This window comes from Esox lucius, chromosome 17 (assembly GCF_011004845.1).
Source record: "Esox lucius isolate fEsoLuc1 chromosome 17, fEsoLuc1.pri, whole genome shotgun sequence".
In the NCBI taxonomy this organism is placed as follows: domain Eukaryota; kingdom Metazoa; phylum Chordata; class Actinopteri; order Esociformes; family Esocidae; genus Esox; species Esox lucius.
The window spans coordinates 18,625,137-18,866,578 of NC_047585.1; the positions used below are offsets into that span (position 1 = coordinate 18,625,137).

Genomic DNA, 241,442 nt, shown 5'->3' on the forward strand with positions numbered 1-241,442 from the left:
TTATTATGTCAATTGGCAACATGATTGGGTATAAAAAGAGCCTCTCAGAGTGGCAGTGTCTCACAGAAGTCAAGATGGGCAGAGGATCACCAATTCCCTCAATGCTGCGGCGAAAAATAGTGGAGCAATATCAGAAAGGAATTTCTCAGAGAAAAATTGCAAAGAGTTTGAAGTTATCATCATCTACAGTGCATAATATCATCCAAAGATTCAGAGAATCTGGAACAATCTCTGTGCGTAAGGGTCAAGGCCGGAAAACCATACTGGATGCCTGTGATCTTCGGGCCCTCAGACCGCAATGCATCACATACAGGAATGATACTGTATTGGAAATCACAACATAGGCTCAGGAATACTTCCAGAAAACATTGTCGGTGAACACAATCCACCGTGCCATTTGCCGTTGCCGGCTAAAACTCTATATGTCAAAAAAGAAGCCGTATCTAAACAGGATCCAGAGGCGCAGGCGTTTCCTCTGGGCCAAGGATCATTTAAAAAGGACTGTGGCAAAGTGGAAAAGTGTTCTGTGGTCAGACAAATCAAAATTTGAAGTTCATTTTGGAAAACTGGGACCCCATGTCATCCGGACTAAAGAGGACAAGGACAACCCAAGTGGTTATCAGCGCTCAGTTCAGAAGCCTGCATCTCTGATGGTATGGGGTTGCATGAGTGTGTGTGACATGAGCAGCCTACACATCTGGAAAGGCACCATCAATGCTGACAGTTATATCCAAGTTCTAGAACAACTTATGCTCCCATCCAGACGTTGTCTCTTTCAGGGAAGACCTTGCATTTTCCAACATGACAATGCCAGACCACATACTGCATCAATTACAATGTCATGGCTGCATAGAAGAAGGATCCGGGTACTGAAATGGCCAGCGTGCAGTCCAGGTCTTTCACCCATAGAAAACATTTGGCACATCATAAAGAGGAAGGCGCGACAAAGAAGACCTAAGACAGTTGAGCAACTAGAAGCCTGTGTTAGACAAACATTCCTATTCATAAACTTGAGCAACTTGTCTCCTCAGTCCCCAGACATTTGCATTCTGTTTTTATTCACAATTGTACAGTGTCCCAACTTTTTTGGAATCGGGTTTGTAAAATAGCACTTGTTTCTTTGTTTTTGATTTTTAAAAGTTGCACCCATGTGTCTTGTTGACTCAACATCAAGCGTCTTTAATTAGTGCTCAGTCAAGTATTGCCCGGATGAATATACTATGTATTCAGAACTCCTTATATTTCTGTCCATTCACTGACGCATGGTTCCCTCATTTCATTACCAGTTTATCTTATTTTCTGTTTATCTTTGTTTATCTGATACATATTGTTCATCTTCTGTCCATCCGTTTTGAGAATATATTTTTCCCTACTCTCCAAACTTAATTCTCCCTCTTGATTGCGCTCTCTCCACCTTTCTCTCTCTCCACCTCTATCTCTCCATCTCTCTCTCCACCTCTATCTCCACCTCTATCTCACTCCCTGTTTCTCATAGAATATTTAACCTTGGCCAGGATCAGGGAGCAGATGGTGGGCCCTTATGTGCGTCCAGCACAGTACACAGCTAATGAAGTGATGTCTCCATAAACACCGGACAGCAGGTCAGGCCAGCGCAGACTTGAAGTAGACCGGCTCCGGCTGCACTGAGCAGCCCTCAGGAGGCCCAAGTAATGAGGCTCGGCTCTCCACTCCCAGCTCCCATCCTGTACCGTAACATGGTGCCATCCAGGACAAGACAGCCCTCCAATCTGCCCCACACACACACACACGCACACATCTGTTACTGTAAATAAAACACTACGCTTGCACCCTTCAGGTGTAGGCCCTCCCGTCTCATCTACGGTCTCCTCTGACTGCCACCTGAGTGAGACCCTTTTATCTACTCCATTCATCATGGCAGGATGTCAACTCACATGCTCTTTTATAGACCCTCCATCAATGCGAGTGGAGGCATTACACGTGGATAGGGAAGCTTCTCTGACACGCTTGATATGCTAATCGTTTTTTAATCCGATACAGGTTGAATTTGATCTTCCAATTCCTTAAAAATATGCCGGCCTTTTGTCCCAGAGCCTTGGCAAAATGAACACCTTCAATCAAAAGCTAAACTGATGAAACTGAGTTTATGGCAGTCATTTTAAAAGGATCTGGTTTACTCTCATCAATTCACCGTTTTGATTGACACATTCCCCAGGAGATTCATATCCTAGCCAACATCCATTTAAGTTAATCTGTTAGCATATGTAGCCACTTCTCATGTTTTACGTTATGCCATCCATCATTACGGAAAACCCTCAGGACACACCCTGAAGTCTACCGTTATATCTCACATGGGAAACCAAAGCATCATCAGAGACGGTTCAGTCTTCAGCTAATGACTCCGTTGTTCTCTGCCTATGACTTCTCTGCAAATGGAAGCGTTAATGATAGACCAGGGATCTTCTCCCAGAATGCTCCCAGACACGACCACAGCTTCCCCTTTTGTGATCTCTTTGCTTTGGATGACGAGACTGGAAACAAAACCATCGTTTATTTATGCAGAGGAGCACAACAATACATAATTACTATGTGGATGTGTCATGCGCGCCCTCGAAATAGCAGCTCTTTACATTTGAATCCGTTAAAGTGGAAAGTGTATGCCTCGGTTTTCTCCTCCTTGGGATCCGTGGCCAAGCCTTAAGCCAAACCATCAAAGGCAAAACCAGAGGATGTGGAGGATCCTCTGGCCCTGACTGAAGAGGACTGACCACAGTTGGGCCCCAAAGGGAGCAGGAAGGAGGTTTGTCTGGTATAGATGAGTTTGGTTCTAGATTAGTTGACCAGCATTCAATGTTGACCATTCTGTAGATGGACTGGGCTCATCAACTAAACATCTAAGATGGAAGGTCCCTACATGAAAACCAAAGAAATGTATATCAAATCCCCATCGTCATCTTAACAACCATGTTGGGTTGGTGTTCTCTGTCAGCTATTGAATTGGGAACAATGTTATGTGTAATTATAACTGACAAAATATGTACTTTGGGTAACATTCTCACTCCAGCTTTGATTCAACACCAAACCCCTTCGTGTAAACTGGAAGGCAGTTATTTATTGTAATACTGGTTCAGACTGGAAATGACACGTCTTAGTTTAACTATTCATTACAGAAACAATGCTCACCCCCATCACATCACCGTGTATATAATACTACTAATAACATTAACACTGTAATATTATAATAGCAATACATATGACAATGAGCGTGATACATGATACAAAACCCCCCACAGAAGCAAACCGAAACAACAGGTGGAGGCTTGGGGTGGTGAGTGGATGCTGGGGTGGTGAGTGGAGTCTAAGGTGGTGAGTGGACTCTATGGTGGTGAGAGGAGTCTAAGGTGGTGAGTGGATGCTGGGGTGGTGAGTGGATGCTGGGATGGTGAGTGGAGTCTGGGATGGTGAGTGGAGTCTAGGATGGTGAGTGGAGTCTAGGATGGTGAGTGGAGTCTGGGGTGGTGAGTGGAGGCTGGGATGGTGAATGGAGTCTGGGATGGTGAGTGGAGTCTAGGGTGGTGAGTGGAGGCTGGGATGGTGAGTGGAGTCTGGGATGGTGAGTGGAGTCTAAGGTGGTGAGTGGGTTTAGAGTGACCACCTTAAATAGACCGCCATGTTACATTAGGATTCTTCAGTATGTGGTCGGAGTGATGCCGACATCAGCTGGTGCATCACTGAGCCACTGCCCACTCAGGTTCCCTGGCTGAACTAGCTGTGTTCATGAGTCGGCAAGAATAGGGCCCAAGTCTTTACTGATATTTTCTGTCTGCCAGAAGAACATAACTCATCCATGTCAGATCTGACTTCAGCCTTTTAATCTGTTTCTGTGTGTATGTTGTAGATGATGGACATGTTCTGTGTATACTGTAGAACATTATGGAAATTTTATGTATGTTGGATCTTGTAATTTTACTGTTTAAATGTAGATCATTATGGATGTGTCCTGTGTATATGATCATTATGGATGTGTCCTGTGTATATGATCATTATGGATGTGTTCTGTGTATATGATCATTATGGATGTGTTCTGTGTATATGATCATTATGGATGTGTTCTGTGTATATGATCAGTAAACATAGTGAAAGGCCGAAACCATTGTCTGCTGATTAGCAGTACTGAATGGTCACTTTAAGGGACAGACGGAAATACAGAAAAGTGCTGGCTTAGCATCTGCCACCAAAGGACACAAGATCTTACAAGAAATGGCCATTGTTGAATGATTAGAAAAAAGTGTTATCTTTCAGCATGGTAATGAACCACTAACACTCTGCAATGATTAAGAATTACTTAGAGTGGAAGTCTGCAGATGGAGAACTCACAGTATCAGATTGGTCATCTCAAAGCCTCAACCTCAACATACTAGTGTGGGATTACTTGGATAGCGATGGTGGCCCAACATTTTTGCACAGCACTGTATGTCAAAATATCTGTTTCTGTGTTTTTCATTCTCATCAAATGTGCATTTGGGTCTGGTTGTCTCCGCATGAATCAAGTATTAGGTTAGTGCTCCCAGTCAAACACTGAAACGATAAATGTAAACATCCTGTATATTCCAAAATCCCTATCTTTCTCTCCTTTCACTGACATAGTGGTCTCTCCTTTTTCGTCTGTCATATTTTCTATTTATATCTTTGTTCATCTTCTTCATGTTGTTCATATTTCGTCTATCCCTGTATGCTTCGCCTTACTCCCCTAACTTAATTCTCGCTCTTGATTGCTCTTCCCCGCTCCTCTTTTCCCTCTCTGTCTCTCTCCACTTTTGCTGTGCCAGCACTTTGATAGTGAAATAGCTGAGGGGGGAAACACAGCCCCAGATGAGAGTAGTCAATATTCCATATCTATACCTGGAAGGAGACACAGAGGGCAGAGTGAATTCAAATAGGGTGAGATGTATGACATACATACACAGATAGTTGAAACAGTCTTGCCAAAGGGATGTACTGCAGGAGGATCCACAGCTGACAGCTGCTAAAGAGGCCTGTGAGTCTTCACATTTTAATGGGATAGTTCACTGATTTATACAATTTAGGTTATTTTTCTAGTCTCCCCAGATCATTCTGATCATCTGAGAGGTGTTTCAGACTGCAATATGCACTTTAAAGTTATTTTAGAATTTACATGCTCTAAAAGTTCAACCATTTATGTCCTTGGTTGAATAGGTCGGCTGTCTGAGCTAAAAAAACGAATGCCATCATATGAAGTCATGCTTTGTAACAATCATTGTGGCCATTGTGTTTTGCAGATTGCAAAGTTAAGCCCAAAAGTGAGTAGATATGGTTGTTCAGTAGGACCTTTGGACAACTATCTTCTTATCTGCCACACATTGCAAGATATATAGGTTGAGTAATTTTCTCTGACTACCAGACGAGGCCTTTTCTTTTCTCTAATTGTGACATGCACTCGAAGGCTTGATTTTCAAAGTAAAGGCAGAGGGATGTGAGCTGGATAACATTTCTACGTTAATTTAGCTATACCCAGCTAACTGGCTACATACAGCCTGATTTATTTGAGCCAGTGTAAATTATAAACAGCAAGAAAAATATCTGCAGGATCTTAGAGATGAACACACTTTTGCAGTCTAACCAACCGGACGACAAACATCTTTGGCTTTATGACTCATTTTAGTATTTTAGTAAGATGTTTGTATGGGGTTTATACCTCCATCAGATGGTCAGGTCATTGCCATTGTTTCTACAGATGCTGCAGCCATATTGATGGTTGAAAGTTGAACGGGTCTAATAGGTTTAGTTAAACTACACTAATGCAATGAAATTAATGATAATCAAATATTTTTTTTCTAAAACTGAGGTAGAAAACTTTGCTATAATCAATATGCGAACACTTTTAAATTAGACAGATTGCTATGATGTGATTAGCTAGAAAAGTTAGTAAAAAAAAATAGCTAGTTATGTTAAGGATAGGTAGCTGTAATTCGGTGGACTTAATCTTAGCTAGCTAAATATGCAGAATCATAAAAAAATCTAGCAAAATCATGATTAAGGGTTTAGCTACCAATTATTTTCCTTGTTCAATGTTAAAAATACACTGAACACAAATATTATCACAACATCAAATAAGAAAATCTGTCGATTGATATAAATTTAATAGGCCCTAATTTATAGATTTCACATGAAAGGGAATATGCGCGTGCATCTGGGACACAAACGTTTCTGAATCAGAAAACTAGTCTGTATCTGGTCAGACCACTACTTTCCCAATGCAGTGCAACACATTATCGTTTGCATACAATTGATCAGGCTGTTGGTTGTTGCCCGCTCCTCTTCAACACACGGCTGTGTGGAGTTATACTGGATATAAGTTATACTGGATATAAGTTATTCCAGATATTGGCAGGTACAGAAACATGTTACAATCATCTCCAACATGCTCCATGGTTGACATATCGCAAGCCATGGAAAAACTGGGACATTTCCATTACCCAGGCATTGTGTGCAGATCCTAGTGACATGGCCAGTGTATTATCGTGCTGAAACATGAGGCTGTGTATGAATGGCATGACAATGGGCCTCAGGATATCATGACTGTATCTCTGCATTCAAATTACCATCACTAAAATTGTGTACGTTATCTGTGTCTGTGTATACACACCGTCACCACCACCACCATGAGGTCCTCTTTTCACGGTTTTGACCTCTGCAAACCACTCGCCCCACACCATATGTCCCTTTGAATACCTCACTGCCCCCCCCCCCCCCAAAAAAAAAAACCCACATCAGATATGAGCGCTGTGTTTGTATAACTGTAGGATTCATTATAAGCATTATTTCAATTTGATGGTATGTACTGTACTATATCTCATTAATTTTCATAGCTGCTTCTGTATGCTTCTGTATAATAAACTCACCTTTTTCTCCAGAGCAAATAAACTGTCCTGAATTTAAAGTGCCATGTCTATTTATTTTCTTTAATGAATCTGTTGTACTCTTGAAAAAGTTTACTTGCCAATAAATCGTGGTTGAAATGAACCCCCTGCATCATTTGGATTAGCTGAAATACTATACAGTAGCTAGATCCATCTAGATACATTTCCTGAATATCGCAATTACTGTAATCAATCCAAAAGATGAAGTCAATACTTTATTGAATTCTGATGGCAGCTGGAATAATATATGATGCATTTCAACATAACATTTCTCTGATCTGAGTTGTGCTGCCTAAGGACACACAGCATTATTTTATTTTCGGTACATGTCTTCAAATTAATATGTAAAACATTATCAATCATCACCTTATATTTATGTGAACCAACATACATACAGCTCTAGAAAAAAAATAAGAAACCACTGCACCACTTTTTCATTCCAAAAAGGTCAAAAAGGAAGGTTTTGAGAACAGAAGGGTTCAGTTTGCAGTGGTCTCTTAATTTTAACCCTTCTGTTCCTCACTCAAAACCTTCCTTTTCAACTTTTTAGGAAAGGAAAGAAAAAGGTGCAGTGGTCTCTTACTTTTTTCCAGAGCTGTATATAAGTACAAGAGATAACAATATATAAGCCACAATGCAGTTGGGAACATACTACATCATAAAAAGAAAATATTACAGAAGGTCGTCAGTATAGAGACTCTTCAAACGGCAAATTTTAAATGTATGTAATAAGGCCATGGCTAAGGGCTGGTCTTAAGATAAGGTCATGACTAAGGGCACAACATGACAGTGCAATGGTCTTGGATACACCATTTACTACTAATTATTGGATAGGGAGTATACTGCAAATCCTAGAACTGACTTATAGATACCTTGAACTGGCTACAAATGTATACCAATACAAGAAGGTTCCAGAAGGTTTTCAGTCATTTCAAGGGTTGTGTTCATTCACCCAAACTAAAGGTTTAAGTCGCAGAAACATTATTTAATTCTGTGTGCCAGAATGAACAGAAAAATGGGCTGTAGTTTTTATAGGTGCCTAATTTATTTGCTCATCATGTCATGTTAAAATTTAGCAAAGCCAGAAGAATTACAGTACACATTAGCCTCTGCGGTAGTTAGCTAGCTTGATGTAGTTCCTGATGTAGTGAGCATAACTTCAATGCATATTTCAATGCCAGATATCAGCTGACTAATTAAACATATTTAATTTGAAATATTTAGCCAGCTTATTAGCCAGATGTTGTTTAGTTAAGCAAATTAAGCAAACAATTTGCAGGTTGCAGGTTGCAAGTAATTAGACAGTCTCTGTGCAGTGGAAGATGTAGCATAATCTGGAGCAAAGAGGCTAAGCTAATATTAATTGCCTGCAAGTTAACTAGATTACATGATGTTACCTCAGGCAGCTCCTTTTTGTTTATGTAACTGATTTTAAAGTGATGCAGTAGGTTTATGAATATCTTCAATATTCAAAAGTAATTGCAATTCCATCAGTTAAAACTTTTATGCTGGGCATGACACTCATCTGGCTCCACCAATATCAAGGAGTTACATCCACATATCTATATTTTGGTTTACCCAGGATATTATGACAATACCCATCCACCAGTGAAATGCAGCCACATCTGGATGTGCAAAGAGTGAGGAAAAAGTTTATTTTCATGATGCAGCCAATATGCTAACAATATGCTAACAACAAATGAATAGACAGCGATACAACAGTAGGGGAATTATTCTTCATAGGCAAACTGAACAAATTGTAATAATACAGAAACACGAAAAGGGAATGTGAGGACTCATTGTAGGCAAACATTAGTATAAATCGAATTGTCTGACTTCCAAGGCCTTGCCAATATACCAGATAAGTGCTGTAACCAGACTCTACATAATGCATTGTACTTAAAAAATGCTCTTTGCAGAGGTGTTTTGTCATTTCTACTAAGCTAAGATGTTGAATTGTTGTTGGATGGTCATATCAAGATCATTTAGCTGTTTGACGTTTATGAACAAACATTAAACATTTTATATTCATATTTTTGAAATTACAGGAAAATAGGCCTTTACGGATGTGGTACATAAAAACACATACGACCATGTTGTAAAAAAATCTAACTGAAGTGTGAGTAGTGGATATTGCATCTCAAACCTTTTGGCCCATCTTTGTATTGGTCTCTGGGGTTGAATTCCAAAATGACAGAGCCTGTAAGTCACAGGTGAAAACTGTAGACACAATCTTGTTCAATAGACTTTTAGGTTGTACAGTCAATTTCGTGATTCAATAGAAACTAAGTCTTTACTACTGATTTGGGAGACCCTGACATATAATAATAACAATAATGATACTAATAATTTATTGCATTTGTAAAACAATATGAATAAAATGATCTACCAAAGAACCATACAAAGATATTTATAACAGAACGTAATGACACTGAGACAATTGACTCCAAGGGGTTCTTCAAATTAGTAGTTTGCACCCTTTGCAGGGTGCAGTAGGCTAGGTGTCATTGCAAGTTTGAACACTTTTATTTTAAAATAATCCCAGTTTTTCTCTGTGATTAGATTTGGTCTGTAATTATTCAGTATTCATTTCAAAGGTGTGTTGTAATGAAAGCTGATGGCTTTGGATGAAAAGGGTGTTCCCTGCATTGCTGCCAAGTCCCATTCTCTTGCTGAGCTCGATCAGCCATTCAGCCCATGTACAGCTGAGATTACTGTTAGTTCCTCATATTGAATTCCATGGCCCACAGAATAACACTGCAATCAGTTCACATTTCCCACCATTGCCTTCTCAGGTACATCTGCACCCAACCTCCCAACCTCATGTGAATAGAGGCCCTATTCAGGTTTGAAATATTGTTAGCAAAAAGTGATGCTGCATGGTCAATTTCATTCGGTAACTGAAAATAACGTTTGCACTCTGGAGGAGATGTTAACAATGTGTTGGCCCACTGACACGCTGTCTTATTTCTAAGGTAAATTCGTATGTCTACAACTGCAACGTGATTCTTTGTCCTTTGTGTTGGTCTACAGCAAATCAAAGGGATACTCAAACTAAGTGTGTGTCAGTGTCACAACCCAATCAATAGTTTTTCAAGCTTTACAGCCATTGCTAATGCTTGAAAACCAAACATTCAATACTATGATTTGGCTAAGTTCAGTAAACACAGGTACAGTACGGACATCCTTTGCTTCAACACATTAGGACCTTGCTTTTAGGCGCTGCACTGTGCGCCCGTTACCCTCCAACCATTTCCAATAACAACATCACAACATAATGTAGTTCTAAAACTCAATTTCAGGAGCAGCCACAGGGCCTGGGTGAAGTGGTGGCCATGTGAGCAGTGTTTGATCTCTCTGGAGACCTGATCTTGGCTCCTCTGTCAGGCCACTAAACTTGGGCACGGTGCCTTTTCATTCCAGTTGCCTGCTTTTGTTTGTATAATGCCACGCTCTGCTTTTGCACAGACATAATTAAATCAAGTCTAATTCACTATTTATGCATTCTGCCTCTGAATGATTTACACTGCAGTTTTGTTCATTATTGCATTTTTGTAGAGACAGTAAAGAGTCGAGGTTGCCATTATTGAACAGAACCCCCCTCAAGTCGGCATATTTTATTAATTAATCCAAACCCATATTAGAATACACTTTGCATTCATGTAAATGCTGTGTTTGCATTTTTGCTAAAACAAGCAAGAATTTCAGATAATTCAAACATGAATTGCATAATGAGTACAATTACAGTACAAAGCCTCCAGAGAGTATATTACAGTAAACTTATAAAACCATTATTTAGAAATTACTACTTCCACTAATGCATATGCAGGAGCACACGGACACACACATTCCCATTACAACAAAAAATACCTCAATACATTCTGTATAAATCTATTAATTCCTGTGGAGAATTGATCCTACAGGGGAGTGCAAATATAGCCGACCGCTGTGGATTCAAAGTCTTTCCAAACGCCTTAAGGCCTGAGGCATCTATGAGGTTTCTCAGCACTCGTTGTTCTAGCCTTGTCAAAAACCAGGATGAAAAGTTAATTGTAGCAAAATTATCAAATAATGTTAAATCAGTGATGCCCCGCAAATCTTCAAACTAATCAAATAATTAATTAAATTAAATAATTAATTCAATTAAATAATTTATTTGTTTCAGTGGTGCGCAAGGAGAACCTAGATATTGCAGATTTAAAAACATTGATTTTAGTACATGTAGCTAAACCGAATTTAGTTTTTACTCCAGGTTTTCTGCTATGTTACAAAATGGCAATTTTACATGTAATCCACTCAGAGCCAGTCGTACTTTCATTTTGAGAAATAATAAATGACAATAACATGATTTTGGATTTAGCAAGACTGCTGTTTATACCAAAAGAAAAAATAACAAGAAAAGAAACAAGGCAATAGTTCGGCCAGCCTTCAATTAGAAGGGTTTAGAAGGCTTACTAATATCTACTAACTTACTACTTGGAGTAGTCCTAAGAATTGAGCAATTGCTATTGAGACTGAAGATTAACTTTAAACTGCCAGAGCTATTTCATTTTATGGCACAACAATGTTCGTTTTTGCTGGACTGCTTAAGCCGGCCAAGAAGAGCGAATATCTCTTACTGAGTGACTGACTGATGACCCCTTGTTAAGCAACGTAGTGGTTAGAGATGCTGACCTGCAACCAACAGTTCCTGTGTTTGAATCTCATCACAGTCAAAGCAAATGATGCATCAGGATTTGTTCCAGACAGACAAAAACTCAGCTGGCAACAACCTTCAGTAGCTACGTTATGGTAAGCCTAAAATAAAACAGTTTACGGTTTTATTTCTGGTGGATTTTCAAAGTATGCATCCGTGCATGCTTTTTGGGTCAGGATAGACACAAACTTTTCTGGCTACAACCTGCAGTAGCAGCATTATAGTAAGCCTAAAATAAAACTTTATATTATGACAATTTCTGGTGGATATTGGAAGTACCCATCCATGCGTGCATTTTGGGGTAATATTGATACAATACTGATACAATAACTATCAATATAGGTGACGGTGACTGCCTTTTTTGTCAAGTGAAAAGATGAGAGAATCATGGAAACCCCTCCTCTTTTACTGCCAAAGGGGTTGTGATCCATATTACCCCAAAAAGTATTCACAGTTGCGTACTACGAAACTCTACCAGAAATAGTCGCAATATAACTGTAAACAGTTTTATTTTAGGCCTACTTTAACGTAGCTACTGAAGGTTGTAGTCAGCAAGGTTTTTGTCTATATGGAACAAATCCTAATGCATAGTTAGTTTTGACTGTGGCTAGGCTCGGCCACTGATCCCCTGCATATCAGTCTGCATCTTTAACCACTACGCTATTTAACAAGGGGCAGTCAGTCAGGCAGTCAGTCATTCACTCACTCAGTAAGAGACATTCGCTCTTCTTGGCTGGCTCCACTTACGCGGTCCGGCAAAAATAGGACCATCAAAAGAAAAAGATGTATTTATTTTCATCGCAGTTTAGTTTAAATGGAATGAGTATATGCACACTCAAATGCACACCAGCCTCTCAATGGACCTCTATTAAACAAGTGCCAATTCCAGTAACATTTGCCTCCAAGGCTTCCATAGACATTACAGTAAATTGTGTGAAATACATTGTCTTCTAAGCCACGCTAGCCATTTCCTCCACGTGACTTGAAGACGCGATGAAGTGGAAACCGACAGAGAGGTTAATTAAGCAGAGTAGTTTCTGACGTTATGGTTCAAATGAAAATAAAACGACATCCACAGTCATCCATCACAGTCAGGGCCTCTATGTGCCTATCACACAATCATTGTATATTGAAAGTGCAGTCAAAAGGTCAGGGAGATGCAGGCAGCTCCGGGTCCTCATATGGACGGCATCTCGTAGACGCAGATCATTATTTATGGTCTATAGTCATGGCTACTCTGAGATAAAAGCTGACCTATTACCTTATGATTTCTTTTTGGCTGTTTGGATGTGGAAGACTGCCCTGCTCAGAAAGGATTCTGTTGCTCTGTTCTGTTGAAATATGCGCTGAGTCGTTGAGCATATCAGAAGGGTGCACAATGATATACCACATTATCTAATCAGTGTTAGATTAAAGAATCAGATCATGGGTGAAATTGCTTTGTTCATAATATCTTTCTTCTCAATTGAGAGGGGATGTTTGTTTATTTATATACATTGTATCCATCTTCGCTGGATAGGCTAATCTCACAATTCATGACAAATGATCTCAATCCATAATTTTAGTTTTATTGGTAACTTTACAGTCTTCCAGATTAAAAAATACAGTTCAGCGCTATTACTGTGCAATTACAATGCCGTACTCAAAACTGAAAATGTAGACAAAATATATGAAAAGTTTCACCAATGTGATGGAACACTCGCCTGATGTATTAGAAATCTATGCAGGAAGGGATCAATGGAAGCAGGCTTTGTTCAATTACAGACCAATGTAATTAACACTTAGAGAGAAATGGGAGTCTCTCACTGCAGTGTAACTTGCTGCAGTAACTCGTTGCATCTCATTGTGGTAGAAGGAGTTTTAAGAAACAATTTAGGCAAAAACAATTGGAGAATCACATTTGTTTGAGAAAGCAGAGTATGAACAGTCAATGGTATGAAGCTCATAACTTATTTCCCCTTTTAAAAAGAGAACTGGGACCCATTTGGTGAGATTTGTTTAATAATTCAGCATGGCCTAAAACCAATTCACTTCAAGTGCCCAGATGGTATTTTTATTAGGCAAATGTTCGATACATGAGTGGAATAATTTACTTGCATTCTAAAACTGGCAGAGTACCTCCGAGCTACAGAATTTACTGAGCACAGAATCAGTCAGTTCTTGCGTTGGGGTAGTAATTCAGAAAAACAATCATTTTCATGAATATCATTGTGTTGGCTCTATAGGCCAGGACCTGTGGGTTATGCTCTGTGGGTTCAGAACAGTGAAATTGTGAAACCCTTGACACTTTGAGGAGGAGGTGACGCTCTAGTTAATTAGACCCTAAGTGATACAAAGGTCCTTAACACTTGAATTCAAGTAAAGGCTATAGCAAAATATATCTTTGAATTTGGGTGTATCTGTAGATCTGAGTGAACATAAATCAAAAATAAACATTTTGTATCGTTTGTGTGATAGAATTGCACTCTCTCTTCATAGAAAGAAGTTTTTTTCTGTGAAAGAGTTCTGTTCTGTCCAGGACATGGATGCAGGGTGAAATTACTGGAAAGATTATTTTAAAAAGTCTTTCAGTGGTTGTTGAGCTGCTTTCCAGTCAGGACTGGCCGGGCATAATGAAAACACATTCATAATACCCAGAGAGATGGATTGGTCCCAAACACCCTCTCACAGATCAGTTATAAATGTACGGTTCTAACTTGCGATTGTTGTAACATAATCAGGTGCAATGTTATTGTACTGCAGATTATCATTATGCTTACTTAGCCAAGGTTAAAAAAACACAAAGTGAATGGCAGTGTCAAGGGCAGAATCTTGTCTCCAGTGATTGACGCAGATGCACTGTCATATTCCTTCTGATGGGATTACATTCCCATGAAAAAAGACTCCAGAAACCCTCATGGGCTTTTGAAATGTCAATGCTATTAGAATGTGGACCAAGCTAAGGCTTAGAAACACTTTCCATAGTTTTCTGTTAAGTTCCAGTAATACCATGAAGGATGGACTCCATTGTCCTTAGAGACAGAAATTCATATCCTGGTTGTTTATTTTGAGACAGATGGCACAGGTTGATTTTGACATAAGGCGTAATATTTGGTGATAATGTCTAACTCTGCAACAATCACAACAAATAACAGGAATGAGAAGCAGTTTGCTGCAGCCACACACCCTTTGCGTGCAGAGTGAAGACTGGTAAGCAAGGGAAGTATACAGTACCCTCCACAAATATTGATACCCTTGGTAAATATGAGGAAAACGAGCTGAGAATGCTTTTTATTTATTGTTTAAAGGGAAAAAAATATTCTTATCATGAAATAAATATTGTTATCAAAAACGTGTGCCACAATTACTGGCACACCTTCATTTAATACTTTTTGCAACCTCCCTTTGCAAAGATAACAGCTCTGAGTCTTCTCCTATAATACATAATGGAGTATGAGGACACGACAAGACTTCTAAGACTATTCTTCCATACAGAATCTTTTCATGCCTCTTCAGTTCAGCACACAGGTTTTCTATAGGGTTTAGGCCAGGGCACTGGGATGGCCATGTCAAAACCTTGATTGTGTGGTCAGTGAACTATTTTTGTGTTAATTTTGAGTGAGGGACAGTAGGGTGGATGATGAGGGGACTGTAAGAGGGATGTGAGGGACAGTGATTTTTGTGTGCCTTGGATCATTGTCCTGCTGGAAGATCCATCAACAACCCAGTTTAAGCTTCCTGGCAGAGGCAGTCAGGTTTTGATGTAATATCTGCTGGTACATCATGGAGTCCATCATACCATTTATCTTAGCAAGTTATCCAAGGCCATTGGAAGAACAGCCCCACAAAGATCCGCCACCATACTTCACAGGGGGGATGAGATACTCGTCTGCATGGACATCTTTCTGTCTACACCAAACCCACCACTTGTTTTTTTACACGATTTTGGTGCCATCTGACCATAGAACCTGGTCCCATTGAAGTTCCCTTAATGTTTGGCTAGCTGTAGACGTTTGAGTTTGTTGTTTGATGGCAACAAAGATGTTTTTATGGCAACCCTCCTGAACAATGTGTGGTTATGTAGGTGGTGTCTGATCGTAGGTTTGTAGACTTTCTGACACCTAGACACAACTAATATCTACAATTCTCCAGCTGTGATCCTTGGAAATTCTTTGGCCATTCGAACCATCCTCCTCACTTTTCTTGGGGTCAGTATAGACACACGTTATCTTCCAGGCTGATTGTTGACATCTTCCGATACTTTCAACTCCTTAATTATTGCGCTAATAGTGGAAATGGGCAATTTTCTTATAGCCATTTCCTGATTTGTGCAGCTCAAAAACCTTTTGTTGCACATCATAACTGTTTTCTTGTGTCTTTCACATAGTGATGAATGACTGGGAATTTGGCCAGTGTATCACATCATATTTATACCCCAGTGAAACAGGAAGTCATGGCTTACTACTTAAATGTTCCTAATCACTCTAGTGAACTTAAAACATAAAAAATGAATGGGAATATACATCAGTTAGATTTTCTAGTGGTGCCAGTAATGGTTTGGAGAAAAATATGTTTTATTTATTTTAAATTTATTCTAACATTTTTCATTCATCTACAGTTACACTGATGCTTCAGTTATTGTGAATATTTTGAAAACAAGACCAAGAGGATAAACAGCAATTTTTTCACAGCCTGTGTTGCTCATATTTACCAAGGGTATCAATATTAGCGGGCAGGGAACTGTTAGCCAGATCCTTTTCCAGACAGAGACAGAGAAACAGGTGTGAATTCCTAATTATGATTTTAATAAATAGAGATGACAGAAATGTGAGAAAGTGCAGGGAAAGTCATTCAGAGAAACACTATCAAAATTTTGTATTACATTTGCTTGGTTCAACTTGCCCTAACTCAAATGTAATAAACAAGTGTATAAGTATCTTATCAAACTCCTTTTGGAGCAATAACAAGCTGTATTCTCATTCACTAAAATAAAAAAAATTACAAATACCTAACTCAGTAAGGTTCCTCCCACAGAACGATATGGTCAGTCCCACTTAATCTATTTAAATGTTTTTTGTCCCAAGCTCTTATGCGCTGTGTGCAATAGCCTGGGGACCAGGTTATTAGCCATGTAAATCGCGTGTACATGTAAATACAATGTACAGATTACATTTAGGGTAATTTAGTAGATGCTCTTATCCGGAGTGACTTACAGTTAAGGAATACATCTTCAGAATCTATGTGGAGCACACAACCAAGTAATAGTGACCACACTACTCAAGTAATTAAACAGGGGGGCTGGGGGGGGCATGTCTTAGAGCCCTCCCTTTCAAAAACATAGGCCTCAACTCTTATCAGTTGATAAATGTTAACACCTGGAATTTGCTACATTATTGGATCCACATTCTATGGTGAGATGAGAGGAGAGTCTTTCTTTTGGCAAAATGTCCAAATAGCTTGTTGGCATGGAGGTGACATTTCATTGTATTGAATTTTACTTCAAAGGTTAGATGAGTAGATTTTTTTTTGTGTAGGATGGTAATACAGCCTATATTATATGGAGTTGATAAACAACAATGACATTTTTATTGCTTTTTTTTGCTCATCTTTACAGTGCCCTTCCAATCATTCTGGAGGGCACTGTACAAAGTACATTGCTCTGTATTTTGGAATATGACAAAAACAATAGACTGAAAACAAGATATCTAATTGACATGACATTAAGATATTGTAAGACATCACATCGCAGTCTATACAGTAAGTAAGCTGTAACACAGAGCACTGTAATAAATACTACACTAAACAAGTTTAGGGGACTCTTCTATAGTATCCCTTTTATCAGTCTCCTCATCATCCACCCAACTGTCCCTCACATCCCTCTGACAGTCCACTCATCCTCCACCCAACTGTCCCTCACATCCCTCTGACAGTCCCCTCATCATCCACCCTACTGTCCCTCACATCCCTCTGACAGTCCCCTCATCATCCACCCTACTGTCCCTCACATCCCTCTGACAGTCCCCTCATCATCCACCCTACTGTTCCTCACATCCCTCTGACAGTCCCCTCATCATCCACCCTACTGTCCCTCACATCCCTCTGACAGTCCCCTCATCATCCACCCTACTGTCCCTCACATCCCTCTGACAGTCCCCTCATCATCCACCCTACTGTCCCTCACATCCCTCTGACAGTCCCCTCATCATCCACCCTACTGTCCCTCACATCCCTCTGACAGTCCCCTCATCATCCACCCTACTGTCCCTCACATCCCTCTGACAGTCCCCTCATCATCCACCCTACTGTCCCTCACATCCCTCTGACAGTCCCCTCATCATCCACCCTACTGTCCCTCACATCCCTCTGACAGTCCCCTCATCATCCACCCAACTGTCCCTCACATCCCTCTGACAGTCCCCTCATCATCCACCCTACTGTCCCTCACATCCCTCTGACAGTCCCCTCATCATCCACCCTACTGTTCCTCACATCCCTCTGACAGTCCCCTCATCATCCACCCTACTGTCCCTCATATCCCTCTGACAGTCCCCTCATCATCCACCCTACTGTCCCTCACATCCCTCTGACAGTCCCCTCATCATCCACCCAACTGTCCCTCACATCCCTCTGACAGTCCCCTCATCATCCACCCTACTGTTCCTCACATCCCTCTGACAGTCCCCTCATCATCCACCCAACTGTCCCTCACATCCCTCTGACAGTCCCCTCATCATCAACCCAACTGTCCCTCACATCCCTCTGACAGTCCCCTCATCATCCACCCTACTGTCCCTCACATCCCTCTGACAGTCCCCTCATCATCCACCCAACTGTCCCTCACATCCCTCTGACAGTCCCCTCATCATCCACCCTACTGTTCCTCACATCCCTCTGACAGTCCCCTCATCATCAACCCAACTGTCCCTCACATCCCTCTGACAGTCCCCTCATCATCAACCCAACTGTCCCTCACATCCCTCTGACAGTCCCCTCATCATCCACCCTACTGTCCCTCACATCCCTCTGACAGTCCCCTCATCATCAACCCAACTGTCCCTCACATCCCTCTGACAGTCCCCTCATCATCAACCCAACTGTCCCTCACATCCCTCTGACAGTCTCCTGACTGCAAATATAGAAAATGCTGTAAACACTGCGTGTGTATTGGCCTACAGGCTTACTTTCCAGATGAGCAAAACAATTCTCTCCTGAGACCTTGACTAAAGGCTATGTAATAAAATATATGAAGTATATAAGTATATTTGTCATGTTATCTTAATAGCTTTGTTAACATGTCTGAGATAAATAACAATAACAGATAAGTACTGGCTCATGCAGGGTCTTGCACAGGCCTTTGGAGAGGCATGGGCCAAAATAACAAGGGCTACTCGGATGTACTGTATGCAGGCCGCAGAGCGGATGCTGGGCCCGTCGGCTTCCTCATGACTGTCAGCTTCCGCGAAGCACATTACGAAGACGGAAGACACATGCCAGGCTGCTCACGTCACGTGCATCGCATGACCGACAACGCGCTCCTGTCTCTGTGAATGACGGGCGTCATGCAGATAGAATGCCGTAACCGATGGTTAAAAAGGCCACTTGTTGAGTTGGAGGGGAAAAGAGCAGGATCTCAAGCCCCCCCCAGGGGTCATTTTGTGCACATGCCTGGGCTCCTGGCAGAAACGAAGAGCAGGCATACAAAAAAAAAGTGTCCTCCCAAAAACGACTTAAATGGACAGCCTACCTAATCTGATGGAACAACCGAAGACAATAGATCTCAGTTTTGGTTCTGGGCTAGAGAGAAAGAGTTGGGCAATGACTAGGGATAAATGAGAGATCTGTAGAGAACCAGCGTTATCTGTAGCCTACTTCACAAGGCATACTATTGCCTAGTTCTTTCAGAAGTAACAGATCATTATGAATAAAATAGTTTGGCCTATTCAACATTCAACATGCCCGCTTCCCGCCCAATCTTCATCCGAAACATTCTAAATACCTGAATTATTTCAACCGATCATTAAAATATTTCCTGGAAATGCACAGAAGTACATTTCATATTGTGGACACATTCCAAAACTTTTGCTTAAAGAAATTGATCACTGACATTTGGGCATGGTTATAAATGTGTGAAAAATGTATAAACTTTGTCTCAAACTTTGTTGTGCTCTGTAAGTCTTGTTTCAATGGGTTTTAATTAGTTTCAGTTGGAATTCAACTATAATATTGGCTTTACAACTTTGACAGAAAAGACATGATCCATCAGTAACATACTGAATGCTAAGTGAACAGGCACTGCTTGGCTGTAAACAAACTCCACACGCACAAGTAACCATATTGGTGGTGCTCATTTGAATTAATCTAACCTCAACCATGCATTTGAGATTCAGCATTTCTCATGTTAAAGATTCATCTTACGGAGTAAAGCTTAATAGAGCATGAATAAAATGTTCTTTTTAAAAAGCAGACAATGGTACAAGTGTTTAAGATTGACCTCATTCTGTTAATCCCTCTTACACCTCTGTCATATGGCTCAAATGTGTTTTCTCAAAAGGTGCTCATGAATCACGCATCTTCCTTAAATATTACGTGAGAGTATTTTCACAAAAAAGCCAAAAACATATATTCTAATTCTAAATTGACTGCCAGGAATAGTAGTACTTGGTCATCTCTAACCTTTTTTAAAAGCTTGAAAAAAAGTGACATGGCTGTAACAAGCAGATATTTGTAGAGAAATTATACATTACAAAAACATATTTTTTCTCTTTTTGATTTGAATCCAAATATCGAAGTGAGCTTAAAGGGTAGGTGGGTTTAATAGGTGCCCAGCTGTGACATACTACTGGTAATGATGGCTTTAGTTGCTAATGTCTCCAGCAACTATTTTTTTTGCAAAGATACCTCTACTGACTCCTTTCCCTTAATCTGACATTTTTTATTTTAGAGCAAATCATTGTTATTCATTGGTTGAAAAATACATACTGCAAATGAAAATAATGAGAGTAAAGAAGAACTGACACAGCAAAAAAGAAAATCCTGCTATTGGTTTGATGACTAGTTAACAAGAGCTTAGTCTTGCTACTTTAACGCGTTAGCTGCTTGTTGCAATGTGTTGTGTAATATAAGACTAGGTAGAAAAAAAATCCAAGGGCAAATTACCTACTGATAATCTTACAGATAAAGACAAGTAGCTATCTAGTCAGCTGATATTCACATCCATTTTCCATAACGCAAGCTAGGTAAAGGGTAAAGCATGAAATGGATTTATAGAGCGATGTTTGTTTCTATTGAATGAAGGTGGAATCAATATACACCTATTTGCACGTTGACTTAAGTAATATAAAAATACACTCACCTAAAGGATTATTAGGAACACCTGTTGAATTTCTCATTAATGCAATTATCTAATCAACCAATCACATGGCAGTTGCTTCAATGCATTTAGGGGTGTGGTGCTGGTCAAGACAATCTCCTGAACTCCAAACTGAATGTCAGAATGGGAAAGAAAGGTGATTTAAGCAATTTTGAGTGTGGCATGGTTGTGGTATGCAGCAAAGCATTTGTGAAGCCACAACACGCACAACCTTGAGGCGGATGGGCTACAACAGCAGAAGACCCCACCGGGTACCATACAAATAGGAAAAAGAGGCTACAATTTGCACAAGCTCACCAAAATTGGACAGTTGAAGACTGGAAGAATGTTGCCTGGTCTGATGAGTCTCGATTTCTGTTGAGACATTCAGATGGTAGAGTCAGAATTTGGCGTAAACAGAATGAGAACATGGATCCATCATGCCTTGTTTCCACTGTGCAGGCTGGTGGTGGTGGTGTAATGGTGTGGGGGATGTTTTCTTGGCACACTTTAGGCCCCTTAGTGCCAATTGGGAATCGTTTAAATGCCACGGCCTACCTGAGCATTGTTTCTGACCATGTCCATCCCTTTATGACCACCATGTACCCATCCTGTGATGGCTACTTCCAGTAGGATAATGCACCATGTCACAAAGCTCGAATCATTTCAAATTGGTTTCTTGAACATGACAATGAGTTCACTGTACTGAAATGGCCCCCACAGTCACCAGATCTCAACCCAATAGAGCATCTTTGGGATGTGGTGGAACGGGAGCTTTGTGCCCTGGATGTGCATCCCACAAATCTCCATCAACTGCAAGATTATATCCTATCAATATGGGCCAACATTTCTAAAGAATGCTTTCAGCATCTTGTTGAATCAATGCCACGTAGAATTAAGGCAGTTCCGAAGGCGAAAGGGGGTCAAACACATATGAGTGTATATGAGCTGTTTTGACTGAAACTAAGAAAATACATTAGGTAATTTGATTTTTTACTCTACATTACTTCCCATACATGTGTCCTAAGGTGCTCTTTCTGTTTAGGTGATCCATCTATGAGATCAAGATATATCCAACAGGTTCCTCTCCACCCTCTGAGAATATGCAAAAATTATGTCACTAGAGAAACCTGGATACATACTTTTTTTTTGAATTGCCCTAGAATTCACATCAATAAAGTAGATTCAGAGCACATCTGAGTTCTGTTTTGCAGTTCTGCTCTATCAAATATTTATACCATTAGCAGACTGTATGCCACTGCCAGATTTTGTTATGCACAAAAATAGTTATCTTTCATTTTGTGCACAATCATATATTATGTAGTGTAGGAAAATATAATCTGACATAGGGAGCGTTTTGCTGCAACTTCCAGCAACAGCTGGAATATTCGATCTCAGTGGCATTTCTGAACATTGCTGATCAAAATTCTAGTACTAAAGCAGACGTTTTTCTACCTGCATGAATGGTTGCTGTATTTATGAGTTATTAGAATTGAAGGTGCACTTTGAAAATATGATTGTGCCGTAGCACTTGTAACGTCAGCCATTCAGCTAACACAGGTAAGGTAGTTGGAAACATTGTCTAATCATCACCCATTGGCAGACTGGACACAGGGTATGGCCTTAGGGAGCCTGTCTTCCTGAAGGCCATGACTGTTTTTGTGTCAGTCGGGTCTCACATACATGTGAACCTGGAATCATGTTGGTCATAGCACAATGATTTTAGAAAATGTGCTTTAAAACAGCAAATGTTTCTCACCCAAAAAGAAATATTATCATTATTATTGCAGGAGAGTTGCTTTTAAAGTGCAACATTTTCTCTGCCCCATGGCCAAAATATTTAGAATAGCAGAACATTTGCCTAGACCCATAAATGTGAATACAAGTAAGCTTATTATTAATTGAATTCAAAATGATCTTGCCTACTGCAGTGTTACATAAATATGCATATACACATTAACTATCTATTTATCATTCTGTCTGTCTGTATATCTATCTACCTATATATCTATATAGATACATACATAGATACATACTGTGGTGGAATTGCCATCAGCATTGCAGTCAATCCAGGACAATTGAAGAAATCTGGGGCAACCCTTGCCGTACTGCGGCACACCTGGGGATGTACAGAGCACCATCAGTGCCAATGGAGAGGCCCTGCTCCCCGTCCACACCCAACAAGAAGGCCTTTGCCCTGGTCGCGTCTGATGAGCCATTCCAGATCATCGGCCAAGCCCAACAACCCGTTCCGCACCCGAGAAGCAGGCCAGGGCCCAGCCCCACCCAAGGAGCAGGCCAGGGCCCAGCCCCACCCGAATAGCAGGTCAGGGCCCAGCCCCACCCGAGGAGCAGGCCAGGGCCCAGCCCCACTTGAGGGGTCACGGGCTAGCAGGGTCGACACCTAGGCAGTGAAATATGATGATAGTGGACCCTGCATGCTACATTAGCCTTGCACCAACACCGCCAACAGAGAAGGCTGGCAGGTTCCAGAATATTTTGGTTGCAGTCTGCGGGGCCAGCCACGCCCCGGGGCACTGCCACGCCCAGGCACTGCCACGCCCTGGCACTGCCACGCCCCTCCCGTCAGGGCCTCATCAGGGGAGGCATATAAAGGCCCTGACATAGCAGGCACAGGGGGAAGATGTATGGGACGGTGATACGGAACCTAAGAACGATGCCTAGCCATGCTGGCCTCAATGCTGCTCTGCCCCAACAATGTGGGAACTAGAGAGAGAGTAGCAAAATAAACAGGAGAATAAAACATTGTATGACAGATAGCATCTTAACGCATTATGATGCTGTCATAACTATTTTCATGTTATATAGTCATGTAAAGTTGTTGTAACAAAGGTTGTTAATTTAGTTACCCTATATAAATGTGGGATAACCTGTGTGTGGTGTCCAGGCACTTCGCTTGCGTTGTACCTAAGAACTGCCCCTAGGCTTTGTATGTTGGCCGTATACCAAATGCGAGTCTCATATGAGGAAATTAGTTACTTTGGGTGTGAAATAGACAACCACGTGGTTATAGACACGGGTTGACAGCTTCACTCATACCCTAATGAGTGCGTTTCAATCAAGAATAGGATTCCATACACTATATATTCAGTAAATACTACATATTCAGTCATTAAATATAGTATTTGTGACACACCAGTCCTACAAGCGAATTAAGTTTAAAACGTCAAAAAATTTATTCCAACGCTTTTACAGTGAGCCTTCGGTGCATTCTGTGCGGTAGGAGGGGTTGTAGTGACGTTTGCATCCAATATGCGCGCGGCTCCATACAAAGCAACATCGCTCTCTCCAGCGGCAGTTTTGCTCTAGACAAGTCGGGACGATTTCTCGCTGAGAGCTTCTTATTGCGCTCAGAACTTTGCATCTAAGAAGAGAGCTCCGGGAATTAATACAATTTATTCGAGGAAGGCTAGTCGGTCTAATCTGTGTCCATTGATCTTAGAGCGCTCTGGCAAAGATGCATTTTGGCTCCGTTGTTATACTGACCTGCACCTTACTTGTGGGCACATCTTGGGTAAGATATTTAGTTATTTTCGAAATACGGTGGAAGTAGCATGTCCTACTGCACTGGTTTATCCGTTTGACATAAACGAGCTTTCCACCGCAGTGCACGTACTGAATTGTGTCTAGTAAAGACTTTTCCCTGCAGTAGTATTTTGCGCTATAGGGAACATGCTGAATTTAATAGCGTATAATGTCATGATAATTTCAAACGAAACGTTATTTTGTAGACAAGGTTATCGAGTTGTTCTCAAAAAAGGAAATTCATAGCCTATTGAATGACAAGTGCCTGAATAAGGCAATCAATCGAATATTGATTTTTGAGCGCGTTTTCCATTTAGGCTACTTTTTGTTTACTTAACTGCAGTACACTATTCTAATGTATTATATATTAATATTTAGCCTCGCAGGGGACCTTTTGTGTTATAATTTCTAAAGGCTATGGGAGGGTAACTTCATGCACGGTTACAGACTAATTCATGTTCATTAGGTCTGTATAGCCTGAAGTGCTAAGTAGGCTACATTCTCAATAATAATATGCAAATCGTTATATATCGTAGCAACTATAAGGAAAACTGTATGTGACTGAGTTCCAATGTAGGTTGGTAATTAGTTTAAAGCCTAGCATGTTTAATGAATCTCGAATTGGCGATACGATATGTTCGTGGGATGTATGTTCAAATACTCCAATGGCAGGTGTTTCTTTCTTCTTTTCTTTCTTTCTTTTGTTTTTCTAATGTTACATTATTAAAATAGAAAACAAATTGCCCCATGAAGTATTTTAACAAAGTGTGTGCCGCCATCTTGTCTCTTTCAAACCTTGTCTTATTGACTAAGACAGGTGTCACCATGACATGCAGCCCTTTGGGCTGGACCCCCACCTGTCTGGATCAACGAGAGGTTTCGAAGAAATTAGAAGATGCATATACTTTGACCCAAATAGCGGACTGAGATTGTAGCCAATTCCAGGTTAATTGTTCTGCTACGCTTTAAACTACCCAAATAGCAATTAATCGGAATCTATTCCCTTAGTGGTCCAGTTAATAGTAGCCATAAGGGAGCAGGGGATCTGGTGTATGATATACCACGGCCAAGAGCTGTTCCTAGGCACCAGGCATCGACAAAGCGCTTTGCCGTGGTCTAATGAAAATATATTAGAAATATACCACAAACTCCCGAAATGCCTTATTGTTATTATTACCCGGTTACCAACACAATTAGTGCAGTGATAAGTGATGTGATGGAAACCTATACCATCTCTTATAATACAGCTATCAGCCAATCAGCATTCAGTATTCGAAGCACCCAGTTTATAATTCATCATCTGATTGCATTGACATCTGACATTAAGGTAAATTATGAAATAGTCACTCATGCCTGACATAAAGACTGGGTCCTGTGTTTTTGTGATAGGGCTTACATTAAAAACAAATTAAACAAATGTGAATACATTTGTGGAATTGTTATTTTTATGAAACAAGCATTGTATATGGTATTGTCCTGAACCTTTCTCTGTAAAACTAACTAACATTAAAGATTTATGGTATGTAATGGAGTTTTCTCTCTTCATTTTCATTATGATGATATCCAAACTGTAGTGAATGTGATTAATAATTCTTAGCCTTTTCACATTTTGTGTGTTTGTTCTAGAATGGATTATTTAGACTTTTACAGAAGTAATTGTTTATATATTTAAAAATATATATTTTTGAAACTATCATGGAAAATATGCTGTAATGCATTCTTTCATACATGGCAGAGCTATTTTTAGAACGTACTTTTGTCCTTTTGCTGTTATATTTTATTTCTTTAAATCAAAGGCCAACAAAATATTGTGACATAATCCACTGTCCAAAAAAGCTGAATGGCTGTATATAATGGCATTTGCACATTTAATTTCCTGAACAAAATGTATACACAAAAATCACGTACATGTGTCTACATTGAACTGTAAAGGTTAGAATTGATGTGATAAAATGAATACTATGTTGTGGTGCCATGTACACAATTCAAAATAGCTTTAATAATACAATTTCAAAATACAATGCTTTCTATTTATTTACAGAGAGATATTGGAAATTACAACAAATCTTTTGATACAAATATTTAAGGTGTAAATGTATAATCTATAACAGAGAATGATACCCCCAAAAGTGTTTTGGCTGTCTAAAGTAAGAATGGAAATGCCATTTGTCATTTCTTTTAAATGGTTACCCATGCTTAAAAAAAAGGGGATCCATCTAATGTACCATCTATGACTTTATATTTGCTTTATTAAGTCAATAGGGGTTTACACTCCCCCCAAGGGGTACAGTGGAACTGCACACAAACGTTTGAATATCTATTTTTTACTTTCTGTGAGATGTAAATGTTGTGATTTCATGGGGAAAATCGCTAAAATCGCTCATCCACTTGGCATTCTCTTCCCCCTGTCCTCCTGCTCAGTTTTCTCCCTCAGGCCTTATGGTTTTAGGTATAGCTTACACTGGAGTAAAATATAGCCTACTGATATATCTGCTGTTGGTGGTTTACTTGCAAATGTTCTAATTTGGTTAGAAGCAAATTAGCAACACCGGGTTCAATAACAGTCTCAAAGCCTGCAGGATTGACTCAAACCCTATGGCCACAAGTCAATTTGCCGATGCTTATAGGCAGTTTTGTTTTCTCCCCAGGGGACCAAGGCAGGCCAACCACCTAAACCCCCATGCCGACCAGGCTTCTCCGAGAGCTTCTACACAGTGTTTGTCTCCAGGGAACTACTGCCAGGCCAGGGCATTCTGAAAGGTAAGCACTGTGGATCACATTTACTGACCGGCATTTCCAACTCACCTCCGGAGATAGATCCCAACCAGAGGGCGATGTAGTGTGTGCGCCTATCTATGTGAGCGCGTCTGTGAACGTCTTTCCGTTTGCGTCTGTCCGTTTGCGTCTATGTGTGTATTTTTTTGGGGTGAGATGGTGTACAGCGTTTCATCATGACTAAAGAACGCGCACTCTGTGGTAGAGCAACACAACTCCTGTAGAACATGCAGAACAAACATGCATGTGTTAATGAAGTTAAAGTTGGATGGAATGTATGCTGGTTTAAAATCTAACCCCCTATTTGATAATAGGTTTTTAATAGGCTCTAAATATATACATCTATTCATTCTTGTCACACGAGCTGCATTCTCAAGCTAATATAAGTGTTCCCACAGAAAACATTGAATTTCTCCTTTCCTAAATGATCACTTAAGCAGCAGACTATAGATCAGACTATAAATCGCCCGTCTTTCTCCTGAGTCCTGCTGTGTGTTTGCTGCTGGGAACTCACAGCTTTTATTTTATTCCTTGTACTGTAATGCATTTTTTCCCTTTTCTTCTCTCTCTTCTTCAGAGGAATTCAATTATCTTTTCATTCGCTCCATTTCTTTTTAGCGTATTACATCTATTATGAGTTTCCCCTGAAAATACGTGAATTATGCTGAATATTTTCAGCTTGGATCATTTGTTTGTCTTTAAGTCACATCTAATATTGCGAACGCAAACCTCACTGGCAAATTATTTGATAATCTTTATGTGAAAGGTAATTATACTTATATAAAATGCATATTCAACATACTATTGAACATTTGACTTTGATTTAAACATTCTGATTAGGTGTGCAGTAAGAGCTTCATAATTTCAGCTGGGTTTAAGGGAGGGGGGGAGGTTATTCCTCCTATAACTGACTTTAGCCCCGATGCCTCTTATCAGAGGCTCAGCTGTAGATAAAGTTGGTGCCATCTTCTCTTGACACATCTTTTCTTCAGGAAAAACTGTTTTTCGATTGAAACATCATTTGCTAGGAGGAAATGGTGCTCTTGTTAATGGCTGTTGTTGTGCCATATCACCAGCTTTAAACAAAAGCAATTACCTCATTGCAGAGGTTATTTGGTTACTTAGGAGGCAAACAAGAACAGCACATCCAGTCATTTGGGAACTATTTTGCCTTTGGGTTTGAGGTTGGAAGTACCTGCCTGTTTGGAAATTGGCTAAAGTGTCCTCAGTGACCTGTGCCAAATACAATGTTGAGAGAATAGATGCATTTGGACGGGTTGGTATATGGCATAGGGGTGTGTGTGTGTGTGCATGCGTGTGTGTGTTTGTGTGTATGTGTCTGCCTGTTTCTTAGAAGCACTGCTATCTGCACCTTCAAGTTTCATTACAAAGCATCCACCAGTTCTCTCCAGTGCTAGATAATTTTGATTAGGTCTTTATTGTACAGCATCCATAGCCTTGGGTATCTCTGTCTTTAGCTTACATTGTAGTCCGTACATCCAAGAGACTGGCATTTCTTCAGTCTACCAATATTTTTTTTATTAAGGCCAAACAGTAGGTGTAGGTTCTAAATCAGCTACATCAAATCATGAATTGTTCTTATATGAAAGGGACAGTGTTTGCATCAGACGTAAAGAGAGAGGTTCTTTGAAACACTTCTCACAACACTTCTCGCCACAGATACCTACTGAATGAACCATATTTTTCTTCTATACAAGCTTCGCAGGCTTCTTTACTAAGAAGGCAATCCTAACCTCTGAAGCTAATAATGTCACTGAAAAAACTAGCTACTAGTAAAACTATCCATCTAACTAACTAACTCTACATTGTCTTAAAAAAAAGCTTTCATACCTTTTTGTATTTTTTATAACATTTCAGCGCATGTTTTCGGAAATCAATCTGTAGATCCACATATCTGCTATGCTTTGATCTGCTCCTGTAACAGCAGCAACTGACACAGGAGTCTGCCAGTGTTTGGTAGGCATGGCAGCAACAGACATCTTGCTTCAGGAAAAAGTGTAAAAATGTTAGGTAGCAGTTCCTGATGTAGAAATGTAGCTTGCTAGCTTTGGTGGAATATATTCATCTTTGTATGGTTAATAATAACAGAATCCCTTTATTTTTATATGAAGAAGCTATGGCTGCTCTGGTGACTTAACTTGGAGATGCGCTTGCAAAGTTTTGCACGTTAAGCCAGCTTTCGTGACATTGTCAACTCTCTTAAATACTGATCATTAGTGCACCAAAACAACTTAGCTAGTTGTAAAATGTCAAGACCATGACTTACTTATCAATTCACTTGAACATTATTTACAAATCTGTTGTTATACATTGTCTTAATTTATCATTGATTAAATTATTACTTTTGCCATCAATCTAAAGGAAATATTACATAATGACAAACCAGAAACATATTTTGGGGAATTTGTGCCAACTTATTAAGAATATAAAAGGCCTGAAATATTTTGGGTACATTACTATTCAGACTCTTTAGTCATTGCTTTGGAGAAGCGTTTTTGGCAATCATAACAGCTTTGAGTCTTATAATTCTTTGCAAACCAGGATTTGGCCATGTTTTTTCCATTCTTCCTTGCAGATCCTCTCAAGCACTGTCTTATTGGATGGGTAGCACACATATGGTCTTTGGCCGGGTCACTCAAGGACATTAACTGACTTGTCCTGAAACAAATCCAGCATTGTCTTAACTGTGCGCTTTTGTTTTTTGTCATGCTGATAAATCCAGGTCCTGTGTGCTCGGGATCAGGTTTTTCTTCAAGGACTTGCATTTTGCTCTGTTCATCCCTTCTCTCAAACCCTCTCCCAGTCACTGCCAGTAAGAGGTATCCCCATAGCATGATTCTCCCACTACCATATTTCACTGCAGGGATGGTATCAGCCCGGTGATGGGTACCTTGTGTGCCAGACGTAGTGCTTGACATTCAGTGACATTATGATGCTTTTAAAGTCCTTTAAATAACATTTGGCAAACTCCAAACAACATGTCATAGGACTTTTACTCAGGAGTGTTTTCTGTCTAGCCACTCTACCATAAAGGCCTGATTGATGGAGTGCTGCATAGATGGTTCTGGCAGGTTCTCCCACCTGTGCAGAGAATCTGAAGCTCTATTAGAGTGGTCCTTGGGTTCTTGTTCACCTCACTGACCAAGGCCCTTCTTGCCTGGTTACTTATTTTGGCCCAACTGCCGGCTCTAGGAAGAATATTTGTGGTTCCAAACTTCTTCCATTTCAGAATGATGGAGTGCACTATGCATTTCAGTGATTTAGCCATTGTTTTGATAACCTTCCCCAGATCAGTGCCTTGACATAATTCTCAACATCAGTGCCTTATGGATAGATATTGGAGGCCTATGGAGAATTCAGTGGACTTAATGGCTTTCGCCCTGACATGCACTGTGAGATGTGGGGCCTTTATATACTGTAGAAGGTGTGTGCCTTTTTAAATCATGTCTAATCAATGTAATTTGCTGTAGGTGGACTCTCAAGGATGACCAAAGGACACAGGATGCAACTGAGCTCAATTTCGAAGGTCACAGCAAAGAGTTTGAATACTTATGTACATGATTTTTCAGAATTTTATTTTCAATAAATTGGCCAACATTTAGAAGATTTTTATTTTTTTTTTGTCATTGTGCGGTTTGGTTTTTGAATTGTGTTAAAAAACATTTAAGGTATTATAAAATGTGGCGAAATTGGTCTGGATACTTTACAAAGGCAGTGTAAATGTTAGCAAGACATTCAGTTTACCGATAGCATAGAGTAACAGACTGGCAGTTACAAACATAATTCAGCTTGTTAGCCAGACTGCAATATATTGACATTCTAGCCCTATATCGCCACTTCGTTTAGGTGAGGAATCACCCCAAAAAGTCAACAAATCTCATCTCATCTTCATCCACTTATCCGTATCAGATCGCGGGGGCAGCAGCTCCAGCAGGGGACCCCAAAAAATAGCTCCTGTATTCCCAGCATTGTCAAAGTCAGAACTGATGAATATTTTTGTATTTGAGTTATAAGTTAATATTTTTAATTTCAGAGATAAAATCGGAAAAGGTAATGTCATTATTTTGCACTTACTGAGTCTGGCTTTAATGAGCTTGAGGAGAACCGAGGATTTCAGCCTGATTGGATAACCCTATTGGATGACCCTAATCACAACAATTATGTAAATACTGGGACTATATATTTTCTCAGAGAACACATTAGTATCCCATTGCTAAGCAATCTTTTTGTTTGTCCATAAGAAACCAGAGAGTCAGAAGTTCCTAACTCACGTTTACATTCTCAAACCAAATATATATTGTAATTCCAGCTACAAATCGTCCTGGCTGTCATATACAATGTCACAAACTAAATATAACAACGCTGAATGTTTGTCCTTGTTTTGGCTGTGACACGGATTGTCAAAGAATGGAATTTTAGCTAAAGAGACTGATACTCAAGACTACAGCATCCATTGCTTTGATTCCAACATTGCCTGTGTACCCTTTCACTGTTTGTTCTGTGAAAATCAATCTTTGACTTGTGCTGTCCTCCCTACTGGCCACTCTGAGGAATATGGGCCGGAGGAGCTTAAGTCCTGCTGCTGTGATTAATGTGCCATGGCCGGCCTGACTGAGGGTTTGTTTTCTCCACAACACAGCGAGGCAGCAGGGAAAGAAGAAGACTTCTACTAACAATACTGTGTGTGTAACCCAGAACCATCATCCAAGACATGAATGGTGAGGCAGATGATCGGGTTGATGGGCAGCATTAGGTTTTCTGCACCATTGAAATCCTATTTTCCAATGCAGTCTGTCAAAGTGACCAGAAGACATGGAACGTTGTACCCAGCGTCACAGCCGAGTCTGAGCCCTCTTATGGGTGTTGGCTGGACAGTGACCCTCTGCCATGTTTTTAATCCCACACCATTCATTCAGGTCCAGGAAGGGAAGAGCTGTTTGTAAGGATCGTGTGCGCATGTTACCATTGCCAGTTGGCATACATATTATTATTATAATTTTCATCATCAGTGATTTATGGTTAGATCATGATTTTAGGTTTGCAATAATTACTAGAAAAAAACAGCAAAAACGATGAATATGTTATATGCAGTGAGTACTGGTACAGGCTCAATTTGCAGAGATATGACATAGTTGACGTTTTCGTGCTGTAGGTGGGGCAGCTGAGTTAAGGGTCATTCAATATTTTGTATATTTCTTACCTGTGATTGGAAAAACATTTGTCTAATTTTCAGCTGTCAGCCTAGTGTGAAGGGCTGTTTTAAACAACTATTGGCGATGTTCTGCTCTCTGAAAAGAAACGGCTGCAGTATTGGGTGAGTCTCCTGGTACAAATGGATTAACGTTGCGCTCCCTCCCTCTTCCATTCCCCAGACATGCGCTTGTCTCCGTTCTCCTTCGCTCAGTCATCTCAGGGTGCAACTTGGCCCAAACATTTTGGAGTAGTAACCAGAAATGTTTTTGTTGGTACCGGTCTAGTTATATTTAATGTTACATTTTCTGATGCCATATGTATTCCTCCAGTCCAATTCATCTACCTCACTGTAATTCAGGAGTAACTGTAAGAAGAGTAACCTTGGTATGTCATTTTCACCAATTTACGTGATAAAAAAAATGCATCAAAAATGCGTCTCGTTTGTCTAAATACAACAATTATAGTGTAAAAACGCTTAGGGATACGTTTCAAGGGCACTATGGCGTTTATCACACACTGTAGTTGATGAACCCTATAATAATATCATTAATCAAATCATCTATCTCAAATCTTCTGCTTGGCCTTGGGAAACAGAGGCACAGGAAATTCTCCCTCTCAGTCGAGGCTACCATCCCCTGACCTCAAAATGACCCTATTGTCCTGACGCGGAGGGCATTTCAACCCTCGGTTACTACGGGCAACTGCCTCCTGACCTGTCGTGTCAAGGGTCAGTCAATCAGTGGTCTGTTCCAGTTGTTCTCAGACCTCTCCTGTGGGCCCATAGCCGTCTCTCTCTTTGGTTGTAGACCTGAAAAAGCTCATCTGATTACAACAACCGTCGGCTAGTTGACAAATTGATTCGGGCGTGCAGTTGTGATCGGGGGGTGGGGATTTAACATCATGATGTTGTCTTTGATATGTTGTATTTTTGTTTTTGGACAATATCAGAATATTATTGCTGCCTAGTTTTGCGGTAAACTGCACCTAAACTTGATTCTGAAAAAAAAAATGAAGCGCTTCTAGTTCAGCCTGCGCCAGCTGACATTGGCATCACTCCTACCACAGTCTGAAGAATCCTAATGTAACATGACGGTCTATTTAAGTCGTCACTCACTCTACTGCACTGCTGGTTGTCTTAGAATGCGGTTGCTAAACCCACCTACCACCCCAGGCTCCACCTGTGGGTTGGTTCTGTTTCCTTTTGCGGGGGGTTTTGGTACTATGTACCTTGCTCATTGATTTAGGTAATCCTATTAAAAATATTAGTGTTCATTTTGTTATTAGTAGTATTGTATACACAATCAATCGTAAGGTGTCTAAAACGGACAGAGCCTAATGCCAAGACATTGTATCTGGTGCAGGGTTTTTCTATTAAATATATCACTATCGATTCACAATACATATAGAATTGTGAAAATTGTGAGAATTGCAATCCATATTTTGTCAGCACTTATAATAAGTATTGTGATAATATTGTATTGTGAGATTGCTTGCAATTCCCAGCCTTTACTGCGCTACAGTAGCTCTAGAATACATCTAATACAGTACATGGAATTGCTGGGTTTCCCCAGGAGAGTTAGAAACCCCAGCACAGAATCTTAACGCTTCTGTTATACCAAGAAGCACTGATTGATCCAGCCTCTGTAAACTCATGTCTTCATATCAACTCACCAGCAGGACCTTGTGTGTTAGTCCAAATCCTTTTGGCATATTAGCTCTTGCTTCTAATGTTGCTACTACTAGTCTCCTAGCCTAGCATGCTTGTTTCTTCTGTATCTGTTGTTTTACTATGCTAGTAGCTGCTAACTGTACCATATTTGTGTTTCATCTGCTATGTTAATCCTTTTATAGTTTGCCAATGTTGCGGCTATGTATCATGTTAGCAGGCTAGCCATAACGGGATACTGAATGCCAATGTTCCCTCTATGGTACGTGGCTTGCCAACTCTTCCAGGATTGCCACCTAAAAGAAATGCCAGCCTGTGGAGACAAATTTAAATCAATGATTTAGCCTTGTTAGTTTTTACTATATGGGTGATATATGGGTTGACACCTCATCCCATGGACCTGTCCAAACAGTGATAATAGACCATGTTATATTTGTTTCGTAAAGGTGGTGTGTGCCACAGTCTGTGCATTGAGCAGTAAATTGCTGTGAATAACGCAATATAACATACAAACGTTTTAACAAAGGCCACAAACGGTATACAAAAATCTTTAATTTTGAAACATAATATAGGCTACTACTGAAATGTTTTAAGAACAAGAAACCAGGCAAGCCTAGTTCAGCCGGCCTGCAATAGAAAGTGTTGATCATGGCTCCCCTCTCAAGAATCAAACCTAGGTTGCCCACGTGAAAGTCTGTGTCCTTAACCACAACACCACAGAGCTCACCATTTGCCAGGTGTCAGTATAGCATATAGACATTATATAATGTTGTCATGCATTAGCATCACGTCAAGTTTAAATATTTTGTTAGGCACCATTAACCATCGTGTTAAACTAATGTTTCTTATTAAGTTTACCTCCACCACAAATAGTATCTATTAGCTGTATGGTTTTGCCACTGGCCGTTTTAACAGCTTATTATTATTATTATTATTATTCGTGAATGACACTACAATAACTACTGTATCAATATAGGTGATGATAACAGACTTTTACGTCAAGTGAAAAGATGAACGTAGCCAGCGAAGTGTTTGACTATCCTGAAGAATATATGAATAATATGAAAAATCCACCAGAAATAATCACAATATAACAGAAAACTTGTGATGGCCGTTCTTCTAGCGGCAGGATATTATGCTAGCAACGCTAACTCAGATTTTCTTTTTCAAAATAAAAGCCATCATTGAATTATGTAAGGCAATATAATTAACAATCTAGTCTGTCAATCTAGTCTGTCATTTTTTGTTTAATTTCTGTTCCAATGTTGTTCTTGTCAGTTTTTTTTTTTACATACTCGATTGTTAACTAAATGGCCTTCTAAATGTCAATGATGGCTTTTATTGTGGTAATGAAAATCTGAGTGCTGGCAGCATAATATCCTGCTGCTAAAATAACGCGAATGAAGCCTCATTTGGCCATCACTGCAGTAAACAGTTTCATTTTAAGCTTCCCGTAGCTACAGAAGATTGTAGCCAGTGAAGTTTTTGTCTATTTTGAACAAATGCTCTTTTACCACTGTCCGTTTTAACAGCTAATTGGTCATTTGTGAATTACATTGAGTTTCTATCAATATGGGTGATGATATATTTATAACTGACAAGTGAAAAGACAAGAGAATATCGTGTAGGCAGCAAAGTGTTTGTCTTTCCTGAACAAATCCCTATATCCACCAGAACTGTTTTATTTTAGGCTTCCTATTATGCAGCTACACAAAGTTATAGCCAGCAAAGTTTTTGTCTGTCCTGAACCTCAGGTATCATGTGGGTTAACTGCTACAGGAGTCAAAAGTGGAACATGTTGTTCCGTAGCCCGCGTCTCTAACCACTACGCTATTTAACAAGGGGTAGTCAGTCAGTCAGGGACAGACGGACGGACTCAGTAGCGACATTCACTCTTCTAGGCCGGTTCCGCTTACGCAGTCCGGCAAAATTTTTTATAGTGAAACATTGTTTGGGCTCTTATGTTGCAGTGCACTCCATTAACTATTGGGACAGTAAAGTCTGTATTTGCTGTTTTTATTGTACATTCAAGGCATGTGAAAGTACAATTAGAAGAGGAATATGAGGCAAAAGTACAGACTGTCACCTTTTATTTCCATCTGTTTCAGTACATACAGTATACTGATGAGCCAAAACATTATGACCACTCACAGGTGAAGTGAATAACATTGATCCTCTCCTAACAAGGTCTGGGTAGATTAAATGGCAAGTGAACAATCAGTTCTCGTAGATAAACATGTTGGATTCAGGAGAAATAAGCCAGAGTAAAGACCTGGGTGACTTTAACAAGGGCCAAGTTGTTATGGACAGATGCTTGGGTCAGAGCATCTCTGAAACTCTGAAAGACTTGTGGGGTGCTCCCGGTCAGCAGTGGTGTGTGCCTACCAACAGTGGTCCGAGGAGGGACAAACCATTTATGTGGTGATCCTGGCATTCACGTGGACATCGATTTGACACGTACCGCCAACCTAAACATTGTTGCAGACCAGGTACACCTCTTCATGGCAATGGTATTCCCTGATGGCAGTGGCCTATTTCAGCAGGATAATACTGCCCTGCCACACTGCACACATTGTTCAGGAATGGTTTAAGGAACATGATGAATAGTTCAAGGTGTTGCCCTGTCCTTCAAATTTCCCCGATCTCAATCTGATTGAACATCTGTGTGATATGCTTGACCAGCAAGTCTGATCCACTGCGGCTCCACCTCACAAATTACAGGACTTAAAGGATCTGCTGCTTATGTCTTGGTGCCAGATACCACAGGACACCTTCAGGGGTTTTGTAGAGTCCATGCCTCGATGGGCGCTGTTTTGGCCTGTACGAGGAGGACCAACAGCATATTACATTAGGCAGGTGCTCATAATGTTTTGGCTCATCAGTGTACACAGTATCAGTCAAAGTTTGGACACACCTACCAATTCCAAGATATTAAATAAATTAAATCTATATGGAATCATGTAGTTGCCAAAAAGGTGTTCTAAACTAAAATATGTTTATTTTGCAGATTCTTCAAAGTAGCCTGCTGCCTGGATGACAGCTTTACACACTCTTTGCATTCTATCAACCAACTTCATGAGGTAGTCACTTGAAATGCATTTCAATTAACAAGAGTGCCATGTTAAATTGTGAATTTCTTAATGCCTGCTTAATGCGTTAGGGTGGGTATACTGTACACAGGGTGATATGGTAGGGTGGGTATACAGAAGGCCATCATTATGTCTGTGCTGTAGTCGTAAATATTTTTGATAGAAAAGCTCAAATAGGTAAAGAGAAACAGCAGTCCATCATTACTATAAGACATGAAATTCACTCTATCTAGAACATTTTAAGAAAATTTAAGTGAACTGAATGTTTTTTCAAGTGCAGTCACAAAAACATCAAGCGCTATGATGAAACTGGCTGTCATCAGGACCGCCACAGGAAAGGAAGACCCAGAGTTACCTGTGCTGCAGAGAATAAGTTCATTAGAAATCATCAGTTAACTGAAAGTCAGTCTCCAGACCAAATAAATACTTCACAGGGTTCAAGTAACAGACACATCTCAACATCAACTCTTCTGAGGAGACTGTATGTATCAGGCCTTCATGGGTGAATTCCTGCAAAGAAACCACTACTGAAGGACACCAGTAAGAAGAACAGATTTGATTGGACCAAGAAACATGAGAAATTGACATTTGACTGGTGGAAATCTATCCTATGGATAATCTGTCCGATTTTTTATTCCAAACGCCATGTCTTTGTGAGAGTGGTTGAATGGAAGATCTCTGCATGTGTCGTTCCCAATGTGAAGCATAGAGGAGGAGGTGTAATGGTGTGGGGCTAATTTGCTGGTGCACTGTCTGTGATCTGTTTATATTTCAAGGCATACTCAACCAGCATGGCTATCCCAGCATTCTGTAGTGATATGCCATCTCATCTGCTTTGAGCATAGTGTGACTATTGTTTCTTTTTTCAGTTGAGATGGTTTGGGATGAGTTGGAACACAGAGTGAAAAGCAGCCAAAAAGTGCTCAGAATATGATGTAACTCTTTCAAAAGTTTTTGAAAAGCATTCCAGGTGACTACCTGATAGGTCTGGTTGAGAGAATGCCAAGAGTCGGCTGTGCTGTCATCAAGACAAAAGGTGGCTAATTTAAAGAATCTACAACACTTTTTGGTTACTACAGTAGATGATTCCATGTGTTTTTTCATAGTTATGGAAAATAGTAAAAATGAAGAAATACCCTTTAATCAGTAGGTGTGTCCAAACTTTTGACTGATACTGTGTGTTTTACCAACTAAGAAAAACAGCAATTTGTCACAGTGCTCTGCAGTATTCTTAAACCAGAAGAAAATCTATGTATTGTCCTCCTTGACAGTAACTTTTACTTTGCCTATGGCCTAACGTGATGGTAAAACAACTATGCATATAAGGTTTGTTATTGCACTTTATTTTGTATATTAAAACAAAGGATGTTTCAATGAATCAAATGACTGTTGTGGTAAACTTGTTTTGTGGTAAAGTGTTACCAAATAAATCCAGGAAAAGGTGTTCATTTGCCATTGTCCACATTAAGGTGAGTTACCACTAGTTGGATTCAAATACGTTATTTTTAGCATAGGAAAGGATGATTTACCACAGATAAAGATCAGCATGAAGGAAAAGACAAAGTAGGATTTTGGATGCTCTAAGTTCAACAAAATGAATGAACACTCCTGTTGTGATTATTTGCTCTTTAGGAGAGGATTTGGAGGGAATAGCAGTGAACCTGGAGGGACAAGGGGCTTAATGGTCCACATTCCATGCAGATCCCTGCGGTTGCCAGATAGGCCTTGAAAAGGAACATTCGGGTGATTGCACATTGCAGTGTAAACCATCACCTTGGTATTAGAGCCCGAACAGACACCTAGAAATGTTGGAAGAAGGGGGAGAGGTGCGGGGGCACTGCACAAAATAAATCTATTTGAACTGCAGTTTCTTCAGGATAGCAGCTCTTGAAGTTACTGTCAGTATGTATTCAAAAAGACATCCATGATGAGTTTTGCCCCTCACCAAGCTCCCTGGCAAGGGCGAGAAGGGCAGGAACATAACTTTTCTCCCATTTCACTGGCGTTTTGTTTACAGTACAATGTAACTGTAGAATGGATTGCCATTTTACACTGAACCAAATTATAAACGCAACACTTTTGTTTTTGCCCCGTTTATCCGAAAACCAGTCAGTATCTGGTGTGACCACCATTTGCCTCACGCAGTGCCACACATCTCCTTCGCATAGAGTTGATCAGGTTGTTGATTGTGCCATTTGGAATGTTGTTCCACTCCTCTTCAATGGCTGTGCGAAGTTGATGGATATTGGCAGTACCTGGAACATGCTGTCGTATACGCCGATCCAGAGCATCCCAAACATGCTCAATGGGTGACATGTCCGGTGAGTATGCTGGCCATGCAAGAACTGGGATGTTTTCAGCTTCTAGGAATTGTGTACTGATCCTTGCAACATGGGACCGTGCATTATCATGCTACAACATGAGGTGATGGTCGTGGATGAATGGCACAACATTGGGCCTCAGGATCTCATCACGGTATCTGCCATCAATAAAATGCACCCGTGTTCGTTGTCCTTAACACACGCCTGCCCATACCAAAACCCCACCTTCACCATGGGCCACTTGATCCACAACGTTGACATCAGCAAACCGCTCACCCACACGATGCCATACACGCTGTCTGCAATCTGCCCTGTACAGTGAAAACTGGGATTAATCCGTGAAGAGAATACCTCTCCAAAGTGCCAGACGCCATCGAATGTTAGCATTTGCCAGGTCAGGTCCAGACCCCGATGAGGACGACGAGCATGCAGATGAGCTTCCCTAAATTCTTTGGTAATGCAAACTGATTATTGCAGAAGCTGTTTGGGTGGCTGGTCTCAAACGATCTTGGAGTTGAAGATGCTGGATGTGGAGGTCCTGGGCTGGTGTGGTTACACAGTGAGGCCGGTTGGATGTACTGCCAAATTCTCAGAAACGTCTTTGAAGACGGCTTATGGTAGAAAAATGAACATTCAATTCACGGGCAACAGCTCTGGTGGACATTCCTCAAAAATTTTGCATGCTCCCTCAAAACATGCAACATCTGTGGCATTGTGCTGTGTGATGGAACTGCACATTTTAGAGTGGCCTTTTATTGTGGCCAGCCTAAGGCACACCTGTGCAATAATCATGCTGTCTAATCAGCATCTTGATATGCCACACCTGTGAGGTGGATGGATTATCTCGGCAAAGGAGAAGTGCTCACTAACACAGATTTAGACAGATTTGTGAAGATTTTTTAAGAGAAATAGGCCTTTTGTTTACATAGAGAAAGTCTTAGATCTTTGAGTTGAGCTCAAGATAAATGGGGGCAAAAACAAAAGTGTTGCGTTTATAATTTTTTTCAGTGTATATTGGGTTGATTTGGATTTCCTATTTCCTATTAAGTACTGGAATCAAGACAACAAGTGCAAGTATACTGCATGGAGTTTCAGGAGAGATACAGTACAATACAATGAAGGGTTGACGGCACAACCAGTGAAGGAGCAGTTCGGACAAGTGCATCTTTTATTGAAGGTTGTGCTTTGTGAACCACAACTCTTATTTCTATCCACTTTCAAACAGAATGGAACTGTTTTGATGTCCAAACTTCATGTTTCACATTTCTTTCTTGGCATCTTCAAGGAATCTGAACTCTATTTGACCTACCTTGCGAGAAACATGGAGTTGGATATCTCCCATTTTTTTCTTATTTGCGGTAACGCTACCTTTTTAACTTTCCTCATACTGAATACTTATCTCAAAATTCTTTCAATGTCTTTCTTTGTGGTTCAGCAGTAGAGAAATAGATGGTTTGACTTCTCCTACATTTACTCTGTTAAATGTTGAGAGATAATATTGTAGCATAATAATAAATATGAGGCATTATTAATAAGCATTAATACTCTATTGTTTTTGTTATACACACTCATTTGATATGAGTGTTTATATCACATGAGTGTGTGATACTTCTTAACTTCTTAGGTTTCCCAGCAAGCAGACTAAATGGATATCTAGATGGCTAGGGTTTTGCTGTAATTTATTTAGAAAAAAATTTTTGGGGGGGGTTTTTGGAACAGAAAAAAGTTATGTTTTGGTTTGGGAGTTAGTTGATAAGTTTTAATGTTCCAAAAACCACAAGCAATATAGTTATATTTGTGTGAAAAAGTAAACATAATCCCTGGAAAGTTATCCTTTTTTTTTTTTACATATTTGTAATATTCACTTCTATGAGCCTCTTTCTGTCAGCTGTTGGGCTACCTTATTTCCTAGCTTTACAACTATGAGTGAATTCATAGGCACCCAACCTATACAAGGAGTCGTAAGAGAGCACCTCTGTCTGACAGTCTGCCTGGCCACCCTGGACACCGCTTTGCCAAATTGTACTGCGTTGTCGGACTACTAACTAGTAGAAATTCATTATTTCGGGCACATATTGTTGTGTTTTGCACTCAGAGCGCAATTAACATCATATAGGGATTAGGGATTGTCACGTCAGCTATACATTGGCTGACACCAATGTAACACAGTAAATAATGACCAGAAATGAAGACTTTTTCAGTGAGAGAGTGCAACCGTGCGTTTGTGTTCAACATAAAAGAACATTCCTCAGAGTGAGTAGGCCTACTTTAACATTGGAAGCATGAAAAGCTTTAAATTACAGTGACACTTTATTCAAAATAATGCTTTCCTAAAAAACGGATACTGTTTGTTTTGTATTTTTCTTTCCCTTAGAATAAATCACATCATAAATTATGTTCAGTGGTCTATTGAACATGGACAACCATATCTACCCGCAACTAGTTTGATCTAACAATCTGCAAAACACAAAGACCATAATAATTTGCTACAAAACATGACTCCATTCATTTTTAGATCAGACAACAGGCTCATTCAACCATTGTTTGAACTTTCCCAGCTCTATATTTCAAAGGTACTGCTATGGTGCAAAATTATGTCTAAATCACATACGATTTAAAGATATTGTAAAACATGTCAAATAGTGTCTAGTGGTGTATTTTACCTTTAACATTTGTCTATTTTTAATTTAAACCTCAACTGAATTCAGAATTGAAAAGTGAGCCCCACCTTCTCCATTGAGACAAGCAACCAAATGCATTTCTTCCATCTGGGCAGATCTGCCTCTCTCACGTGTTGTCAGTTTATCTACCAATTAACACTCCCATTTGCCCCTTCCTGTTGTTTCTATGTAACTTACTGATGACAAAAAAATATTTTACTGACTGAAGCACATGCTTTATATGACAGGATGTTAAAATTGTTTAAAAATTGGCTGTGCACTGACAACTTCAAAAGTGTTTGTGTGGAATGATTTGACCTTAGTCAAACAAGATGTAAAAATAGTGTGTTTGGTGTGTGCTATAGTACGCTGTTTTAGAACATCCCAGACTTCACCTTCCTTCTTTCCAAGTCAGGCAACACTGCTCTCATAAGTATGTCCAAACCCAGAGAAAGGGATTACGATTTCAGGCGTTTGATAAGCAGGATGCTATTTTCCCTTAGACTCACTCTGTCTCTGTTGTCCTCCGGAGAGCCTTTCATCTCTCCACACGGGACACTGTGTCTGTGGTGAGCTGATAGAATACAGGTAGCGAGGAAGAGCCACATCATTTCTATTTATCTGCTCTTCCTTTCATACACAAGACGAGGTATGGCCCTATATCCCTCAAACTCTCTACGACATGACATCCCCTGCTAGCCCATTCGATCAACCCGACCACCCAAGATACACACAAGGTACAGTACAATGCTTTCCATTTATTGTTGGTCATACCCTCTATAGCTGTCAAGATACTGAACTGAAACATACTGACCTGAAATGATTGATTGAAAATTAATATCTGCAGACATTTTCCTCAGTAGATCAAAGAAAACTTGTCAATGGTGCAATTCAGGTGGTTTCTTTGAGATTTTAGTAATTAAGCTGACATTTACCCAAAGGGATTTTAATTCAGTGATGCAACTAAAACTCAGTCATAGTACACTTTTACTCAGAAAAGTAGCCACCAGCTTGTGACTAGTGGGAGATTTTCACCCAATAGAATGAGACTGAATGGGACTGGCCTAAGCCAGTCCGCCCTGTTCCTTATTTCTCTATTTTTCCAATTTGTGATTAAGGCTGTGTTTCACTGCAGGACAGTCAATGTTGACTGAACCGCATCCAATGCGTTTATGGTTGTTATCAAGCCGCTTTCTCGTCCGAGAATTTGGACTGCAATCCTTATGCGCGGGAAGGAACACTCTCCAGCCTTCTGTTGAACTCACAGCCACAAGGAGTCACTAGAGTGCGACGGGGCAAGGTAACCATGTACAGTTATCAAACCCCCACAAACCCCGCCGGTGCTGGACAATTGCACTGCCCTCTGTGGGACCCCGGGGTAATCCGTTATCAGGATTAAAGCTCTGGTCTAGCAATAAAGCAAATAGTTAGGCAGTGACATTACCACCATGCCATTCAGGGGATTCCTGGCATGTTAATTGTAATTACATCATTAATTGTATTTCATGAAGATGACCAACGAATGTTTACTCAGCAGGATTAAGATAGCAATCTCATCCGGAGATCCGGATCATTGACTGACAACTTCTGAAGTGTGAAAGCTGATAATAAAATCTGTTTTATTGTTTTATTGCATGGCGTATAGTTTACAGGAAAATCTATTGATTGTTTTGGCAGGTCAGCGGTCAGATCAGTGATGAATCAAAGACCAATGTGCTCCTATTGTTTAGATAATGTTTGGGAACAATATTTTTTGGCGGGCAAAGTTCTGAGAAATACTTGTTTTTAGTTTAAATGGCATTGAATTCACATTAAAATTATAGGTTTACTTAAGAGAATGTTAACAACACTGAATGTCTTGACAATGTATTCTGTAGCCTAGGTCATAGATCCTTTTACATTATGGTTCTTGGTTACCAAGCTCTTGTGTGTGTATAGATACAAACTTTATCAGTTAGAGATTTTATGTTTTCTCAACTAATTAAATGTATTAGGTGATTTTGAGTAAAATATATTACTTGTTTATATTGACACTTTTATTTATGCAGCTATCCTTCTATATTATGGATCCTATTTAGTATATGCATTTACATGCAGTATATTAATATGTGGGATTATCTTCTTCCAAATATGTTTTATTAGAAGCCTCAAAACACCTAAACATAATAAATGTAGGTTGGCTAGGAATTGTTTTTGGATTGCATTCAGTCTTCCCAGTGTCTCAACTGGGGGTTCGGCTCCATCAGAACCTCAAGATTCCAACAATTCCTGACTGCTGCAGACGTAATCTGTAAAGCAGTGTGCCATTTGGAATCTTGATACTTTCACAGATAGGGGTGTGTCAGGGAATACGTGATGGAGCTTAGTCATGGAGTAATGTAGTCTGTGTAAGATCTAAAATTGTACGAGACAGTGTCTAGACTTTTCCATCCAATCCTCCCAATCCAACAAAGGCGTTAACAGTCCAGTTCCTGATCTTATGGTGCTTTGACAGACGATTTGGAGGGTTGACTCTTTGACATACGTCATATAGATGTAATGCATCGTTTGCTTGATGTTTTGGCACATTTTTAAGCATCCATCAGACCTATAGGCCCCAGCATGGTTTGATTTACATAGTCTTTCATCTGCAGACACCCAAAGAAGTTATTTCTAGAGAGGTTATTTCAAAGGACACAGAAGAGCTTTGACTGGCCTGAGTGGGAGTGAACTGTGTATTGGAGAAATTACTAAGAGACCAGAGGTAACAGAACCAAGTGGTTGGGTGGGGATGTAGGTTTTGAGCATGGTCAAAATATTGGTAAGGACAGTTCCCCCTCGCATTTCCCCTCGCTGCTCTGTAGACGAACACTTAGGTCTTATATGGATGCAAGCCATTGGGGTGAGCGGAAGACCGGGGTAACACTGGAGATGTTTCAAGGTTTATTTATCAATTGCACCGAACACCACAGTGTCATCCTGTACAATGAAATTCTTATGACATGGCACCCGACAAACTACGTAGGTAAGATTTAAGAGGAAGAGTATATAAGCAAAAATATAGCTAGACAGAATATAATAATAAAATAAAGAAACAATATACATAACACTGTACACTAGCAGCAATTTAAAAAAGAGTACTGTAAACTAGCAGCAATTTGGGTAGTTTTTTGATAGAGCAGCAATCTGGGTAGTATTATTGAACATTTTGAGATGGTAAGTATTGCAGGGCATAAGAGCATCTGGAAAGTTTGTGTGTGATCTTTATGATCATGGATCAGTGTTACTGATCGAGGAGCCTTATGGCCTGAGGGAAAAAACTGTTTTTGAGTCTGGAAGTATGTGCTCCGATGCTCCGGTAGCATCTACCATACGGCAGCAGTGTGAACAGACCATAGCCTGGGTCTTTGATGATGTGCGTGCTTTCCTCAGGTATCGTGCATGGTAGATGCCTTGCATGGAGGGGAGATGGCTGATGAGCTGATGATGTGCTCTGCTGACTTTACCACTCTCTGGAGAAACTTGCGATCTGCAGCAGAGCAGCTGCCATACCAGGCAGTAATGCAGCCTGAGAGGATGCTTTCTGTGATGCACCTGTAGACGTTTGTGAGTGTTTTTGCAGTATAGTCGTTTTTGGGCAGTTTTCACTGCAGAGTTCGCTTGTCTGGACGAGGTGAGGTCATCCTTGATGAACAACAAGAAATTTTAATTCAGAGACTCTCTACACCACAGCTCCATCAATGTGTATGGGGGCATGACCCCCCCCTCTGCCGCTTCCTGAAGTCCATAATCATCTCTTTAGTCTTACAGATGTTGAGAGAGAGGTTGTTGTCCTGGCTCCATTGTAGCCAGGTTCCTTAACTTGTCTCTGTAAGCAGGCAGATTGTTGTTGGAGATGAGACCCAGGATGGTAGTGTTGTCCGCTAATTTGAGGATGATGTTGGAGCTGTGTGTGGCCACGCAGTCATGTGTGAACAGGGAATTTAGGAGGGGACTGAGTACGCAGCCCTGAGGGGCCCCAGTGTTTAGGGTCAGTGCAGAGGAGGTGAGGTTGCCCATAGTCACCGCCTTGGGTCTGCCTGTCAGGAAGTCCAGAGTCCAATTGTAGAGGGAGGTGTTAAGTCCCAGGATCCTAAGCTTAGGAACAAGCTTGGCGGGCACAATAGTGTTGAATGCTGAGCTTTAGTCCACGAACAGTATGTGTTGCCTTTATCCAGGTGGTAGAGGGCGGTGTGTGTCGTCAGGGCAATGGCACCAGCCGTAGATCTATTGGAGTGGTATGCAAATTGAAAGGGGTCCAAGGTGTCAGGAAGGGTGGAGCAGATATGAGTTTTGATCAGCTGCTCGAAGCACTTGATGATGGTGGAGGTCAGTGCTACAGAGCGGTAGTCGTTCAGGCAGGTGATGGAAGGTTTCTTCATTACTGGGATGATGGTGGTCTGTTTGAAGCAGGAGGGGACTACAGATAGGGACAGGGAGAGGTTGAATATAGAGGTTAAAACTCCCGCTAGTTGGTCAGCACACCCCCTGAGTACACGGCCCGGAACTTGAGGGTTGAACACCAGGCGGGTTCTGGATATGTCTCAGGGGCTCGATGGCTTAAGTGGGGACGGGTTCTGGATATGTCTCAGGGGCTCGATGGCTTAAGTGGGGACGGATTCTGGATATGTCTCAGGGGCTCGATGGCTTAAGTGGGGACGGATTCTGGATATGTCTCAGGGGCTCGATGGCTTAAGTGGGGACGGATTCTGGATATGTCTCAGGGGCTTGATGGCTTAAGTGGGGACGGATTCTGGATATGTCTCAGGGGCTCGATGGCTTAAGTGGGGACGGATTCTGGAAATGTCTCAGGGTCTCGATGGCTTAAGTGGGGACGGATTCTGCATATGTCTCAGGGGCTTGATGACTTAACTGGGGACCCTAGCCGACAGCGTACTTGTTGTGAAATACAATAATACCATTACTTTCAAACTGACTAAGTATATTCAGAGACAACTGCCCTCCATTCGTAAAGCTATCTCAGCAGGAGAGAAAAAAAGACATTGCTTTGTTCTCTACTGGACTCCTGCTGCAAGCCTTTTCCAAGCCCTTTGCCTTTGTAGTTGATGGGGAAGGTTATGCAACAGATCTGAATTCATTGAAAATGAAGAGATGAGCCAAAGGTATCCCAAGTCTGACCTTTAGAATGAGGTAATCATGATATTATCAGATGTTAGATTAGATCTGCTTGAGCCAGCAGTAGACAACCAGTCAACACTCTAACACCCTCTTCTTTTTTTCTCAAAATAGTCCCAGCTAGAAGATTTATTTGCATTAAGTCGAGTCATTTTATTTAATTTAACCATAATGGTGACAATCGATCACATTGAGACTAAGGTTTCTTTTATAAATGAGCCCAATAATTACAAAGACACACAATACATACAATAAGAAATAGAGTAGCATGGCAAACATGATCAAATAAAACAAACACATTCAATATAAAGGTATTCAATCAGCACACTGAATTGCCCTAGAGTAACTAATACAACAATTATAGGTGGTTGACTTTTACTGCTTTGGTGTGACATAAAGCATTGAGAATTTCAGTTATACATTGTCTATGGAAATTTCTAGGATAGTTCCACTAGCCACGTAATCCCCATGGTTCCTTTCAATGAGAGCCATTTGTGTTCTATGAATGCAATTTGCATCGTTAATCAAGATCTGTTCTTAATCAGCCACCCTCTCTTAATCAATATGCTTTAGTGCTTTACATCTTGGTGCTCTCTAACGATTTGAGACCCTGATGAGGGAACTATCTTTTATTGTGTTATAGAAACTAGTGATTTTTCTGGTAGGGAAGCCTCACTTTCACCTCTTAACCGTCTTTGTAACCCGGCATCAACCAGTTCATTACCACAGTTTTCCCCCTCCCCTAAGCCCCTGGATTTACATGCATCTGAATACAAATCAGGCTTCTATGTTCAAGTAGGGTTTAGCTGAATTTAGAAGAATGATTACTTTACACCATGTTATTGGGTTGGATCTTACAGTAATGTTTAATGCCTTTATGTGTAGGATTATTCAACAGATTCAGAATAGTATTATTATAGTATCAACACATTAAATTGTACTAGATGTCTGCCATGCAAACCAATTCCATTTAACTTAAAACATTTTATAGCCCTAGAATGTCAGGGATGATTCTTCCCCTGATATGTCTGTCCTCTCAAGCTTTGAGGTGAAATATAAAAATCTACATTTGCATGTGTGTTCTTTCCTTCCCACCTGCCTGGGTGACTGTCTCAGCGTGTTAACCCTGACCTTTCCACAGTGGCAGCCTCCACATTTAGAGGCCCTCTGGTAGTGTTTTAATTACTGTGTGGACGGAGTGTAGTGGATTAGTTCTGGAGGTACGTCTCAGCCTGGGGGAGGAGGGTTGTTATTCAGCCCAGAGTGGCTCCATTCCCTCTCATCCTCTTGAACGAGAAGAGGAGAAGGGGGGAGGATAACTGACTCCTGTTATTTGTTGGTATTCATGAGCAAATGCTATTTTTCTTTGCTTAACAGAAAGTGTTTATTCACAAAACACATACTGTGGTCTACATGGCTCATTATGTAAGCTTCTGAAAGGTTTAGGCCGAATATTTCCCTGATCGTCCTTTCTCTACATCTTTTGCAATGTTCCAGTGTGTTTTGGTTTGACTTGCTCACTATAGGGCTAGAGATGCATAATACATACTGTTTGTTGTTTATTACTGCCAGGGGCGTACTGGGGCCAGAAATCTAGCCGACACCATCCCTTTTTTTCTGTGACTCCCCCATAGTCAGCAGGAAAATGATGATCTTTGTACAAGAAAAACCAAATTCAACAGGCCCTTGGGCTAAAAGTACACCAGCCCATCTGGCATTTGCCCAAAATTCCAGATGGCCAGTCTATGCCTGATTACTAGGTATGGCAAAATCTGTACATTCCTGTCAAAAGGGGTTCCTAGAGAGCTGTATCTGTTAAACGAGTATGGGGCAAAACATCCCCTCCTCCATAAATGTCAGGGAGCCCATCCATTTAGTATAGGCACATTATCATCCTAGTCATTACTCACCATGAATAATCATCATCTGGAGCAGTTAGTCTGAATGACGCTGTTACATTTAAAGAGCTTATGGATTGGGACCATTTCAGTCCTCCTCACTGTTCTTACTTCCATGTGTTTTCCTTTCTCCCGCCCTCTCTCCTGAGTTACGGTCTGTGGCGTCTCACTTCATCCGTGAGTTATGGTGAAGTGTTTTTGACCTTGCGTTGCCACATTGCCTCCGTGTTCCCCAACATACATATCCCCGGTCACCATCGCTGGACAAGCTGAAAAACATGGTTACAATCAAAGTGATTTACGCCGTGCTGTGCCCAAGTCATATATTCCTCATAGCGACACGCATCTGCAGTATAGCGCCACTGTGTACGTCCGTAGGCAGTATCCATTTCTGTAGCCACAGGGTGAATATTTTCATAATTAAAAGGCTTCACTGTTAAGTTTCCTTTGGGCTCTGAGGTGGAACATCACAAAGGTCCCTGGCCACAGAAAATACTGTTTTCTCATTCAACCATGTTTCTTGTGTGTCTCTTCATGTTCCCATGCTCTTACTTTCATTAGGTTCTCCCACTTCCTGTCAAGCTGACTAGTGAATTTGTGGGTGTATGTTTTCTATATTGTGTATATACCCTGTGCTCTTGTTTGTCTGTCTGCCATGGTGTTCATCTGTAGTGTTAAGGACGTCTTCTGCTACAGCCTGAGGGAGGTGTATGGCGGAGGGGGTGGGGTGATGCTGATTGACAGCAGCCATAGGATGAGAAGGCATTTCCCATCCACAGCGTGATTATCTTAAATGGAGAAATTAAAGGATTACAAACCAGCCACGTAATCCAACTGTCAATCTCATGGCTCATTAGCAAGCATGGGATAGCCATGGGAGTGGGAGGGAGATAGAGAAAAAGAGGAAGTGAGAGAGAGAGTGAGAGAGAGTAAAGAGAAACTGACAAGAGTGGAGGCAAAGCAGAACTTGGAGGTTTAGTGGGTTTTCTGTGTGGGTTCTGAGAAAGTCTTATTTAGCTATTTTTTTCTCGGGCTTTGGCTTGGGAGAACGTCAACACAAGCTTGTCAATCACACAGCCAGCCTGTTTCATGGTATCTACTGTAGCAATTAAAATATGAAAACATTCCAATGATTACATCATTTAATAGAAGTTGCCTCAACAACTGTAATTTGCTTTTCAGTTATGAGTTTGTGATAGTAGTACAATAATGATACAAAACACTTTCTGAATGGTTCATACATCTACCTATAAAAAGCATAATTTATTTGCAGGAATATCACATGCAAGCCATTGTACCCTGATCAGGTGAGGCTCAATGCCTGCAGGTGCAAATATTGTCAGTTGTAGGAATTTTTATTAAAAGGTACACTAAATCAGGTGCTCAGTGACTGTACATGTTTGTGTTTGAAGCTAGAACAAGGTGCAGTACTTTAGAGTGGATGGATTGTTTTGCAACATCACAATAAGGCAATTAGCCTGTCCTGTGATTATTTTTCACTCCACCTTATTTTCTCTATGTAAAGAGTTGTCCATGTTTTAGGGTGACTGTTAACTAAATACATTAAAATGATGGCAAGGTATACACAAATTGATTTCCCAAGCCGTAGAGGAACAATGCTTACCTACTCCACATAAACTACACTACTGATTTCTCTCAAACTGCCACTCCAAATATGAGCAATTTACACATATAAGAGATTAATTTACTTGTTTTGCTGTACGCTATGTAAAATGTTAGAGCCTGTTGTCATAACCACTGGCTGTCTCAATGGGTGTTCTTCAAGGTACCATTCTTGGACCATCTTTATTCTCTGAATACATTGACATTGGTATCTGGTTGGATTGTTCAATCTCTTTTCAGACATTACCCCATTCCTGTCTAAAATTAAATCCAGATTATTATTATTTTTCGCAATAAAGGATCAATTACCCACATTGCAAAACATGCCCTTCTATAAAAAATGACCATCCTGACTGTGGTAAACTGGCCCTCGCTGCACAAGGTGCTAGACCCATCGGTCCTGGCATTAATCCCTTTTAGGCAAATCCCTCTTTACCTCAGCTTGCTCCTCAACATTAGCCTACCTAACAGAACGCTGAGCTCTGGTACATGCCTCACATTGCTCAACACCTCCTTCGGCTGTCATTCTTCTTAATTTCCCTGCTGCTCATGGTTCTCAAACTTTCAAACTCTTATTCAGACAAAATAAATCTGCTTGAGCTTCTACCTAATCACTGCACCTGCTAAGCTCTAGGGATGTGCATTGGATGTGATTTTATTATTCTAATAGTATTTAGATATTCACCTGTACATTTTTATTCTGAGCGATATACAAATGTTGTTTGTGTGAGAAAAGAACAATTGCTCAGATGGAGGAGAGAGAAAGAGAATCTAACGGTAGCTTTGCCGAACTTGGTTACAGAAATAGGAGACGAAGATGAATATTAGAGAATGGAGAAGATAAGAGAAGCTTGTTATATTTGCATGGAGAAGAGAAGCTTGTTAGAAAAGCTGGCCAGCTATATGCTATTTGCTTAACTTAATGTTTTCTGAACTTCCTAACCTCCTTCAAATTCAACAATGCGAACTTTACATAGCGTTTTATAGCCAAATAATTAATCTTTACTTTTACTTTTGAATCCTGTAAATGTATTCCATATTCCCGGGAATTAGTGATCTGTCATCAACTTGCTATCATTTCACATGTCCCCTTTTTGACTGGGCCACCAAAGCACCAGTGCGTCTTTGATTGACGAATGTAAACAACAAAAAGTAAAAGAGCAAATGACACATTAAAAACCTACTTCAAATGTTAAAACACTAAAGCTTTAAACATCATATATCATTTCTTTCAAACTTAATATATCATTGTACGTAAAAAGTCTACATTGGAATTTTTTTTGTATTTTGAATAAAGCATGTTTAGTTTTAATGTCTTTGCAAAAATTCACGCTCACAAAAGTATTTGAATAACTTAATTTTGAATATTGAAATAACTGCTAAGTGCCTGCTAAGCACCTTACCCAACTTTATGTAATGTCATATGTTAAGCCCATTTGCAGTGGGAAGAACAAGTATTTGATACACTGCCGATTTTGCAGGTTTTCCCACTTACCAAGCATGTACAAAGCAAAAATCCAGAAAATCACATTGTATGATTTGTAAGTAATTAATTTGCATTTTATTGCATGACATGAGTATTTCATACATCAGAAAAGCAGAACTTAATATTTGCTACAGAAACCTTTGTTTGCAATTTCAGAGATCATATGTTTCCTGTAGTTCTTGACCAGGTTTCCACACACTGCAGCAGGGATTTTGGCCCACTCCTCCATACAGACCTTCTCCAGATCCTTCAGGTTTCGGGGCTGTTGCTGGGCAATACGGTCTTTCAGCTCCCTCCAAAGATTTTCTATTGGGTTCAGGTCTGGAGACTGGCTAGGCCACTCCAGGACCTTGAGATGCTTCTTACGGAGCCACTCATTAGTTGCCCTGGCTGTGTGTTTCGGGTCGTTGTCATGCTGGAAGACCCAGCCAAGATCTCGCGAGACATGGCCCCATCCATCCTCCCCTTAATACGGTGCAGTCGTCCTGTCCCCTTTGCAGAAAAGCATCCCCAAAGAATGATGTTTCCACCTCCATGCTTCATGGTTGGGATGGTGTTCTTGGGGTTGTACTCATCCTTCTTCTTCCTCCAAACATGGCGAGTGGAGTTTAGACCAAAAAGCTCTATTTTTGTCTCATCAGACCACATGACCATCTCCCATTCCTCCTCTGGATCATCCAGATGGTCATTGGCAAACTTCAGACGGGCCTGGAAATGCGCTGGCTTGAGCAGGGGGACCTTGCTTGCGCTGCAAGATTTTAATCCATGACGGCGTAGTGTGTTACTAATGTTTTCTTTGAGACTGTGGTCCCAGCTCTCTTCAGGTCATTGACCAGGTCCTGCCATGTAGTTCTGGGCTGATCCGTCACCTTCCTCATGATCATTGATGCCTCATGAGGTGAGATCTTGCATGGAGCCCTAGACCGAGGGAGATTGACCGTCATCTTGAACTTCTTCCATTTTCTAATAATTGCGCCAACAGTTGTTGCCTTCTCACCAAGCTGCTTGCCTATTGTCCTGTAGCCCATCCCAGCCTTGTGCAGATCTACAATTTTATCCCTGATATCCTATCACAGCTGTCTGGTCTTGGCCATTGTGGCGAGGTTGGAGTTTGTTTGATTGAGTGTGTGGACAGGTGTCTTTTCTACAGGTAACGAGTTCAAACAGATGCAGTTAATACAGGTAATGAGTGGAGAACAGGAGGGCTTCTTAAAGAAAAACTGTGAGAGCCAGTTACTGGTTGATAGTGATCAAATACTTATGTCATGCAATAAAATGCAAATAAATTATTAAAAAAATTATACAATGTGATTTTCTGGATTTTTGTTTGTTTAGATTCCATCTCTCACAGTTGAAGTGTAACTATGATATAAATTACAGACCGCTACGTGCTTTTTAAGTAGGAAAACCTGCAAAATCGGCAGTGTATCAAATACTTCTTCTCCCCAAGTATTAACTCAATTGGTGTTATATGCTCCTCATCCTTCTGTAAATATGTATCACCTCATTTGGTTTATCTTATTTACCTCATAAATATACACTTTTATTCCGTACAATATGTATTTTAGATTTTTTAATTTGTGTTTGTTCAAATATACAGTATATTGGTTGCAAATCAGATCAGCCTTCATTTTGAAACTAATACTGCTCATCCCCTAGTGTGGTACTGAGCTTTAAGGCATTTTGGGTAAATAGTATGTCCTTAAAATTCTTTAAAAAAACCTTTTTAAGAAAGACAAAGAAAATGGCATCTCCCCCAGCTAAAGTTTTTTTATTTTAATTTGAATGAGTCCATTTGCTGTCAACTGGGATATTTTAAGGCTGTGTGTTATTTGGTCACATAGGCTGGGTGTGGAATGTGAGTGCTCACTGCTGGGAACCATTTCTTGGACTTCTCATCGCTCACCGATTCATTTGAATCTCTCTCCTACTGCTCTGAATTATTCATGAGCTCTGTTCTGCCCATTGATGTGTACAACTTGGGTTGGGCTTTTTGTATTCACCATATTAAATTCCAATTTGGATTTAGAGGAAACAAGTTGTTTTAGTCTTGTTATGATCACTTTACAATTTTTTTTTTTGCTGTTTCTTTCCAATATAACAGACATTTGTTTAGATTTGTACATGAATAATACTAAAGCACTCCAGGGACTTCATACAAATATATCCAATATATATATGGTGATTTTCCCCCCCAGACAACAATCAGGTGTATTTCAATAGGGAGCGGTAGTTTTTTCAGTTTGTGCTTCAGTAGCCTTTTGTTTCTGTATGCTGTTCTTGTACTTGACCCCACATTCTTTTCTGTCCCTTTCTTTCTATTTCACATCAAACTCAAGAATTTAGTCTTTTATTTCTTTTTCTGTCTTTCTTTCACTCCCTTTCTCACACTCTATATCTAGCTCTCATTCGCTTAATTGATTACATTACACATGCACAAACAAGCACTTTAGCTATTTTTGTAGGAATCCCTATAATTATTCCCATTGTAATCTAATATTTCCCCTAAAACCTAACTCCTAAACTTATCCATACCCTGAAACCTCCAGCCGAAGAAAAAATAAATCTCTATATATATAGTAATAGAGAGCGATGAAGAGATGTAGAGACACCCAGTATATAAAGAAGCAAAAATGCCCCTCTGTGCTTTGTGGTAGATTGCCAATATACCACGGCTAAGCATTGTTTCCAGGCACTCTGTGATAGCTATATATATGCACTTAGTCCTTGGTAGCTATACATTTGCTATTATAAAATGGTTACCAATGCAGTTAGTGCATTGTGTGTGATGTCACACCTGTAGTATACAGTCTCTTATAAACAGGGTGGTTTGTATGCTGATTGGCTGATAGCCAAGACACACAAAATAACATATTTGTATGTTTGGTTTAGGTATCATCATTCTATCACTGACTCTCACTCTCCCATGTTAAGCTATTTCCTTAACAAAATTTGAGCCAAACAAAACATTGCCAACTACAATGTATTTACTTGATAAACACCGATATGTAAAATCAAATCAGTGGTCCAATGTTAAATACTGTATTAGTTATACTGTGATAGCTTTGTCCTTCAGATGGACTTTTTCTGTTTGATCACTTGCTTGTTTACCACCACCATATTGTTGCACACAACCAGACAACACTGCTGCAGAATATGATGTGTTTGATTGTGTCTCTTATTCCCTGGTGAGTCTTGACATGTTTTCATTTGGTATGCATTCAGCCACCGCAAATACCCATGAGCGAATTCTAGCCACGGGCTAAGGCCAAACAGAAATCCCCTATAGAAGCATCATTACCATGCCAAAGATGCCCCCATTCTCACTCTGAAATACATATTTATCAGAAGTGCTGGAAGGTGGATTGGAACTTACTTTAATGTTCTTAGGCTTGACATTTGGCATTCACATCTTTCCTAAATCCTTTCAGTCGTTAGACGCACACACACACAGACACACACACAGACAGAAACGTTCCTCAGGTGCCGTAGCTACCCCATTTCAGAAGTATTGGAGAGGATCAAAACAACCCTTGACAATAGTGGCACGACACCACAGACACAGACTGAGAGCATCGATCACATCTTCAGAAGAATCACACACGTTTTCATTTTCCGCCTCAAACACTGCTTCAGTCTCTCTCTCTCTCTCTCCATCTTTCTCGGTCTCTGTCCCCACACTGTATATAACCATGTTTTTCCCAGATATAGGTAGGAGTTCAGGGAACCTGGGGGCCAACGTAGCGGAGACTGACACTGCTGGCTCTGTTTCTCAACCCAACAATAAGAGGGTAACAGGCAGAGAGTCTGAGTTTGTGTTGCCTCTGGGAATACAACCCTTCTTATTGCCAACAGCTATTTGGCCAGTGTAAAAACCCACAGGCAGTCATAGTATCCTTGTTTCATCATGATTACAACTAGTGAACCATAGGGCAATGCTGAAGAGAGGAATGGTTATTTTGTACTGTATTTGATAAGCTGAAATGGAGTGGGATTCTATGATATGTAGGCCTAACCTCTCTTCATATGATTAAATGTCAACAACATTTCAGTTTAGTGAAGCATGTTTTACGAAGCAGAACATAGAAGTGACATCTCTATATACTGGTGTTACAGAAGAGACAATGAGTAATTCACACTCCTAGTGCTCGTTTCTGTCGTAGTTTCTAGAGAGTTCTTGTGATTTGCAATGCATAAACTCTTATTTTCACTAGTGTGATCAGAGGGTTGTTAGTATTTCATTATGGAGACATTTGTTTATCTGGCTAGTTGAACAAGGCTTCCGGCCCTCAGGATTAAAGGCCTGTTATGTAGCATTCACCTGCTATGTCTATATTTAACTGCTCCTCCATGACACCTTAAGGGCTTTTGTGATGTTCTACTATGGCAATTCACAAATGGTTGTGTGTGATTCAGTAATTTGCATTGTTTAAATATTCTGTGATCACAGGCCATTGTGTTGGATTGCTATTTTTAATGGATGGGTCTTCGTGATAAGCCGGGCCCAGGGCTTCTACTCATTATTGTGGACCTGAAGAGGATCTTGGCAACCGCACAAATATCTCCAGATGCTTGCAGGCCTGTAGGTGCTGCTTTACTATGATTTGAGGAGGTGGGAATGTTCTCACATATCTGGGTGTGTTTGTGACCAAAATATTTCATATATCAGTGTTGTTTCTTGGACTATGCCACAGTTGCTGAAGTTGTGAGGTCAATACTCACAGGCCTCATTAAGGCTTTCTTTTGGCTGTATCTTTGGGAGCCTACACAGTAAATTCATGTGTTATGGAAAGGAAAGTGAACCAAATGGAAGTAAGGGAATTTATTCAGTCATTAACGATTTCCGCAAACCAGTGAAGATCATAGATATGCAAAAGCCGCAAGTCATAGAATCCATTAAACATAATCCATACGACAACTAATTCCAGCTAAATGACGTTTTAATAGCTGCTACATTGGGGGGTATCATCCAGGTGTCATCCAGATTGTCATACCGACCGTGTCTCATCCTGGGATATTTGCTATTACTGGCACTAAACAGGAGGAGGGATATTTTCATACTCCAATGAGCTTCTGTAATACAAAGGTTAGCAATAACAGGAAAATTCAAATGTGGGCATGGACATTTTTTAAATAGTCTTTGTCTTAAAAAAAATTGTGAGTATCTTAAACACGGTGGAATGATTTTGAAGCTGAAAGTAGACAACTTAGTGTGTCCATTTCAGCAACAACTAAGTGTTGAATTGTGATACATAGCTTTTGGCCCTGGTTTGGTCCTCTGGATACCACACCACACTATTATCCTGGCCTCTGGTCTTCTGCTAGCAGGTTGTGATCATGCCAGGTCATTATTTGACACTGTTTTTCTCTGGATTCAACAGTGTCTGTGGTGAAAAGGGTCCACAAACATGTAGCAGCCTCCCGAAGCCTTCATTCTACAGTATCATAACAGCTTCACTTTCAGCACAGTTAAACTTCGTGAAGTGCACTGACTGATTAATTTTGCCGATGTTTACTATTCTCTATGTACCCTTTCAATTGTTTTATGTTTATGCTACACTGTATATTTACAGTGTAGCATAAATTGCCTATGTATGTAGCATAAATTTACCCTATACTAAATTGCCTATGAATTTTTAAGTCCAAAGAAACCCACAGGCTATTTGCCGGAGAGCATTTGGTTTACAGCTGATATGTTCTGTAAGGCATTGACGGTCTTCCCTCCAGCTATACAGATGTTCTTCTCTAAGAGGCAACAGCTAGCTGGTGGTTATTCTTTTTCACTTGTGTTTCCTGCAATTCAAATTTCTTGCAATTTTAGAGAGATGCCCGGAATTTTACAGCTCATTTTCTAACTCTTAATTCTTCTAAGAGTTGCAGAAACAAATGACTGCAATTCTACAAATTTTGCCATGATTTCCCAATATTTGGGGATCTCTTGATACCAAACCACGGTCAGGTAAACCAAGAAAGATTTCAGCCAAAACTGCCAAAAGAATTGTTCGAAAGAAAAACCCACAGGTAACCTCAGGAGAAATACAGGCTGCTCTGGAAAAAGTCGGTGAGTCGAGTTGCCAGAAAGAAGCCTTTACTGTGCCAATGCCACAAAAAAGCCTGTTTACAATATGCCCAAAAACACCTCGACACGCCTCACAGCTTCTGGCACACTGTAATTTGGAGTGACGAGACCAAAATAGAGCTCATAAACAACTATTACAAAAGACTGCACACTGTCATTGATGCTAACGGGGGCAATACACAGTATAATGAACTAAGGGTATGCAGGCTTTTGAATAGGGGTCAGTTAATTTTTTTCTTTGTTGCCATGTTTTGTTTTATGATTGTGCCATTGTGTTATGACGTACTGTTGCATGTGAATCCCATAAGAAATAAAAGACATGTGTTTTTCCTGCTCACTCATTTTTTCTTAACAAATGGTACATATTTTACCTATTCCCCAAGGGTATGCAAAATTGTGAGCACAACTGTATGTCTTAATAGCAAGTTGAGACCCTGACTAATTTCCTAAGTGTGTTTATATGTATTTTTTTTTTTATTTCAAATTCCCCTTCTGTCTCTGTAAGACACCTGTTGGTTTGAGTATGTGTGCTTGTTTGCGTGTGTTCCCACAGATAATGCCAGTACCATGGCAACCAATGGTAAACACCTGTGTTGTCGGCAGAAGCCTCAATCTGTCCTGTTGACCTTTGTGACAATCTTTTTATCTTTCCCCAATGTAATTCTCTCTCACTGTATGTTCAATAGTCAATACAGCCCCCCCACAAACGCACACACACACACATGTGCACAAACATGTACACAGACATACCTTCGCAGGAGACAGTGAGTCAGAGGGCTGTTTTGGCCTGAATAGGAAAGATCATTTCATTTGTTGGTGTAATGCTATAAAGGAAGGCCTCATCAGGATAGGGTCACATGGATCACTGGCCTTGAGCTTTCCCTTTCTCTTCTCTCCCCTCCAAGCCCCTGGGCCCCATTCCATCCTCTGTTTTTATTTTGGTCCTTTTTTTCCTGGAAGACTTTTAGATCCAATTTACAGTCTTCTCCGGTCTCTCTCTCTCTGTGGATCTGGCAGCCTGTGGCTGTGTGTGAACTTCTTTTCACACTATGTAGACTTTATCTGGTGTTCAGTGTGCATGGGGAAAAGTGGGCTGCTATTCTTTTCTATCATGTTTTCATATTGGATTTGTACGTTCAAGTTATGAAATGAATCCTACCTATTGTAGCTCAAACCAATATAGCTCATTATAAACACACTCAAGGCTGAAAGCAAAGCAACACAGATAATTATGAAAACAAAAAGTCCTAACATCTTACTGGTGAATCTATAATTGCTTTTCTTGGATTTTTTTGATCTTTTTGGCATGGCAATTCCAGTTTTATGGATGTTTTATTTGCATTCAAATTCACAACACTATCTAACTGAATGGACTAATAAAATAGAAATCAAACATTGAATGTGTCTATAGTACCCCTTAAGGGAGTACTATATAATGGGATATGTCTATAGTACCCCTTAAGGGAGTACTCTTATTGGGATGGTGGCAATAGACAAACTTTTTGAAGGGACTAAATATTTTTGTCCCTTCAAAAGGATTACAATTTTGGATTAAAAATGCTTTGCTGAATGGAAAGCAAAGCTGTTGTTTTTTTATTCATAATTATTTTAGAGGGTAATTGACAAATGTTACATAGACATTCACATTTTGCAGGCGCATATTTTGTGTGGCTTTCATTTAAAGAAAATAAAAACGGTTGATAGACATTTCAACAAAGGTTGATAGACATTTGTATTATCTTTCTAAATAAAAATCATACTAGCTTGTGTGAGAAATATATTTCAACATATAGTTCAGAACATTATTTAAACTAGAACATAATTTTCAACACATAAACACTTGCTTCCATAGAAATCTAAAGAAAATATCCCAATTCAACAACACAACATGTGATTAATGCAAAAGCATCTAAAGATAAGATTATGATACATTATTGTCCATCACTTTTAAAACTGTTACAGATCTAATCAATATCACGCTGCTTCAAAAGGACTACTGAATATGTAAGAGAAACCTATTGTAGATTGTGAAAATATACATCACAGTTGACTTTACAAAAAAAGATTACATTTAAGCTAAAACAAAAATGTATCTGTTATTATTATCACACAAGCAAAACTAAGAACTCTTGAACTTCGCCTTTATTCCTTCCTTATTAACATGTCATCTTCATTACGTACTAAGGGGGACTGCTGTCATTTGAAAGCAGGCTCTAGAGATCATTCCAAGAGCTTTGAAAAGGGATTGACCATAATACCTTATTGGTTACTCCACATATTTCTACTATGGACAGAATTCATGAGGTTTTCATACAAATATAGACATTCACTCTAAAATATACATCTTTAGGATAATAAGGAATATTATTCGATGCTCATGTTGACCTTCATGTGGAATTGCCCATACATCATTTACTTATATTGCTCAGTATTTTTATGAGCATGTCAGTCTTAGACATTTTTCTCAAAATAGTAAACCTTGGGGAATCAAACCAGTCCTCTCACTGACTGCGGATAAGTTTACCTTTGTTTATCAATCTTAGACTAGACATCTTTATTTCAAGATTTTACGTGGAATTATTTCATTCTGGTATGTTCTTTATGTTATGAACATTTCACCAGCGGCAATAAATATCAGTTTTAGTTTATGACATTTTGCAGAATGAATCTGGTATGTGATATGATGAGGCTTTGTGTGTGTGTTTTGGCAGGAAAATGGCATGAATAAGATAGAAGAGGCCTGGCTCACTGCCAGCCTGTGAGACAATGACACACTGTAGATGAGGCACATTGTGTTCTGGATGATGTGCTGGTAACCCAGGCACATTGTGTTCTAGATGATGTTCTGGTATCCCAGGCACCTTGTGTTCTAGATGATGTGCTGGTATCCCAGGCACATTGTGTTCTAGATGATGTGCTGGTATCCCAGGCACATTGTGTTCTGGATGATGTTCTGGTATCCCAGGCACATTGTGTTCTGGATGATGTGCTTTGTATCCCTGGTACATTGTGTTCTAGATGATGTACTGGTATCCCAGGCACATTGTGTTCTGGATGATGTGCTGGTATCCCAGACACATTGTGTTCTAGACGATGTGCCTGTATCACTGGTACATTGTGCTCTAGATCAGTGGTTCCCAACCTGGGGTACTAGGAACCCTGGGGGTACTTGTCCTCTCCACTGGGGGTACTTGAAAACACTCATAGTGAAATTAACATGAGGGGATACTCCAAGCAGAGCAACATCTTTGAAAATTCTATTCAAATGGCATTTTTGGAAACAGGGAGCAAAAGGGATGGGGAAACAAGTAGCGGTCTTGCCTGCAAAGAACACTCATAAGCCTGTTCGTCATCTATTTGCATCTTATTTTAAAAAAATTAAATACATTTTTATGCGCAACTGCAGAAACAGTTGGTTATGTATTTGCTTTTCTACAATTACATACACATATGAATAGGCAGGTTCATCTTAATTTTTGATTTAGGCAGTTGATTTCATAAAATGCATTTTAATAATTTTTAACAATATTTCTAGACCATACAGTAAGTTGCAGTTAATTGATTGGTTGAATTACATTGTTTAAGAATGTGAAATGTCTAGAAATGCTTATTTTCAAAAAAAATGTTTTATTAACATTGTTTATTGAATATCAGATATAAAAAAGAATAAAGCAAAAATCTATACTATGGTGCCTGGTGAAGGATTTTTTTATACATTACCCCTTCCATCTAATGTATATCTAAAGTATGCACACACGTAAAGACTGAACTCAAGAAAAATCATATCAGATCTTTTTCTCAACTTTTAATTTACATTTTTTAACCTACAATATTTAAATGAAATGAATTAATAATTTATCTTAATAATAATTTAAATAACTGTCAATGCTTTGGTTTCATGTGTTCATATTCTATAAAGGGATGTAATTTTGTTCAGATTAAACTATTAACTTTTCAAATCATGTACAAGTGTAATTTTCCATCAACTGAAATCAGGTGTTTTTGATTAGATGAAATCAGCTGTTCCTGTAGGATTTCCTTGATGATTTATTGGTTGCTTTGTGTGGGGATAGCCATGGACCACTAAGGGCAAACTAAACATCAATGGATGTTAGAATTTTAAGGTACAGATCAGGAGACTCATATAATACCATTTCCAAGGGATTACATATTTAATGGAACTCTGTGAAGACTGTCATTAAGAAGTGGAGGGAAGATGGCACCAACAGGACATCGCTTTGAAATGGATCAAGGAGAAAGATCTCCAGGGTGGCTGCCAAAAAGCCAAAAGCAACCATAAAGGAGCTGCTGAAACTTCTGGCAGGAACTGGACTAGCTGAATTTCTAGTCCCAGTGTTTTCTGACCTGCCTGTTGGTCACCCCTCCTCTAGCCTATCGCTAATGTCTGATGATTTGGGATTGGACAACAACAGCGCCACAGCATGGCTTATGGTTTTTGTTCAATCCATTTCCATGTGGTTTGTTATTTATTGTTTTTTTGTAGCGTCTGCTTCATACATGAGGGTGAATGACATGACAAGGAGCATTGAGTTCTGACATAACTAATGAAAGTGCCACGAGGGAGCTGTGGATGTGATAAAACCTAGGGAATATGAGCTTTTGGTATCTGCCTTCCATCCACAAATGAATGGACCCTGGAGGGGTACTAAATGCACATTAAGTGTTATTACTGGGCTCAGTTATACAGGTGGTATCTGTAAATACTGCCACCTTCTCTATTCCATTATTATTTATGAGTTATATGTGCTGGGGAGCAGCTCTGGGCAGTAGGACTGCACGCCATTTGCACACAAATGCAGTTTTGTATTCTTTCCCTAAGCTCGTTTGATTGCACAGATGTCAACCCGAGGAGGCAAATATTTTTGTGTACTTAAACAGAATCTGTACTGAATGACAACGGATGTTGGGACTGTATTCGTCCAAATGTTACTTGAATAGAAACTCACAATCCCAGATATGTTTGCACTGCATTTCAGTTTTCATCAGACTTATCCAGAGAGACATACAGTTAGACTCAGATCTTTCACAAAATCTGACCGTCAAGGAGAAAGTTAAATTGAAAACTCTGCTTACAGCCTTGACCCCTATGTCAACGCTGTAAGCCAAGAAAAAGACTCAGAAATCCTGGTTTGAATGGAACACACATGACTAAAGCAATAAGAATATGTAACAAAGTGTCTCAGGTCAGAAACTGAACAGCACATTTGAGTGAGTTTCAGCTTCAGAGAACAAAGGGGCACAAGTCAAGGATGCCCTTCCCTTGAAGGTCCTACATCCACAGATGGGTTCACTTTGTCTTGAGCTGAACTAAACGGGTGTTAGACTGTTACCAACTAGAGACACATGTTTCACATGGGTTTTTCAGCTTTTCACAGCTTTGGTGCCGTACCCCTTTAACCTCTGACATTCTTCAGCGGTTGTGTAAACGTACAGGTTTTCCCATCCATCATTTACTGTAGTGCATCAAATCCAATGAAACCGTGGTGAAGTTGTTCAGTTTGTTGCTCAGCCTCCTGCCCTTAGTACGATCTCTGATGAATGCGAGGGTGCATACCAGCACCGGCTACCTCAGGGGATTTGTCTCAATGCTCGGAGATCCTGGATGGCCTTTGAAGTAGATGGGGAGGTTAAGTGCTGACAGGAGCATGTAATGTGTTCCTCAGGTTAGCAGAGAGGAGAAGGAAGGACACCTTAGCTGTGGGCTGGCAAAGTGAGGGTGAGGAGTGCTGCACTGCAGCGCTTCTGGAACATCGTTGTAGTGCTGACCCTGTTTAGATTTTATTGGTGAGCATTGAAAACGATAAATTTTCTTGACTTGTCTAATTCACCCCGTGTCAGTGGAAATATTAATTGCAGATTGCCATTCTAGGACAGTGCAGTGTTAATTCTGACACCGTTTCTTAGTCAATGACAAACTGACAAATCATGTAGAAACAGCCATTTTAGTGAAATTTCTTCAATTTTAGACTAATTTTGGTCAAAATCTAATGTATTCCCTCATTACCCTATAGGAAACAAATACCACTGACTGAATTAACACCCACCATAGTAAGCTCTTAGTGGGTAAAACTGTAAAAAAAAGTTTCAGCTTACCAGTCACTTTGGTGGGTAGTATACGGACATACGGTAACAGCTTTTTTTTATTGCAAAACAACATTGTGCTGCCAAATCTATATTTAGATATACAGAGATAAACCAGCTCAATAAACCAACCAATTAATGACTGGTATTTTGACAGTCCTCTAATCTCATAGCTACACCAGGCTTTATTTGCTCATGCAGAATTTATAGAAGGGAGACACTTGAACAAGACTAGGCTACATATATATTGTCAATTTACCTGATTGCACCATGAGCATGAGGTTCACAGTTGTGCTGCTTCTAATTGCCACAGAGGATAAATAACACCACTTCACTCAAAACCCTGTCTGTAGTTGTGCACCTAATGCCACAGATTTGCCAACATTTTATATAACGAAATAATAACGCACTGGATCACACTGAAAAGCTCTCTCTTTCCAAAAGCCTCATGTCCGGTATTATCAATGGGCCAGTGAGGGGGGGGGGGGGTCATCAGACATTGAGAAGTCAGTCAAGTGGGATACTGAATAAAAGAAAATACATACTGTAGGCTGCAATACCAAGGCTAAAATAGCTTGTCTGTGTTACAGTATATGTGAGGAAGAAAGGAACCCTAACCAATTTGCCATGAGAACTGTTGTCCAAAATTCAGAGTGCAGCGATTCCATTCTTTCCGTCCTAATTTTGGAGACGGATATTTGACATTACATTGTTAGATAATATCAGCTACTTAACATGATTCATTTGAGATATGCAAGTCTAAAACATCTAATGTTATGAAAATGTATTGCTGTTCATGATAGTTTTACCACAGGCTACATTTGAGCAGTGACTGTTTGTGTGTGTTTGTTCACTTGTGACATAAATGTCACCTTCCAGAGCCTGATGGCAGAATCTATGAAGGGCCTGGTCATGTAATCTTGATCTACTGATATAATATTAATATGGCTCCTCTCTAGTCATTAAATGACTTTTGTTATATTTAATCATTCAGTATGTTATTGATTCATCAGTCAGGCTCAGTGCATATACAGTTGTGGTCATAAGTCTGCATACCCTGGCAGAAATTGTGAAAATCTAGCATTATTTAAAATATGAAACATTTTATTTTATGATAGTGATCATATGAAGCCATTTATTATCACATAGTTGTATGGCTCCTTTTTAAATCATAATGATAATAGAAATCACCCAAATGGTCTTGATCAAAGGTTTACATACCCTTGAATGTTTGGCCTTGCTACAGAAACACAAGGTGACGCACACAGGTGAAAATGGCAATTAAAGGTGAATTTCCCACACCTGTGGCTATTTAAATTGCAATTAGTGTCTGTGTATAAATAGTCAATGAGTTTGTTAGCTCTCATGAGGATGCACTGAGCAGGCTAGATACTGAGCCATGGGGAGCAGAAAAGAATGGTCAAAGGACCTGCGTAACAAGGTAATGATACTTTATAAAGATGGGAAAGGATATAAAAAGTTATCCAAAGCCTTGCAAATGCCAGTCAGTACTGTTCAATCACTTATTATGAAGTGGAAAATTCGGGGATCTCTTGATACCAAGCCAAGGTCAGGTAGACCAGGAAAGATTTCAGCCAAAACTGCCAGGTGAATTGTTTCGGGATACAAAGAAAAACTCACAGGTTACCTCAGGAGAAATATAGGCTGCTCTGGAAAAAGACGCTGTAGTTGTTTCAAGGAGCACGATACGATGATACTTGAACAAAAATGAGCTGCATGGTTGCCAGAAAGAAGCCTTTACTGCGCCAATGCCACAAAATGCCTGGTTACAATATGCCCGACAACACATTGACACATCTCACAACTTTTGGCACACTGTAATTTGGAGTGAAGAGACCAAAATAGAGCTTTACGGTCACAACCATAAGCACAACCATGTCTGCCGGACCTACACCTAAAATGGAGTTTGAAATAAATGTTAATAATAGTGTGATAGAGAGGATGAAGACAACATTGAAAGGGATTTAACAAAAATGCTATGCAAAGGGTCTCGTAGCCTAAATAATTATCACTATTGATAACGGGTTGTAAAGCAGGTACCTGAGCGCTTACAACACTTTTTATATATTCAATGTTCTGCTCATGCCATTTTGTAGGCTGAGCACTCAGGAGGCTTTTGAATTACTTAGAAATATTTTTGGCCAGAGCACCGATGACGCAGCCCACTATGTGTGTTCAACCTGACCTGGATGCTTTTACACAGAGCTGAGATAGGGGCCAGAGGCAAGCTCATCCACCTCTGAAAGTGTTTCCGAGAAGTCTGATTACTGATCATTCCAATCACTGAACACATTGAGCAACACTGTAAATCTACGTGCTTATTGGACGATTTCTTGTCAACTAACAGGAAATTGTTTCCAGATGGTCCTGTGGGTCCTTTTGACATGGTATTTTGAGTTTATGGACCTGAAGACCCTTTTTCTGCATTCACAAACATTGCTTCAAGAGGGTGAAGTAAACTTACATTGAATCATGAGATCAGCTTGACCAGACTGGTCTTAGGGCACACCATCCCGACCACAGCTCCCTACCAAAATCCTCTCTATTTAAGTCTTACTCTGCACACCTGTCATGTGCAGTGGTAGCAGGACAAAGGCTCAGCTGTATTTAAACAAATGTAATTCATTTGAAAGGCTCACAATAACCATGGACAATGCAACATCCAACAATGACAGACACCAAGGCTCTGGCCTGGGGAACTTAAATAATGACTTAACAAGGGGTTAACGATGCACAGGAGAAACCACCATTGCATCTAACGGACAGTTTTTACTCTAACGTTACATAACATAATATATCTTATTACCAATACAGCTGTCAAAGATTTACTTAAAATAATTGACATAAACCTGAATTTGCAAGATATAACTATTTATTCTAAGTATATTAGTTTAGCGGAAGCCATTAGGTCACAAAATGTGTTTTTGTGACAAGGCAATTTTCTTTAAAAGACCTGGGGGACCCTAACTGAATTTCTGTCTAGCACTCAAGTTGATGGTGTTCCCTAGACCAGTGGTTCCCTACCTTTTTTCATTAATGTGCCACCAACTGAATTTTGCTCTGCCTGGAATACCCCTGAAATACCCCCTCATGTTCATTATTACCAGTAAGCCTATGGTCTCATGGACCTTCTCAAGTATCCTCTGTGAATAAGCCAAGTACCCCTGATTGGGAACCACTGCCCTTGACAATGTACTTTCCCCAAGCCCTATGTCGTTCAGTATGGGAATGGCCTATAGTGGTGGATTCATAAGAGCCTGATGGACACAGAAAACCCTCTGCCACAGCTACGCACAGAGCTATTTATAACATGGTGATGACGTCACACTGTCTTCACCAGCAGTATACGGTGATGCCTTAGTCAATCCACCAAAACCACAATACAGTGAGAAAGTGACCACGTATACTTTATTAGGTCAAGCATTTTTGGCTCTAAAATCAATGGTGGTGGTTTCAAGCTGAGTAGCAATAATGTATTACAAAAAGAATGTATTACAAATTATTGTGTCTCTGTGTTTGGACTATTCTTTTGTACATGCTAATTATCTGGATAGCATAGCAAGGTGGAAATAACAGAACAAATAGAATTAATCAAACATGCCAAAATTATTAACAACCAGCCGGTTTGGCTAATAACTTAAACAACAACTGTCTTTTGCCTGGACTATATTGTGGAAGCATGTAAATATACAGTTTACTAATCCACATATATTTTCAATGGCAATATGTAATTCTTAAAAAAAAAAATCATGGGACCCCTCTTGGCTTATTGTGTAATAACTCCAGACTGGGGCTATTCCTCAGAATGTTAGAGCTATTACAGTATCTATATTCATAGGCTGTACTGAAATATGAAATGATCAATGGAGTCTACTGTATGGACATTTATCGTTCTGGCAAAAAGAAGTCAGATTGCTAAGCTTTATTTCAAATAGATAACGAAGTGCTTTCTTTGGTGCAACACTGCCACTGGTCACTGGTCAACAATGACATGCAAATGTTTGTTTCTGAAGCCCAGACACAATGCTATTGAACTATTTATTGCCATGCCAAAGACCTATGTCAGAAACCAAGTTAAATACTAAAAGTTCTAATGCTAACTATGTATACATTACTTATGTAGTGCAAACGTAAGGATCTGTTTCCCCATCCACCCTCGCCTCTCCCGAGAACCACTGTGGTAGTTGAGGGAGTGAGGAGATGGGAAGGGGTTGTTCCCACGTGCCTCCACACTTATCACATGGCTCTACTCCTCAGTGCTCAGCAGGGGCTAACTAGGCCACTGCTGCTCCTTTGATGGGATGCTGTCGATAGGACGAGAGGGGAGGGACGATTTCAGTAAAGTTAACTTACTCCGTCAACAGAACAGTGCCCTGCGTCTCCCCTCGCCCTGCAAACTCTCTCCCTCCTGCCTCTTTCTCTCGATCGGTTCTCTGTCTGTCTCGCTCAATGTATCACGTTTCTCTTTTCTCTCTCACTGTCTGCCTCTTTCTCTCGGACTCTCCGGTTGTTCCCCCTCCCTCTTGCTTCGTGGCATGGTCTCGCATCTAGGCTTTAGAGGACCTCCACGCTTGGTTTCTGCCTGTTAGTTTTATTTGTTTGATTGAACGGAGGCCACAGCAGACCGTGTTGACAGCCCTCTCCATCATGCTTGGGCCTGTGATTGATCTTAGATGGGCTCACTTGGCTTGTTTTAGCTTCAAGGAGGCTCACACGAACACGCTTGGTTTGAGTTCACGGGTCAGGCCCGGCCCATGACAACATTTAGTCTTCCCCCATTTATTCCTCATGTTGAACTATAATAGAGTATATTTTCAGCACTTGCTTGGATTAGCACACATACATTTGAAGCTCTCTTATCCATACGTGTTTAGATTAGCTGCGATCAGCCAGTTATCGTGACTGCTGCGGCCTTTGGCGGGAACTCTGTTCCTGACGTCCAACCCAGTCATTTAGGCTGGGCCTGTCAGGACTATCCAGTACCAGGATAGAAGAATGGCAGGCACATTGGATCTAGCATCCAACCTCAGTTACTCATGTCCTGTAGCACTCAAAACGTATTCAAATGAGTATGTCATATCGTTACACAAAATATGAATAAATATTAATGAACATTATTATATTAGTATTTATTTCTTTTTTATTAGGGTTTAAATGGTAAAATCCAAACACTGTGTGCATAGTGCCATTTGACGTTCCAAATGAACGGTTCTACAAAGAACATAGTCCACCTCTTAAGAGGATGTTGATAGACTTCTGTTACAACGAAAATCCTACTGGATATTCGGATTGGAAAATATCTCTCCAAAATGAATAAGGAGAGCTTTTCCCTAAGCTGAGTTCCATCTTATTTATGTATTTATGCCAACAACTATTGGCCACTGTATAGCAAACATTTTATCTACCGGATTTGAATGGCTATTGTATATAGTTATACTATTCATAAAGTATATGTTTTGTGTTACATCTTTCAACCTGATTATGCACAGAGTGCCTTACTTGTTTTTTTTTTCTCTATTTAAATATGGGTGGGGCTTTCTGTAAAATGACAAAGATCCCTGGAGGATTGAAACATTGTCTGTTTGTGAATAAAGCGTATGCAGTGGAGGTTATGAATTGACTCTATTTTATTCATACAGCTAGAAATTCTAACTTATTTTATTCCTAGTCTAAAAAGGTACTTCTTAAATATCCACTAAGTAATGTCACACTGGAGTAGCCCTAAAGAACAAGCTGGAAACCCTTTAACAAAAAGGTCCATTATTTATAATCCACATAATCATTTGTATTATTTGTCTTCTTTTCCAGCTCTGTGAACCTGGATCATATTAAGATCCAAGATCCAGGTGTTATATTGGGCCGTGTCCTGCCAGATACCAGACTCTAACGATCCAAAGGGGAACCAAGCAGATCAGAAACGTACATTTACTAATGTACGTTTTAAATAATCTAAGGGCATATTGTTGGCCTCATTTTATTTCAAGCCAATAAACTGAGCCAACAAACATGAGTAATCAAAATTTATAAAACACGTTTAGTGCTATTCAGTTGCTCAGCTTGTCACATTCTATACAAAAACAATTCCTCTTGAAGGGTTTTCAGGTCAAAGCAGCTGCACATTCGCTGAACAGTGCATATTTCTAAAATACATTCTTCAAAGTGGTTGATGGTCACTAGAAAGAGGAACTTCCTAGTGATGCTAACAAGATTATGTTTACAGTATGTTGTGTGGAATCCAGCCAAGGATTAGCCCACTGTGAGAGGCAGACTGTAACACATATTGTGGGCTATTGAACCTTCTGTTCTCTGGTTAAGGTCCTCATTAGAAACTCAACAGTATGTAAACAAATATACGAATATGCTAATTAACTAATAACTAATATACTGATTAACATATAACTAATATACTACCAGAGGTACAGGAACTGAACCAGGCACTGTTACGGAGATGCAGCGAGCATCTGCCCAAATCAAAGACTGGTTTAGAGTGAAATCCAACAATCATAATAGATTAGAGAATGAAAATTCACTATTTAGTTTTTCATTTGAATTTGGCTGAAGACTGAATTTGGCCAGCTGTACTTAATGCATTTCTTACACCTGTTTGTATGTAGCGAAGCACAACTTCTGTTGTCAAACGCATTAATCTTGGGGGAGCGCAGGTGTAAAATGACCGGCCTATTGTAGAAATGGGTCTGCAGTTGCTCACACTGCTCCATGTGCTTGATAATATGGAACAATATGTTATTGGTTTTATATCTGGAGGCCGAAATTACATTTTAGAGGGGTGCCAGGCAGTATTTGTTTTTATTTTTAGTTGTTTACTGGTTACCTGGCTTATTCAAGCCTGGCCAAAATACCACACAGCATTTTTAACATTTAGCTTTTGAAAGTTGGCTAGAAATGTACACTTTTGTAGGATCCAATAACTCTTTGCTGACCATCTATAAGCTATGCATGTATTATTAACTCACTAAACTAGAATATGAATAAGTAGACACACGCAGCTTATCACTTTTATTTAACTCATCTCCCCACTAGTAACTGACAGAGCAGTAGATTCCTCTACCAGTGCACTCTGCCTATTATAAAATGTCAGACTGTCTTGCACAGTTAGTTGTATTTTGTTATGTTTCATTGTACCGGGCTTATTGCCGCCCCTAGCCTTTTGGTGACTCTAAGGGAGATCTGGTTGAAATGTAAGTCTCTTGACAGACGTATCATTCCTAGTTAGTAAAAAAGTTTGAGCTGCCTCTTTTCTCATGTTTTTGAGCACTAACCAGAGGTGTCCATGAAGCAGCTGCCCGCGTTTTCTGCTGCAGGCCAATGGATCATGTGGGGAATTTAGAGCCATGTTTTGCTAGCTAATGTTAGCAAATGACATGCTAGAAAATCCAGTCCTCAGATGGCATAATATAACTTTGTATGACATTATTGTTTTACAGGAATGGTGTTAATGCACATTTACATATTGTCTTTGTGTACATCAATCTCAAAACATAGATACCATGTTTGCATTTTCACACCTGTCCTTCCGCTACCTTAAGCATACCCGACCGGTCTTCATGGCATGTTGTCTGCTTATTGGAACAAGCGTGCTCTGAGGGGACTAACGTTATGTTGACCCTATTGAAACTAACTAGAACACTGTAGCAAAAATACTGTGCAGTGCACAAGCTTGTATCTCTTTCTGCGCGCCAGTCCTGAGGGAGATGTGCATAGCTTAGAGGGAACATAGGACAGTATGTAAGCTACGGTATTTGTCTCATGGTTGGTGCTTGGGGAGGCAGGGATAGATTTAGGATCCGATACACCCTGCGTGTTGTGAGGGAGTGCGTGACACCATCAAAGGGATGTGAATGGCTAGTCTTCAGCTGTCTGAGGGCTGTTGATGCTGCTGGTTACTGGTCCCTCCTCATACACTCTAGGCTGTCTATTTGTCTGTACTGGTCCCCTCTAGCCTCCATCTAGATATGTTTGGAATAGAAATATGCAGTAAAAGTAGGCTAATAGATTCAAATTAGTCAATGTCTCCTAGTTGTGCGTAATAACAGTTTGCGTTATGCTACTTTGGTACTGTACCATTTCACTCTCTAAATAGTGTGGGATATTTAGGTTTCCTTATTTAGTAATTTCATCATCTTTGAGCAGTCCTAAATTAACTGGGAAATATGGCAGTTAAGCCACGCTGGGTGTATATTAAGGCTTAACTGGCACGCTTTGCTACAAATGCAACAGTAATGTTGATGCTGTCTGTCTCTCATATTGACCTCTTGCTCAGCTGGAATCATCACATCAGCAAACTATTGCAATGTGTGGAATCTCAATTACACTGTGCAGAGACACAGCATGTCCTGGAGAACTGCACCTCTAAATCATTACACTTTAATTGGATTTGAGATGTACTCTTTCTCTGGGTTATTTGCTGAAACAACGAAATCACTTCTCATCCGCCTGAGAATTTTTTGCGAGCGAGTGAGTGAGAAAGTGAATGGAATTCCAGAGCCGCTTGTCCTCCCCTTGGAACGTTAATGAGTGAGCGAATTCGCCTGTCACTCTGGAACACAACAATAGCCGCTCCCAGACGAGCTCTGAGCAGGAGGCCTTCAATTTGCCTCCTCTCCTGTGGAGCTTGGCGTTCGGCGGAGCATTCCTTATTCAGCGAAAGCATTCACAGCTAAACTATGTACGGGACCATCTGCTCCATCTTTTCTGACTTCCCCCGCCACAAATCAGATGATTATCAACTGGAGTCTGCTGCTCGTCTTCACTTCAGGGACTCAACCATGCATCTCTGGACGCTACAAAATGTCAACCATTCGAATGGAGAAAGTTTCTGAGTAGTTCTACTGATCCCCAGCTGCTTCCAACCTTATGTTGCCTCCTGGTTGGCAACCAAGTACTGCTAAGCAATTAGTGCTGTTTGAGGTTGGTTCAGTTTCGGTTTGATAATTATAAAATTATTGCGGTTTTTGATGTTTTCAATATTTTACATTACATTTATTATTAAATAATGACATAAAAAGGATTTGTGGTGTTGGCTGTGTTCCCTGCCAAGTGCTTGGTTTTGCATACTGCAGTTTCCCTTTCTGCCTTCTCAGAGAAATCCCATGGGGCTGGCAGGCCTCTTTCTTCTAACTATCCTCCGACCTGAACACCTGTCTCTGCTTCCTCAGCCATCACCTGCCTTCCCTGACTGCCACTGGGGTGACTGCTGTAACAACAAAGAATAAAACATGCAGGTGCAAAAGAACTAGACGAATCCAATGATAAAAACCCAGATTTTTGTAGTATTAACAAAGTGGGATAACCCGGAGGTCTGTAGCATTAACACAGTGGGACAACCCGGAGGTCTGTAATATTAACACAGTGGGACTACCCAGAGGTCTGTAGTATTAACACAGTGGGACAACCCGGAGGTCTGTAATATTAACACAGTGGGACAACCCGGAGGTCTGTAGCATTAACACAGTGGGACAACCCGGAGGTCTGTAGCATTAACACAGTGGGACAACCTGGAGGTCTGTAGTATTACCACAGTGGGAGAACCTAATAGTAAAACACAGTAGTCTGTAGCATTAACACATTAGTAAAACACAGTAGTCTGTAGCATTAACACAATAGTAAAACACAGTAGTCTGTAGCATTAACACAATAGTAAAACACAGTAGTCTGTAGCACTAACACAATGGCCAGTGCATCCTTGGGACTCATTGTGTTCATCAAATATTTCAGTTTTATATTACAATGTTTTCAAATTATGACTTTATCATTTTTTATAAAATCCGGTCTTCATTATGTAATCCCTTCTCAGTAGCAGTCTGTCAGCCACTGCTAATCAAGCATGTAATGTTGTCTCTGTCAGTTCTCCCCATGTCTGGTAGTAGTAGCTACCAAGTACACCCTCTAGAAAGCTGTCTTTCTTGTTACATAGTTGGACATTAATATTTGATCTAAATTCCAACCACGTTCACTGATAAACGTAACCCCATTTAACCAATCACACAAAGAATGTTTTACTTTGAAACCATTTATGCAATTAAAATAAACAGAAATGCAATTTCATAGTGCAGAAAAATTAAGTACACAGCTGGTGTTGCCCCAATTTGGCAGAAATAACTTCTTGTAGCAGTTTCTTGTAACTATACATCATTCTCTTATATCGACTGGGAGGAATTTGAGCCAACTCTTTTTTTTACAATGCTGCTTCAACTGTGTCATTTTCAAGGGCTTTCTTGCATGCACAGCCCACTTCAAATCCCCACACATGTATTTTTAGTTGTCAGCAAACAGGCCTTTGGTATCCAGTAATAGGCTATGTGCTTTGTGTGTGAGTTTGTAAAGACATGGCATTATTTTATTTAGATATATGGTTGACATGACAGAAAGGCATGCAGATCGTAAAATGTTTGCTTGAGTGTATAGATTTCTTAAGCGCTAATATTGTGGGTGTTTGGGAGGGACCTTGCATTCATTTAGGCTCCAGAGAAATACATTAAAATGGAGAAATGGCTTCTGACAATAGCCCTAGTAAAAGGTGTTGTTTTGGGTGGTGTGTCTGGAATTTTGAAAGCTGCTGGTGAATTCATGTGGGCAGTCAATCATGTAGTTTTAAACAAATAGTCACGAATAGTTTTACATGTTGGTCCCAGCGCTTAGCCAAGCTGTCTGTATGAACAGGTAGAGATGTGACCCCTCGACTCAAATCTTTCACATAAAGCGTATATGGCATATTTCACAATCCCCTACGCTTGTATGTTTATTTTCATATTTTCTGTCTTCCATTACGGTATATGTGTGGAGATGTATATGGCCTTACTGCGTTACCTGAGCTGTTGCTCTGCTATGCGTTCCGTGAATGAGTGAAGGGCACACTTCCACCAACCGTCCAACACTAAGTCGCTGAGGTTTAGGCACACAGGACACATCCAGCAACGTGACATAATTGGCCCAGACAGTGACATTATTGTTGTTGAATCAAGGCGAGCTTTCGCTTTGGCGTCGGTCCAGCTGGTCCGGTTTAACGCGCTGGCTAGGCCTGCTACCACGCGGCTGTCTAGCTAGTCGACTAACGTCAACTAAGAGAGGATGTGATGAGGACAGGGCTGCTGACATGATGAGGTGTACTTTGGATTATTTACCCATTCAAATGTACTGGCTATTGCAAGCTACTTACTGTCAAACCAGCATGCCCACCCATGTTGTGACTTAGAGATAAATTATGTACAATGAGAGGTTTGTAAAGTGCCTACTTCAGGCAACCATAGAACTAGTCCAAACATAATTGTGTCTATTCTGTGTAGCATAATAACAAACGCTTTATATATTGAATGAAGACAGATGAAAATAACTCCATTGAAGGCTAATATTGGCCAATTATATCGACCAGCCAATTCATTGGTCAGACTGCTTCCATCGTCATGTTCTCTCTGGCAGGTTACGGGCAATAACTCTGCCAAGTCTGCCCACATACTGTATCTCATTGTATTCAGTCCCTGAAAGTAAAACCCCCTCCATAGCTACAAGGACAGAGCCCAGCCTGAGCCAGAGCCCGGTTTCCTTCGCTCTGAACTATGACCTATGAGAAAATATGTGGTGAACAACGCAGCTCTATGGGCTGCCTGTCTGCTTTCAGAGGAGAATCATGTCAGTGTCTGCATTTATCTGGTCCCTCTCTCACTCTCTGTCCGTCGCTTACTCCCTCTAGCTTACTCTCACCCCATTGTTCTTGGCTAAAACAGTCATCTGAATAACGTCTCTTTGCAAATGTGAAATACTTCTCCTTTGAGTTCTCAGTGAAATAATGCATTTTCTGTAAAGGGATGTTCTGCTGGGTACTCTATGCTCATCGCCCAGTGAAGAAAACTATGCCTCTTCACAACTGCACACCCATTGTCCACCATGTCCCCAGTGGATTGTATGAAGTTCCCCCACCCTAATCCCATTTACAGCCTTTTAGTGCTCCTTTAGAGAAGCGTTGAGGCTACTGTTTGGCATGGAGATGAGATCAGTGGACTGTCAGAAACAGACTATGAATTATCCTACCAATAATACTTCATACTATAAATGCTGTAGTATAACTACAGTACATTTATATACAATGGTGTGCCATATTTTTATACTTTTCTATACATTCTATATTATGCTTTACTTTTAATGCCCTAGCGTCACTATATGTATATACTATAGTATGCTATACTCTAAATACTCCAGTGGTACAATATTTATATTCAAGGGGATGTGCTATATGGCCAGTATATCACTGCTAAGAGATGTTGTTAGGCATGACGCTTTGCAGAGTGCCTGGACACACTGCTTAGCCTTAGCAATTAGAGCAGTTGAGGGCTGTGAGGTCATATCCATAGTATATGGTGTGATATACTGTACCATGGCTTTTATCCAGTCAGCATTCAGGATTCAAAGCACCTGGTTTATAAACTATGGTATACAATTGTTTAAATAGTCTATTTCTATATTTATATCCTTTGGTGTACTCTTAATATTCTAGTATTATTGTACAGTCAGGTGAAAATGTTATTTATTTTACATATTGGAATTTTTTATCTTCAATCCAATGCTACTGACAGTTAATTTAACAAATAACTCAAAAGATTATACCTTGCAATCTTTTATTCATTAGAAATCAACAGAAATGAAATTTATTGGAAGAAAAAAGTACACCCTTATCTTCCCTAACTCTAACCCTAGCTGGCGTTGCCCCATTTGGCTACAATAACTTAATGCACCCGTTTCCTGTAGCTGTCTATCAGTCCCTTACATCGACTGGGAGGAACTTCTGCCCACTCGTCTTTACAGTACTACTACGACTGTGTCATATTCGAGGGATTTCTTGCAAGCACAGCCCTCTTCATGTCCTCCAGCTTTTCAACAGGATTGAGATCTAGGCTTTGACTCTGCCATTCCATAAGATTCCATATCTTGTTTTTGAGACAGATTTAGCCTGCCGTTCTTAGAGATTTCTTAGAGCATCTATCTGTCACCTCATGGGCTGAATTTGGTAGGCTGACCTGTGTTATGTAGATTGCCAATGGTCTGGAATGACCTGTTGGACAGTGATTTTTTTGATCAATTGGTGGACCTAATTCTAATCATACCCATTTATGTTATGGTGAAGGTAGGTGTGGTCTAAGAGTTTGTTTGGTCAGTTGAGCTCCACAAGATAGCCAAGAGTTGAAGTAAAATGTATTCTCGAATTCATTGTTGAGTAGTGCATTATTGTAGTGTTCACAGTAGGCTAGGTTTTGTCACTGCTATCTCAAGTTGTTTTAAAGAGAGGATTTTTCAAGATGAGGAAAAATGCAAATTGAATACATAATTAATAATGCATTCTAAATAATTGATTATTAATTGATTATCAAAATAGTTGTTGGTTGCAGCCATACTTCTTTCCACCACCACTGTCTCCATCTACTTGAGATAAGCAAAATGCTGCAACAATACCGCACATCACAACAAAAAGCATACAGGGATTTTCCATCAAATTAATTATCAGCGTTTACAGCCCTTTCCCGGTCCAGCTCTCTCACAGCTGTCAGATTGGATTGTGCCGAGAGGTGAGCTGAAGGGATAGAGGGATTAGTCTGTTTGGCATGGAACAAGACGGCATGAAAAGAGGGATGACCATCCCCTGAAAAGAGGAGTGTTTAGAGATATGTCACGAACAGCAAAGGAAATTAAACAATATTCAGGCCCCGTTTCGTGCAGGCCCCTTTTTCAGAGAGCGCTACATTGAAAGCCCTGGTTGCTCCTATTGTGTGTGCCACTGTGGCAGTTTACTTGATAACAGGAGATCTGTCTCTTCAGGTAAGGCTTTGTGTGGAAGCTCATGGCAGCTTATAACTAGGCTGTCTACCAATACCTGCAGAAGGGATTGAGATGGAAAAGGTAGAGTTCCTGAGCCATGAGGGGCATTTGCACTGTGATTATTTGCTACCGCTCTTACTCTTTCAACAGATTGGTGTGTGTGTGTGTGTGTGTGTGTGTGTGTGTGTGCCTGTGGGATTGGGGATGTGTTCTATGTGGATGAAAATTTCAAAAAAATATAAAACCCCACAAATAGTCCCAGACAAATTTAAAATTTTTGGTTTAGGGGTTAGGTTTAGGGTAATACTTTTAGGCAAATTTAGCAAATGTTTTGGTTTAGGCATTACTGGTTAGGGTTCAGTGTTACAGGTAGGTTATTTTTAGGCTTGAAGTTTAATTTATAAAGGTTATGAGGTCAGGTTGGGTCAGGTTTGGGGATAGGAAACATGGGTTTCTGGTTCTGACAAGGATAATTATACCAACATGTTTGTAGGTAATTGTGCCACAGTGCAATTTGTAGGGGATTTCCATTCGTGAACAGTTGATTGTAAATAGGTAATTAAAAGCTGCTTGTGTTTATAATTAGCCTGCAGCACTGCCATTTGAATGATCTCTTCAACAGGAGAGAGGGGATGGGAAAATTAGGTTTTTGTTGCTAAGTTAGAATCTGAACAGGAAATTGAATTCTCTTTTGGCTAATCCCTTTGGCTGTCCTCATCAGGGCCACTGCTATTTCTAGACTCAGTACTATGGAGGTGTATGACTCACTCAAAGGGAACTCCGGATGCATGTTGACACCTTCGGTTTTCTATTATTGCAAAAGTTCACCTTAGGGTGGGCCCTGGGAGCCTGGGAGTCGTGAAGGAAGACGCGTTTACAGAGATTGGTGGAAAAAAGTGTTGAGTCAGCGACAGGGTGAAGTACTGAAAGAATGAGAGCTAAGCTGACAGACAATGTTCCATTAGCTCAGTCATTACTCACCCGGCTGCTACTACACCCAGCTATAACCCCCTTGTCTCCTTCTCTGTGCTTCTGTCAAACATGTACAGGAGAGTGAGGGTTAGGAGAGGAAAATGGGGTTAGGAGAGGAGAATGGGGTTAGGAGAGGAGAATGGGGTTAGGAGAGGAGAACGGGGTTAGGAGAGGAGAATGAGGATTAAGAGAGGAGAATGAGGATTAAGAGAGGAGAACGGGGGTTAGGAGAGGAAAATGGGGTTAGGAGAGGAGAATGGGGTTAGGAGAGGAGAACGGGGGTTAGGAGAGGAGAATGGGGTTAGGAGAGGAGAATGGGGTTAGGAGAGGAGAATGGGGTTAGGAGAGGAAAATGGGGTTAGGAGAGGAGAATGAGGATTAAGAGAGGAGAATGAGGATTAAGAGAGGAGAACGGGGGTTAGGAGAGGAAAATGGGGTTAGGAGAGGAGAATGGGGTTAGGAGAGGAGAACGGGGTTAGGAGAGGAGAATGAGGATTAAGAGAGGAGAATGAGGATTAAGAGAGGAGAACGGGGGTTAGGAGAGGAGAATGAGGATTAAGAGAGGAGAACGGGGGTTAGGAGAGGAGAATGGGGTTAGGAGAGGAGAATGAGGATTAAGAGAGGAGAACGGGGGTTAGGAGAGGAGAATGGGGTTAGGAGAGGAGAATGAGGATTAAGAGAGGAGAACGGGGGTTAGGAGAGGAGAACGGGGTTAGGAGAGGAGAATGAGGATTAAGAGAGGAGAATGAGGATTAAGAGAGGAGAACGGGGTTAGGAGAGGAGAATGAGGATTAAGAGAGGAGAACGGGGGTTAGGAGAGGAGAACGGGGTTAGGAGAGGAGAACGGGGTTAGGAGAGGAGAATGAGGATTAAGAGAGGAGAATGAGGATTAAGAGAGGAGAACGGGGGTTAGGAGAGGAAAATGGGGTTAGGAGAGGAGAATGGGGTTAGGAGAGGAGAACGGGGTTAGGAGAGGAGAATGAGGATTAAGAGAGGAGAATGAGGATTAAGAGAGGAGAACGGGGGTTAGGAGAGGAGAATGAGGATTAAGAGAGGAGAACGGGGGTTAGGAGAGGAGAATGGGGTTAGGAGAGGAGAATGAGGATTAAGAGAGGAGAACGGGGGTTAGGAGAGGAGAATGGGGTTAGGAGAGGAGAATGAGGATTAAGAGAGGAGAACGGGGGTTAGGAGAGGAGAACGGGGTTAGGAGAGGAGAATGAGGATTAAGAGAGGAGAATGAGGATTAAGAGAGGAGAACGGGGGTTAGGAGAGGAGAATGAGGATTAAGAGAGGAGAATGGGGTTAGGAGAGGAGAATGGGGTTAGGAGAGGAGAATGAGGATTAAGAGAGGAGAACGGGGGTTAGGAGAGGAGAATGGGGTTAGGAGAGGAGAATGAGGATTAAGAGAGGAGAACGGGGGTTAGGAGAGGAGAATGGGGTTAGGAGAGGAGAATGAGGATTAAGAGAGGAGAACGGGGGTTAGGAGAGGAGAATGGGGTTAGGAGAGGAGAATGAGGATTAAGAGAGGAGAACGGGGGTTAGGAGAGAATGGGGTTAGGAGAGGAGAACATGGGTTAGGAGAGGAGAACAGGGTTAGGAGAGGAGAACAGGGTTAGGAGAGGAGAACGGGTTAGGAAGGTGATTGGGATATGTATTAGCAGCATTTAGTAAGGACGGTATATGAGTTGAAGGGTTAGTAAAAGTATATGAGTTGAAGGGTTAGTAGAAGTATATGAGTTGAAGGGTTAGTAGAGGTTATATGAGTTGAAGAGTTAGTAGAAGTATATGAGTTGAAGGGTTAGTAGAAGTATATGAGTTGAAGGGTTAGTAGAAGTATATGAGTTGAAGGGTTAGTAGAAGTATATGAGTTGAAGGGTTAGTAGAAGTATATGAGTTGAAGGGTTAGTAGAAGTATATGAGTTGAAGAGTTAGTAGAAGTATATGAGTTGAAGGGTTAGTAGAAGTATATGAGTTGAAGAGTTAGTAGAAGTATATGAGTTGAAGGGTTAGTAGAAGTATATGAGTTGAAGAGTTAGTAGAAGTATATGAGTTGAAGGGTTAGTAGAAGTATATGAGTTGAAGAGTTAGTAGAAGTATATGAGTTGAAGGGTTAGTAGAAGTATATGAGTTGAAGAGTTAGTAGAAGTATATGAGTTGAAGGGTTAGTAGAAGTATATGAGTTGAAGAGTTAGTAGAAGTATATGAGTTGAAGAGTTAGTAGAAGTATATGAGTTGAAGGGTTAGTAAAAGTATATGAGTTGAAGGGTTAGTATAAGTATATGAGTTGAAGGGTTAGTAGAAGTATATGAGTTGAAGAGTTAGTAGAAGTACATGAGTTGAAAGGTTAGTAGAAGTAAAAAGAGTATGTTTGAAGATGGGAAGAGGAAAGGGAGGTTTCAGCGAGGTTGCACAAGTAGGAGTGGACAGGTAAACGAAGAAGAGGAGTGCTTATAAGCGAAAGTACAGAGAAGACTGTGACAGATGAGAAATCCTCACTGCCAAAAATAACTCTCAGTTTGCTGCAGACTGACATTGGACAACTGTGAATTCTTAAATTTAAACCGATAGGTCAGAAGTCAACAGAATAATGACTGTCTGATGCAATTGAAGACAAGGTAATAGCTCCCGGCTTCACCTGCCACCTCTTTTCGTTTGATGGATTTCCAATGGGAGGACTTGGTAATGACACTTGTTTCATTTTCCCCTGAGAAAGGGCTTCAGTCGGAGGTCGAAGTTGATAATGACGATTCATACGGTGCTGTGATTCTTTTATCTGTCCTCAAGCTAGGTTTGTTTTTTGTCTTTAGATTCTCAAAGCCCATGTGGGTTGCATTTTGCAAAGGCCGTTCAGAACAAAAGTTTTCTGGGGTATTCAGATCTGCTTTTACTATGTTCCCAGGACAATGATCTGTTCACTGGACTGCCTGTGTAAATGTAGCCCTGGTAGCGCTATGAAGTACCACGGTAACGAGGTCAGCGGTTTAGCACCCCCTGGCTTCTCTGTGTCTGACAAGACAAAAGTCTGTCCCCAGTATCAGCAAGCGGTCCAGGAGAGACAGTGGAGAGCTTTGTTTGGCCTGTGCGCGGCGTCACAGGAGTGTGGATGGTGAATCATGGTTGTGTGTTTTTCATAATTAGGCAAATCACAAATGCGGCCGATGTGACCCGTCTTTGAACCCAGGGCACGTTTATGTGCTGTGTTGATGAGGAGAAGGTGATGAGGTTTTCTGGGGGCAGGGCTGTGAGTGAGGCAGGGACCTAGTCCACACAAAGCCCCCGTTATTTTAGTCCCTCTCTCTACTCTGGCTGAATGAGGCTCTCCAGGAGCAGGGCTCCTCAGTCAATGCGACTCTGTTCAGCTATTCAATATTTGAATAACAAGTGAATGGAGAAGGGAAAGAGGGAGAATCAGTTGAGGCTGTCTCTGTAAATCTTAGGACTCAGACCCTTTATTACATCTCTGGCGCTGAAATGCATTTTTCAAATTGGGGACAGTTTCTGTAAGTCAGAAACATACACTCACACACACACACACACGCGCACACACACACACACCTACACCCGCACACACACTCACATGCACACACGCACTCACATACACACAACACAATATCACTCATTGGGTAATATGAAACCATGCACCCTGGCTAGTTCAGGTCAATGTGTGACTGTGGGAAAGGAGCATCCAGCCGTAATCCGGTTGTGATTTGATATAAGAGGTTTTCTCTGCCCTCGTCTTTCACTGGAGATCCTGTTGATGTTACAAATCATTTGAGCGTCCTTGGCTGTGCTCGTTCCTGTGGTGTCCCAGTGCAGCCTCCACACGGCCAGACACCGGCCCTGGTCGGTCCTCTCCACCAGCGTCACCCTCACACTCAAGATCACTCACGCGGTCGATGGGATTGTTTGTCTGCCATGACCTTATTGGTAGCATTCTTCTTATCTTAGCATTCCTTTGAAATACCTCATAAAGCAGAAAGTGATCCCAAAGGAACACTTGGTGAAATCAATTAATTATTCTCTCTCCACCTGCTCAACATCAAAGAGCATTTTATCAATTACTTTTCTTGTAGCCTCTGGCTATGTGTTTAATGAACACCACAGCCACTCGCACGTGAGACCGACAGACAGATCGAACAAACTCCTGAGATCATCCAGTCATACCAGCCCTGCATAACCCACGTTACTGGTAGGAAGTGGTTTTAACTCATATGGATCCCTGAAGCATACCATCACTTCCTGGTACACAGGCAGGGAACAAGCTCTTAAGCCCACCTAAGAACAGGTGATCCTTCACAGATGGAAGTGGACGCTCCTGTGGGAGTTCATGCTTTATCGTTTGCATCTTTGCCTCATAAATCTTTTATAACGGATGTCAGTTTTGCTTACATAGAAGGAAAGCGAAAACCCCTCAGGACGGGAGAAATACAGGTACAAAAGGCTTCTTCTGGCTCTACTTGGTTTGGGTCCGTGTTCCTCTGTTGAACGTTTTTTTTATTATTTTGGTATCAGGTCATGAGAGCCTTTTATTTGTTTCGGGCATGTAGATGATGCTACAGCGGTATTTCAGAGCAGAGGAAGGGATTTTAAAGAATAACAAGCAATGACATTGTTTGAGTAGATGTGCCAAGAACCTGCGGAACCATTAAAATGCTAATTCCTAAAATTGTTGCTCGGAACATAATTCAAAAGTCTCATCCTCGATGTAGTCAGAAGAGATTTCCAACACACACTGAAAAGCAATAAAATACAGTAAAATACAGTCCTCAAACAGGCAGGACGCTGTCCTGATCCGTATTGACCATTTTGTTCAATGTAGACCGTAGGAACTGGCAATTTGACCGCCTGATCCTTTATCACCTAGGGAACCTGTGTTGCCAGAACTTGTGAAAATGCGTTGCACCAACACAGTGACACTACCGCACACCACCGTTTTGGATGGACACATTAAACACGGCAAATGCTCTCGGCCTACATAAAGAGCATGTTGTACAAACACATTTAGATTTTGGAAAACTCCTGATGTGTGACACGGGTATACGTATAAGGCTGTCATGCAGTGGGATGCGGAGCGCTGTGCAAACCCAGACATTGTTAAAGGAAGTGTTGGTTCATGGGGCTTTGCTCTGCACCGTCGTAGCTCAGGAGTGCCTGTGAGATCAGCTCTGTTTGCCTTTGATCTCTCCAGCTCTGGCAAATGGCTTTTCTGAAGCGCTCGGAGGAAGGTTTCACAGTCTGCGTGAGTGCGGTGGCATTAGGGGTCCACAGAGAGCTGCATCGGTCACCTGCAGGCTGTTCATTCTTCAACAATGCCCCTTTGTTTTGCGAGTTAATCAGCGGTTACCGCTCCTGTTGTCCTCTGTCTTCATCTCAGCATCTTGTGTCTTTTAGTGTCTTTCGGGTTCCTGCTAAGCACAGTGATACAATGATGATCAAGTGAAAACTGCTCAATTGGGGGATAAGCCTGGACGGCTCTAAATGTCCATAAGCCTTTCAGATACCGTACATCACCTGGTTATGCTTTACTGCAGCTGGCAGCTCCTCTGGATTGCTTCCCATGTTGCCATTAGAGGGGGAACCTGTTTCTTCTTCCCTGAAGTCATTGTCGTTCTGTTATTGTATTTGTGCTACTTACCTGTTTGCTGGAGGAACGATGCAGAGTTTCAAATCCAATTAGGCTGGTTTTTTTCTCATTTCTAATGAGTGATTTAATGATGTGGCGTCCTGGACTGTGGCCAACCATGGCCATAAGGAGATGACGACGTCTCACTTAGGCTCCTTGCCGTTGTGTCTGCAAGCCAAATGAACACCATTATTGGCCATGTGCTGGTTGAGTGGAGTTGACGAGCGGGAATGAATCACAGTCGTTTTCACTAGGCCGGCTTTCTCTGTCCTTCTCACACTGTCTCTACCTCTTTCTCACTCTGCTCACTTGGGCTCTACAGTACCTCTGTCCATCCCTCACGCCCCCCCCCCACCTCCTTGTGTTTTTTCATTCTCTGTCCGCTTCATGCCTCCTCTTTCTTCCTCTTGCTATTACTTCTCTCTTTCGCTCCTTCCACTTCATCCCTCTTGTTTTTCCCGTCGTTCCGTCCCACACGAGGGTCCTCCTGCTCTGTCTCCTGCTTTTGTTCTCACTCTGTGTAGTTGTGTCAAGTGAAGATGTCAGTGGCTCTTGGCTTTGGTGTTGTGTGATGTGAGTCCCTCCAAGGGGGGTTGGACGCAGGGACACATTTTCTTTGTCTCTCTGTCTCCCCAGTTTCTCTCGATCACTCCCGCTGTCCTTCTCACTGTCTTTCCATCTCTCTCTTTCACGAAAAGCAGCACATCCAGGGTACCATCCTGCTTCCATCCATCCTGCTAATCCGCTCCAGGCCGCCTTCCCCTGTGGCTAGGGGGACGGGGGAGGCAGAATGAGAATAAATTACCTGAATTAGAGACAGACATTTGTTTCTGTAATATTACACCCCTGAGGAGACCAAACATGCTAAACAAATAGGCATCAGATAAGACCATAGAATGGTACATTAATTATATCTTCCGTCACTCTTTGATACTGTCTTCTCTCATGATTCTCTAAACTGTATTTAATGCACGCTAAAATTAAATCAAAAGAGAAAAAACTTTTTTTTATTTTTTTATTTTGGTTGCAGTACAAGTTTCAGAAATTAAACATTTATAGAAATCCATCCTACAATATGTCTGTTTTTCATCCGAGTTTGGCTCAACTTGGTCCGAAGGGAATACTATTTGAATGGATACCAAACAAATACAGAACTCTTCCATTAAAGCTGAACCATCAGAAAAAGCCTCAGAAATTCTCTTTTTCTTTTATCCAAGCCATCTTCCGGAAATAGAATGAGAGAAAATGACTATTGATTGGACAGTGGGAGAGCTGAGGTCCGTGGCCTGCTAACTGCTAGCATGGTGGGTGGCTATTATTAGCGTTGCTCAGTATGTCGGCCACGGCATAGGTAAGTGGCTGTGCCTGACAAATGCTGTTTGCCAGACTAGTTCATTATCTCTGGGGAGCAGGCAGACCGCTGGGCTTCAGTGCTAATATGCAAGGAGATGCTTATCAGTTCAAATTAAGAGGAGCACTGAGAGAGACCAGAAGAGGTAATTGTTTTTGACAATCTACGGCCCACTGCGATGAACCTCAGAGGATGCGTCCTATGCAGCCATGAACAGGGAGGAGGGGGGTGAGGGAAATCTGAGTCACATTCTGATTGGATGGCTTTTAAAGGATTTAGTAGTTTCAGAATGGTAGACTTCCCTCAAGCACTTCATTTAACAAGGAAACACGTCTGCAAAACAATATGTCTACTATTTTGATCTTTCAGATATGTAATTTTGTAAATTGGGTTTGCATTTTGACAATTGTATTGTTAGACTTCAATTTGTGTCTGAAATATTTGGTCTGAAGTTATTTCTGCTTGTTATGCTGAAATCCTTTTTTTTAGAGAGTGCCTGCCTCACTCTTAGGAAATGGATGTCTGACTTTACAATTTACGATGAACAAAACTGGAAAATTATCTATAATTTCACTGATATGTTTATGCATTAGACAGACTACCCAGTGAAGAGGATAAAATACCAATGTCAGCCATGTGAATATATCTCCATTTTAAACACCACTCAGGACTCCAGACTGTGACCAAATGGTTGCATTTTCCGACCTTTTTTTGGTTTTTTATAGTATCATTTTAAATTGGACGCATCAGCCCAACTTTCAAAAACAACCCTTTTTTTCAACTTTCATGAGTCGGCGCAACTGTAATGTGAATCACTACTGTCCTGAAATCAAAGTCTTGTCTGTTATGTGAGTTTCATGTGTGGCTGGGCATGTGAGCCACTCTGTCCCCATCACTCACTCTCCTTCCCAATGTGGGAGTAACTGTGACAACAGCCTAATGTTGGCACCTGAAACAGGTAGGCAGACACTGCCCAGCAAAATACCAATTCTCAGAATGAAACCCCAAAAGAGGCAGCACAATAAAGCAAACCGGGCGAATGAGGGTGCCAAGATCATGCATGCAAAATGTAATATGTCATTTACAAAATTCTAATCAGAGGTCTTCATATAGAAAAAAAAGGTCCCTCTCAGTCGAACATTTGCTGAAGACACACTATGTGCTCGGTTTTTTGGCATCATTACGGACAATATACAAAATATGCCTCTGATCGAGTTTTGTCATCCCTGTACTCTAACAGACTCTCTTCCCAAACAAATGCATGGATCATAAGTAAGGGAAAATCTGCAAGTGACCTGCAGTTTGAGAACATTTTATTTTTGGAAATGTTTAGCAATTCATGAACTATGTGCTCCTCAACCTTGTAGGCAACTGTCAAGCAAAACAATTCAATCTCAATCTTGACCTCTCAATCTCTCAATCTCAAACACTAAACCTTGTTTTATCTATAAATCCACTGAATTTAAACCACATATTTGCTAGTCTTAAACATGTCAGCAATTGTCTCATGGCTTGAGTTGACTCATGACTTGAGTTTTCTGTTTATGGTTCGCCAGCTTGGGTCATGGGAAGCTCTGTGTATTATTGACATATATTAATGAATAAATCAGTCAAAAGATTTGTTCTCCAGTAAAAATAGTTGAACTTTCAATCACTTGTTCTTATTGCCCATGTTGAAAGCACAAGGCATTTACTAAAATGTAAGATTATAATAGCTACATCAACCCAAGACAAATGTGAAGTAAAACATATCTAATGTTTTAAATTTTACTGTAAATAAGTGTTTTAGCAAAACAACTTTTGACTTGTACTGTACATCCAAATGCAAGTAATCTAATAATGTTTTTGATGTAAGGAACAGCATTAATAAACATAAAATAAAATACAACTACTGAATTCATCTTTATGTGGAAATAAACTAAGATGACAAGTATTTGTTTTACTACTTAAGAACATGTTTGTGGGTGCAACCAAATCATGTACCGGCCCCAACAACGTAAATACTCTGTGGCATCAGTCGAAACTGTTTGTCTGGAGCCAAACTACTTCGCAATGTGTCTGCGTTCTAAACCTTTGATTCGATTTTCGGGTGGGAAGGTATTTTACGGAAATGTGAGAGTTCACTGCGGTATGAAGACTATGATGTCCGTGTATTATTGTTTGTCTTTAAAAGCTTACGATTTAATATGTGATCTACAGCCCATTTAATCTGGACTAATTAAGGGTTTAAGATTTCAAACATTAACACTGAAAGCTTGTTTCTGTTTATTACACACGTAATTACAGTGTGCGTGGGGGTGGATAAACACACGCACATTATTCATGTGTAGCATACACACACAGTGTCAGTAGTGCAGATTCCCGGTGAAAGGCCTGAGTACTGCTGAGTTCTACTGGGCCCTAAGGGAGATGGGTTTACTAATTGTTGGCTTTTCCGCTCTGTCAGCATGTATTTATAGCAGGGAGGGAGAGGATGAGACTGTCTAAGCCCCGGGACAATGCCCTAAAATGGCAGAGCTGCAGTCTTGGAATTACGGAAGAGAGAGAGTGGGAGAGAGTGTGAGAGGGAGACAGAAGTAAATTACTGAGGGAGAAATGGAAGGTGTGAGAGAGATGCCGAGATACTATATGTTGCTGTTGTATTGTACATGACTAACCCAGTCTGACCATCTCTGCAGCTTTAAGCTAGAGTATAGAGCTGGCTGACTCATCCCAAGGGAACTGTGATATAGTTCTGTTGTGTCCCTTAAAGTGCTCTTTCTTCTAGGATACTGTAATGTTTACTGAACTGTATACATCTAGGAATAATGTGACTAGAGCCTTCTGGAGGATTTTTCTTCTCTGTGCTTCATGCCAGAGGAATTCACCTAGATTTTTCCTGGAAAGGTTTGTTGTAGATGTCTGCACTGGTTTGGGACCGTCTATTCAAACTGAACATGAAGGCAAATGTAGAGTCTCCACAGACAATATTAAAGCGGTAATCAGCAGTTGAAACAATTACATAGTTTTTAGAGAAATGTAAGTACTCTGAAATTCAAAGCTATGGATTCAAGGACTCACCATCCACGCTATCACAATTATAATCTGAGCGATGTGTTGAGTTAGTAGATTTTATTTGCATATACTTTGTTTATAAGGCATTGATATTTTGTGTTCTGTTTGGGTACAACAGTAAAACATAGCTCATATGGATTATATGAGTTATATACTTAAAGAATCAATAAGGGGGGAAAGGCGACCAAATGATTGCCCCTTTAAGGGAGTGGTTCTGTATTTTTGTAATGTTTTGTAAAATGTCATCCTTCTATGTATTGTGTTGACACTCTAGCGAGTACTAGACTTAATCTGCACTATTTTTCAAATACTAACTGAATTCACTGGAAATAATATTTGATGATGATGCTTGGCAATTCTTTTGTAGTGTTTTATTATGAACATGTAATGCTGTGACGTGAGTCCCCAGCAGGTTCAGGACAGATATCTGAAACCAATTTAATATATGTCATGTTCCCATTAATATTACACTGTTAATTACATCTTATAAGAGCCTGCCATGTCTAATAATCCAGTGGTGCAGCTACAATTCAAACCTAATAAGTTTTGATTAGGTACATTCCTCTATCTATAATTGAAAAATTCACCATTGAAACAGTTCAATGTAGCCTAGCATCAATATTTGACCTTGATGCCTCACCCAATGTACTTATCAGCATCTGTTATATTCGTCTGTTTTTGAAGTGCCGTTTAGTGCCAGAGAAAGTCTCTAGTCTCATTTATCCGTTTGAGATGCAGATCACGTCAGCAAGGTTTCGTTGCCGAGGAGCAGCGTTGAGTGATCTGACCCGGATGGCTCTATTTGTTCAGCTTCCCATCATGCCTCTCTCTCCTGGGCCTATCACAACCATTTATTTAATGGCTGTTCCTGTCCCTTTATGCCAGTGTCATTAACAGTCAAATCTTTCCTTCAAAGGGAGAGAGACAGAAAGTGAGGTGCTTGTACTTGCTAAGGACCAATTTTTTCTCTCGCTGGCTGAGTGTAACGAGAGCTTAGCGGTAGCTAGCAGAGACTTAAGCAGCTGTCTCTACATAGAATAAGTCCAGAAATAATTGTGGCATGTGTAGACATCTGCCAGAGAATAGGAAGGAATAGAGACATGGAGATACTCTAGTGGTTTAACATTTGAACCAATATATTCAGGCAAGTGAGCTTATCAAAAAGAATTGCTTTTCCGTCTAAAGTATACAATACATTGAAAAAAGCCAGGGAAGTTTACGAAAGGCAATATTAGTAATTTATTTCCTTTATTTTTTACAAAGAAATCTGGGACCAAGGTCTCCTTTTATGGTTGAGCCCTGTATTACAAAAATAAAAACACAATACAAACTGGAAATAAGACATACATTAAGAGAAATCAGAATTTTTAAGAAAATATATATTATACTATTTTAATTAAACAATGTTTTTTTTAGGCAGTAAAACATTTAACTTCACTCTGAACGGCATTCCATGAGTGTGGGGCAAAATATTCTAAAGCTGTTTTACCTAGTTCTCAATAGGCCCGAAGTATCTCCAGCACTTTTCAGTCTTGAGAGCGTGTTTGGTAACTGCTGCTTTCCTAAATATTTTTTTCGGTTAGATAGTCAGGAAATGTTTGCATGACTGCCTTAAATAAAAACATCAACCAATGTATGGCTCTTCTAGATGCCTGTGACTCCCAGCCAACTGACGCATATAACAGACTGTAATGAGTGTGGAAATGTGCACCAGTGATAAAACACAGGGGCGAAAGATTGACTGTATCCAGAGTTTTGAGTCCAGAAGCTGAGGAATCCATCTATTGTGTAGTACTCTACAAAAGTGTTAGGCACCTGAAAGTGGAACTAAGGCCATGTATTTTGGTAGTAAGTGTTTTAATTAAGAAATACATGTACATAAAATATATAAATACATTATTATAATATATATTATTTATTTACAAATAGACACTTACTATCCAAATAAATCAACTTTCAGGCACCTAAGACTTTTGCACAGTATTGTATATCACCATAATCTAGTAGTGACATTAAAGATTTACTCCTATTAAAGAAACCTATTTATCTTTCGTTTTTGCACCAACTCTCTAACATGTTTTAAAAGACAGATTTTCCTCAAACCAAATACCCAGTTTATTGTTGGAAGCAACACGTTCTACAAAATAACAATTTAGAGTAGTGATTTTAGGGTTATCCAAAGCTAGGTTCTGTGACCTTGAAAATAGCATATCCTTCGTTTTATTTGCATTTAGTACAAATACGGTCCATACCATATATACGGTCCATACCATACCAAGATATTTTTGTAACAGTTGGAAATCAGACACAAGAGTTTGGTCTAGAGAGGGACCCACAGGGTACAGTGTGTAATAGTACAGTGTTGTCAGCATAAATGACATTCCTTGGAGTTACATATTTCATTAATATGTAGAGTGAACAATATAGGACCCAAAATTGAACCTTGTGGAACTCCTTTGTGGACTACATGAAATGTAAATGTAATTCCATCAGCTACAAAAGCCTGTGTTCTGCCACTGAGGTAATTTTGAAACCGGAGGCAAGTGTTTGCTCAACCTTGACCAACATCTACTTTAATCCTCCAGTAGAGAGACATTTGGTTATTGACTGAAGATCACCCATGAACATGAATGTAACCCTCCTTCTACAGTGGAGTTGGAGGCCTAAAGGGACAGGCTAAGAAGGTCAGTGAATGTAAAGTGCACACAGGCAGAAAAATGAAAAGAGAATGAGACAAAATACAAAGACTTATCACCTGCTCTGACCTGCCTTTAGCCTCCCCGACGGAGGGGGAATAGGTTACAGTTTAAGTGGCTGTCATGTTGATGTCGGTCCCAGACAGATAGAAGGGACAGGTTGTACAGCAGCAGAGGAAATAATCCAAATACAGGGACAGAAATTAAACATACTGTAGACCTGGTGATTGACATTTTGTCTCTGTGCCAGTCTTTAGTCTTTTTTGATAGTCCATTCAAGGATGTGACATACGGAATGCAATAATCAGTGGTGCATTTTGGTGTAACTGTCAGAATCTATATTTGAAAAACAGTACTGATTCATAAACGGTGATGACTCTCACTCTCCTAGCTGTTAATGTACTGTATCTTCGATTTGTTTGTGCTAGGTAGTACAAACCCTAGGTAGTACCCTTTACAAAAAGTAAAAACATGAGATTCTGCGACATTACAATCGGTACCAGAACCAGATGTTTTTCATCAACAGAAATCACTGCTAAAATCACTGCAAAAATGTTAGGGGGAAGCAAAGTACAAACAGCTAGCATGCTTAATTTTTAAAGTCCATCTAGTGAGCTGTATTGGACCCAGCATTGTATAGTCCTACAGAAGGGATCGAATGCTTAGCTGTTACTACTCTGTTTATGTTGTTTGCCTTTGCCGTGTACTGTAGCATGTAAAGTTGCTGCGCTAAGGTAAAGTTCACTGATTGCACCCAGTGGTGTTTGGAAAGCTGTTCAATGGGATTGAAATCCAGGCTTTGGCTGGGCCAATCAAGGACATTCGCTGACTCTTCCCAATGCCACTCCAGCATTGTCTTGGCTGTATGCTTCAGGTTGTTGTCATGCTGATAGAGGAATTTTCCCCCAGTCTGAGGTTTTCTGTGCTCTGGATCAGGTTTTCGTCAAGGATCTCTCTATTTCATCCTACCCTCAATCATAACCAGACTCTGAAAACACATCAATGCGGCCACTGAAAAGCATCCCCATAGCATGGTGCTCCCAACACCATGCTTCACTGTAGGGATGGTATTAGCCAGGTGATTAGAACTTGTTTTCTCCAGATGTAGGCCTCGGAATACAACGCTAATAGTTTCATTTTAGTCTCATCAGTCTCATCCTCCTGCTCTCAGAATCCTTCTGGCGATAACGCTTCTATGTCCCTATGCAATAGAACATGCTAGGAATCATTGTACCATGTTTTCTGTCATTGCATTAATGAGAAGGGAAATAACGTTGGAGTAGTCATGTTTTCCCCACTGTGCCTGAATATTCACCCTCTTATCGACAGATCAAATAGGGTGTCATGCTTTGCGTGACATAAACACATTTAATTGGAGGAATTATGTGATTCCAAATGTTAAACAATGAAGTGTTAGTGATTTTAATTGGTCCAACTGAAAATGTTGTCTCAGTGTGCACAGCGCTGTCTCAGAGAGCATCTGCTATGTGCAAGTGATAATTGGTGTGAGGGTGAGTGATACCACCCAGTGTTAGCCAAAGTTTATACAGATGCAGATGTTGGAATTCTGTAAAGAAATTCTTTTTGTGGTTGTTTTTTAGATGCACAGCGAGACAGATAGCATGAGGTGGAAATTGAGTTTGTGCATCCAGAGAGATCCATATGAATGCATGTGCTCATGTAAAGTACTACCCGGCTGCCTAAGGCTTTGCGTGTTCGTTTAACTTGGTCTTCCCTGTCTAAATTAAAATCAAAGGAAAAGCTCCAACCTCTCCTCCTAACCTGCAGGCTCCCTGCTTCCTGGAATTAAAGCAGGAAAAAGAGGAGTCAGAGTGGGGGAATGACAGTCTCCTCACCCCTTTTCTGCCTCTCTTTCCCCCTTTCTGTCCACTCATGAATGAAATAAGGCCCCACTGTGCGGACAGATACCTGTTTAAGTCAAACACAGCCCGACAGACTCTAATGGTCTGCCCAGTACCTAGGCTGGTTGAGGTCTAGGGGTTGGCGAGGATTGGGTGATAAGGAGGGGAGAAGAGCTTTCCGGAGTCAGTGAGATGTACCAGCATCTTCACCTCATGCTGCATCATAAGAACTTGAGTGGAGAGGAGGCAATGGGCGTGGTTTCTTCAGAGCTATTTACAGCAGGCCCTCTGTGTGGGTGGCTTTAAAAGGTTTGGGCTGTATTGGTTAATTAGGAATCTGCCACAGTAGTTGTGGTTCTCAGGGGATATTATTATATAGCCCATCCACTCTGGAACACTATCTATACACATCAATAAGCTTCTATTTCTTCAATTAAAACAGCTGTAGGCATACCTATTCAAGCCAAACTTTAATATTTGATTGCAAAATTTGCTGAAAGTCTTTATTTTAGTCAGTAGTGATTTAAGGTATGATTTCATTGATTTGAATATTTTGTAGCTCATGCACATTGTGTGGTCTACAAATTAAATATTATTATTATTGCAACATATGATGTATTCCCATAGGTAATGTACTCTGGCTGACTTTTAATTTCGTAGTTGTGCATTGTGCAATACAAAGTTGTGGTTGTAACTCTTACCGGCTGCAGAGGGGAACTGCAGACAATTAATAGTGTACTTTTTATTGAGTACATTCATTCACTGGGTTCTTGTCATTTTAATCTGATGTGTTAAAGTATCACAAACGGATGGTTATCACTTCATGAAAAAAAAAAAAAATTGTTATTCGATTTGGAGTCTTTACCTTCACAGGTTTGAATGGCGCTGCTCTAGGTGAAGTATAAGACCTGGCAGTTCTCCTCTCCTCCCCTCTCAGGAGGACCACCATGTTAGCGTGTTAGTTCTGCCGGCATGAGCAATGGCACAGTCAACCCCGCCTCACCGGAGGGAGCCATTCACTCTGATTGTTGTCAAATTGCCCGGCTGGGAGAATCACGACTTCTGCTCAACGCTTTAAAGTGCTTCTGATTCCACCGGGACAAGCAGTCTGGACGTTCACGGATTTTTCATTTTTCTTTTATCCCTTCTTGCCGTGTTTCTTTAGGTGGTGGAGAGTATAGTACACCATTGTGAATGTGTTTGGAAGCAGATGAAGAAAAGTAAAGCTCTGCGGTAGAACTGTAGTCATGGTGTTGTTGTAATCCTGTAGGATTGTATGTATGTACAATCCCGTTCAAAAGTTTGGGGTCACTTAGAAATGTCATTGTTTTTTGTCCATTAAAATAACATCAGGCCTTCTTTAGACAAGTTCAGTATCTTCAGCATCAGCGTTTGTGGAGAACTTTTCTCTGAAACTCGGCAGCCTATTCTTGTTCTGAGAAATGAAGGCTTTTCCATTCAGGAAATTGACAAGAAACCGAAGATCTCGTACGACAATATATACTACTCCCTTCACAAACCAGAGTAGAAAGAGGAGCGGGAGGCCCAGGTGCACAACTGAGCAAGAGGACAAATACATTAGAGTGTCTAGTTTCAGAAACAGACACCAGTCACAGGTCCTCAACTGGCAGCTTCATAAACTAGTACCTGCACAATCAGCACAACATTTTTCATCTGAGCTAACATAATGGCTAAAGAGTTTTCTAATGATCAATTAGCCTAAAATTATTAACTTGGATTAACAAACACATTGGAACACAGGACTGATAGTTGCTGATAACGGGCCTCTGTATTCCAATGTAGAAACTCCATTACAAATCTGTCGTTCCCAGCAACAATAGTCAATTACAACAATGGACAACAACAAAAATATATATCAAAAACAAGGACATTTCTAAGTGACCCCAAACTTTTGAGCGGTAGTGTACATATTGAGCAATTATTAACTGTCAGAACCCTGGGCTGGTTGTTTCACCATTGTTAGAGAGTGGGCTGAGTGGTGAGAGGTTCAATTCAGAGTGTATTCAGACAGATATCATTGTCTCTGATGAGGGTGTGCTCTCTTATCGGAGCTGAGACGTTGACAGGTCTGTCATTACCTGAGAACGATCTCTCCGATATAGAACAGCCATAATTACAAAGCTGTCAGGTGAAGGAGGCCCAATGTCTATACTATGCCCGCACACTTTAATTGAAAACACAAACAGATTGGCATGCTAAATTAAATCAGCGCATAGATGGCTATGAAGCCTTTATTGAAAATGCAATATGCTTTGTTTACTTCTTCCTCTGCGCTGACAGTGACGTGGGATTGCTGGCGGATTGGAATGCATTATTTCAATGATTATGCAGCGTGCATTTTCTTATAAAAATGGAAAGCAGTCCAATATTTTCTTGTCTATTTTTGTGAAACTAACACAGTGCTATGGTGCACCCTCTGTCCGCTCAATCCAGCTGACAACAGCTAAATATGCACATCCTTACATGTGCGTGCATGGGTGCATGTGTGTGTGTATGTATGTGTGCATGTATGTGTGTGTGTGTGTGTGTGTGTGTGTGTGTATGTACGTGTGCATGTATGTATGTGTGTGTGTCTGTGTATGTATGTATGTGTGTGTGTCTGTGTATGTATGTATGTGTGTGTGTCTGTGTATGTATGTATGTATATCTGTGTTTTTCTGCCATGGTGCACTAAACATGGTCCGTATGTGCATTCATGTCTGTCTTTGACCTTTGTGGCAACTTTGAACCCATTCTCTCTGTTGACTCAGATGCATGCGTGCCCTTCCCACAGAGCTTATCTGTGTGCCTTGTCACTTGCCCAATTTGTCTGGGAGAAGGACAACTTCAATGTCCTGAGCCCAACGTGACCTTTACCCTGTGAGGCAGAGCAGGACCTAAGCTGGGCTTTGAAGGATGTCCTGGGCTAATCCGGCCACATTGATGTGTTTATCAGTCACTGCAGGTTAGGGGTGGGACAATCAATACGCTCTGCATCAATGTGCCTACTACCCTCTCCAAGCAGAATTTTTTATTTACCTGAATATCCGCCAGAATGTTCATGGTTATTAAAATCATGTCAGCTTTCAGTCACTTTCAGTTTGATCTATAGTGCTTTATCTGTCTAAAGGTTGTAATATGAAATGTGCTTTGTGACAGCATTAGATTCCTAATTTAAAGTTCCACCAGTAATGATAAGCCCAGGACAGATCTCTGGTAAAAGTGGACTGGGTCTTAATAGAACTGAGCCATGGTTTGAGAGGACACTTTTACCTGAAATAAGATCTTATCTCTCACTTCAGAGCAGTTTGTATGACTTTGAGACAAGCCTCTCTGAGCTGAGGACGAGCCACTATAGCAGGGTGCTGTCCATGACTCCCCATGCCTGTCCGTGACTCTCCATGCCTGTCCATGACTCTCCATGACTGTCCATGACTGTCTATGACTGTCTATGACTGTCTATGACTGTCCATGACTGTCTATGACTGTCCATGACTGCCCATGACTCTCCATTACACTCCATGACTCTCCCTGACTGTCCATGACTCTCCAAGACTGTCCATGACTCTCCATGACTCTCCATTACTCTGAATGACAGTCCATGACTCTCCATGATTCTCCATGACTCTCCATTATTGTCCATGACTCTCCATGACTCTCCATTACTCTCAATGACAGTCCATGACTCTCCATGATTCTCCATGACTCTCCATTACTGTCCATGACAGTCCATGACTCTCCATGATTCTCCATGACTGTGCTGGGCTCTAGGAAGCTCCACCTGCTGACGGTGCAGGCTGTTGTCTTTCTGTCTGTCTGTCTGTCTGTCCGTGATGTAAAGCTGCCATTGTATATGGCCTTAGCTGAAAGGATACGCTTTAGTCAGATATTTAAAATGATTGTATTTCACTGCCGATTAAAAAGGGAAGAGCTTTTCTTGTACCTACTCAACCCCGTGGAGCTTCACGTCTCCTGGTGTCAGCCATTTCCCCACCGCAGTATGAATTATCTCAGCCCTAAATTCCTCCCTTCCTTGTGCTATACTACTATACAGCACAAGGAGGGTGGAATTTGGGCTGAAATAAGTGCCTTTCAATTTTTTAAGTTCTCTGTTTTAACACAATATTGGTTGTCTCCATGCTTTTTTGTGTATTTGTTGTGATTCCGAGAAAGACCTATCCTTCTTTAAGCACTGAGGAGCAGTCTGTGAAGGGATTTTGTACATGTCTGAACTGAAGAGCAGTCTGTAAAATGACGTGGTACATGGCTGAACTAAGGAGCAGTCTGTAAAGGGATTCGGTACATGGCTGAACTAAGGAGCAGTCTGTAAAGGGATTCAGTACATGGCTGAACTAAGGAACAGTCTGTAAAGGGATTCGGTACATGGCTGAACTAAGGAGCAGTCTGTAAAAGGATTGGTAATGGCTGAACTGAGGAGCAGCCTGTAAAGGGATTTGATTCATGGCTGAACTTTTAGCACCAACAAAGGGAGAGTGGAGGGCCTTTTCTTTAGATGCTCCACAGGGGATGTCGGCATTGATGTGGCCAGCTGAATGTCAAAACATCCACTGTATTGATCAGAAAAACAAGCCCTTATTTAAGAAGTTTCAGTTTAAATTCCGTAACCATACACCCAAAATGGATTCAGACCGTAAAACACTCTGTGTTTTCTTCAATTGCAAACATATTTCCTTCCAGTTTCACACAGGACATTTTTGTCAATTTTTTTGTAATTGCTTACTTTTTGAACAGAGAGTTTTTGCTACAAAAAAGCCAATGTTGCTTTTCATGGATGGCAGTGTTTACAGAGACATCCTCACCTTTATACATTTTTAGATTTTACAAGTACAGCAGGTTGTATTAACCAGGTGATGAGGCATATATGTAAAAAATTGGGCCTATTATCTTTTTTATCTGAATGTTTTGGTATGAAGATCTTCTTCATTCTTCTTTTTCGTCTTCACTAATTAGAATATTTGTTTTTCAAAGGTATTTGAAAATGCCTTTGTCTTACCACTTCTAACAGTGTTTTAGCAATACTTCTCAAATCCTTGCAATATAGTGTGTGGTATCCTAAGGATAGTAAATAAATGGCCACTGTTATATGATACTACACAGGTCAGTTGATGGCCAGTATGAACGTGTACGGGTTCCTGTTTGCGTTCTGTTCTAAGCCGGACCTGATGAATAGCAGGCTCGTGTCTCTTTCCATGCAGTCTCTCAGTGTGGGTCTTTAATAAGCCCTGGGATGCAGGCGGGGCCCAAAACAGAGGCCCGGTTTAAACCAATCAGGAGAAGCAGCCAGCGACAATGATTTACGACTTGGGACCAACCGCAGCGTCGCCTGGCTCCGGCGGACCCCCCTCTGCACCCAATCACACGCTAACACTGCACACTTCCTGTCTCAGCATGCAGCGGTGCATGGGGTATTGGCATTTCTCATTTACAGGATTTCCAATCTGTTTGAGTGATTATCTGTTCTATTCTTGTCCTGTGCCTTTTTTTATTTTTTATTTGGGTCAAGAGAGTTCCAGAATCTGTTTACTCACCAATCACTCTGCTACCTGGAAATTGAGTAAATCGGTACTTCCAGGTAAAGACCATGTACCAACAGAACACAGAATATTCAGTATAAACACAGTGAATATAAATCTGCAGGTTTACACAGTGGATCATTTATAGAGGAGATATGTAGGGTAAATGTTGGCAGATTGGTTCATCGTCTCTCTTGTGTCTCGTCTCTGTTACTTTGTCATTGGTTAGACGGTGTTTCGTACTGTCGCTATGCTCTGTGTAAGCCGTAAATTGTATTGGGACATGCCATTCAGATTGATTGAAGGCTAGAAGAGTGCTGAAATGTCGTGATAGTATATCACTGTCTTGGAGTTCCCACCCTGTGTCACTCACATTGAGTTAATGGAACTGCCCACAAATTAAATAGGCTTTTCCTCTCTTCTTAGGGGATGTTCCCTCTCTGTCATTTGCCAGGAGAGAGATCAGAAAAACACTTGAGTCCTATATCCATGCAAAACTGTATGCAGATTTGAAATATGTGTGTGTGTGTCATCTAGTTGCTGCACACTGAACTATGCATCCAGTGGGTCTATCTTTCTCATTCTAATGATTGTTTTCTCTCTTTCATTCCATGTTCTGGGGTCCTGCGGACACCGTCCTAACTACAGGTAATACTGGGTTTACTTGCCTTTCTCTCCCTCTCCTCTGTGTTTAACATGCTAGATGTGCTCCTGACCACCCGCCGTTCCGTCCTGATTCCCACACCTCCTCCTGTATACTAGTTACATGTATCTGAGACAGGGCACTACGGGGCTCTATACTTTGAGATAACAGACGGAGAGAAGGATTCACGACCTTTGGCCCGCGGGGATGCTACGTGACTTTTCCCTCTCAATTGTGTTGACAAAAATGCCATCCTTTGCACCCGAGCAGGTATCATTGGGAAATCACAAGAATACATGGCCATGAAGGCCAGATTAGCCCAGACCACTCAAATATAGGCTACGGTTGTCTACAGCTAGCACCATGAGAGGGACTATACTGTATATATTGTAGTTTACAGCTAGCACCATGAGAGGGACTATACTGTATCTATTGTAGTCTACAGCTAGCACATTAAGAGGGACTATACTGTCTCTTTTATAGTCCACAGCTAGCACCATGAGAGGGACTATACTGTATCTATTGTAGTTTACAGCTAGCACCATGAGAGGGACTATACTGTATCTATTGTAGTTTACAGCTTGAACCATGTGAGGGACTATACTGTATCTATTGTAGTTTACAGCTTGAACCATGTGAGGGACTATACTGTATATCTTGTAGTTCACAGCAAAAATCATTTGAGGGTATATATTGTGTCTATTGTAGTTTACAGCTGTAACTATGAGAGGGACTTTATTGTATCTATTGTAGTCTACAGCTAGCACCATGAGAGGGACTATACTGTATCTATTGTAGTCTACAGCTAGCACCATGAGAGGGACTATACTGTATCTATTGTAGTCTACAGCTAGCACCATGAGAGGGACTTTACTGTATCTATTGTAGTCTACAGCTAGCACCATGAGAGGGACTATACTGGATATATTGTAGTCTACAGCTAGCACCATGAGAGGGACTATACTGTATCTATTGTAGTCTACAGCTAGCACCATGAGTGGGATCTGCTGAAAGTCATCAACCCGTATTATTTTTGTCTAATTTCAGTCAAGTTGAAAAACATTTGGAACTTAATTGGGATCCACCTGTGGCAAATGAAACTGATTAGACATCATTTAGAAAGGCACACATCTATCTGTATATTATGGTACCACACTTCACAGTGAATGTCTAAGCAAAAGCTAAGCCAATGAAGTCCAAGGAACTCTTCTTAGACCGCTGACATAGAATTGTATTGAGGCATAGATCTGGAGAAGACTAGACAAAGATTACAGTTTTGAAAGTTCTTAGTAGCACAGTGGTCTCTGTCATCATGCAATTGAGGATGTTTAAACTGCCTGTATCTATTGTAGTTCACAGCAAAAACCATGTGAGGGGTATATATTGTGTCTATTGTAGTCTACAGCTAGCACCATGAGAGGGACTATACTGTATCTTAATTTGATGATCTATTGCAATGTAGACTCAGACAGCAGGGAACCGTTTAGTCCTGATCGAGAGTGAGTAGCTGTTGTTCTCCAATAATGTCTGAGGCGAGCCATGGTCCCTTGATTCAGAATCTTGAGAGAACGCACTCTGACAGCGCTGTATTAAAACGCTTCTTTAAAAAATGACACAAAGTCAGTCTGCGTCTGATGTCTTAAGCGGATTTAGAGAAAATCCATCTCCGTTAATGTCAGCTCTACTGTCTCTTGTTGAGCTGTGGAGGGCTACAGGTTTTGGTTATGATGGGTTCTTTGGGCTCAATACTGAGGGTAAAGTACCAATTGAGTTATTGAGCGAATGTTTGCATTGAGAAGGGAAGGATGGTTAGGGCCATTTTAGGGGACTTTCAAGTACTCGTTTAGATGGTAGGAGAAGGAGTGAGTTGCAATGTAGTTTAGGAACTAGTAACATATTTTTTACAGATGTTTTTACTTGAGCTCTTTTCCATCGTTGCATATTAACATGACTATGAAGAATGTGCCACTTTGTAGATGTGACACATGAGCCCATCCCTATCTTTTCTCTGTGTGCGTGTGTCTGCGTGTGTGTGCGTGTGTGTTAGGGAGAGCTCTGTAAATCCAGTCTTCAGGCAGCACAATACCTTGTGTTTGTGGGTGTTCATGTCTGACACTGAAATGTGAACAGGCAGGCTTAAACCCATGTCGGAAGTTCGCAACATCATCATTATTTTTGTGACGTGACACATTTGCGCAAGAATGCGTCGTTGCTAGTCGTACAGTAGTAAGTTGTTTTAATGTAGTGGATACTTGGACGCAATATTCTCAAAAATGTCAAAGAATGCTTGTGAAGAAAACCAAATCTGTATACTGAGGACCAGTTCTTACAGTACATGGAAGGTTTAGTTAAAGTAACGTCTGCCCGGTGGTCCTACCTTAGTCAAATGCCTTCCTCTACCGCCGGCACAATGTGTCGCCAACACGACATGTCAGTGTTGCCAAAGCAAATGCATTTGAACATTTCCCACATTAATTGCTTTAAGTGTAACCACAAAATGACGGTGATTTAATCAACTTGCCTAATGTGATTAATTTAAATCACGTAACCGATTAGTCCTCCACTATTGTAATATATTATGCAAATATTAGACGCGTGCGTCATTAAATTCTCTCATTAATTAGGATGCCAGTATTGCTGTATATTAATGGGTACAGATGGATCCCGGTGCTCTACTATTACTGCATCAAGACGACTCTCGCTGTTGTTTTGCATTCAGGCCGCGTCTGCGTTTGTCAAAAAACACATTCGTGGCTAATATATATGAATTCCAAGGACCAGAACGGTGTGTTATCACCTTTCTGCTGTGTAATGTATGTTAATGTTGGCTGAGCGTACAGAGTGCTGTTCTGCAGAGTGCTCCATTCCCCCGGGGACCAGGGAATTATTTCTGCCGTCCTATGCACAATCCGTCGTACTCCAGCAAGGTATGCTTTTCATTAGCTATGACCGCACTTCTTTTTCCACCGCTTCCCTCTCGCCACCCGCTGTGTCCAACAACATCCCACAATAGGCAGAGCGATGAAAAGAAATGTCAGTGCTTTCACTGGACCAGCTGTGCCAGTTAGTCTAGCGATGAGCATAGGGCCAGTAACTGAATTGTTGATGGTAATAAAAAGAAATATAATTCTGTTCTAAGAAAGCCAGACTTAATTTCTCCTGTAAATTACTCAGATAAAAATTTAAACGCTAACATAAATGGTGTTAGGTGTTTTGTAGTGTGTGTTTGTGTGTAAAGCCATGTCAATCATTAAACATCTATTCAAGGGCAGGCCTGAAATATGGAACATGACCATCCATATGAGGGTGGGCAAATAGATGATATTGGTCAGTGGTGTGTGTGTGTCCCCATTAACTCCCCCTCCCCTTCCTCCTCTCTTGCCCAGGGGGAGGCCACAGCTGGTCAGGCAGCTAGGTTGGGCTTTGCCTGGGGCAAACACATGCAGCTGGCAGCCAGCAAGGCCAGGGGGTGGGTGAATGAGGGGGTGGAGGTGCGGCTCGGTGCTACAGGCCTTTGATCAGCCACAGAATGATTGGTGAGTCCAAGGTAATTGTATTCATGTTCACGGCAATGTTTATGGATTGGAAAACTAGACAAATCTCCTCTGGTGTCTAGTTGTCACCTTTCCAATGATGGTACATATGACAGACCAATTTATGTATGGAGGCTAAAGCTGTCCAGGTAAGATAGCAGAACTCATTTACAACACTGTATACACGCGGTGGACTGCACAGTAGTGGAGTAATGAAACCTTCCTTGTTCAGCATTACTTATATGCGGCGTAGATGTGCATTGTACTACACGCTTCTTCTGAATAGTGCTATTTTGGGAGGGCTGATGTTCTTTCAAGCCACCGCTTTAATTTTGTTTCCTCCCTCGCTGGCCTGTCTCTATCGGACATTAATGAAACACATCTCACTGTGCTGTGAAGCTTTGTGATACAGGAACCATTACCCATTACTGTTTCCCAATTGTGAAGGGTTGCCAGAGGCCTTGGCCATTCAGTGACATTGGGTGATGAACAGCAGCCTTCCTAGACAGATCTGTCGAGTCAGCGTTGTTTCTTATCTCATTTGTCAATGTATTATGGCACTAAATCTGTTCCAAACACATTTGGATCTGCTGAAAGTCATCAACCCGTATTATTTTTGTCTAATTTCAGTCAAAATGAAAAACATTTGGAACTTAATTGGCATCCAACTGTGGCAAATGAAATTTATTAGACATCATTTAGAAAGGCACACATCTATCTGTATATTATGGTACCACACTTCACAGTGAATGTCTAAGCAAAAGCAAAGCCAATGAAGTCCAAGGAACTCTTCTTAGAGTTGTATTGAGGCATAGATCTGGAGAAGACTAGACAAAGATTACAGTTTTGAAAGTTGTCAGTAGCACAGTGGTCTCTATCATCATGAAATTGAGGATGTTTAAACCGCCCAGGTTCTTCCTAGAACTGGTGGTCCAGTGAAACGAATTAACCAGTCAAGCAGGGCCTTGGTCAGGGAGGTGAACAAGAACCCAATGACCACTGTAAGAGTTTTAGAGTTTAGAATAGCATTGCTGAAAAATTACCATATATGAAGCACTCCATCTATCAGGCCTTTTGGTATAGTGCCTAGACAGAAAACACTCCTGAGTAAAAAGCATGTGACATGATGCCTGAAGACCTAGAGCAAGAGGGAAAAAAATCTGGTCTGATGAGAGCAAAATCTGAATTTTAGGCCTCACTAATCACCTCTACAGGGAAGCATTGTGATGACAATATCATGTTATAAAGATGCTTCTCAGCATCAAAGACTGGGAGAATGGTCACAGTTGAGAGATGGATGAACAGAGAGGTCTTTGATCCTGATCCAGAGGACACGGGACCTCAGACTGGGGCGAAGATGGATCTTTCAGCACAGCCATCTCCCAAAACTTGCAGCCTAGACAAGTGGCCTCATGACAAGTCTGTGAATGTCCTTGAGTGTCCCAGCCAAAGCCTGGACCCTACTAAACATCTGTGGGGTGCCCTGAATCACCATTGCTCCCAATCCAGTCTGACCGAGCTTGAAAGGATCTACAAGGACGAATGAGAGAATCTGCCCAAATCCAGGGGTGCTTTGCTGATTGAAGCGTGATAGAAGACTGCCAAAGTATTTTCTACAAAATAGAATAAATAGTCTAAATACTTATGTACATGAGTTCTCAATTTGTAGACGTACTGCATATTGAACATGTTAAAATGCTTTGATAGTTCCTTAGGTGATTTAGTCTGACTTTAAATCCAGTTGGTTTGCATTTTGAAATGAAATGTATTTATTATTGATATGTTGGGTAAAGGTGTTTTCGTCAGGGGCGTGGAACACTGGACCAGCTCTATACCCTCTACGGGGTGCTGGAGGGTTCATGGGAGTTTGCCCAACCAATCCACTTGTGTTTTGTGGATTTGGAGAAGGCATTTGACTGTGTCCCTCGTGGCATCCTGTGGAGAGTGCTTCGGGAATATGGGGTCCTGGGTCCTTTGCTATGGGCTGTCAGGCCCCTGTACAACCGAAGCAGGAGCTTGGTTCGCATTGCCGGCAGTAAGTCAGACTTGTTCCCAGTGCATGTTGGACTCCGGCAGGGCTGCCCTTTGTCGCCGGTTCGTAATTTTTATGGACAGAATTTCTAGGCGCAGCCAGGGGCCGAGGGGGTCAGGTTTGGGGACCACACGATTTTGTCTCTGCTCTTTGCGGATTATGTTGTCGTGTTGGTCCCTTCAAACCAGGAACTTCAGCATGCACTGGGACGGTTTGCAGCCGAGTGTGAAGCGGTGGGGATGAGAATCAGTACCTCCAAATCCGAGGCCATGGTCCTCAGTCGGAAAAGGGTGGCTTGCCCACTTCAGGTTGGTGGAGAGTTCCTGCCTCAAGTGCAGGAGTTTAAGTATCTAGGGGTCTTGTTCACAAGTGAGGGAAGGATGGAACGGGAGATTGACAGACGGATCGGTGCAGCTTCTGCAGTAATGCGGTCGATGTTTCGGTCTGTTGTGGTGAAGAAAGAGCTGAGCCGCAAGACGAAGCTCTCGATTTACGGGTCAATCTACGTTCCTACTCTCACCTATGGTCATGAGCTTTGGGTCATGACCGAAAGGACAAGATCCCGGATACAGGCGGCCGAAATGAGATTTCTCCGCAGGGTGGCTGGGCGATCCCTTAGAGATAGGGTGAAAAGCTCGGTCACCTGGGAGGAGCTCAGAGTAGAGCCGCTGCTCCTCCACATTGAGAGGGGTCAGCTGAGGTGGCTTGGGCATCTGTTTCGGATGCCTCCGGAACGCCTTCCTGGGAAGGAGACCCTAGGACACGCTGGAGGGACTATGTCTCCCGGCTGGCCTGGGAACGCCTCTGTGTCCCCCCGGAAGAGCTGGAGGAAGTGTCTAGGGAGAGGGAAGTCTGGGCATCTCTGCTTAGACTGCTGCCCCCGCGACCCGGCCCCGGATAAGCGGAAGAAAATGATGATGATGATGATGATGGGTAAAGGTCTCAATTAAAAACATGATTATATTGACTCTTATATAACTTATGTTAACTCTAATCACACTAATCAAATACACTTTTAATCATTTGATTTGGTTTATTGAGTCCTACTTCTTTAATATTTTGTTAGATGGAGAAGTGAATCTCATATATAAATTATTTATTTAAAGACAATCTTGAACTAAAGACAAACAAAGCCTGGGCCAAAATATACAAGTTCTTAAAATGTTTATAATTGTTTTCATTGACAACCCAATTCAATTTAATATCACTTTTGCAAGATATTGCAGATGTTTTTAGTAGCGTTTTCAATCAAACACAATTAATTATAACTTTCATACTATAAATAAGCCAAAATTGAACTTTCATAAATTCTTTATGTCTCAAACTTAGTCATTTGGAAACGTACATGCAAAATTGTGTGTCCACTTCTTTATTTGATCTGTTTTTCATTATATGGTATATTGTATGGTATACCCTGTAATAACACTAGCCTAATGTATGCACACGTATGGTATACCCTGTAATAACACTAGCCTAATGTATGCACACGTATGGTATACCCTGTAATAACACTAGCCCACTTGTCACTATAATAACGAATAGCAGCAGCAGCTGTTGTTGTAGACTGTTGTCATTTCTAAATAGCAGTATCTGCTGGCCCTGTCGAAACAAAAGTCTCATGGTGGTTGTTGTAGAAAACATAACTTGTCTTTAGACAAAATGTAAGCGTTTGTCATCCATAAAAGCAAGGATGGAAGTAGACAAAATGATCACAGAAACTGATTCAGAAAATTCCTTGAAAAATAAAAACTGGGACGTGGGATTCCAATAGTCAAATGCGGTTCAGACGAGTTGATATGTTGCCATGTTGCTTAAAGTTAAACCACCAACAGTACATACAGATCTAATAGAGTTACTTGCATGTATTTTACCTGCCGTTCGCGCGTGCGTGTGGGTGTGTAGGTAGCAGGCCCCCCGAGAACACTGCAGTCTCTCTGATGTTCATACTGTCTAGCTGTTGAAGCTCAGGGACTTTGTTGACCACCCACTGCTACAGTCTCTCAGCTGGAATTCCATTTGTTCCTTCACTGGAATGAAATGGCATTGATTGTTGGCTCAGATGTCTGAGAGAAGGTGGGGGGGGGGGGTAGGAGAAAGGCACTTGCTGGTGCTCAGGCGGTCTTCTCTGGATCAATGACGTGTTTAAAGGGAAAACGACAAGAAAATGGAAAATGTATGATGAGAAAGTAAAAGTGTTTGACTTCATAATGCAATGGAGGTTTGTCACGCTGTTCGTATCAAGATGCAACAGCTCTCATCTCTAATGTGTAGCATATCGTCAGCAGTGGCACTGTTATTACACCCACAACAAGTGTTATCATAATCCTCTTACCATATGCTGTTTTCACCGTGTCTTACATCCAAGAAGAAGCACAAAGACGGAAAGTTACAACCCTAACTCCAGCTCTCACTTCGTTTATGTTTCTTTTTTTGTCACCTCACGTTTGAACAACTTTCTTAACTTTCTTAGTACCCGCCACATTCTAGGTTTGAGCGCTGTGCATCGACAGGGATGTGCTGCGGAGCCCCATGGGTGATGCCTGTTGGCCAGCGTTGCCTTTGTGCTGTTGTCAGCAAGGATTTTCTGGTTTCACCGTGTGTGTGTGTGATATTTTGCGTTATGTGTCTTAGTGTGCTGTGTGTCTTAGTGTCTTGCCTGTTTTAGCATTGTATGTCTTAGTGTGCTGTGTGTCTTATTGAGTTATGTGTTTATTGAAAACAAGCCTGCTTCATTAAACATTCATTAGTGAGTACTGATTGCAGGCGTTGCCATAGACGTTGATCTTAATTATCTTCAAGCCCAAAGCCCCACTGATTAAACCCAAATAGAGTTCCAAACAGTTTCTCCCTCACCTACCTACAGCATACAGCCATCCCCTGTGGAGAGGCCAGCCCCCCTGTGGAGAGGCCAGCCCCCTGTGGAGAGGCCTGCCCCCTGTGGAGAGGCCAGCCCCCTTGTGGAGAGGCCAGCGGGAGAGGAAGATGGCATGTGTGGGGGTTCCGTGTAGCTAATTAAAAAGAGAGAGATTGATTTCCTGATGGTGCCGCTGTAAAAAAGAAGGAAAGCATTTGGCCCCATTGGATTCGCGCCTGGGACCAGATTAATAATGAATTGCTGCATTAATGCTGCTGACTCGTTGAAATACAGCACTTGGGCAAACACGGGAGTAGTGTACAGAACTTACCTCTTGGCCGTGTGGGTCTAGGTTTCTGTGACCTTTACCCTCTGGCACTATGGATCTGGAATCTTGCAGATTACATTCAGTGTGTTAGTCTTCCCCTCCCTTCACTGTTCTTCATCTTTGCTTCGTGTTTCTAGAAAACAGAAATGTTGGCCTTCGTGTTTTACACACACACGTCGTATGCTACATTGAACGCATGTGGTGCAAGTTGTGACTGTAATATAAACAATAGCAACACAAACAGCCAAGTAATTTGAGCAAGGTGTTTAGACAGTACATCAAACACAGACTAGACACAGACACGTAGGTTTAATAACCACTTTATGATATTTTTCCATTGCAAACATTTGCTCAGGAGACTGGGTCATGCAAAATGCACGTTCACTGTCAAACTCTGGTTAATGTACTCTGGTTAAAATTGTGTGGCATCCTTCTTGCGTGATCATTGCAAACCTTGCTAAAGTCAGTTGCTAAAGACAGCATAATGTCTGGTTTTCGCCTAGAGGTCAGAAGAAACCATACATTTTCAATGGAGAAAAACGGAGAGAAAACAATTCATTTCCAATGGGGGAAAAACAAAGCAGCCCATTGGACAATGTGGGCATAGGCGAAGGAATGAACTGGCCAGGGCAACAATTAAAGGGACACAACAATCACGTCATCATCCATCGGAGAAGTCCAGCCTTGCAAACCAGTCATTGGTTTAGAAGACAGAATAAGAGTGACAAGTAGCCCAATTAAACAGACAGATGAGTACCTTCCCCTGTCCAGATGACCTGCTGTACACCTGAACCTCATTTTGACTGGGTTTGGTGGTGACGTCTAAGATAGGGGAAGGTCACTGTCTAAACAATGTGGGTTTTTGCAGTTGGCCAAGATAAATCAGACCAAGTTCTTGTTTATATCTTAAATTAGCCTACAAAACATGCAGGTTTTTAAGAAATCTGCTGTTTTTACAGGGTCTGCTCTATTAACCATCAGTCCCAGTGAGTGCATGGCTCGGTCTCCATCCATCAGGTTCTTTACGTGTTGGACGTCAACCAGAGGAAGCCCTTTGATTATCTCAATATGGTTTGATTGACAGCTGCAGTGGAGGTGGACAGGAACCAAACTCAGCCTGCTCACATCTGGCAACACACGTCAACTGTTGCCTGTAACACTTCATATTTGAGTCCAAGAGAAACATTTGATTAAGGACAGTCAAGTAATGGGATATTTCCTTGATCTGTTGTTCTGTTCCTGTTTACAAGAATGAGCATGTATCCCTCTACTAATTGTGTTAATCCCTATTCCCATTGGTTGTCACATTGAAATGGGATGTCTAATAATCCAGCACTTCTTGTTGGCTTCCGCTCAGTTTAATTGCTACCTTTTCAACCACGTTAGTTTGGCGAGGTGTTTCCGGTGACCTGAGTGTCGGTGTTCTCCAGTCGTCCATCCAACGCAGCCAGAGGCTCCAGAGGAAATGACAGGCTTTCCAATGTGCAATTAGACGATTAATTGTTTATCGGATCCAATTTATAAACCCAGTAAAGGAAGCTGTGTCCGCTCTGTTGTATGTGTGTGTGTGTGTGTGGGTGTGTGTTTGTGTGTGTGTGAGGGGGCGGGGTGTGCTCCCCTGTCATCCTCAATTAGTGTAATTGAGACACCTAATTGCTGTGCTGCTGATCATTTGCCTCTCAAAACACCCTTTTGTCTGTGTAATAACACACACACAAACACTTGTCTCTCTCTCTTTCTCTCCCGATCTCGCTCTAACTCATCCACATGTCACTTTGAGGTCTGAGTAGTTTTCTGCCCCCATGGACCCAGACCCTGTAGTGACCCCCCCACCCCCACCCCCTCCATCCCCTCCTCAGTTCACTCTCCGGAACAGCAAAATCAGCTCTCTGGGCCCCAGAAGGAGGTAATTGATGCGGAACATCGCATATTTCACATCCTGTCATCTCTGAACATCACTGACATCTCCCTTATTGGATCAAGACTTGGAGTCCACACCTCTGTCTCTGGCCTCCTGAGCCTCCCCACTCACTAACTCACTGTATCCTCAATCTCCCCATGCTGCTTTAATGGACCAAATTAAGATTAGGCTCATTTTAACCGGGCGGTGGAAGGAGAAGCGCTGCCTGGATGCAGAAAATAATCCGCTCCAATACAGCCAGTCTTACTAGCTGCTGTCATCCTCCCCAACTAACCTGTCGTGTGTCCTAATATTAATACATTGTATAGGGTGGCATGTATCTCATTACCTGCCAAAAGCTGGTTCAGATGGAACATGGCACATTGGGTAGCATTGTGTCAATTCCTGATAGATTAGCCGATAGATTTATTTCTCAGTGAAAGTGAATCGATGAAAATCTCATTAAGAGAGATGGTAAAGGTCAAAGCAGACATGTAAACATGCGCTCTGTTGGTTTTTGACTTCTTAGGATAATGCAAGATGCCTTGTAATGAACTAGTTCCACTTCTAACGTTCACTACTCCCAGACAACACATGCAAATGTAGCAACCCAGACGAACCTAGACTCAGAGATGGAGTTGTGCTTGTCTAATGAATGCTAACTGATATTCTGCAGGGAAGGCACTCCTATTCACAGATCCAAGCACCCTAAAGAGTGCTGTTTGTTTAGTCTTTATGTGAACAAGGATGTACAGTGCCCTTCAGAATTATTAGAGCCTGTTGCAAAGATATGCAAAAAAGGCTATTATACAGAATTTTTTATAAATTATGAATGAGTCTGAAGACAAACCTGAAAGAGTTATATATCTATGAGAAGATGATTAGATTTGATTAATACCAAATTATTTGGCCAATAATTGATACACACATTTTTGAGAACAAATATTGATTCTTTGATCATTTTAACTAAATAAATGTTTTTTTCATATTTTGACTTCAAAGCTGATAGACAAAATAGTTTTGTAGCTGTTTTGACTGTGTGTGTATATGTGTGTGTGTGAAAAAGGGAGACAGACAGATGGACTGAGAGGGAGAAGCTGGTTAAGTGTGGTATTGTTGTATTCCTCAACTGCTTGTGTCTGAGGTTGATGTCTTCCAAACATAAACATTAATAACCACAGTCAACGAAGACTTGTGATTTCTTTGATGGCCTCCAATAATGACCCTCTCCTTGATCATGGAGCAGTGTTGTATGTGCTGGAGTCTCTGACACACCTGCATGTGCACATTCAACCCCCCACACTTAACAACTCTTCCACCTTATACCTCCCCTGCTTGTGTCTGGGTTTGCACCCCAAGGGCTTGATTTAGATGAAATGTCAGTTTTAATGGAAAATGTGATGGAAACAAAACAACAGCTTGGAATATTGCTTGTGTAAGTAGGAAAAAATGGAGGCTGTGTGTGTGTGTGTGTGTATGAGTGTGTGCATGGGAGGGGGGTCTGTTCCTCCTTTGATTGTACATTTTAGGAATTCATTGGTTGCCTGTGTGATATTAGTGTTGTGTTGCATGTAGCCCCCAGGGCCAACGTGGGCTTTCTAGATGTGTATGCCAAGCGGGAGTTCATTGGCTGCCCGACGGGCCGGCCTCGACGACACAGAACAACCTGGAGCTGACGGCAGCGGCTGATTGGCTCTCACTCCCTCCCTCCCCCCTCAGACGTATCCCTTATGGTGACACGTTGTGAGTCACATCCCCATTAGAGAGGAATGACTGTGTATGGACCCCTGGCATCACACTCAGTCTTTGGATTACTGGTGCATTTACCACCATGACTGTAATGCAGCCACACTCTGCTGTGTTTCAACATCAAGTACAAGCTGTAGTCCAGGTCCTTCCTTCCTCGTCAGGGATGTGGTGCCCATTGGCTGGGTACTCGAAATATGTGATGCACTATTGGCCGGCTACTCAAGCTATGTGATGCCCTATGATCCGGCTACTCAAGCTATGTGATGCCCTATGGGCCGGCTGCTCAAGCTATGTGATGCCCTATGGGCCGGCTACTCAAGCTATGTGATGCCCTATGGGCCGGCTACTCAAGCTATGTGATGCCCTATGGGCCGGCTACTCAAGCTATGTGATGCCCTATGGGCCGGCTACTCAAGCTACGTGATGCCCTGTGGGCCAACTACTTGAGCGTGTTTAGGATCTCTTCCATGTTGTTACCTAGTCATGTGATTACTGTGGTCATTAGAACTGCTCGGCTACTCACAGGCACAATCCCCATTTGGCACAATGGTAATTCATTTATTTCCATTGATCTCTTGTATTCCTCAAGCGTTTGAACAGGGTGGCCTGAATGCTGAAAAAGGGCTGTTGATTAAATGCAGTCTATCTGAAAATGCAATCGCAAATAAGTTCCCTTAGGGGGGATTCTTTCTGCCAAATTCATTCGGTTTATTGTGTAAGAGACAAGCGCTTGTAATTGGTTTCACTTACAGGTCAACAAATCCTCCCTCCTCAAAGTCATGTACAGACAGACAGATAGAAATTCAAAAACAGGAGTGATATTGGCACTGGTATTGGGCTTTACTAGATTTGAAACTGCTATGTTTGTGTACCGGATAGAGAAAAACAGAAGTGTAAATGTTTTCATTCATTTGATGAGAGTTATCACTTCCTGCATCTAGCCCAGTCTGACATTTAACATTGTTAGCATATTGCTTTTAGAACATTTGCCCGAGGACCAACAAAAATGTCTGCTCCTTTTTCCAGGTTAACATTCCCTCATGGAATAAGATGCTTGCCAGGCATAGAGATGAAAAGGGAGCCCTGTTCTCTAAAGAGCAGTAGACTGCAGAGCCGTCTGATTTATGTGGCCGTGGCCCAAGCCTGGCACAGTGTGGGTATAATCACAAGACAACATATTCATTACTCTGTTAATAATTCATCTGTGAAATATTTCCTCTGGGAGTTTGGCATGCCTCCAGGAAGAGTCCAATCTTTTGAGTAAAATATGCGCTTTAGTGAGTCATTTAGATTTGACTTTGATTCTATTGATCATGGTTCCTGTGGGCGAGATTATCTCCGGGATACGCACTAGGATAGAGTTGGAAAATGATAGTGAACAAAGGAAAGTAGAGTCTGGATGTTACTAGAAAAGTATTTGTGGTGGTAGACATGGAGCTGGACAAAGAAAGACTGGACAAGGCAGGGGGAAAGAGTTGTGATGTCTCACCTGCTGACGGTCTGCATGACATGGATGGTATCTAAGTTAAGAATCCACGGTCACCATGGAAACAGAATTTGTCAATTTAACAAGGTGGGGGACCTTCCGCCAGTAAACAGCACAACGATGAGATGGAACTCTGAGAAACAAACACGTATGTCCACGATGACATATGTTGAACTGTGTAATGATCGGCTACCCAAACGTCTTGCTCCAGGCAAACGCCACGCTCACTGCAGTTTGTTTCTTCTACACAAGGAGTCTGGATCGGAACTGACTCCTTGGTCACAAAATGGACCAAATATTCTAATTGGTCCCAGAGTTGAGCAGGACACAGAACACATGCAGGTCAAGCAACGTTTACAAAATGCATCTTTGGCTTTGATGCTCTACATCTCTGGTTCAAGATTATCCGGTGCTAATTGTTTTGTTTTGCACCAACACCCTGCCAAGGAAGGAGTCTCAGACTGAAATGTATAACAAATGATCAGTTTGAATAGTCAGGTTAGTGAAATTGCTCCTGTACAGTATACTGTAGGACTGTCTATCAGGACCTAAAGGTGTAATTCTGGATGAATTGTTAACACCTTTATTCTGAAGTGCTTAACGTCCAAGGTGACACCATGGGTGTGCATGGGTGTAATATGACAAGGTAACATATTGATACAGTGACAGCGTCATTAAACGCTGGGACCAAGCTGGGAACTGTTTTCAATTAAATCAAAACCCAAACAGTATAGAAGGTGTACCATGCCTTCAGATCATTTCTGTTGGGTCAAACAACATGTGTTATTGTAATATAGGACCCAAGTCTACGTACAGTATCTGACAAATCCTGTGTTCTGTATTCATGATAACTAGCAGCAGTCACTGTGCGTTCTTTGCGTCGTGTCATGGTTTTAGTATCATTATAAAGTTTTCGCGCCTGTAATTTGTTTGCAGGATTTTAAAGGGCTATTTATCCAGTCCATTCGGTTGTTCATCTGAGCTGGGTTTTTTTTTTAATTAAAAGACAGCCGTATCTCTCCCCAACATTGGGAGGTGTGATCACACCCTGTCACATCAGTTCAGCACAAACATGTTTATTTTTGGCCAGATTCATTTAATGGTCTTGTCAAAACTGATGGAAATTAGACCTGGCGTAACTGCCAGATAAGCCTGGCTGTTATTAGATGTGTTAGGCTTTGTTATGCTTATTTGGTCCAGCACTCACTGTTGATGCATATTGATGTGTGCTTCTGGCACAATGGAGGGCTTCTAAGAAAGATAAATACGTTTGTGTCCAAATTCTAATTTGTTTATACACCAAATCATGAGAAAATGAGTTTCTAATCTAACCACGGTCAAACTAACTTTGACCGTGGATAGAAGGAAACAGTTTGCTAGTGCCAGTTTGAAGTCACCAAATTCCGCGAGCTCTTTTGTCAGTATACAGTTTAAAAAAAATCAATGCTAGTGTGACAGATCCCCAATGTACAAGTTTGAAGTGTTTTGGAGCAGTTTTCCATTTGCAATGCAGCTTTTGTAAAGCGGGATGCACCCGTTTCAATTCATGAATTTGGACAATGCTAGTAATGCTAATTTCAGACTGGGACAGAGCTGAATAATGGATTGTTTTGAAAAATGACTCTATGTGCCTTCAGGAACAACTCAGGGTAAGTGGACCTTTACCCAAATGTGAATCTGGGCCGAACTATCCCTTTCAGGATAAAATCCTAAGGAAACATCGACCTAAATGCCAGTGTAATATTAATGGCACATATGAATGCCAATTCTTAATAAGTTCAAATGTAATAACATTTTGATGAAAATGGATACACATGCATACATTGTGTTTTGTCCTGAAGGAGTCGTCTGTCAGTGTGTCTGTCTTTCAGTTTCTGTAAGTGGAATTTGATGGTAATAACACTGGGCTAAATTGAGATGAAACATCCCTTCTCTTTTTCCCTAAGAATATAAATCAGTCACAGAGGGTGGTTTTATGGAAACCTCTTCACTAGGTCTATCCAGACAGATCTCACTACATCATATGCGGCCTCACCATCTGCTCATTACCCGTACTTTACTGGATGTTGTCATGGAGCTGTTGTTGCTCTTTCATTGTTTGAGTCGATTGTTATCTCATTGCAATCAAATTTCAATATAGAGCATATTAAAAATGCCAGAGCAAGAGAAAAGAGAGCCATTATGGAAATACCAGGAAATAGTAAGAGAGGGGACAATGCCTTCCTAGAGAGACCAGGAGACAGGAAGAGAGGGGACAATGCCTTCCTAGAGAGACCAGGAGACAGGAAGAGAGGGGAGAATGCCTTCCTAGAGAGACCAGGAGACAGGAAGAGAGGGGACAATGCCTTCCTAGAGAGACCAGGAGACAGGAAGAGAGGGGAGAATGCCTTCCTAGAGAGACCAGGAGACAGGAAGAGAGGGGAGAATGCCTTCCTAGAGAGACCAGGAGACAGGAAGAGAGGGGAGAATGCCTTCCTAGAGAGACCAGGAGACAGGAAGAGAGGGGAGAATGCCTTCCTAGAGAGACCAGGAGACAGGAAGGACGGGGAGAATGCCTTCCTAGAGAGACCAGGAGACAGGAAGGACAGGGAGAATGCCTTCCTAGAGAGACCAGGAGACAGGAAGGACGGGGAGAATGCCTTCCTAGAGAGACCAGGAGACAGGAAGGACGGGGAGAATGCCTTCCTAGAGAGACCAGGAGACAGGAAGGACGGGGAGAATGCCTTCCTAGAGAGACCAGGAGACAGGAAGGACGGGGAGAATGCCTTCCTAGAGAGACCAGGAGACAGGAAGGACAGGGAGATGGACAGTAGATGTAGGAGGTAGAGAGGAGGTAAAAGTGTAGAGAAGTGTTAGAGGTGTTGAGAGGCGGTAGAGAGGTAGAGAGGTGGTGTGGAGGTAGGGAGGTGGTGTGGAGGTAGGGAGGTGGTGTGGAGGTAGAGAGGTGGTGTGGAGGTAGGGAGGTGGTGTGGAGGTAGGGAGGTGGTGTGGAGGTAGGGAGGTGGTGTGGAGGTAGAGAGGTGGTGTGGAGGTAGAGAGGTTGTGGGTGTAGAGAGGTGGTGTGGAGGTAGGGAGGTGGTGTGGAGGTAGGGAGGTGGTGTGGAGGTAGGGAGGTGGTGTGGAGGTAGGGAGGTGGTGGGTGTAGAGAGGTGGTGTGGAGGTAGGGAGGTGGTGTGGAGGTAGGGAGGTGGTGTGGAGGTAGGGAGGTGGTGGGTGTAGAGAGGTGGTGTTGAGGTAAAGAGTTGCTAGGAGGGCAGATAGTTGATTGAGGGGTAGAAAGGTGGTAGACGGCTTTTTTGTTTTAAAACACTTTAAAGGGTCATAAACCCCACATGACAATTTCTATAAACATTTATTCAAACAAAAACATGGTCAACCTCCTTTAAAAAGACAATCCAGATCTCCCTCCTCCATTGGCTGAGCACAACATCCCCCTGAATGCCCCATATACTGATGGAAAGCCTCAGATTTCCAACCGGTTTGTAACAGGCATACTGAACTCTGTCTAGAGGGAGGAAAAGAGGGACACTGAGGGCGCCAACATATTTTTTTTTCCCAGAGCAATGACACCCACTTCAAAGCAACAAGTGCTCTCCCCTTCAGCGAGGAGATGTCCTTGGACGGGCACTCTGTAGCTGCACACCACCCCCTCAACACACAATCCAAAGCATATTGTTTCATGTGAACTGTTGTTTTTATTGGATCATAATGGTTTGGTCCTGCATTTTAGGGCCACTCACAGAGCACCCCAAACAAAGTCTTTGAGAATGGTACGGTAACAGCAGACTTCATAAAAGCACTCCTGAGTGCGCACTCTGATCTCTTTTTATGTCTTTGATTGTGTATGACCTCTCTGACCTTCACAAGGTCCTTACACAATGTTGAACCATCACTTTGTTATCATTGCTGTTCTCTAATCTCCACTACTGCGATTATTGCTTTCATTTCCCTTTAATAACTGTTACCAGGGATGATCTTTCTATGTGACTGAAGAAATCAATGGATGGCCTGAAAGTGGAATGAAGCCCTGCCTCTGTACTTTGACTGATTAAAGCCCTCCCAGGTCCAGCCTTCTCTGCTGTATCTCTGGCTTCTCATTGTCCTACCAGTAGGAACGCCTTCATCACAGTACTTGTCACTAAGTGTCTGTGTGACAACAAGGTCTGTAGGTCAATGAACTGCTTGATTCTATGTGTCAGGTCATAGAAGGACAGGAGTCAGGAAGGATTCAAAACACTGTATATATAAGTGATGTAAATCCGGTGCTTTAGGGACTTATCTGTACCCCTGAGTTATAAACATAATTTAGAATAGGTTTAATTCATTTTTTGCCATCAATTTAGACATGAAATTCCCAGTAACTCAACATTAAGCTATTATTCAATTGATAAGTGTATTTATTTTTTTAGTGTGTAAAGCAACTTTTTTCTTTAACTTCAAAGGGGTCTGTGAAATCAGAGAATTGTGTAGTAACACCTCATGTAGCCTCATATTCTGGTAAAAACAGATGAGGATATCACAAGTGTTGCCATGTCTGCTATATTAACAAAACTATGCTACTTTTTAAAGCCTATTTTTAGACATATTTCCATTATTGAACATATTTGGATATTCTGGGGTTGATTTCCTCTTTACGGTGTCCGAGTTTTCAAGTTGGCTTTAGCCTATTTCACAGTATAGCCATCAAAGGCATTTTAAGCATTATTTCTACATGCACGTTATTTTTAGCAGAGTTTCACGTCTGTGTAATCTATAACGTGTCACGGGTGTGTCACAACAACCACCCTATCAGTGTTCATCGTGACAGGTCTACCTCAGGCCGTTAAACCCCATCCGTTAACTGTACAGGCACATTCCAGACCCAGTTCCACACTAACAGTCCCTGGAAGATTGATGAAGCAGGGTGGCAGGTTCGATGGGCCCCGGTGGAGGGGTGAATTCCCAGGCCACGATCATGAATGGACACCTGGGGGATGGATGGCAGCCCTTAGCTGTTCTAATAGACAGCTGGGGGATATATATTACTGCTCTGGTGCCTGAGATGAATCCCTGCTGGATTGACACTGTACTCATTTGCTGGTTTTGAATGGACCCCATGGGTCGCTGGAGTCTTTGCTGTGCCTACCTAGAGCTGACAGGAGCTGGCTGCGCACCGTAACCTGAGACTCTGTCACTTTGGTCTTTCTGGGGAGAGCTGCTCTCAGTGGGCCAGGAAAAGGAGTAGGTGCTGGGATCTGCTGACACCGTGCGCATTTGAAGAGGCTTCCTACCCTCCGCTTTTCCACTGCCATTATTTACCTTGGTTCTCGCTTCTTTCTCCCAATCTCAAACGCAAGTGCTGCCGAACGTCAGTGCAGCGGCGCGGCTTTAATTCACCCACGGGCGGTTTGGGAGGGTCAACTCTGCTTTAAAAAGAGTTTCGAAGGCAAAACCGTGTTGCCCCCAGAGTGTTGCCCCCAGAGTGTTGCCCCCAGAGTGTTGCCCCCAGAGTGTTGCCCCCAGAGTGTTGCCCCCAGAGTGTTGCCCCCAGCTTAATCAAGTATGTGAACAAGACAACGGTGGTTGACTTGCTCTCCAACAATGACGAGACAGGGAGTGGGTCAGAGCCCTGGCAAGCATTGCCACTTAAAGAGCTTCTCCCATCACGGTTGACCTCTGGGTGAATAATGCACGTGCGTCAACACCTCTTCAACCTCAGGCGGCGGAAGATATTCGACATGTTGTAGAGGACCCACACAGACCTTTACAGACACACTAGCTAGGGTGCACACTCTGGCCGTGGTTCCGGGGCTCTTCGGAGAGGGTTGGGATCAGCCCAATGCACCCCCGGAGACATGAGGCCTGCACTTCAGAACACAAAGAAAGGTCACAAAGGTCATCACGGACCTCATTCCCCCTGAGCCGCAGGATGTTGGCGCTGCTCCCATCTAGCAGATAGAGACAGGTCCGGATCATCAGAACCAGGACAAAGGAGCAGAGACAGGTCCAGTATATCAGAACCAGGACAAAGGAGCAGAGACAGGTCCGGTTTATCAGAACCAGGACAAAGGAGCAGAGACAGGTCCAGTTTATCAGAACCAGGACAAAGGAGCAGAGACAGGTCCGGATCATCAGAACCAGGACAAAGGAGCAGAGACCGGTCCGGATCATCAGAACCAGGACAAAGGAGCAGAGACAGGTCCGGTTTATCAGAACCAGGACAAAGGAGCAGAGACAGGTCCGTTTCATCAGAACCAGGACAAAGGAACAGAGACAGGTCCGGATCATCAGAACCAGGACAAAGGAGCAGAGACAGGTCCGGATCATCAGAACCAGGACAAAGGAGCAGAGACAGGTCCGGTTTATCAGAACCAGGACAAAGAAACAGAGACAGGTCCGGATTTTTAGAACCAGGACAAAGGAAGAAAGATTTCCACCATCAGGCAAACAGATTGTCAACTAACTGCCTGCTGTACCAAGTCACTTCATGTCATGTTCCTTTCATTTTTCTCTGTTACTGAATATGTAAACAGGTAATTGTTCTCATGTGGTCTTTCCCATTTTATTAGTTACTTTATTTAACCAACGGCATTGTCTGGAGCCTCAGACACAAGCCTTTCCCTACCATCTCATCCATTCCTGTTGACCCTTACTCCATCACCCTCTACCAACCACAATGACAGACTGTTACAGTATTTCATATCAGCTGGTAGGAAACTTGACTAAGTTGAGTGACAGAGAAAGAACAAATGGAGAGAGAGACCAACAGAGAGAGAGAGAGAGAGAGAGAAAAGGAATGTGTGAGAGTGTGAGTGAGAGAGTGAGAGAATGTGAGTGAGAGGGAGAATGTGAGAGAGTGAGAGAATGTGAGAGAATGTGAGAGAGTGGGAGTGAGTGGGAGTTAGTGGGAGAGAGTGGGAGACAGTGGGAGAGAGTGGGAGAGTGAGTGAATGTGAGAGAGAGGGAGAGAGGGTCACTTTAAGCCATTATGTTGTGAAGCAGCGGCATAAAAACCCTTTGTGTTGTGTGACTCATCGTGGGCATCATCATCATCATCATCACCAGCGCAGCGAATGACAGCCAGTCTGAAGATGACTCTGAGAAGAATGCAAACATGTCATCTGGTAGGCTTACAGTTCGCATAATGTTACTCATCATTACAGCGTTTCCGCCAAAGGGGGGTGTTTAACAAGCAGAGCGACATGCCTCAGACTGAACGCGCAGTGGGAGAAGCGTTGACTCAGCCCCTCCAGTAGTCCTCGTCCTGTGTCGACATCCTCCCTCTGTTCGGCGAGCTGCTCTGGGAGTCATTGACCTAGACATATGCTCTCTTTACTTCTCCCAGCCCTCCCCACTCCGCTCCGCCTTCAGTGATCTGGGACACTTACACAGGAACACTTGGTTGCCTGGAGCCTGAGGGGAGGCTCAGAGCGCATGTCTCCGCCCCCCCCCCCCCCCCGCCCCCCCCCCCATCTTCACTAAGCTCCACTTTAGGCTCTCTGCATTTTATCAAAAACATCTGGCTCTGTCAGGACCAGTTTATCACAGCTGGGTCTTCTTTATCACATGCCTCCCTCTCTGTGTTTGCTGTGTTTATCAGAGGTGCACACTGGGAATTGCGCCTAGTGTGGTCTGGTGTCTGTGGTGACGCTGTCCAGGACACGGTAGATCATAACCATCACTTTCGAATGATATGCAAATGTGAACCTTGTCGTGAACGGACAATTGCATTGGCACGCGTGAACTCGTGTCTTCACGCGTCGCCGGAATACGGTCGAGTATCCCGGCAATTCCGGTGAACGCTGTAAAACCTCTTGTAAATACAATTCATTCAGTCCACCGGGGCTGGACCGGTGATCCAGCTAACCCGGCATTGAGGTCTCGTCTTCTCCAGGCTTCCTGTCTGAGAGGAAACCCAGCTGGGGAAATCAGTGAATCAGCTGCTGATTGGATCACTGATGGAGACCATTTGGAACCCATTGCTGCTGGGGGAAATTGAATTACCCTCACAATCTGTCGCCTTCTTTTTTCTCTCGCCACAACAGCTTATGTGAGGTGAATATGGAGAGCTGGTGCGGTTTCTCTGTGTTTTTGGGAGCGGGGCATGCGCTCGCTGCACCGCCATCTCTCCTGCTATTTTGTTTGCACCTCTTTAACCTACCAGATTCACAGTGAGTTCTGGTACGTTGCTGCTGGCTTTAAATGGGTTTCGCGGTCCGGCCGGTTGGTCCGAAAAACTTTGGGATTACTGTGGTGGAGGCTGCAGTGACAGAGCGACCTCAGTAGGACGTCGTAGAAGACCTTTTGAACTCTGGTGTGGAGGGGATTACTCTCGGAGTTCTGTTTTTTGCTGTTACCCCCAGAAGAGGCTGATTATCTGTGTGTTTTTTTGTAGACAGCAAAAGCACATCCTCCACAGTGTATACAGCAAGCTTCATGTTCTGGACACAGACAGCATAGGAGAGGGAGAGAGGATCTGGAGATACACTGGGCCTGATGTCAGCATCAGTATATGAGACAACAAACGTTCACCACATCAATGAAAAGCCATGCAATATCTGTCAAGTATGGGAAAGTTCAGTACAAACCTCCAGTCAGGCCAAATATAACAGTCATCCCCACATTACTAAAGATGAAGAGCTGAGTTATCACTGGAAAGGGATCCATATGAATGTTTCATATAGAGACAAACGTCTAATTTAACCGATTCCTTTATAGTCTATTAAATATTTTAAACCACTATTTAAACAACTACTGAAAGTACACCGATCAACCATAACATTATGATCACTGACAGGTGAAGTGAATAACACTGATCATCTCGTCATCATGGCACCTGTCAGTGGATAAGAGATATTAGGTAGCTAGTGAACATTCTGTCCTCAAAGTTGATGTTTCAGAAGCAGGAAAAATGGGCAAGCGTAAGGTTTTGAGCGACTTTGACAAGGGCCAAATTGTGATGGCTAGACGACTGGGTCAGAGCATCTCCATAATTGCAGCCCTTGTGGGGTGTTCTCGGTCTGCAGTGGTCAGTACCTATCAAAAGTGGTCCAAGGAAGGAAAAGCGGTGAACCGACGACAGGGTCATGGGAGGCCAAGACTCACTGACGCATGTGTTGAGTGAAGGCTGGCCCGTGTGGTCCGATCCAACAGACGAGCTACTGTAGCTCAAATTGCTGACAAAGTTAATGCTGATACTGATAGAAAGGTGTCAAAACACACAGTGCATCACAATTTGTTGGGTATGGGGCTGCGTAGCCTCAGACCAGTCAGGGAGCCCATGCTGACCCCTGTCCACTGCCTGAAGGCATCTACAATGAGCACATGAGTATCAGAACTGGACCCCGGAGCAATGGATGAAGGTGGCCTGGTCTGATGAATCACGTTTCCTTTTACATCACGTGGATGGCCGGGTGCGTCACTTACCTGGAGAACACATGGCACCAGGATGCACTATGGGAAGGAGGCCAGGGGGCAGAGACAGTGTGATGCTTTGGGCAATGTTCTGCTGGGAAACCTTGGGTCCTGCCATTCATGTGGATGTTACTTTGTCACGTACCACCTAACTAATCATTGTTGCAGAACATATGCACCCTTTCATTGCAACTGTATTCCCTGAATGTATTGGCCTCATTCAGCAGGATAATGCACCCTGCCACAAAGCAACAATGGTTCAGAAATGGTTTGAGGAACACAATAACGAGTTCAAGGTATTGACTTGGCCTCCAGATTCCCCAGATCTCAATCCAATCAAGCATCTGTGGGATGTGCTGGACAAACAGGTCCGATCCATGGAGGCCCCGCCTCGCAAATTACAGCATTTAAAGGATCCGCTGCTAACGTCTTGGTGCCAGATACCACAGCACACCTTCAGAGGTGTAGTAGAGTCCATGCCTCGACAGGTCTGGGCTGTTTTGACGGCAAAAGGGGGACCCACACAATATTAGGCAGATGGTCATAATGGTATGGCTGATCGGTGTATGTTGCCACATATTATTATGGCCTTCAACAGCTCTAAACCCAGGGTCAGCTGCTGAAAACAGAACTCCGCTCCACGCTGTCGGAAGAACCAATTCACAGCTGGGAATACAGCTTCTTCCAGTGATTACGGAGAGGACAGTTCTGCACCTCAACACCCAGGCCTGTCGTCCCCTCTTGGAACGGGTCAGCCCTGTCCCCCCACAGCTATGGCGCTTGTGTCTAGGGCCTCATCCCCTTGTTAGGATACATGTTCATGTTTCACCTCATTGTGTTTCTGCTCGGGCACTTCAGGACAATTAATCAATATAAATATACAGGGCTTCACAATAAGGCTTTTATTTTCTGTACTAATCAGACAAGTCATTAGGCAGTAATGAGCTGACTCTTTTGTTGCTCTTCTGGTAAGGGGGGAAGTTGGGAGCGTGGGAAGTGAACACACACACACGCACGCACGCACACACACACCATTCGGCTTTCCGGTAGTCCCACTTCAATTATAGCAGCATCTCACCCGGGAAGAAGCCCACTTACCCTGCATTCACTTTATGAATAATTGATTGTTTATGCAAGTGTTTTGTTTATAAGTACACTTTTGGTCTCTGATTAATTGTTTTCTAGACATATTCATTTGCTAAATTTGATTCAGTTTAAACTTCATTATTTATTAGCCAAACACTCTGGCAATTAGGCGACACTAGGCTTTTGGAGGGTTTCTGTCAAACACATATTTTTTCCGCATTAGGAAATGCTCACGTGCACACACACACACACACACACACACACACACACACAGACACACACACACACAGACACACACACACAGACACACACACAGAGACACACACACACACACAGACACACACACAGAGACACACACACACACAGACACACACACAGAGACACAGAGACACACACACACACACAGACACACACACAGAGACATGGGGCATCAGGTGATAGCTCCCATCTGCTTTATGTTTCATGGGGACTTGAAATACCGCAGATAACCTGTCAGTCATGCTTTTAAGAAATACAAGGCAGATTATTAAAGGTTCTGTTTGGTGCCATCTGAAGGGGGCTTTCTCATTCACTCAAGAGGAGGCTCTGCATCGTGACGTTATTGCTGGGCACCTCCACTTCCTTAGTCTGAGACAGGAAATCACATAACCAATATCGATGACATCCTGGTCTGTGGGGGGGGGGGGCACATGTGTGTTTTTTCTTAATTGGAGGAAATGAATAGCTGTGACCTTTTCGCTGCGGTTGTAATGAGAGGAACTGTGCATAATTCCTTCCTGTAACTTATTTGATCGCAGCAGCAAATTGCCCTGTAGCACCTCTAGTAGGGAATAGATTGTGACCACAGCGATGTAGAACAGGGCCTCATCAGTATACTGCACCGGTGTAAAACAACTGTCTGCGCTTCATACATTCTACTTTCCTTTACAGTTCCTGGGACTGGAGCACTGGTTCCTAATGTGGTTGTTTAGCACACGCCAGCGTGTACAGCGCATGGGGACCGTGGTTACTGCTGGAGGGACGGGTGAGGCTTTTGGCTAGGGTCAACTGAGGCCAGCGGAAGACAAAGGGCCTACGATGAACGGTTAAATGAATAGCAGAAGCAGAAGACTAAACATGAGGAATATGACAAACCACTGAATGAATAGCAGAAGCAGAAGACTAAACATGAGGAATATGACAAACCACTGAATGAATAGCAGAAGCAGAAGACTAAACATGAGGAATATGACAAACCACTGAATGAATAGCAGAAGCAGAAGACTAAACATGAGGAATATGACAAACCACTGAATGAATAGCAGAAGCAGAAGACTAAACATGAGGAATATGACAAACCACTGAATGAATAGCAGAAGCAGAAGACTAAACATGAGGAATATGACAAACCACTGAATGAATAGCAGAAGCAGAAGACTAAACATGAGGAATATGACAAACCACTGAATGAATAGCAGAAGCAGAAGACTAAACATGAGGAATATGACAAACCACTGAATGAATAGCAGAAGCAGAAGACTAAACATGAGGAATATAATGAACCACTAAATGAATAGCAGAAACAGAAGACATTTCAGAAGTTCTCAGTAACTAGTCTTGCATTGCCAAGACAAGTCTTACAACAGATCATTTGTTTCGGTGGGTATAGTTGAAATTGAACCCGTGCATAATCTAGTCTCTTCTCAACTGTTTGCATGAAGGCAGCAACGTCACTTTCCTCTGCGTGTATTCCAATACCACCCCTGCGTGCAAATTTACAACCGAAGTTGCACAGACTTCGCAAATATAGTCCAATTGTAAATCAACCCTATGGAGAATAAATCGAGTCTGGAACCCGTTGCTAAGCTGTGGAAGAGGGCCCGGACCTTCCGTGGGAGGCCTCGCATACCAGACAGCCTTGGTGTCACCCTGGGACTGGGACTGGAACAGGACAATCAGCGTTAGGCTCCTCGTGGGGAGGGTTACGAGGCCTACACAGGGGAGAGACAACGGCACCAGGCTGCTGCTGCATATGCCAAAGACGAGGCGGACTGCCAGTTTATGGGGAGACTGGCAGTGCAGTGCAGGATGCAAATCCTTGACAGAGGGAGATGAATTATTGAAGCGCTGCTGTGCGTTGTGGAGGGCTGCTGAGGGAGAGAAGGGACGCATACCAAAAAATGCTAAAGATATCGACGGGTTTATAGAGTGTTCGGGTGTTTTGATTCTTTTCGTCCTTTTTATTCAACTGAGCTACTGTCGATTTTGTCGCACAAATTCCGACATCCAAAATCCGACCCTCTCCGGGGCTCGTTCAGGTTCGCAGTTAACAGTGTGCTACCGTCTTTCTACAAAGTGGATCGAACAGTGATTCGTGGGCCAAGTTGGCGGGGGGTGGGGTGGTATTGCTGACGCCCAACGCAGAATCGAGGCAATTAATGCAAAACGGAGCCGCGGAAATTACCGCTCCCCCGATCTGTGTTCACTCCTCCACTTCGGGGTGCTTGGAGGGGCAGGCAGCGGAGAGACAACTGTCTGGAACATAAACAGCTGGCTGCCTAAATGAAGTCCTGGAGACATGAACAAACGTAGCACACCCCCATCCATTTCAATGTTTCATTGCGAGAGCAATATTGCATTATAGTCATCACAACAACGGGGGTCTGTTCAAATGGACGCGATAACTGCCTTTGGCGATGTAAGGAGAAGAGTGAGCAGGAACGATGCAGTTTAATTGACTGTGCCTGGCCGGCGACGGAGCAGGATGGATGCACAATGCGCTCCGTATTTGCGCTGATGTAGAAATGCGGCGAACACGCCCCCACCCCCGAATACCCCCCCCCCCCCCCCCCCCTTTGTGGAAGATGACAGTTGCTGGACATCTTTTTCTTTTCCCCCGATAGGAGTGATGGGAAAAAGTAATCGATGTCTTTGTCGCGGTGTCCGTCATGTGTGATCGCGTCCCACCTTTCTGTCTGTTGCGGTAATCGCTCCATTTTGTTCGTGGAGCTAGCGGGTTGTCTTCTGATCGTTGTATGCCCCCCCACCTCCCCCACTGCCTCTCTCTCTGCCTCCCCTCTCCCTGACAGACACCACCCTGTCGAGTGAACGTGGTGAGTACTGCAGATGCACGTCTCCCTGATTTAAAGAGGGAAAAAGATCAACTGACTGTAATTACCGCAACAGCACTACTGGCCCCACGAGTCCCATCACGGGCTGACATTTGCATATCTCCCTGCGTGTATGCTTCACTCTGCCCTTTCTAGACAATTGGTCCCCCGTGTCTCCAATGATACCCCTATTTACAGTATCCTGCTCCATCTCCCGCCAGCATTCTCTTTGTCTTCGTAACGGGCTCGGGTGTGTCTCCTCCTTCTCCGCAGAAGGAGCAGATGAACCACCTGTCCTGCATATGTTCCCGTGTTGCGTGTTTGGTACTGCCGTTTCACGCTCAGAGGAGCGTGGTGATCACCCGTTTGCACTCAAATGAAGACGGAAAATGAGCCGAGGCGCAGTCGTCGCGCTCGTCCAGGCCGTGGCTGGAGCCTGTCGAGGCTCGCTTTATTTTTCTCTTTGTTTGTGCTGTGCCTGGAGTCCGGACCGGTTTACCTGCAGAGCCCGGGGACTAGGCAGGCGGACGCAAAGCACCTGGGCTTACTATGGTGCAGTCAGCTGCATCTGTTTAGAGCTACTCTGTCTTCCTTTCCCTCTCTGCAAACATCCCCGGCAGCCTGGCTGTGTTCAGCACAGGGAAGGGTGAGCAGACGAAGCAGAAGCGGTAAATCTGGGTGTTTGAAGGGAGCATGTGCGCGTCTTGGTGTGGTGAATATTTGCGCCCTGTGAATGAAAACAAGGGCCGTGATCAAATCCCCCCCGAGGTGAGGTCGGCGCTCTTTATCCGGAGGAGACGTTACGGTCCTCTTTCCGTGTGGTCCTGATGTCAGTACGAGGAGCCCCAGAGGCCATGTCACCTCCGAGAGGGTGGGGCTCGCCTTGCCCTGAGCCCTCCCTTCCCCCACGGGGCCTCTGCTGGGAAATAAAGGGAAGCGTATCTCAGAGGGAGGGAGGGAAGTAATGAAAGAGGAGGACTGAGAGGCCGCAGAGGCGGATGGAGTTGGTGGAAGGTCTCTGTGCCCTTGGCCCTTTGTACGCCGCTGCCAGGAGGCGGCAAGGGGCTAGCGGAAGACAGCGACACGGCTTATCATTGTTTATAATGGCCAGAGTACACCCCCCACCCCCCCCCACCCCCCCGCCGCACACTCCTGTAAGTATGTGTGTGTGTTGGAAGGATTACAGCCGCCACCCTGCCCTGTCCTCACCGAGGCCCTTTTAGACCCCATTCTGCGGAGCTAGATAGCAGATAGCCCCCTCATTGTCAAGTGGCTGGGAGCTTTCTGTCGGCTTAATTGGCTATACCTGAGGCGGGAGGCCTACGTGTAATTGTAATAAGAGAAAATGCTTCGCCTGGCTGGTTTTAGTGCCCTTATCTGTAATCTCTGGATTGATTATGATTATGGTTTTTCTGCCAGCCGAGCAAATTGTTCAGCCCCATCAACTGCACTGGAAACTGCCTCAACTCTGTCAGGACCAAATGGGGGAGCAGAGCACATTGGCAAACACATAAAACACGGAGCCATATATTGCTTATTGCAACACAAAACAGCCGAGAGGCCCCATCTATTCCCATCCAAGTCCCTGTATGTTCTCTAAGTGCTTTCTGTTCGATTGTAAGGGTCATACAGTATATAGAGATACATCAGAAAGTCCTTAGTAATAGCTTTTTATTTGTAGAGTAATGCATGTGGAAGTTGACCACCGCAAATATCCTAATGCAATACATGAACTATCCATTTTCAAAATGGAACCATATTGTGTCATGATTAAAGGTGTTTGTGTGCTGCACCAGCTTCCCCCTCAGCTCCCAGCTTAATTCGATATGTATCCTTGAGAGCAATGTGGAATCAATTGAATGCACATAAACTTTATTTGGCTAGCTGCTCAACAGGAATACCTAGCGTTGCCCGGTATTGAAAGTGATGCTCTCATTGTAGCTTTGAGTAGCTGTTTGGGCTGAGAGAACAGCTAATGGCCTGAGAAATGTCTTCAAACCTCCCGTATAACAACAGCTGAAGCTAATGTCTCTCTGCTGCAGCAACACAATGTCCAGGAGCCTAGGCAGTGAAGGGAGAAAACCCTTTCATGTGTCAGGAAGAAAGGAAGACCATTTTTGTCAGCCTAATTGTGGGTCTGTTCTGCTCTCCAAGTGGCCTGCTGAAATGGCCTAATTACCTGCTGGACCAGCTCTGGGTTCAAGGCTCAGAGACCTGCCGTGAAACGCCGGTTGGTGGATCTCTGCATTGAACTGACAGTACTGTATCTGTCTCCAGGGGGCCAGAGCAGACTATAGTACGGTGTTGGGGTATTCTCAAATGGAGATAGCGCAAAACAGCTGACATGCTAGTGTGGTTTATGCCAGCAGAGGATATGTGGTTGATTTACCTGGACCTCACTGTCCATAGACTGCTTGGTGCAGATTTTAACCAGGTTGTAGTGTTGGCTGGATGTTGTAAATACACACAGTAAGCACACTCGATAGTGTCAGTACGCTTTGCTCTCTCCGGATTTCATCTCGCAGCGCAGTGCATCTCGAACCGACTGGGGTTTATGTGGGCTTGCTTTTGGCACCCGCCATTGAAGCAGAATATTCATCACAGTAGACAGTAGAAGCCAATACGACCGCTTGCAATTCTATACGCTGTACATGTTGACATTTGAAAGAGTTATTGTTGTGCAGTCGGATGTTCCGACCGTATTGCTCACCGTAGGTGTCCTACAGAGAGTTGAGAGTGCCATGATAAAAACAAAGGTAGGTCCACCATGGAACTAATGGCTGAAAACAAATTGGCATACTATTTCAAATGATGGACTAGAAGCTATGCAGGGAATACATTCTAACGTTTGGTGAAGGTACAACCTCAAATTATATTGTGATATTATCAAACAATTTTGCGATACATAGTGAAAAATGATATCCTGATGTGGCTGAATCTAACCCCTCCTATCACTGCAAGATGTACTGCCTGATCTCCTGCGCTGGCTTTCCCTGAAATGTGGCGGATTCAAAGGCCCTCTGCCCCTCTTCCTCCTGAATGCCAATTAAAAGTGTTTTTCCTCAGGCAGATTTAGAGCTTCTGACAGTCACAGAGAGCTGTGGAAACTGAAGTAACTCAGGACCTACTGCAGATGGTTAGGCTTGAATTTGACAAGGGAAATGGAAACAAAGCAGGAAACAAACAACCTCGTCTGTTTGGGTGGAAAGCACCTCCTTCCAGTCCAATTTAAAATGGAGCCCTGTCACATACTCCCTGACTGACACACTGGCAAACCTCCAGCCAGAGCCCATTCACTGGTCTAAGATATATTTGTAAAAATGCCTTGCAGGATTTCAACCTATCAATCCAAAAAATATAACTATTGAACCTGAAATCATTTCTCAAGAGGGAATCGGCAACAACAACTTGATCCTCAGCTAAGACCTCAGCTTAGGGTCTTCAGTGAATATGGACAAGCTGGACATGTATATACAATGTCTGGGAGGCTACGGGAGGAAAGAGGCACAAAGGAGCAAGCCTAATGGCCGCCAGCTCCAACATCCCAGTGGGCTGGTCGTATCAAACAGGACCACCAGCCTAATCCGTTTTCCAGGAAGTGAGAAACCCCTTTTTGGTGAGTCAGATAAGAGAGGACTGGTTAGTGAGCGGGCGAGGGCATTCTCCCAGGCCGTGCTCAATACATAAAGAGGAAGAGAGAACACCTGAAACAGAACGATGAATGTTGTGTTTGCACCAGATTCAAGTCAACATAATACCTGGCTTGCCTCATTGTGGAAGGATTCTTCCTTGGTGAGTTTTTTAGATGACTGTATAGGCCACATGTTCAACACTGAGCTTATTCATCTCTTTCATGTAGAGAACATTATTGTGTATGTAAGGCCCGATATTACACTATGTAAACTTTAACACCTTTTCTTCCCCTCTTTAAACTCCTGCTGGGCTCCCATCTTCCTCTTGTTCCTGCCTTTCTCTTTTCCTTCTCCTGCTCTCTGTTCAAGACACGTCTCTGCTGTGTTTTCCCAGCCTGGGCGGCTGAATCATTTGAAAGGCACTGTAGCATTAAGGGCCCAGTGAGACGTGCCTCGTCCAGGCAAATCCCTACACAAATTAGAGTGTAGGAGCCATTATTAAAGCCAATCACTCCTTGTAGCGCCCCTACAGTTAAATTACCACCTTTCCACTCCTGCTCATGTCTATTGAACACAAAGACACCCTTTTTATGAGCCTTTTTCCCACCACAGCGGAGTGAAGCAACAGAGCACGGAGCTTTAAAATCAGTGTTGTTTTCCTAGATTGGGTGTGTCTGGGAGCTGCCATCCATGTGAGACAGGCCCTGCTAACGGCCTCCTCAGGATCTGCATCAGGGTTCACTTACACAAAGAGCATTAAGTTCCCTCCATCTGAAAAGCTTTTTCCTCACACAAACCTTCAAGTTGGCTTTGATGTTGAACGTATCGAGGCCATTTCCCTGCGATGCTTTGAATTCTCCTGCTTCTCAATGCTCTTGTCTGTCAAATGGGTATGGCTGCCGAAACACCCTCCCTGCCAATCAGATTGCAGATTACTGCTCTACAGTGTGGTTCTGAGCTGTGTGCGTGTCTGTGTTTGTGTCTGTGTGTGTGTGTCTGTGTGGGAGTGTGTCTGTGTGTGTCTGTGTGGGTGTGTGTCTGTGTGTGTCTGTGTGTGTGGTTGTGTGTCTGTGTGGGTGTGTGTCTGTGTATGTGTGTGTCTGTGTGGGTGTGTGTCTGTGTGTGTGCAATGTGCTCTTGCCTTTAGATTTTTGTTTAGTCTGTCATTTATATGAGATTACAGTGAGGATCGATTTCATGCAGTTTATGTCAGAGGTTGGCTGCTGAGTTCTCTCACTAGTCAGGGAACTATGCTCTGTGAAAAGCTGAATCCTTCCCGCCATGTTCTAATATCACATTAATTGACTATAAATTGGCACATTAATATCAGTTAATGCACTCATACTAGCTTCGCTGAAACATGCGAGGGACTCTATTAGAATAAATAAAATGGGTTCTTAGTTACCGCTCTGTTACACTTAATCTTCCCATCGTTGTCACCAAAATAGAATTAGAATATCAATAACAATTTGAAACATTGCTAAATAGTACCTTGTTAAAAATAGACGCAGGCTTGTGAGATGCTGCTGGCTCCTGCACATCCCGTTGATTTCACAGAAATGTATTGCATCTTAATTTAGCTCTTGTGAAGTCTGAGGAACAGAGGAACATTGTTCTTCTCACCATCGTCTAACTGTCTTTTCTGTGGCCAGTCGGGCAACAGCTGGTAGCTTCACACAACTCCGCCTGTTTTACCTCTCCGCCTGTTTTACTTCTCCGCCTGTTTTACCTCTCTGCCTGTTTTACCTCTCTGCCTGTTTTACTTCTCCGCCTGTTTTACCTCTCCCCCTGTTTAACCTCTCCACCTGTTTTACCTCTCCGCCTGTTTTACCTCTCCGCCTGTTTTACTTCTCCGCCTGTTTAACCTCTCCCCCTGTTTTACCTCTCCCCCTGTTTTACCTCTCCCCCTGTTTAACCTCTCCACCTTTTTTTACCTCTCCGCCTGTTTTACCTCTCCCCCTGTTTAACCTCTCCACCTGTTTTACCTCTCCGCCTGTTTTACCTCTCCGCCTGTTTTACTTCTCCGCCTGTTTTACCTCTCCCCCTGTTTAACCTCTCCCCCTGTTTTACCTCTCCCCCTGTTTTACCTCTCCCCCTGTTTTACCTCTCCCCCTGTTTTACCTCTCTGCGTGTTTTACCTCTCTGCCTGTTCTCCACCTCTGACTGTACTACAGCGTATTTAACAGGCAGACAGCAGGTTGCCGTATCGCCGTACACACTTTAAAAACAGTATAGGGTTATGATGAGGCTACAGCTTCTGTCTGCTCATAGAGATGCACCCTATCTGGATTATACTACCTGCACCAAATGGTGGGGCGGGGAGGGGGTTCTGCAAGTGTTTTTATCTTCTGACTTGAACTGATTGAGGTCATCTGTTTTGAAGATGATCACAGATTATAGAGCCACTCCAGTCGACGCTCAACTGACAAGATGGGGAGAACAGCCACGGTGATGTGAGCATGTAATTTGTGAGGATGGGTACTTGCATTCCAAGAAGAACCCTCCGGTCTACATATTGTATGTAATGGCTGGATGTCAAGCGGGGGGGACGGGGGGGGGGGGGGGGGGGGGGGGGGAGAGCAAAGCAGAGTGCCCTGAATGTTCCCACCTCCTTAATCACAGTGGTTGCATAAAATGTTTTCCCTCGACCCCCCCCCCCTCTTGTTCAGCCGGTTCTGCTGCAGCGGAATGATGCTGGTGGAATCCAACATTAATCAGCGGCTGTTTCATAAGGCTGCGTGACCCCCTTCTTCTCCGCACGCGTGGACTACCTCCGGACTTTAATGTGGCTGCATTAGTCATTCCTGAGCTGCCCAGGCCTGCCCGTGGCAAAGTGGCCCCACTGCAGGTGGGGGCGTGTGTGCCAGCCTGGCTGGGAGTGGCAGGGCCAACCTCTGAAACACAGAGCTGGGCTGTGGAGTTGGCTAGGCTGTGGCGTGTTCTGAAACACTGCCTCTCCACCATACATCATCCTGACCTCCTTACTGTCCCTGTCCTCCCACAGACCATTGCTGATTTTTTTCTTTAGATGAGCTAACACTCAGGCTGCAGTATGGATTGTACACGACACTACATAGCTTGCAGGAATGGCTGGACATGCTGCTCCGATTTAATGTTGTCTCAGAGGTGGCGACCAGGAAGTATTTTGGATGGACATTACAAAATGTATTGTTCTATTATGTCTAGTGTTTTGATGGTGAGCAGAAAACATGATTTCAAACATGCTAATGTAGTAAGATAAGTAGTTGTAGTAACTCTGCTTTAACTGGCTAGTACGGCAACTGCCTTGAAGTGATCAAACTAAGGCCAGAACAGAGAGTGCAATTTCAGTCCTTCTTTCCCCCTGCCCAGACGCCTGGGAGAAGAGCTCCCTCCCGCTCTTACTTAGGAGGACGGCGAGCGCCGTATGAAGTGTAGCTGTCAAGAGTGTGCGTGTGTGTTGAGGCTCTAAAGGTGGTGCGTGAAGTGGTTTTCATGGTCCGGTATTCCACACAGAGTCAACCAAAGTTGTTTTCCACTTCGCTGTTTTTGCCTCACCACTCCCTTTGTGTCAAAGGAGATTCCACCGAAGTAGTGTGTCGTTACTGGAGAAGATAGCCTGACATCAGTGCATGTTTAATAGCCTGCTGAGAAGAACCATCACATCTGGCATCTTAACACTACGCTGTCCTACAAATGGTTATCACACTTTCTTCCAACAAAGTTTTCACTCTTTAAATATTTTATGGTGATCAGTCAACAGTAAAGTACAGCATGGCGTTGTTGTACACTGGGCGATCCATTTATAGCTCGGATTGAGCGTCATTATGCAGGCAGCTTCCTGTATCTATCTAGCGTAGCTGTGACTGGAGTCTGCAGTACCTTATGGTTTTACTCCTCGATATCCCAGCATACACCAGAACTACTCAGAGTCCTGGGAGATGTTCTCCTGCTATGTGGGCAGGCTCCTCTGTCCTCCGGTCTTTGTGGTCTGTGCGTTGGTACCACGGCTGTCTGCTAAAGAGAAAGGTTCGGTCGATGCTATCCTCTATCGTGTCCTTGAGCGATAGAACAAGTCCATGGCCCAGATATCCCCCACGGTGATCCGGAAACTCCTCCATTACACGTCAATGGATGTTTCCCCCCCTTTTTGTCCTAGTCCCCGTGGTGTCTTTGTGTCAGCGGTGCTAGGGAGATAGGCTGTGTGCATATACAGACCTCTCCTCACCTCCCAGATTCCGGCGAGTTCCTTGAGGGAGGCCAGACGTTAATACTCGATTGAGTGTCTCCATTTCATTATAGCAAACAGAGCCCTCAGCTCAACCTTGACGCTTTGGAGTGGCGCAAAGGTTCACCTGCAGTCCGTCGCCCCGCGTGTGTACGAGCGTGTGTTTCCGTCCTTAGCCTCCCTGCCTGCGTACGCGTGTATTCGCGGGTGTGCACAAATGAGTGAGCGTTTTAAAGTGCACGTTAGCGCTGATTGTTATCCGCCTTGCAGGTTGGGATTGGATGGAGAAAAGATTTCCCGGTGGAGTGTTTCCCCCACTTCACACAGAGTCAACACAGTAATCATCCCTCACGCCCGCTACATGACGGGTCAGAGCTGGCAGGGCCCGGTTAAACCGTGCTGCAGTACGGTGCTGCTGGCTGGCCGACGTCTGCTCCGTGTGGACTCTCCTCAATGTCATGAATTTAAAAAATAGATAATGAACTTTGAGGGCCCTTATTCAGCAGAACCAGGCTTAATAAGGAAATTGCAAACCTGTACCCTCTACACATTTTAATCGCAAATAGCTCAAAATATATATCTTCTTAGTTGATTATAGCCTTCATTCCTTGCTTGACTGGTGTCCCTGAATGGCTGCTTTATGTCCATGAGGAAATATGGAAATCTGCGTTAAAGTTTGGACTGTCATTACTCTAAATATGTCTCATGTAGGGATATTGGTCAGCTCAAATTATTCTTACTGGCACTGGGCTGGCTGGTCACGCTTTTTGCAGGATGTGAAGTGCAGTTGCGAGGAAATTGGTCAATACAGGTGGCGGGCTAGCTCCGCCACACACCCCGAAGAGGAGCGGCTTTAACCGGCTCATGAATAACAATGGTGGACCAGAGGGCCATGCGAAAACACGGGGGGTCACCTCTGTACAAGTAGGCCGCCGTCTCCCTCCCCCCACCCTCCCTCCCTCCCTCCCTCCCTCGCTCCGTGAGGACTGAGACTGCACCCTGACCACCTGCCGCTGGCGTCAGCAAGTCTCTGGAGGTGCCTGGTAAATACAGAGGAGGAGGTGCCGCTCCCGCTCCGTGTCCCCCCCACTGGGCCTTTCCTGTTGGCCACGTGGCGACAGAAGTCGTATCCGGGGAGGACTTGATGAATGGTTGTGTTTGTCTAAAGCGGAAATAAAGCACACCCTGAAGGATAACAAACAGTCATCCCAGGCCGTCACAAATCTGATTAATCAAACCGCAAATGGGCTCCCCTGGAGGCGGTCTGAACCACCACTGCTGAAAGGCACGCAGCCACCGTTTATTGAACGACCGTCAAAGTGCACACAATGACATCAGCATCGCTAGTTTTAGGTGCTGCTGTCCAGTCCGGACCGGGGTGTACATTCTGGTCCAAGAAAATATTATAAATTCCATTTCTGTACAGCTCTCATGCCGTGTAGAGCGATGTGATTGGCAGGTACTTGTTTACGAAACGTCTCCCAAGCAAATTGGCGGGCGATTGAATTATTTCATTTGGTGGGTTACTTACACGCCTGGTTTCTTTCAACTGTTTGTGTTGACATTAATCCTGTGTAACGATGTCACTTAGCCTCATTATGTTGTGGTTGGTGCCATTAGCCTTGTTAATGTATGAAATAATGATGCTGAGAGCGGAAGGGGTCCGTGCTCTGGGTCTGGTGAAGGGACGGCTCGAACATGCATCGGCCATCTCCTGAGGCAACAGCAAGGAGTCAGCGGCCATACATAGCTCTAACACAACACTGAACACACAGATGCACATGTGCACATAAACATGCTTAGCAGATATATACTGTCTACCTACTGGTGGTTCATATCTCGTGACCATTCATTGTCAAAGACACTGTGTTTTGTCACATTTTCGTTTAAGTGTTCGTTTTTACCTTTAGGTTCCCAAAGCTCTGGCTGTTTCCAGTTCAAAAACTCAGAGCGTGCCATCGCAAAGTTTCAGTAATGAGATCTTGACAGTCATCTATCAATTAGCTGCTGTAGCGTTGGGCTAATCTTCTGCTCGTTGGAGTATTTGGAGATGATATAGAATGTGTGAAGCCAGCACATGCCTATGTGCTCGGAGGTCTCGCACTAATGACTTAACAGGCCGTCTGAGAGGAGATCTCCCTGGGAGTGTCTTCTTTACGCACAGATGGGAGAGAGGAGCAGAAGAGATGGAAGGAGAGGGATGGAGTGAGATGAGCATTGGTCTGCTCATGTATTAAAATGAATGACATAGCTCTGAATTGAGATGGGGTTTGGTTCTTTCTTGCTTTGTTTGCTTTCATAGATATATTTTGTTTGCTAAGTGGTTGTCATTGTAATGTACATTGACCTCCAGAATGCATTGGCCTCCTTGGTGAAGATAAGAAAGAAGGCTATGAAAAAGTCTCCTTGTTGTTTATCCGCTTGATCTTACAATCAAAATAAGAAAGAAATCTAACCTTTAATTGGGGTAAAATTATTCAAAGATAAAACTAAAATAAAGACTCCACACACATCAAGACGAACATCATTGCCTGCAGTGTGGTAAACCCAATAAGATGCTAAACGGAACTTTGATTTGGAATCGGTTTCTATAAGTAGATGTCTTGATGACATCAGAGGCTTTTGTCAGATATAAGAATGAAATTGCTTGTTTGCATGGAGGTGATGTCTAGTTTAAGTTTTACAGACTTGGTGATGTCAAGAGTCAACCAACTTTTTCAATTTTCTAACTATGATCCTAGAAGATTTGTTTACCTCTTGAACAATCCCTCACGCTGTTAGGGCAAAATACAGTTAGGTCCTCTTCCAGGTAGGTTAATCCCACCTTAAGATCATTTTAACTTGCCCTTATAGTGGAAATTGGTATTTTCAGACATTTTCAGACATTTTCTTACCTTCCCCAGTTTGGTGGATGAACTGGGGAGTTTGGCATCTGTGTCACTTCATATTTATGGCTCTTTTCCACTGCATGGTACTGGCTCAACTGGGTCAACTCTACTTGCCTCGCCTTGATTCTACCAGGAGAGCTTTTCCACCGGTATGTACCGGCTCGACTCGGTTCTACACGCCTCGCCTCGGGTCGTTTCCCATTGCAGATCGTACCCTGTACCCACCCTTAGTGACATCACAGGAAAACTGCCGTGATGCCACCTCCAACGTGACACACATGGGAACAACAGCGGAGGATATCATACCACTACACCTGATACCGGAGAAGAGACAGTATTTTCCAACTAACTTAAACCTTGCAGTGAACAGAAAAATCTATTGAATGAACTCCATCAATTTTATTTTAAACTGACAAGCTTTGAACGTAAAGTGGCAAATCAAATGTCAACTAAATCACAGACTCTGTTTGATAAACCAGTGGAAAAGTATAATAAAATTATCGCCCTGCAGTATTAACGATGACATAACTGTGCAATGTTCTGTTCGTTTTAAGTGTATACACTTAACAACTCCAACACATTTAAAACAACCTACATAACTCCTCCATCCTGATTAAAAGGTTTCAATAATTGCATTATTAATTGCAGACTCTATTACCATGTGGACTGACTCGAGAATAGCCTACTCTACACAAGGCAGCGTTTATACTGGTAGCAGCGAGGAAGCACATGTGAGCAGTAACTTTTGTCTTACATTTTTTATATAAAGCTTGGTAGGCTGCTTCTGTTTGACTTGACATTAAAAATAACTTGTTTTTAATTTTGGTGTTGAGCTAGTGTCTAACAGCTTAGAAGCCATGACTAAAGTTAGGAAACATCCAAATCACACCATTGAAATCGTGGAACAATCTTTTAGGTCTTCCCTTTAGAATAAGACCAGCCCCAAGGTTGTGTGATGGATGGTTGATATTTGAGAGTGGATACTACTTTGACCAGTGCAATGTATGCCAATTAGCCTATAGAAAAACCCAAACCTTGACATCTTTTTGAGATTTCTTTTTTTTCTAGATTAAGATTTTCATTTCTGTGAACAATTTCATCTAAATTAAAGGTCAGATTTCTCACAGGGTGTAAGATCAATGGTCCTCATTCACCAACTGTTCTTAAAAAGCCATTCCTACTTAAAACCAACCTACGCACTTTCAGTTAAGACTTTGACATTCACCAATGTTTTCATATTTGGGATTTGTTCTTAGGTAAAAACAGAATCTATGCACACTCAAGAGCCCACTAATGCACATTTGAGTGCTGACATGTTTGTGCCAAATAATTAGTTATTGCATTTTCTTCAGTTCTACAGCTTTATAATATATAGGATTGAAATTCCTATAATATTTCATTATTAATAATATTTTTTTATAATAATTTACATTATTCTTCTGTGTTTGGAAAATATATATTTTGTTGCCTCAGATTTGAGATCAAACCATTTATTTTTTACTTCCTCAGTTGTGCGCCCTGTACAGCGTTCACTAAACGAGTAATAGCAACCCATGCCTCTTTTTTGTTGTTATTTTATACCCACTACTGACGCTATTGAATAGGACAGCTTGTTTGCTGTTCCCTTCCTGCAGCAGTACCTCCACTTCAGAACTACTGAAGTTCTTTTTCGTCTGGACTCCGGTACGCCACAGACTTTAGATTTTGGTTTGACCATTCTTGACCTGTCTTTCAACTTTTCTTTAGAAAATCTGTGTGATTTCCGTGTGTGCACACGGCCCTGCAGTCTCATGCCCTTTTATGGAGATTGACGGGGCGTTTACCTATGCTTATTAGAAACAACGCACTTTCAATTTACAAGGACAATGGGATTCATCATTATAAGAAAGTAGGTGCAAACAATTCTGCGGATTAAGAACACATCATGAATCTGATATAGACTTTTCTTAGGACACTTCTCAAAAACACATTTTAGAAAGAATGTAGGAAGATATTGGTGAATGAGTCCCCGTATTTTCCTTCCACACTGTGTTGGTACTCTTTACCAAAGGAGCCAACAAGTCTGGGTCTACTGAATATAGTTATCATCGCAGTCTTCCATCCTATATTTATCTCCCTCACTCTCTCATTCTGTTCAGTTTTCTGTCTCGTGTAATTGTCTTTATCCCTCCACTTCTTTGTTCCTTCCATTTGTCTCCTCTCCCATGCTCATTGTGTCTCCATGCTCATTGTGTCTCTTGAGTTCTCTGTGTCCCAAAGCGCTGAGACATTTCTCACAGCAGGCCCCTGGTAGTTTCTCACATTAGTAACCATGACCTATTAACTGACAGGGTTGTCTCAGAACACAACTACTTGTCAGTAAATTATACATGCTGTCTGTCTCTCCATCCGTCCCTCTCTCTCCGCCCTGTCAGGGGGAATAAGACGCCGGGTTGGCAGGCAGGCAGGCGGACAGCATCCCCGTCTCCGTCCCTGACTGGGCCGTCTCTCTCCTTTTAAGGTCACGTTATTACTTTTTAAAAGGTTACGCTAGAGAAAAAGCAACATTGGGAAAAACGGGACCCTGACATTTGTACACATTAGAGGAACATTTTACGGACCTGGATGTCAGTTTGTCTGATGGGAAAGAAAGCTGCTGTCTCCATTGGCCCAGTGGCATCTCCCTCCCCCCTTGTCTTGGCATTTACAGGTATTTTAGTTCCAATTACATTTGAGTGCTCATTCACAAAATGCCGGTGCAGGAAAAACACGCAGCTGTGCACCGGTATTCCTGGATGATGTGCCAGATGAATTCTGTGTTCATATCAACCCTTGGGTGAGCGCTCAGCTGTCCCGAGTGTTCAGTGGTTTTGATTCCCTTTGAATTAGATCCATCTTAATATGTAGAATCATCAATGCTTTCTATTGCACAATCTCCATTTCACAAATTCCCCTCTAACTATTTACTTCCCTCTTCTTAGCTGAGGTCAGAAGCGGTCTCGCAGCCCTTCTACATTCCTGGCTCGATTTGCATAATTCCAAGGGAGCTGGTTTCGGCTACAGATGCAAGTCTACATCAAATCTTCGGGATAAACAACATCTTTCCCTCTGATCTTATTTGGTGATTTCGACAGACCACAGTTGCTTGGTCTGATCCACTGTATTCCTACAACGTGAATTCGCGGGCCGTTTTCACCAACATGCCCTAACCGTGTGCATCTACCCGAGGAGCAGGGCCAGAAGATGAGGCTCAGTGTGCCAATGCTGTGCAAGTAGATTATTTCCCCAAATCCACTGGAGCCTGTTGTATTACAGCACAGAATCCCATTCATATGAGGCTTATGCAGTTTACACTGGCTTACACTGGGAAAGTCAATAACAGAGAGGAGCACACTGTATAGCCTGATGCATATGCTTCCTCCGTTAGGACTTAAGTAGTGTTTAGTGGACATTATGTGACTAACAGTTTGGTCAAAGAACATCATGTGACCTAAACGGTACTTTGAAACGAAGTTGGGAAGCCCATGGTGTCGTGTGAACTTTTACTAAACTCTCTCACCGTTGCGCTCAATGATTTGACGCTCTTGTGCAGCACGTCTCCAAGCAGCCAGCATCTCCGAGGCCATCTGAAAGCTGCTGCGTACTGTTACGGCAAAATGCAGTTTCTTGATTTACAGAGATGAAAAAGCGTCCCCATCCCGTGCTGACATTTCCCGGCAGTTCAGGCTGCTCTGTTCTGAGAATCATCTGAGGTTGTTTGCTGAATGCAGCACACTTTGCCACCTCTGCATCTGCAGCCTGCGTGGTGGAAGCCCTGGGTACAAGGCTGCCTCCCCCCTCATTCAAAATGCCACGTCCTGTCTTTTCATCAGAAGAACCTGCATTTTTTATGAGCCTGTAACACTTTTCAGATTTCTGCTTCGGCCCCTCAAGTCAATTCCAATTTCTCTGGATCTCTCTTTCACGCTGTTCTCATCGTGTCTTTTTACCTCGTTTCCTCCTTCCCTCACTCACCTTCTCTGCAGAAAGTAAAAGAAAGAGAGAGACAGCTAAAACAAAGTTTGGTATGTGTCAGAGATGTTTAGAAATCCTGGGGAATACACAGGTTACGGGGGATTTCTTCTCTTTGTTGACAATAGCAAAAGCTGGACTGTCTCTCATCTCTGTCTGTTTGAGGGCATCTGAGAGAAGGGGAGAGAGAGCAGAAACTTTGAGGGGTTGACACAGTGAGGGGGGAGATGTATTCTGCCTCCGACAGGCCTCTCCTACATTCTGACAGCTCTTTGTTTAGGGTCTCACTGGAGGAGCTCCGGGGGTTCCCTGTGTTCTCCAATGCTGATGCTGCCACAGAAACAACCCTGACCGCAACCCTCTACACTACCTACCTCCTTAACACTCTACACTACCTACCTCCTTAACCCTCTACACTACCTACCTCCTTAACCCTCTACACTACCTACCTCCTTAACCCTCTACACTACCTACCTCCTTTAACCCTCTACACTACCTACCTCCTTAACCCTCTACACTACCTACCTCCTTAACCCTCTACACTACCTACCTCCTTAACCCTCTACACTACCTACCTCCTTAACCCTCTACACTACCTACCTCTTTAACCCTCTACACTACCTACCTCCTTAACCCTCTACACTACCTACCTCCTTAACCATCTACACTACCTACCTCCTTTACCCTCTACACTACCTACCTCCTTAACCCTCTATACTACCTACCTCCTTAACCCTCTACACTACCTACCTCCTTAACCCTCTACACTACCTACCTCCTTAACCCTCTACACTACCTACCTCCTTAACCCTCTACACTACCTACCTCCTTAACCATCTACACTACCTACCTCCTTAACCCTCTACACTACCTACCTTCTTTAACCCTCTACACTACCTACCTCCTTTAACCCTCTACACTACCTACCTCCTTAACCCTCTACACTACCTACCTCTTTAACCCTCTACACTACCTACCTCCTTAACCCTCTACACTACCTACCTCCTTAACCATCTACACTACCTACCTCCTTAACCATCTACACTACCTACCTCCTTAACCCTCTACACTACCTACCTCCTTTAACCCTCTACACTACCTACCTCCTTAACCCTCTACACTACCTACCTCCTTAACCCTCTACACTACCTACCTCCTTAACCCTCTACACTACCTACCTCCTTTAACCCTCTACACTACCTACCTCCTTAACCCTCTACATTACCTACCTCCTTAACCCTCTACACTACCTACCTCCTTAACCATCTACACTACCTACCTCCTTAACCCTCTACATTACCTACCTCCTTTAGCCCTCTACACTACCTACCTCCTTAACCATCTACACTACCTACCTCCTTAACCCTCTACATTACCTACCTCCTTTAGCCCTCTACACTACCTACCTCCTTTAAGGCGGTGAAGGTCTCATAGACTTTTAATTTGAATAGGGCAGTGGGCGGCAAACGGCAAGCAGTTTTGCGAGCGGCGCGGTGTGCGGGGCTCGATCCCCCGTGAGCGATGTCCCTTTCTGTGCATACTAGATCGCTGGTGGAGGCGCCCAAAGTTCAAATTTGTTGACGTTTTGAGCCCCCCCCCCCCCGCTCATGTCAACCAATGAACGGTGTCATCTTCTCAACCAATCAAACGCTCATTAATTCACAACACCAATATATGAGAGGAAAAAAATATGATAAATATATTATTGTCGGATTTCCCGTAATTATACAATTTAACTTAATTGCACTCCGCAGACCTACAGGGACATAAACCAAAAAGTGCAGTGTGAAGGAACATTGGTGCAGTTGTGTGCTTATCGGGTGGATGTTAGCCTGTATATTATGGACGCAAAAGGAGAAGAGTGGGTTTATAATACCGTAGTTTATACTAGTTTGACTGGCTAGCTTTGCACATGCACAAGTAGTGAAGTTGTTAATTGAATGTCAATTGTCATGTGTAATTTTGTTTTTATATTATAACAAGAATAATATTGCACGTGAATGAGAATTGCAAATAATCTGCTTACCAAGACAATTACATTTCCTATTTAAAATGAACACAGATTTTTTTATTTGCTTGGCTTTCATTTTTATTTAATTTACAAAAACATACAACATCTGTAAAGTAGGCTAACTTCTAAACAACATACCAAAACGTAACTTCGCCCGAGCTGTTACTATGGTAACCAACGCAAATTCAGCCATCGTAGCTGTCCTGTGGACACTTCTGCATGGGTGTACACATGTTAGGCAGATTTGTCTTGCGTTTCTGTTGTCGCTTACTACAGCCCGTGTGCAAACACCTTTAACCCTCTACGCTACCTGCATCCTTTAACCCTCTACACTACCTACCTACTTTAGCTCTTGTTGTCATACAACCCGCTGGTCATCAGAGGGGGAGAAAAATCTGCCGAGAGACTGACAGATGATCAAACCTCTTTATGTAAACTCCATTGCAGACTCTATGTCCCATGATGCACTAGAATTCAATGGCCAGGTGATGGTATGGATGCCTCGCCTCCACGCCATGTGATAGATGCAGTGAACACTAACTCGGCAGGTGTCAGGGTGGGTTTCATCCACTAGGCTGCCTCTGATGCACTGTCCTGTATATTGGCTGTGAAGCCTCACTTCTCTGCGCCCTCCTCATTCTGCCCTGATTATTGACTCTGATATATTGTAGCCGTAAACCTCATTCTGTCTCTCTCATTTCTCTCTTCCCATCTTCCGCTTTCCCTTTCTCTTGCTGTCCCTGTCCATCATTCCGTCAAGTCTTTCACGCCTCTCCCTGACTGTTCCTCTCCATCTCCTTCCCTCCATCCTCTTCACTGTTGCACTTCTGAAAAGAAAAAAAGATTAGCAAACACGGAGGCTGCCTCCATAATTCATATTCAGGGCAGTTCCATCTCTCCATCTCTTCTGCCAGTCTCATTCCTCCCCCCATAGCTCCAGCACAGGATTAGAGTTAAATGAGAACTGTATTGTTTTCTCTATTCAGTAAAGTCAAAGAGTAATGGAGTTAATCTGTCTTTCTTCTGTCTATTGAGGAGGGAGACCGATTAGGGCCTGTGTTACTGTAGGAGAGATGGAATCGCTGCCTGAAAAGACGAAATAAAAATGTCATTTTGTCTTTAATGACAGTCGGCTTGACATTTCCTTCCAATCTTTTTCATAAGGCATACTCATCCTGAATTTTTATTTTGAGCTGAGGAAAATGCCTTGTCATTCTACTATGTGCTGCTAGTGTTCTCTGGTTGCAGTTTATCAACTTTGGCAAGAATGGCCTAGTCATTTCACAGCTTTCTTCCTCATTTAGCTTTGACCTCTTGAAGGTCTGAGATTTAGCAACAGGTTGGATTTGGGTGAGAAGCAGATTAACTATGAGAGCAGATCTCTAAGGTCGTTGAGGAAATATCCTCTGGGATTGAGATGTTCAATGAGGGATGTGTGTGTGTGTGTGTATCCTGAGAAGGGCCAGGCTTTATGTATTGAGCCTTAACTTGTGAGGTTGGTATTATTATATCTTTTTACATTTGACAACCTTGCACATTTCTGAATCATATACAGTGAGCAGGAATATGCTTAGCTTCCTAAACAGTAACCATGCCAGCATAGCAATCATGCTTAATGGATTTCTGTACCCGGTTATTGCTGAACACACAAATAGTAATGGCAGGAACAAAAGCTTTTTTTACACAGTGGGGAAGGGAAGTAACATTTTACAAAGTTGAGAGGGATATTGCTACTGTTTTATGTTCCCACAAGCAAGTTTCATGAGGGTTTATTGCACCATTTCTGGATTGGATTCTTGTTTTCGGAAAACGGTCTTTTCCAATCTCTCTGGGAAACCTATTTCAAGTAAAGGTTGCCCTGATCCTGTCATAGCTTTTTGTGGGTTAGTCTTAAAAATAAAGTCTTTGAGTGTATAGCAAGGTTGGATGAGAACTACCAGTTGTAAACTTGCAAATTATGCATTGGACTGGGCCAATATGATGTCACCTTAATCAACATAACATCAAATTACAGTGGATGGGTACACCTTGGTGAGCTGAATTTATTAGTTTAATCTGGTTGCCTCTCGGGAAAATTTTCTGGATATCAGTTTTAAAAGCCTTCATCTGAAACCCTCACACCCATTAAGAAGACCTTTTTTGAACGGAAACGGTGTGCGAGTGAGGAGTCCACACACCGCATTTCTCTCCTCGGCGTTCTCTCCTTTGAGCTTTTGAAAGAACGCAGAGGGGTTTGAGGTGTGCTGAACAGCGCTGACAAAGCCAAAAGACTGTGCACTCGGGCGGGCTGGATCGATGCAGCACCACGGCGGTATAGCCTGGGGGAACGGCTGCCACCATCCCTCATACGGCATGTCCTCATCTACCTCACTGTCACCCCTTGGCCTGATGCGGGAAGAAGATTTATGCACAGCCGCTCTACATGGGACACACTGCAGATGGAGCTGAGCCAGGCTATTGAATGCTTGGCGCTGGAGGCAGGCATTTGTTCTTGCAGATTGCTTTTTGGTTATTATTGTAATAGGTCAAAGTGCATGTTAATATAAGAGCCGTGAACTTTTAGTAATCAACCTTCTAGGTTCCTGACTGTGTAGCTTCAGATACAAAAACACCAAGCCATTTGTCAGGATTGGCCATATTACAACAAACAAACCATGCCATGCTTGATCTGATCCCTTTGACATCACCAAATCATTGCTAGCCAAAATCAATTTTTTGTTTATCACAAGGTCAAGTAGAGGGTTGTATTATCAGTTAATGAGATACAGAAATAAATGGCGAGAGAGGCGGAGTAACAGTGCACACAAAGACCCACGTTTGACCTTTGAAGGGTTTTCCACACTGCGGTAAGTTGTCCAGTGCCGATAAGAATAATGGTGTTGGTGCCATAGCCCAGGGAGACCGGCATCCCGTTCCCAGGAAGTAGATAACTGACCAACCCTCCCATTGTCCCTGGGCATTTGAAGAAGACAATACGGCACACTGCAGAAAACCGAGGAGGCACGTGCTCTGACGCTAGCCCACAGGAATATATCCAATCGCTGTGATAATAGCCTGGGAGGTGGGGTGGCCTCTCATGGGAGGGAAGGCGAAACATATTCGGAGGGTAAGAAATGATTGTATGAGATTATACTCTATTAATGTCCCAAGGAAATTGGTTTGCCCTCATGGCCATGACATGCATAGTAAAGACATACAGTGGGGGTTTCCCACTTACAAAACATGTAGAAGTCTGTCATTTTTATCATAGGTACTCTTCAACTGTGAGTGATGGAATCTAAAACAAAAATCTAGAAAATCACATTGTATCATTTTTAAGTAATTAATTTGCATTTTATTGCATGACATAAGTATATGATACATCAGAAAAGCAGAACTTAATATTTGGTACAGAAACCTTTGTTTGCAATTACAGAGATCATACGTTTCCTGTAGTTCTTGACCAGGTTTGCACACACTGCAGCAGAGATTTTGGCCCACTCCTCCATACAGACCTTCTCCAGATCCTTCAGGTTTTGGGGCTGTCACTGGGCAATACGGACTTTCAGCTCCCTCCAAAGGTTTTCTATTGGGTTCAGGTCTGGAGACTGGCTAGGCCACCCCAGGACCTTGAGATGCTTTTTACGGAGCCACTCCTTAGTTTCCCTGGCTGTGTGTTTCGGGTCGTTGTCATGCTGGAAGACCCAGCCACGACCCATCATCAATGCACTTACTGAGGGAAGGAGGTTGTTAGCCAAGATCTCGCGATACATGTCCCCATCCATCCTCCCCTCAATACAGTGCAGTTGTCCTGTACCCTTTGCTGAAAAGCATCCCCAAAGAATGATGTTTCCACCTCCATGCTTCACGGTTGGGATGGTGTTCTTGGGGTTGTACTCATCCTTCTTCTTCCTCCAAACATGGCGAGTGGAGTTTAGACCAAAAAGTTATATTTTTGTCTCAACAGACCTTCTCCCATTCCTCCTCTGGATCATCCAGATGGTCATTGGCAAACTTCAGACGGGCCTGGACATGCGCTGGCTTGAGTAGGGGGACCTTGCGTGTGCTGCAGGATTTTAATCCATGACGGCGTAGTGTGTTACTAATGGTTTTCTTTGAGACTGTGGTCCCAGGTCTCTTGAAGTCATTGACCAGGCCCTGCCGTGTAGTTCTGGGCTGATCCGTCACCTTCCTCATGATCATTGATGCCCCACGAGGTGAGATCTTGCATGGAGCCCCAGACCGAGGGAGATTGACCGTCATCTTGAACCTCTTCCATTTTCTAATAATTGCGCCAACAGTTGTTGCCTTCTCACCAAGCTGCTTGCCTATTATCCTGAAGCCCATCCCAGCTTTGTGCAGGTCTAAAATGTTATCCCTGATGTCCTTACACAGTTCTCTGGTCTTGGCATTGTGGAGAGGTTGGAGTGTGTTTGATTGAGTGTGTGGACAGGTGTCTTTTATACAGGTAACGAGTTCAAACAGGTGCGGTTAATACAGGTAATGAGTGGAGAACAGGAGGGCTTCTTAAAGACAAACTAACAGGTCTGTGAGAGCCAGAATTCTTACTCATTGGTAGGTGATCAAATACTTATGTCATGCAATAAAATGCTAATTAATTCAATCATACAATGAGATTTTCTGTATTTTTGAAGTGTATCTATCACAGTTGAAGTGTACCTATGATAAAAATGACAGACCTCTACATGCTTTGTAAGTAAGAAAACCTGCAAAATCTGCAGTGTATCAAATACTTGTTCTCCCCACTTTACATAGAAATACTTTAAGGGCTGTGCCTGTCAGTGTCTTATCACAGAGTATGAGGGTTTTTGGTCTGAGATGACCCCTGATTCCTGAATGAATATACAGCGTGCAGCAGGGCATTGCATTGATTTCCTTAATCATTTATTTCAACTTCTATTTCAGGTTAGAACTAGACTTCAGACTGCTAAAGTATTTAGAAGACAGTCTTGTTGAAATCCTCCTTTCATTATCTCTGTGATCTCAGCATTGTCTCAGGGTTCATCAGGGAGTGATCAAATACTCCAAAGAAGAGAAGCAAAACCCCAGGTGCAAATGTATTACTCACTTGATTAACTGATTTTCTATTGTTCTCTCTGACTTCAAAGTACACTCACCTAAAGGATTATTAGGAACACCTGTTCAATTTCCCATTAATGCAATTATCTAATCAACCAATCACATGGCAGTTGCTTCTATGCATTTAGGGGTGTGGTCCTGGTCAAGACAATCTCCTGAACTCCAAACTGAATGTCAGAATGGGAAAGAAAGGTGATTTAAGCAATTTTGAGCGTGGCATGGTTGTTGGTGCCAGACGGGCCAGTCTGAGTATTTTACAATCTGCTCAGTTACTGGGATTTTCCCGCACAACCATTTCTAGGGTTTACAAAGAATGTTGTGAAAAGGGAAAAACATCCAGTATGCGGCAGTCCTGTGGGCGAAAATGCCTTATTGATGCTAGAGGTCAGAGGAGAATGGGCCGACTGATTCAAGCTGATAGAAGAGCAACTTTGACTGAAATACCCACTCGTTACAACCGAAGTATGCAGCAAAGCATTTGTGAAGCCACAACACGCACAACCTTGAGGCGGATGGGCTACAACAGCAGAAGACCCCACCGGGTACCACTCATCTCCACTACAAATTGGAGGCTACAATTTGCACGAGTTCACCAAAATTGGACAGTTGAAGACTGGAAGAATGTTGCCTGGTCTGATGAGTCTCGAATTCTGAGACATTCAGATGGTAGAGTCAGAATTTGGCATAAACAGAATGAGAACATGGATCCATCATGCCTTGTTTCCACTGTGCAGGCTGGTGGTGGTGGTGTAATGGTGTGGGGGATGTTTTCTTGGCACACTTTAGGCCCCTTAGTGCCAATTGGGCATCGTTTAAATGCCACGGCCTACCTGAGCATTGTTTCTGACCATGTCCATCCCTTTATGACCACCATGTACCCATCCTCTGATGACTACTTCCAGCAGGATAATGCACCATGTCACAAAGCTTGAATCATTTCAAATTGGTTTCTTGAACATGACTCTCACTGCCTCTCAGAGTTAATGTTAGTTGTGTTTTGGTGGGACCAGGTTTCAAATCCTTTTTTGTTAGCTCAGTGGTCCATGGAGGGTGGTGAAATTTACTAAAACCTCTACTAACATTTACTTACCGTGTACAAACATGGTTACATCTACTTACAATCTACTTAGCGTCTGCTAACTTCTACTAATATTTACTGTCCAGTAAACATCTACTAACATTTCATGTCTTATAATCCTCTATTAACCACCTACTGGCCATCTTTTTCAACAGCGGCAGTGCATGTAGTTACCTTAATTGTGCCTGGTCGGGACGTTTACATACACAGTATCTTTCCATTTAGACGAATGTGTTAATTCCTTGGGTTGTGTGTAAATGACTGCATGTGTTTGTCCTCTTGAATGCATACCAGGCTGGCTCTGAATTTAAAATAGGTTTTCATCGGATGAACATCAGTCAGCATCGATTCCTGCTTTTAGTTCAGCACAAGGCTTAACTGCCCCAAATCACTTGCTGGAGTGCAGTTATCCTTATAATTGCTATGTATGCAACCCGCTTCCAATATTCCGACAATGTCCAAATTGACTGTGTATATTTGTGGTGCCTACGTAAGTATTTGAAGCGGTTGTCTCCTGACTAGTCTCCCTGGGGGATAAACCAAACCTCTAAGTGCTGGCTTAAGGACACAGCTGGTGAACACATTTACCAAGATCATGAGGATAATAATGACATCATTTACACTGATATGATAAATCAATGCAGTGACCTTTATTGTGAGCATCTAGATGGAATCCCCAGATGACAAAAAGGATGTATGAATTGCAGAGAACAATACTAGGACAATAATTTGCACAAGTGTCACTTTCTTCCACAGATCCGATGCGCTTCCACTGAGGCAGAGTGACAGAATGCAAATTGATACATCAGTGCTTTTGATGCAATAACATCAGTAACATCCTCAAGACAAAGAATAATTCAATGGGGACAATTGTAGATAATGTTAAACACAAGTAGTCAATTTGATGGCCTTGATCTCCTTAAAGGCAGAATACAAATGACTGTCTCTCCTCCTCCACTGGTCCAGAGCCAAAGGGGTTTAGACTCACAGTTGGTCCACGTCTATGGTTTACCCTGGGGAACCACAGTGGAGGATTAGAGCATAATCTATGAGAGAGAGGGATAATGGAGATCTGTCTTAAGTCTAATCACTGGTTTAAGGAGACATGATCAGGAGAGAAAATGCTGCCTGGCCTGATTAGGCTTGTCCCAGGCAGTCACTATTGATCAGATGCTGGTCAGGTACTCTACATCTCAACATAAGTACCAAGACATGGGCTTTCCCATACTCAACTCCGACAAGATTCCTCCCACTATCACTGTCCGTTTTCAACCAAAAAATGAGGGTTTTTGGTTGCTTTGAACATAGTCGAACATGTCGTTACAATCTACTTACAGCAATCATGTTTAGTACTGGGTACATGTTGTTTTTGTTTAATATAGGGTATATCTATGCGCAATGGATGTTAAATAAAGTGTATAGGTATGTGTTAGGGATGTTTAATACAAGGTATTGGTATCTGTTATGGAGGTTTAAAACAGGGTATAGGTATGTGTTAAGCATGTTTAACACAGGGTATATTTATGTGTTATAGATGTTTAATACAGGGTATATTTATTTGTTATAGATGTTTAATACAGGGTATTGGTATGTGTTATAGATGTTTAATATAGGGTATAAGTATGTGTTATAGATATTTAATACAGGGTACAGGTATGTGTTGTTGATGTTGAATATAGGGTATATGTATGTGTTCTAGATGTTTAATACAGGGTATAGGTATGTGTTATGCATGTTTAATACAGGGTATAGGTATGTGTTATGGATGTTTAATATAGGGTATTAGTATGTGTTATAGATATTTAATACAGGGTATGGGTATGTGTTATGGATGTGTAATACAGGGTTTGGGTATTTGTTATGGATGTTTAATATAGGGTATGGGTATGTGTTATGGATGTTTAATACAGGGTATGGGTATGTGTTATGGATGTTTAATACAGGGTAGGGGTATGTGTTATGGATGTTTAATATAGGGTATGGGTATGTGTTATGGATGTTTAATACAGGGTAGGGGTATGTGTTATGGATGTTTAATACAGGGTATGGGTATGTGTTATGGATGTTTAATACAGGGTATGGGTATGTGTTATGGATGTTTAATACAGGGTATGGGTATGTGTTATGGATGTTTAATATAGGGTATGGGTATGTGTTATGGATGTTTAATATAGGGCATAGGAATGTAATGTGGTTGTTTCTACATACCAAACTGAGTCATGGACCACAGCTATAGAATGTCTTCTGATGCATCAGTTAGTTATGTATTTATTTCCTTTCTGCATTATTTGTCTTTCATTTGTATATATTCTTCAAGGAATACAGATATTTCTGTTTCTGTATTTGTAATGCTAATTAGGAAAATCTGACAGAATCAAATAAAGATGCTGAACACAGCAGCTAAACAATCACCAGGGATGTCTGCAAACACTTTATGCTAATTATCAGACATCCAAATGGCTGTTGTGATTCTTGGAGGTGAGGGAAAGGGAAGTAAGAAGAAACAACCACATTGAAATGGATGTAGAGTAGAAGAAAGAGGGATACAGGGCAGAATGAAAGAGAGTGGCAGTGACAATTAAAAGCTGATAACCTTCTAAAGAAAGTTCCAGTACCACAGAGGGAGGGAGGAGAGACCGAGTCTTCAAGTATTTATTAAGCCAGGCCTGCCGCTAAGGTAATCAGGACTGACTATAAATAGCCTCTGGAGGAGGGCTGGGCAATAACACTGTATAGAGTATATGCTGAAGTCATTGGCCAATACCTTCATATATTATGTGTACTGGACCTGTATATGTCGCCTCTTAATACAATGTGTTTGTTTACCACCTTTTCAAAGGGATGGTGTCATTGGTGGTTGTTTACGCTACAGACAACAGTCAACGTTGTGGTTACCCGTCTGTACATCTGTCAGTTTGGCTCTCTGTTCGCCCTAATCACTCCCCCCAGTCTCTTCCTGGTGTTTACACAGTAGCTCTTTGTAAATTGCCCCAGCTCTGGTCGTAGCATGTAGCTGAAGGCTATGTGAAATGATGATATTGTACTGGCAGTGTGTAGCCTTGAGGCTGTTCTGTGCTTCATCTCCTTAAAGGAGATATTGCTTTGATAATGCAGGGCCTTCTCTGTGCTGCTGAATTTAAGAGGACGCCTCGGAGGCAAGGTCTGCTGAGTGCCAGCCAGATTAAAGGAATAAAATATCAGTTGATATGTTTGTCCGGTACGCACCGTGTCAGAGGGGAAAGCATCTCTTAAGATATCGTTCTACATTGACTCCAAGTCCAACCCAGGCAGCTCTCGGGTTCTGCTGTTGCCCTTAATGCATTTCTGCTTCTACGGCTGTTGAAATACGATGCCAAATTCACTAGGCACAGACTGAAATTAGGGGAGGGCATGTTTGTGAAACAGCGCGGTAGGTTTGTATCTGGTGTGATTTCTCAGTGGTGATGCTCGATCTAACCCGAAGACGAAAGGAGAAAAGGGAAGGAGTCTCAGGGGAGTGGCGCTTTAAGTTGCTGTGATTCACGGTTGGATCAGGTGGTTGTGGGTTAATATTACAATCATGTTCATTAGTAGCCCGGCAGACTGGATCATACATGTTCCTTAGAATCCTGTCTGCTTGACTGAATAATTAAGCAACTGCTTCACCCTTAATAAGACCATTAATCCCACAGAACAGGGAGATAAACGGGGTGTCTTTTTAGCAGGACGGGGGTCAGGTTCAGATCTTCCAGCACTTCCGTTGGTCTTCGCGGGGTGTATCATTATTCTAACTGCGGGACTGGGTGTGCCTCAACGCTGTTCTTACCGTAACCTTGAACATGTCAGTAATGCACCTGATGGATCGTGTGTTTGAGCCTGGAAGACACACCGACGCCCCCTAGCTGTGGATGGCTCATGTCAAACAACACACCCACATCTCTCTCTCTCTCTCTCTCACAGAAAGCTCCCTGGGCCGAGTGGAGGTGTATTAATCACACTGACGCCTCGCCCTGTGATCTGTGACCCAGTCTTTTAATTGCATCCGCTGTGCCTTGCTCCTGCACTCGTTTTTTATCTCCTCTTACCTCACTTCTCCCAGAGCCTCCTCCAGCCGTCCCCATCAGAGGCTCTAATGAAGAGATAAGAGAGAAGGCTGTAGATCTGTGGAGCCTTACCCCTCTCCCCACGGCCCCAGTAAAAACAGCTCCAGATAGGCCAGTATTGTGCCGAACCGGCTCCTCCGGGACACGCTGATTCATTACAGGGCCCGTGTCTACCAGCACATCAAGAAGGTTTTTTTCTGATGCTCAGTACGATGCCTTCGTAGAGCACAGAGCTGGAAGGCAACCAACATGGATAGGACGTTCCATTGAACAGTCCAAGATGGGTTTGCTGTGAACAATATGGGATATGATCTTGGTCAGATCTTTTAAACTTTGTCTGTTCTCTACACTCCATTCTTGTTTAAGGCTCTGTTGACAGAAGGCCTGTTATGCGATGGTGGGGGTGGTGCTGGTGGGGGGATATGGGTGTGACAGCACACTAACAATGTGACAAGCTCTCGTTCCATCTGTAAGTGCACCGGTCACAGATAACAAGCAAACGCTGCTAAAGTGAAACATGGGCGCTGACACACACAAACACAGGTGGACGGCTCTTTTCCAACCACATACACTGGTGCCCACGGTCACACGTCTTTCATAACAATACCACAGGCAAGCGCATACGCACAAACAAGCATGCGCACGCACGCACACTTGCCAAAGTGCTTAAGTCACAGTTGGTTCCCTCGTCACGGGCAGACCTGTCTGAGGGGGAAGCATGGGCTTTAGTTAAAACAGACGAAACGGGAGCCAGAGGAATTCAATTATTTCCTGCTGTGACACTAAACGCTTTGAGAAAAGTCACATTGCTCAGGTACCTGCAGTGCTTCAACACAGCAGCATGTAAATGGACGGTGTAGGACAACGCAATGACAGCCTGGCTCGGTTCACTGCAGCCAGACATCCCGTAGATGGTGGGTACACCGTTGGCGAAGGTTTTAAAAAGCCTTTTACCGAATCTCCCATCCGACACGGTGCCAAATATCCTTGAAGGGCCGCTGTCCACGTACAGTACTGTAGCCCTAGAACATTCTAAGCCTTTGTGGTGTTGACCTGTAGTTCTACTGCACACAACGACGGTGCCGTGCTGCTGCGGTCCCACAGGGTCTGATTTATCACACCAGGCTCCGTTGTTCCCTTCCTTCACTGGCCCTCATGAAACACTGTTATTTGCAAATTGAGGGGGAGGCACTGATTGCCCTGTTGGGTTGAATAAAGCGGCAGGGTGGCAGACACAATGTTTACTTAGCTCCGTTCCACCAGTGAGATAAACATGGCTTTAAGAAAGGAGCACAGGGTTGGTTGTAATGCTTTTCTCCATCCTTCAAACCAGTCAGATACCAGGACATGGTTAGGACTGGGAGCTGGGACTATGGTCCAGCTCATTCACAGCTGTGCTGTTGTCGTGTATGTAACAGGAAACAGGATGCACACTGGTTTAACATCACCAGAAAAAAGAAAGCACCCTGGTTAAACATCTAACATCGCAAAGAAACAATAAGTACCCCTGGTGAATTTAAATGAAAGGAAACAGGTAGCATGATGTTGATTCTCTTTGGGTTTAATATGGAAGGGGTCCTACCTGTGGGTTAGCGTTTGGGTGTGAGAATTTACCAGAGGAGGCACAGGGTTGAAGGGGTAGGACAGAGAAAGACTAGAGATGACGTGGGTTTAAAGATGTAGGAGAGAGAAAGAACAGAGAAAATGTCAAGTTAAAGATGTAGGAGTGCATAATATGGAGAGAGGTGATGGGAGAATGCATGTGGATGAGGGTGTAGAAGATAAGGCAGCCTGACCAGTGTTGACCTTGGCCTCTGCCTACATGAAACATCCCATACAGGACAGTGTTGGTGTCCCCATAGAGCGGTGTATGTCATGTGTAGAGTGCATGAGTGTGGCTTAGAGCGACTCGCTCTGCTGAATGTATCTGCCGACAGACCACTCTGGAGATCAATGGGTTGGGGGGGGTTTACGGGTCACGGTTGCTTGCGCCCTCCGCCCAGCCTCGGTGGCACGCTGGCCGCTCTGTCTGTCGGACAGAATGTTCTGTGCCGGAACACACAAACCAGGAGCAGCAGAGCATAAAGACACCGCCCCCGCAGTCTGCAAACCTCAGAACTCAGCCGCCTGCCAAACAGAACGCACCGCGCACGTAAACACACAGACACACACTCATGTACACACACCTATTGTAACGAGGTGACAAGGATGGAAGACACAGACCAGAGGTGTAGCCCAAGGGCGTTTTATTAACAACACAACGCAAACGGATGGCCTAGCTGTCTCTGGAACTTTCATGCGACAACCAGGAGAGAGACGATTGGCCCTCTCCATGGTGCTGATCCATGAGCTCCAGACTGCTGCCTGGTAGCGGTGCTGTCCATGGTGTCCTCCCTGACATTGGACAATGCATAGATACATACACACACAGAAACGTAACCATGTTCTGAATATGTTAAAAAGGGTTAGAGGATACGGGTGACTGGAGTAAGCCTGTGAAAAAAAAAGTATGAAAAGATATTCTTCTAAACCTTAACTTAGCGTTGATGCCTTAACTTAACCTAGTGTATAATGCCGGAACCTAAAAGTAACAGCAGTCCTAGCACTAAGCCCAATTGTAAGTCTAACCCTAAACCTAACCCCTAAAACAGAAATGTATGCCACCCTCATGTGTGCCGCCCAAAGGTCAGAATAAGGTCAGAGTTTCCATGTTTGTCTTCTGGTCCTAATTACATTTGTGAAATGAAAACTGACTTGCCATATGTGTGCAAAACTTGGCTCAGTATCCCTGAAGTCCCTTCTCTATGGAGCTGGCCAACGTAGTCAGAGCAGGTGGAGAATGTCAAGCGTGAGGTGACTCGTGAATATACACCCCCCCCCCCTCCAGCTTAGAGGGACAGTAACCATGGTGATTACCTTTGCCCCCCTACTTGTTATACTGTACATATCCTACTGATGGAGAGGAACAAACTGACACCAGCCAGCTGGGCACTCCCTGAGATCAACATCAGAGCACAGGCTAATCTAGGAGCCCCTATAGACCTGGTAACAGAGCAGAGCAGGCTGTTTTTGACTACCAAGGTCTCATCTAAGTAACTTGTATGTATACCTTGTAGCAAGGGCGTGTCCCTCACAGTGTGTTCATCCCCCTGGTGTGTTGTTGCCTCAGCCTGGCCCAGATGTACAGCGTCAGTGATGAAGTGGGGCCTGAGGCAGCATTGATTAAACCTGGGGGACCACATGGTTTCTAGAATGGAGGGGCTGGCCTCTGGAGGACACAAGGTTCACCGACCTTTGGAGACGTCTGCCGAGAAAACAAACAACTTCCTGTCTTTGTTCATTTTGAAGGTGAACGTTCTATAGGTGCATCTGCCTCCTGCTACCCTCTGTGGTCTGTTACAGAAAATATCTCCCTCTTCTGTTACAGAACATCTCCACCTCTTCTGTTACAGAACATCTCCCCCTCTTCTGTTACAGAACATCTCCCCTTCTTCTGTTACAGAACATCTCCCCCTCTTCTGTTACAGAACATCTCCCCCTCTTCTGTTACAGAACATCTCCCCGTCTTCTGTTACAGAACATCTCCCTCTCTTCTGTTAAAGAACATCTCCCCCTCTTTCTCTCACAGTCTCTCTGTCGTTCTGTCTAGCTCACCGTTTCTCATGGTTTCAACCACAATTCTTACCACAGCTTGACGTATTACTAAAGTAGCCCTTTGTCCGTCATAGCATCATATCTGTAACACTGAACACTGTGGATTATGTCCATCACAGTCAAATGGGTGGTCCTTTAGTATGGGTGGCATCTGCAGAATCGGTGGTACCAGTAGTATGGGCGGTACCCATAGAATGGGCGGTACCTTGAGAATCAGTAGTATCAGTGGCTTCCCTGCTAAATGAATGTGTCGGTAAACAACCTTGTCTGCCACAATGGCCACGCATGTGTTCCCATGCCAACCTCCCCGCTGTCACTTGGACGTTGGTTGGTTGGTTTGATGTGATTCTCTCCACATCCCAGATCTCTGCTTCAGTACGATGAGTAGAGTGTGATCGGGTTTGTCTGCTACTGCAAGATTGATGCACACGTTGTCCAGATTATGTTTACTGTTCCTCCATTACACATACAATTACTCTCTGGGCAAAACAGAAGGCTAATTTGTGCCATGTGTGCCACAGTTGTTAAGAAGATCCCATGCTTTATTAGGCTGTTGTGTGGTGTATCTTTTCACAGGAAGCTGGACGATAAATTTGATAGATGGCTTGATAAAAAGCTTGTTGTACAGAATTCTTCTCAGTGGATTTTGAAAAATGGCGTCTCCCCAGCTCATAACAGACAATTTGTTCCCCGGGTGATTTATGAAATCAATTTGTCTTGTTATCAGCAGCAGGAGTGTGAATGAGAGATAAGATTAGTGCACAGCCTTTTTAAACAGAAGAAGGGGTTGGAGGCTATGTGCACGCTGTTTGTGTCCTTGTCGGTGTGTGTGTGTTTGTGTGTGTGTAATTTTTGGGGGTGTTTCATCATTTCTACACTTCCATTCTCAAAGTGCTACAGATTGGTCATACAATATGATAAGTGCTGCTGTGAGACCAAGCTTCTTGGGTTGCTTTTACTTCCTCCGGGCTCCCCTAAACATGCCTGGGCTCTGGAAACCTCCCTCAGGTGTCAGTGATGACACCATCTGCCAACCAGAGATACGAGGACATTTGCCACAGGAGAAAAGGGTTACATACCCCAACTCTCACTAGAGAGATGGTTTACATACCCTCCATTTCTCACGGGAGAGACGGTTTACATACCCTCCATCTCTCACAGGAGACTGTTTACATACCCTTAATCTCTCACAGGAGACAGTTTACTTATCCTTCATCTCTCACAGGAGAAGTTTACTTATTCTCCATCTCTCACAGGAGACAGTTTACCTATCTTCCATCTCTCACAGGAGACAGTTTACTTATCCTCCATCTCTCACAGAAGACTGTTTACATACCCTTCATCTCTCACAGGAGACAGTTTACTTATCCTCCATATCTCACAGGAGAGGTTTACATAACCTTAATCTCTCACAGGAGACAGTTTACTTATCCTCCATCTCTCACAGGAGAGGTTTACATACCCTTCATCTCTCACAGGAGACAGTTTACTTATCCTCCATCTCTCACAGGAGAGGTTTACATACCCTTCATCTCTCACAGGAGAGGTTTACATACCCTTCATCTCTCACAGGAGAGGTTTACTGAAGGAACTGGATTTTGACGCGTTTTAGATTGTTTACAAATAGACAATTAATTAGACAAATAGACAATTAATTGAATACAGTTGTGCTCATAAGTTTGCATACCTTGGCAGAAATTGTGAAATGTTGGCATTGATTTTGAAAATATGACTGATCATGCAAAAAAAAAGTTTATTTAAGGATAGGGATCATATGAAGCCATTTATTATCACATAGTTGTTTGGCTCCATATTAAGTCATAATGATAACAGAAATCACCCACAGGGCCCTGATCAAAAGTTGACATACCCTTGAATGTTTGGCCTTGTTACAGACACACACAGGTGAAAATGTCAATTAAAGATGAATTTACAACACCTATGGCTTTTTAAGTTGCAATTAGTGTCTGTGTATAAATAGTCAAGGAGTTTGTTAACTCTCATGTGGATGCACTGAGCAGGCTAGATACTGAGCCATGGGGAGCAGAAAAGAACTGTCAAAAGACCTGCGTAACAAGGTAATGGAACTTTATGAAGATGGAAAAGGATATAAAAAGTTATCCAAAGTCTTGAAAATGCCAGACAGTACTGTTCAATCACTTATTAAGAAGTGGAAAATTCTGGGATCTCTTGATACCAAGCCAATGTCAGGTAGACCAAGAAAGATTTCAGCCAAAACTGCCAGGTGAATTATTCGGGATACAAAGAAAAACCCACAGGTAACCTCAGGAGAAATACAGGCTGCTCTGCAGAAAGACGGTGTGGTGATTTCAAAGAGCACAATACGACAATACTTGAAAAATGAGCTGCATGGTCGAGTTGCTAGAAAGAAGCCTTTACTGCGCCAATGTCACACAATATGCCCGACAACACATTGACACATCTCACAGCTTCTGGCACACTGTAATTTGGAGTGACGAGACCAAAATGTTGCTTTATGGTCACAATGATAAGCGCTATGTTTGAAGAGGGGTCAACAAGGCCTATAGTGAACAGAATACCATCCCCACTGTGAAGCATGGTGTTGGCTTGCTGATGTTTTGGGGGTGTGTGAGCTCTAAAGGCATGATGAATGCAGCATGTTATCATAAAATACTGGCAGAATATTTGCATTCTTCTGCACCAAAGCTGGGCATTGGACGCTCTTGGACTTTCCAGCATGACAATGACCCTAAGCACAAGGCCATGTTGCCCCTCCATGGTTACAGCAAAAAAAAGGTGAAAGTTCTGGAGTGGCCATCACAGTCTCCTGACCTTAATATATATATATATAACGTGCGGTTCATGCAAGACGACCAAAGACTTTGCATGACCTGGAGGCTTTTTGCCAAGACGAATGGACTGCAATACCACCTGCAAGAATTTGGGGCCTCATAGACAACTATTACAAAAGACTGCACACTGTCATTGATGCTAAAGGGGGCAATACACAGTATTAAGAACTAAGGGTATGCAGACTTTTGCAATGTTTTGTTTTATGATTATGCCATTCTGTTATGGGTGTGCAAATTTTGAGCAAATTCTGTATCTAAAGAGAGTATTACAATTACAGTACAAGTATCTAAGATACAAGTTCTCTGGAAAATCAAGATGTTTGCAAGAGCAAAGATGCAAGCAGAAGTGAGGAAAACGCAAGAGAAAGCTTCCCCAAACCCCGCTTTGGTTTATATCCCAGAACTAAAGGCATGGAGGTTGGTTTACTGACCAATGGATGACAAACTAGTCCTGAAGAGTAGACACCTTCTCAATTAGGGACATATTATGATCTGTTCTGGGACCATCTCATAAGACAGATTGGTGTTATCTCAAGAAGCAAGCTACCTAGGCAATAACAAGCAAACCTTTTTGTCACTGCATTCACAGCTTGCAGAAACATCCCTAAAACATTAATGTTCAAATGATTGCCTACTAGGACAGAAAATAAGTACATAGGTAGACATGTTTATACTAAATAGACATAGAATTGACATTTTTCAGTGCTCTCCATCTCTCCCAAGTCACTGCCTACAGAACTTTTTCTTCTAACTTATCCCCTGACTGATGGGAAGGTAATGGTAGAATGCGTTCAACCCTCCACTAGGTGGCATTTATGCCTTGTCCTCATGACTCAGCAGCTACACAGTGATGAGATGTAAAGATGCTTGATGTTAACATCTGTGTTTTGCCTAAAAGTATTTCCAACCAAATGAACGTACAAATGCTTTTAATATTACTCAGAATGGAAATAAAAGTAGCAATAATAATTGCTGGATTTTCCCCTCAGTTGCCATCTAAACCAGATTTCATGTGGTTTAGATGGCAACTTGATGTCCTCTGTCATTGCAGTCCCCATATTAAGTGCCCAGACTCTGTCTCTCTCCTTCTGTCTCTCTCTCTCTCCCTCTCTCTCCTTCTCTCCCTCTCTCTCTCCTTCTCTCCCTCTCTCTCTCCCTCTCTCTCTCCGTCTCTGCCTGTCAGCTCTGATCATGTGGGATCTCCTTCAAAGCCACAGTTCATGTGAGATGGAAAGACCACAAACACCCACAATGTGCTCTCTTCTTCCTCATACATGTGGGTCTCTGGAGAGGGAGGAAGTACAGTGTGTGACTAGGACATTTTCCACAATGTTCCCTTCTCTCCTGTTCATTCAGAAGACCCAAAATGTCATTTAAGATTGGGTTCTGTCTTTCACAGCAGCATGTTGAAGGGGAATGCGTGATTTAGAAAGACAAAGAGCTTCACAGTCTGCTGCGCTAATGTGGGATATTTTCCATGTAGCCGTGTCTCTCCTTGAAAACACAAGGCAATATGACTGTTTCGTGGATCTCTTTTTATTTTGGTAGAGTTGTTTTCACCTCTAAATAAAAGATGAGGAGAGATATGTTTGTTAGGGAGGAAAAACTGTTTCAGTATTTAACCACAGTCAACAAACAGTCACCTCATTCCCTTAAATGTTACTACCGCCTTCCTCCCATTCCTGGCTTCAAACCCCCATCCCAATGTCTTCATCCCCCATTCCTCTGTCTTCATCCCCCATCCCTCTGCCTTCATCCTCTCCATCCCTTTGCTTTCATCCCCTCCATCCCTCTGCCTTCATCCCCTCCATCCCTCTGCCTTCATCCCCTCCATCCCTCTGCCTTCATCCCCTCCATCCCTCTGCCTTCATTCCCCATCCCTCTGCCTTCATTCCCCATCCCTCTGCCTCCATCCCCTCATCCCTCTGTCTTCATTCCCCATCCCTCTGCCTTCATCCCCTCCATCCCTCTGTCTTCATCCCCTTCATCCCCAGCTCCACGCCCAGTCCTCTGTCTCCACCCAGCTCCACGCCCAGTCCTCTGTCTCCACCCCCACATCCCACTGCCTCCACCTCAACCCTGCATCCTTCAGTCTGCACCCCCATCCCTCTCACCATCTCCACCACTGTCCCTGTCTCACTGGGTCATTCTTTTTCTTAATGTTTCTCTTTATCTCTTTCTCTCTCGGTCAATGTAGTAAGGTTTGAGGACTGTCAACACAGCAAGGCGGTGGGCTTCGAGAGCAGTGATCCTCACTTCGCTGTTCGTCCTGATGGCTCCGTGTACGCAGAGCAGGAGGTGCTCAACTTGACTGAACCAGTACAGTTCATGGTGACGGCCCGCGGGGGTCATGACCCTAACATCTGGGAGACCACGGTCAAGCTGGCCTTGGCCGGACACCCACCTTCTGTCCCTGTGAATCAGGTAAGCATGTATACACCGCTGTCATTTCCACGGCAGATAAACACACATACACATTAAGGTTTCCTCAGGCGATGTCACACCAGCACACATCTGGACTGAAGATGGTCTGTACACACTTATGTCTAAAGGAACCCAGAGATAATTAAGGAACCCTTGGAGTTCCTCAAGGAACTATTGCTGGTCTGTGTTTCATATTTGCTCTTCGGGTTAGTTAAAGGAGGTTGGTTCAGTGATTCTAAGGATTCCCGTAGGGGCCTTGGACTTGATGCATGGGGTTCATCTTTATTGATCATATCATTAGAATAAATGTAATCCCTTAAATGTTTATTTGTTCTGTTAAGAATGTCAGAATAACTCAAAATACAATACCATCTCATGAATCACTGAGAGTTTTATATAATGCAGTGTGTACATTTCATCCTGCTTGTGCAAAATTTGCATTGCAACAAAACCTTTCATTATATTTTGAGCATGTCATTTATATTGCACAGCTGTGCAGAGATATGAGACACACATTGGCTAATAATTAAATTGGATGGTTTAAAATTGGAAGAGGGTGAGAGCATGTGTCGATGTGTGAAGAGAGCATGCGTTGATGTGTGAATCAACATGTGCAAAAATTTATTTCTATCCTTAGCTTTTTAGAAACAGATTTCTGGAGAGGTGGAGAAACTGGTGAAAGCCTTTTATCTGTTGTTACGGCCTGAACTTGTCATGACTTTAGTAGGTTACAGGACACCGGCGCACAGGGTTTTCCAAAAATCTAAATTGATGAAACCAAGGACTTGGCCAGGGCTGTGTCAATGAAACATGCAGCAACAACAAGACAAGAAACACTAGGACAGGAGCAATTTAAATAGGGAATTAACAAGGGGTTAACGAGACACAGGTGAAAGCAATTTACTAACGAGACTGAACATAGAAACAGGAAAACTAGAACCAAAACACACAGAGCATTGAACTGCAACGACCGACATGGCACAGGCCATGACCGGCCGTTGAACCACTCTAATGGTGGCCAGAAATAATCGCACCTGCAATAAGTCACACTTCCAGTTGTCTATTAGCTTGTCACCACTACATAGCATTAAAAGTGTAAAACATTTAACCATTCCCGTCTCAAAAATCTTCGGGTTTGAACTTTCACACACAGGTTCTTCTGAGTTATTTTCAAGTAGAGTTCCCTGAGGAACCGGCTTTTTGACTTGTTAAGGTTCCACCAATGTGTCAATCTTAATGGTTCCTCCAGACACCTTTACATGTAGGAATGTGTATAGTGTGGAGGGTATACTGTTATTGTATAATTAATGGTGGCTTGATAAAATGTTTAGATATTCAAGGAATCTCTGGACAGCCTAAAGGACATTGCATTTGCTACAAACCTGTTGAGCTTTATATACAGTTTGAAATGAGCAGAGTATATATTTAATAACAATTTATAACTTGTGTGTCAAGTGGTAAGATACACAGCAGAGGTAATTACACCCAAAATATCCCTGATCGGCTGTTTAGAGAAAAGAAACCCTCAAGTGCGTTTGTATCTAGAGCAGCCCTGAATGCGCTCTGCACATTAAAACACAAGTGCTACTGTATAATTTTTTTTGTTGGTTACTTGGCATAATTTGTAACTTGGTTGCTACTCATTCAATAATTTGACAAGCAAATATGCTAGCTAGCTGGTTCATTTGTTCAAGAACATTAGTAGTTACATAGAATGCCAAACAGTTATGAAAACATCTATAGTTTTCAAGAAAATTGCCATGTTTTAGGTGACATAAGACGCTTTGTGATGGAACATGTCACATGCTTAACTATTCAAAGATATAAAGTTGCTGTTTTCAGTACAAACTTAACATATTGATCTGTAGTTCAGTTGATGCTATCAGGGGGCCAAAGGGGCTATGTGAGAGCCAGAGCGCCAATCTCACAGGTGGCCACCCAAAAAATTTAAACCTTGCCATTACAAAAATTATTCCTGTAACAATCTTTAGACAGACTTTCCTCAAATCCCCTTTCTAGTGGTGTTTGTTAAGGGACACTTTGACCTGTAAAGGGTTCCATCAGCATGGCAATTTACTTAACCCTTTACTGATAAGAGTGTGCTTCCACTGTGCATTTGCATGAGGACACACTGACACACTTGAAAGCCTCACTGCTTCTTAGCTAAAATCAGTTTTCAATGACCCTCAAGTATTATATAAAACTGCATTATTTCAGGTTCCGCTTTTCTATATCATTAACAAATATTGCTCAGTGAACAACCTATTCTTTGCTTTACAATTAAAACATTGCTTAATGCTACCTCCTGGTCATGTTTTTAATCATAGAACATGTCCAAGAGTTGTGTTAAGCATTTGCAGAGCTGGGATTAATATTCTGCCCACTCCTCGCAGTACAATAATGAAGAACATGAAATAATTGACATTGATTGAGTTAATGTTCCACTCTGTCAGAGGGAGGCCTGCTGGAGCCAGGTGATGTGGTAGCAGCACTATGTAATTATGCTGACACATTGTGGAAGCGGGAGAGAAATTCAATAATGGACCAAGAAATCCTTATGTTCAAGCAATCAAATGAAAAATGTGAAAACCAGTTACATGTTTTAAATTGATACATTTTTGTTGGAAACCCTTACAACATATGCAAGGTGCTTTCCGGACACTTCCATTTCTGATAGAAATAGGCAGCAGTGTGTGATGTTGGTCAGCAGGTGATTCCAAAGTGGAAAATTGCTGTTATGCCCTGTAGAATTTTTTTTTTCTGTAGCCATGAAAAACAAAATTATGGAAATATATAATTCATGTTAAGGGATTTCTCCAACGCTGCTTTAGAACTAAAACTGTTTTCAGCTCAGCCCTACGGCACAGACTTCTGCTCTTTCTGGTCTGCTGCACTTCCTGTAACCCTTTCTAACCCAAACCCAGAACCCCCATTAGATATCAGTTAGACACAGTGCTAGACATGTAGTAGAATTCAAGGAAAACCTAGGGGATTTGTTACTGCAGGGGAGAGAGAGAGTGTTTGCATGTACTCTATGTGTACAGTATATGTGTATTTATGTAGATACAGTATGTGTTCCCTCCTGCTCCCAAAATGATAAACAGTATGGCAGTCCGGCAGGGGCTTAGGGGAGAGCTGATGTGGTCTCCATGAGCCCTGTCCTGTACTGTCCTCCCATCCCTGACCCTGTTAATGTCCTGTCCTCCTTCCTTCTCTCCTCACTCCTCACTCCTCATTTTACATCAGAGATGTTAAAGAAACACTCACCAATTTCAACCAATTTACCAACAATAAAGCCACTGTAGAAACAGCTTTCTACCCTAGAAGCAGCAATAACTACGTGTTGGGTCAGTTTCACACCTTGTAGATATAATTGCATGTATTGAATATAACAATTTGAGATTATGATGAATGAATAAACCATTATGCAAATCACTGATGTGGAATGATTTGGGTGTTTTCGTGGATAAGAACAAGACCTGGTAGATAGATGCACAGCCATCAAAACGTGGAAGCAGGTGTCACATGATATTTGTTCACTAGTTGGAAGATGGACACTTTAATGCATGATCAAACTGACATAGCTGTGTTGTAACTGTGTTTCCTATAACATAACCCTGTTCTGTTTGTGATTATAACACGGTTCAAGAAGCAATAACTCAAATCGAATGAAATCAGGGAAATGAAGTTAAATATATGATGGCTAGTGAGGTAGCGTTGTCTGGAGGAATGAAAAAAAGTTTTTCTTGCTGACAACGGTTCAGCTCCCGGAAATAAAGCTGTTTTGGTGGGTCGAGTCGGGATTAAAATCTGTCCTTCTGTCGTGTGGTTACTGAAACCCATGTAGCCAACACGGTCCTGGCAAGGCTCTGAGAAACTGTCCCTAGAAGGACTATACTTCAGCTAGTTTTTGATGGGTCACTATGTGCACTATGTTATGGAAGCGAATTCACTGTAGTTATCATGTGCTAGCAGGTCTCAGTAAAGACCAACTAGGCTGGCATGGTCAGGCATTGATTATTCTGGTCAAACACATCATGACGTTATGTATGTGGGAGAGAGCACAAGGGCCTAACTCAAAGTGACATTTACAGTTTGAATAAGTCCTCCGTGAGACCGTCTTCACAAATACTGCTGGTTGTTTTCTCGGCCAATGTATCATCAGAGTATTTAGAGATAGGAAGCCCACCTTCCTGAAACATAACAGTTAACCTGTCAAAGCTGCTAGCTATCAATGTAGCTATATAACATATATATATATAACATATAGATCAACAATATACTTTCCAATGTCGATTATTAATTGAAAGGAGTAGTTGCAGATGTATTTAATACGTTTATTGATCTGTCATGCCAAAGTCATAGCAATCATCAATGTTTACACAATTCAGCATCCCAAATGACCTGTGATAGACAAGTAACATAACAACACTTACTTTATCACGGCTTCCAACATGTTGGTGGAACCTCGCTGAAGAGCAAGAACAATAAAAGTGTATTCTAGTTAAGAACCGCATGAGAACAGAAAGTCCGGGGTGTTCATTTTGCTCTTTTCTAATTGGCTAACGTATCCATCGGCCCGTCAAAGGTTCAGGTCCTTTGCAGAACTCCCAGGCGTGGTCAGATGATGCCACTGGGGTGAGAACCAGGGTCACAATAGCCCAGCTGCACTGTGAAGCAGATTAACTAGAACCACTACACACCAAAACATTACCATGACATTACAAAAGTACCATTTCAAGTGCCAAAACCAGCCGGCAGCCATGAGGTGATTAAAAGATATCTTCATTATCACATTATTGCATTTATGGAGTTTCAGAGCAGACATGTGCAGGGACTCATTGAACTCATTATGTTTTATTCATTGTTGGCTTGATTTACTCTTCCCTCTTCCTGGATTAACTGTGCACAGTGCTTGGTCTATGTGGTGGCGTGTTTTGTACGATATCTGTATAGTTTATCTGCCTCCTGGTTACATATAAGGGCTTAGTAGTGTCTGAGATCATGCTTCTCCACACAGATACAGGAGCTATGTCCATTGATTCTGCTAGAAATATATATTCTCTAGGTTTTCTTTTGCCTCTCAGCCCCTGTTCACCACCGACCACTGCTGTGATCAGCCCTCATCAAAGAGAATAAGCATGGGAGAATGATGGGAAAACAGAACAGCTCAAGACATATAGGCATTGAATTTAACGTACCCACTTTGTCTTGAGATAACAGTGAACTGAAGATGGGAAACAGCACACACTTGATGTTGTGTAATTGAAAGTCCCTGTTTAGTGTTGCCTCCTGCTCTTCAGAATGTTAACCTCCAGATGTCAGCTCCAGGCCTGCAGGGCTGACTGATGCCCCAGCGACGTAGAGCCTGGTAGGGAGGAGAGAGAAGCCAGCTGGCCTGCCCGCAAGCACTGGGCCTGGGGTGCTCCGGGCGTTTCTGGGACTCATTTCACACTCACTGATTCTTGTTTGCTCACTCACACACACACACACACAGTACGCAAAAACATATACACGCATGCATAGGCACACACAGACACACAAACACATATACAGTACACACACACACACACACACACGCCCATCGTACTTTTCTAACAGCACAAAGAACCCATCCCAGTTTCCCCTTTTCCCTTTGTAATGATGGTGATGTTTGTGCCAGCTTAGCAGGGCTGTCACTGGCCAGGCTGAGTCACGTGGAAACACTGCAGCGATATCATCCATACACAGGCTTGGCATAAAGAAAGAGGACCTCTCTGCTCCGTTGTGGCAGCTTGGCGCGGCGTTTGGAGGAATGTGGGAATTTGCCAACGCCATGCCGATCGGAAGCATCGACCACGTAATCAGCGGCCCTGATGTCCCGTATTCATCAGCAGGCCAAAGTGATGCTGATAGTGATGCAGAGCAGGAGGGTTATTCAACACAGCTGAAGGTGCTGATAGCGGCTTTATCAGGAGGGAACACATGGGGTAGAAACAGAGATGCCTGGGGACGACATGGCTACCATCCTCACTCACCCTCATATCAGCTTCTATCTCTTGTTACTCTGCCCCTGTCTTCTGTCTCCTGTTACTCCTCCCCTCTGTCTTCAATCTCATGCTACTCCGCCCCTCTGTCTTCTATCTCCTGTTACTCCGCCCCTGTTTTCTATCTCTTGTTACTCCACCCGTTTTCTATCTCTGGTTACTCCGCTCCTGCTGTTTTCTATCTCTTGTTACTCCACCCATCTGTTTTCCATCTCCTATTACTCTGCCCTTCTGATTTCGATCTCTTACTTCACCATTCTGTCTCGTGACTCCTGTTACTCTGCCCCTGTATCTTTAATATCCTGTTATTCCACCCTGCATTCTTCAATCTCCTGTTACTCCTCCCTGTCTTCTATATTTCCTGTTACTCCTCCCTCTGTCTTCTATATTTCCTGTTACTCCTCCCTCTGTCTTCTATATTTCCTGTTACTCCTCCCTCTGTCTTCTATATTTCCTGTTACTCCTCCCTCTTTCTTCTATATTTCCTGTTACTCCTCCCTCTGTCTTCTATATTTCCTGTTACCCCTCCCTCTGTCTTCTATATTTCCTGTTACCCCTCCCTCTGTCTTCTATATTTCCTGTTACTCCTCCCTCTGTCTTCTATATTTCCTGTTACTCCTCCCTCTGTCTTCTATATTTCCTGTTACTCCTCCCTCTGTCTTCTATATTTCCTGTTACTCCTCCCTCTGTCTTCTATATTTCCTGTTACCCCTCCCTCTGTCTTCTATATTTCCTGTTACCCCTCCCTCTGTCTTCTAAATTTCCTGTTACTCCTCCCTCTGTCTTCTATATTTCCTGTTACTCCTCCCTCTGTCTTCTATATTTCCTGTTACTCCTCCCTCTGTCTTCTATATTTCCTGTTACTCCTCCCTCTGTCTTCTATATTTCCTGTTACTCCTCCCTCTGTCTTCTATATTTCCTGTTACTCCTCCCTCTGTCTTCTATATTTCCTGTTACTCCTCCCTCTGTCTTCTATATTTCCTGTTACTCCTCCCTCTGTCTTCTATATTTCCTGTTACTCCTCCCTCTGTCTTCTATATTTCCTGTTACTCCTCCCTCTGTCTTCTATATTTCCTGTTACTCCTCCCTGTCTTCTATATTTCCTTTTAGTTTACATTTGTCTTTCTTTTCTTTCAAAACTTTAACTCTATTCTATTCTGTCTAACCAGCACATAAATGCATGCATGCATGCACACACAGAAACACACACACACACATCAACTAATTCCTCCAGCCACCCATGAAAGGACTGGCGCTCTCCCATCTCGGCCCACTGCCCCTGTGCTGGTACCTGAGAGTGTTGCGGATGAGTGGAGTTCATGCAAGGTTTTTTCTTTTTTTCTTTTTTATGTTGGTGTTATTTTTACAAGTATGTGGTACATTTTCACTAACACAAGCCATTTGTTTGAAAACTTTTTCTGTAGACTGCATACAGCACAAAATCCTACACAGTCACTTCACCAAAAAGGTTATATTCAGTGTTTTATCTGAAAATATGTGATAAGTTTTCATTACATTCACATATTTTCACATAAAGTCATTTCCTTTCATAATGAAATTCTGACATTACTTTTGAGTCCTTTCTTAAGAATGAAAAGAAAAAGACATTTTATGACTGCTTAATCCAACTGCTATTTTGAGATTAATCCAACTTCTCAACTGATTTGTCTACTACAGATTTTAAGAACTACATAATAAGGAAGTTGTCCATACATAAAGTATGATATACTGAAGCAATAAAGCATGAGAGGTTGTGGTATATGGCCAATATATCTAAGAACAGTTTTTAGTTATGACACAGCACCATGTCATGGTGTATTGGTTCTATAACCCCAACCCCTGAGATTCCTTATTGGTTTTATAAATTAGGCCAATAAATTGCTAGTCATGTCATACCTGTAGTATATGGTCTAATAGAATTACTTAAAATCAACCAATCAGCATTCAGAATTCAAAGTAGCCACCATATATTAGAGTTCAAACATGTCTATATGTGACCCCAGTGGGATTCAAACCGTAAAACCACTCTTGAGCCCAACATGACCTTTTTGAATACATGTATGATTTCCACTCTCCTTAAAAGCAGGTTTGAATTGGGCATGAACCATTACAACACATACTGAAATATCAATGAGGACCTAGGATAACATTTACGAGACAGGGACCAGCTAGATCAAAACTTGGCATAGAAATTATGAAAATGGGATTTTAATGGGTAGTGCAAGTGTATTGACCACTGTGATTTTATTTAAAGGTCTGTGGCATATTCCATTCCCAGGGGAATCTTCCATGATTGTTATGTTGTTTTTTGCTTATTAAACCATTGTACTCATAATTCACATTTTGCTTGTATACTTTGAATCAATGGTTTTGTAGTGAACCAACCAAATGAGTGTAAAACGTGAAGTTTTTAATGTTTGATTTACAACTCTGACCAGTTTAAAGCTGAATATTTTCAAATTGTTGTGATCGCCTGGTCACCCATTCTTCACCCCCACGCTTCCCTTTTCCAGCCCAGACATCAGATGGCCTGGTCCAAGCCCTGTAGTCAAATCCACTAAGCTGTGAAGACTTAAAACAAAAAGTGTGAAATATATGTGTGTTTGTTCAGGGTTAGCTTGCATCTGTCACTCTCTCTGAATAACCATATGCGTGTTGATAAGCTGACCTGCCTGCCAGTGTTGGGGATGGCTGTGTATGTGTGTGTGTGTGTGTGTGTGTTTATGTGCTGTGCTTGTGTGCATGCGGGTTCTTCAAGCAGATTTACCAAAAGGATTTCTGCTTGGCTTTAAGTCATAGCAGCATACATGTTGCTGTGTGTGGGGATCAGGAGAAACAGCAGGATTATTGGATTATACAGTGCTGTCTCAGGCATGAGGAATATCAACACTGACTGATAGATAGCTTGGTATACACTTCACATATCAGGCTTGAGGAATATCAACACTGACTGATAGATAGCCTGGTATATACTTCACATATCAGGCATGAGGAATATCAACACTGACTGATAGATAGCCAGGTATACACTTCACATATCAGGCTTGAGGAATATCAACACTGACTGATAGATAGCCTGGTATACACTTCACATATCAGGCATGAGATATATCAACACTGACTAAAAGATAACCTGGTATCTTCACATACTGTATGTCTGGAGCTACTATGATCAAACACATAGGTCCTGACTGGTAGTATGATTTATAATGTGGTACACCAATGTTCATCTGCAGTACACAGGCCAATAAAATGACAGGACCAGACAGAAAAGCAAGTAAGATGTGATGTCATTTTTTAAAGATATATTTATTTGTAATTTGTATTTTTTTCCCTTTCATTCATTGGTAAACTTGTCTTCGCTTGTAAGACCAGTGAATCATCAATGATGTCAAACAGTGCAGAATCCCTGTTGGGGACTGATCTCCATTTCATTGAACAGATATTTGACCAATCCCTTTTCATTTAGATTAAGGCTTCCTTCAGGGATATGTCATACAGTGCATCACAGGGGCCAGTAGTACAGTTCTGCGAGTCTGTTAGAAGGGCAGAATGGATATACATGTCTCTCTGTCAGAAGAGACATCCAACTGTGATTTGTCAGACTGTGAGGGTTTTTGATGTATCAGGACAGTCAACCTCCATGGATTGTGCAGAGACCATTGGTAACCTGTCTGCGACACTAATGCCTGGAAGCTCTGACCCGGCTGGACCCTCTCAGGTGAATTGCCAAGTGCAATAAGGGATCTTAGAAGCCAGAATTGTAAATCTTCATTAAAATATTGTTTTGAGTTATCTGGGGGGAAAAAACTGTGGATCTGTATTTTCTCCTGTTCTTCCCTCATCTGTCAAGGTGTGCCATGAATTATGAATGTCACTTGTATGTTCCATATTTTACACTTTCAGAAAATGTTCAATTGATTTCTCATGTCTCATCATTCAGTTTGAAAATATGTTGTTGAATACTGTAGGTCAGTCAATGTGTGTATTGATTTCTTGTCTTCTCAGATTGGAGTGGAGGATATGATTGCAAGGGCCTGGGAATCTAATCCCAAGGTTATCAAGTTTCCACGGAAACATCAAAGAAGCTCCTCCGCCAATGGACTGAGACGACAGAAGCGGGACTGGGTCATCCCACCAATCAATGTGCCTGAAAACTCCAGAGGACCCTTCCCACAAATGCTAGTCAGAGTGAGTGACAGTTATGACATTCATTAAGAACTATTGATGTGCAATGAAGTTGTCTTTTTTTAAAACATTAACAAACCAATACAGGCCTACATCGTGTACCGTCCAAATATTTGTTGGTAGTCCCTTATGCATCTGTTGTAAACTAAACATCAGTTTGTCAGTTTGAATAACAATAACCCAATCCTGTTCTGTTTCGCTACCACACATCCTGAGCCAATGCCATCAGGCAAAACACCCTCAAACTAGACTAGTCACGTCGTCTGACAGTAACTCACCATAGGGAAGCAATGAGAACGGTGGGACAGATCTCAGGCAATCACTATGACATGCTGAACAGAACACCACCCTGGTATTTTCTATCAAGGACCTTCCGCAGGTAGAGGGCCCTCGTCTCCTGGTTGAGTGGTGATGACAAGTGATTTGTCTGTCCTTAGGACATGGTCACAGACACGTGGACAATAGGAAACGGATGGACAACACACAGCTCGTTTTCACCAGTCCTTCAATGATTGTAGGAATACTAAGCACTTTTAGATACATGTGTGTACGTGTGTGGGTTTTTGGCTTAATTATATTTCGGGGACAAAAACAAAAACAATAAATACATTTAGCAAATTCTAATGTTTTGGGTTAAGTGTTACATTTAAGGCCAAGGTTGTTCGGATTAAGGTTAGGCCTTAAGAGTAAAATTAGGTGTTAGGAGTTTGGGCAAGGATAAGTTTAGGCAACAAATTTGGTTATTATGGTTAAGTTATGGTGTTAGGATTAGTAAAAATATATATTTTTAATGGTAATCAACTTTGCGTGTCCCCATTTAGATTGCTAAGTAAATGTGTGTGTCTCTACTCATTGGCAGAAATTGGTAACTACCTTCCTAGCATGCCTGGAACTATTGCCTGGTATAACGCCACCATTTGGCCCAGCAGGATTAAAGTTTCACCATCTTGCTGCTTGAACCCCAAAATTGACCACTAGGGTTTTTCTTTTCCTTGGGTAGTGTGGTGCCAATAAGAGATAAATTAGCTACTATAGTACTAGCTAACTTTCTACTTATGGAGAGTTTATTTGGAGGACAAATGTTGCTGTTAGCTACATTTTCAGGTCTCTGTCGGCCTTTGTATTCCTTTGTTGCTTGAAAGGGATGCCTATATTTGAATTGTTTCCCACTTCATTCCAAAATCTCATCAATCAACAAAAAATTGCCTGGAAGATGCTGACTATGAGTACACTGACAAAACTATTTGTGAAGTACTCAAGTATTCCAATAACATCTTTCCCTAATACTGTTAATATTGATAACCGCGCCATTCATTAGTTTTAATGGCATCGTTTAGGATAACCATATATACAGATACACATAGATACACACATATACACACATACATACATATTTATATACACACACACACACACATATATATATATATATATATATATATATATATATATATATATATATATATACACTCACCTAAAGGATTATTAGGAACACCTGTTCAGTTTCTCATTAATGCAATTATCTAATCAACCAATCACATGGAAGTTGCTTCAATGCATTTAGGGGTGTGGTCCTGGTCAAGACAATCTCCTGAACTCCAAACTGAATGTCAGAATGGTAAAGAAAGGTGATTTGAGCAATTTTGAGCGTGACATGGTTGTTGGTGCCAGGCGGGCCGGTCTGAGTATTTCACAATCTGCTCAGTTACTGGGATTTTCCCGCACAACCATTTCTAAGGTTTACGAAGAATGGTGTGGAAAGGGAAAAACATCCAGTATGCGGCAGTCCTGTGGGCGAAAATGCCTTGTTGAGAGTTCAGAGGAGAATGGGCCGACTGATTCAAGCTGATAGAAGAGCAACTTTGACTGAAATAACCACTTGTTACAATCGAGGTATGCAGCAAAGCATTTGTGAAGCCACAACACGCACAACCTTGAGGCGGATGGGCTACAACCGCAGAAGACCCCACCGGGTACCACTCATCTCCACTACAAATAGGCAAAAGAGGCTACAATTTGCACGAGCTCACCAAAATTGGACAGTTGAAGACTGGAAGAATGTTGCCTGGTCTGATGAGTCTCGATTTCTGTTGAGACATTCAGATGGTAGAGTCAGAATTTGGCGTAAACAGAATGAGAACATGGATCCATCATGCCTTGTTACCACTGTGCAGGCTGGTGGTGGTGTAATGGTGTGGGGGATGTTTTCTTGGCATACTTTAGGCCCCTTAGTGCCAATTGGGCATCGTTTAAATGCCACAGCCTACCTGAGCATTGTTTCTGACCATGTCCATCCCTTTATGACCACCATGTACCCATCCTCTGATGGCTACTTCCAGCAGGATAATGCACCATGTCATAATTTCAAATTGGTTTCTTGAACATGACAATGAGTTCACTGTACTGAAATGGCCCCCACAGTCACCAGATCTCAACCCAATAGAGCATCTTTGGGATGTGGTGGAACGAGAGCTTCGTGCCCTGGATGTGCATCCCACAAATCTCCATCAACTGCAAGATGCTATCCTATCAATATGGGCCAACATTTCTAAAGGATGCTTTCAGCACGTAGAATTTAGGCAGTTCTGAAGGCGAAAGGGGGTCAAACACAGTATTAGTATGGTGTTCCTAATAATCCTTTAGGTGAGTGTATATACACTTGGAATGATTTTAGGTACAGCAGTAAAGTCAGACAGGATTTTGTCTACCAGCTGACTTTAACGTTACGTTAGATTACATGCTACACTAGCAAAGTTTTGGCTATATTAGCCACGACTTACCGTTCTTTGTGCAACTTCAAATGCCGAACAAAGTTGGAATTTGTTGCCCCTCCGTCTGTAATCCCTGCATGTTTTGCAAGTTACAAACCGTTTATTGACTAATGTGTCTTTATATCAAAAACAATTATCAATCTAAGGGCTCCGTCTGAATTCACCTGCCGACGTTCACGCGCAACCTTTCTCCGCTGGCACATTTTCATTGGCTGCTGTCGGATTCAAACTGTAATCCTTTAAATGAAGAGTTGATGCTGCAGACTTTTTTAATAGCATCTTTTTAATATTTGGGCTTGGGTTTTGTATCAAGTCAGTTCAAGTCAAAAGGCTCAAGTCCAAGTGAAGTCGCAAGTCATTGTTGTTAAAGTCAAAGTCGATTTTGCTAATCTTTTTTGATTTTGTCAAGTCGAGTCTAAAGTCATCATATTTGTGACTGGAGTCTGACCCGAGTCCAAGTCATGTGACTGGAGTCTGACCCGAGTCCAAGTCATGTGACTGGAGTCTGACCCGAGTCCAAGTCATGTGACTGGAGTCCACACCTCTGTAGGACACGATTAATGGTAGATAGAGACAGTGGAAATGTTTGGGTTCATTCCTGGCAATATTGAATTTGTTCTACATATGTCCCACATTTGTCCTACAACAATGTGCCAACGCATTGAAAAAGTGGGATTCATCAAAGATCAGACTGTTTTAAATCTAGGAATAAGATTTTTGTGAGATAGACAAATTATAGGTGCTACAGTGTAATATGCTGAATGCATACAATCATTGTTTATTTGGCTTGCTCTGTTGTTGCTCGCTTGACTAGTTATAAAACCTTGCTAAAGATAGAGAAGTTGGGGCAATATAAACGTCTTTAAGTTTGGGAAAGATGCTGTTCCTTAAATGAGTACTCAACTTTCACCAATAAGCCTCCCATCCTCGACAGCTCCCAACATTTTATGTAGTCAATATTTGCTTTGTGTAATGCTGTTCTGTTCACATACTATTCTTGAAGTTTGGAGCTTTTATGTCGATCAGGGTGCCGTCTATTCCTCAGATTGTTCTCGAAACCCGTGAATGGCAAATCAACAAATAAACTCCTCTTGACTCCAACCTGTTCAGCAACATATAGAAAGCATAGAAAGTGTATGAACCTGTTGTTTTCTGGGCATTTATCCCCTGGCTCAACCTGGGTGAGACGCCAGACTGACAAGATCCTATTGACAAGCGCCTGTCGCACTAAATGCGAGGAGGGATGACAGTTGGAAATGCACTGGAATTTCATTTCTTATCTTATTTTCTCTTTCTAAAGTAAGTTTAAAAGAAAGAAAACGGCAAAACCATATCTGCCAAGAAACTGCTTTCTGCAAATAGGTCCCACCTGTCTCTTTCAACGTGGTCTTTGAAATGTAGCGTACAGTAGATCTTACATCAATGAACCCGCCTCCTGTTCCATTCACAGTTCTCTGTCTGTTCTAATATTTCAACAATGGCTGTTATTTAGCAAATAACTACTTCATATGGATTCTCATCATTACAAATTAACTGACATAGCCTGTTGAAAAATATTACATGAAATGTGAAACGGGAAAACAATGGAATAAATATTTTTGCCGGACCTGGTAAGCGGAGTGAGTAACTGGTTTCCGTTTGTTGAATAGTGTAGGGGTTTGAGACGCAGACCTGCCATCACGTGTTCGAATCTCATCATAGTCAAATCCAATTATGCATTATGATTTGTTCCATACCGACAAGAACTTCAGCGGCTGCAACCTAATTAGCTGTGTTTATAGTTAGCCAAAAAGAAAAGTGTTTACAGTTATATTGCGACTATTTCTGGTGGATTTTCGAAATACACGTCTGTGCATGCTTTTTGGGTCAGGATTGACAAAAACATTGCTGGCTATAATTTTCAGTAGCGATGTTATAGTAAGCCTGAACTAAAACTGTTTGTGGTTATATTGCCACTATTTCTAGTGGGCATCTGTGCATGCTTTTTGGGGTATCATCGGCTTGATCAAAACGACAATTATCACTTTTAGTGGCGGGCTGAACTAGGCTTTGCCTAGTTTTGCATAAGCTTTCTGGTGTTCTTGAGTTCGTTGTTGTTTGAAAACAGCCTTTGTTTTGAATGACGTATTCTGTACCCATTAGAGATAAGACGGTGTTAACAAACTGTAGCCTACCCTACCTGTGCCTTTTGACTACTCGAGCACACAGGGTGCTTGTTTCCTGTCAGCTCCATGGCAACAGGATGTTCGTGTAAACTGTGTGTAGCCCCTTATCAGTCCCCCAGACATGCAGGCCAGGGACAGCTTTCTCTGGGCCGCCACAGAGCTTCCTCACGCCCATTTGTACCGTGCGGCTTACACTCCCGGATTACTGAAAGCGCCTTTCACTAACCAGTTGACAAGAGGGCAGATTTTCCACCAAAGCAAAAAACACTCACCCACACAGACAGACACGGCAGGAATATGGTGGGTGACGGGAAGACCTGTACCGCTGTACTGTAGAAAACCTTTCATCCCCCTGTTCTCAGTGTGTGTGTGTGTGTGTGTGTGTGTGTGTGCACGCATCAGCCTATAACTGTGGTGAAAGAGAGCCCTGTTCCTCAGACACAGGGTATGTTCATCACGTCCGTGGCTCTGTGAGTTATTCTATTCTGTTCTCCCTGCAACACGGCTTGGCCGGGCTGTTCCACTGTGACAGCTGGCCGGTGAAGACTACAGAGGGATTTAGTTATTTATCTCACTTTTCTTGAAGGTGGCCAAAAACAACCTCTGTATCTCGAGCACTACACTACCAGCCCACTTGTTCCACAATTCTATCTGAGCAGTGGAACCTGTCTGACTCCATCCCTTTGTCTCTTTATGGGTTGAAACTCCTGACTCCATCTCTCTGACTTTTCATGAAGTGAAACTCTCAGCTTCCATTTATCTGACTCTTCACAAGGTGAAATTCTGACTCCATCCCTCTGACTCGTTATGAGCTGAAACTCTGACTCCATCCCTCTGACTAGTTATGAGGTAAAATTCTGACTCCATCCCTCTGACTCGTTATGAGCTGAAATTCTGACTCCATCCCTCTGACTCGTTATGTGGTGAAACTCTGACTCCATCCCTCTGACTCGTTATGAGCTGAAACTCTGACTCCATCCCTCTGACTCGTTATGAGCTGAAACTCTGACTCCATCCCTCTGACTAGTTATGAGGTAAAATTCTGACTCCATCCCTCTGACTCGTTATGAGCTGAAATTCTGACTCCATCCCTCTGACTCGTTATGTGGTGAAACTCTGACTCCATCCCTCTGACTCGTTATGAGCTGAAACTCTCTGACTAAATTTGTCAGATTCTTGGTGAGGTGAGAACAGCCGCCTTCACACCGTAAAGTTCACCAGGGTTCATAAAAACAATTAACCTTATTAAAGTAATTGCTTCACCAGATTGGCCGTGGTGAATTCATTTATTTTCTACATTAGTTGAACAAATGTTGAAAATTCCCGTTTCAATCAACGCCGATATGACACCGCAGGAGGTAAATGTGACTGTGTTATTGTTTGCAATTTGTTTAACCCCAATTACATCCAAACAGCGTGTAGATGATAAACACTTAAACAATAAGCACAAAGCATTCATAATCAGCCAGTTGGTTCTTAATCAGGGACTGTTCTCTGTTTTAGCTAAGTCCATTAGTGGTTGGCAAGGAGTAGGAGATGTCGGTTCTGTTCTGCATTGTGACTGGTTAACGGACTCCCGGGTCCACTTTAATCATCCGACTATACTGCTCTACCCAGGGACGTCCGGCCATATGTTGATTGCCATCACACAGAAGCTCTCTCTCTTTTTCTCGCTCGCTCGCTCTTTATCTTTCTCTTTATTTTCTTTAACAAAATCTTTCTTTTTCAATCTGTCTCAGTTGCTCTCTCTTTCCTGGTTACTTCTGAAAGTCCAGGACTGTTTAGCAGAAGTATCCGTCTTGTGTTGGTCCAGGATAGCTTTATTAGACCATTTTAGAAGGGGCATTGCATTATATTACTGCACATCACTTTGAGTAGGGGCCCTTCCCTTTATGAACAGAAGGGTATTGATCAAAGTAAAACTAGAAGCCCCGACTTTCCACTGCAGACAGGTTTTTTTGACATGTGCAATTCACTCATGAGCAATCTCAAGTAGTGTTGCTTTGGTGGCAATGATTTACCATAGTGGTAAAATGTGATATGGTTCCCGTACCTTCACTGTCAAATAAATTACTGCTCCTGACAGAGGTAAGACGAATAGAAGTAGAGATTGAAATATAGCCAGAGCTAAATAGATAGTGAGATAGATGGAGAGATGGAGACTGCAGAGAGGAGAATGAGAGAAAGGGGGATAGATTGGGTTTGTACGATGGAGGGGGCAATTGGGAGAGTCAGTCTGGGGGTTGAGAGAGAGCAGCATTACTTTCAGGCCATTTGTTCCAGTCTCATCTCGGTGGTCTCACCTCCAGCACATAAGACTGGACCCAACTGGCCTCAGTGGATGGAAACCAGTACGAACTTGGAGATATGAACATTTCCACTCCAACCTAGTCCCCACCAAACCTCACCACTGACTCCCAGTCAAAAATACTCTAGAAATAACTAAATAATTAGCAAAGAAGCAGAGCCCAGACCTTGGGCAAAGCAAAGAATGAGGGTCCTTTGATTAAACTCTGAAGTGCCCTATAATCTACACTGTGTGTTTTAAAAAGTTATTTCACTGTTTTCTGTCAAGGACATGTCTTTGATGAGCCAAACCCCAGCCAGACAAGGTTAATTTGAGGCATCCAATATTTAAACATTGTATTATGTGCAGTAGCATAATATGAGAGGGCACCTCTATGTTGATGTTATAATGACATTATCCCTCCACCTTTTGGCTTTTAGACAATGACTGGAGGTCTATCATTTGGTGTGATTTTACTGTGAATGGATTGGGATAACTTGGTAATTTCCTGAACTTTATTCAGGAAGAACACAGTATTTAAGCTAACAAATTATTATGAGTTAAAAGCACCTACACAAGCACACATAAATTTTTTCATCTTGTGTCTGAAGAAGTAACTCCAACTTTCTATAATTAAGATATGTTTTAAAACATGGAACAATTTAAAAGGGTAGTCTTCCCATGTTACTTGCTCGCACCTGCTTTGCATACCTATGGGACAGTATGGCCCTTCAGTGTACTAATTGTTTATTCATAGAACAGGGATTGGTTTTTAAATTACATTCCCTGCTGCTGAAAAGTACTCACAAACCAATCCATTCCCTGCATCATGGAGGAATAACTTTCTGCGTGAACTGCTGTGATCAATTGGACCAGAGTTTTGTCTAACATTTCCGTTTATCTCAAGAAACCCCAACCGCCAAACCACATACAGTGGGGAGAACAGGTATTTGATACACTGGTGATTTTTCAGGTTTTCCCACTTACAAAGCATGTAGAAGCCTGTAATATTTATCATAGGTACTATTCAACTGTGAGTGACGGAATCTAAAACAAAAATCCAGAAAATTACATTGGATGATTTTGAAGTAAATCATTTGCATTTTATTGCATGATATAAGTATTTGATACATCAGAAAAACAGAACTTAATATTTGGTACAGAATATTTTGTGCCATTACAGAGATCATACGTTTCCTGTAGTTCTCGACCAGGTTTGCACACTGCAGCAGGGATTTTGGCCCACTCCTCCATACAGACCTTCTCCAGATCCTTCAGGTTTCAGGGCTGTCGCTGGGCAATACGGACTTTCAGCTCCCTCCAAAGATTTTCTATTGGGTTCATGTCTGGAGACTGGCTAGGCCACTCCAGGACCTTGAGATGCTTCTTATGGAGCCACTCCTTAGTTGCCCTGGCTGTGTGTTTCAGGTTGTTGTCATGCTCTTACTGAGGGAAGGAGGTTGTTGGCCAAGATCTCGCGATACATGGCCCCATCCATCCTCCCCTCAATGCAGTTGTCCTGTCCCCTTTGCAGAAAAGCATCCCCAAAGAATGATGTTTCCACCTCCATGCTTCACAGTTGGGATGGTGTTCTTGGGGTTGTACTCATCCTTCTTCTTCCTCCAAACACGGCAAGTGGAGTTTAGACCAAAAAGCTAAATTTTTGTCTAATCAGACCACATGACCTTCTCCTATTTCTCCTCTGGATCATCTAGATGGTCATTGGCAAACTTCAGATGGCCCTGGACATGCGCTGGCTTGAGCAGGGGGACCTTGCGTGCGCTGCAGGATTTTAATCCATGACGGCGTAGTGTGTTACTAATGGTTTTCTTTGAGACTGAGGTCCCAGCTCTATTGAAGTCATTGACCAGGTCCTGTCATGTAGTTCTGGGCTGATCCCTCACCTTCCTCATGATCATTGATGCCCCACGAGGTGAGATCTTGCATGGAGCCCTAGACCGAGGGAAATTGACAGTAATCTTGAACTTCTTCCATCTTCTAATAATTGCTCCAACAGTTGTTTCCTTCTCACCAAGCTGCTTGCCTATTGTCCTGTAGCCCATCCCAGCCTTGTGCAGGTCTACAATTTTATCCCTGATGTCCTTACACAGCTGTCTGGTCTTGGCCATTGTGGAGAGGTTGGAGTCTGTTTAATTGAGTGTGTGGACAGTTGCCTTTTATACAGGTAACAAGTTCAAACAGGTGCAGTTAATACAGGTAATGAGTGGAGAACAGGAGGGCTTCTTAAAGAAAAACTAACAGGTCTGTGAGAGCTGGAATTCTTACTGGTTGGTAGGTGATGAAATACTTATGTCATGCAATTAAAAGCAAATTAATTAGTTTTTCTGGATTACTCTGTCTCTCACAGTTGAAGTGTACCTATGTCCAAAATTACAGACCTCTAGATGCTTTGTAAGGAGGGAAACCTGCAAAATCGGCAGTGTATCAAATACTTCTTCTCCCCACTATATGTTACTATTCAATTATGCCTCTACTGAGCTGTTTGTGAAGCAGCAACCTATTTGTCTAGCTGGATTAACAGAAGCAAAAAAGATAGCTTTCTTAAAACAGACAGCTGTGCCCTCACTGCTGTCATTTGTGGACATTATAGATGTAAATATTTGTGGCATGTATACATGGAGACAAGTGAAAGAAATATATCCATTTTTAAATACAAAAAATAAAAAGATAAAGAAAAATCTGTTGAACCCTTAAGCAGTTAAAAATATGTGACAGATTGTACAAATTGGAATTTGCAACTTATCATCTGAAATGCAGGGACTGGGAGACAAATTATCTGCAGGACATAATGTTATACAAAACGGATGACTGCAAACCCCGCCCACCTGATGATCAGTCATTTTCTGCCTTTCTGTGTTTAAGCTGTGCAAAATCCATTTACTTGCCACTTTAATCTCGCTGGATTGATTGCTTTCATTTAACTCAGACTCTTTCCGACTCTTGCTTGCACCATTCAGTTTTTTTTTTCAATTAACTTAACAACTGCAGTAACATTTGTAACGACCTGTCAAACTCACCCCAGGAATGGCAGAAATGGGTTCAGTGGAATTCAAAGGCTTTCCTTTGCATTTATAAAAATGTTACTGTTTGGTTTGGTATTCAGCACATTTATCTACTTTCATATCACATGAAAGACAGAAAATATAACTTAAATATTGATGGCTGCTGAATATTTTTGATTGTAATATCCTTGATATTGGTAGTTGCACCCCTTTTGCACCTCTTTTTTTTTTCTGTTCAACATAGACCACTTGTGGTTTTTATAAGTGGGACAGTTAACTAGCAGGTGAATGTTTTAAAAAAAACATTTGTCATTTAGGAAAAACATAAGACTATAAAACAAAATGCATGGTACAGTAATGAAGTTTATGTAGAGTGCTCTCCAGAATTATTGGACCCCTTGGAAAAAAGGCTATTAAAAAGTTATTCTGTTTTATCAGCTTCATCTTATACTGGAAATGTCTAAGGAATCTAACCTCTAATTTAAAAAGTGTCACAATTATTGGCACCATTAGGGATTCTTGTAAACCAAATCTAGTAGAAGTAGCTTCCCACTAATATCTTAAATGTTCATCCATTACCTCTTGTTTTACTGGGGTGTAAATATGATGTGTCACACACTCTAGTTTCCATCAATATGGGTGAAGGTCAGGGAACACAGAAATGAAATGAGAATGTTATTTATATCCATTAATTAGACAATGGCAATATGCCTAAAAATACCCATCTCCACTTCTAGGGCAAAAATAGCTTACTGACCATAGAAAAATAGCTTTTGTCCCCTCACATAACTCCATGTGCATCATAGTTTAGTTAGAAATAGATGTCAATACTTTTATTTATTAATACATTAATAACTAACTGCTATTTTAGTCCAGAATAATGTAATATGATGACCGTTATCTTAAAACTAGAATGTAATAGGAGAGTGTGTCTGTGTATTTCCGTGTGTGTGTGTCTGTGTGTCTGTCCATGTGTGTGCGTCCCCGTATGTGTACTAAGTGATTGTGTTTATAGCATCCCAGCTGGACAATTAGAGTGTGACAGTCCCATTAGAGCTTGCCTAGCTGTACAAAGGCATTTCCTCCGGTGACTGACAGGGAGCTTCGGCGCTCACTAAAAAAATGTCAGTCTGCTGTCCTCTGCCCTGAACCCCCTGGCAGCCTCCCTCAACGACACACGCTGCTCCTCCTGAGCCCTCATTGGCAAGCCTCACACCTCCCACAGCCAAAGGAAAAATCCATTCAGTTCTTGGCTCCACCTGATGGGCAAGACTTTGGTTGCCCATAGCTTGCCAACAGGGCGCTAATGTAGCCTCCGGGTGCCGATGATTGGCCGGAGTGGGAGTGTCGGTGCGTCCTGCGGGACTCCGGGGATAGGATAGAGGAGCCAGGTTGGGTGGAGGGAGGTGACTGGGCAGTAGAAAAGAAAGAGGTTAGGGTGAAGCAGCATTGGCAGGAAAAAACTGCAGCAGCAGCACAAATCCAACCTGTTCCATCCCTCTACCAGCCACCACTGGCCCCCGTAATTATACAGAGTGTGTTTCCCTGTACGGCCATCCCCTGGGATCTGACTGTTGTTCATGTGTTGAGAAACCTCAGGGACCAGGGAGGAGGCAGTCATTTAGCCGTTTGTATGTCTCCTGGGCCTTCATTCTTTATGGGAAGGGAAGGAAAAGTGTTGGCGTCTGCGTCATCCATTCAGCCCGGCGAGCGAGAGAATGTTGCTTGCTTTCTGCTGCAGTCTGCAGGCACATTGTATGTCAGCTCTGTTCTCTCAGTATGGGGAAAACAGGGGATTTCATTCTATTGTTAGTGCTGAGAGATCGCTAGTCTATTTCAACTGAGTCCTTTTCTGAGTCCTTTTTATATTAATTTGTTTTGCCAGTCTGTCTAAATTCCGTTAATATTTGTGGTCTTTTTAATTATGCCTTACTAACCATCCCTGCATCTCACATTATACACCGCAGTTAGAAAAATGGTTTGTGTAACCATGGTCGCATTTATACAATATTTCTACAAAAACTAAAACAAAAATATGTCACCATCCTTCCTATCTATTGCACACCGTTTGCAACAAGGTTACTCTCCAACTCCGGGCCGCTGGGTGAAGACGTGGAGTCTCTCTGAAGGCACATGTTTAATGTAAAGGTGATTTGTATTGTGAAAGTGCTGCTTGCGCAGCAAAGCTGAAATACTGTGATATGCAGTTGGAGACGTGTCTCGGCGGATGTTTCTTCTTTTCCTCTGAAGTTGTTTTCTCCTGGTTACTTCATCTCATGCTGTCTCTTCCTCTTCTCTTACCCTGGATCATAACCGTTAGGGAGAGAAAATTATCACACAAAGACAATATGTTAGTATTAAAGTAGGTCTATGCATTGTTCGCCCACGTCTTTCCCCTATCCTGTCTCTTTTCCTTGAGAACGTCAAGGACATTCTGCCAATTTCTGTGGTAGAGGATGAACCCGAGTTGCTTCAGGGTCTGAAAGAATTTACCTCCTTAGCCATCGTGTGTGGAGTGTTATCAAGTAGAATGTCGGTGTGTGAATGCCAAAACGTTACCCAGGAATACCTCCTCCTCAGGTGGCTACCATCCCTCATTTATATTGATGGAGCTCATCTCTGTTGTACCTTTTCCGAGAATGACAGAGACGGAGAGGGAGACGGAGGGGGAGACGGAGGGGGAGACGGAGGGGGAGATGGAGGGGGAGGGGGAGAGGGAGAGGGAGAGGGAGAGGGAGAGGGAGAGGGAGAGGGAGAGGGAGGGGGAGAGGGAGGGGGAGACGGAGAGGGAAGGGGAGACAGAGAGGGAGACGGAGAGGGAGACGGAGAGGAGACGAAGGGGGAGACGGAGAGGGAGGGGGAGGGGGAGACGGAGAGGGAGACGGAAGGGGAGACGGAGGGGGAGACGGAGGGGGAGACTGAGAGGGAGACGGAGAGGGAGACGGAGCGGGAGACGGAGGGGGAGAAGTAGGGGGAAAGAGAGCGAGAGCAGGGGCAGAGAGGTATAGGGGAGGGAGCGGGGACGAAGGAGAGAGAGACAGAACAAAAATCCATATTTCACTACCCTGGCACTGTGCTTTGTTCATTTCCCATTCAGCGTCCGATCCATAATGGAGTACCCTGTGTGCAGAGCCGCAGACACAGCTGTTCTTTATGGGATCAGGGATAACTGTGTGTGACTGTGGCTGTCAGTGGCTCTCACTTGAGAGATATTAAACCTGAGCTCTCTGCAGCTCCTTCTACAGACAGACCTCCACTCTGATCTCCACAATTCATTTTTTTTACCAGTGCCACTAAACAGAGATTTTTTTATATGCTTGCATACTTGCTTGTGAGGTCAGTATGTTTGTATCTGGAAAAGTTTGAAGGCTGTCAAAACTTTATTTTTTGTACTATTATTGTTCTCAGTCAGTTTCAAAGACATTCCTAATGTTATGTTATTGGCTAAGCACAATGTTGTAACTATTTTTCTGTCTCCCTCCATCCTCCCACTCTCCCCGTCTCTTTTTTCACTTTATTTGTAATTCCCCAAACTAGCATCTGAATTTGTCAAACATCAAAAGTAGGCATATCTTTCCTGTCAGCTCTTTGAAGACCAACAAGACTACAGCAGGAAAGATCAAAGCAACACAAAAACTGAAATAAAAGGGACAAAGTCAAAACAAAGCATGTACTTTTGCCATTTCCCTGATGTCAAACAAAAGGAACAATGATACTGAATGAAAAAAGAATGCATCATCAAAATATGAGGGCTGTGCACAAAACAAAGACGATTCAGAGATTCCTGTGCTTCTCTGGGATTTCATTGTTCTCATACTCTATACTATCTGTGCATACTACTTCAATCATCTAGCTTCTTGTTAGCAGAGACTCTAGATACCTTTAAGAAAATCGTATGCAATCATATATAGCGCCCCCTAAAGGAAACAGCATGCTGAACCTCAATGCTCTGCTGCTGCAAAAAGACAACATAGTTCTTTGACTGTAACATATTCTAAACATAAGGATGAAGTCTAGCTTTTTAATGTTTTTTTTCAGGAGGGGATTTCTGTAAACATGCAGTTATTATGCTTCTTTCATAAATATATAAAGGCTGTTAATAGCAAATTAAGGTACCGTTGGAAGGCAGAACAAAATGAAATTGAATAAAATGTTCCTATATACAATGTAACTAAAACGATGACATAATCCTTACACAACCTACTAACAGTTTTTCCCATTGAACTGTTGATGTTGTCTTGCTTGTGCTACTTCAATATCTGTGTTACATCAGACAGATAGCCTTCCTAATGTAGTATGTTATTAGAATGTGCGTTCAAATCAACACCCAGTTTTGATTTCAGCTGTTCAGAAATACGAGGCAGAGATGGGCTACATCAATGTCTGTCAAATGGGTTAAGTGATCAGACAAGTTTAAGGTGAAAATAGGGAAACTAGAATTTGTGTTTGTGAAACAACATGTCCAGAAAATTATATGGATGGGGGGATGATTTAGATATTGACATGATATGGATAATGAAGTGATATGGATAAGCGGATATGGATGATAAAAAGATAGGGATGATAAGGTGAAATGGATGATGAAAAGATATGGATGATAAAGTGATATGGATGATGAGAAGATATAGATGATAAGGTGATATGTATGATGAGGTGTTTTAGATGATGAGAAGATATAGGTGATGAGCTGGTATTTATGATGAGGTGATATGGATGATTAGGAGATATGGATCATGAGAAGGTATGGATGATAAGGTGATATGTATGATGAGGTGTTATAGATTATGAAAATATATGGATGATAAGGTGATATGGATGTTTAAGGTGATGAGGTGAAATGTATGTTGAGGTGATACAGATGATAAGATGATATGGATGATGAGGTGATATGGATGATGAGATGATATGGATGATATGGTGAAATGTATGTTGAGGTGATATGGATGATGAGATGATATGGATGATATTGTGAAATGTATGATGAGGTGATATGTATGATGAGGTGATATAGATGATAAGGTGATATGGATGATTAGATGATATGGATGATGAGGTGATATGGATGATGAGATGATATAGATGATATGGTGAAATGTATGTTGAGGTGATATGGATGATGAGATGATATGGATGATGAGGTGATATGGATGATGAAGTGATATAGATGATGAGGTGATATGGATGATGAGGTGATATAGATGATATTGTGATATGTATGATGAGGTGATATGTATGATGAGGTGATATGAATGTTGAGAGGATACAGATGATGAGATCATTTGGAGGATGAGGAAGGCTTGGTGCCGCGTGGAATGGGCGATAACTGTAGTCATTGCCAACATCAATATTTATTTTTATAAGTACAAACATTGGTTTGTGTGTGTGTGTGTGTGTCCTAGAGAAAAGAAGAAAGAGACATACATGGTGACAGAGGGCAGGAGAGAATAAGGGGAAAGAGAGAGCATTAGCTATCCAGACAGAGAGGGAGAACAAATGGCAGTGTCACACATATATAATTCCCATTAAAGCAATGCAGAGATTTACAGAGACCTCTTCATTAAGGGCGACAGTTGTGACGGCTGTAGCGTGACAGCAAAGGTCCCAGAAGGCTTTACCATCTCCGGTCTCCTGAGTGTCTGGCAGCTCCCTGTCTGTGGCTCAGTCTGTCCTCAATCCCCCTTTTATCCAATGCAATACACGACCATGCACCGTCGTGTCAGGATTGATGAGCCACCGGGCTCGTAATCCCAATAAATAATCATTTGTTATCTAGCACTTTTCTAGACACCCAAAGCGCTTTGTAAAATAAAGGCAGGCTCAGTGTGTTACACCCACTTGACCAGGGGCTGGATATACTTTAGATGGACGCCACAAATGCTTTAGAATGAGGTGAAGACATGAGGAGTGAAATACACTAGTCTGGAATGGAGGGTTTGGATGTTTAGGTGTTCCTGATGGAAACGGCCCCAGGTTGGGGTTTATGCCATAGCATCAGGGTGTCTCCTATTGGCTCGCCAACACACCAATCCAGGGACTGACCAGAAACAGTCATGCTACTTCAAAGTATCTTCATAGTTGATATATGAGTGCATTTATATTTTTGTTACACTTTTTAATCTTACCATGGAGCCCATTGCAGAAGCTCTCCTACCCTAAGTTTAAGAACTACTGTGCTAAAGGATTTAAAGGATGGGTTCTGCCAGAATGGATAGAACGGATATCTGACACATATGTGACCCATTTGTGGTTCTTTCAGAGTGATTTATTTGAATTCTGACAACCCAGGGTGGTGGTGGGGTCATAGGAGCTAAATAATTGGAAATACAGTGAATCAGATGAGAAATTAGCATTTCATTTAACTCTCCAGGGAAAGGGAGAGGCACCAAAACAGACAGAATCTGATGGAATACATTTCCATTAATGTATCTGTGCTGTGTCTCTAATTAGTTCACTGGTGGAATCTTTCATTCTGTCCAAGTCTCCATTTAATTGGTTCAACTGTTTCTGATTGCCCCTGCACATTTGATGTCTACACTGATAGGGATTAATTTCACGTTTAGTTGAAGTTAATCATCTCTAACTCTTTCTTTCAAATTATTTATTATTTTTACCTCAAATGAACTCACTAACACTGTAACGCATGAACAAAGGTGGGCAATTAAGGAATGTTCAGTTATAGATGGACTCTTAGAATGGCCTGGATGAGTAGGGTTTTTCCCCATTGCCATTTTGCTTCCAGAGATCCATTATGTAGTACTGTGAGATGCATGCATCTACGGGATCGTTCTGCATTACTGTCGGCTACAAGCTAATGTCATACAGTAATGGGAATCTGAGGTTTACACACATCTATAGCCTTTTTTATGTCTCACACACATGTATCTGGTTGAAAGCTAGGCTGTATTCCTTCATTGTATGGTGTCTATCTCCTTTATTTTGTTTTTTATGAGCTCCATCATTGTGTCTGCTCCCAGTACTTTGACCCCAGGCCTGGTTAAGGTGGACATCTTGTCTGCTCCCAGTACTTTGACCCCAGGCCGGGTTAAGGTGGACATCTTGTCTGCTCCCAGTACTTTGACCCCATGCCTGGTTAAGGTGGACATCTTGTCTGCTCCCAGTACTTTGACCCCATGCCTGGTTAAGGTGGACATCTTGTCTGCTCCCAGTACTTTGATCCCAGGCCTGGTTAAGGTGGACATCTTGTCTGCTCCCAGTACTTTGACCTCATGCCTGGTTAAGGTGGACATCTTGTCTGCTCCCAGTACTTTGACCCCATGCCTGGTTAAGGTGGACATCTTGTCTGCTCCCAGTACTTTGACCCCATGCCTGGTTAAGGTGGACATCTTGTCTGCTCCCAGTACTTTGACCCCATGCCTGGTTAAGGTGGACATCTTGTCTGCTCCCAGTACTTTGACCCCATGCCTGGTTAAGGTGGACATCTTGTCTGCTCCCAGTACTTTGACCCCATGCCTGGTTAAGGTGGACATCTTGTCTGCTCCCAGTACTTTGACCCCATGCCTGGTTAAGGTGGACATCTTGTCTGCTCCCAGTACTTTGACCCCATGCCTGGTTAAGTCAAGTAGTAAAAGTCAGGAAGAGACTCATTCAACATGAATATTCTCTTAGCTACCTAAAGCCACAGATGATCTATTGGGTAAACAAATGTTCAGATAGTTGTGACGGCAGAACAATGCCCTTTAAATGATAGTAGCAGTACTAAAGCTAGTCCAAGGTAGCACTTCCAAAGAATGAGTGAGAGTCTGAGGAGAGGCAACAGTGAAGCTAATATTGAAGTACATCACAGTATGTACAGTTCCCATTATTGTATGACATTAGCCTGTAGCTGACTGTAACACAGAATGATCTCTTAGGACTATGAAGCTCAAAGTAGCTTCATAGTTTCAAAGACTACTGAGTACAGTTCTAACCAGGATTTAACCGTGAGCACAAGTGACCACCGAAGATGAGCTTGGGCCCACTGAAGTCAGTTACGACACCGAGCTTCAATCAGTTGAAGACCAAGGTGGGGACACAGATGACCCTCCCCCTGACAGTTTGTGCAGACATTAATCCATTGTGCAAACCCACCGTCAGCCTTCCAGGTAGTCTATTCTCAGACAATCCCATAGTTTAAGAAACTGTTTGTGGAGGCCCGGAGCTGACGTGATTACACTTTGTATGCAGGCTAGTGAATCCGATTAGTCGTACAGCAAAATTCTCTGTCCAAATTCTAGTCAATGGTACTGGACAATCCAGCGGTCTGCTTGACAATTCTACACTCTCTGAGAACATCTGTGACACCTTGTTGTGTGATGATATTTTAGGGTGGCCTTATTTTGTCCCCAGCACAAGGTGAACCTGTCAAATGATCATGCTGTTTAAACAGGTTCTTGATATGTTACACCTGTCAGGTAGATGGATTATATTGGCAAAGGAGAAATTATCACTAACAGGTTGGTCCCTGACCCCAAAGGTATCCCATCTATTTTTAATATTATTAGGATTTTCTAACAAGAAAGAAACCATCATTAGCACTCCATTCAAACACCTCAATTGAGCCGACTCAAGGGATTCCCATGACTCAGGTGCCTCTTCATTTATTCAATGTATCGATATGAAGTGTTCATTAACAGACTCTAAGAATGTGACATGTGGTCTCAGGTGGCCTTAAAGTGGAATTCTGAGGAGCTAGAAGCAGAGACAGCATGACATGTGAAAGCTTTCTGTCTCTTGGAGCCATTAAACCAACGTGTCATCGACAAACAGGGTGGCATTGATGTTCCGTTGAAAAGAGTACACTGCATGCCAGGCTGTGGGATCTGTGAATGCGGAACAAGGGCATGTGGAAATGTTGTTCATTTTAATTAAAATGTTCTCCCTTTCTAATTTCGTCATGTCCAATTTGCTATAACCGCCCTGCCTCATCTCTGCAACACCCAGGAGTTCAGTCCAGGAGTGTGTCCTCCAATTTAACCAAGCCGTCAGTTTTGCTGCTTTGCTGGTACATGCACGTTTGGAGGAGGCTGCATTATCTGGTCAACAACCACAATTGAGATTGCATGTGTCTTACTTCATAATATTATTTCAAGTCTGCAATTATACTTCACATGTCTTAAACCACATTCAGATTTTCATATTTTATTTGTAGTGTGGTATATCCAAATTCAGCCAGTGTAAATAGATTTGTGGGTGAAGGAAGTATTTAGGATTGTATTTGGACCCCCATTAGGATTGTATTAGGACCCCCATAAGGATTGTATTTAGACCCCCCTTAGGATTGTGTTTGGATTCCATTAGGATTGTATTTGCACCCCCATTGCGGTTGCATTTGGACCTCCATTAAGATTGTATTTGGATCCCATTAGGATTGTTTTTGTACCCTCATAGGGATTGTATTAGGACCCCCATTAGGAATGTATATGTACCCCCATTAGGATCGTATTAGTACCCCATTAGGATTGTATTAGTACCCCATTATGATTATATTTGGACCCCTGTTAGGATTGTATCTGGACCCCACTAAGACTGTATTTGGACTCCCATTAGAATTGTATTTGGACCCCCATTAGGATTGCATTTGGACCCCCAATAGGATTGTATTTTGACTCACATTAGGATTGTATTTGAACCCCCAATAAGATTGTATGAGAAGATAGAAGGAGCAGCTACCTTTCCTGAAGTCAACAAAACATAAAACATATTTTATACAGATATCAAACATGAACTAATACAGACATTAAAGGACATACAAAAGAACATTAATAGACAAGTACATTACAAAGATAACATTCAAAATTCTAATCTAACTCTTTCATCACTAACAATAGTTTTTTGTCTGACCTGGTCTTGAAATCCTAATATTTCACAGCACTGTACTGCTTTTAACCTCTCTGCTTTTAAGTCTTTGGTTAAAACATACCTGTTCTCTTTAGCATATTGGTGATTTTTCTTGGGCTGTTTTTACTATTTTACATTTGTGTCTTTGTTTTAAAGTTAATCTTAGTCTAGATGCTCTCTATATGTTTATGGGTTGTTTTGCTGCTTTTATTTTTTATATGTTTGTTCTGTAAAGCACTTTGGTCTGTCTAGCGGCTGTTTAAATGTGCTATATAAATAAATTAACTTGAACTTGAATTTGTACTGATATCATCCTATTATTTATAATTTACATTGTCCTTGGTTCTCCAGTTGATGTCATCACTATGTCATCATTATACCGTCACTAGCCCTAACCTAAATGTGGGTGGAGTCTCAACCCAAGTAGAGCTTTTCATGGAACGAATGGGGAGTTGAGCTATTCAGTTGCATAACAGGTAGGGAGCCAAAACATACAGGAGCCTTTTTTTCATAGTTTCTTATTTCTCTCAGTTATGAAACAAGTCTGATTAGATGAAAAGAGTAATCATCACATAATCGGGATTATAGTCAGTCAGTCACACTCATCCGAGCTGCCTCAGTGCTTTGATTGATATGGCTGCAATAAAATGCCCTACTGCCCACACCTGATCTCAGAAAGATTAAGTATTGCACACAACACATCTAAATTAGCCATTATGTCTCCTGTTTGAATTGATTGAGCAAATGGGAAGGATGACAATGATTGCTCGTGGAAAATAGATTGATCTGGCAGGTAGTGAGTGAGTGTGGGAGGGATGTGTAGGAGAGTTAAGGGAAGGGTATCGTGTTCAAACAGAGAAATGTTTTATTCAAAAGCCAGTTGCCGGTCGACGAATGAAGTAATTTCATTTTCATGCATGATCTCCATCCCCACAGACCAGGAAAATAAGAGGGGGAGAGAGGATTTCTTTTTTCCCATTTCAGTGTGATTACTCCTCCGACTTGTAACCGTGGAGATGGTTCAATCCCCCCAGAGAAAAAAAAGAATTATCTAAACTGAAAAACACAGACCAACCCCCCGCGCACACAGAAAAACCTGTAGAAATGTAAAGAAAAAGGTGTAGACTTTCTACCACTTAGAAGTAAATTAAACGGTACGCCTTATCTGTAATATGTCATCTCACCTTCTGCTGTACCAGTCTGCTGTCACAACGCATTATCACCCCCAGACACGTCTTTTAGTACACGCTCTTCACTTTGTCTCCAACTCGTTCTGTAAAATGTTCTGTGAACTTGGTTCTCCAAGGGCCACTCTTAGTAACGTAGTGTTAGCCTCATTACAGCAGATGTAGCAATAACTCGTAGTACATCTTCTTTAGGATCATGCACATAATAATTCTCCCTGTGAACCACTCTCGAGAGTTTTCGATTGTGACAAACCTGGTGCCTTGGGTGTCTAATTCAATCCAAACAGCCTGATAAGTAAATAAAAAAAAGAGAAAACATGGTGAGGCTACCCTTTTCCGAGTTGTGTTCGGAGTGTTGTTACATGTCATTATTCCTCCCTCTTGATAGATCCGATCAGACCAAGACCAGGAGAAAGGAATCCGCTACAGCATCACTGGTGCAGGAGCAGACCAGCCCCCAAGTGATGTGTACAACATCGACCCTGTTCATGGAAAGATGTTTGTGACCAGACCTCTGGACAGAGAGGAGAGGGCTTCTTACCACGTGAGTCCTCTCATATGTCTTTTTGTCTGCCTGCCTGTCTGTCTGGGAAAGGTATCTGTCATAATCCAGCCCAAGTTATATAGTGAGAAAACAACAGTGATGAATATCTGATCGGGGGTACAGCCTCTTGTGTGCTTTACATGGCAGTCTTGTTTCTGCCAGACATTCATTTTTGACTTACGTGAGGAGTGTGAAATCAAAGACGGGAAGGATTAGTCGTCGATTTCCGCAGCCAGTCAAGCTGTCGATCGGAGTAGATAGACGTTTTCCATCAGTGGCTGGAAGAGAAGCGTGTTGTCTTCCGCTGCTAATGAGTGTGGCGTTCTTGTGGGTGTTGTGTTTGTGTTGTACTCGGGGAAAACATGACACCGTGGGGTGGCCCTCTCTTTGTCTACAGCTGCCTGTTTACCCCCATTGGACGGGAGCGTGCTCACCATGAACTCTGCAGCTGCACGTCCCCTCCTAGACAGCTTCACACTCAGCAGATGTCTGCCTGGTACTCTACACACAGGCGTGCTAACAACAGTGCCACTGTAAATACAAACGGGATACTATTACATATGTAGAACAGCTAATTGAGCATTTGTTTTGCGTCCCGAAAACAGAAATGGCTGTGTGAAAAACACTTAAACTGAGTAGTTCTCCATAAAACAGAGATTAGCAACCAGCTTTTGAAGATCTTGCCATTGTGTCTAATGACCTTCCCGCTCTTGGCAGACCACTCTCGGTCTCCTTGGGACTGAGTCATCCGTCTCTCAGTGTTCCTGCTGGTCTCTTTAGTTCCAGATGACGTCCTGTCTATCAGTCCTCCTGCTGTATCAGTCCCTATTTCAGAGTCTGCCGTCCTGTGGAGGATGAGATGGCGGATGACTGGTCTGGGATTTTTATGAGCAGAGGGAGTTTGTGATCCTGCACCTCTGACCATGGTTAGGGTTAGTAAGTCATAGCTCATTTGTTGCTCGTTAAGACCTAGTGAACTGAACTGGCGGCTGTAAATGACCCTGAGTCTGATTTTATAACCTGGGAGAAGTCTAATGTTCAAGCTTTAAAAGAGCCTGGCATTAGAGCCTTAAAGGAGCCAGCTGTTAGAGCACTAAAGGAGTATGCTGTTAGCCTTAAATGAGCGTGGTGTTAGAGCCTTAAAGGAGCCAGGTGTTAGAGTTTTAAAGGAGCCTGGTATTAGAGCCTTACTGATTTTTAGATATTTAAAGCAGGTTCACAAAATGTCAGTGTTTTTATTAACAAGTAAATATATCTTAGAGAAGGTGACTTAATATATTTGCAATTAGTTAATTTATGCAATTATATTGACAAATGTCACCTTGTCCTGACAACATTTACATAGTTGTCAAAATGCTGAGATGTGGTGAGACTAATCGAAACACACCATATTTGAAGTGAATCTAAAATAAATAAATGAATGGTGAAATGGGAAAATTGATACTTTCAGGTTTTCCCGCCAGGTTTTATGGGGATTATGACGCTTTGACTATTCCTCTGTAATTCCCCTCTATGGTCACACTTGCTATGTCTGTAGTAAGTGAATTTTGATGATAATGCAGAGCTGAACGCTCTGCAGACGACGCGCTCTCAACTCAGCCCAAATGTAATATTGTTTGGCCGTGGCGGCGTAGATTCAGCAGGACCGTGCCCCGGTTGCCGTAGAGCGGTGCGGGGGAAACACTGCTGTGTGTATTTCCGAGTGCGTTTGCGTGCCACCGGTGTTCTGATGAAGAGGATGATGCCCGGGAGGCATGGGACAGACACCGCCCGTGAGTTGCCGTGGCAGCGCTGCTCAACTTGTATCTATGTGTTTTTTCAGTCCCACCCTCCAGCATGATAATGACGGCCCGGAAAAGCACACACATTAGTAGTCCTCACACACTGTTCACACACTGCACACACACTCCTCCGGGCCCCTCAGATCCCATTTCCATTGGCTCCGTCACCCTCCACCCTCCGCGCCCTTCTCACCATGCAGAGCCCACAGCTGAGAAAACAGATTGGACTTGTTTGTTGGTGTTTCTCCCTGTTTGTTTGTTTGTTGTGCTCTGGCCTATGGAAATTCATCGTCTGGGGGAATATTAAGTGGCTGAAGCAACAGGGTTTGAGCACATTTATACGGTCTGCGTTGGTGGGTGGGTGTGTGAGTGGACGTGTGTGTTTGTGTGCGTTTCTGCGTGTGTGTGTGTGTGTGAGAGAGCAGAAGTCAGTCAGTGTGAAGTCTTTCAGCGAGTGTGTTTTTTCCACACTGTATAGATGGGCATAAAAGCAAGATGAGTCATTTTTCCAAGAAGGCAGGTGTCAACGCTGCAGCTAGAGGCCTCTGTGTACCATTCAGTCCTCCAGCACATTCCAAAAAACACTTCCACTCTCTGTGAATAGCTAGAGATTCTGTTAATCACTGTTGTGCTTAGAGTAATACACAACCACTGCCCACATAACTGTCGACCTCCAACATGAGTCCCCTTTGCAAATGTTTTGGTTTTATGTTTTTCCAGAGATTTCGGGAGAGACAATTACGATGTTCTTTGGCACTCGAAGCGTCTCTCCTCCACAACGGTCTCCAGAGCTCGGAGACTTAGTTAACATGAGTACATCCTGACATTGGGTTGCTGCAGCACGGGTGGAGATGAACTCATAGCAGTGTATTGATTCATTTTCATTCCTTCCTCTTATGGTCCCCCATTGTTTCTTTGTGTTTCTCTCTGTATCTGTCTCATTACTGGAATTACACCAGCATGCTCATTCCATCTCTCTTCCCTTTAACATGCGCTTCCTTCCTCCCACTCCCCCGTCTCTGTCCCTCCCCACCCCCTTCACTCCCCCACACACCACTCGTTTCATGCTGTGAAACAAGGACTTTTGTGGAATTGCTTATCTGCTTATCTCAAGACAGTGTGGCTAATCAGTGGTGTTGTTCCACAAACCAACCAGGACAGTGTTTTTTTCCAGGAAGAACAAAAGCTAGAATCCACATGAGTTGTGTTGAATAGAATAGGCTGTCTCTGTGTTCTCTGGTGCTGGCTGTGTGAGTTTAGTAGCACAACAGCCATCTGCACAAACCCCACACACCAATCAACGCAAACCTCAGACAACAACTATGAACACAAGCCACACACAACAACTATCAGCACAACTCCCAAACAACAACTAACAACACAAACCCCACACACCAATCAACACAAACCCCTCAAAAAACAATCAATGCAACCCCCAAACACTAACAACACAAACCCCTGTCAACAGTCCACACAAATCTCAGACAACTGTCAACACAAACACCACACGACAAATATCAACACAAAACCCACACAGAAACTATCAACACAAACCCCACGCAACCACTATCTACAAAAACCCCACACAACAGCAATCAACACAAATCGCTCACAACACCTATTAACACAAACCCCAAAGAACAACTATCAACTAGTGCATTCAAGCAGGCACCCTCCCTCATAACAAATAAGACTGGAATTATAGCTTCGCTTGTAGAGCTTTCAATTAACAAACCCCTCACCACCAGCAATCAGAATCACACTTGTTTAGAAACTGAGATGAGCATGGCCGGAAATTCAATTCACAGAGAAAGTGTTCAATTAAAAAAATACACTTGTAAAACAAATGTAAAATGATTGATTTCCTGGTTGTATGGATGACTGCTGCAGTGGTTGTGTCAAGGTGGCTCCTGTTCTGTTTTCTGTTCATCCATGCTGCATTAGTAATGGTGGAATTAACCCCACTTCTCCAATATTCGTGTTGTTTTGTTGTTGTTTGCAGCTGCGGGCCCATGCTGTGGACATGAATGGGAACAAGGTGGAGAACCCCATAGACCTGTACATCTACGTCATCGACATGAATGACAACCGGCCAGAGTTCCAGAACCAGGTCTACAATGGTTCTGTGGCTGAAGGCTCCAAGCCAGGTACATACACAAGACAATAAAACAGGGAACTGTTCCTATAACATATCTCAGAACTCTGAGTGAGAAAAGGATGATCATTTTAAAGACAGGGAGAAGACAATATCATGGTTGGAGGAGCACTTGTTTTACCCGCCAGACATCGAGACCAGATGTTTGTCTATGTTTTGTTCACACAATGTTCAACTGAAAAGTTTAATCTCAGGAGAATTTCTAAACAACGCAAGCAAAGGAAGGAAAGGAAGAGAGAGAAAACACAAGCACTTCCCAACAATGGTCTCTTGTCAGTGGAGCGTGGGTCTGTTGTCTCTTCTGGACCAAACTGCTAATCAGTGAAGAGAACCAAATGGATTTCAAAAGTCTGTCTTTTCAACTGACTGGTACTTATAAAAACCTGTTGTTATTTAGGATACAGAAGAACAATGTGTGTTTTGTGGTTACAACACTGTCAACTGTGTTAATAAAATACAACACAGGTCACAAATCTTGTTAGCTAATTATTCAGAATTATACATATAGTCTCATGTAACAGCTATCAGTAGCTTTTAGTTTACAGCCCTCAGTAGCTTGTAGTTTACAGCAATTAGGGTCTTGTAGTTTACAGAAATCAGTAGCTTTTAGTTTACAACCATCAGTAGCTAGTAGTTTACAGCCATTAGTAGCTAGAAGTATACAGCCATCAGTAGCTAGTAGTTTATAGCCAGAAATGTTCAAAAGTCATTTTTTGGAAGTCCAAGTCAAGTCTCAAGTCTCTCTTGCCATCTGATCTGTCCCTAACACTGTATTGTTAAATCTTATGAATTCAAAGCATGTCCTGTAGCTACCATCCATACAGTACAGTATCAAAATCAGTTGTAGGATAACTCTATGGGTTCTACTACAATGCAATCTGGGAAAAAGATTATTAAGAACTTTCAATTTCCTAACTGTATTTTTCAAAATGTTGGTATCTGCACCAAAGAATACATGTTTGTCTGTGTTACTAACTGGCTGTAAAGCCCTATCTCATAACCCCAACAACACTTTGCGATGGTTAGCTTGTTACCTGTGACGATATATGCTAAATGTAACGAATTTTTCGCCTTCGTCAATGCATATTTTGATATGCGAGTGCGTGCACATAGGCATAGCGCATGCGTTACATTGCACAGTATACGCTTCCCCAGCGTATATGCGCCAATAGAAGAAAATAGAAATACATTAATTAATTTAGATTTAAAAAGCAATAATTGCATGAAAACTGGTTTTTGACGAGTCTCGAAGCTCGAGTCTAAAGTCTTTTGGGTCGAGTCGCAAGTCAAGTCTGAAGTCAGCTGTTTGTGCGACTTAAGTGCAACTCGAGTCAGAGTCTCAGACTCGAGTCCCCATCTCTGTTTATGGCCATCAGTAGCTAGTAGTTTACAGCGATTAGTATCTTGTAGTTTACAGAAATCAGTAGCTTGTAGTTTACAGCCATCAGTTGCTAGTAGTTTACAGCCATTAGTTGCTTGTAGTTTATAGCCACTAGTAGCTAGATGTATACAGCCACTAGTAACAAGAAGTATACAGCCATCAGTAGCTAGTTGTTTATAGCCATCAATATCTAGTAGTTTACAGCCATCAGTATCTTGTAGTTTACAGAAATCAGTAGCTTGTAGTTTCCAGCCATTCGTAGCTTGTAATTTATAGCCATTAGTATTGTAGCTAGTAGTTTATAGCCATTAGCTTGTTTGATTTGTGAAACACAATGTCCCTCTATTATATGTTAGGATTAACTGGGGCTCTTACTTACTGTATAAGGTGTTATTCTCTTTATTAATTCTTCAATAATTGAATTGCAGTTGGAGTTATGTGGCTAAGCTGTTTTCATAATTGGCTATTTAAGGAAATGAGAGTGAGTCCGTTTTTCATCACTGGTATGTGTTCTGTGGGACGGTTTTCTGGGTCATTTAAGACACAAAGTGGTTCAGCACAGTTTTGATCCAACTTATTTTTCAAACCTTAAACTGCTCTCTTTAGACTGATAATGAAAATGGTCTTCCCTTAATTATTTTCGTTCCATCAGACAGAATGTTTCTCTTCTCAGAGGAAAGGGGGATGTTTTCAGCTCTGATAGAGACCTATGCTTATACTTCTGATGTTCTATCTGTATAAACACATTGAAAGAGACAGACATGCAGAGTGTTGCCAGAAGCTGCAATGCGTATAAAATCAATCCATCAGTGTAACTGGTTTTGAAATAACACAGTTGTCATCCACCACAATGGCCTTACGGCCATCAGGAGACACAGACACAAGCATGTAACTAGTAGCTTCAGAATCAGAAAGGGTTTTATTGCCAAGTAAGTTTCACAAGAAACAAGGAATTTGTTCTGGCCATTGGTGCAACAATCAATACAATACAAAAGGGAAGTAAAAACAAATAAGAACAGTGGACTGAGCATAAACATAGTAGACATGCATGTATAAATGCGGATGACATGTGCTCTTATAAATTACTGAAAATAACAAAAAAGTATATGTAATGTGCAAGATTTTGCCAGTCAAGTGTTGTTTATGTAAGTGTGGAGGGGCAATAGATTTGTCTAGTTGAGTGTTGTGGGGAGTGGGCTATAGTCAGTTTGGTTCCAGGGGCATGTTCATGCGGCCTACTGCTGTAGGAAAGAAACTGTTCCTGTGGTGGGAGGTTTTGGTCCTGATAGACCTTGTGACGGGTGAGCACTGAATAGTAAATTTCTGGGGTGAGTGGGATCAGCCCCAATCTTTGCTGCTCGCCTTTATGTCCTGGAGGTGAGTAGCTTGTGTAGAGACGGCAGATTGTAGCCAATCACCCTCTCTGCAGAGCAGATGATGCGTTGCAGCCTGCCCTTGTCTTTGGCAGTGGCTGCAGTGTACCAGATGGTGATGGAGCAGGTCAGGATGGACTCTATGATGGCAATGTAGGAATGCAACATCATAGTCATTGGCTTGTTGAACTTTTTCAGCTACTATATCATATATGTCAGTAATCACGCTATTACATCACACAGAGAAAGAGTGATCCAGTTTGACCTAATCCAATTGTTATTGGGATTCAGATTGGGGGAAAAATTTGATCTGATCAGTGGTGTATCCATCCAATTGTGATCTGATCAGTGGTCTAACCATCCAATTGTGATCTGATCAGTGGTCTAACCATCCAAATGTGATCTGATCAGTGGTGTATCCATCCAAATGTGATCTGATCAGTGGTGTATCCATCCAAATGTGATCTGATCAGTGGTCTAACCATCCAAATGTGATCTGATCAGTGGTGTATCCATCCAAATGTGATCTGATCAGTGGTGTATCCATCCAAATGTGATCTGATCAGTGGTGTATCCATCCAAATGTGATCTGATCAGTGGTGTATCCATCCAAATGTGATCTGATCAGTGGTGTATCCATCCAAATGTGATCTGATCAGTGGTGTATCCATCCAAATGTGATCTGATCAGTGGTGTATCCATCCAAATGTGATCTGATCAGTGGTGTATCCATCCAAATGTGATCTGATCAGTGGTGTATCCATCCAAATGTGATCTGATCAGTGGTGTATCCATCCAAATGTGATCTGATCAGTGGTGTATCCATCCAAATGTGATCTGATTAGTGGTGTATCCATCCAAATGTGATCTGATCAGTGGTGTATCCATCCAAATGTGATCTGATCAGTGGTCTAACCATCCAAATGTGATCTGATCAATGGTGTATCCATCCAAATGTGATCTGATCAGTGGTGTATCCATCCAAATGTCATCATCCAGATATCCTCTGAGGTTGCCGGAAACCCCATGAGCATTACAAGAGATTGGTTGATTATAGTGAATTGATAGGTAATTCTTTATCCTATTCCCCATCCTAAATCCTATCTCTCATCCTCTACCATCACCCTGGTTCTATATGCCCTCTCTCTCTCATCTCTCATCATATAAACTTATTGGTCTATACCAAAACTATATTATTCTATACCATCTCTGTCATGCTATACTCTGTCTAATTCTATACCATCATTTTTCATTCTATTCCCTATTTCACATCCTATATCCTATCTCTCATCCTATCCCATATTGGTACATCCACCATCTCTCATACTGATGCATCCCCTCCGTGTTGGGCTGAATTCATTTTCTTCTTGGCCCTGTGGCAGACAGACAGGAAGTAGTTCTTTTTTATGGCCCTTTTAGAGAGACACTTCGAAATGACACGGGAAGATCAAAAAATCCAGCTGAGTGCTTTCTCACACACTCAATTTGTCATCACGAGGGGAGGCCTCTTTCTGTCCTGAAGAGTTTTCTAACAGTCAGAGAAAGATTTAAGAGAGTTCCTAGTGCCTCCTGGCCTGGGGGGCTAATTAGACCCAGCTTCATACACAGGAGAGGAGAGATGGAAGCTTGGAGGAGCGCAGGGATTTTTCAATCAGTGTAATGGACCCAGAGTGTGTGACCGACTGCTTGTTCTGAGCTGTGGGCAGGAGAGCACATTGGCCTGGATGATAGTTCACAGGATACCCACTCTGGGAGAGTTTACCCCGAATAGATGTAGTCTCAGACTGGGGAGGGCGTTCAGCAGGAAGAGATGGAGACAGTGATCACTGGCAAGTGGCGAGTGCTCTGCTTGGTTACAAACTCTGCTCTGTTGGATTCACACACAAACACACACACACAGACCCATACCCAGGCATGGATCTCGTAAACACATTTTGCTACCTTGGGGACTATTCATGCCAGAGATATAGAATCTAGTTCTTCTCCCTGAGGTCTATACTTCTGTAATAATCCCTCAGCATAGGAAGTTGCTAAGAAATGTAAAGAGACATTGTCGTTAAAATGTTCTGACTGGCCATGCATTGAGGTGTGAATGCAGCAAGATTTGGAGGTAATTTTCTGGCGGCTGGTTTTTATTGGTCCCTCCCGGGCCTGGCAGGGTGGTGTATGGTCCATGGCGCTGGGTGGAGCCGCGGCATGGTGCGCTAACAGCCCGGGGAGGGCCAGTGGGGCCATTAGAGTCGGCTCTGTGTAGCCAAAGTGCTTTGTGTCCCCTTTATCTCCCTTTCCCCAGACACTCAGACAGAGTGACTCCCACATCCCTCTCCTTCTAACCTCCTCTGCCTCATACTTCTCCTGCCCTTCCCTACCCTCTCCTTCTACAATGGCTACATGGCTCCCCAAATCCCTCTTGTACTCTACTTTCCCCCTCTCCCTCTCCCTCTCCCTCTCTCTCTCTCTCTCTCTCTCTCTCTCTCCCGCTCACTCGCTCGCTTCACGCCTGTTATTGTCCCCAGCTGACCCTCCTGTTCTTGTACTCTACTTCTTTCGTCTCTGCTGGCCCCAGTCTCTCTCGCTCTGTCTTTAGTTGCCTCTCCAGTCTGTCCTCTCGTCCTCTCTACCTTCCCCTTTCTACCCCCGTCTGTTTCCGGAAGGCCCATCCCCACCACTCTCTCTGTCTCCATGTGTGTTTGGAAGGCAGGTGTTAATCCCCGTGCTCAGTAGTGTTGAGTCAGTGGACTGAGCCCTGCAGTGACCTCCACTCCCCCGCTCCCATGTTACCAAATGGCCAACATGTCTGCCTTGCCCGCCACCAGTGAAATGTTCAGCTCCAGTGGTTTTGGTGGAAAAAGCAATTAGGATTTGGAATTAGTTTTCAAATTAAAGAGGAATTAAACAGGCTCAGAGGTTAACCCTTTCAGGCATGGCCACACTCTTAGACAAAGATAACTATTTAAGCTTATTAAGGAATCCCTCTTATTGAAATTAAAGGTGACGGAGTTGACATATGATTCTCTACATCACTTTTTTCCCCCTTAGAAATGAAAGGTTGTTCAAATATTGATGCTCTCCGCTCTGGAATAAGGGTAATTGTTTTTCTTCTCACTCCCTTCTATCTCCCTCTCTCCACTTTTTTTCTTTCCTTGGGCAAAGTGACACATCCTGCTTTGAAACTTAATGAAGTTTGAAATAGAATTCTCAGCTACAATTATCCTGTTGATGCAGGCTGTCACGGGAATGATGGTGCCATCTCTGCCCAATTATGAAAGCCAATAGAACTGACACCTGTAGTTGTAAGGGCCCACCAGGTGTCTCCTCTACTGCTTGTCTAAAATTCAGTGTCTTTCTATCCTATTCTGTCCTACTTCTGTCCTTGCTCCTTTTTCGGGAACCTGATCTATAGCAAAACTGACCTTACATCAGTTCCAATTGTTCTCCTTCCTGTTTTTTCTCCTGCCCTCTCTCTTTCTCTATCTCACTCTCTCCTTTCTCTCTCTCTCTCTTTGCTTTTCTCTTCCTCTACCTCTGTTTGTCTGTATGTCTCTCGCTGTCTCCTCTCCTCTTGGTTTGTAACTCCTTATCCGTTACAACAACTCTAGCGTGTGTGTGCTCCCCGCCTCTCTCTGCATTGGCTTCTCTGTGCCCATAAGCTGACAGGAGCTGAGCTCTCCTCCTCCTCATACAGCAGCAGAAGCAGCAGTAGCAGCCTTTAAATGGCCGTCTGATGGAGAGTGACATTTACCCTGAGCTGGGGAATGGAACAAGGTGATCTCTCCCTTCTCCTGCACAGAGTGCTCCTAATTGCCTGGTCACATTTGTGAGCCGGGCTGACAAGCTCTCACAAATCAATAATTCTGCTGGGGAAGATGGGGACACGGCCCTTTCACCCATCCCACCCCACCCCCCCATCATCCCCTCCTCCGCTACACACACGTAGTCAGACACACGCCACCCCACCCCCCCATCATCCCCTCCTCCACTACACTCAAGTAGTCAGACACACGTCACCCCACCCCCCCATCATCCCCTTCTCCGCTACACACACGTAGTCACACACACGCCACCCCACCCCCCATCATCCCCTCCTCCGCTACACTCAAGTAGTCAGACACACGCCACCCCACCCCCCCATCATCCCCTCCTCCGCTACACTCAAGTAGTCAGACACACGCCACACCACCCCCCCATCATCCCCTCCTCCGCTACACACACGTAGTCAGACACACGCCACCCCACCCCCCCATCATCTCCTCCTCCGCTAAACACACGTAGTCAGACACACGCCACACCACCCCCCCATCATCCCCTCCTCCGCTACACACACGTAGTCAGACACACGCCACCCCACCCCCCCATCATCCCCTCCTCCGCTACACACACGTAGTCAGACACACGCCACCCCACCCCCCATCATCCCCTCCTCCGCTACACACACGTAGTCAGACACACGCCACCCCACCCCCCCATCATCCCCTCCTCTGCTACACACACGTAGTCAGACACACGCCACCCCACCCCACCCCCCCATCATCCCCTCCTCCGCTACACACACGTAGTCAGACACACGCCACCCCACCCCCCCATCATCCCCTTCTCCGCTACACACACGTAGTCAGACACACGCCACCCCACCCCCCCATCATCCCCTTCTCCGCTACACACACGTAGTCAGACACACGCCACCCCACCCCCCCATCATCCCCTCCTCCGGTACACTCGTAGTCAGACACACGCCACACCACCCCCCCATCATCCCCTTCTCCGCTACACACACGTAGTCAGACACACGCCACCCCACCCCCCCATCATCCCCTTCTCCGCTACACACACATAGTCAGACACACGCCACCCCACCCCCCCATCATCCCCTTCTCCGCTACACACACGTAGTCAGACACACGCCACCCCACCCCCCCCATCATCCCCTCCTCCGGTACACTCGTAGTCAGACACACGCCACCCCACCCCCCCATCATCCCCTTCTCCGCTACACACACATAGTCAGACACACGCCACCCCACCCCCCCATCATCCCCTCCTCCGGTACACTCGTAGTCAGACAAACGCCACACCCACCCTCCACCCCCTCATCCACTCCACCCACATGCCCTCCAACGCTACGCACGTAGTCAGACACACGCCACCCCCACTGTCAGCCTTAAATGGCCGTGTTTACCCGTGTTTCAAAGACAAATAGGCAGAGAGCATCAGAGCATTAAGGGCAGCAGCCGTGGCGCTGAAGGCTGAAATAATGGATGGTGGAGATGACAGAAGAGCCAGTGCTGCTCATTACTAAATGGACTCTGTAGGAGGGCGCTTCACCCTGCCAGCCAGCCAGCTACGCATAGGAATGGAATGAGTGGGGGGCTTTTTCACACAGTTTGTGTTGTCGACTTATTTCCTCCAGGAGCCCTCCCTCTCTGTATGTTGTGTGTGTTGTGTGTGTTGTGTACGTGATGACGGGGGGAAATTAAGAGTTGGTATGACAACTCTGTGCCCTGTGCCTGTGCCAGTACGAGGTGTTTCTTTCTGCGGTGCTTCACGAGTCACCGTCTCTAACTGTCGCCTTCCGGCTGTCCTCCCTGTTGGCAGGCACGTCGGTGATGCGGGTGACGGCCAACGACTCGGATGACGACACCACGGCCAACGGGATGGTGCGCTACCGGATCCTGTCCCAGACGCCCCACATGCCCATCCCCAACATGTTCACCATTAACAGTGAAACGGGGGAGATCGTCACCGTGGCGGCCGGCCTGGACAGGGAGGTCAGTAGCACAACAAGGTCACGCGCTGTCGGCTGGGAAGCGCCGGGGGAGGAGAGGGTATGGACGTCTTGTTGGATTGGGTCCTTGTCAGCCTGTTCCAGCACATCCCCGTGGTTACAGTATGCGGACATGCTCCTGTGCACTGTATCTCCTTGGGTCAGGAGTGACATAACAAACCTTACAACTTCACTGTATTACTTCTAGTCATTTCTGCCTTTAATACTGGCTACAGAAACTCAGGACTCACTCCCTCTCTGCACCTTAAACCGCATGAGCAAAAGTCAGACAGGACTGGGCTTAATTCCTATCTATATTCAAGTCTATTCAGGAACTGAATTGTATTATTCATGGGTTGAGACTTTTCATGTCCAATTCAGTGGACAGGGGTTGAAATGGAATTGACCCAGACTTTGCAAACCGCGCTGCTAATGGCTATAGAATGGGGTCATGGGAATAGATTTCACCTGATTCATCCTCTGCCCCCCCCCCCCACCTCATCACTCCAGGTGTATGCTCCGCCTTCCCCGAACCTTCGTAGATCTCTAATGAGTGAGGTCGCAGAGAGGTCACTCCCCACCCATTGCCGTCATGTCCCACTCCTGCCCACTCTGGCACATATTGGTCCCGCCTTCCGTGTTACTGTGACCCCGTGTGACCCAGCGCGGTATTGCTTGGTGTGCCGAATCACGGTGTCTGGTCTAGTCAGAGTCACTTCAGTCACGGTGAATTTCGGATCATTTCGCTTGTTTTTCACCAGCATGCATGTGATGACTGTGCACCCCGAGTGAAGCCTGCTAGCAGATAGAAACCTTGTTAGTTAGGGGAATGCTCAAAGAAAATATAATTGCCTACCAAAACAAGACTGGTGAAGACATTTGGAATGGGTGATGACAGGGTCTGACCCCATCAATGAAGTAAATGCAGGAATATTAAAGACCACACAGAATAAAGGCATTTAAGATTTTGTAAGAAAATATTAAATGGTCCTCTGCTTAGCCAGATCAGAGACAGAGAGCATGCTCCAGGTGAAGGCCTGTCTCAAATATGGAGCTGTGACATGATGAACTTGCCCCATAAGAACAGACTATGACATCTAATCACACTATACATGAAGTTTGCCATGTCTAACAAGCACAGGAACGTTTGGGTACCGAGCTCTCATACAGGCCACACATACAACTCGCTTCCGACCTGGACTAAGTTTAAATAGATTCTGGACCACATGCATTTATTAATTATTACAATTTGTACTTTTAATATGTTCACCCGGCACAGCCAGAAGAGGACTGGTCACCCCTCTGAGCCTGGGTCCTCTCTAGGTTTCTTCCTAAATTTTGGCCTTCTTAGGGAGTTTTTCCTAGCCACTGAAATTCAACACTACTGTTGTTTGCTCCTTGGGGTTTAAGGCCAGGTATTTTGTAAAAGCACTTTGTGACAGCTGCTGATGTAAAAAGGGCTTTATAAATACATTTGATAGACTGATTTGAACTCCATTTCCAAAAAAGTTCTAAAATTGACATGTATTTTTCCAAAAACAATAACCTTTCACAGTTTCAACATTTGATATGTTTTCTTTGTACTATTTTCAATTAAATATATGGATAAATTATTTGCACATCATTGCATTCTGTTTTTATTCACATTTTATGCAGCATCCCAACTTTTTGAGAGTGTCCAAAATGACCTATTGACATGTTGTTATCCTGCAACTTGCTTTTGACATGGAAGACGTACAGGGGAAAAAGCTGTGCAGCTCTTTGCTAAAATTGGAAAATCCCAGTGTGGCCCTTGTGTGAAAATGACATAACTGCACATAGCTGGGCTATACATTGTTTGAGATTTATTTTTACATTATCATGACATTACCAACTGGATTTTAATAATGTAACAAGTTGTGTGTATCCAGTATACACTGAATATGAATTTTCTCTTCTTTAGAAGAAAAAAGTATTGAATGTGTTATTATTCCTTTTTCCCCTCAGTTAAACCGATCTGCATGAGTAAAGGTGAATACAAATATTAACCTGCTTAAATAATTTTTTATATAAATGCTATACAGCAAATATATGGTGAGAGACCAACATGCTTTGACTTTTCACATTAAGTTAACAAAGAAAAAATATAGCCTACAGTGACAGATGATTGGGGCTTACCAAAACATAAGAAAACATTATCATTCTTCAGTGCACGCTGTTAATTAAATCGCATGAAAACATTCATAAAACACTTTGCCTACGTTTTACCCATTTACTTCATGTTTCCCCCCGATGACAATAGGTTTCTGTGGCTCTGAGCCCAGCGTCAGCAGCAGAAAATAGAACCCAGCATATCTTTTCAGCTCGAAGCTGCAGGAGGAAGTAACGCAACAGCGGGAATTTAGCTGCTTTCATTCATTGCGACGAGACCCATTCTCCTGACACTCTTTTTCAAGGCAACACTAAACATTTGATGCTGCACTATATAGTTTCATAAAGCACAAAATAACATGCCGTATCATTATGATATTATTTGATCGTCGCTTAGTCAGAAGATTTTCATATGGGCATAAAAGCACAAAAGCTTGTCTAAACCTTTCAACTCTGGCAACACAAGTCTGTCACTGTCACATATAGTTTATATTCTGTGGTTTTCCATTAGATCTCCATACTTTAGAAACCATACTGATGTGACCTATATGAAAAACAAAAGACTGCTGGCTCCCAGGATTCTTGGCTAATATCTGATTTCTGGTGAATATTCAAGAATATAAACCCAGTGCGAGTTCTGTGTCCATGCTCTCCACTCATTGAAGTGTACATTACATGAACACGTTGAACTGTATCATTCTGACACTGGAATAAATGTTCATGAAGGCGTGGTCTCTGTTCTCTGGTCTCCAACACAGTTGAACTGAAGGCAGCCAGCCTCATTAGTCCAGACACAGCATCAGCCTGGTCCTCCCGTCTTCCTAAAAGTGGGACACACCTGGTGGTTCATCCACGGACACACTCAAATATCAACACATGTAAGGAGGCACATCCCAGCATGCCAACACACGGACACACACACACACACATTGAGCGCTGTAGCAGCTAATCCTCTTCATCAGTAGCACTGGTGTCTAATTGGAATATTCATGTGTTAATTAAGGGGTGAGCGAGCCTCTTCACCATAGAGGAGAGGAGGGGAACCGGAAGGGCGCCTCATTGTCACCCGGCCATGATTATTTCTGAATGCCAATTACCCTCCCACTCCCTACACCTTGACCTCACCTCTCCCATGGCCTTGTGCCGCCTCGCATTTCAGCAGAGGGACTAACAAGCAGGATAAGCTGTGTCTGGGTCCCTTTTCCTCTGCTTGAGAAATAGAGCTACTCTACATAGCCTCTTGTGATTGCTCTGCCTCTGGTGATATTATGTTCCGGTGCAGTGTGTAGCCTGTTCTGTAGTGTTCCGGTGCAGTGTGTAGCCTGTTCTGTAGTGTTCCGGTGCAGTGTGTAGCCTGTTCTGTAGTGTTCCGGTGCAGTGTGCAGCCTGTTCTGTAGTGTTCCGGTGCAGTGTGTAGCCTGTTCTGTAGTGTTCCGGTGCAGTGTGTAGCCTGTTCTGTAGTGTTCCGGTGCAGTGTGCAGCCTGTTCTGTAGTGTTCCGGTGCAGTGTGTAGCCTGTTCTGTAGTGTTCCGGTGCAGTGTGTAGCCTGTTCTGTAGTGTTCCGGTGCAGTGTGCGGCCTGTTCTGTAGTGTTCCGGTGCAGTGTGTAGCCTGTTCTGTAGTGTTCCGGTGCAGTGTGTAGCCTGTTCTGTAGTGTTCCAGTGTGTAGCCTGTTCTGTAGTGTTCCGGTGCAGTGTGTAGCCTGTTCTGTAGGGTTCCAGTGTGTAGCCTGTTCTGTAGTGTTCCAGTGCAGTGTGTAGCCTGTTCTGTAGTGTTCTGTAGTGGTGTGTAGCTTCTTTATAGCCGTGTTTAGCTGCCTGTAGCGGTGTGTAGTGTTGTGTAGTTGTCTGTAGTGGTGTGTATCTGTTTTTATCGGTGTGTAGCAGTCTGTAGCTGTCTGCAGCAATGTGTAGCATTGTGTATATGTCTGCAGTGATGTGTAGCTGTCTGTGGCAGTGTGTTGCTTTGTGTAGCTGTCTGTTGCTGTGTGTAGAGGTGAGTAGCTTTGTGTGGCCGATGTGTCCAGCATTTTGTAGCGTTCTGTAGCTGTGTCTACCACTCTGTGACTGTCCATAGCTGTGTGTAGCATTTTGTAGGATTCTGTAATGTGTGTGGCTATCTGTAGTGGTGTGTAGCTGTGTGTAGTTGTAATGTAAAATAAACTGCAGCCTGCTGTGTGTCAGAGAGCTGTCCTGGGGTCGAGTGGCCTGGGCTGTCTCAGTGATCTCTGGGCCTGGCAGGAGTGACGCGGCCATTGCTTTTCATTCCCCTAGACCACCGCAGCCTCTCAGGCCTGGCTGTGCACAGTGCAGGGCATGATGCTGGGCGGAGCTGCTGACTCATGTCCAGGTTGGACAGTGTCAGCTCTGCTCTGTCTGGTTAGGGCAGTGATTGGACACTGTGTTTGAGATTGTCCCCATGGGGAAAGGAATGCCAGGCAGGGTACTCTGGATGCTTAGGGTTTCTGTGTCCAGTAGCTGTTTTTTCAAGGAGATTAAAGGGGCAATTCACTCATAACCACTCATTCTGACAATATACGTTCTGAAATAAGCCAAACATGAGAGAACAATATATGCCGTGATATTTTTGTTATGTTATGATGAGTTAACAAGCAGCATGAGACATTTGGTATTGAAACCTGTTGATTCAAGTATTCCTGAATGATCTTTTGGGGGAAACCCTAGCGGTTTTCTGAAGAACTCTTTGCATTTGACCGTTGAGGGGGTTCTTCATCAAAAGGATCTATGAGGAACCATTAAAATCAGTTGTTTGAAATGTGCCTTTACATTTCTCCCTTAAATAAGTGTTCCCACTGCGTTCCATTGACGAATTCTGACAGGATCCTCCAAGACACTTTTCTTTTTAGAGTGAAGAAAATGCAAAGCAAATGTCTCTCTAGACAGGCCCTGGTTGACAAGATTCGTGCTTACCTCCGTGGCTGTGTAGCTAGAAAACATATCTACACAGTAAAAAGCAAAGTCAATGTCAGTGAAGTAGTTAGTTAAATCGCCTAAAACAAACTGTACCGTCAATATAGTGTAACAAATGTACTATGGTCTGTAGCGGTGTGTACTGTTCTGTAGCGGGCTCTAGCAATGTGTAGTGTTCTGTAGCTGTCTGTAGTGGTCTGTAGTATTCAGTAGCTGTCTGTAGCTGTTTGTAGCGTTGTATAGTGATGTGTAGTTTTCTGTAGCTGTGTCTAGCATTGTGTAACTGTTTGTAGCAATGTGTAGCACTCTGTAGCTCTGTCACTGTGTGTAGCGTTCCTGTAGCTATTTGCAACCCAAGTCCACAAGCAGGGAGACAGTGAGGGAGATGTAGGAACTGTTCTATATCATGGTAAATGGAGGAAGAAAGCCGTACTGAGAACATGATTCAAAATTAGATTTGTACTCCTTTTTTTTATCAGAAAGCTAATACCATGACTCCTTATTAATTCAGCCACTTCGTTAACTACAAAGTCAAACCAAATGACTAACTAGATCCATTCTATCCTGATTTTCAAATACGCGAGTCACGTGACCAGGCCTAGCTATTCTGGGTAACTAAATAATTGGGTTCATTGTGGGAAAATAGACAGATCAAATGAAAAGCATTCTGCTTTATTTTCTAACTAGTTTCACAAGTTCAATGATATTCAATTAAAAACCAGCTACAAATATTAAAATGTAAAAAATAAAATAGACGAATACCCAGTATACTGAAAATAGTAAAGACAGTATTTAAAAAAACAATATCTAAATATCCTCTAAATATCCTGAGAGACTAAGGTATGTTATAGGCCCAAGCCTATAAATGTTAGGGTTAAAGTTTAGAGTAGGTACAAGCACTAACCCTGGTCAAATCTGAAATGCAAGTGAGGCAATAACATAATTTATGCCTTGGGGCTGGATATCTTTCTCCAGAAGAAGATTCCTGACAAAAAGATAAACGGCAACCTGAATATTTAGCAGGTGCTCTTGTGCTCAATCTTGCTCTGAGAGCTGCAGTCACTGGGGTGGAGGGAGTGTCTCTGGGTTAAATGTGAGTCAGTGGCTGTTTGAGGGAGATTGTAAGTGACAGGGTAATCACTGTGGTCAGTAGCAGACTGACAGGCCGGAACACAAACCACAGAACAAATACACAATGCACTAGTTCAGTGCTCAATCACGCTCTCTTTCTCTTCCTCACATTTACATTCTGCCACTGTCTAATGCACAAACACACACACTCAGCTCAGATTTAGTGAATTTTCTGTTGAAAGGGCATATTCCCAAAGCTCACCTAATTAATGTACTAATTACTAATGTTGGCAATGATACATTGGTATCATATAAACACAACATCTCGACCCAATCTACAATGAGCAGCTTCCGGATGTATCAACTTCCTCTGTATTAGTCTGTTCATAAAATACTGCAAGGTCCAGCATTCCCGGAAGGCGTAGAACTGCCACCCAAACAAAATGTTGATCTATTAAAATGCAAGAAGTTATATTTAAACCGAAATGAAAACTTTCAAAAAAAAAGGTTCTTTTTGAAACGTTCATCATGCCATTATTTTGCTGTTGTTTTGTGCCTGGTTGTACTAATTACAAGCAAGCACAAAAAAACTGTTTCTTTGGATAAAGCACAGATGTACCCACTATGTAATTATAACAGAGTATGGACACGTTTATCATGCTAACGAACAATAACATAAACACACATTTCCTACTGGAAATAACTTTTTCCAGTGATAATTTCCTTTTCACAGCTACCTTAACAAGTGGCAAAAACACCAACATTAACATTTGTTTACTCGTAGAACTTTTTCCAGTTGATAATTTCCTTTTGAGAAAATTGTCTTCTTAACTTTCCAAAAAATCGAAACATTCATTAGAACACACAGTGGCATCCAAAAAAAGGACGCCACTGTTTGTTCTACTCAATGTTCAGTAGACAGAATAACAGCAAAGCGTCTAAATTTGCATTTCTTTGGGCTGTTTAAAGTTTTGGTGTTTACCCAGGTGTTGTCTGGTAACATCAGTCTTATTTTTTTGAGAACATTGGCTTCCTTCCTGATCTCAAACATAGGCCAAGTTTGCACCCATACGGAAATCAGCTGTTTCGTATAGTGGTTGAAATAATGATCGTGTACCCGGTCAAGGGAGAGAGTAATTCAGTTATTTATTGCAGCATGATAGTCTATTGTTCATGATGTTACAGACTCGGTGTTCATACAAAATGTCTTACAAACTTCCGGTCGTATCTCAGCTTTATAGACATCCCAACCTGCAATACACATCCCAGTACTGTAAAGCACATTGCTTATTTACTGTTGGGGCTTCCTGTGTACAGATAAACAGATGGTCTTTTGTTCTCTAAACATAATACCCTTAACATATATTTAAAAATTCATTATCATACACAGCTCTGGAAAAAAAAGAGACCACTGCAAAATTATCAATTTCAATGGTATTACTATTCATAGGAATGTATTTGAGTAAAATTAACATTTTTGTTTTATTCTATAAACTACTGACAACATTACACCCAAATACCAAATAAAAATATTGTCATTTAGAGTATTTATTTGTAGAAAACAACAACTGGTTAAAATAACCACAAAAATATGCATTGTTTTCAGACCTCAAATAATGCAAAGAAAACGAATTCATATTCATTTTTCAACAACAAAATACTAATGTTTAACTGAGGAAGACCTTAGAAATGAATATTTGGTGGAATAACCCTGATTTTTTATCACAGCTTTCATGCGTCTTGGCATGATCTCCACCAATCTGTCACATTGCTGTTGGGTGACTTTATGCCAATCCTGGCACAAAAATTAAAGTAGCTCGGCTCTTGGTCAAATTACAGAGGTTTTCAATGGGGTTCAGGTCTGGAGATTGGGCTGGCCATGACAGGGTCTTGATCTGGTGGTCCTCCTTCCACACCTTAATTGACCTGGCTGTGTGGCATGGAGCATTGTTTTGTAGAGGGGTCAAATACTTATTTCACTCATTAAAATGCAAATCAATTTATAACATTTTTGACATGGTTTTCTGAATTTTTTTGTTGTTAGTCTTTCTGTCACTGTTCAAATAAACCTACCATTAAAATTAGAGACTGATCATTTCTTTTTCAGTGGACAAACGTAAGAAATCAGCAGGGATCAAATAATTTGTTTCCCTCCCTGTATGTTTACAACAAATATGCTCTAATAAGACATATAAGTTACATACATATATAGCCATTTATTACATTTCTGTATGGGCAGTCTCTTTCTGACAGTTGACTCATGCACACCAACATTAATTGTGGCAAGGGAGGCCTGTAGATCCCTTAATGTTACCCTGGGGTTCTATGAGACATCTATAAGCATCTTTTGGACAGTGGAATGTTGTACTTCAAATTCAAATTGCTTGGAAATAGGTTTGTAATCCCTCTGAGACTCATGGACATCAATAATCTTTCTTCTGAGGGCTTCTGAGGGTCTTCTGATCTGGGCATGATGTGTTACCACACACCCATGTGGTTATGGCCAGACCAAACCAGGATCTGTATATCAATCACTGCCTATTTGTGTGTTTTTACATGACTGTGTGGGTGAAACAAATCTCACTGACCCGGAAATCTCTTAAATATGATACAAACTAACAAAGGATCCCCCAGGGTGAAATGCTTCTTCAATGTTTTCCTAGTAGAACGGTTGTATTTCATTTTCCTGACAGTTAACTTATTTCCCTATTTGGATCTTTTACCAAAGAGCTGAAAACCAAGTCTTCCTCTCAAGCTCCAAACAGTGACCAGTAGACAACCATTACAGCTTTTAATGTTCCCATTTTAGTTTAACAGTGGAGTACTAGCCATTGACTTCTAATAGCCTGAAGCCGTTTGCTCTTTCTGCAGACTCCCAGGTTATATACTGCCTGCCTCATTCCGTTCCTGTGAAAAGGATCTCATTTTACCTCAGAGTGCAACGGTGTTCTTATGGCCCTAGATGCCTTTCAACCTGTCCCATTAAAGTGCAAGAGCTTAGGCCTGTGGGAAAAAGCATGGCTGTTGTTCTGCTTGGTGAGAAGGCTTATTTCCTTTTTGTGGTGGACTCGGTAATCCAACAGAGAGACTTGTGTTCAGCAGATCTATGGGAGCCATTAGTAAACTCTTTACTGGCTTGTTAGGGCAGTCACACTGACGGTGGGGGAGAGGAAAGGACAGGGCATAGGTGTGTGTACTTCAGAATCGTCACAAATACAGTGATACCAGCGTGTGGTGTTTGTGGGTTTGTGTGTGTGTGCCATCACATTTGGGGATCAATGTTCTGTAAAACAAATCATACTTGACCAAGTGTCAAGGCAGACTGCTTTTTTAGGGTTGAGTTTAGGTTTAGGTGTCAAAGGTTAGCTTTGGATAAGGATTGGGGTTACGTTTAGGATTAGGTTCTGGATTAGGGTTGAAGTGTCGGTAGTAATAGAATCGTCGATAGGAATCGCTATTATAGTCCCCAGAAAAATTGGGTTGGGTTGGATTGCTGAAATTAACAGGTTTCACATCCCATTGCCCTTACTGTGTCAGAGTGCCACCTGCTGTTGGGCTCACCTCACCTGTCCATGCCTGGTCGAACATGGTGCACATCTACTGCCTAGAGTCAGGCTAGCCACAGGACAGCAGCTATCTAGAACTACTACAACCTGCTCTGGCTGAATTGCAGGCTGGAGAGATGACGTTTGGCTGCAGCACTTTTTGATTAGGTTCGGTATTTTATTAGAACTAATAAAGGGCCCATTCTGCATTTACATTTAATGGAGCTGGTCTGGTTCAGATGAACATGTAGAGTGAGTCCTAATGACTCTGCAGGACTTTAAATGACCCCGGGTGAGTTTAGGTGCTTTAAAAGGCCCCACCGGATCAACTGCCATGACTATTAAACACACTGTTCCTGGAGCACGCAGAGGGAGAAAAATGGAGAAGGAGAATTGATCTTTCTCTGTCAGGGTTCATTGGTCAGCCCCATGGGCTCCTCCATCACTGAGTCTTCAATTCAGATACTGACCCCAAAACTGTTAAAGGTCGCGCTCTCAGGGTCAACAGTGCAGAACCGGGCTCAGTTGTAGCAGATTGCGTGGCTGATCAACTAAATGGTGCGAGGCTTGAAGAAAGAGGTCCATTCAGCCGACCACAGCATCAGGCTGCGGAGAGGTTTTTCTCTTCACTCCATGCTGACTGACCTGTCCTTGACGTCCAGTCTCCACACCAGCACAATGGGCGGTTTAGCCAGATGGATTAATGAGAGCACAGAGGACCGGTGGCTCTGAGAGGCTTACAGAGAGACACCAAGGGAACGACAGGAACAAGAGAGAGATACTGTTATTATTGTCACGGTTGCCTCATTGCCATTGGTCTGACCACTGTAGATGTAAACTTTACGGAAGCTTCCTTTACATGTCAATATTCTATCGTATTTTTGGAGAGAGAAGGAGGTGGCGACACACTGCACTAACAGACTGAACTTTAAGCACCATGGACAGTAGCGTATGCATGTGTGGGTGTGTATGGGCACACATGGAAGTGTAAGAGGGACAGATAAAAAGAGAACTGTCTTTACTGCTTCTTGAGTCTTTACTGCCTACATGAGTATGCATGTTTTACATCAATGGATGTTCCGTCGGGTCATACATGCCACAGAACTGCCTGTAGATATTCTCTCTATCGAACTGGAACTAAATAACATCTATTCAGTCTTTGTAATATCTACAGTACATGAGTAACGTTTCTTCTTGGAATGCCATCACCTCCATTACTATGAGTGATGATCCGAGCTGCTCAGAGAACTGAATGTAGGGACTTTTCAGCCATAATGGATGATCCTTTCACTTACGCTCAAGTCTTCACTTGACACTACGACTATATCAACCGTGTGACTCTACTTGTAGAAAGCATTTACAGTTCATTTTAGTTGTTTCTCAGATTGTTTTTTTTGCCAAATTAGGAATTGAATTGTAAAAGTATTTTGTCAATCTTTCAGTAATTAATTAGTTTGTTTGTCAGTTAGCCCATGTTTTCAGAGCTACCTTTGCTGTCACTGAGATGGAACTAACCTAAACGTGTCTTTCCAGAAAGTGTCCCAGTACACCATCATCGTCCAGGCCACGGACATGGAGGGCAACCTGAACTTCGGCCTGTCCAACACAGCCACCGCCCTTATCTCAGTGACCGACATCAACGACAATCCACCGGAGCTGACTGCCAGGACGGTGAGTCGTCTCTCAAGCCAAGGAGTGACCGCTACTGTAGGGCAACACGTCCGTCTTCGTGACCAGATAACATCGGCTGATGGACATTCAGCAGGGCAGTTCCCCAGCATTGCTCTAGATGCAGGCCATGTGTCCGATGCTATCTCAGAGAACAGGAGGTCACAGCTGTCTGACAGGAGGTTAGAGAGCCGGACAGTGGAGAGGGACAGAGACACATGCGAACAGATAAACAGCTGGCATAGACAAATAGGAGGTCCAAAAATACGGAGAAGAAAGGGGACAAAGGGAAGGGGGAGCTCCAGCTGTACAGGGAGGGGGGACATATGGAGGGAGAGGGAGGGAGGGAGGGTGAGAAGGATCAAAGGCGTGCTGTTTGGTGATGGGAGCAGCCCTCCCTCCCTCCTCTCCCTGCCAGGAGCCTCTCTGGTGGCTCTGGTTTGTCTGCAGGCATCTGGCCCAAGTCCCATACATATCCTCACTGGAGCTAGCCTGTCTTCTTCTGGCCCACTTTAGTGTGTGTGTCTGTTTGTGTGTGGGTACGAGTGTGCATCAGAAGGGAGGAGTAGTAAGTCTCTCCTTTGGTTGGTTTCAATCTCTGTTCTGTGTGTTTGTGTGTCCATCCGTCTGTGGAGAGCGGAGTGTGTACGTGTCACACACTGGCTCCTCTGGTGGCGCATCATCACTGAGGGCCAGGCTGGTAGAAGCCAGATGCTCTGATAAGAGGCCCCAGCTGTCAGACACTGGCCCACGGAACAATGCCTCGCCTCAGACCGCTCTGTCCTGTCTCACTCCCCTCTCACAGGGGAACACTCAGAGCTCCGCACACCATACTGTCCTGGAGGGATAGTGGTTAAGATGGAGCAGGACAGACCTGTGTGATGGAGGAATGGTGGTTAAGATGGAGCAGGACAGACCTGTGTGATGGAGTAATGTTGGTTAAGGTGGAAAAGAGGACATGAGACCACATGACTAGGGAAGAAGATATGATGTGTTAGTCATGTATCTGTTCTACTGTAACCCTGCTATGGATTTTCCACATACAAACACACACTCACACAGCTTTACTCACACAGCTTTACTAACAGCAGACAACCCCTACATTTCCCTATAACATACAAGTTATGCAGTATTAAGCAGGTTCTGTGTTGCTTTGTTTGTCAATTCCTTTTCGTCTCTTCCCACACAGAAAACTCCACTCGGAGCCGTTCAGTAATTCTTTGTGTATGACAGACACAGGAAAGAATGTGCATCTCTTAACGGGAGATGGAGAGAAAACATAAGCACACTAATTAAGTAAAATTGCTTGCGGGGGTGTAAACCAAGCAGTTATATTGCTTCCAATTTAAAAAAAAAAAAAAAAAAAAACGAATGTTTTATTCATTTCAGAACGTGGGTATGAATATGAAAGTGTGATGTTCGTCATTATGTGAAAAACAAAAAGACAATGGTACTTGCCACAACTTATTAGGCCGCATTCGCCGACTGCATAATCTCCCTCTCCTAATGTTATGGTAATGCGATCTAATCAAGTGCATCACACTCACAGTACACCATACGTCTGTCTGCACAGCTGTGCCGTGTAGCTTCATGCGTTCGAAAGTCAGCCAGTCATGTTCCGGCGGTCGCGTTAGTAGCATACCATTCCCTCTCTACCTGACGTACAGTGGTTTCCCGTACGGTGTGGAGATTTATTAAAGCTTAATAATGAAGAACAGTCAGGAGCGTAATGCTGTTCGCGCAGCAGGAGTCATTGGCTGTTAGCGGTAGTAGGTGTGTCACTGCATCTGACGCTAGTTTGACATGAAGAAGGCGGACATTTTGTGCGTTGCCAGCGCCTGGGGCTCCATTGCCATCACGACGAGGATATAATGACACCCTTAAAACCAATTTAACTGCGCACCACTCTACTCAGACAGAAAAACTGCCAGAGTTGTTTTAAGGGTGTTTTTATTCCTGCTTGATAGCATTATGGCCTTGTTGTTGTTGTCAACCAAGGCTATTGAGAACAGTCAGAGTCCACGGAGACATGTCGGGTTGTTTTGCTGATCGGTTTGTGGCGATAGAAAACAGAGGGAAGCGGTACCCTTTAAAACAGCTGGGTGCTTGTTCACAACTCTCATTTCTTATATCATCCAGTTCTTAATTCCGTCTCCAGTTCTGTGGCTAGAAGCAGCTCAGCGGAACATATTCCCAGTAAGGGCTGGGGTCTATTAAGAGGAGGGTTTCCATTCCTCTTGCAACCCTTCCACAACTTGACTTTCAACTTAAATTCAAACTCGGATGCCTACGTTTCATTTTAGTTTTTTCAAAGCTCCCTGCATCGACCTCAACCTTTGTGGTGTTTTTTTTTATCAGGCCCTGTTGATGGGCGCTCCACTGATTTCCCTACCCAGTTCCCAGGGAGACTCCTTTCAGGGTCTCCTATTGGTCTGCTTATCAGACAGGACACCTGTTGCTTTCAAGGGTGAGGACATCTTCCCAGAACCGTCTTATCCAGTCCGAACTGTTGCCATAGCTTTTGGAAACCACATCTCATTCTGCTTCTCGCTTTCCTAACATCGCTAGACAAGCTTGGAAGGTTGTTGTTTTTTTTCCCCGGTCTGCGTCGAAGCTGGTGGTGAATATGAAATAGAGGAGCCCACACACCACAGAGAATGTGCATATTTAATCTGTTCTGTGCTTATCAGTGTAGTGATGCTGTGGGGGACCGGGGACAGGGGTGGGGGGGGATGCAGCCCATCGCCATGATGAAGCCATTAGAGTGAACAGCAGCTGGCAGACACACACCATAAACCAGTTAACGCATCACAAGAGGAAACAGGGATTACTGTCTGACAATAAGAGCTCTGTGTGTGTGTGTGTGTGTGTGTGTGTGTGTGTGTGTGTGTGTGTGTGTGCGTGTGTGTGTGTTTGTATGCATGTGTGTTTGTGTCTGTTGAATATTAAACCTCCAGAATGGTCACTTTTTTTGCTAAATTCCTGTGCAGAAGGTTATTCGTCTATCATTGACACTCAAAACCTTTAGACTAGAATTAATGAACATCATAACCTAAAAGATCCTACTTGCCATGTACATAATTAAAGTACTTATTTCATTTCGTAATTGGTAGATGTGCCACATTTAATGTTACCGGGTAAACACTTATTTGAACATTTCCATTTAGTTTGAACTACTGTCTTTATTATCCAAATTCATAGAAATCCCTCCCTCCCTCTGTAGTTTTCTGGAGAGGTCCCAGAGAACAGAGTGAACGTGGTGGTGGCCAACCTGACCGTGATTGACCGGGATCAGCCCCACAGCCCCAACTGGGCTGCCCAGTACCGCATCGCCAGCGGAGACCCCCAGGGTCATTTCCTTATTCGCACCAACCCTGTCAACAATGACGGCATGGTTACTGTCGTCAAGGTAGGGGACTACTTTGCCAACTCCAAGTGCCAAGTTATTTACAGTCTGATATGGGTTACTGGAGTGACTCGTCATTTTATTTCACTCACAGTTCCCTCTGTCTCTTTTTCCAGCCGGTGGACTATGAGCAGAACCGGGCCTTCATGCTGACGGTGATCGTCTCTAACCGGGCCCCGCTGGCCAGTGGGATCCAGTCTTCTCTTCAGTCTTCAGCGGGGGTCACCATTTCCGTACAGGATGTCAACGAACCGCCCGTCTTCCCCTCAAACCCGAAGTCCATCCGCTTTGAGGAGGGTGTGCCAGCAGGTACCACGCTGACCGTGTTCGCAGCCCAAGACCCGGACCTGTTCATCCATCAGACCGTCAGGTACTGAACCATGTCTTTCAGGAACGGCAGCACTGGGGTTTCTTTAGAATATGTAATGATTGTTTATTCCACGGATTGTATCTCTGAGCCTGAAACACTGACCTGCTTCCAAGATCAAGGTCCAATCGTTCTTCTTGTTGCCTAGCGACGAGGGAGAAAAGGTTACATTGTAATGAGCTGGACAGGACCTCTTTCTTTCCGTCTCCTGATCAATCCCTCTCGCGCCTGTGTCCAGGCCATACTCTCCCAATCGAGTGACACTCGGGGCATGATGCCGTCTCTTCATCCACCCAGCGAGTCTCCCTTGAGAGATCTCCCACATACTTACCGGGTCAAAGGTTATTCAGCCACTCCAGCGACTTCATACCCCGAATCAGCACTGATCAATTCCACTCTTAAGTTCAGTCTGGCATAGAAGCACTCCGGAAATGTTACGGAATTGATGTTGTGCTGGCAGACAAATAAACTTTAAACACTTCTCATAAATTGACTTCTCATTCAAACTTTCTCTTTCACTGTTGTTTTGTACTCTGAAACAGCCTCCCTCTTCTCTCGTGTCTCCTCTCTCTCGCTCTGACTCCTGTTTTCTGTCTTTTTTTCTCTGGTATTGATGGGAAGTCACCACTCCCCTCTTCCCCAGAGATGTTGTGGCAGCAGACAGGCGGTGTTTGGACAGGCCGTTCTCCGCTGACTGATTCACTTCGGTGACCTTGTCGACAGACAGTGTCAGACACTCTTTACCCTCCCCCCTCACCCGACCCTCCTCCCCCTCCTCCCTGCTGTCTTCTCTGACGTTCAGGGGGAGGGAAGAGGGGAGCGCCGGGCGGAAAACAATAAAGCCACCGGAAATAACCGTCTGGTTCTGATTTGACTGGGAGGCTGGGATGTGGTGGCGTGCCTGGACAGATCATGCAGTCGTCCCGCCAGCTGCGTGCCCTTCTCGCGGCTCCAGCCGCTGCCAGCCGGGTGTCAGGGGGAAGAGGACGGGCCCCTGTGGGCCCCTGTGGGTAGAGATGACAGGGTCTCTCACACCAGCTGAAGGCCTCTGTTTCACCTGCCACGGAGCGTCAAATCCAACATGACATCCCAGTCTGTTAGCATGACACCCCGCTCCCTCATTTTCCTCTTATTTTGTCTCCATTTCTGTTCTTGATATCCCCACAAGGGAGCACCACGTCAATACCCAGAGCTGCCTGTCTTTCTTTACACCCTCAAGTGCAGGGGGTTTTCTAGAGTCTAAATCCGGCAGTGTGTGTCTCATTAGCGGGAAACAGATTCAGCTGCCTAACTGCCGTTTCTCACAAGCGTCCCGTTTGTCCTTGTGTCTCATTGTCCAATGGGTTCTCTAGACCTATTCTCATCATCATCATCTTCCTCGTAGTCGTTAGCATCAAACCACCTTCCAGCAGGCATCTCGTCTCTCTGTTCCTCCCCCTTTCCCTCTTTGTTTCTCCCCCTCCTCTCCCTACACAGTGGCAAACACCTTCTTACAAAGATGATGTTGAAATGGCTAAGTGTCCCCCTGTGTGCCGTCAGGTACTCGAAGCTGTCTGACCCGGCCAACTGGCTGAGGATCAACAGGACCAACGGTCAGATCACCACCATGGCCATGCTGGACAGGGAGTCCATGTACGTCAAGGACAACATCTACGAGGCCACCTTTCTGGCTGCCGACAATGGTAAGTCTGGTAAGTTAGTGAGTGTGCGGGCGTGGTAATGTGTGTGTCTGTCTGAACCGCAGGGAGGAGGGATATTTAACCGCGCCGCGGGAGCACATTAGCTAAACCGGTGTAACGCGCTAAAACCAAAAGAAACAAACCGCAGAAAATGGAGGGCCTCTCTGTGTTTGAGCGGGAGTGTCCAGGAGGAGTTGCGCGAAGCATCGGTTTGCGGGAATGAATGCACTTTTTTTTACCCTGACGAGCTGTTGGCTCCTTTTGATTCCAGGCACCCGTTGAAATGGGGGGCATATTCCATTTGGGTTGAGATTCGCTTTTATTTATTCTGCTTCACCGCGGAGGGAGCTCAACAAAGCACCGAGCCAATCTGAGCGGACGAGCGGTGGATGGCAGGGCTCCGCCAAGGCACAGTAGCTTTAGCAGGCACAGTAATAGAAAAACAGAGTGGGATTTATCAGGGTGATGCGCTTTGGGGTGAACTCTATTCATGCAGACAGTGCAACATAGGACACTTAGCAGGAAGTAGCCAACGGCAATCGGACTGCTGCACAGGGCTACGTTAGTCTGTTACTGACTGTGGATTAGGGTGGATGTCTGACCCTGGGTTAGGGTGGATGTCTGACTGTGGGTTAGGGTGGATGTCTGACTGTGTTTTAGGGTGGATGTCGGACTGTGGGTTAGGGTGGATGTCTGAATGTGGGTTAGGGTGGATGTCTGACCCTGGGTTAGGGTGGATGTCTGACTGTGTTTTAGGGTGGATGTCTGACTGTGGGTTAGGGTGGATGTCTGACCGTGGGTTAGGGTGGATGTCTGACCGTGTTTTAGGGTGGATGTCTGACCGTGTTTTAGGGTGGATGTCTGACCGTGGGTTAGGGTGGATGTCTGACTGTGGGTTAGGGTGGATGTCTGACTGTGGGTTAGGGTGGATGTCTGACTGTGGGTTAGGGTGCATGTCTGACCGTGTTTTAGGGTGGATGTCTGACTGTGGGTTAGGGTGGATGTCTGACTGTGGGTTAGGGTGGATGTCTGACTGTGGGTTAGGGTGGATGTCTGACTGTGGGTTAGGGTGGATGTCTGACTGTGGGTTAGGGTGCATGTCTGACCGTGTTTTAGGGTGGATGTTGTTGTGACAGAGTCGAGATTTAGCGTGGGTTTGTAGTCAGGTTAAGGTTTGTTTCTCCTCAGTGTGTTTTAAATAAGCGTGTGTTGTGTGAAAGAGATGGGTGGTGCTGTCCGGTAAAGTCATTTTGTCACCGTGTCCTCTGAGAATCCTGCGCTCCAGTCTCACACCGTGAAATATGTATGTGCTGTTTCATTTGTTATGGCTGTCATCACTGGGGGCTTTTTGAACAAATGCCTGCCGTGTTCTTCTATCACTCCCCGACCCCCCCCCTCGATACTCTCACAGCTCCTTTATTTTCTCCTCCCGTGTTTGTCCCTCATCTCGTATCTCTCTGTCCCTCCAGTGTTCTAACTGTACTCTGTCTCTCCCCTCTAGATGAAAGGGGTTTGTAGCCACTGGTATATATTCTCATCATGTCGTTTGTCTCCCTGTCTCCCCGCCAGGCTCGCCCCCAGCCAGCGGTACAGGCACTCTCCAGATCCAACTGATAGATGTGAACGACAACGCTCCGGTTCTGATGCCCAAGGAGGCCCAGGTGTGCGAGCGCGCCAGCCCCCGCTCCCGGGTCAACATCACGGCCTCCGACGCAGACGCCGACCCCCACGTGGGGCCCTTCGTGTTCGAGCTGCCCTCCTACCCCCCCAGCATCCGACGCAACTGGACCGTGTCCCGCATTAGTGGTGAGACGGGGGCCCAGCTAGTGGGTAACGATTACGGGATCTCCAGAGGTGGGCCAGCCTGAGTTAAAAGCATGGTCGGCTGGCTGGCTGAGCAAAAACCTTTCTGTACCTAAAGTGTCACATGCATAGCAACGCAAGTCTGCGTGAATGCTGTCTCTGTGTGTCTGCTTCTGTGTGATGGATGACACGGTGTGGTTTCAGGTTGATGGAATGTGACATGGAGAAGGTCCAGATGTTGCAATACACACACGTGCATTCTGGGACCAAACTCATCCATTTCGATGATCTACCGGATGGTTTGGTCATTTTCCCAACTTAAATTGGTCCCTTGGGGATGTACAAAACACAGATCCAGACTGCTTACAGAGAACCAATTAACGTGCGTGGGATCGGTGTAGTGTTTGGGTAGTCAGGCAAGTCATAAATGGGTCATTAATTTAAGTGCCCTTGACGATATACACTTAAAATACATCTGATATTTAATATGAATAAGGACTTGCTAAAGTGCCAATATTCCCTCTCTGACACATGTCACTTTAGACCTTATACCCAACATTCCTTCAGGTTTTACCTCCACTGTACAGCACTAGTTAGAAACTAATTGTGATTTCAGAGTGTAAAAGAAGCATTAAAGATGTAATGGTGAAATCGTAGCGCAGAAGAAACATGATCTAATAGTCAATCTTACTGTAGTGTTAAAGCAGTTTAAGGCAGACTGATTCTATTCATTTTGGACATTTTCTGTTACGATCAACCCTGTACTTTGGACTTATAGGCACTTACTGTTGTTACTTGTTATTTATTTCAACCTTTAGAAATGTTTGCCAAACTCTTAGTCTCTTAGTGAATGAGTGAGTGAATGAGTGACGGATGAACTACCCATTGTTAAATAGCATAGTGGTTAGTGACACGGACTGTCACCTAGGTGACTGGGGTTCGATCGTCGCCATAGACCAAACAAATTAGGCTTTATGATTTGTTCAGGATAGACTAGAACTTTGCTGGCAACAAGCTTCAGCAGCTACATTATAGTAAGTCTAAAGTAAAACTGTTGACAGTTATATTGCGATGGACGCTCTGCACCGACAAGGATTTTGCTTTCGATTTGCAGAGCATAGTGGTTGGCTATTCAACTGTCATTGTTTTCTAAAGAAACAAACCAGCCATGGAGTGATTGGAGTCATTGTTTTCATTATATGTAGCCAGGCTTTGCTGGCTACAAGCTTCAGTAGCTACATTATAGTAAGCCTGAAGAAAAACTGTTTATGCTTATATTGCAATGGATGAACTGCAACAATGACGAACATATTGCTCTTGATTTTGATCTACATAGCGTAGTTCACATGGCGTAGTGGTTAGCTATTCAGCTGTCTTTGTTTTCTAAATAAATGAACCAGCCATGAAGTTACTGGAGTCCTTGTTTTCATTATAAGTTCTGTATAGCTATTAGCTAGCCATCTACATTAATCTCTTACTAATTTAACGTGTTGATACAGTTATACCTGTTATTGGTTTGGATGTCAACTAATGTAGGTGGCTAGTTTCGACAACCGTGGATTTTTGACTAATTGGTTTGACAATGCAAGAAGTGAACAGACACCATATCTCTAGACACGTATCACGGACACCCAGATATGCTGTTTCAATGGGCTTGGGCAACAACAATCATCCCTTCTAATTTCAGGGCGGCAGAAATAGGCTTGCCTGGCTCCTTCTCCTGTTCTGTAATATGTATTAACTTAAAAATAGTCTGTAAGGGAATTTAGTTAAATAAAAAAGATTTCCACGCAGTTCTGGCGGCGTCATTTCGTGGAACAACACATACGTCAGTGTTCTCATGGAGAGTTAATGACTCTGCCTCACGACAGGTGGTGTGAGACAGATGACATCCATTCATCACTCAGCCCTGACAATACGCCGTCCCCACAGATGGATAAATGACACTGTGTCTGTTGACAATCCCTATTTCGGTTTTAGTTTAGTCGGAGATGTGCTGCAGATGTGTGTGTGTGTGTGTGTGTTTAGCCACTGTGGTACCGGGAGATTGAAGAAGCGTTGCATTGTTTCTCTCCAGGCGACTATGCCCAGCTGAGACTGAGGATTGCCTACTTGGACGCTGGGGTGTACGATGTTCCCATCATGGTGTCGGACTCCGGGAACCCGCCCCTCTCCAACCGCTCCGGTATAAAGGTGAAGGTGTGCCCATGTGACGACAACGGAGACTGTACCACCACGGGGGCTGTGGCGGCCGCTGGGCTGGGAACCGGAGCCATCATAGCCATCCTGATCTGCATCATCATCCTGCTCAGTGAGTACAGCACCTACCGCACGCCCCTGTCGCGTGATCGCTGTCTGCCCATGGCATCTGCTCCCCGGCTTGAAAGACAGACTGTTACCATGGTTACTCCACAGATAGTCGGTCGGAAGCGCTTAGCCTGAGAAAAGGCCTCATCGCCTCCGTGAGCCGGAGTGTTCAATGCGTTTATATGAAGTGTGCTCAACTGCATGTTAACAATTAGCTGAAATTTACCTACAGTATAAATGTTGACTGTATATCTGAAGTTCATGTCTCTCTGCCCTTGTTTTGAAAATACTAACCAGAAACGGAAAGAGCAGAGCCATATTCAAACCAGCAAATTACACAGAGGTGTACAAAATGTATGTACTTAATGAATAGTTAACCGGGTCATAACTTTATTTCAATATTCATTATTTTGTAATTATAGTATCAGTAATTAGTGGCCTGGCTAGCCAGTGGGTTTACTGTGGGGGCAGGACAGCCCTGAATTGAGAGACTGTAAATGCTTTTATTGTCAGGACCCATTTACACATCAAGTTTATATCCCAACAAGCTCAAGAGACTTACTCAAGAGGGGTCAGAAACGTCCAATCAAAATCAGTTCACAATGTACCTTGGCTGTCTACACATCAATAAATGTGGGCACACTCGGAATGCGGACAAGATCAGGATGACAGACGCATGTTAGAACCAAGTATAAACAGGGCTATGGACTGTTTTAACATACCTGTGTGTATCAGGTACATACATACAGACACGCATAACATCAGCCGTGTCCGTATCCCCATCAGTCCACTGTCTGGGTCCTGATTTGTTGTGCTGTGTGTGCGCAGCCATGGTGCTGGTGTTTGTGATGTGGATGAAGCGCAGAGAGAAGGAGCGTCAGGCCAAACCCCTGCTGATCGACCCGGAGGATGACGTCCGAGACAACATCCTGAAGTACGACGAGGAGGGAGGAGGAGAGGAGGACCAGGTCAGTGTTCTACAAGGCTAACAACACATGCGTACAGACCACCAGGACCATTGTGACCATGGCGATTAGAATGATTGACGACTCAGATGGAGATGAAGACTATTACGCTGAAGAGTCGGGGTGGCAGATTGGCTTGTGCTCAGTTTGCTAAGGGTTACTCATTCGAGTCCCCGAGCTGACAAGGCAAAAAAAAAGCCGTCACGTTAGCGAGGGACTTAACCCTGGTTGCCTCTTGGAAGTTGCTCAAGAGAAGTGAAGTGTCATGTCATGTTTAAATACTGAGACTGAACTGAGACACTTGGTGAACCCTTCTTCCAGTCACAGAGTGTCTCCTTGCCCTGTGTTGCAGGACTACGACCTGAGCCAACTGCAGCAGCCCGAGTCTCTGGACCACATCATCAATAAACCAGTGGGGGTTCGCAGGGTGGATGAGAGGCCCATCATCGCTGAATCCCAGTACCCTGTCAGACCCAGCCTGCCCCATCCCGGTGATATCGGAGACTTCATTAATGACGTACGTTAGACGTTGGCTGTAGTCTGTCTCTACAAAGATTATACAGTTGTCCTTGTTAGGACCGACTTTGCTTCTTCAGAGTTGTAACACGAATGCTTGAAACTAGGTTATGTACAGTAGACAGAGACATTGACTCTATATGTAATTCCAAGGTGTTACGCTGCTATATTATTGTGCTAGGGGATATGAGGAATGCACTTTCTAACTTTTCTCAGTCGCCTCCAGTTTTAAATTTTGGAGGAGATGAGGTTCTGGTCCACACCTGTGGAGTACCTGGTTTGGGGGGCCCGTTGCTGTTCCTGTCCTTGTCCACCTGGTCATACTTTTGACCTAGTCTAAAATCAAATAAACTCTGGATTTAGCCCAGAGAAATGTATTAATTATTCCAATTGGACTCTTAATATCGCACCCCGGCACAGCCAGAAGAGGACTGGTCACCCCTCTGAGCCTGGGTCCTCTCTAGGTTTCTTCCTAAAATTCGGCCTTAGGGAGTTTTTCCTAGCCACTGAAATTCAACACTGCTGTTTGCTCCTTGGGGTTTAAGTCCGGGTGTCTCTGTAAAGCACTTTGTGACAACTGCTGTTGTAAAAAGGGCATTATAAATACATTTGATTGAGTGATTGATGTAATTCTTGCTTATATTAAACTCTAATACTTTTTCAAACATTTTCAAAAACATTGGATCAGTAGCAAGCCATTGGTAAAAGGTTTGCGTTGCTCTCCTCTTTCGTCTCTCAGGGTCTGAGGGCAGCGGACAATGACCCCACCGCCCCGCCCTATGACTCCCTGCTGGTGTTCGACTATGAGGGTAGCGGCTCCACAGCCGGCTCCGTCAGCTCCCTCAACTCCTCCAGCTCAGGAGACCAGGACTACGACTACCTCAATGACTGGGGCCCCCGCTTCAAGAAGCTGGCTGACCTCTACGGTGGGGGAGACGATGACTGAGAGAGGGGTAGGGTGGGGTCTGGGGGGAGGGTTTGGGGTCAGTTGCTCCTCAAAACCACGGACAGGGCCCATGCAGCATCTTGTGAATTGTGGATCAGTGAGGAATGGACGGGATCATTAGAGAGTTCTAGAACACGGCCTGTGACCTCACCAGGTTCTCTTGCTACTCGATTCTCGATTATTTTCTTTAGTGGCAAGTTTTTTGTTTCTTCTTTTCTCACTCTATTGGACCTCGAGCTACATGGGGAGGCAAGACACTCCTGAGATGCCAGAGTGATGATGCTCGTTTGGCCGGGACAATGAAAAGGAACCGAACAAACCTGTCTCTTTTGGCTTAACGCTGGATAGAGTTGTATGGAAAAAAAACTTGACTTTTCTCTCTCAACTTGAATTTCCGTAGAACAGAAGCACTGTCATTTTATAAAGTGCCTTTTGTGGTGTGTTTTGTATCGGACTCCTGCTATCTCAGGGTTGGTCGCCATTGGAGGGGTTTTGAGCGGCACACACTCCCATGGCCCTCAAACCTTCACATGGCTCCCACTCCTCACAAAGGACTACTGTACCCAGCAGCAAGACAGAGGACAGAACCTCACGGCAAGCGCCGGCTGTGGGTTAAGATCAGTTGAACTCTGACCTTTTGATCGGATCCATCACCGAATCATCCGGTGAACACAACAGCACTCAGACATTGGGTTTGTGTGGATGTTTTTATAAATGTGGGGGGTTTCTAACAAACAGAGAATGCCTGCCTTTCCTCTGTGAACTCATGAGTCCAGGAGCCTTTACATTCAGACGCTTGCCTGCCCTGTATGGTTTTGTGTTGCTTTCCACACTGTAAAGCTTATATAGGCATGATCTGAGTAGTGAGACAGTATACAACAGTAAGACTTTTAATGGCTTGGAGAGAAGGCACTGAAAAAGAGGCATTAGAAGTATTTTTCTCGCCTTGAACATTCCCATTTTTTAGGTCAACAAAACTATTAAGAGGTGCATGATGTTTTTTCCAAAATGTTTTACTCAACGCACTTGTTCTTATGTGGTGAGAATGTGAAAAATAGTCAGCTGAAAATATATGAATATACTCTGTAAAAAGACATTAAAAAAAGAAAATGCTGTAAGATACCTATTTTTGAAGTTAACAACAAAAATGTTGCTGCTCTAGCTCTTCACTGGGCTGAATGACATTTTGGCCCGGCCATTTTCATGTGTGCGTCTTTCTTTTCTTGTTTTGGTCAAGATGAAGTAGGATTCTTTCAGTTTATCTTTTTCTCTTATTTCTTTTTTTGGTGGGGCATGGGGGGGTTGTTTTTTTAAGAATTGAGAAAGCTTTGTTATACTCCTGTTTTTTATATGTCAAATTCAGCCCTCTTCTCTTGTCTTTGACAAACACATTCTGTCACTCTGGACTATGGAAGGGTCAAACAGCCATGCCTGCTGATAGTTGTTCTATTATTCAGTGTAACTGAATAATTTTCTTCATTCATCTAGTTACTGGATATGTGCTTTAGAAAATAAATGAGACATGTTTTGACAGTGTGGCGCCTTCTTCCATGTTCAAACATCACTGTCCTTCACTCCTACACATCGTTGAAGCTCTACACAACACTACAAAACCCATTGCAGGGCAACGTTGGAAACAGCTGGAGACTGACGGAAACGCTGTCCTGACAGCCAAGTCCATTCATCACAGTGGAATGACTGCTGCAACACGTGGCCATACATGTAGCTTTGGATGTCAACAAAAAAGTGAATTTAACCTTACTCATTTTATCTTTTTTAATAGTTACTTTAGCCTTATATCTTTTAAAATATTGAATTTAGCCTTATATCTTTTGAAAGCCATATGTTGCCCTAGCTGACGAATAAGCAGCTGCCAGGAAGGTTTAAGGTAACACAGGCTTGGGTTTAAAGTAACACAGGCTTGGGTTGAAAGTAACACAGGCTTGGGTTGAAAGTGACACAGGCTTGGGTTGAAAGTAACACATGCTTGGGTTGAAAGTGACACAGGCTTGGGTTTAAAGTAACACAGGCTTGGGTTGAAAGTAACACAGGCTTGGGTTGAAAGTGACACAGGCTTGGGTTGAAAGTGACACAGGCTTGGGTTGAAAGTGACACAGGCTTGGGTTGAAAGTAACACAGGCTCGGGTTGAAAGTAACACAGGCTCGGGTTGAAAGTAACACAGGCTCGGGTTGAAAGTAACACAGGCTCGGGTTGAAAGTAACACAGGCTCGGGTTGAAAGTAACACAGGCTTGGGTTGAAAGTAACACAGGCTTGGGTTGAAAGTAACACAGGCTTGGGTTGAAAGTAACACAGGCTTGGGTTGAAAGTAACACAGGCTTGGGTTGAAAGTAACACAGGCTTGGGTTGAAAGTAACACAGGCTTGGGTTGAAAGTAACACAGGAAAAAACTAAGGTTATTTTGTGCAATAAAATGTCAGATTTGGAAAATGCTCTTGTAGACAACTAGGTAGTATAGATCTATTGTTGATTTAACAGCTGACAAGTGATGATCAACAATAAAGGCACTGCCACAATCTGACAGCCTTTAATTAGAGCATTCTATAGTTGCATGTACTGTAGAAATGTTTCTGTGGTCACAGTGTGTGCGTGCGTGAGCCAAGCTGCCCGTCGGTCTGTATGTACTGTAGAAATGTTTCTGTGGTCACAGTGTGTGCATGCGTGAGCCAAGCTGCCCGTCGGTCTGTATGTACTGTAGAAATGTTTCTGTGGTCACAGTGTGTGTGTGCGTGCGTGAGCATTGCTGCCCGTCGGTCTGTATGTACTGTAGAAATGTTTCTTTGGTCAGTGTGTGAGTGCGTGAGCCAAGCTGCCCGTCGGTCTGTATGTACTGTAGAAATGTTTCTGTGGTCACAGTGTGTGCGTGCGTGAGCCAAGCTGCCCGTCGGTCTGTATGTACTGTAGAAATGTTTCTGTGGTCACAGTGTGTGTGCGTGCATGAGCCAAGCTGCCCGTCGGTCTGTATGTACTGTAGAAATGTTTCTTTGGTCAGTGTGTGAGTGCGTGAGCCAAGCTGCCCGTCGTTGTTAAATGTGGTTACATTTGTTAAATGTTAAATGGTTAGATTTCTTTCTATGATATGGACATGCCAAGATAACATAGTTGCAGAAGATAATATTTCTTCTTTATTTTAGAACAAAGTATTTTATTTGCAAGTTCGGTCAGGGTGGATGATTATTGTGCTTTTTTAACACAGATAGATATTATAGACGTGAAGCCTGAAGCAAAACTGAACTTTAGTTTTTCATTTAAAAAGTGGATTTTGTGACATTGGAGCTGCAGTGAGTCCTTATTAAGGTTGAGTAATCTATAAAGAAATAACTAAGAAATCCTGTGTCTCATCAATGGAGTCATTATCCAGAGCAGAACAAGGTCCCCACATTAAAACATTAATTGGCACAAAGTTAAAACAGTTTCTAAAGGACGAATTCAGGAAGAATCCTCCTCATTTTGTACTGTTTGACAAAAACGATAGCAATTAAAATTAATTGATACAGTTTTTTTGGTAACTGGAGAGTATGTGGTATGTGATGTAACCACAACCTGGGCTAATTATTCAACAATGCGTTTCAAGGCCAATAAGGACCCCTGAAACCAAAGTGACAAACCCAATGTAAAGCTCCTTTTCAGTCGGTTACTTAAGAACAACACACGCAGTGTCAATCACTCACGCCAAGGTCAGCCAGGCAGAACATTGAACCTGACAGCCCATGGCGGCTTATACAAGAGGAAACAGTTACACGGACATGTGAACCTTCACACAGACGCGTGAGGTGGTGCTGATTTGCCACAGAAGAGGTATCTGCCACAGCCTGCCCTTTGAACAGTGCTTAGGAGTGTGGAGTGAGTGTGCACTGTTAGGCAGCCGTCGCCCTTTGCTGTAAAATGCCAACGAGATGCCTCCTAATCCCCTGGGATAGCACCCTACCCCAAGCTGTTTTGGCAGAGTAAACAGGGAGTTGGTCACTTGACGTAAACGCTTTGTTTGAGAGCCTTGGAATTGCCAGTGGCAAATTTGGTACATGACAAGTGCACCAACGCTCCTTAGAAAGCCTTCATGCGTTCAGCTGAGACTTGGACCAGGAGTAAATCGATTTTGTAGGAGAGATCCTAAGATCCATGGACTCCATTGGTTCACAAGGAGCAGCGCATAGTTCGTACAGAATCAGAGCCCAAGTGGTCCCACTAAATCAAAAAAGGCACCACCAAAGGATCCCAGTTTCAGGTCAACCTCAAGTGTAGGATAACTAGCCCTACTGAAAGAACCTGCACATGTGCATTAACGTGTCTCTGAAAGGGGATATCTTACCCCGGCAAGATCCGAAAGCCTGACATTTGTACATGTACAGTAATTAGTAACATGATTTAACGGCAAACCCCTTGCATGTAGACAGAGGCTTTGCTAGGACCCCCCCCCACCACCCCCCCAGGACAGAAAGTACAGGGTTCTGAATGTACGTGCTAGAAGAACATTTTGAAGCACATGCTCGCGGCCTAAACGTCTACATTGTCATAATGCACGATTGGAATCATAGATGAATAGATTTTATATATTTATTTATTTTTGGTAAATTTGAGATCCGGGGCTATTCATAAAAGAACCGGGGCTATAGCCCTGGACGCCCAGGCCTAACAATGCCACTGCATGTAGATTGGACCTGTCGTGGAAATTACACAAATTATGAAGAAAAGTCTGAATACCCAAAGTGAACCTTTATGTTAGCGCACAAGATTCTAATATTGTAGACATAAGTCAGCAAGTCCAGAGAGCATTTGCATTTTCTACAAATCTCTGACCAACAGACCAACAGTTGATATCTTCAAGTTATGATTTATTGGCCAATGGGGGCTCACAAGTGTCAGTGCTAGAACTTTGTTGGTTCAGCATGGTCTAAAAAAGGTTGATCGGGGGAAATGTGTTAAGAAAGGTCTGCTCCAAGTTCTGGTCGACGTCAAGATAGACTGAGTGCTGCAATGAGCCTTCTCCAAGTTCTTTCTGAAACTTAGTGATCAAACATGAGACAGAAAGACTGAGGTGTGACGCCTGTTCATGTGACTCCACTCCGCCAGCCAATCATCCAGATAGGCAAATACCCAGGGCCCTTTGCACATAGTTGGTGACAGGTCTCCCCATAACCATCCATGGAAAGGAGACAGGGCGAGACTGAAAGTGAGGACTAGAAACTTACAGGCTACAGACTTGAAGTTGAATCTTTAACTCCCTGTGCTGGGGGTTAATTGGCACAGAGAAGTATATTTCTTTCAGAGAGATGGTTGTGAAACAATCATTAGGATATTGACTGCAGTAGCGACTGTAGTAGTTGGCAAAATGTAAGCATGCTGAGTTTTCTGACACACTTAGTCTGGAATGGGATGCAATGTCCTTCTCATTTTGGTGAACAGAAAGTACTAACTATATCCACCGTTCTGGCCCTTGGATATTAGCACAACTAACACTGCCTTATTCTAAGGGGGAGTGAACATCCAGTGCTTTTTGGAATTAAGATCATTTCAAGTTTTTAATCTGGGTGCTACAAATAACACAGTGGTGACCAAACCTTTTTCTACTCAAGCCCCCTTTCCATCATGGAAGAACAGAGTCTGACACAGGCAGGCTGTCTCTGCGAAGAGAAACTAGCTAGTTTGAGCCCACTGCCTGAGGTTCAGAGAATCAACATTTCTTACTGAGACACTTCTGCCCAAATGCACAATATCTCTTCTCAATTTCAAAGCTGACTGGAAACAAAATATTTCAAAGTTTATAATGATTTTCTTCAAATGTCAAAATGTAACCCAACATATTGTTACCAATTTGTTGTTTTCAGAAATGTTTTAACTTTTAAAAAGTGTGCTTATGAATAAACTATGATTTTGAATTAATTATAATTTTTTTGGTACAAATTATTTGATATGTTGAGTATGAATAAAGAGAGAAGAGCAGGCAAAGTAGCCTACATTGCCGCGTGTGGTGTGCATTCAAGTTTTTGCTTATAATTTGTCCAAGGGGTACTGCTCCGCGTAACCCCAAAGGGTTAACCAAACCATGCTGGCCTCACTAGTGTCTTCTGAGGGACACAAGCAAGAACTTTCACTCTCCTTAAAATAAGCATGAAATGATTCCATTACAGAGCCAATCATTGGGTTGGGTTTGAGGATATTGTTCGTCCAATAGGCTCCAGCTACCTTGTTTCAGTACCTGTGCCCCCAGAGGGAGACAAATATGGTGCTATGCTACAAGTGGGCAGACATCCAAGCAGAGATATTTGCCAGGCACAAAGAAATTTGTCAGAATGTGGAGAAGGGGTCAACTGAAGTATATGTAAAGAAGGCCTAGAACCAATCCCTGGGAGACACCAGTAGTGAAAGTGTGTAAGAGCAGACTCTCCATGACACCAACCTGCTTCCTCACACATCCAGTTCCAAGGAATACGTCTTCCCTGTTAGCGAAGCATCACTGGCGAAACCACCGGGGTGGCACCTGCCACCCAACAAAATGTCTTGTCACCCTATTCGCCACCCCCGTTGTCAGTAGTGGCTGCTGTAATATATTCTTAATTTTATTGAACAGTGTTATATTTTTTTTCTAATTTTGTTGTTAATCTCTATGGTAACCCGTACTAATATCTTTTGATCCCCCCTTCCCCATAAAATGTTTGAGCCCGGAGTCCGCCTGCTTCTGTCTACGGTGCTGCTCCCCCCCCCTTCCAATGAAAACACCAGGCGTCGGTACATGGTACTCTATGCAACTGGAGTAGTCAGGATCGCGTTAGACTAGCCTAGCAGTAATGAAAGAAGGTACTGATGCACATGTTTACTAAATATACGATACAAAATGAAATATTATTATCTTGCATTAGCAGCAACCATTTATTATAGTTTAGATATGTCTGGTATCGTCTACTAGGTAATGTAATGCAATCGTCAATATTATTGTCAAAATTTGCGAGCTAGCAAATATGCAGGTGACGTAGCTTGCAATCATTGTCATGAAATGCTTGTCTTAATAGCTAGCCAAGGGGCATTGAAAAATGTTTTAGCTTGCTTTGGATAGTTAAATGGTTCATTTAATCTGTGGAGAAAGTTATGGTTTATCTACAATCATTCTAAATTAGACATCTAATTAGACAACTCTGGAGATCTGTATAACCTCAACAAAATGTGATGTGTGGTAATATGTGATTAACAGTTGTAATTTAAATTAGTATATTAAATTGCTACTCTATAACCTCAGTAGCCTATATTTAGTGTTTGTGTATTATTTCAAGCAATATATGATTTATGCTTCTGCACTTGGCAGAATAATATAAACAGTGTGTCCAAGTAAAATACTGCATCTTTTCCCTCAATTTGTAAGTTGTGTATATAACACTTAGGGAACTGCCAACCCTCAGAGATTTTGTACACTCGGAAGACTCGTACCAAACTTTGAACAAAAACATTAAAGTGTAGAAAGGGGGTATTCAAATATGACCCTCAAAGCCAGTTCCACTCCATTTTTTCTTTGCAACCCTCTAGTCAGGGACTGATTCAGACATAAGACACCAAGTGGGTCCATTTAATGATGAGGTAGAACAGAAAATCTGACCCTCGCAGGGTAAGATTTGAATACCCCTTGAATCTTCAGCACATTGGACTTTACAGTCCTCACATTCTCTCTGAATGGCTCAGACTGCTTCCAAATGTTGGTCCGCTTCCCTCCATGCCTCGTCTGTAACACATGACTTAGAGCTGAAGTCGAGGGGGTTGGTGTCGGAAATTATGTCAGACTTCACTCTTTGCAAGAACCCAACTCGTCTCTCGGGTGTCACTGGGTCCTGTGAAGCTCACATGGTTGGGTGTGGCAACCCCACGGCTGTGGGTTTGATTCCCATGGGGGGTGGGGGGGCTGTACGTTAAGGATGAAAACGTATGCACTTATTACTAAATGGTTTAAATGTAAGTGTAGTTATAGCATAATGCTGTACTCACACATTTCTAATTCTGAGAAAGACCTCTCCAACATCCTATGGTGCTGAACCAATTTGCTTCACTCCGAGGCACTATTTGGTCAAGATTTTAATTCTAGCTACTGCTTCTCACCAAACCAGTCATTGCTGAATATGATATTTTCAATGGCGACTTCTTGTATTTTGTTTCTGCCCAGTGGCACTGAGATATTTTTGGTTAATCAGGTTGGTTGGATGACCTTTTTGTTCTTGAGTCACTACAATGTTGCTTTGGCTTTGTACCTCTCTGATTTTCCTTTACATTTTAGCAAGATGCTCAGTCCCTGCTGATGAGAACCATGATGCTGCCCCAAACATATCTACTTGTTGGGATGGTGTGTGTTGAGGAATAGGCAGTTATATTTGCGCCACAAAAAATATGTTGAGTTTTTGCCAAAACCTCTTTCTTGGTCTCATCTGACCAAAAAATATGTTCCCACATAGCAGCTGTCATTATTTCAAATATTTTACATTTTGAGCATAGCTTCTTTCTTGCCATCCTGCAATTCAGGCCAGTTTTATATAGTTCATGATATGACTGATTGATGCACTGTGACGTTTGTAGTATGAATAAGACTCGGAAGCAGAGATTACGAGTAAACTCAGGAGAGTGCAATGAAGAAATCCTTAGCAGGCAGTTACAACTGATAGTAACAAAAATCCAACAAAACAAAAGGGAAGAAGGCTGATCACTTAACTTAAACATCAGGTAGGAACCATAGCTAAATGTACCGACAAGCAGTCACTGACGCTATCCCCAAGACCCAGTCCTTATATACAGACACTAACAAACTTAACGACGAACAGCTGAACACGGAACATAGAGACACATAGACCAGAGGGAAGCCAACAGGTGCAGGAGGTAGTAGGAGAACAGAGGACCGAGGATGTGCTAGGTTCGTGTGCGATGGGAATCCGGCAGGCGTGAGGTGGAGTGATGATAAGGTGCAGATGGAGGAGCAGATGGAGAACCCGTGACGTGCACCTTTACTCCTCTCCCAGCCACTGAACTTTGTAGCTACTTCAAACAGATTTTTGGCCCCTGTGGCTTCTTTCACAAGTCTACTTGTTTGAGTGCTGAGTTTTGAGGGACAACCTTTTCATGGCAGTTCCTGGGTGATGTGATACAGCTACCAATTCCTGATTATTGATCCAACAGTGCTTACTTGGATATCCAAACACTATTTATTTATATAACATTGTCTCTAAATTCTTGTAGAATGCTATTTGGTCTTCATATATCTTTTAATTTTTCAGATTTACAGCCTGACAAACAGTTTTTTTTTTTATAAATGCTTTGCAACATTAAACCAATGCCATTTGGATTTTGATTGTCATTGTTTTAAAATAATAATATCAAACACAAAAAAAAATATTTTTTAGAGAACTGGTCAGGGTTTTGATACTTATGCAATGCACTGTAAGCACATTTTGAAGTTGTTTTGTTAAAGATTTCTATTCTTTATTTGATAAAGCCTGTGGGGAAAGATACAGGAGAGAGTAAATACTGGAAGACCAATTGAATGGTTTCAAACCCATGCTGCAAAGTACATCTATACCAAAGACAGCAACTTGACCACCCTAGCTAAGATTAAGAAAATACAATGGAAACATCATACTTGACATGATATTTATAATTATTTCAGTGACCAACAACCTTTGTTCTTCTGGGCTCTTCTGCTTCTATTGTAAATCTGTAGGTTAGTTTTGCCTTCGCCCAGTGTCCTGGTTTGCCTGACAAGGGTAGACAACACTGTTCCTGGAGTGCAGCCGGCACTGCAAGATTTTGTTCCTACTGCATGCAACACTTCAATTGTACTAATTCAGTGTTTGATGAAAATCAACACACCTGGCCTTCCAAAAAACATCAAGAGCCTGTGTCACTCCTGGACCAGTGTTCCCTAACCCTGTCAAGACAGTTCTACGGGTCCTGAAGTAATCTCCACCACCTGGGTCAGGGGGCAAAGCAAAACTGATTTGTTCTCTGGCAGCACCCGAAGGGCATATTGCAGGTTGCTCTTCCAGTGGTGGCTGGGGTGTGATGGTGCGGAGTCAGGGATGTCGCTAGGCCCATTTAGGGGGCTTTAGCCCCCTGACCCAGGTGGTGGAGGTGGACGTGGGCCGCGGACCAGACCTCATCTGACATCCTGAACCACTCCT

The 241,442-nt window shown here is 42.8% G+C and overlaps 1 protein-coding gene across 2 annotated transcripts; it reads left to right on the top strand.

Annotated features, from left to right (window-relative positions):
* The first annotated feature begins 24,269 nt into the window (after positions 1-24,269).
* Positions 24,270-232,810, top strand: cdh4 (cadherin 4, type 1, R-cadherin (retinal)). Of its 2 annotated transcripts, none has more exons than XM_010881866.3 (16): positions 24,270-24,479; positions 27,139-27,250; positions 163,240-163,466; positions 173,501-173,683; positions 195,339-195,494; positions 199,278-199,422; positions 207,777-207,949; positions 219,154-219,291; positions 222,512-222,697; positions 222,811-223,064; positions 224,601-224,752; positions 226,310-226,546; positions 228,621-228,854; positions 229,679-229,818; positions 230,168-230,332; positions 231,071-232,810. In XM_010881866.3, exons 1-16 carry the CDS (start codon positions 24,423-24,425, stop codon positions 231,275-231,277), a joined length of 2,766 nt encoding a protein of 921 aa, XP_010880168.1. In that variant the 5' UTR covers positions 24,270-24,422; the 3' UTR covers positions 231,278-232,810. The 2 variants fall into 2 exon arrangements, with proteins under 2 accessions (XP_010880168.1, XP_010880169.1); XM_010881867.3 differs by having other exon boundaries at positions 224,601-224,743.
* Positions 232,811-241,442: the final 8,632 nt, after the last annotated feature.

Coding starts and splice junctions, on each gene's coding strand:
- cdh4 (XM_010881866.3), top strand. CDS start 24,423: ATGCATTTTGGCTCCGTTGTTATACTGACCTGCACCTTACTTGTGGGC. Junction 219,292..222,511: donor CGGAGCTGACTGCCAGGACG/GTGAGTCGTCTC, acceptor CTCCCTCTGTAG/TTTTCTGGAGAGGTCCCAGA. Junction 226,547..228,620: donor GACCGTGTCCCGCATTAGTG/GTGAGACGGGGG, acceptor GTTTCTCTCCAG/GCGACTATGCCCAGCTGAGA.